Here is a 288,358-nt window from a genome sequence, read left to right on the forward strand (position 1 = left end):
AGTATTTTAGCTGCCGTCACTGCTGGTGCCACATATGTATGTGGGCTTTGTTATTGTCTTTTACTCACTTTCTAGTAGCTTTGTACACATTGCATTCCTATCCGATATGTCAGTTAGATAAACTTTGAAATCTTAGCCGAATGCGCCACACAAAATCGTATTGCACTCTTCCCTTTTCGCACCTTTTCGCAGTGTTGGATTGTGCTGCACTTCGTGTTGTCTGCTTGTTGCACGTTTTTTGGCGTGTAGTGCGTGTGCCGCATATGTAAGCAACCAAGCAGCACAAAATAGAGGAACGCTGCTGAGAGGAACGAGTCAGTGAGAGGTACATAAGAAAAAAAAAAATAGATAACAATGCGCAATATCGCGCATTTGGCGACAATGAACACCAACGACCGCAGTAGCAGCGCGGCGATATGGCCAAGAAGTGGTGGCAGCACACGTTAAGTGCAGTAGCAGCAGGCAGGCACTGGGGATATTGCTACGACTGGTAACTGTCACATGCCGTCAGCTTGCTACTGCATGCAATCTATCTATGCACATGTACGATCGCATACATACATACATACATGTGTGAATGTATGCGCGCTTAGTTGTGCTACGCCGTCATGACACACGTTCTGCAGTCATCGCTTCGTGCCGTTTGCCCGCATTTGCGCTCTTCCGCTTGCCTAGCACACTTACAGTTACCCCCACCTGCATGCCCTGCTCATTACTATTGCTAGCGTCAATCTATTCCCCCTTAACTAACGCATTGCCTGCTAAGCTGTCTGTGAGAAAGTCAGCGTCGCCGAAATCAAAAATCCACGACTCACAGCTCTTCGCTTTTTGTTTATTTTATTATTATAGATTTTTTTTTTTTTCATTTCAACCCCTAACGTTTCGTATTCATATTTCACTATTGTCTTCGCCAATGTCGACGCCGCAGGCTCATGTTTCCCCACCTTCTGGGCGTTCGCCCGAAGGCAAAGCAATGTTAATAGCATTCACTATTTGCGGCCAGTCACCCGCCTTTTGCTCGTCGTACATTTCGATTTTCATGTTTTTGCCGCTCATCTACATTTATCTTCACCAGTCTGAATCTGCAAACTGAACCTCATATGTACATACTTATATGTACGTATGTATATATTTATCCCATTCATATGTATATACATATTTACCTACGTATGTTGTTAGCTACTTGGGCGAGCTTTTCCTCGAATTTTGTATAAGCGTCTTGATGTAGTGTTGCAAATTGAGCGTTTATATCTGCGTAGAAAAAAGTAATTGGTAGTGAAAAACTCATTTTTTTTTCATGTCCGCCGTGACCACCGAAGCCGGAACCAAAGTTATTATCCACAAATCAACCGCGAATTTTTACCTGTTACTGACTTTTTCCTAATTAATTTTGAACAGCCTTTATACCGACGAGCCTAGAAGTTGTTTTTAAATAAAAGATGGAAAAATTTAGAATCTCTCAGATTTCACTACTTCAATACGGCTCTTAACAATTATATGTGAAAAATGATATTATATAATTCAAATATTCACCATGAGCACCTCATGACAGGCTGTCATACGAGAATTAAAATTTTCATTAGCTCGCCCATTTGAATATTGGGTTTCAGCTCTGGGATCATTGTTGGCTTATTCATATAGACTTTACTTTTCAAAAAACCCCACAAAAAGTACTGTAATGGAGTTAGATAGCAGAATCTAGGTGGCCAGTTTTAGGGAATTAGCAAGGACCTCTCCGAGCCGTTTGATACCAAACGAGGTTGCAGACAGGGTGAAAAAGCTCGAACGAGCCGTACAACTCAATCGCTCAGGCACAATTTTTTATGAGTGCGTACAATTGTTGGCGTATGCTGATGATTTGGCATCAACGGCCTTAACAAGCACGCTGTTAGTTTTACCTTTTCCAAAAGAAGCAAAGCGAATGGGTCTGGTGGTGAACGAGGACAAAACGAAGTACCTAGTGTCCCCAAATAAACAATTGGCACAGTCGCGTATCGGCACCCACTGTTGACAGTTGTCATTTCGAGACTTTAAGTGAATTCGTTTATCTAGGAACCAACATTAACACCGATAATAACGCCAGCCTTGAAATCCAACGTAGAATCTCTCTTGCCAACAAGTGCTACTTTAGACTAAGTAGGCAATTGAGTAGCAAAGTTCTCTCCCAACGAACAAAACTAGGCTGTCAACATGCCCGTCCTAACTTATGGCACAGAAGCTTGGACGATGACAACATCCGATGATTCGACCCTTTGAATGTTTGAGAGAAAAATTCTGTGGCAGATTTTTGGACCTTTGCACCTTTATGAGCTTTACGATGACAGAGACTAGTACAACGAATGAAGATCCAACGGCTACGTTGACTGGGTCATGTCGTCCGAATGGATGCAAACGCTCCGGCTCTGAATGTATTTGATGCGGTACCAGTTGGGGGTAGCAGAGGAAGAAGAAGTTGGAAATATTAGGTGGAGAAGAACTTGGCTGCACTTGGTGTTTCCAATTGACGACTGGCGCGCTTTGTTAAACTCGGTCAAAATCGCGTAAGCGGTTATCGCGCCAATCAAGAAGAAGAAGAATAGAAAAGGTTCTTACTTTTACACTCGTATTTTATCCATATTTTAAAACCCCCAGGCGAATGTGCAAAAAGAGGGTTAGAAAAACGTATACAACTTTATTGAGGAAACGGATCCGCACTTTTTTACGGATTGTGCCTAGATTTCCTTTTCCGGACCTCGGTTGTAAGTCATACATTCGTTTCAGAAACTTGATGAGAATTACAGAATTGGGGGCAGGCTTAATGAAATGACACTTAAAGCAGTTACCAGCTATTTATTCTGTGATATCTTTTTTTTTTAAATCACCTTACAGGTTCCGAAATACGTAACAGAAAACTAGTCAAATTGTATCAACCGGCCCCAATTTTTTTATCAGGGTATATGCAAATGCATACATATGCACATATGTGTATGTATTGCAGATGAATATAAATCCCAATTTAATGGTATACATGCCCTTGATCAAAATGTTCCCAAAACAATAGCGCGGTGGCATTCTAAGTCAATTACTTTTTTCTACAGTATTATTTTTTAATATCCCTGTTCACTCCATTCGGGAGTCAGCCTTGACAACACTTTTCCATCGTAAACAGTTCTGGGCTGTTGTGTTTGCGCCGTCCCTTGTGATGCCGGCATCTGCTAGCTTCGTGCAACATCTACATTCTCCAAGTGATCTCTGCGCAACTGCGACCTCTGTTCCCTTGCGGGTTCCAGTCCAGTGCCATTCTCGTGATGCTATCTGGTCGTTTTCTAAGCATGTGCCGCCACTTTCTGCGTTTGATTTGCTAAAGGATGTGCTTCTCATTCGTTGATCTCCACAGCGCGTTGTTGCTGATGGTGTTCGCCCAGAATATTTCACAGATGAGGCGGAGGCATTTGTTGACGAAAGATTGTAGCCTCTTTCACTTCCGTACAACAATACTGACTTCACACATGATCTGAATATTCCCAGCTTAGTGCGCCTGGAGATTTACGAACTCGCCCATACTGTATGCATTCGTCCGATTGCCGCAATTGCCTTGTTTAGTTTGCAGTGGATCTGCAGTGGTCTTCTCCGCCGTCACAGCTGAGGTAGCTTTCGACAAATTCCACCGGGCACCCGTCAACCATTAGTCTTTATTGCGATTGACTCTCATAGCCTTCGTCTTGGCGATGTCCAATCTGACAATGCGTGCCAGCGTGACTAGTCTGTTCGCCTTCGCTTGCATGTCAGTGTGTTTGTGAGAGAGGAGGCATCTGTATGGGCGGAATCCAGATCCCTTAGATGCCTGGTGAAACTCCATACGCAGTGCCATCATTATTCGTAACGAATAGTCATTGAATTCACCTGATATGGCTCACTGCAATTTTTTTCTGTTTGATCGAGCCAAAAAACCGCTACGAGAAACGTGTTTGCCGGCCGAAAGGAAGCAATGGAAAAATCGAAGGCGGCTCTGATGTCTATACCGAAAATAAATTTCCAGAAATGTTTCGAGAGGTGAATCAAATACTGGCATAAGTGCGTTGCACTTGATGGGGGTTCTTTGACGGCGAAAATACACTTTTAAGAAATAAACCTGTATTTTGAATATTCTCAATAAATTCCGGGAACTTTTTGATCAAGGTGGAATGTACTTAGATATCTGACTTCAGTTTGCAAATGTCCTTTCGTGTAGCTTCACACATTACCCTTCGCTTTTGCTTCTTTTAGTCAATTTTCAAATCCAGCAACACTAACAAAACAAAACTAAAATATTCACTCCCATTACCCATCACCGCCTCATCAACTACTTTTAACCACCAAAACAACTCGCAGACGCCAAACATTTTGCCTGTCCGTTTATTCATTCGCCTTTCGCTATCTATTTGTCTGTGGCATTTTGCCGCCAGTCATAGGTACTTATACATATGGGTGTGCATACATACGACAAACGAAAGGGAAGGCAAGATGGGGAAAGTTCGTTGCATATTTTATGTGATGGTAATGGAAGAACATTGCATATCCTGCAATAATTTATCTAACATTGCAAATACACACACATACATACATACATACATGCTAGCGTATATAATATAGCTAAATACATATGTACGTGTATGAGTGTAATACATGCATGTGTATAAATATCTGAGGTTATATGTGCATCGGAATGTATTTTGCTTCGGAATGTGTGTTGGCTGTTTGCTGCTGTTTGTTTCAACCCACAAAAAGTTGTGCCAAGTTCGAGTGTGCCAAATTTAAATTTTAACATTTTGAATTTTATTTTCGCTTTGGGCATTTTTACATATTTGATCTATTAAATTCTAAACTGACAACTTGGGAAACAAAAATTAGCTAGTAGGTAGTTTTCAAGTAAATTTCGGAAAACGGATTTTGCCTTTTTTCAAGTGTTTTTTCCTGCATGTGATCCTGATAATCTGCCGCATTCAAGTTTTTTCTGTGCCTGAAGCTAAAGTTATTAGCTCGAAAAATGCGTTCTGAATCGATTTAGATATGAAAGTAGAGATAACTTACATAAGGAAACTCGGCGTATTTTTTTATAATTTTTTTTTTTTTTAGCATCTTTAAAGTCCAGTTGGAGCGTAGAGCCAGAACGAAAGTATTGAGCTCATCTCATTGTGAACGTTGTTTTAAATAATTCCAGGTTGCTTGTTTTATGAGTCCCTATCCACCATGCGTGGCCAGGAGGTTTTTGGTCTTCCTAACACCTTGCGGTTCCTAACGCCATTGTATAATTGGCGCTTTTACTCTTCGTTGGGTATTTGGCCGATCTACACCTCCTGTGTTTTTTGTGGGAATTGATACTTTTCGAGAAATGGAGTGACAGGACCTAAAGTTGTATGCTGCTACATGAGGAGCTTTTTCATGGCAGAAATACACTCGAAGGTATGACATTGCCTGCCGAGGGGCAACCGCTATTAGAAAAAACTTCACTAACGTCAAACTATCATTTAATGTTTCATATCCAAGGCTTTCCAATCCGAACACTAGCGAATGGTCGCCATGCACCAACTTATTCGGCTTTGATGACATGCCTCAATCAACTTACAGATATTGACAGATAAATATTGCTTCGAAGTTTATAGATTAGCTTAGGGAGAATAGCGCGCCGAGCTGGAGAGGAGAGAGTGAGTGGTATGTTGATTATACTTTAGTTGCGTGTTTATGTGTCAAGCTCAGTGGTGTGCCCACACACATCAAGGCAGTCAAGGATTCGGAAGCTTGATATGTATAAGAGTTGGAGTTATGAGTGCAGACTAATGAAGCTATACTGCATCAGGAGGCTTGTGTACCAATTAATAATTGAGTGCGCCTTGCAGCACGTACACTCCATGAGAGGAGTCCGGCGAAAAGGTCTTGGTGTATTAAGCATAGTTGTATTACGCACGAAGTGTACAGTCTATTATAGTTAAAAAGTGCAGACTTATGCTGGGCCCATCTAGTTGAAGCAAATAGCAAAAACTCTTGTTGAGAATTTCATATAATAATTAATAATATAACACTGTGCGACAGTGATATTATACTTTTATGGAGACCTAATGGTACTTGTAGGTATAGCAAAACTAAGAATAATGCTATAGGAGAAATTACCAATACACCCCCAAAATCTCATTTTATGGCCATAAAACCGTTTTTCAGTAGGTTGATGTGAAGAATAACTTCTAACTTCGCCAATTTCCATCCGATTTCGAATTTGCTTTTTTAGTTCGAAAGAACAAAAACAAGCCTTTTTGACAATGTGTTGACAATTTTTCTGAAATGACAACTGACGAGACTGTAGACGGAAGTATTTAGAATTTTTTTATTTTTTCTTAATTTTTTCAACTTTGACATAGTTTTTACGATATTATCCGATATTGAGGATTTTTTTTAGTACCCTACTGTTATAGTAAATTTAATTTTGCGTCAAATGAGCTATATTTGACTGTAATTGAATTAAAATTAATAGAGTTGTGTGAGTTTTAAGATTTTATTTTTTTTTTTTACTAATTTGGTATGTAGGTATAGCTTACGCTAAATGGCAATAAGGACGTGTTTTGATGCGTTATTATAGATACGTAATATTTATTGGAGTGTATATGGATACCTAAGAGTACACTGTACTGCATACAACAGAACTGGTTAGAACTTACGAAAATATCTGACATATTATAGCACTTTTTTTTCAATAGAAATATGAAAAAGCTCCCAAGTGTACCAAAGTTCACACTGTACAGTGATTAAGAAAAGAAGTTTGTTATTATAATTTAACCTTATTAAAACGTCAAAGTTTTATTGTTTGTTTCATTGAAATTCAAGAGATATAAATAAAAACGTTGCCAGAAAAGTCGAATTTCTCAATATTCTCCGATGATGTGGCATCATCAGCCTTATCATAAACCAGATGATTGTTATTTTTGTAAAACGGACGTAAACGGTCCTCATTATAAAACTCGAAAGCACATAAAGTATGCTGATGTTGCAACTGTTAAGAACCCCGTAGTCTTGGACGATATGATTGACTCAACTGCAGGTCATGAACTGAAGGAAGTTCAACTCATTGCTGATGATGATCAAACTGATAACAATAAACCTGATGATGAAGAGTACTTTCCGTCTGGTTTTAAGTCTTCAGAACGACACATTGTATCAAATTCAGATTTTCAGGATCTTTCTCGTGATTTACTTCTATCGGGAAGACAATCTGAAACGCTCGCTTCTCGATTTAAACAATGGAATTTTGTTGATGACGACTTAAGATGAATGATGATGATCGAATTTCTTACAGAGAAGTATTCAAAACTGATGAAGAGAATGACAAATGTAAAAAAAATATTTCTCACATTTTTTGGCAAGGATTGTTATGAAAAAAATTATAATTTTTAATTCTCTTGAATTCTTTTTTTTATTTCAAATGTCTACGTCACATAATTTGATGAAATTAAAGAAAAAAGGAACAAATAATTACCGCGTACGCTTCTGTTAGGTATTTGGCCGAGCTCCTCCTGCTATTTGTAGCGTGCGTCTTGATGTTGTTCCACAAATGGATAAAATTAGGATAATTTTATAATGCTGGATCAGAAACTTTGAGGTGCTTTAAAAATAACCTGATGTTGTGTAAAAAACTAAAAACACAGATTTACTCCCATTGAGTTATAATCATAGTATCGATTTTCTCATATGTGATAAAAAGAATTTTTAAATTTGTCGCACTCCACTAACTAAGTTGCTTAAACCACTTAGATATTTTTATGAAGGTAACTAGTCCCTCCAGTTAGGCATTTTGCAAGTTTCCCAGTTCTTCGAAGAAATAATCGCCAATTTATTAGGCACGGCTTCTTTGAAGTGCAAGACATTCACCGAGGATATGTTGTACCGACTCGATTTCTTCTTCTTGCGTTCTTGCGTTGTAAGTTCCGATGAATAAAGAAAGTTGAAAAATCCAACACTGGCCAGCTGTACTTGTCTAGAAACTAGAGCTGTTGAAACATCGATGTTTGACCACATCGATGTTTCGATGTTTTTCAGAAAAAAACATCGATGTATCGATACTACATCGAAGTAATATAGTACATTTTTTGATTCTCTATATAATATATATATCTTTATTAAGGATAACATCCTTTTTCCAAACTTAAAACTATAAAACAGAAGTTCAATCATTCAACTTAATACTATAAAACAGAAATTCAATCTTTTAAACTTAATACTATAAAACAGAAATTAAATCTTTCAAACTTAATACTATAAAGCATAATTCAATCTTTTTCAAACTTAAAACTATAAAACAATCATTGCTGTTCAGAGATCCACTTGTTCCGATTGATAAAAAGTAGCATGTCAACATGTTTAAACTGATGCGAACTTCTTTTTTCGCTTACAACGATTCCAGCCTTACTGAACATACGTTCGTTTTCTGTCGAAGTTGCTGGAACGCAGAAATATTTTTTGCAGCAATGCTGAAATGATTTATCTGATGAAATCTGTAATAATAAAATTTAATTAATACACATATTTAAACGCTGGAATTGACAAGTAAAATACAACCTTCCAATAATCTAATCAATAATCATTTGTTTTAAGAATTCTTTCAATCATATGAAATGCGCTATTCCATCTTGTAGGACATTCTTGCTTTAAACTGTATGGCTTCTCTGTATTTTGAGCTTCTTTAAACTTGGCGTAAGCTACTGTGCTTTTCTTAAAAAATCCCACAATACTTTTGCATTTCCCCATAATAACTTTTATTTTCTCTTGATTCAGGCATTGTTGAACTATTAAATTAATAACATGCGCAAAGCATGGCACATGTCTTTTTTGCAATATCCCACATGCTTTTATCATTGTTCTTGCGCTATCGGTAACAATGGCTGCAACTTTGTCCATAACTTCCCATTCAATTAGCACTGCACATAGAGAGTTCGCAATGTTTTCTGCAGAATGATTTTTCTCATTCTGTAACTTACTAGTCGAAAGTACTGCTGTGCGAAGTTTAAATTCTGGATCTATAAAATGGCAAGTTACGGTCAAATAAGCCTCGTTGGCTCGAGATGTCCAACAGTCGGTTGTCAAAGCGCAATATTCCACTTCTTGCAAAATGCTTTTCAGTTTCATTCTCATGTTCATGAATAAATTATTATAACATGTTGAAAGCAATGTTGATCGTGAAGGCAATTCGTATCGGGGATCCAAAGCATTTACAAATTGCTTAAATCCCTCGTTTTCTACAATGTAAAATGGACGTAAATCGGAGCAAATGAAATTTAACAATGCGCTGTCCAAATCTCTCTTCCGTTTCGATGAGGCTTCATATTTTTTATCCAAATAAGCCGCCATATGTCCTGAAGCCTTTGGCAACTCACTCACCGTTAACGTTGGGTGTACCCGCTTTAAATGTCCCGCCATGTTGGTGGTGTTTCCGCTGGTTTGATAAATTTTACCACATTTTAAACATTTGGCAGTCTTGCCATCCGAGGACTTATTAAAAAAATTCCACACATTGGACTGACCATATCGCGCCTTTTTGGCTTGCGGCTCTTCCTCTTGCTCTTTTTCTTCAATGGTTGCCGCACTACAACCTACATACAAATGAGACAAAACACAGAGGTTAACTTGTAAAGAAGGCATCAGTTAATATATATATGTACATACCTTGCCCATTTGAAGCTCTAAGATATTTATGCATTATAACCACTGCCTGCCAACACCAATAACTCCAAAAATAACGCTCTAGCTTTTACTGCGTTTTTTTCCCAGTGATGGAAAAACTGGCAAAAACATCGAACATCGGAGAAAAAACATCGATGTTTTTTACGAAAGGAGAAACATCGATGTATCGATACTACATCGATGTTTCGCACAGCTCTACTAGAAACCTCTTAAAGGACTACGCTGAGCTGAGCTAAGCGCATCGTCTTACTGCCTTGGCCATACCGCATTGTATTTTGCCCCTTATTTTTTCATGGAGTTCAACAAGAACAAGAATGAAGATAATACTCCAGCGAAGGTGCGCAGTTTCATGCATATCGATTTCACAAGACATTGACATTCGTATTTTACGTGAAAGGGCGACCCAAGCGGAAATCATCTTTAATGCATTCTCGGACATATTGAAAAAGTTTAAATCACTCAAAACCAAGTGAAATCGATAAGCATTCATTACCACGTACTTTTTTAATAAATTATAAGTTTCAGTAGTGATTTTTCCAAGTTAAGTACACGAGAAATTTAAAAATGGTTCATTGCTCTACCCCACATTTTGACGGTGAAAATGTGTTTGAGGAATGCGTACTCTTCTACGACAGCGTAAATTTCGCTTTTAATAGTCACACCTCATATACAACTTTTTTTGATTGCCTAATTCAAAACTGAAGCATTTTTAATCTTACCGTCAGCCTTGCGGTAGGTTTTAAATACTTTTTTTTATTTTTTTATTTTTTTTTTTGAACATTGAATAAATAAGAATCCGAATGAAGCAAGATGTATTTTATTCCCTTTATTCTTAATAACTCAATTACAAGTACATCATCAATACTCTTTTCACCTATTCGATTCGATTCAATTTCCTCCAAGAAGCCTATTAATATTAATAGCCATTCATGTATGATAAATATTAGTGACTTTTACAGGTGTTGCACACCAAACCACTTTTTTGTATTCAAAAGTATTTTTTTATAAAAATATTAAATTTGTGATAAACTAATGATGCAGACTTTTAGTTTTTTCTTTCTTCCACGGGATGTTGTCTTCACATATTCAAAAATTTAATTTTTGGAGATATTTCTTGAACGACGAAAAAAACTATTGAACAACACCCAACATTTTGGGTCAAAACTGAACTTTCGAAAAATTTCAAAAAGGTTAGAAGAATAAACAAAATGTTGAGAAATTACATTTTCCTTCGTCTTTATACTTTAATTGCCACATATTATATTAAGAATCTAATTTTTTCAGATGTTGCTGAAGCGACGAAAAAACTGTACCATTCTGAAATTTCGGATGATTTGAAAAAAGTTCTAAAAATACTAAATTTTTAAAAGTATTTTTCTATTTTCTTTACTCTTTATATTACAGTAATAACCTATTTAAAAGTTCAATTTTTGAGATGTTCCTTGAACAGTGAAAAAACTCCTGAAAGTCACCATATTTTTTTTTTTTTGCCAAAAACGAATTTAAGGAAAACCTAAAAAATGTTTGAAAAATAACCAAATTTTGAAAAGCTAATCCAGAATATTATATCTTTCTTCTTTACACCGCAGTTGTTACATATTAAAAAATTTAATTTTTTGCGATGTTGCTTGAACGACGAAAAAACTGTCCTGTCATCAACAAATAATTAACAAAAACATCACCCGTCAAAACCAAACTTTCGGATGATTTGAAAAAAGTTCTAAAAATACTAAATTTTTAAAAGTATTTTTTTATTTTCTTTACTCTTTATACTACAGTAATTGCCTATTCAAAAATTTAATTTTTTAAGATGCTCCTTGAACAGTGAAAAAACTTCTGAATGTAACAATAACCAATTTGAGGAAAACAACCAAATTTTGAAAAGCTAATCATCCAGAATTTTGTATTTTCCTCCTTTATACAGTTGTTCATTCTTGAATGCTACCACGAAAATTAGCTGACAACTGGGCCTAACGTTGATCGGTCTTTAGGTCGAGTTCATAGAGGTCGAGATTTAAATGATTTTTTGTATATACTTTTTCAAGATAGAAAATAAAGACACATCACTTTAAGTACGAATCGGCTTCTTAAATAAACTAATATTCAAATTATCAAAAACTCTTAGAATAAACTTGCCGGCTTTTGAAAGCCTTTAGCTGCTGTTTACTCCATTGGCAACAAAACATATGCGAAAAACATAATGAATGAATGAGAAAATAAATAAATGCAATGAAATATATACGGATTCCCAATCTTTTGGAATTTTTTAATTTTCAGAACACACTTAGCATTGCACATACACACATACAAACCTATAGAAGTAAAAGCAAGCGAACAAAAGTTTGAAAAATTTCCACTCGCAATAATAACATTGCAATTTTTCCAGAAATACCACTTTCTAGTACACGTACAACAACTTAAAGGGGAAAATAGCAAAGAAATGATTTAGTTTAGCAGATTTTTTTCCTTAACAACAATAACAACAAGCACTAACGCCATACCTATTCAAATATAATGCGAAGGCAACAGCCGTTGGGATAGCAATGAATGGAAAACAGCGGCATTACTGTGGTTACAAGAATACAGATATGTATGCATGTATGCGTGTGTACGTAAGTTTACATAGTCCCTGTGAGAGCCGTTGTTTGCTTTGGTATATTGCGTAAATTTATGGCGTGCAGAGTGAGGTTGGCGCGTGATTTGAGTTTCATGCAATACTCACAATTCACCTGCAGCCGCGCTCTCCCTGCAATTCAAATAAAAGTTGGAAATTGGCGATATGTACGGTCAAAGAAAATCGATAATAGAACCGTTAAAATATTGTACAGAGTTCTCCTATTCACTTACAGTTACATTCGTTTGTTGATTTCTGTCGTGGCCGGTTGGCTGTTTATTTGTTTAAATGATTGAATGATTGAATGACTGACTCACTGACTAACTAACTACTTATATACCGAGTTGTATGTCCGAGTGACTGAAGTGTCGTCTGTCACTGCACACATACATGCACACACTATGCAGCGATTACGAGGGGCAGAAGTGCACTGCTGAGAAAAATTTCTACACCTTTTCCAATAACACTTCGGTAAACATGAGTTGTACTTCAGAGAGCGTTAAATATGCTTCACAACAGTCAAATGTGTTTGAGAAATCATTGAATATACTTCGAATAGTCAATTTTATTTTAGAAACTTTTATATATTATCTTTTACTATAGGTCTATGGATAAGTTCGTGCGGTTTTACAACAGATGGCGTAACTTGATTATTATTCCATCGATCCACATTTCCAAACATTCATTGGAGAGCTACTGTCGTAAGGCACAAACGTCAGTATAAGTTTTTTATTTGAAGCGTAAACAACAATATTTTTACCACACTTGAAAATGTCGAATTTCGTGCCAAATAATGTGTTTTTGCGGGGAATTCTTTAATATGAAGAAAAAAGCAGCCGAAAGTCATCGTATCTTGGTGGAAGTTTATGGTGAGCATGCTCTAGCTGAGCGAACGTGCCAGAAGTGGTTTGCACGCTTTAAAAGTGGTGATTTTGGCCGCGCCGCCAAAGTTCATGAATACCGAATTGGAGGAATTGCTCGATCAAGATCCGGCTCAAACGCAAGAAGAGGTTGCAAAAACTTTGGGAGTTGATCAATCAACCATTTCCAAACGTTTAAAAGCCATGGGAATGATCCAAAATTCAAATTTCGAAAAAAATTTCGAAAGTCTGATATGTATTTCGAAAATTGTCGAATATTCTACAGAGAGCGCAAAATATGGTTCAGAGAGCGTAAAATATGCTTCGGAAAATATTGAATCTATAATTCCACTGTAAGATACAAACAAAATTATGATTTTTGCCGCACTTCCAAATATTCTAAAAATATTTCGAACTACATTTCACTCAATTTGAAGTAAATTTGACAATTTCAGAACACTTTTTGAGGTTTGATTTAACGATCTCTGAAGCAAAATTGACAATTTGTAAATACATTTAACGTATTCTGAAGTGATTTTAAGTATGTTTAGGAGATTTCAATTAAAAATAAATTTAATTATTTCCAGCACATTAACACATGGGCTGAATAGTCCCGGGCCTAACACATAGATGGCACTAGTTTTATTGCATTCCCCTCTTTTTCAGTTAGTACTAACCTTAAGAATACAGCTGTTAAAATTTTATGATATTCTATTCATTGGTTCTAGAGAGTGACTCTACTTTTGTTATTTTCTAAACAGTGAATTAAAAAGAATTTCGTGTTTAAATTTTACACTGCTTCTTGGTGGGAAAAAATACCGTTTCATCAGAAACAACAATAAAACGATGGTTTGCTGACTTCAAACGTGGCCGTAAAGACACCGACGATGCACTACGCAGTAAACGTCCAGTTGAGGCGGTAACACCAGAAAACATAAAAAAATCCACAACATCGTTTTGAATGATCGAAAAGTGAAGTTGAGTGTCGATATGTGACAATGGATGAAACGTGGATTCATCACTTGAAATTAAAACGATCGTCATCTGAGTGGACAGCAACTGGTGAACCTCGTCCAAAGCGCCTGAAACAATCGGCTGGAAAGGTTATGTCCTCGGTATTTTATGATGTGCGTGGTATAATATTCATCGACTATCTTGGGAAGGGAAATACCATCAACATAGAATATTATATAGCATTATTGGAGCATTTGAAGGCCGAAATCCACATATGTCAAAGAAAAAAAAAATTGTTTCATCAAGACAACGCACCGTGTCCCAAGTCAACAAAACAATGGCAAAACTACTGGAATTGAACTTCGAATTGCTCCCACATTAACCGTATTCCCTTTATTTGGCTCCCAGTGAATACTGGCTGTTCGCAAACCTAAAAAAATTTTCGCCGGCAACAAATTTCATTCGAATGAATAGGTTATCGCTGAAACTGAGGCCTATTTTGGGGCAAAAGATAAATCGGGTCACAAAATCGAAATTTTTTTTCTTCACTCATCTTATAGTAAATCATTTCAAGAATGTTGTGTCAAAATTTTAAGTGGATCGGAGCAGAACTCTCAAAGTTATAGCCTTTGTAGGCACTCTACCTCGAATGCGGAGCATCGATAATTTTTCATCATTTTTTCAAACGCGTTTTTCCCGCAACGACTTCTTAAAAGTCGGTGCCAATCACAACTCCGAAACTATTCAACCGATTCTTTTCAAATTTGGCACACGTTTTCTAAATCAAAAATACCTCCCCCCCCCTACTGTTTTTTTTTTTATTTTTTTTTTTTAAGGTTGTTTTTCACTTACAAATATGGCGAAATTTTTCGCCAAAAATGCTCGTTTTACGTTTTTTTGCCACCAAAACTACAAAAATGAAAAAAAAAAATTTATTAATGGGGAGCATTACGTCATACTTTAACTGAAAAATTCGACTTTTTTAGTTTCAGATGATTCTACGAAGAATGCCGAGTGGCACCGCAGAGCACCTCTCGAAAAACATATCTCCAAAAAAACTCTGTCATGGGCTTATTTGTCAATATTTTACTATTAATATTTTTTAAAAACTTATTGAAAAGATGTACAATAACATGCAATTGATTTTATTAAAGTATCTTAAGCCATATTTCTGTAAAAAATTAAAAAAAAAGTGTTTTTTTTTTTAGCGCTAAACCCTACCACCCCCTTAATGGAAATTACGTTGATGAATAAAGATAATTTCGAACAAAAAAGCCTATTTTCTTTGTTAGGCCCGGAACTTTTATGCCCCTGTGTTAATTGTGTTCCAATAAATTTATATTGAATAAATAGAAAATGTACTAAAAATAAATTGTTTATATTACAGCGCCATCTGTATGCGGATAAATCTAAAAATAAGTTTAAGATTCTGGAGCCTTGGCCCTAAAATTTTTAGATACCCTATAATTAGCAAATATTTTAAAATATCTTAATTATATCGACTGAACCAATAAAATATGTTAAATGCATGTACAGTGACTCACAGCTTATTTGATGCAGCTAAAAAAAAATTATTAAAATAACAAATATATTTCCATTACAGGAAAAACATTATATTTGTTTTTGTTAAATAACATGTTTTATTTAATAACAAAAATAACAATAAATGTTTCCTCATAAGAAAGATATGGCAAATTAAAATAATTCAGTTACAGTTTTGAGTTCACAGCTTAAATGATGCACTAAATTAAAAGTATTCAAGAAACATAAACACATTAATATTTCTATTTCATGGTTACGGCTAATACTTAGTGGGGTATCACTTTTGATTCAAAACAGCTTTTAAACGGGAATTCATAGATTCTACAAATTTTGCTGTATAATCGGAACTAATTTTATCCCATTCTTCCTGTAGTGCCCGTTTCAGATCAAAAGCATTAGAAATATTGTGGTTTCTTATTTTATTTTCCAGCACTGACCACAAATTCTAAATAACGTTAAGATCTGGACTCTGTGCAGGTGTCTGTACTACATGTGGGCAGTTCCAGATATGCCTAAACGAATCCCTAATGCCCATTTTATCCGCACTTTGTACTAAATTATCTTTTAGCAGATCCAGATACATCTCTTTATTCATTTTTCCTTCGACAAATGCTGCATAGGACATGCAACCCCATACCATCACACTGCCGCCGCCTTGTTTAACTGTAGAGGGCAAATTACATGGTTGAAGCGCGGTGTTTGGTTTTCTCCAAACGCAGGACTTCCCATCAGACCTGAAAAGGTTAAGTTTGCTTTCAACGGACTTTCAGAACGAAATGTCTTTGTTCAAATGTTGTCTGCAAAACTCTATTCTTCGTTTTCTATTACGAGCATTAATCAACGGCTTATTTCGGGCAGTCTTTCCATTAAAATTTGTTCGCGCAGAATTCTACGAACAGTTTCAGGATTACAGATCTTGCCTAAGTATTTTTCGACTTCGTTCGTTAATTTTATTTGGCGCAGATCTGCCCTTATCTTCTATGCTATTTTATGCTGAACAGTTGAGGAACTAATAGCAACAATTTCTGCAATTTTTCGTTGGCTCTTGTCCTCTTTATAATGACGAATAACGTCTTCTCTTTTTTCAAGTGAGGTCCGTTTTCCATTTTAAAAAATTTTAATTTTTTCAACTTTTCTTCAAAAAATGAATGACTTAAGACGCTAAGCTAAACAGAAAAATACATTTCAACGTTATTACATTTTCAGAGAAAATATAAAATACACTGCATCATTTGAGCTGTGAGCATATTTTGATGAGAAAACTATTTGTTTCTACATTTTTTCAGGAAGTTTTGTTTTTTTTATTGTTCTTTCTGCAGTGGTAAACAGTACATACATATCTCATTACAAATCGTATACATTTTTTTTATTAAATTTAATAAACATCGAGTCATTTTCTTTTTCCTAAAAAAGTATTACCTGCATCAAATAAGCTGTGAGTCACTGTATTCCTCACATGCATCTGCCTCTCTGATGCTCAGAATCTGAGAGTACAAATGTCTCTCATGTTCCGCAAACTATTGAGACAGATCTGCATCTTAGCTGTGTGACTGCATGATGAAAGCATTTTTATTTTCCTTGGTGTGACTGGTTTATCTCCAACTCTGTTGAATAATAACGTCACTGCTCCTACTGTTTCAGCTGGATCACAGTTGTAGACGAAAAAACATCTGTCACTAAATATAAGCCAAGTATTCCACTACTTCTGCCAATGCTGCTTCTTGTAACAATGGCACTGCGATGTTAATGTCATACGTTGTCTGTTACTCTCTCCTAGGGGACAACTCAGGCAGCTATGGCTCTTGTTCATCGGATCCTAAGTACAATAACATCATTGTTGATCGTAAAAAAATATTGTACTGATGATCTCGTTACTATTCCGGTTCCATAATCAATACCGAAAAATTAGACATTTGGTCCGGTGCAAACCAATGCAATGGCAAATAAGAAATCTGATTTTTAAGCAATAGAAATATCTGACTAAAAATTTTAATAAGATCATCTTAATTCTTAATTTAAATTAAGTGCTTCATAGAGTCAAGAAAGAAATCGAATTTATTTATATGTGCTTCCGAATATCTTTCCACCAGGCATATACGTTAAAATTGGCAGAACCACTATGTTGAACATTCAATACACGACCTGTGGCTTGAGTCGCCATCTTTGCGGAACATAGATTTACAGGAGTAGAAAGCTATACTATTTTCAATTTGTAGCTTGCAATGGAGTTTGGAGTCAAGTATCACTCCAAGATGCCTAACATTCGATAGAAGCAAAAAGCGTGGTTGTTAAATTTGTGAAGTTTAAAGTGTGGAGGTTTATATGTTCTGGTAAAAAGCACCAGCTCCATTTTGGCGAAGTTGACTCTGAGGTCGCAACTGGCAGCCCAGCGACTGAGTACTGCCAATGAATGACCTTTCCTGCAAGCCCCCAATGGAATTTAAATAATCGAAAACTTTTTAATGCATTAGGGTCACTTTATAGGTAACAGGAGTATGTGGGATCTTTTATCAGACGAAGTAGTTTAAAATTGGTTGGGCAATTAAAAGAATAGATAGAATTAAAATTCGCAATTCTGTGAACTTAGCTGAGAACTTAGAAAAATAATAGGCCAAAAGTAAAACATAACGAGGCTCAAGCACACGAAAAAGGGTTTTACCGTTGCGAGGTTTTTGGAAATTATTGTTTTTCCAACGGAGAATAAAATATTGTTTTATTAAGCAAAGCACTTCCGCGGCAGCCCTCGTAAAATAATGCAAAAAAGTATATGTAATATTTATGTATACCGCTGTGTATGCATTTCTGTATGTGGCCCTAACGCCATTGCCTTAGCAATTTGCTTGCGCTTACTAATAAGGCTTGTGTGTGCGTGGTCAAATGCAAATATCAGAGCGTATAAACGCAAAATTATAATCATGCTCGTAAATATTACACTGCATAATAGATATTAAACGAGTGACAGAATTCGCCTACAAATACGCACACAAACACAGCACAATAATGCAGCATCTACAGAGTTGAGAGGTGCAACTGCTGAAAATGCTGAAAATCACTGAAAGCGGTTGAAACAGCTACGATATTCGTATGCTACATTTATATGTTGTAAGCTTATATAGTAACATGTGTGGGCGCCTAAAATTATGCTTGGTTTATCTATCTAAATGCATGGAGTGCCCAGCTAAAGCCGTATTGGAACTTTGCTTTTGGCTTGTATTGGCGTTCATATGTTTGCATGGCTTTATGTATTGTACATACAAACATTTACTTTTTTTATATAAGTAAAGCACTCTTTGGCCAACACGCAAGAGTTGCTGCTGAAAATCAAATAGTTGGAATTTACATATGTGCATATGTATGTGTGATTGAGTATGAGAGCATGTATTGTACATATTATACGTGTGCACGTTGCGTCGAGTATTCATGCCCCCTTACCATCAGCATCGCCACGCAGACACAACAATGGAATGCAATGCAGCGATGCGTCTGGTTTGCAACAAATTGCACAGTGTTTGATTTGAACACAAGGAATGAATATTAAATTATTCAGTACAGCATACACACCAATACACACAAATATGTGTGAATGGAATGCAATGGAATCTATAATTTGAAATACGCGCCATAAAAAATTATCGGGCAATAAATCAATCGACCAAGCGGTCACCGTAACAGAGCTTGCTTTAGCGAGGATGTGGGCTTCAGACACTTTAAATCAAATTGATAATAATAATTTCCGAATAATCTTATAGATGGAATCTCTTTAAAAAAACTCTGTATATACCAATAAGGGACTTGGGATGTTTTTACGAGGTTTCTCTTTTTGGTGGGTGGGGTAAGTTACTCAATTCCTTTGCACTTACATTACAGCGACCGTCATCTACTGCATCGAGTGATGTTGCCACTAAAACAATTCCTCCTCCTTTTCTGGGGAGTCTCCTTTCCCGAGACTACTTTCGGCTTTACTTTGGGCGGGGCCAAGATCGACGTCCATGAAATGGACCAATTCAATTCGGTCACGTCTGAGTCCACCATACTTGTAGCCAGCTTCATGCTATAGGCTATGTCTGCGTCCGTAAGACTTCGCTTTACTGTACTGCTTCAAGGTCTATCTTTTTTCTCCGTAATACGCCTTCAACTTATCTTTCAACCGCATTCCAGTTATCCTGGCGTTCAAGCATCTTAACGATCGCATTAGTCGGCGCGATGTCGCCAATCTGCTCCACCAGAGATCTCTTTCCACGAGTCTTCTGTCGCAACTAAAGAACATGTGTTCGGCGTCATCGCTCGGTGCTGCGCAGTATATGCACCTGGGATCGCTTACCTTACCCATGATAAGTAGGCATCAGCTTCGCCTTCCAGCTGCCACTCGAGTCAGTGTCCAATCGGCTTTGCCCCCGCTGCATGGTTTGGCATCTCCGTTCCGAGGCGTTAATGGTGCATCCACACATCCACTTCTTCTTGGGCCATAAGGTCGATAGGTAACTCACCGCTGATCATAAAAACTGCTGCGCCTGAGACAGTGCAATAGGCTGAAGCAGCTCTGAGTGCCCCTGTTTGTTGTACAGCCTCCAGTGCCTTGCGCTTGGTTTTGCAGTTTAGCGCATCTCCTCATATTTCGCTGCCGTACAAGGGTATTGTGTTTGTGGAAGCCATGATCAGCCTTCTTTTACTCTGTGCTGGCGCGCCGATGTACGCCGTTAATCTACTTAGTATTCCCGTAATCTTCGGTGCTTTCGTAGCCGTGTGCCGTATCTGGGCAAAGAACGTACGCCTGCAATCGAGTTGAATGCCTAGGTATTTCACCGATTTTTGAGTCACTAGCGACGTGTCGCCTAGTTATATGCTGATCTTGGGTGACATGTGATCTCGTGTCAACAGGATGACTTCCGTCTTACAGAATAAAAATGAATTTGTGCAGCTTATAATGTTGGAGTACTTTTTAAGATTGGACTTCCTCTCATCTCACTGGAACTGCAGTAGCCTCCAGCGGTGCTCAAAAAATATATATGGCAAAAACGTTTTCTACAAGATTTCTCATTTAATTGTTTGGTAAATTTCTTTGTCCGAAAATTTCTGGTGGAAATCCTAGACTAAGAGCTGTTTTCTCTACTAACCTCTAAATGTATCGTAACGGTAATCGCATTTTCGTTCTCTTCGGCGCTTATTAAACTCTCGGGCCGACAAATTTAAAGAGCGGTTGATGTTTCCTTTAAAATTTTCTTGCGAGGTACAAAGTGTTTGAGTTAAAATTGTAATTTTCATATACTATCTGCATACTCCTGCGAAACTCAGGGGCTGAGGTCTCAGGTGCTGACATATGTTTCATTACTTTCTCAGCAGAAATGTTATGGAAATGTTAGTTTAAGCGAGTTGTGCCTAAATTTTGCCTCGCCTGTAAGTGTGCAGCAATTAGTCGTTGTTGTCTTTTGAAAAGGATAGTTTCTTTTGCGAAAAATGTTAAATGCAAATCTTTCTACATTTAATTTTATTTCTACATACATAACTTTAATTGTAAATATACCTAATCCATGGACTGTTATACACTTTACTTTATTGTTTTAAGTATTCACATCTCACAATTTCGGCAATGCGTTGCGTTTGCCTTCAGAAATTGTTTGTTTTTTGTTTTCAAACGTTAAATCAGCGTAGAACACAAACACAGCCAACAAATTAAACTTGTATACAGACGCACAGCCGTAAAATCATCACACACATTCGCATACATAAATAACAAAAAGAACCATGCAAGGGATTTACGCTCATCAGACAGGTACATACATAGATGAGTGCGTGTGTATATGGATGGATGGGAGACTTTGTTTTTCGGAAGGTGTTCAGTTGATTCGTTTTAGTTGGCTCGATGGCAATCAAACAGTTGTTCGAAACGTCGCCGTTCTACATGCAGCAGTTTGAAGGTTTGAACAATTGAAGTTTGGTTTGACCTGCTATTCCAACGCATTAACATTCTCTGCTGGCACTACAACCGTTTGTTGAAGCTGACGCTGGGGGATGTTGGTTGTTTCGCTTCACTGTTTTTTGTTTGTTTTTTCGTGTTTACCGGCAAAATGCCACGACAAAAACAAACAAATGATGGAATGCGATGGCTGATGACGCCAACAACCCCTCAATGCGGCGTACTAAAACATCGAATCACACACACACGCACAAACCCAGTCGCAAACTTGGTTTTGATAAGCGTGGAAAGTTTATTGTTGGTGGTAGTTAGTCTAGTGGCGAGAGGTTAGTGCATTGTGCTGAAGCTTTGCGTCGTCTGCAAAGTTTTGCTAAGCAAATGCGTCCGAAAAGGAAGTCAGTCAGTGGTAAAAGTACGATGCGGTGCAAATTATGCGTAATTTTATACATATTTACGTATACATATATGTGTTTGCGTATGCATATGGATGTATGTATGGTATGAGTGTTTGGTGAAAATATATTTTAAATAAAATTTGAAGTTAGAAATATGCCGGAAGTTTGAGGAAATGATAAACATGCTAAGGAAATGTCGTGAAATGATAAAATTGGTTGAAAGTATGTATGTATACAAAAATACACAAAATGAACGAACACATTCCTACAATAATACACTTGTACAAGGTGGCGCAAAATTAATTTTGTTTTTGAATAACTTTTTTCTAAATAAGAAAAATATTTTTAGTGAGAAAATTATTTAGGGAGAATTTTTTTTTTATTCCAAAATTTTATTATAAAAAAAATATATTTTTAGTGAGAAAATTTTTTTGATCTCAAAAACATATCGTAAAAATTTTTTTAACTATATATATAAAAATGAAATGATGTTCGTTTGTACGCATTTTTTTGGGCCGATACGAGGCCAATTTTATTCGTTCTTTTTTCATATTATAGGGATCCACTAGGGGAAGGTTTTTAGCAAAAAAAAAATTCTTTTAAATATTTTCTTCATATAAAAAAAAGAAAAAATCAAAATATTGTACAAAACAAAACTTGCTCGATTCTTAGATTAAAGTAAGTTTCGAATCGACATTCATTTTATGTGTACAACTTTTTTGAATTTTTCGTTATTGTATACAGAAATTTCAAATGATTCGAATGAAAACTTTTTTTTTTTTTATTTCTTCCATAAAATATTACACCTGTCGTTAGACAATAAGTAATTTGATTTACAAAAAGATGGAATGAGAGTGATAATGAAGGGCCAATGCCCCCAAGCTCATTTAGAAGAAATATATACATATTATTTAAAAACAAGTGGTTAACAAACAATGACATATACGATTAGTTGACAATTGATTACAAGGATTTTGCAAGATCTGTTGGTGTTTGACGGTTAAGCCGACTTTGGGTAGATTTTTCTTTATTTGGAAGTCTTCTCATCATAGGATTTGTATGCGTTAATAGTCTATTTATGTGTCTTCTGCTAGCGCTTTGTATTGTTTCATCAATAGTATCGATGTCAAGGTCGCGATGAATATCTGCGTTAAGTATGTACCAAGGTGCATTAGTTAAGGTCCTAAGTATTTATGAAAATAATGTTTCAATTCAATTGAGCAATGCTTTCTTTGGCCAATTCTATATGGAAATGAATGCGTTTGCAAACGATGGTTTCGGCTATGAACAAATGTTGGAATCGAATGAAAAAGGAAAGAAACGCGAAATGATAAAAAAAATTCTTGGAAAATTTAAAATGAATGGTGCTTCATTGGAAAAATTCAAAGGTAATAAGAACATACACAAGATAAAGTTAGAATTCGAATTTTTAGATTTATTTTGTTTATTTCTCATTTTTTCAGAAGTACACCACACAACAACTCATTCCAACTCTGATTTTGAAATCCTGTTGGAATTGGTGATCGATAATTTTGTCACTATAATGGTCAATGGAAATTTGCGTGTATCAGACCCTGCATATTATTTACCATATCAACTTTTTATGGAACATATGGACCAAATGAACACAAAAAAAGAATTTAGTTTTGTTTTGATTTTTTGCAACATTTTGGTTTTCAGTTAATACAATAAAAACAATACTGTTTTTTCGTGAACACAAAATTCTAAATTTATTACGTTGTTTGCTTAGAATTTTTTTTAGAAAAAAAGTAAATTTTTTTGGTTTTGAGGAAATTTGTTTATTGTTGCTATTTGTGAAAGCGTAGATATTTGTGAGTATTTGACTATAATCCTAAAAGTTAATGGAATACCACTATGACACATAGAAAACATTTTTTCAAAGGGGTGTTTTTCGAAAATTATAAAAAAAATTGTTTTCAAAAATTTTGAAGAAATAAAGTAAAATAAAAAAATTTCGAAAGAATGAAATTTTTTCAAAACCAAATTTTCCTCAAAACGATAAAAGAAATTTCTTCGAAGAGGTGTTTTTCTAAAATTACAAAAAAAAAAAAAAAATTTCAAAAATTTCAACAAATAAAATAAAATAAAACTTTTTCAAGGGTATGAAATTTTTTCAAAACAAAATTTTCTGAAAACCAAACAAAATTAAAAAAAAATGGTGTTTTCAAAGCATTTCATATTCCACTATTAATAGAGAATACATTTTTTCGAGGGGGTGTTTTTCAAAGCGGAAAAAAATCTTTTTAACAAATCAATTTAAACTTTTACAAAAGTATGAAATTTTTTCAAGAACACAATTTTCTCAAAAACTTTAAATTAAAAAAAATAGTTTTTTCAAAATATTTAATTTTCAGCAATTAACTGAGAAGAAATTTGTTAGAGCGAAGTGTTTTTCAAAACTTCAAAAAACACTTTTTAACCAAAAAAAATAAACCTTTTTTCAAAAACAACAGGAATGATAACATTGCCTAACAATTTCTGCACTTTTGCACAGTCTAAAGAGGCATTGATACAGAGTGTAATTCCAAACATAGTTCAACATTACAAAAACCATGACTGACTCAGCCAAAGAGCAATTTTAGCTGGGAAAAATAAGGACGTCAATGATATAAATTCAGCTATTTTAGATCAAATACCTGGTGACATAGTTGCGTATAAGTCAATGGACACTATTACTGATCAAGATGAGGTCGTAAATTATCCAACTGAATTCTTACACTCACTCGATTTGCCAGGCTTACCACCTCATAATTTACGATTAAAAATTGGAGCACCGATTGATATTAATGTGTCACGACTTTGCAACGGTACCAGACTCGCTGTGAAGAAGCTAATGGGTAACGTTATCGAAGCAACAATTTTGAAAGGGAAGTACAAAGGAGAAGACATTTTGATACCCTGAATTCCACTGATTCCGGCGGATTTACCATTCGATTTCAAACGTTTGCAGTTCCCTATTCGCCTTGCCTTCGCTATGAGAATTAATAAGGCGCAAGGACAGTCTCTACAAATGTGCGGTATTAATTTAGAATACCCAATTTTTTCTCATGGACAATTGTATGTAGCTTGCTCACGAGTTGGCAAACCATCGTCATTATTCACGCGAAAGATGAAAAAACCAAAAACGTTGTCTACCAAAAAGTGTTACAATAAAGTTCGAATGAAATTGTATCAAAGAATTTGCTTTGTTTCGTATTACTTTTATTCTCTTTCAGCAAATCATTGAATTTATCGTCTAGCGAAGCGGGCGAGGGTACGCTAGTTGTAAATAAAAATGCGGAATATGTAGCGATGAAGAAGAGGAAGCAACAGTAGAAAACTTCCTGTGTAATTGTGCAGCCTTAGCTAGGAGTAGAGCAAGGTTATTACGAAAATACTATTTTGATTCTCCTACGAAATTATCCGGTGTTGGAATAAAACCTTTCCTATGCTTCAAAAGAGCGTCTAAATGGCTCCATGATGAATAAACTCTTAGGTTCCCATGTTAACCAGTGGTACCACAACGATAGACTATGTAGGTCAATCTAAGTGAGTTGGCTATTTTAAGCCGATTGCCACAAAAACCTAACCTAACCTAGATAACGGTTGATAGAACCAAACTTCTGATTGCGACCAGAATTTATTTAACAAAGCGTGCTTGAATTTGATTGAGCTTTATGACGACATAGAAATAGCGCAGCAAATAAAGATCTAGCGGCTTCGTTGACTGGGTCATGTCGTCCGAATAGCTACAATCGCACAGACTCTAAAAGTATTCGATGCGGGCGGTACCAGCTGGTGGTAGCAGATGAAGAGGAAGGCCTCCTCTGCCTTGGAAAAATCAGATGGAGAAGGTCTTGGTTTCACTTGGTGTGTCCAGTTGGCGCCGGTTAGCGTGAGAATGAAACGGTTGCCAATCAAGAAGAAAAAGAAAATTTATGCAGAGAAAAGAAAATGTATGCTGAAGTGCAGATAAGCTTTTTAATGGCCTAAAATTGCTTAAAGGCTTGCTATTGCTTGCCTAGAGGCGATCAATTACAGTTGGAAACAAAACTTAAAAAAAATATTAGTAAATAAATGAATTAGTAGTGAAGAAAAAAAAATTAGACGTATTTGGATTGAAAACCAAAAGTACCCTTATTGTACAAGAATGTAAAACAAATGTTTCTAAAATTAAGCTGGTCGTAATGTAAAAGGGGAAAAGTTTAAGAAACGGGTCTAAGAAAATTTTGATCTCAAATGATAATTTCTAATATATTTGAAAATAACAAATTCGGTTCAGATGAGCAGTAGTGGTGGTAAGCAAGAAAAGGTTAAGTATGTGACCAATGTTTCATTTGAGCGTCGGATCGCTTTTATGAGAAAAGGACAAGATTGGATAAGATTAATGGCTGAATGACTGCGCGATGGTTTTGGGAGAAGCTATGGTCTTTCCACTGGAAATATCACATTTTAATGGAATAATGACTCCCACAAAACATTTGTTTAGAGCTTAGCGCAGCAATATGAGGCTGAAGAAATAAAGGGTGATCAGATTGGAGGTACTTTTTCCAATAGGGTTTTTTGACAGATCGCGCATGACTACTCAATACATCTTTTTTTCAGTATTCATTGACATTTTATCACGCAAAGGCTTACGCCTCAACAACGTTTACAAATCATACGATTGTATTACGAAAATCGACGCTCTGTGTAAAGTGTTCATCGCTCAGGCCAACTTTCTGGCTTAATAGCAGCATCAATCAGCAAAATTGCCGTATTTGAGCTGGAGAGTAGCCGAAAGCCACTCAAGAACAGCCATTACATCAATTGAAAGCAACCGTTGGTGCAGCCTATGGAGGATGAGGAAATATCGGCCAATATTTCTTTAAAGACGAGGATGGCAGTAACAGTGAATGGCGAATGGCTTTTTGATGCCGAAAATTGAAGCTCGTGATCTCTACAACATTTGCTTCCAACAAGAAGCAACTAGGCGCTACTTGTCGACAGCCCATGAAAAAATGGATTTACTGCGTCGTCCTTTCGGTGAACAATTTATTTCTCGTCTCATACCAGTGGATTGGCCACCAAGATAATGTGATATCACACCTTTGGACTTTTTTGTGGGGTTATGTAAAGTCTAAATGCTTTGTGGATAAACCAGCTTCGATTGAGGCATTGGAAGCCGAAATTACTAAAGTTATTCACGAGATACCTACCGAAGTCCTCCAACGAGCCATTCAAAATCGGTGTTTACGGATAGCCGAATTACAGCGCAGTTGCGGCCAACATTTGAAAAATAAATATCATGAATGGTTCTACACAAAAATAAAAAAGGTTGCCCAATCCATTAGAATTTTCATTATTTGAATTTGAAATTTAATTGAAATTTGAATGGGTCAAGTCAAAGAGCAGCAGCAAAGGTGGCTCCTAAAACACTCAGGCTACAAAATAATTTTTTTTTTTTAGTTTTAGAAAATCTGTGGATTTTGTATTAGCCTAAACCAATCATTTTTCGTATCATCTTTGATAGCAATTTGACATTTTTTGTTGCTAGCGCTTCTGAGCAAGTATTTGTTATTTGTTATATTATTATTATTTTAATTTAAATAAATTAAAATTGTGCAAATGTTAATAAAAATTATTATGTTGAGCTACCAAGAGTTAATACCAAAAAAATAGAGAATTTCACGAAAATGTAGAAAAACTTTTGTAATTTTTTTTTAAATATTACAAATTTTAGCAGTGTTAACATTTTCGGCCCTGTGGGAATATTTTTACCTTAAAGGGAAACGCTTAAGGATTCTTGCTGGTAAATTATTATTAGAAGAGAAAGTTTTTTTTGATTATTTTCAGAAAGTTTTATTTCATTAATTTTATAACAGATAACAAAATTTCAGTATTTTTTAAAAGACATATTACAATTTTCCAATAATTAGTTTTATAACAGATAACAAAATGTTAGTATTTAAAAAAAAACATATTAAAATTCTCGAAATCAACATTTATTTTATAACAAATTTTAGAAATTTTTATTTCATTATTTTATCTATCTATTGTATTTTACTCCGATTCGGAGTTAATTCGTTAATTATGTATGTAAATAAAATATGTATGTAAATACGTAATTATTTTAAAAACTTACCACTATTAGTTAAAAAGTTTTTTCAAGCTTCACTAATTTTTATACGACGAATTGGTAATTTCAACATTAAAATTATTACACTAAAACACTTATTTATGTAAATTTCACTTTATTAATCTTGAATCATCTTTTTATTTATATTTTTTATATTTCGTATAAGCTTTCACATGCTCAAAGCATTTTCTTGCAACTAACTTTTTATAAATTCGTGTTATTTTATTAATTCATCACATTAAATGATATTTAAATTTATTTATTATTATCAATTTCTTTAATTTAGACAATAAATCACTTTGCACATTTCATATGTGTATGTAGGTAAATATATGGATGTACAACTCCCACCTGACTCGCAATTTTCTTTAAAAGTATTTTACGCGGATCTCCTTCCTACTCAATTGCATTCTTAGATACATACATACGTATTTTTTGACTGCATGTATTTTTGCTAGACGCACTTCAATTACGTTAACAACTCCGGCTACTGTCTCCGGCCCACCACACTTGTCTCACACACCAACTTTTCTTCTTTCACTAAATATTCTCAAATAAATTCACAATTTTGAATTTCACTTCAACTGCGAAATTTCAGTTTCAAACTAAACTGTTATCGTTTTGTTTACTACCCAATTCTACACTTTATTCTCAATTAAACACTCAATAATTGATTGAATTTTTCTTTGAAAACTAATAGGACACACAACACCATCCGCCATTAATACCGCACTTGGATGCTACAACACACGGAATGTCGTATAGAGATGTTGCATTGCATAGCCGGAGTAGAACTGAAACCTAACTGTTATACACATCGAACTTGCATGTGCGTGCATCGAGCGACGAAAAAATGGCATCAAATACAACAAGATTGCTTTCAGCAGAAATTGTCAATGAAATGAGAAGGCGCAAATGTTAAATAACATTCATTAACATTCTCTGCTCAGACAAGGGGTTTTTCACCTCATGATAACAGAGGCATTTAAATCGAGGAAAGTGTTACATTCAATGTTAACCAATTGAAATACAAGACGGCGTAAAATTAGTCACCCCATCGGAAGATTTTTAATTTTTGCAAATGGCGTACATCAATCATATTTGGCACTTGTGAACTAGACAGTTGCAGTATACAAGTAAACAAGAAATGGAGCGTGTAAATCAAAATAAAGATTCTCATCATTGAAAATATTTTTTTTTGTATTTAGTAAAAAAGTTATTCAAAAACAAAACGGCGTTTTAATCAATTTGCAAATCTTTCAAAAAAATAAGAGATTGAATCTATTTATGAAATAAATGTTTTTTTTTAATTAATTTTATTTTTATATTTGCAAATATAATTCTTCTTCTTGATTGATCGATTTTGACAAAGAGCGCCAGTCGTTTCTTTCTCTTGCTAACCGGCGCCAGTTGGACACACCAAGTAAAGCCAAGTCCTTCTCCACCTGATCTTTCCAACGCAGAGAAGGCCTTCCTTTTAACCTACTACCACCAGGTAGTACCGCATCGAATACTTTCGGAGCATTTGTGTCCATTCGGCGACATAACCCAGCCAACGAAGCCGCTGCTTCTTTATTCGCTTGCATTATGTTTATGTCGTCGTAAAGCTCATACAGCTCATTGTTCCATCGACTACGATGCTCGCCGTCGATCAATCCATAACATGCGATAATTTTTTCTTTCGTAAAACCTCCTATGATACTTATAATCTTTGTTTATTACTTTACGCTCGAGTTTTCAAGTTATTTATCAAATAGCTCAGAAACCTTGAAGTTTCAAGTCAAATTTTTTTAATGCTTTCACTTTCACACACATATTCGGCAAACAAAATGTTATAAATTTCGAACCAGACTAACTAAATTTTTAATTGAATTTTCTTAAAAGTTGGAAGAAAGTTTGGTAATAAAGCATTAATATTCTTTCAATATATCGGCTTACATACAAAGGATATATACTCAAAACTAAACACACTTAAACTTCAATTCGTACCCTTTTTAGAAATTATAACAAGTTTCACAGAAAGCTCCCTGAAATGAGTCGGGCAAAGCATGTTTTCCCATTTTCACGGATAGCTCCTGGACCGAGCACGGTTTCGGCTCTGGTGTCTACGTGGAATCCAGCGGGACAAAACTACACTTTGCTCTTGGAATATCCGCAGCTGTGTTTCAAGCAGAGGTGTAGGCTGTTCAAGAAGCAATGAACTTCGTTGCGGAAGACATGTGGAGAGGCAGATCTCTATGTGCCTGCCACTCCCTTTTGAAACCATCAAAGCCACGGTTAGCAAACGGGTTACTTCAACACACAGAAGAAACAGGAAGGATCGTCCTCAGGTTTAGATCGGGATAGAAATAGAAGAAAGCGAGGTTTAAACTTCACCCGAAAGATGTTTTTTGCAATGTATAGTTATGATTTAAAGCATGGGTCGGAAACCTTTTGAGTCGAAATATTCGAAAATTGCAATTTCGAAATTTCGAGCCACACAATTTTTTCTTACCAACAATAAATAATACTCGCATTAAGTTTTTTGAAAACTTATTCATAAGAAAAAATATCTAGTTGTTCATATATATTTTTTTTGTTTAACCCTTTATTATTGTTTCTATTTCAACTTAAAATATTTACAATTTTTCTTTCTTTTTGGGTTTCAATAGAATTGGGTTTGATTGAAAAGTAATGAGCCTTCCCGCCGGGAGCGCCTGCCAAGCGATCAACCGAATCGACTGGTGGGGGAAAATTATCGTTGGACCTTCCCCTTCCACTAGAAACCGGTCCCAGTTCGCTGGCAACAGCGGTGCAGTCAACATCGCTCAGCGCGTGAAAGCTGTTTTAAAAGTGTGTTAGGATTTTGCAGTAGCGAAAATGCAGCGATCGTTGGAGCAACGTTACTCGATCAAATTTTGCGTAAAGCTAAACAAAACGAGTACCGAAACCATTGGGCTACTCAAGGAGGGGACCAATCTCTGTCCAGTGCCCAGGTAAAACAGTGGCACAAGTCGTTCAAGGAAGGCCGGGAGGACGTCAAAGACGAACAGCGATCTGGAAGACCTTCGACGACGCAAACAGACGAAGATGTGAACCGGGTTCGTGAATTTTTGAACATTGACCGTCATGCTAGTCTACGTGAGATCAGTGAAGAGTTAAATTTAACTTATTACAATGTGCGGGAAATCGTGACCGGAAAACTTGAAATGCGCAGTGTGTGCCAAATTGGTTCCAAAGGTTTTTGACTGATGATTGCATGTGGAAAAGAGTCGTGAAGTATTGGAAAGTGACGAACAGGATAATACTTTAGACAATTGTATCACAGGTGATGAAACCTGGTGCTTTGAGTACGATCCTGAGGGCAAGAGAGAGAGTGCGGAGTGGCACACGAGCCAGTGCAAAATCCTAACACACTTTTAAAACAGCTTTCACGCGCGGAGCGGTGTTGACTGCACCGCTGTTGCCAGAGAACTGGGACCAGTTTCTAGTGAAAGGGGAAGGTCCAACGATCATTGTCCCCAACCAGCGGATTCGGTTGATCGCTTGGGAGACGCTCCGCGCGAGAAGGCTCATTACTTTTCAATCAAACCCTTTATATACATTGATTTAAAAAATTAACTCGTTATTTAATTATATATTCATTCATTCTTATTCATAAAATTGTGACACCATTTAAATCTGCAGGTCAGTTGGTCGTTTGCGCTTAAGTCTCCTCGTCTCAGTTTCCTCTTTTAATGGAATTTGCCGAATTTCCCTGTTAGAATGTTCTAGTAGTTGATTTGTGTGTCTTAAGCTGTTTTTGCGTATTTCTTCATGGACTGTTTTTACTTTAAGATCTGGATGGATATTATCATTTAGTATATACCATTTCGCTTTTGATATTATATTTTGCGTTTGTTGTATAATTTTTATATTTGTACTGCTCGCAGGCCCAAAAGCCAATGAAGTTGTTTAAACCTAGTCTTGATTTCGCGTCGCTTTTGTCCAATGTGTAACTTCCAGTTAAGTTTATTGTCTATAATTATACCCAAGCATTTTGCCCTTGTGTCGTGGTGGATTTGTTTATTCTTTATGAATATTTGATTGTATTGTTTTTTTCTCTTCTTAGTGTATGTGACGTGGGCGGTTTTATCTTCGTTTATTTGGATTCCCCATTTCTCGAACCATTGAGTGGTGTTGTCAAGTAATTCCTGAAGTTTATAAGCAGCTATTCTTGGATCTTTGTCTGATGCTAGCAAGACAGTATATAGAAGGTAAAGAAGCGACCCAACGACACTACCTTGCGGTAGACCTGCTTCCATTGTTAGTATATCAGAATACTTATCTTCGAATTTTACATAAAATTGTCTTCCAGTTATATAACTTTTCATTAATTTGTAGTAGTCTGTTGGTAAATAAGTCAAGAGTTTTTGTAGAAGTCCTGCGTACCATACTATGTCAAAAGCTTTGGCTACGTCGAGATATACTGCTTCACACATTCGTTTTTTATCGATGTCTTCAAAAATTTTGTTTGTAACTCTGTGAACTTGCTGGATGGTGGAATGTTTTCGCCTGAATCCGAATTGGTGGCAAGGATCGATTATGTCAAAAAGTAACTTTTCAAAAATTTTTGATAATACTGGCAGTAGAGTTATAGATCTATACGAAGTTACTTGCGTAGGATCTTTGCATGGTTTTGGTATTGCAATAATTTGAGCAATTTTCCATACTTTTGGGAAATATTTCAAGTTCAATATTTGATTGAACAAGTTCCTTATATAGATAAGCCCCTGCTCTTGGAGTTCTCTTAGAATTTTTCCAGTTATTAGGTCGTATCCTGGTGACTTCTTTCTTCTACTGTAGCAGTTTTTGGTTTGCATGGATCTTTTTTTGCGTGGGTGGGGGAAAGGTTTATATAAGGCGTATTGTTGGTGAAAGTACTTTTGAAGTATTTTGCGAGAACGTCAGCCTTGTCAAGATTTTTTTTAGTCCAGCTACCATCAAATTTTATTTTCGATTTTGTTTGTAGTTTGCATAGTGAATAGTTCGTCGTTATAATGGGACCAAGATTTTCGATGCGTCTCTTAATTTTCATATTTTTATGGTCGAATAGCATTTGTTTTTAGCTGCGTTCAGCTTGCTTTTGTCAAGTGGCAGCCTTGGTATTTGCCAGCGTTTACGTAAGCGGTTTTTGATTTTGATTTTTTCTTGGATGTGTGCAGGTATGTTGTAGCTCGAGGAACAGATAGTTTCTTGTGGAGGGCATTTCATAGTGGCGTTCATTATTGTGTCATTAAAATAGGCTATCTATCGCATTGTCGATTTCGTGAAAGGCCTTTAAGCTTATTTTATTGTTAAGTTTACCGGATGACTATTTCTCTAAATGTATCCCAGAAAGCTTTTTTGGTATATATGTTTCTATTCGAGGATTCCTTCGTGTAGGAGCTCTGATATATCTTTATTATTGGGGAATGGTCAGATGACAATTCAATTAACGATTTAATTGACATATCTTCTTGATTAACGTTTTTGGCTATAAAAGAGTCGATAATATCTGGACTTTTTTTTGGATCAGTTGACCAGTATGTTGGGTCGCCACTACTTATGAACTTGCTGTTATTCCTTTTTATGGCGTCCAGTAAATTACGTCCTTTGGAGTTCGACAATCTTGAACCCCAAATTGGATTTTAGCATTATAATCCCCGCCAGCTATGTATCGTTTGCCAAGTGTTTTCAAGTCGTAGTAATGTGATATGGAATTTATGTATTTTGGGGGACAATATACAGCAGAGATTGTTAGTTTACCGCCTTCGTCTTCAATTTGGATCGACCTCGCTTGTATGTTTTCCTTTTCGTATTTTTCTAATTCAATGCATTTAATGTCTTGCCTAATTATTATCGCTGTGCCACCATGAGCTTTGTCAGGGTGGTTTGTGACAAATATTTTATAATTAAATATTTTTGCAAAGCTTTTGTCACTGAAGTGTGTTTCAGAAATTAGTAATACATCTATTGAATTATTGTTTATAAACACTTTCAGTGTGCATTCCAAGCGACTATTTTCAGTTTACTTGTGCTGTCGATCTATTTTGTCAACGAGCAATGTTAGAGTATTCATTGATGTTTGTGTGAATTGACATTTGTGTGAAGACCTGCTTCATCATTTCTTTTAATTCTTTGATGTCGTCATTTGAAGTTGTTCAGAATTCGTCACGCCCGATTGTGGGTATATATAAGTAGTGTTTTTCACAACAAATTAGATAATATATACAAATATATATAAATATATATGGGGTTGGTGTCGAAATTCTGTATGTACAAATTTCTAAAAACAAAATTCTTCTTTTTAAAATTCTGCTTTTTTAAAATTCTGCTTTCAAAATTCTGTATTACTAAATTCTGTATTAAAATATAATGTTAACAATATTAAAGAGGTAATGTAATTATTTAATTTATTATTATTATTATTATTTATTATTATTCGAGATATTAAATAAAAAATAATAATAATAATAATAATTTTTTCTTCAGTTTCGATAGAATCCACAGTATTTTTGCGTAGAACTTCTTTTCGCGTGGGCAGCCTTCGGCCGCGCTTCAAAAAAATAACCCTCATCAGTCCAACTCCGGCTACGCAATCCACCGTATTTTTGCGTAGAACTCCTTTTCGCGTGGGCGGCCTTCGGCCGCGCTTCAAAAAAATAACCCTCATCAGTCTAACTCCGGCTACGCAATCCACAGTATTTTTGCGTAGAACTCTTCTAAAAAACGAACCGCTGCGAAGAATTATTAAGAAAAGAAATGAATTATTATTATTATTATTATTATTATTAAACATAGTATTAAATACAGTGCCTAATATCTAAAGAAATAGAGTACAAGCAGCTTAGGCCATCGACTCTTTAGTTTAATGTTAGGTGGTAGGTACATATGAAGTACGTGAAATATAAATATAATAAGAACTAAAATTATAGGTTACATACATTATTACAAAATTTCATATACTTAAATTGCTTTCTTGGATGAAATTATATATGCTTAAAATGTTACGTGATGTTACATATTTTAAAATAGACGCTGGGTTCGCCGAGCCGAAGTGTTTTTTCCTTAATCTCTCCAAAATTAAGCATTCGTTGAGGAAATGCTCCGCTGATGCTAATCTGGAGCAGAAAGGACAGGAACCAGGAGAACCTCCGGTGAGCAAATGCTGATGCGTCACGTTGGTGTGGCCAATCCTCAGGCGGGTAAAGATTGTTGATTGGTGACGGGTTGTTTTTGTAGGGTAAACTACGGCAGAAATGAATTAAGTCGCACTACATATTTAAAAAGAATTCCAAAAAATATTGTAATTGGCTAAACTAAAATATTGTTATCGCTTAAACATATACATATGTATATTTATGGAATAAATGTTTATTTTGTTACTTCTTGTATGACGAAAATCACAAAACTTGAATAAAGCAGAATTTTTCGCATTAAACATGCAGAATTTTGAAAAAGCAGAATTTTAAAAAGCAGAATTTTAAAAAGCAGAATTGTTTGGCAATTCACAGAATTTTGTCACCCAAAATTTTGTAGTACAGAATAATGACACGCTCCCATATACATATATGTATTTCATAAAATAAATAATATGTTTACGCTGAACTATTTTTGAGCTAAAAAGAAGTTTCGCATGTGGCTCGCGAGCTGCAAATTTCCGACTCTTGATTTAAAGCATACATATCCCATGTATTTGAATCAGGGGAAATTCCACTTAGCTATGTCTTATACCTAGCCACCTCTTTATCGAGAGAATCAGACAATGACGCTTAACGACGATTTACTACACAATTCGTCCGTACAGTCATCTGTTCAGGATTCGCCATCTTTGCTCTTTATTTCGCTCGTATATCAGAGGGACAAAGTTCTCCGATCACTATTGCTTCTTCCTCCGACGTAGTTCGGAACGTATTTCATATTATAATACCATAGAGTTAATGCAGTGAGCTAACATCTCGTGCATATGATGAGTCTTTAACAACCTCAAATCAGACTTGCGCACCGTAGAATACAAACGCGCAGTTACTTACGCTATTGTTTGGGACATCACGCTTGTCAATACAGCAGCAATTTATTCGGCTTTCTCGAAAGCTTGTTTCTTAAATGTTAGCCTAGCATCGAATTTGAATTTATTTTATGGCCACGAAAATTGATATTATTTAGTCACTTATTTAACCTCCCTGCTTCTTATCAGGCTAGGATTTTATGCCAAGGGAATGAACAGTTCGTTATCTAGGTAATTAATGTAATATGACACTTGCTAATCCGATAACCCTCGCTCACTTGCATGACGCTAATCGAAATAATATTTATAATATTCCAAAGTATTTGGTTCAAAAAGTTGTTTCTATTAACGGTCGCCCTTTGGCAGGCAATAGCAAACCGCATATCATATTTCTGCCATGAAAAAGCTTTTCATAAAAATCATCTGCCGATCGGAGCCGACTTAAAACTGTAGGTCCGTCCATTTGTGCAAAATTATTAACACGCACACTATAAACTGAGGAGGAACTAGGCCAAACACCCAATAACAATAAGTGTAATACACAGTGCTGTCACACAGCGGAAATAACAGCGTTGTAATTGTAAATCATTTTTAATCAAAACTTATTTACACACATCGTAGTGACACAGGTGTATGCCTCAATTTTTGTTTTTTATAAATCGACGCAAATATGTTTAAACATTTCACATTATATTTTATTGAAATTTCTTTGAGGTTTCTTTCAATATATTTTGTTTCCAAAGCACAAACCTCAAGGTGTAACAATATTAAGATAGGGGCAAAATTTTAATAACTCCATTTTAAGGAACGGCTAAAGCTAGAATTTACATCGTACTTACATATATGTATGAAAGATTGTTGCATCCTGCTACGGACGTTTATTTCCATGTAATATTTATTTATTTTTTTTTTTTTCAAAATGACATGCATTTTTTACACGCAACAAATTATAAAGATATTCGTTTAAATCTAGGCACCTAACCTAACTCCAGGACATATGTGAATAAAATTAATCCAAATGCTTACATATAAACAGTACCCACTTACAAACATGCGTATAAGCATGATAAAATTTTTTTTTTTAATTATGTCCATTTACAACAGCCTCCACTTGACCAACGGACGATTTATTATGCGTTTCAAGTAGTAAAGATTTTACCAAATCGCTGGTGAACTTCTCCACCAAATGCAATGCGTCCCGTTGATTCATTTCTATCAAAGATGAAGCTAAAAATTGCCCAAATGCTCTAAATTTACAAAAGTTTGAATTGGGATTAGAATTCCGATCTTCTTCTCTATCAGGGGTAGGTGGTTGAGCGCTATGGTAGTTGGCATTGCTATTTGACTGGCTTATATTGTTTGATAAGTCCCTTATCAATTGCCTCTCTTGTACGGCGGCAGCAACTGGGGGACATCTGTGAGTTTAAATTAAATTTTTTAGCTAAATAAATGATTTATGTGTAGTAGGACAACTTACGGCGGGTATGGATTAGGTTCATCACAGCCATCAGAATCACTGCAATATGCAAAGCGCACAGGTCTTATGTTTTGAATTATTTGAAGCCATACAAATAAATACAACATTGAAGTGCTCACCTTGAATTCGAGAACGGCGCTGATTTCGGTCTTACAATAACTTCTTTTGTAAATGACCTACGTTGTTTTATATGATCACCTAAATATGTTAAATAATTGTACATTGGCCACTGCGATGTAATACTTGGATCGTTGTATTGGTCTTGCAACATCTCAACTCGACGTTTTTCCAAATTATAACGATTTCGCAGCTGAACCATACGATTTTTTACAATTCCAACTGTTAGAATAAATAAAAATGTATAAATATACTTCTTTTAAACAAACCCTATATCACTCTTGAACGATTTTTTACAATAGCAACTGTTAGGATAAATAAAAATTTATAAATATACAATTTTAATTAAAACCTAGTAGGAACATTTTTTATTGCACATACAAGTATTTTTTGTTTAACTTTGTTGCTTTGTTCTCTATCATAAAATTTATGTATATGCATACATAAAAAAAAACTCTTTACTCAAAATGACTTACCGTTTTGGCCCACACTCTCTGCCATATCCATCCACATGCCTTCAAGGTAATCTCTATTTCTATATTGAGGATGAGTGCGGTCATAGAAGGCCGGTCGTTGTTGGAATTCTCGTGCTAGCATAACATCAAGATCGTCAAGTGCTGGTCCTTCGCCCCGACGTGGGCGTCCACGCTTTCTCCTACCCGTCATGGAAATATACTTTTATGCAAACACTCAACTGAGATAATCAAAATAGAGCGTTTTGCTAAAAAGTGAACAGTTTGAGGTTTGCTGTTGACGATAATTAAAGTAAATTATTATATTTTTAATGTAACTACTTTCTTCTCTGGAAACCGACTTGTTTTAACTTAATTTTTATATTTATCCCTACCCGTGCGCACTTTTTGGAATGGAGTTTTGATAATTTTTGTAAGACAGAAAAAACAAAATACAGAGGTGCCACTTAACTTTTTTTTTTTTCTTGTATAATATATGCTTAATAAAAATAGTGTATATTAGTTTTGTACTTAATATTTTTATTCAATTTCTTATTTGTTTATAAAACAAAGAATAGCTTATGTAGAACATTTAGACCCTTAAAAATGTGGGAGCACTTCCGACAACATTAATGCGCTGCCAGATGAAAGGTATTATAAGTATTTGTAATTTCAATTCTTAATAGATCTGGCAGAACAGGGGTAGGTTTTCGGTACAATTGTACTTTTTCAATGTTATATCATTGAAGAAAAAACTGCTAATTTCATAAAAAAAATTTTATTGCAAATATATAAATAAGCTTAATAAAATTAAAAGTATTTTTTGTGTGACACCGTTTCTTCTTTAATAAAACTAATATATTTTATTCTTTAATAAAAACGATATATTTTATTAAAGCCAAAGAGCAATCATCTACTTAAATTACTGGAGTTTTTGGATTATGGATGATGGATCATAGTATATAAATTAACCACATAGTTTTGAGATCTTAATTTTATTGGAGAAAACTAACTTTTATAAAACTTTATAAAATACCAGAAGAGAAGAAAAACAAGTTTAAAACAAAAATAATTAATCATGTACGTTGATTTACATATACCTATGATGAAAAGAAAAGAACGACGTCAAAATTATAGGTGAATCCTTTTTTACACGGAAGAGCAATGCACAGTTTGGAAAACTAAAATTATCAAAGATGCAGCCAATGTGAGCGTCACAAAAAAACAGCAAATGGCTGTCAAACTACAAAATGGCAACGCTTTGCTTCGCAGATATTGGCAATACATGACTTAAAATATTTCATAGCATGAACTGCCAACTTCATTCAATTTGGCAGTTTCATTGAAATTGACCATTGAAAAACGTAAAAAATTTAGTGTCGAGCCGTTAAGTACAGAAAACATTATTGATTGAAACAAGACTTATTTTAATTTCATTTGCCAGACTTTATAATGATCTCCGAGTTGCATTTTGTTCTAATGATACACGGAGTAATTGCTGTTCCGTTCTTAACCTTTGAGAACCTGATAAGATAGCCTTCCTTTTTTCAGAACGAAGCCAAGCTGCAAAACACACGCAATTATATTGACTGGAAAAGTCCGAAATATCTATTATAAACTTATCAAATTCATTCTAAAACTATGTTTTTCCCCATTTTCTTTATGCCAAATTTATCACAAACAAAATTAAAACACTTTCAGCTGCCAAATACTAATTTATTAAGTTAAATTGTATGTGTGTTATCACCAAACGCAAAAAGATAATTTAAAGCTGAATTGCCTCGGCTATTCAGGTTATTATACATAGTCTTACAGTGCTTTTTCATTTCCTATTTCAAGATATTTTTCTTATGCATTTCTTAAGGGCTAGCAATAAACCCACAAAATTAATCTACCCATTCACACATGGCAGATTACCTCGAAAATTGACAATCAGCTGTCAATACTGCTTTGAAAGATTTTTTGAAGTGAAATTTCTTAGGCGTGGATGGACGAGCGAGAATGGAGAGTAGAATTTCAAGGCCATGCAACGTTTCGGTTATTTTCGTTCCGCAAAAGAGAAAAAAGATATAACGTGGAGGAAAAGGGGAGAGGGCTATACCTTATATATATCTTATAACACATTCACATATAAGTAGATGATCTACTTTTTCGCGCTTAACTCAAAATCCGTAATTAAAAAGCGCGATTTCCCATACAAAATTGATCACCTAAAATCTGAGGTTATAAAATAATCCTAGATAATAACTATACTTTTTGACACACAACCATGTGTTTTCTGTGTTATCGATAATTATTATTACGAATGTAACGAGAAACATCAAAATAAAAACTAAATAAAATGGATGCCGCCAAAGAAAACAGGTCCGGAAACATAATTCTAATAAAATGTTTGTTAAATATTATTAATTATGGATCCATTTTACAGAAAAAATCGTATGACCATAAACGTTTTGTCCTTTTATTTCTTATTATAAATAGTAATATAGAATTTCCCATGCGTATTGCTGTTGGTAAATTAGCTATTCCTTCTCCTTGCATTTTCTCCATATCGTTAGTAATAATTAAAGTAATATAGTTAAGGTAATATTCCACCAAAATAATTTCTATGAAGAAAAACCTCTCAAAGCAGTATTGAGAGCTGATTGTCAATTTTGCAGGTAATCTGCCATATGTGGACGGGTAGATTAATTTGGTGGATTTATAGGTGATTAATGCATATGTGAACTTATTATAAGATACACTTTAGGGTAAGTTTTTCCTTGTGGTTGATAATTTTTAATAAGAAATAACACTGCCTACTTTTTGGCGCTTGTTTGTTGGTGCAAACTTGTAGGAAATATATTTTTGGTGCCTACTTTTTGGCGTTATATTTCCTTGGTGCCTACTTTTTGGCGCTTATTTCCGTTTCCTGGATTGTGCGTACTATAAAGAGCTATCCATTCCGGCGTCGGATTTATTGGTATTGCCTTTCGGTAATTTGTGCCGCTGCTGCGGTCCTGGAATTGCTGCGTTTGTTCGGGTGGTAAACACTCGGAGTAGTGTGCGTTGTTGCCACGGTGTGTGTCCTATTTGTATTCTCTGCAAAGGTATATATTCTTTCTCTCTCTCTCTCTCATTCTCTCTCGGGACTCTCCCTCTTTCTTTATTTGCCTTGAAAGTTTCACTTCTGTTATGTGTACTACGCTACACGCAATTCTTATATTTATTTCTATTTTATTTTATTTTTCTTTTTACATTCGTAAAGTATTTATCTATAACACAGAAAACACAGCGTTGTATGTAAAAAATGATGGTAATAATATAGGATTATTTTATAATCTCAGATTTCGGGAGAGAAATTTTGTATGGGTAATATCGCTTTTTAATAACGGATTGGCAGTTAAGCACGAAAAAGTAGATAATCTACTTATATGTGAACGTATAGTATTATTACCTGGCAAATTTTATGCGAAAGCAAGAATGATAGAATACAAGACTGCATCTTCTGAGTTCACTGCGATGTTATGCCCCGAGAATAAAGCGAGTCCAAGGAGCGAGTCTATTCAAGGTGGTGGCACTCGAGCAACAACAACATTTTTCGAAAATTAAAACGCTCAAGAGAAAAAGATGGAAGAATAACAAATAAAAAAAAAGTTTGTCGCGCACTTACAACACAACAACAATTTTCCGTCATTCCGGCTTACTGGGAATTCCAAAATTAAGGCGAATGGAATAAAGGATATCCACTACTCTAAGCACACCAGCTTCTATAGATACGTTTCAGTACGTTTTTCGCAAGAATAGAAATAAAGAGAGAAAGTGAAGGAAGGCTATTTGGTCAAACGCAAGAAATTATACACGCACACTTTCTTGCCACGGCGTCATTGACGGGAAAACGAAAAACATTTATTTTGGAGGTTCTTTTTTAATTTTTACACTGGCTATTTAACACGTTAAACTTAATTTGTATTAGCTTTTTTAATTTAATTTAAATTAATTCGCAAATCTTAGTATCATATAATTAACAAGCCATTCACCGAATATTCACAAATAAGTAACTTCTCTTCCTTTTGCATATTTATCTGCAGGACTGACATCATCGGGTGTCAAAACAGGAAAAAATAAAGTGGCGTTTTTCGAGAGGCGCCAACTTCTGTAATCCGTACACCGTGTTGTTCTTGGATATCACCTTATATGTATTCGCCTTGTTTTGCTCAATCAGCTGACTTGCAGCCAAAAACTGTCGTCGCCATTTACTTGTTGACGCATTCATACGAATACACTTTTATTAAGCCTTTTATTAGCAATAAATTTGTTCTTTCGCCTTTCTATAATTACCAAAACGTTAGCCAATTCAAAGAAATATATGTTGTAATAAACATACCGGCAAGCAATGGTTGAGCCTCAAATCAGTCGACGTAATGCTTGCATTGTTGTGCTGGGCGATATTGGACGTAGTCCACGCATGCAATACCATGCCGCCAGTTTATTGGAAGAAAATTTCAATGTTGATCTTGTTGGATATGTCGAAACGAAGCCGCTGGACGCGTTAATTGTTGCCCAGCCCAAATGCAAAATACATGAGCTGTCACCAGTGCCTGTTACAAATCTCACGCCTAAATTAAAACTCATTTTTAAAACAATCTGGCAGACATTGAGTTTACTCATAGCGTTAGTTTCCATACGACGACCAAATTTTTTACTCGTGCAAAACCCACCAGCCGTGCCTACATTGGTCGTTTGTTACCTGTATTGTGCGATCACTCGAACAAAATTTATTGTTGACTGGCATAATTACACGTATACCATATTGGCCTTAGGCACCGCGGAGGGGGAAAAGAGTGCATTTTGCCGTTTAGCAAAATGGATTGAACGTTCATTTGGTAGCAAAGCGAGCGCACATTTTTGCGTGACCAAAGCAATGCAGCAGGATCTGCTGCTGAATTGGAATATCGGGTAAACCTATAAAATTATGTAAATATCATCATACCACAAAAAATGCAATATATATTTTTAAAATTTATTAGTGAAGCTGTTGTTCTTTACGACCGCCCTCCTACACAATTTCATCCCATTGAATTGGCACAGAAGCACGACCTCTTTATGAAATTATCGAAAGATTATCCACAATTTCTACCTAAATGCTACGCTGACTTGAAGGAGTCAGGTGTTATTGAAACAACGGCTTTAACGCAAAAATTAATAAATGGAAATGTTTCGTACAAGTCGAATCGAGTGGCTATCGTTGTATCTAGCACCAGCTGGACGCCGGATGAAGATTTTAGTATACTGCTGAAAGCCTTGGAGGGTATGTTTCAAAATATGATTTTTATAATGGCTATTACATAATATAATCTATTTAAGAGTATGAAAGTACTGCTACGGCGCGTCCAAATAATTTCCCCACTCTTTTGTGTATTATCACGGGCAAAGGGCCACAGAAACAAGAGTACGAAACACAAATAGCTAAACTGAAGTGGACGAAAGTTTCAATTATAACACCTTGGTTAGAAGTAGAGGACTACCCTCTGATTTTAGCAGCGGCCGATATAGGCGTGTGCTTACATTGGAGCAGCAGTGGGTTGGACTTACCGATGAAAGTAGTAGATATGTTCGGATGTGGACTACCGGTGTGCGCGTATAGTTTTAAATGGTGAGTAGAATTTTTTATTTTTTTTTTACTTCATAGATGATCAGAAAAAGAATTAGAAATTTTATTATGATACATATAAATGCATGCCCGATCGCTCCAGCTGGAATCATAAAAACTACTAAAATAAAATTGTCAGTAAAATATAACCGCAAATAAAAATTATTCTCATCTTAACAATAAACACAGCCAAATATTCCAAAATGAGAATAAAGGGAGTTCCCCTAGCAAACAATAAACAACACATGCATAGGGACATACCCACACATATATACTTTTTATCATCTCACTTAAGTGTCTACTTAATTCAGTTATTTTATTTTGCTTTAAGTCTTGGCGAATTGGTAACGCATGGACAAAATGGATTCATATTCGAAAATCAAAAAGAACTGGCAGATCAACTGAAATTCTGGTTTGAAAATTTCCCTAATAATCCAAGTTTACTAGAATCGAAGGAACGTTTCAGGAAAAATTTGCACGAGTTCCAGTCATTGCGTTGGCATGAAAATTGGAGGAATAATGCGCTACCTGTATTTAACTTGTTTACTTAGGAACACTATGCCAGCAAGTCTGTTCTAACATCTTATACTTTTCATTATTTTAATGTAACTTTCTCTTTATTCATTGCTTTTTTGCATAAAAAAATAGTAATTATAAGTTTCGATTACATGAATTTTTGAAATAAAATTATTTTTAATATTAACCAATTCCACTAGAAAACCTCGTTAATGTTATAAAATTTAATATAATATTAATTAAAAATCTAATACACAAATAAAGTGATTAATACACTAGTTTCAACTACATTGTGAATACCAATGAAATAAAATAATATCGTTTGTTTTTCTGAACATTCAACTGCAATCTAGTTGGTTTATGAACATTCTCATAATTCTATCAAATCAGTCTACTTGCGTTCTTTTTTAATTTTGTTAATGTATAAAAATCAGCTGCGCACACAATTAAATTTCCAATTGCCGACACAAAAGCACTCTATTTCTTCAACCGAAATTCTATGTTTGAGTGCGAAATTAGACATTTTAGAGACGCCGAGTGATTCGAAGGTATCTCACATGGATTGACGGCAAAATGGGCAAACATCTGTATACAATTTGCACTTGCTGAAGCATTTGTCGTGCATTGCATGCCCACAGCGCAGATAAGTCATATTCTCATTCTGCATTTCCTCCAAACAAATAATGCAAGAATCTCCAGGAGCGCTGACATGTAATTAAAAATGTGTGAAAATTTTGCTACAATATATGTATATAAAAATGTATATACTAACGAGTTAAATTTTTGTTTATAACTACTATCGGAGCTTCTTCCTTGGCGCGCTCTAGATCTTCCATCATTGTCACTGGCGTGTTCTCCATAGTTAAGTGCATGTCGCCGCGTTAGTACTAAAGCAACCAGGCCAACACAAACACCCACTATCATTTGCCACGCAGGAATCATAATTATAATAATATATACCGGGTGTAAAAGTAACAAATCGTAGGTGAATTGTTTTTGCGCGTTATTGCGTTAATATTTTCCAATAACTAAAAAGGAGTAGAGGCAAGGCGAATTTATTATTATTATTTATTAAATCCACCTTGAGTAGAGGTGTTCAGAAATCAACTGTCAGATAAACTAAGAAACAAGGCGAATCCATAGAAGGTGATAGTCAGGGCGAATTCATTATGAAATAAAAAAAAAATCAAAACAATTACATGTTTGTGAAAATTTAGTGAACGGCTTGGTAATATTGGGATTTGTGAAAATTAACTAAACAAACTAATGCAAACGAAGTGCCGCGTTTTAAATTGATGAAGATGAAGAATAGACGGCATCAATGGAAACAACCAAGCATAAATAATTATACGCACACCCACATATTTTCTTGCCACGGCGTCTTCAGAATAAAAACAAACAAATAAAAGCAAACAAGCTGCATTTCGAGGCTTTATATTCATTTGTGCTTTCACAATGGCACTTCGTTTTCATTCGTTTTTTAGTTAATTCTCACAAATCTCAATATTACCAATCCATTCACTGAATTTTCACAAACAAGTGATTTCTCCTACTTACGTTTGTTTTGTATTGCGAAGGGAGCTGACGTCAAGATAAAATAACTTCAATACTCAATTCGCCTAGAGAAAGTCTAGTGAACTCATGGTGAAAAGATTTTGAAATCTCTCATCCTTGTTGCGAACTCACCTCAGAGCAAATCATATGCTTTACTTGCTTTGTTTATTTTTATACTGCCATCAATTTACTTAGAGGTACTACCAACTTCTCACAATATGCGTCTGAACGAGAATACAAAAATTCTAGGTAAAAAGGTAATTTTAATTCCATACTGCGCAGCACACGTGCATAAGTATCATGAATGGATGAAATCACAAGAACTACAGGAGCTAACGGCTTCCGAACCCCTAACACTAGAAGAAGAATACGTGATGCAGCGCAGTTGGCGAGAAGATGAGGATAAGTGTACATTTCTGATTTTATGTCGGGAGACATATGAAAGAACTAATAATGAAATAGATTCTTTGGTTGGTGATACGAATCTTTTTTTGAGATTATGCGATGACGGGGAAGAAAACAATGAGTGTCGCTTAAAAATGGCCGAAGCTGAGATAATGATAGCAGAGCCTAGTGCGCGCGGTAGAGGTTACGGATGGGAGGCAATGCTACTATTACTGAAATATGCTGTGCAAAATTTGCACATAAAACAATACGAAGTGAAAATTGGCATAAAAAATGAAATTTCTCTTCAAATGTTTAATAAAATGCATTTTAAAGAAGTGTCGCGCTCTGTTGTATTTGATGAAGTCACCTTGTTACGGATAGTCGATGAGGAATGGATAAAGTGGCTGGATGCGCAAGTGACATTGGAGTGCAAAAATTATAAATAAGCATATTTAAATACTTATTGTATTTAATCTTAAATATTTCATTAAAAATTGTATATGAAACAATAAAAACCAGTTTGTAGTGCGACTTTTTCGCATCTAAGAACCGAAATCTAAATGGTATGAAATAACTATTTCAAGGGGCCAATCACCAAGTTCTGAAGAAGTATTCTCAGATGATACCTTCGGTCCTTAGTTCAAATAGGCAATTTCCCGTCAATGTATAAACTCAACTTATCTGCACAGGCTCTTATACAAACTTTTCTCTGTTTGTATGTACATAATAAACGGGTGATTGGAAATAAAGGTTTCAGAGAATAATGACTTGTCGTGCCTATTTTTCTTAAGATACCATAATTGTTCCTCTTGTTCACTAATATATGGCTTCTAAAACACCTCCAAAACAGTGAAGTTTCTCTTATTACATATGCCCAACGAAAGAATTGAAATCCTTTTAGAGTGAAAAATTTAAACAATATTTTTAATTTATCTCTTTTTCAATTAATCACACATACCTAAAATAACACTCAAAGAATGGTTGCCATGGCGCAATCTATAAAAACAAAACCTTCAATATTCACTATGGTGAAAAAATTAAGTTTATAAAAAAATTAAAAAAATTTCGTGTACAAATTCAAAAATTCACAATTTCTCAGCACTAATTTTAAGGATAAAAGCTTTTATCTGTCAGAATTCTTTATAATTTAATTCAAGCTTGTTTATGCTTTTAAATTTTGTTTGTTTGATTGCATATTGTTTTTTTTATGTTAAATAATTATTGTATTCCACAAATGGAGAACAAAAAAGTAAACAAATTCAAATCAACAATATTTCAAATAAGTTTCTAATATAATCATACTTTCTTTTTGCAAATTTTTTCGTCAAATCAAAGACAAATTCTATGTAAACCCCCTTCCATCGACATTCGTACACTCTTTTCTTAACTAAAATACAGCTCCTGCATTCACTTGTAAGGCTAATGAATAACAAGAAGCAGGAAAATGTGATGATTCAAGTTTACCGATGCTCGTATATTCCTCTTCTTACTTTCGGCCTCACTGTGATGAACTGAGCTAAACTTGAATTGTTTTCTGAATTTTGTGTTTACGTATTAATGGTTTGCTTAAATGTTTCTTTCTGACTGATCAAGAACTTTTTTAAGCCATCGCACGCGGGCCATCGATTGGCATTGCGTGCAGCACTTCATCCAGTAACTGTAGTGCACGATGCAGATGCACCTCTATCCAACAAGGTGTCTCTTTAATCGATTGTCTTGGATAATCAGGTCCCCAGCCTTTGACAAAACTTAAACGTAAAATACACAAACGACGCAAGTCATCAACACCAATGCCAGCAGCTGCGGTAATATCTATAAAGAAGAAATTTTAATTTGAAATATTTTACATGAATTATGAATTTCAGAAGTGACATTTCTTCTGTGTATTCATATATTATTTTACAAACTCACTTCGAGGCGCACCGCCCATTTGTGAACTAGGCAGTCCTGCGACCGCAGCAGCTTGTGCGGCCGCCGCTGCTTGTGCGTTTGTCGCTAACGAATGCATCTGTTGATGGCACTGACGCAAATCAAAAACCTGCAAGTGCGATATTGTTAGGGGAGAATTATGTTTTAATAACATTTTTTCAATGAAAGTAGCTAACCTTTATGCAAGCCACAGGATATATTTTATGAACAGCATCGCCTGGTGTACGACCAGCCTCACGATCGAGATAGTAACTTTGCACAAATACCGAATTGTCACTGAGACAGCGCAACCAAACGTCGCCCTCACCTCGTAAATCCAGCTGAACACCTTTACCAATATGAAGCCTAAAAATTATTTAAAATATTGCAAATGCATACAAAGTTTCTTCTAACCTAACAACTGAAATAAATTTACCTAGCGCGCTCCGATTGCTCTGTGCGATGTACATTGCTTAGTGCACCCAGACAAAACCGATTTCCACCAGAAGGGTCGACATAGCCGTCGATAATGACATTTGGTTTGGCTGATGGCACCTTAAAGGTTTCTCCCACCTGCGTATCTAACTCGAAATAAGCAATTGAACACCAATATTCTGGGGCTGGTTGGCGTGACAGCATACGCGGTTGTTGCTGCTGTTGTTGATTGCCACTCATATCACCACTCAATGATGTATTCCCTACAAATGGCCAAATAAAAAGAAAATATTGAAGTTGGTTTTAGTTTGAAATAAGTGTTGCATACTTACAATAGCCTGTAGAATGCGCGCGTGGATCTGGCGGCTGCATTGATTGTGTGTACGTGAGCGTACTGGAACCAGTCCATGTGCCGCCTGCGCCCACAGTACCACCAGCTACCACTTGTCCGCCGGTATTAGCTTGTGAAGGAGGCTGTGCACCACCACCACCACCACCACCACCTATTTGTTGGCCATAATTTGATGGTGCACCACCACTCGTTACATAACCGTTCTGCTGTAAATGTGGTGAATGCGGTTGTTGCACACCACCGCCCGGACCGGCGCTATTCAATGCAGCATTGAATTTGGCTTCTGCTACATTGGGCATCTGTGATGTGGTTGGCGGGCCGTAATAGGTGCCTTGATTTGAACCAGCGCCACTTGCTCCGCCGCTCACGTTCACACCGACACCGCTGCTACCGCCACCACCACTACCACCAGAGTTCTGCGCTTGTTGCAAAGCATCTGTAGGTGAGCTCGCTTGAGAATGATGTCCAGCACCAGCTAAAATGTTACCATTTGGGCCGTTGCCTTGCGGATTTTGTAATTGTGGCGGGGGAGGTGGGCCCATAACTGGGCCGCCGGGATTCATGGGTCCTGCCAAAGGCATACCATGTGGAACGGCTAAAAATTAAAGAAATAATTGAAATGTTTAAAAATACGTTGTCTATTATAACAAATAGTTGTATTTTAAGGTTATTATTGTCGGTTTTTACTCAATTAAAGTATCGATAAAATATATAACTTTTTCCCCTGCGTTAGCATTCGGGGAAACGGACGCATTTCTAATCTGCGTAAAGTTTTTAAATTGGTTATATAAAAAATCCAAATGATACTTAAATTGAGATAGTGACTCTGTATCAGTGGTGAACTAAAGTTTTGCGATTTTTAATTTCTCACTTCTTTAATTCGATTAAATTGTTAACATCGGTTAAAGTTAAAAAGCAAGTAACGCCAGCTTTCCACTTCACCACTAACAGACAAAAAATCAAAACAAAAAAAAACTGTGTACAGAACCAACAAAAAGGGAAAATTAGCATAGTATAAAATGAAGCAGAGCCTGAAATGTGTGTGAAATGCCAATAGTAAAAAATTAAAATTAAATTAAGCAACTCCTAAGGGCCACTGAGACTAGATTTGCTAGTAGAATAGAAGTTATGAACAAAGTGTAAAAAACATGTATAATAATTATAATGGTTATGAAAAAAATGCAGGAAGTTACGGAACAAAATTTAATAAACAAAGTGAGAAATTATGTAAAGAAGCAGAAGAGTACGGAAAGGAAAATAAGAGAGTTTACAATGATATGGTAAAATAATTTACAACGGATCGAAGAGAACTAAAGTGAACTTTCTCATGTGCTGAGAAAGTGAAGGAGCTGCCACAGTTTCGAAAATAGATGCATAGATATATTGCTTATATTGAAAAAAAGAGGAAATGTAATACTTATTGAGAGCGAAAAATTATAATGAACGAAATATAATAAAACAAAACTTAAGAAATCAAAATTTCAGGTAAATTCTAAATTTCGCTGGAAAAATTTAAAAAGCAGATCGATAAATACATATATAATAACAGTATATTTAGGGATTGAAAAAAAAAAATGTTTTAAAGTAAAGCGTGGACATAAAGCACTCTAGAGAGAGATTGCATATGGAATGAGAAAGATGCAAGGTCCTCGAAGCAGCTGATGTGATGAGGAGTGCACAAATTATATTCGTTCCAGTGAAGGACTCAGAATGGATATAATAATGCAATATATATATATAATATAATTATAAAAAAACAAACAAAACTTAGTATATACTTTGTAAAAATATAAATGGTTATAAGGAATTGTAAAATAGTATTATAAGCATCTTTGTTATAGTTATCATTTTTGCTGAAGGCGATAGTGAGGAAAAATGTTAAAATAAATTATTACCTGATAAAGAATTCAATCATTTAGATTAAAAATTAACAAACTTAAATTTAATGATTAATACAAACTTGCTAGAAAGTAACATTACTGGGGCATAGGCTTACATAAAATATTAAATATATTGTAAAAAAAACCCCCCAGAGTATCAATAATTATAAAGAATTAAAATTTATACACATGCAAGATTGCTAAAAAATTACCATACTTTAGAAAAATTTGCAAATAAAAATATATGTCATGATTAAACCATATTTTGAATATTGTTCCACACGCGTAAATGTGTATGTATATACTCATACCCTGCAACCCAACACATCGGAAAGATTGCAAAAATTGCAAGAGCAAACGATACGTATTGAAATGTAGTAGATCACATCAATCAGGTAATATCCGAGATTTTAAAGTGGCTTAGCATAAAAGAATGATGTGAACTAAATATCCTTACGGCAGCACAAAAAATTAAAAATAAAAATACACCACTACATTTCATGGATATGATTGACTACGTATGAGAAGTACAAAAATATGAGTTAAGAAATAATGATTTCAGAATTACGCGTAAACAAAGCACAAAAATCAATTTTTTATATAGAACTGAAATTGTATAATACGTTACCAATGGAAGCAAAAAACGAGAGTAGATGTATAGCATTTAAAAAAATGTGTAGCATGCATTAGGAATAAGAGAAATAATGCAATGTATTTTAATACTAATAAATAGTAATAATAATAATAAGTGGCGGGGAAGAGTGGCGTGAGAAAAATAATAATATATATGTATAATAATAATATATATAAATAATATTCGGAATATTGGAAATAATGAAAATAAAACGGAATTCCCGTATGTTTGCCTTTTAGATCGTTATAGATTGTTTGCTTATGAATGCGAAATGCCCACCGAATGATTATAAAATAAATATGCATTTAAATAAACTAATAAAGGCATATAAAAAAATTAATTTCGCTAAATAAGAAATAAGAATTAGTTCGCTACTGTCGTTCAAAAATTTGTTTGGTGGGTGAAAGTCTAGTCTTCCTTAGCATCAAATATATATGTACAAATTAAACATACGACCGAAATTAGTTTTATAAAACATAAAAAATTAAACGCTTACAAAGCGGATGCTGTGAAACTTGGGCTATACGCTGTTGTTGTTGTTGTTGCGGTTGTTGTGATTGCTGTTGGGGTGGCTGTGGTTGCGCTTGCGGTACTGTTTGGGGTTGACCCAGCCGTGGTGGTGGCGGCGCCATCCAGGCACCACGTGGCATACCGCTACCATCGCCTGGCTCAATTTTTGGTATTGTTCGACCAGCAACGAACATAGCACTCATTGCATGACTTGAATCGCCAACTAAAAATGCAAATTAACAAAACGAAAACACAAAAACCATAATAAAATAATAAACAAATTATAAAGTAAATTAAAAAAATATGTATAGAAAAAAATCAAATCTGACAAATTTGTGAGGAATCGTACCTGGTCCCTGAGGATATCCATAGCCGGGACCAACCAATTGCGATGGATGGTGTTGTATGGTGCCAATATCGTTGCCATCAATGTCCATGCCACCCACTAGCGGACCGGCTGAATATTCATCTTTCACCAAACGACTTGGACCAGACTGTAGGCTAAGACCGGACAAGTCAATGCCTGGTGAAACGACACGTTCATAGTGATACGGATTAACACATACTGAATCGCATTTGAGATCAAAAGCGTACGCACAGTATTTGACGTGCTTCAGTTCGTTTTTGTGTAGATCTGGCCAACGCCAAATGCGCGCGTAAATGACATGCGGAAAGCCTTTGCGACCAGCAACCTGTTTGGAGAGTTAATTTAAAATAATTTTAATTAATTTCAAAAATTACCTGCTACTTCATAGTGTATAAAACTAAGTTTATTTCACCTAAGACTTAAATGGCAAGCACAATCAAATTAGTTACTTATTTGTAAAATTAGTCAAAAAGTAAAAACAATAAGACAAATATAGTAAATGCATTAGACGTTGAAAAAATATGTGCTCCTAATTGGCACTAAACTGTAACTATTTGAAAGTTGTTACTCGTAATTATGTATCAGTAAACTAATATTTTAAAGTTCTTTTCCGTTTGGCATTTCAGCAATTACTTAATTGTTCTTATTTTTATAAAAATATATCGCAAGATACATAAAAATAAATAAAATAATGATCTATATATATAAATGTGAAAATCTGTCCCTATGTTCGCTTATAACTCGAGAATGGCTGAACGGATTTATCTTATCTTGGTCTTGAATTATTCGTGGAGGTCTAGGGAAGGTTTTAAAGGTGAGAAAAATTCGAATAATTGCCGGGAAAATGGTCAAAACGTGGACCCGGGTAACCTTCGGATGTGTATATACAATATGGGTATCAAATGAAAGCTGTTGGTGAATGCTTTAGTTCAGAGTATTTTTCATGCCGCTCCGTGACTAGGGTCTCGAGATAGAGACCAAAACGTGGACCCTAGAATGTGTTTGTACAATATGAATGTCAAATTGAAGCTGTTGGTGAATGCTTTAGTACAGAGTATTTTTCATGCCGCTCCGAGACTGGGGTCTCGAGATATAGGTCAAAACGTGGGCCCGGGTAACCTTCGGATGTGTATATACAATATGGGTATCAACTGGAAGCTGTTGGTGAATGCTTTAGTTCAGAGTATTTTTCATGCCGCTCCGTGACTAGGGTCCCGAGATAGAGACCAACACGTGGACCCTAGAATGTGTTTGTACAATATGGATATCAATTGGAAGCTGTTGGTGAATGCTTTAGTACAGAGTATTTCTCATGCCGCTCCGTGACTGGGGTCTCGAGATATAGGTCAAAATGTGGGCCCGGGTAACCTTCGGATGTGTATATACAATATGGGTATCAAATGGAAGCTGTTGGTGAATGCTTTAGTTCAGAGTATTTTTCATGCGGCTCCGTGACTAGGGTCCCGAGATAGAGACCAACACGTGGACCCTAGAATGTGTTTGTACAATATGGGTATCAAATGGAAGCTGTTGGTGAATGCTTTAGTTCAGAGTATTTTTCATGCCGCTCCGTGACTAGGGTCCCGAGATATAGGTCAAAACGTGGGCCCGGGTAACCTTTGGTTGTGGATGTGCAATATGGGCATCAAATGAAAGCTGTCGATAAGTGCTTTAATGTGGGATAATTTTCATACCTATTGATGACTAGGGTCTCGAAATATATGCCAAAACGTGGACCCACCAAGTCTTTGCCCAGCGAAGCGGGCCGGGTTCGCTAGTTTATAATAAAAAATATGTCTGAAAAAAGCGGTTGCCTGTAAAGTCGGTTTACTGACGATAGTGTAACGTGACAACGTCATAAGAAAATACTGATGGGATGGGTGCATTTTTCAAAAGAAAATTTTAATTTTATTTGTTTGATAGATATTTTGTATGAATATAGAGAAGGAGGTAAATAGAATCGCAATGGAATTGATCAAGTTATGTTTACGCAAACGTGAAAAATTACGAAACATTTATCAAATTCATGAAAAATATGTTCAATTTCGATTGTGCATCATACGTTAATAAGTCAACAACACTAAGAGGCACCATCATCGATTTGACTTTTTCAAGACTCATTCCACTCAAAACACTCCCTTTCATTTCCTACTTTTCCTATCATCGTCCTATTCTCTTCTATATAAATATATTCTATTACCATGCACACAGGAAGAAGGCATATGCAAATACAAATATGTGAATTTATATACTTATGTATGCGCATATACATACATATATGCTCACTCAAGTAGGAGAGAGCCAGATGTCGAACGTTGCCCAACGCGGGGGCCGATTGTGCCTCTTTGTCGTTCGTTCCGCGCTCTCGCTTGCAGTTCAAGCAAGGTAACGCCGTATTTCTTAGTGCGTGCAGCCGCCTACATCAAATTATAAGACGTTATCACGTCAAAATAATAATTGACTGGAACACTTTTTGCGCGAATAACTTCAATTGTAAGAAAAAATCCTTGATCCATTATGACCACTAAAAGTTGAATATGAAGATAGCATGTGAAAAGGTGGTTAGTGTAGTGCGGAGTGTCTTCACATGCCGGACATATGTTTGGTATGTCGGGGTCGATTCTGGATAAGGAGGAGTTTAACCTGCTACAGTATCCAGAACGTAATTGTGCCAGCGTTACACGTGTATCATAGGGAAGCTGGAGCTCTTCATCTGCAATAGGTGGTGGTTGGATTCCGATTACGGCATTCACAGGACGGGTGCTTAAGAAGGTGAATACCCTTGCCAATTTTTTACACATAATTTGGTTTGAATATATTCTATGTAACATATATTTTGTATTAATTGTATACTAATCAAAACACGGCGGCCGCCGTAGCCGAATGGGTTGGAGCGTGACTACCATTCGGAATTAATAGCGGTCGCCCCTCGGCAGGCAATGGCAAACCTCCGAGTGTATTTCTGCCATGAAAAATCTCCTCATAAAAATATCTGCCGTTCGGAGTCGGCTTGAAACTGTAGGTGCCTCCATTTGTGGAACAACATCAAGAAGCACACCACAAATAGGAGGAGGAGTTCGGCCAAACACCCAAAAAAGGGTGTAAGCGCCAATTATATGTATGTATATATAATCAAAACACGTTTATAGATGGTAGGTAAAAAGTTGTGAATAATTTTTTAGCCAAAGTAAAGAAGTTAAGACTCTTTAAGTGAAAGTTATTTGCTGGAAACAAAGCCGCGTTGTTCCGGTTGAACTTTGCGCATTTAACAAAAAATGTGGGGCAAATATTTTGGATGTGCTACAAAGAGTTGATGCATTTAAGCACATTGTACTGTACAATATATGCATACATGAGTGTTTATATGTATTGCTACCAAAAATAAACTGACTTTTCCAAACTTAAGAAATTATCACTTATGTGAACTGAATCGTGCAATTAAAAGAATTATTAATACAAAATCTTCCTTTTTGCCTCTAAAAATAACACTAGACAAACGCACCTGCAAGCGGCCGTCTAAAGTTCGCTGTATAGTGACACATTTGCTGGGATGAGCACCGTTTGTGGTGATGGCCGTTATCAGCGAATCCAATTCATCACGCTTTTCTTTCAATTTTTTCACAAGTGATTCGATAGCGCGCTTTGCAAATCCTTCGCTCTCCCCACCTTGCCGGTGGCACATAAGTGAATGAACAATGCTGAGGCAGGCATCTGCTGATGTGGGTGCGTTTGATGGTGGTGGTGGCATTTGTACCATGTCGCGCACTATTAATGCTAAAATAAATATAAAATAGTTTACAAAGCACAAGCATGAAACAATTTTGCTTACTGTCTTGTGGCGCCACTGGTCCATACAGGTGACCTGCAGCACCACCGGCACCACCACCGCCTGCTAAGCCCACCATGCCTGCGTAGTCCTGGGGCACACCCAGGCTGCTCCGGGCATCCACTTTGCCGGCGTTCGGGCTGTCGCCGTCACAGAAGGCAAATCCGGATGATGACCACAAAGTGACGGCTCTGTTTAGGCGGACACTTAGCCGCCAACCAATCCAGTCGGAAAAATATTCAAGTTAAATAAAATTAGAAGAAAATTCGTGAAAGAAGAAATGTAACAGAAACACGCGAATGCAAATGCAAAACAAACTGCCGGAATTGCAAACTATCTACTGCACTGTTCCTCTGACTTGATTTATGAGTACTATCTCGCTTTATCGATGCAGTGCACGTACTTTTAACACACCGTCGAACAACTTGACTTAAATGCGTGTGAATGTACAGTAAAAATGTGAGAAAATATTTCGAAATGGCAAGAGTAAAGGGTGTTCTGCAGGGTGGAGCCGGAGCCTCTGCTTGCTACAGTCCTTTAAAAGCCCCACCGAATTTGTATACCAATATTGCAACGTTTTCTGCTTATTGTGGTTTTATTAGTGGTTCGCTTAGGTTTCCAAGGCCTTCCCTCCGCATGGCATAGCGAAAAATTCTTCCACTTCCTTTCAGTTTTCCTTTTTATTTTCTTTTTTCACACACGCACACATTTATATGTAAAAGTTCTATTTTTATGCACATTTGATCGTAGCACAGCTTGTGGCCATTCGAAAACAACGCCCGCCTCGCAACTTAATTTTATTTTTGCGAGTTGTGTGTTCAATTTATTTTTGCCGTTTCTTTACATTCTCACAATTCCAAACAATTTTCTTTGTCCATTGTCGAATGTGTCGCAGCTCGTCGCACTCCTCCACACACACTCCCCCGCACACCCGTACCCGTACCCGTACTACAACTCGTACCAACACAAACCAACACTAATTAGATACAATTTTCGCCCGACATTTACTATTTTCCACACATTTCACGGATGTTGCCGTGCAAAATTCCAACACGTAAAACTACGTGATATTGCTGCGACGAGTTTGCATAAATCACTATATAATTGGTTGGTGTATTTACGCCTATTTTATAGTTTAATTTCGGCCGCCGCAAAAATTTCCTGCACTTTTCTCTACGAAGAAAATAAATATGGCGCCAGTGCATTCTTCCTGACCGTCTATTATTGGGAAGCGTTCAGAATGCTGTATTCGAAAATTCCTCTTTTTGACAGCTGTAACAATCGAAAGGCGGGAGGGAAGTAGAACGATAGGATATTTGACATGATGTGTCAGTTTTTGTTCAGCGATTTTAACTAAAATCTGTGAAAACAACGAAATTCGCAATAACATTAAATTGTACCAAAAAATATGTCCAGTAAATAGTGTTATTGAAGAAAACGATTATAACAAAATGAAGTATTCGACTTCACCAACACCGTCTGTGGCCGAATCCAACTATGCGCCATCGTACACAACGTCCCGCGGCCAATCGCCACTACCACCGCCAGCGAATCACACAAGAAATTGTCTTTCTGCAACCAGCAAAAGCTACAAATATCTACGACGGCTACTAAAATTTAACCAAATGGACTTCGAGTTTGCTGGATGGCAAATGATATACTTATTTATAGCGCCACAAAAAGTATACAGAAACTTCAACTATAGAAAACGTGAGTACCATACACTTTTCAAAGACCACGTATAGTAACCATATTATTATTAATACGCAGAGACCAAGTCACAATTTGCCAGAGATGACCCCGCCTTTTTAGTTTTATTAGTCGTTTGTCTATGTGGTAAGTAGCAAGTTTGTTAGCCGTATAATGATAATATATCTAAAAATTTTCAATAGTGACCTCAGTGGTGCTCGCATGGACAATGGGACTAAACTTTTTGCAGGGTGTTTCCTTTATTTTGTACGTAGTATTTGTGGATTGCATATTTGCTGGCATCATTGTTGCTTCGTTCTTATGGATGGTGACGAATCGCTACTTACGTAGTAGTAGTATGGAGCCAGATATTGAATGGGGCTATGCCTTTGATGTTCATTTAAACGCATTCTTCCCTCCGTTAATAATACTTCATTTTGTGCAATTGTTTTTCTACGAATGGGTTATAAGTCAACCGTGGTTTTTCGCGCGTTTACTAGGAAACACATTTTGGCTATTCGCATTGGGTTACTATGTCTATATAACATTTTTGGGCTATAACTGTAAGTAAATAAACACATTAGTTATATTCTTAATTAAGCATATACATGTTTATTCCAATAGGTATCCCACATTTAAAGAACACACGTCTGATTCTCATCCCATTACCCATAATCTTTTTATTCTATCTGGTGACTGTGATCATTGGTTGGAATGTGACGGTTTCGTTTATTAATTTTTATAAGTATCGTGTATACTAAATGATTGTAATAAGTTACATTTGAATGATTAAAAAATTTGTTTATTTATATATAAGAAGCTTATACTGACTACATATGTAATATAGCGTCATTATTAAATACAATAATAGCAATAGCAACAAGATAAATAAAAATTTGAATATAGACCATTAATCCAAAACATTACTACATTTATATACCATATTATAACAAAAAAAAAGGCAGTCCAATCAAATCGCAAATTAAACATCTTTATTAATTTTACGCACTGTAACTGAACAATTTACAAAGCTTATTCAATTTTTTCACCAAATTTGAATGATCTTATGCTAATTTTGTCGGCTTAACGAATGAACGTTTACGCTTGTTGCGTTTACGCTGTAATTCCAAATGATGCAGTTGTGAATGGACTTCCGCGAAAATTTCTTTTTGTTCTTCTTCCGGTATCGTAGCACGATATTGTTTCATTATATCGTATTTCTCCCATGGTTTTTCATGTTTTTGTGCCTGACGGCGTTGCTTGTTAGTTATATATTGATCGACATTAGCTACACCTTGCAGATTCTGACGTTCCCACCGTTCTAACCATGGGCGGGGGCGTAAAACTACTTTAATATCGTTCACAGGCACTTCGGCGCTCTCATCCAGGAACTCAGGTTCCATATTCAAATCAACGGTGCTATATTCTGGCAAAGCATCTCGTAAATATAACAAATGATCGTCTAAACGTTTTTCCAGTCGTAGTACCTCAATTTTATGTATAGTCGGGTCGTATAACTCGTACCGAACCTCAACACCTTTGTGATCGATAACATTGCGCAATATAAAGCGGTTACGTAGTCCGCAGCGATCCCGGTGTATACAAATGCCTTCAAACGGTAAATAATATAAATATCTTATAGAATTGTCCTTTGTTTGCTCTTACCGACGAAGCGACTGACTTTTCCAGCTGCATGCGGATCGGAGCTCGTCACCGCTAATATTGAGCCAACATAAAATTCTGGGATGTCGATTTTTGTTCGCCGGTCCAGCATGTCCATGCGTTCTAGCTTCTCACGCACTGGATTACGCCATTCCACTTTAGGATCGGGAAGAAATTCTGGGTAAATGAAACGATAATTTGATGGTATCACTGACTTGCGTCCCTCTGCTCCGCCAGGGGCGCTTTGCTGAATCTGTTTCTGTTGGGTTGCTTGAAATTCTTTCCCCTGCGGCTTGGTTGAAAATGTGACTGCATAACAGTCAATGGGAAAACAATATTAATGTTTATTAAAAAAACTAAGTGAATTTACATACCAATTCTTTTGAAACTACTTCTTTTCATCCAACTAGAGGATAACATGCGAGTTGATATATTCATTTTAGTTAACTTTAAAGACCATGTATAGTAACCATATTATTATTAATACGCAGAGACGAAGTCACAATTTGCCAGAGATGACCCCGCCTTTTTAGTTTTATTAGTCGTTTGTCTATGTGGTAAGTAGCAAGTTTGTTAGCCGTATAATGATAATATATCTAAAAATTTTCAATAGTGACCTCAGTGGTGCTCGCATGGACAATGGGACTAAACTTTTTGCAGGGTGTTTCCTTTATTTTGTACGTAGTATTTGTGGATTGCATATTTGCTGGCATCATTGTTGCTTCGTTCTTATGGATGGTGACGAATCGCTACTTACGTAGTAGTAGTATGGAGCCAGATATTGAATGGGGCTATGCCTTTGATGTTCATTTAAACGCATTCTTCCCTCCGTTAATAATACTTCATTTTGTGCAATTGTTTTTCTACGAATGGGTTATAAGTCAACCGTGGTTTTTCGCGCGTTTACTAGGAAACACATTTTGGCTATTCGCATTGGGTTACTATGTCTATATAACATTTTTGGGCTATAACTGTAAGTAAATAAACACATTAGTTATATTCTTAATTAAGCATATACATGTTTATTCCAATAGGTATCCCACATTTAAAGAACACACGTCTGATTCTCATCCCATTACCCATAATCTTTTTATTCTATCTGGTGACTGTGATCATTGGTTGGAATGTGACGGTTTCGTTTATTAATTTTTATAAGTATCGTGTATACTAAATGATTGTAATAAGTTACATTTGAATGATTAAAAAATTTGTTTATTTATATATAAGAAGCTTATACTGACTACATATGTAATATAGCGTCATTATTAAATACAATAATAGCAATAGCAACAAGATAAATAAAAATTTGAATATAGACCATTAATCCAAAACATTACTACATTTATATACCATATTATAACAAAAAAAAAGGCAGTCCAATCAAATCGCAAATTAAACATCTTTATTAATTTTACGCACTGTAACTGAACAATTTACAAAGCTTATTCAATTTTTTCACCAAATTTGAATGATCTTATGCTAATTTTGTCGGCTTAACGAATGAACGTTTACGCTTGTTGCGTTTACGCTGTAATTCCAAATGATGCAGTTGTGAATGGACTTCCGCGAAAATTTCTTTTTGTTCTTCTTCCGGTATCGTAGCACGATATTGTTTCATTATATCGTATTTCTCCCATGGTTTTTCATGTTTTTGTGCCTGACGGCGTTGCTTGTTAGTTATATATTGATCGACATTAGCTACACCTTGCAGATTCTGACGTTCCCACCGTTCTAACCATGGGCGGGGGCGTAAAACTACTTTAATATCGTTCACAGGCACTTCGGCGCTCTCATCCAGGAACTCAGGTTCCATATTCAAATCAACGGTGCTATATTCTGGCAAAGCATCTCGTAAATATAACAAATGATCGTCTAAACGTTTTTCCAGTCGTAGTACCTCAATTTTATGTATAGTCGGGTCGTATAACTCGTACCGAACCTCAACACCTTGGTGATCGATAACATTGCGCAATATAAAGCGGTTACGTAGTCCGCAGCGATCCCGGTGTATACAAATGCCTTCAAACGGTAAATAATATAAATATCTTATAGAATTGTCCTTTGTTTGCTCTTACCGACGAAGCGACTGACTTTTCCAGCTGCATGCGGATCGGAGCTCGTCACCGCTAATATTGAGCCAACATAAAATTCTGGGATGTCGATTTTTGTTCGCCGGTCCAGCATGTCCATGCGTTCTAGCTTCTCACGCACTGGATTACGCCATTCCACTTTAGGATCGGGAAGAAATTCTGGGTAAATGAAACGATAATTTGATGGTATCACTGACTTGCGTCCCTCTGCTCCGCCAGGGGCGCTTTGCTGAATCTGTTTCTGTTGGGTTGCTTGAAATTCTTTCCCCTGCGGCTTGGTTGAAAATGTGACTGCATAACAGTCAATGGGAAAACAATATTAATGTTTATTAAAAAAACTAAGTGAATTTACATACCAATTCTTTTGAAACTACTTCTTTTCATCCAACTAGAGGATAACATGCGAGTTGATATATTCATTTTAGTTAACTTAAAATGGTTCTTATTTTAATTCTATTCTGATCCATAAACTACAATGCATTAAATAAGAAGATGTCAAAGATTACAGCTGTTCGTAATGTGCTATTACAAAATATAATTGTAATAGATCGGCTATCTCTTGGGAAATGTTGAAACAAACATCTGCATCGTAAAGCAGAAAATGAATAATTCCAAAAGAGACATTTTTTTAAGTAAAGGCAGTAAATATCTAAATGCAAAGGGAAATACAACCAAAAATGTGCAGTTTTTCAGACCTTAGGTTGTAAGCAGAGTTCAACTTGCATTGAAAAACTGGCCCTTTGTAGCCTGGTAAATTAAGTTATTAAATATAAGGAAGCAATTTCTTTCTTCATATATTTCTTGAATGCCATTAATTTATTTCACATCTCTTGTCAGCCTTATTCTCCATCTCTTTTTCTTCCACAAGTTGGCAACGCGATATTTGGATGTGTTAGTAGGAATAAAATGCAGGTGTATGCGTATAGTGGAGGTCTAAGCGTTTCCCAATTTATTTTGAATTCTACTTGGTTCTACATCAATAAATTCATAAATAACTGATTACTTTAAATACTGTGTGGAATTTTAACATTACATAATTGTTATTGAAAAGTTCGTAACCAGTTTTATCGCAAGTTGCGTAGTATTGACGGCTACATGATGCCCATTCACACGTATGAGCGTACATGTGTAATGCATCTGTGTGGGTTCATAAAATCTTGATGAAAGTATATAAAGAGCGTCATTTCACCAACAGATTTGGCTTCGTGTTGTGCTGCGCGAAGCCTTTTCTGGTGTATATTAACTCCATGTTTGTTGTTATAAGAACATGAAAACCATGCGCTAGGATAATATACATTTAAAACGGTGAACACTGCTCTCGTATGGTGCAAAGGATGCTTCAAAAATTCTTTGCTTTGTCACAACAACGCCAATTCTAGTGGAAGACGGCAACTACACACGTGTTAGCGCCCTTTTGACACTTATGTGAGTGTAAGCGGGATAGCTAGTCCGTTGGAAAGGTGGGAACTGTCAAAACAGGCAATATTTGCGACAGTAGTTGGAATTTCTTGACACGACTTTCAACGAATCATTCGAAGAGTGTAATTTTATGTGAACGGTTGTTAGAATTAATATGTGCGGCAATGTTTAAGTTCTTATTTAAATGAAATATTTCTATCAGTTTTTCGCATTTGTAACTACCTCTAACTTGAGTCTGACGTGCATTGAAAATAGTGAAATTGACACCGCATATTGAATGCTTTCTTGCTACCTAGTAATTTATACACTCGTGACATTCAGGTTGTGTCCCACCACCATCTCTTACTTCTACGCATAGACTTGCGTTGCGAAGTAGATCGCAATACGCTTCTGCTTGCTCCACATACAACAGCATCGTCGCCAATATCTATTTAAACTTACTTACAAAGTTTTATCTTCGCAGCTTAACAGCATTATTGTGTATTTGATACTTTTGGCGAGTGTTGTTTTGTTAGTAACGTGAGTGGACAACAGCCTCAAACTGGCGGAGAGGAAGGTGACATTGACACTATGCCAGACATCTGTGGTAAGTTTGGCCATATTTGAGTTGGTAATTATTGTTGCTTCTCAGAATCACTGATTTTGTCAATTAGACTGCTTCATACAGGCATTTGTAAGAGTTTGGTTATGGACAATTTAACATGAGTTAACATAAGGACTCAAGATGTTGTATACGTACACATATGTAACGAACAACGATTTACATACATATGGACATGTGTTGTAACATCATTCCCCTTGATAGTTTTTGGACAGACTAAACCTGACCGTTGCGATTACGGATGCATGTTTGTCCTTTATCTTTGGTTAGAATAGAGCATACTTGTTACGGGTATGCACTATCGCAATTTGAGGCACTATAAATAAAAAATTTCTCGTTTAGTAAAAAGTTGTCTTACAAAATATAAAACACATACACATGTATGTATGTATGTACATATCAGAGTTCGAAAATATCTTTGAAGGTTTTTAAAATAACGAATAATTCCAAGAGAAATATTCGAATACTCACTAAAAGAAATTGAAAATTATTTTCTATGCTGTTTAGTTGCTTATGTTTTATAAAGCTTTTACATACAGCCTCCTCAAATACGAATGGAGGAGATATAAACAAAACGATGTATCTCCTCAATTTTTAGTACATTTATAATCAGAATAAAAAAGGTGAAACGGTGTGTATTTTTTACATGCTCCCAAATTTCTGTTTTCAGACAAATGCATATTGAACAGGTAGCAGCAGTAGAGCAGAGACAACCGTAGTGATTTTGCTCCTGTCAAACGTCAAAATTTATAAACAAAAATTTGAGAATTTAAATAAAATTTGGCAATTTAGAAACTAAAGGAAGGACAGTCCTTGGCCGAATTCCGATTTTTATTATTTATACATATGTCCACTTGTTGTAACGCCTTAATTAATAAGCTGTAATTTTTTTTTGGGATATATTTTTATGTTTAAACGGAAAAGAAGACTTACAGTGGGCTTTCAGGTACAGCGGACGCAAATTATACAAGTACACACATTACGAATTCTATTTATTTATAATGAAGCACGACGTACCCGCAAAATCACGGTGGCTACCGTTGGAAATATTGAGGTTTGACTATATACATATATCCACACAAACACATTTATATGTATGTGTACTTACTTCTCTTCTGCCATTTCAATGCCACAACGAAAACTTTTATATTACGCTTGATTAGCTAGTAAGGACTATCAAATTGTCACCACTTTGTAGCATTATTGTTATTTTTTCTTAATTATTGAATTTGTTGCAGTTTAAAAAATGTTTTTAACAGTCCTTTATTGTTTTATCACAGAAGTATAATATTTCAATATTATCATTGTTATTGTTTACCAAGTGGTCGTAGCCGAAAGGCTTTATCAGAGTATGCTGAAGCTTACCTAACTAAACAGGGTTCAAACAAGCAGTCGTTGCACTCGACGAGCACGTCTCTATTGAGAGACTTCATTTATTTAGAATCAACCATTAACACCTATAATAATAACACTCTTCAAATCCAACGGAGAATATCTTTTGCCAACAAATGTTGCCTTGGAGTGTTCGAGAAAAAGATTTCTCGGATGATTTTTGGACCTTTGCACGTTGGCGTTAGCGAATATCACAGACAAAGAATAAAGATCCAGCGGCTTCCTACCCATGGATGCAAACGCTCCAGTTCTGAAGGTATTCGATACGGTACTTGATGGTGGTAGCAGGGAAATTGGCAGGCTGACTGATGTGTCATACAAAACGTAGAGCGATGCCGCGATGAATGTATTGCCGTATTCATGTAAATCAACTGTGCTGTATATGTATAGTATGTTGTTTACATTATTTTTGTGCCGTACTAGACATGGAAGCCCGATTCTGATACTCTCTATACAAATACAGACAATCGACTCGGCTGTAAGTCACATACGTTGCCCAACGGAAGCAGGAGACTTATTCTGTCGGGCCAAAAACCCCTTTGACTATTAGCTCAAAAGTTCGAACTGCTTCAAGCTGTTGAGGACACAAACCTAATATCAATATTATGATAGATTATGTGCACACCTGATATTGATATCAATAACAAAGTAGAAAAATAATAGCATAAACAAACTTGTTGTACATCACATACATAACTACATATGAATCTATGTACGTATGTTGATCGCTCTCGCATCACGCAACCCAAAAATTTGCCTACATATTTATTTTACCTGAGATTGGAAAACTGCAAACGAACACCCGATATCCTTAATATTTTACATGCTACCACCTTGTATGCGAATTGGCTTTATTTTTGTATCTAGCATTTTGTCGTTAGGCTGGTATTCCCCAAGTACTGCTCATACATAATAGTCCCTTTTTGATTAGTTTACAAGTATATTTGACTTTACTGATTTTTGCATCCGGCCTGTAAAATAGCACTAGGACCTACAGTGACCGACCCCCCATTTCCACTGGATTGAAAAATGTGTTTACACAGTTTTATTTGAAAGCTTTTTATAATCATTATAAACTTAAACAAATCCATACATTAACATAATATAGCAAAGCTATGGCAAAAAAACCAAACACCAACTTTGACAAAAGTCTACATATATACAGTACACAAGTATCTTACTCCAGTGTGAAAAACTTCACTTAACTCTAAGTAAAACTGCTTCTTAGTATTTAGTCCACCATTAGCATCAATTACAGCTTGAAGCCGTCGTGGCATCGAGGTGACTAAATTTGTTTACTCTGCAGAAGTTATACTGTTCCGAGCTTCTATTAGTCGTTCTTTGAGTACTGAAGCGCTTGAATGGTATAGCAGCCAATCATTCACAATGTGTGCTGTGTGCTTTGGATCGTTATTCTGTTGAAAGGCCCAACCAGCAACAGCTCCCCAAACCATTACATTGTCGCCACCATGCGTCATTGTTGATACCAAATTCTTCGGACTCAGTGCAGGTTTTTTTCCTCCACACTTTTGCTCTTCCATCGCTACCGAATATATTAAACTTCGACTCATTTGTAAACAAAACTTCATCTCCTTTTCCCTGTGTGCTTTGGTGAACTCCAGGCGAAGTTTGCGGGTTTTTTCAGAAATAAGAGGCTTTTTTCGTGGTGTTTTACTATGAAAGCCGTTTTTGTTCAGAGCTCTTTGAATCGTTCTTGGAAGAACACACTTGTTGGAGGAGCTTGCTATATCCTCGGCCAATTTTGGAGCAGAAACTTTTGGATGTTTGTCCTTTTCTTTTAGAATCAAGCTGCAGATTGAAATTTTGATACCCAACCACCAAATTTACAAAAAAAAAGTGTAAAAGTACAACATACTACTGATATCGCCTTGTATGTATTCGCCTTGAATAAAACGAAACATCCAACTGCTGCAAATACAAAAAATTACAGCAACTGTAAGTAAATGTAAAATATAACCGATGCACAAGAATGTAGCAAATGTTATTTGGCTAAATAAAAAGTTGTCTTCGGTTTTAATACAGAGCGTAAAAATGGAAAAGTGAAAACCGAACCGAAATTCGTCCAGTTGAACATAACCAAAGAAAAATTTGCATCAAAAGCGAGGAGATCAATCTCCAAATTTTTCGATTAATTCAGATTATCAAAATTTTAAATATAATTTTTGTAATATGCAAGGCATTTCTGGAAGTGAGGTAACGTGTGCGAAGATTTGTTTACGTTTCACTGAGAACTGATTTTGTCGCCGGCGGCACAGCAAAATTAAAAACAAATCTAAAAACGACGGACGTCGTCAGGCGAACTTCGTCATCGCTCTGGTTGTGTGCAGTTTCATGTACTATAGTGTATTTTAATTTTGATAGGGAAGTTCCGGCCAACGAAAATCGCTCAGCTGTTTGATTTTGTTTATAGGTTTATAAGTTATCGAATAGTCAGGTCAAAACTATTTTTTATTGTTAAAGTATGAAAAATACTACACATGACCAGAGATCATATTACCTTTTTGTATAAACTCGTCGTACTCTTACTAATAAATAAATATGTATATGCCTTCTCCGCGTTTCCATTCAATTTAATTGTATTTGATAATTTTTTTTCTTGTTTGTATTTACATATGTACATAAGTATTGACAATGCCAAATGCAAAACTTGATTTTTTTCTGAATATTTTTGGTCTTGAGTTGTGACCCTGTAGAGGTTAATGGGCGAAGATATGCGCATATGTAGAATTGTACATGCATATATACGGTAGGGCCCAATAAAATAGAGCGACATACTGGTTGATGTTTTTACTTTACTTTGTAATGCCGACCTTATGTGTATAAGCTGCAGCCGGATTCCAGTACTTTATCACAAAATTTCGAAAAATGTCAGAAATTCCAAGTGTTAAAAATTATCTGAATGCTAGGGAATTTTTCTAAAATGCGAATCAGGTTTTTTTTATTGCCAAAGAATTGAACAAAAAAATCGAATACATTCTCCGCCGCAGAGAAATCCCAATTTTTATTTACATTAATTTTATTCAGCTAGTTTTCTGTAAATATTATCCAGCAGCGAAATTCTGGCGAATTACTACTTGATCTGTCTCGAAAAGACAAATATTCAAAATATAGTATATACAGCTGTTGTCAGCTAATTAGAAACGCTCCCTTTTGATAAAGGCTTGATGAGCATAATATTATACTGTTTAAATTTACCGTTATTTTTTCTCTTAAAATCATTTGCATTGCTTTTGTTACTCTATTTACTACCCAATGCGCCTAGTTTTGTAGTTGTGAAATTGAAGTACCGTTAATATTATCCAACGTAGTGCATGGGTTACTTAGTTCAAGGTAAATAAACTGAGACGACTAATTAGAAACAGTTGTTCAATGGAAGCATATTCGACAAGTTGTGTTATTTTAATAGTAATATAATAGACTTTTTGGTGTGTACATATTTTTAATTGGTTGTTTAAAAGCAACTAAAATATTCGTCTTCAAGATGTGTAATGGGAAAAAGCAGCAGCTGTACACCTGCCCTGCACAGCTCCATTTTTGACCTTCGTAAAGCTGGAAAGTCGTACAGTGAAATTTCTAAACAAGTCAAATGCCCAAAAAAATGGTTTTTAACGCCTTAAAGCATATCCAACTTTTTAAGACTGTTGACAATGTTCCACGTAAGAATAGCGCAATCATCTCCACCGCAAGATAGGATTCAGGATCAATATAATTTTGAAATATCCAAGAGGACAATTGCTCGGCGTCTGGTCGAATCTGGACTGCATGGCAGAGCAGCACGCAAGAAGGCTCTTCTAACGAAGATACAAAGGAGACGGCGAGTAGTCTTTGCGAGATCCCATTGGTCATGGACTCCAAATCAATGGAAATATATCGTTTGGAGCGATGAAACCAAGATAAATCGCATAGGCCCAGATGGTAGAAGGTATGTTCGACGGCCAATCAACCAAGAATTCAATCCTCGCTACGTTTCACGGGTAGTGAAGCATTGTGGAGGATCAATCATGGTGTGGGGATGTTTCTGGTGGAATGGTGTTGGCCCAATCCATAGGGTTGATGGAATTTTAAATAAGGAGAAATACGTCGATATACTAAAAAATGTAATGTTGCCGTGGGTTGAGGAAAATTTGCCTGTTATATGGAAATTTCAACAGGATAATGATCCAAAGCACACGGCAAAGTTGACGAAACAGTTTTTCGACGAAAATTCCATCAATGTTTTGGAATGGCCATCATCCAGTCCGGACTTAAACCCAATAGAGCATCTCTGGGGTGACGTTAAAAAAGCCGTGAGTGCCAAAAATATCCCAAATATGATGTCCTTTTTGCCGAAGTAAAAACGGCATGGCAAGCAATACCTGTGGCGCGCTGTCAGAATCTCATTACATCAATGCGCAATCGTTGTGAGGCAGTGTTGAAGCAAAAGGGTTATGGAACCAAATACTAACATAATCTTTATGTTGATCTGATAATACATTACTGTTTCTAATTAGTTGCCCTATCCAAATCGTGCATTTCACATGCTTTAAAAAAATATATATATATTTAATAAAGAATTGGGATTAAATTGTTTTCCACTAGTTTTTAAGTTTATCATATGTTTAAATAAAATTGGCAAAAAGTTATGAAAATACGTGTTTAAAAGGAAAATGGAAAATTTATTTTGAAATGAGTGTCGTTTCTAATTAGCTGTCAACAGCTGTATCTTCCATACTTAAATTCTTTATACATATATTCTTTTTATGAAGCTAAATTAAATTTCCTTACTTTAATGTTTTAATTGTAAGTAGCTGCGTTCAATTAGTAGTTTTTCGTGCTGCCCTCAAAATGGAATGTCTCTTACAGTTTCAACTACCTGGCAAAGTGGGATATGGTCCACTGACTCTTGTCGTTTCTGCTACCAATCCTCGGAGACTCCAATACACCTTCTCCTTGAATGTGGTGCTATGAGCAGAGAAGGTTGAGACATCTCGGCCAATTGCAGCCAGAAGAAAGGCAAATACGCTCAGCCCAACTCAGCTCTATCTTAAGTTTAATAAGAAAACCGGGTTTGTTGGATGAGGTACTGTAATGAATAGAGGGCATAAAAGATCATGAGATCAAAGTGCAAACTTCAAAACTATTTTTGCATATGAATTTTGTGAATGTTAAGAAAGAATCGTATGGTCCCTTTCACAATAGTTTCTATACAAAACAAAAATCAAGGCGTATCTATAGAAGATGGTGTGATTAGAGATGTTGATTGCTTGGCTTCAAATCGCCTTTAATTTTGAAAAGTCAATAAAACGGAATGACGAAAGTTGTTGTTGTGCTGTAGATGTGTGGCCAACTGATTTTATCTATTTGTCATTTATTCCATTCTTCTATTATCTTACCCTTGACAGCTCTAATTAAAAAAAATGTTGTTGTTACTCGAATACTACCTTGAATAGATTCGCCTTGACAAAAAAAAATACAATCATTTGCATATGTATTAGTAAATAAAAAATTTTATGTATTAGTTTCATAATCTCTTTCAACATTTTAGTGTTGTATAAAAATAAAAACCGAAACCCACAAATACAGATATATTATAGTTTCTTAAGAGTGGCTCTATATCATCACACACCACTGTATCTCTAGCAGCTAATGCTTGTGCAAATATATACAGCGAAAATACATATTCTTATCAAATTTTGATATTTTTGTTTTGCATTTGGGTCGTACGTTACAAGTGAAATTTTTTCTTTACAAAAACAAGATTATTTCTGTAATAATGACCGTAATGAGTTTTATTTAATATGCATATTTACTTTACTTCGTATTTTGTTACAAATAATAATTACTTATTTATTTTTTATTTACATGCCGCTTGCTCGGAACTCAAAATGTTATTTCGTTTAGTCAGAGGCAAAAGATTTTTAGTGAAAGGAAGATTTTCTCTAAATCCTGAAACAATATGAATTCAATCTTCACTTAGGCTTCACTGGTCGTATTTGTAAATTTTTTGCGCCTCTTAAAAAAAAAACAAAACATTTTAAACTTTATCTTAATGCGAGCGCATAATTAATAAAGTTGAAGGTCAATAGCATAACAAAAATACGACGACTTCCATGTAAGTAAGTCAGGTCTTATTGTTCTTGGGATGAAGCGAATAAAATGAATGAAAATTTAGAATTTTACACTTTGACTAGGCCCAAGTAAACTAAGTTGCAAAAAATCTGTTTTTACGTTACCAGAATGACTCGGGTTTTCCCGACCAAGGGTAGCCGCCCCAGTAAACTAGCCCCATCTAGTGCACCACCGTACCTTACCGGTATTGACGGAGGACTCAAACTTCTACGAATAAAAGAGTTTTGAAAAGTTACAATTTTTCGAAATGTTGTTTTGATTGCTAAAGTTGTCGTAGTTCTACAATACTCTGTTTTTGGCCTAACAACACTTCTATCTTCAGGGTGAAGGCCCGCAAATTGAAGATATTAGAATTGTGTTTAGACTCGTCGTGTTTGAGATTCATCAACGGAGTTTTTTCAATAGGTCCTGCGTTTCAAACAGTTAACTATTATTGATTTTAATGCCAGTGAACAAAATCAGCTGTTCTTTACCGTACCCACGACAGTTGGTTCAGTTTTTGGTTCGAGTTCCAGCTCTTTTTGCATTTGCTTGTCAATGCAATCAATGCAGAAAATAAGTTGTGAAAAAGCACAAGATACAAGATACATACAAGATGGCGCAAAATTAATCATCAATTTTTGTTTTTGAGTAACTTTTTTAGCAAATAAAAAAATTATATTTCGACTTATTTTGACCTCTTGCTTTTCAGTTTGTATACTTCAGCTGTCGTAGGAGCTTAAACCCCCATACATTTTCACAAGTGTCGAGTATGATTGACATACGTCGATATTTGTAAAAATATAATTCATTTTTCGGCACTTTGTATATTTCCTTAATTTAAATTAAAATGTTGGTCGCGCATTAATATTTCGCATAACTCGCTCACTCATAAGTACACAGTACATACATATGGACGCATTTTTTTATTTACGTTGAATATACCCTGCAGGAAATATCACTGATTTTCAGATTTTTGAGCTTCTATCAATTTTGAAAGCTCCTCTAGATTAAATCTTATATTTTTTCTTACTCTTATTTTATGGTATAAACTTTGATGCAAATCATGAATCTTCCATCTTTCACATTCGTCAACTCCTATTTTCGTACAGGGCAAGTGTATACAAAAATATGTATTGCATGTTCGTATGCACATAAATATGTACTACTTGCACAAATGTATGTACACACGTTTGTCAATTACTAGAAGAGTAAATGCTTTTTTGGCGGTCAACAAACCAACAATGCGATTACAACCAGCAACCATCATTTGGTTCAAAACAAAAACTACTTTCACTTTTATATTATGGTTCGGTTTATTTCTTCACTGATGAATTTGTTAAGCGCTTGCTATTCGCTGTGGCTTCTCTGTTGGCTTTATTTTGGAGTGCAAAACTACCATGGTTTTTTAAGACAAAATTTCTTTATTTACGTTTCGTTTATTTGTACGTTTTTTTTCTTTACTTAACTTCAACTGGCATAATAATACGCGTACTCTAGAAATATGTACATATGTATCAACTGGGTCTGGATGAGGTAGGGTGATGAGTAGAGGGCACAAAAGGCCATGAGGTCGAAGTGCAAACCTCATAAAGAATTTAAAAATGGATGTATGTAAATATCATTCATCTGTAAAATTGTCTACTTTACATTTTTTTATTTAATTGATTCTTGACTACCCCGTTTATAGGGCAAATTTGATGTTTCTTGAAGCCTAGTCGAATTTAATTAAATTAATTACTAGTTGCAAAATGCGACACTGGTGATACCTGAGAATAATTAATTAATTCGAATACGCATAATGCGCATGGGTGTCAAACGTGTTTGAACATGCTAAGTTCAAAGAGTAATGAAAGTTTCTCGAATGGAAATCTAAACAATGCATGCACAGATAGAGTAGAAACGGTCTTCACACTCAGCTCACTCTTTTCGTTATCCGTTATTCATTGTTCGATTAGTTTAGCCACGCATTTTGTTTTCGTAATTAAGGAATTAGGTGGGTTTGAAAATTTCAAAAAATCGATTTTTTTTGTCTCATTAAATAGTACAGTATGTTTAAAATACTATCCTAAAATTTTAAGTCGATCCGAATAAAATTCTAAGAGATAGACCCTTCAGAAGTTCCGCCCATTAGGCCACGTCAGTTGAGCGCTTCGCAGGTATACGTGTTTATCTTAAAACTCCATTTTTTAAGTCGGTGGACACTATATCTCGAAAAGTTATGAAGCGATTTAGTTCAAATTATGTACAAATCTTTGAAGTACCATTATCTAGTTATTGAACGAAATGTATGTCGAAAATTTCACTAAAAAATGTGTTTTTTCGTTCAAAGCATGTCAAAAATTCAAATTTTGATTTTTTTTCCTTCGTACAACAACGAGATTTATCTATGTACTAACGAAATCCGTTTGGTTTTTTGATTTTAGATGAACCAATAATGAGTTATGCTGTCCACGGCAAGAGCATTTTTTTTTAGACGTCAAGGAAGATGAGGTACCAACGGCTGAGTTTTCGAAATTTTTAAATAAAAATTTCACAAAATACTGTTTATATATATATGTATCTTAGATATAGTGAATTGTTTAAATAAAATATATGATTTTATATACTAAAAAAAATAGTCAAAATCTTCTTTTTTTCAACCTCTGAAACCCACCTAACCCCTTAACACGAGCAAACTGCATGTCATAGCCTATCGAAATACCATAACAATGAACATCAATTGAATCAAATTGGTATTTTACCTTCTAAGGCGCAAAAAAATTGTGGTTTGTTGCTTAAGTCTTTTGTTTTTATTCAGCTTAAACCATTCATAATCATATGTATGTATACAGTTATGTGCAAAAATTTTAACAACTTTTTCCGTGGAGCCTTAAATGCAGTTTTTTTTAAATATACTCTTTTAAATTATTCAGCATTTAAATTTGTAATTTTGCTTTGAAATTCCTTAAAGATTGATAACTTGAAATGGGCTTGTAGAAACCCAAGCAATTTTTTTTGTGATAAGTTTTGGTGCGCCTTAAATTTTTTCTCGCTTGGAAAATTCAGTATATTTATCATTGCTTATTGTTGTATATTGTAGCAGTTTTCCATGACTTGTATTTTGAATCGCATTTCAAAAGTTAAATGCTTAATATTGGTTAGACTGAAGAAACGACATGTCTTTGAAGACGGTTAGAAAAAAAGGATAATTTGATAAAAAAAATAGGTTTGTGCGCTGCTAGACCTAGTTTTGGGTAAATGCTTATATCTCAATAACGCATTTAAAATAATTAAAACTCGACTTGGTGCGTGCATCAGTTAGGTGCAACATAAATATTACTGAGATCGGATAAAACCATGCCCACTTTTTATATATTATGTTTCAATTTTCGTTCGTCCGTCTGATGTTACAAGCTGAAACTCTCATGGTTAGCGAGTTTGTTTGATTTCAAATATTAACTGCCAGCCCAAATTAAGTTTTACTAAAATATGTCCGGTTATGCAAAGTTCGGTTCGGACATCAAAATCAAAAGTAATATGTTTTTTAATCAAAATTAATATTTTTTGAACAATATTTTTTAATCAAAATTAATATTTTTTTATACAATATTTTTTAATCAAAATTAATTTTTTTATACAATATTTTTAACCGAAATTAATATTTTTATAAAATCAACAAAACTTCATTTCCTAATTTTTTCACCAGGCAAAATTTTATGAAATTTAGTATTTTGTTCAATATCTTCCGGCTTGTTTAGCAGCTTTGTGCGGTTGGGCCATAAATCTTTTCATTTAGACTTTCATGCTGGCGAAATATTTTGTCATTCCTCTTGCAGTCCGAAATTTAATTTACTCCATGAGGAGATTCAGCTTAGTTAGCAAGCTGGTTTTTGTTTAACGTAACACCAACAATTTTCCATTGGGTTTAAATTCGTACACTACGTTGGCCAGCGCATGACTTCAAATTACTGCTTGTTCTTTCGTTCGTTTACAATTTTTGTCATGTGCTTGGAGTAATCATCATGTTGGAATATGGTCTCGCAAAAATGTTCGTCCATTTTTTCAATTGTAACCTGAAGAAGCATACAAATAAGATTCATATGCATTATCCTATTTAATTTAACAAAACAACCAAAACCATTAAAGTACCGCCAACCCATTTCACGGGAGATTGAAGGATCACGTTCCCTTTGCCTAAAACCATGATGGCCTATCGAATTGAAACCGATTCATGCTCATCGTCAAATTACTTAAAAACCCGTAAACAAAACTGGATTTGCGTAAAACTTGCCGAATTTTGATTGCAAAAAGTCCCAGAATCGCATTTTTTTAAAGCTTCAAAAAATCAAAAAGTTTTTTTTTTTTTGGAGTTTGGCTTTTCCTTCTTCATAAAAGACTTCAATCCAATGACTTTTAGTGTTCTTTAACGTGGTTTGTACAATAATACATAGTAGCTTTTTTACAGCATTTTAGTAACGAATAGTCGCCCAAGATTTCGCTTCTGAGGTGGCGTAATCTTTCATGGTCCGAATTTGAGCTTGTTGAGTTTGTTCGAATTGCAATTCTTGTAATCTGTAATCAGAATACACATTTTTTCCCAATCTCCTATAACTTTCCAATTTTTCTGCTTGATTTACTTTCCCTGGCACGATAAGTAACTTCTTTACTAATGGCGAAGCTAAGAGCTTTCATTGTCACTGCTGCATCGCCTAGAACGTGTTTGAATAATTACTAAAATAATTTGCTTCCGTGTTACCATAGCGATAGAGAAGTAAAGTACCGCTATAAGAACATATTTTATTTTGGTGTAAAATCGAGCCCATGCGGTACAGATATGTATGTATGTATTTACTTTACAGAAAAAGAGAAGGGCGAATGGTATACAGAAAGGTTTAAGTTCAAATCTAATGCATTATAAATATTTGCATATTGTAGAACATGGCAATAAATGTTTTTTCTGCTAATTTTAACACATATGTGCTGGGACGGGCGGTCTTGATATCATTAAACGGCGTTGTTTAATTTTCGCTCAATACTGTATGTGCTGTATCCATGTGATACACATATCTACACATATACGAGAATCTGCTTATAATTTTTAATCCATTTCGTTTGTTGTTTTTAGCTAAAAGTCTACTACGCTGTCATTGAAGATGTAATCACCAATGTGCGTGACGCCTTTCTCGACGAGGGTGTCGACGAACAGGTTCTACAGGAAATGAAACAAAATTGGCGGTCGAAATTGATGGCGAGCAAAGCGGTGGAAATCAATACTGAACCACAAGAGTCACAACCACCACCTATTGTGGCCAACAATCCCAAGGTGAGATGGTTTGCAATTTTAAATATAATATTTGAATATAAATTTATAATGACGGGTTAGTTATCTACATCAATTTATTTGTTTTGTTAATTGAATTTAGTTAGACTCTAAAATCGAAATACTCCATAAATTTCAGTTAGCTTTTTCATTCATACTCAATTCAAATGAAGAACTAGATGGAGGATTTATGCACTTATTAGACGATTAAAAGTTTAAAGAATTGAATATTCATGTATGCAGATATGGGCATAGAAATAGCAGCTAACTACAGTTTGCATTAAAAAAAGGCAACAGAAAAGGTTATTATTTGAGAACTTTAAAAACTTGAACTAATTTGGTAGGTGTGTAGCCCAAATTCTTTACTCAATAATCCACTATAAAGTGTGCTGGACTCTCTCAGTTCTGTTTTACAACCATTGTTCGTTCCTCTTCTAAACTTCACCATCACAGGAATTAGAGCGACTGGTAATTTCACTGTAGGATTCTTATAAAATATAAATACTTGATTTAACTTATTTAGATTTAACGCTAGATTTACGGCAGCCGTAATATCACTTCAATGGTGAACTGTGAACAATGGTGAATGTGCGAAAATCTTTGAAGATGAGGTTAGGTGTGAATATTAAAAATATTAAAATGTATTGAAGACAAGAGTAAATTAAATTCTATAGCTTTTTAAAAATGATTAACAAAAAATTTGCAATTTTATACACCCGTCAGAAAGACGGATTTTAATAAAAAAAAAATGGTATACAGTCGATGACCATAAATCTAATATTAAGTATGTTATGAATTGTTAAAATTTTCTCTTGATTTTTTGAAGTGAGTTTTGACATAATTTTTTCATTACAAATTTGTTGGTTGACAAGAACTCTACTTTTGGATTCTACTGCGAATAAAAAAAATAATTTAAATAAAAAACAAAATAATAAGAAATAAGTTACTCAAAGGAGATACCACATTGACATTGCCAGATCACAAGAAAACATTAACTGCACGCTCGTATTTAACACTTTTGCAATGCGCGATTATTCTAATGAAAAAAAAAATGTTCCAGGATTACCAAAATTATTTATTTTACTCGAATTTTAACAAAAAGAAAAAAAATAATTAGTTGGGAATCATTCCGTTCTTGGTGATAAAAGAGAGTTTTTGTTGCGGATTATTCTATCGAATGATGCAAAAGGGTTAAATGTAAAAATCTTACATCCCTATTTAAATAAATACACTTGTCCTCACATAATTAAGTCACTTTGTACTTTTAGAAAATTTTTTTCGTTCATTTTTATAAAAATATAATTTATTACAAAGGCTTTATTAATCAAATCAAAGTTCCAAACTTTGAACAAAACTAAAAAATTGCAAAACAATGTTCACTAAAATGTTCAACCTTTTAATTCGAATATTTAGAAATTACTGAGTGAGCAGGCTCTTTGAATTTTAATACAAGGGGCGCAAAATTAATCATCCATATCCCTATTTTCCCCCATTACTTGTCCGTTTCCATACTGCAGCTGTCTAGTTCACAAGTTTCAAATATGATTGACGTACGACACCATTTGCAAAAATTATAAATTTTCACCCCCTTATTAAGAATAAAATAAAAAATAAAATAAATAAGTATGAAGAAATATATAAAAAAATAATCATGAATATAAATAAATAATAATAATAATAATAATAATATAAAAATTTGAAAAAAGTTACCTTCATCAAAGAAAAACTGTAAAATGTACCAAATTTTCTCTTTGTTAACTTCCAGTGTTAACACCCTGTAACTCACAACTGAATGGATCAAACAGCAAAAGAATTTTTTTAGTGTGAAATGTCGACTTGACAAAGAGCATAAACTTTAAATTATTTGATCGATACTTGACCAGATTTCGATCACTACAGCCATCTACTGAGAAAATATTGGATTTATTTTTCCCCAAACTAATATATGTACTTATAAGAATGTGCAAAAAAAAATGACAAATCAGTCCAATTTTTAGGCGACTTTAAACTTACATTTATTTTACTAAAGTTTAATGCGCTGTTTTTTAAAGATTCTGATTAAAAAGTTGAAAATTGATGACAATTTTCTGAAATTTGTTAAATTTTTGTGAATTTTGTACTAAGTTTGGAACTTTTATTTATAAGGTTTTTGTTATACTATGAATAATACTATTTTATAAAAAATTAAGAATAATTTACCATGAAAAGTATTGCGAATATTGTAAAAAGGTTACTTGATTATGACCACAAGTGTAGCTATAAAAAACTTTGAAGCATTCGTAAAGTATCTGTGTTAATAGGCTATAATAAACCCGAAATGATAACCGCCCCTGATAATTTTTACTTAGTTGAAGTATTAAATCAAACACTCAATTGATACACACATGTATATGTGTGTGTATGTACGTATTATATCTCTTTCTCCCCATTTTACAAACATTTTTTAAAACTGGATATTAATAATAATCGAAAAATCAACGCAAAAAATCATCATTAACACTTGAATTTTATTATTTTTCAACAATTATAACTACAACGACAACAAAAACATATTTGCAACACTTTATTGGATGCTACGAAAATTGATCCATTGATATAACTTATTTCACGTAGCCATCAAAGGTAATTCAATTTATTGTTGTTGTATATATGTGTAATATGTAAACACATTTCTAAGCCCCAAACTTATGTTAACATTCCCAATTTTGACTAACTAATCTATGTATAAATAATTACTCAATAAAATATGTAGCAACACGTATTTCCTACTAAGCAAGTGTTGAATTTTGTCTATCTTTAGAATCTTAAAAATTCCTCCAAACAATATCCCTATCCATCATCTTCTAACAACTGACATTTTTACTATGAGAAATTTCATGAAAATTAAAATTAAAAATTTCTCTAAAACAATAATTGCAGGCTGCTGTTGCCAAAGCTAAAAAAGCAGCCGCTGCAGCTGCTGCTGCTGCCGCCCAACAAAATAGTAATAACAATGCATCGAGTAGTGGCAGCGGAGCTGGAGCTTCGAACGCCTCTATCGATATGAAGCCAAATATTTCACAACTACAAACGAATGTGACAAATGGTGGTGGTACCCTAGCGACGACCACTGGTGGCTCTGGTGGCCCCACAACATCAGCCGCAGCCAACAGCGCGGCCGCAATGAATGGTGCTGTCAAGCAGGAAATATTAAAGTCAGCAACTGCACAGAGTGGCTCAGCGGCCAATAACTTACAGAAATCGAATGTGATTGGCGGTTCGTCGCAAGCGACAGGGCCTGTGGCATCATCGTCGGGCCTTGGTGGTGCTGCTAGTAACTCACAACAACAATCTGCAAATTCAACAATACCGATCGTTGCCACACTTGATCCAAATCGTATTATGCCTGTAAATGTGAGTACTTAATAAATGGCGCAAAGGGCTAAAAAGTGTGCCAATACAAATATATGTATGTGTGTATATACACGTACATATGTTTGCATATATCATAGATTAATTACCTCAGTAAACACGAGTTTGAATGCGTATACCATTTTTATGTTCAATTTCAGATCACATTACCTGCTCAAACTGGCTCTATGAGTACGGAATCTCGTGTGCTCACCATACATGTTCCAGCTTCGGCGCTACAAGATAATCAGCTGACACAGATATTGACCGCGCATTTAATTTCGTCCATAATGTCGCTGCCAACCACATTGGCCTCCTCTGTGCTGCAGCAGCACGTGAATGCGGCGCTCATAAATAGCAATATGCAGAGTAAATACAAATCAGTTCCAAATGATTTTTGCTTTTTAACAATTTGAAATGTAATATTTGTGCTTACTTTATATTTATTAACTTCATTCATTTTTCAGAAAGCTTTAATGCAACAAAACAGCTAGATGGCGCAGTAGACACTTCGGACGAAGATGAAAGCGAAGAGAGTGATGACAATATGGACAATGATGATGATGATGATCTAGATAAGGACGATGATGAGGATGCTGAGAATGATGGCGGTGCTGAAGAAGAGCCCCTTAACAGCGATGACGATGTGACCGACGAGGACGCCAGTGATGTATTCGAAACGGACAATGTTATCGTTTGTCAGTATGATAAGGTAATGCAAATTCAAGGGTTATATTTTATATTTGATAAAGTTTGATAAGCAGGCACGCACTTAACAAAATATTTAGCTTATCTAAGCTTACCTAAGCCTTGTTTGCATTATTCCACAAGGGGAAACATTTTGTTATAGGTATTGCTTTCCAGAATTTTCTAAAGCGTTAGTTTTTGTAATATTTATTTAAAATGCTTAGTTAGCCTGTAATGAAGTAGTGGATACAAATCTATGTTATGATGTGGGAAAATCTGCTTAGTTTTCGCAGTAGTAAAAATTATTGTGGTGCCCATCTTAATACCTTTATCAGAGCGATACCTATATCTGCCTAAATTGTTTAGTTCACACCAGCCATATGGGCCGTATATAAATCTGAGTCATTCCGCTAATACAGACTCGGCTGACACAGTGGAGGTAGTCACACATGTAGAAAGACCATATGCAGTATTACCGTTGAACAATTTTTAAAGGATCACAGCGGAGGAAAGGTATATCTGTTTTACGACGACTGCCATAGCTGAATGGGGCGGTGCGTAATGGGAATCCTCCGGGTGTATTTCTGTCATAAAGAACTCCTCATAAAAAAATCGTCTGCTGTTCGGAGGCGGTGTAAAACTAAGTCAAGAAGTAAGACTAAAAATCTGAGCTATTTTTTTCTTGATTTGATGTGAGAGTAATATAAAAATTCGGATTCACTTCATGGATTATGGCCTTTAGGCGCTTAGAAAACCAGTTGCAGGCTGCCCGTAAGTGATTTCGCAATATTTGGACTCATTCACATTTTACCGCTTTTCTCAGAGTGTTTATATTGGCTTTTCTCAGAGTGTTTATTTAAATGGAAAGGCCATCAGAGGTGTATTGTTTTTTAGCCATTATTCATTCACAAGTGCTTGGTGAGACGGTGCTGAGGCTTGTTGGAACATCCACGATCAAAAAACGAAATTTTTGCATGCAAACGACTCTAGAGTAGCTACCAAAACATTTTCCAGACTCAATGAAAACGATATTAGAGCATCCATCGACGATTACTGCTGCCCACACCACTACTGGAAAGTTACTACGAGCAGCCACTAGAAGGTTCCGATTATTGTATGGACGTTCGGTCAAAGAAAGGTGATCAGTTCCTAAGTTTATGAATTGTTAAATTGGAAAATTTTTCTTGTCAGAGAGCACAATACTCGGAAATTTGCCGCTTTCGAGCAAGTGCACTTTGCTCTCATGAGGGGAAGTCTTTTTTTTTTGGCTTTGGTGCATTTTCGCGTGCTTTTGGAACTTGTAAGGTTTAAACTTAAGCTCATCTTTGAGTATACGTCAAAAGATCCCTTCCGATATCTTTAGTCATTTGATTCCCACTATTCGAGGATTTCGCTCGAGCCGTTTCTTCACTTTCCGAACCACATTAGGTGATATTGCCGTTTTTTTTTTTTAATCCGTTTCAGCTGCTTTTGACAATGCTGCCTGCCTGTTGTAAGCTTTAATGGTGCGATACACAAATATCTTAGTCATTTTGATGTTACTTAGCTCCCAAGCAGCAGCCCAAATGTTACTCATTCACACCATTCCGTTTCTAATAATTCTTATACTCAAAATTGATCACTCAAATACTTTTAATATAAAAAATGGCATCACAATAAATTGGATGTAAATATTATGAGTTAAGTTAACAACAGTTAACACGCATCAATCCTTGGGGAAAAAATTTTAACAGCGAAAAATCGAATTTAAGCAATAAAAAAACGGGAAAGTAAGAGAAGTCTGTACAATTATTGAAAATAAATCAAAATGCATCGAAAAATAAATACAAAATAAAAAAATATTATCGTGCTTCATATTTTTCACACAAAATGAAGCTATTTTGACACAAAGGGCTGATGCGTATTAATTTGCCGTACATTGTAATTGAGGTGCATATCTTATCATTACTTTTTTATTTATAATATGTATTTTATGCTTTCGCTTTCGTATCTTTCAATTACTGAATTATATATCTGTTAAGTGTATGTGTATTAGGGTGGGTCAATTTTTTTCTTAGCAGATTCGGATTATACATGTTTATATTTCAAAGATTAAAAGTTCACTGCCGCATAGCTAGTCATTTACGAGGCCCCTTAATTGTAAAAGAAGATATTTTTAATTTGTGTGAAGTTAATAAGAAAATATTGACTGAAGTATTGTGAATGTTATTTGTTTTCGTTTTTTAATACAAATTTGTGCTGGAAATTTCTTTGTACAAATAATTTATTTTTGGTATCTACTTTTTATTTAAAGAACCCCATGCTTGCGCTTCAATGCTAATAAAATATCGCTTTTTTAATATCATAATGAAAAAAGTGACTGTATGTAATTTTTTATGTGTCAATAAAATTGAAATTTTCGGAAAACCTTAAATAATTAAATTTTACATTACTTTAAATTTTTCGTAAGTTTAAATTTTTTTCTAAAAAATAAAAAATTGAAAGAATTAATAGAACTCCTAAAATATTAAAAAATCCTAAAAACAAAAATTAAAGAAATAATTTTAAAAATTCTAAAAACAAAAATTAAAGAAACGATTTAAAAAAACCTGAAACAAGCATTAAAAGAAAAAAAAAGAAAAAAATTAGAAAAAGTAAATAAAAAATAAAAAAAGAAATAAAATAAAAAATAAAAAAAGAAATAAAATAAAAAATAAAAAAAGAATAAATTAAAAAATAAAAAATAAAAAAACAAATCAAAAAAATAAACAAACAAAATTAAAAAAAAAATTTTTAAAAATAAAATAAAAAATTAAAAAAAAAATAAAATAAAAATAAAATAAAAAATAAAAAAAGAAAAATAAATTAAAAAATAAAAAAAGAAATAAAATAAAAAATACAAAAAATAAAAAAAGGAATAAAATAAAAGTAAATAAAATAAAAAAGAAATTAAATAAAAAATTAAAAAAAAAAAAAAAACAAAAATTATGTAAAAAATAAAAAAAATGTTAATAAAAAACTAAATAAGAAAAAAAAATTAGATAAAAAAGTGTAAATAAAAAAAAATTAATTTAATTTTTTTAATTTTTAACAAAACTATTTGTTTTTTAAATGCATGTTAAATTTTTTTCTAAGCATTACTTTTTTTTTACAATTAAAATCATTATTTAATTAAAAATTTTTTTAGTTAAAGATCTTATTTACTTTCAACAGGAGGTGTATTTTTCTGCTTTCTATATAACTCCCTCTCAATATTCCTATACTTCAATCTTAAATTTTTTGTTTTTAGATTTAAAATATTATTTAATAATAAAATTATTTTAGTTTAAAATCCTTTTTACTTTTAATAGGAGGTGTATTTTTCCACTTTCTATTTTCACGCCATAACTCCCTCTCAGTATTCCTATTACTTAAAGATAGCTTCTTTAAAACATTCTGAGGGTGGAGGCTCAAAATTGACTTTAGAGCAATACTCTAAATTTCCTTTTTTCTTAGAGTTTCATTTAAATTCCGAATCTGCTAGGGACAATGTTCCCACAAATTGAGCCACCCTAATATAAAGTATGTACATACATACATACATATATGTATATATTTTTATTATACAAGAATAATATTTTGATATCTTCTTTTTTTTCATCTAAACCAGATTACACGTTCACGCAACAAATGGAAATTTTATCTTAAGGATGGTATTATGAATATTGGTGGCAAGGATTACGTTTTCCAAAAGTCCAATGGAGATGCCGAGTGGTAAAAACAAAAAGCAGCACCAGTGCCGATATATTTCTTAGAAATATCTTCGTTACAATCCCAATTTTGTTTCTACATAAAATGCGTAGAAGCTATTTGTACGTGCTAAAAGACAACAATGATAAAGTTTCATCTTAATTTTCTTTATTCGTGCTATGTATTGTAATAATACGATTATTTCTGTTTCCTGCAGTTTAATAGTAAATGCGCTGGTTAACAGATTTTCGCCATATGCAAGTAATCATGAACATCCACATTCTTGTATTTACCTTTATTTTCAATGCCAATAGTGACATTTTGATCGGCAACCAATCAACGAGAACAAAAAAAGGGGTTCATGCGTGCATTTGGCTTGAGCTAAAACTCCAGTTTAAAAACACTTTGTCCCTTGCCAAACATACTTCTAAACACATACATACATATGCATACAAATAGCTATAAACATTATTTACATATTTTTGGTGCATTGGTAGAATACCTGATTGCGAATTGAAGAAAGTGAAAGTGCATTGATTACAACTGCGAAAGCAGCATAAATATTTTTTACAAAAGATATATTATAAAATGCCAAAACAAAAAATGTTAGAAAGAAAACACATTTATACACAAAAACTCTAATTATTACAAAAAAGCGGACACACACATTATATTTAAACTGGTCCAAGAAGAAGAAAAAAAAAACAAAACAAAAAAACTGAGCACAGTTATTGTGTTGTATTATATTAACTAAAAATATTCTAGTGTACATTATTATTTAATAAAAACTTTAAATTCAATTATGTAACATACTCGTATGTGTGCCTTTTTAATAGAGAACTTCTGTAGCCACTCGATATATTTGCTATTTTTGCAGCCACCATAGTCGTTTGTGCATGTGCTTGGTCCATTGTGCCCGGTGAGGCAACGCATTTGACTGGTGTAACGTGAAAAACGTACCGTGGTGCCACAATGAAAGTATTGCCGCATATAAACAAAAAAGCAAAAGATTTTCTTGTTGTGAAAGCAATTATCATATTTCGTTGTGTATAAACAGGTTTTTGTTAGTTGGGAAAATTATTACAAATTGAATGCTTATTGAAGCGAAAGAGGGTTTCGAATTTATCGTAGTCGTAGAAAGTAGGAGCGATCATAACTTCGGTATCGAGACGCACATTCATTTTCCAGGACAACTTGGTTAACCCTAGTCTTTTCTCTACTCTTTCAAGGATACATAAAAATATAAGGATACATTTGAATTTTTTTTTATTATTAGTATTTTCATTGCAACTAGTATAACATTAAATATATATATACTAACGAGCAATTTTTGTGGAGTTTTGTTACAATAAATAATTTAAGTTAATCCTCAGCAAAATACAATTCATACTTTTAACTGATTTTCTATTTATTTATTAGTTTAAATTTAGAGGTTTTTTACGTTTGAGCCTTCGTTTCCATTTTTTATTATCGTTAAGAATCAAGGCTTCATTATTCACATGCTTGCTTAGTCGCTCTGCGTGCGACTTTGCAAATTTCTTTATGGTTGCCGTAACCGAATCAATATTGAGGTCACGTTCTAGATCTTGCGTCCTAATATACCATGGAGCACAAACTGCATGCTTGAGTGCCTTAGTCTGAAATCTTTGTATATGCGCTGTGTTACTATAGCTGGTGCATCCCCATAGCTGAATCCCATAGGTCCAGATAGGTTTAAGAGTTTCTTTGTAAAGCAGTATCTTATTGTGTGCGAATAAAGCTGATTGCTTACCCATTAGCCAACGCATATTTTGGAATTTTAGGTCCAGTTCTTCTCTTTTCTTTCTCACGTGCGCACTCCACCTAAGTTTCGTGTCGAGCGTCATACCTAGATACTTTGCTGTATTAGAGTATGGTACTTTAATGCTGTTTATGAATATTGGGAGGTAGTTGGTATTTTTGTTTGTAAAGTTGATGTGTACAGACTTTGTTTCGTTCAGTTTAAGGGGTTAGGGGTAGTCAGAATTTTCAAAAAATCGATTTTTGTTTTTTTGCATTTTCTTAAAGTATAATGTTTTAAAAATATTGTGTAAAAATTTGAAGTGAATCCGACAAATACTTTTCAAGTTATTCAACAATTAACAAAGGGCGCTCGGCCGCTCCGGAGCCGATAGCGAAACTTTAAATGCGTTTTTCTCAAAACTATGTTTTTCAAACTGGTGAACACTGTAACTTAAAAACCGCTACGTAGATTTCAATAAAATTTATACAGCTTTTGAAAAACATAAAAAACTTGTGCCTGATCGAAGGATTTTTTTTTTTCAAAAATTTCGATTTTTTTTTTAACAATTAACTGTTGGTTTTTTTTTTCTAAAATCTGGAAAAAATTTTCTGAGGCCGCCATTTTGTTCATTTTGAAAAAAAATAAAAAAGCTTCGATCAGGCACAAGATTATCTATTAATAAAACTAATTTTTCTTGTCCGATTGGTTTTAGATGAATCTGCAAGGACTTGTGATGTTCACCGCAAGGGACTTCTGGAGAAACGGGCTTCACACAAACAGCGATAACTTTTGCAATTATTAATTTTTTTTTTTGAAATTTTGGTGAAGTCAAGTTAAAACATGATGTTTTTATGCTATGTTTTTATTTTTGTTAAATAAATTAATTAAGTAGCAAACAAAAATTCGTGAAAATCATCATTTTTTCGGGCCTCTGACTACCCCTAACCCCTTAATGTGCCATTTATCTGTCCAATTGAATATTTTATTGATAGCAAGCTGCAGTTGTGTAGTAGACTCTATTTCTGTCTTTCCGACGGTTAGTATTGCAGTGTCATCAGCAAATGTTGCTGTAAAGCAATTTCTTCTGTTTGACAGGTCGTGAGTAAAAAGTAGATTGAGAAGGGGACCAAGCACACTTCCTTGCGGCACACCAGCTTTTATCTCTTACAGTTCAGAGAACTCATCTTCGTATCTGACGCGAAAATAGCGCTCGGACAGGTAGGTTTTTAAGATATTAAAACATTTTGTTGGCAGTGCATTCTTTATTTTCCACAGCAGACCAGCATGACATACTTTATCGAAAGCTTTAGAGACATCGAGAAATACAGCAGAACCGACATTTTTGTCTTCAAATGTGTTCTCGATGATACGAGTAATTCTGCGAATTTGGTCAATAGTTGAGTGGCGCGCGCGAAATCCAAATTGGTGTGTTGGTATTATTTGTTTATTTTCTATGATATTGCTCAGGCGCTTTATCAAAAATTTTTCCAACAGTTTTGATAAGATGGGCAACAGTGATATTAGTCGATATGATGCTACATCGTTTGGAGGCTTTCCTGGTTGTAGAATCATGATGACATCAGCTATTTTCCAATAGATTGGAAAGTATTGCAGCTTAAAGCAAGCATTCATTATGTTTGTTAGCTTTGTAATGATGTTTCGTGGAACTTGTTTGAGGACTTCGGCAGTTATTAAATCAAACCCTGGAGATTTCTTCGACTTCAACTTTTGTATCTCGGCGCACATCTCATCTTCAGTTATGGGACCTATGTAATATATATCGCCATAATTATCATTGGCTATGCCATCATTATTTAGTATTGGTGATGTGTCGCTATTGGGAGTAAAGATTTTTGCTAGATAATCTGAAAATATGTTTGCTTTTTCTGTGTTTGCTTTCGCCCATCCATTATTGTCTACTTTGATTGGTGGATTATGATTAGCTGGCTGTTTAAGCTTTTTAGTGCATTTCCATAGTGAGTAGTTTGTGTCTCTTTTATTATTTAATTGCTGTGCGTAGTTTGTAAATTATTGAGTTTTGTATTCTTTAATTTTATGGCTGAGATCCTTCGTTTAGGCTGAGATCTTTATTTGATGCCACCTACGCCGCATTTTTCGCTTCTTTAGCACCATTTCTTTTATATCTTTTGTGTATTTGTGGCCAGCGGAAATTTTCATTAAAGAAGGTGTGCTCGACCAAGCAGAGTGTTGTATTTCTCTCGTCAGTTTTAAAACTTCGTCATCTATCTTTGTTGTTGGTTCCATTGGAAACGTATTGTCTTCAGATTCTTCTAACATTTTGCGGAAATAATCCCAGTAGGTAAATTGACTAGTTAGTTTGAGAACTGGATCACGTAACACTACCGTTTCGCTGAGAGTTAGATAGATTGGCGAGTGATCTGAATTCATGTCTAGCAAATTTTGAATATTAAGATATGCACTGGAGACTTTTCTGGTGATGAAGAAATCGATAAGGTCCGGATTTTTTTGTGGATCAGATGGCCAATACGTTGGCATCCATGAAGAAGTGTGTTGAGGCGCTTTGAAGAGCTCCCTTCCTTTAGTGGTTGTTAGCCTAGATCCCCAATTGACTCAATCCATTTAAATTCCATTTATTTTCTGCATTTAATTTGATCAATAAATTCGATAAAAATTTGAGCGATACAAAATTATTCTTCATTAAACAGTTGTTATTTTCGCTTGACTTGCCGTACGGCAAAAGTAGAAAGTTAGCAGTTTTTGTGCATTCCGGATGGGGTACGGCACCTACAGTACCTGACCATTGAATTATGACCGATGGCATTTTTTCTGAAAACTTCAAATATCAGGTAAAATTTTCAATCTAATTTGGGCTTTTCCAAATAAAAAAGGGTATTAAGGGGTTTTTAACCTGTTCTTAGATGTTTTTAAGAATTTCCGGTCAATTGGCCTGCTACGATTAGAAAAGGATAAGTTTTTATGCTTATAAGTGAATGTCTGAATTTGGTATCCCCGCAAAACTAATACGGCTATGCAAGATGACGTTGCTCAACACCAGCAGCGCCGTCAGAACTGGGAAGAACCTCTCAAAGCCGTTTGATACCAAACGAGATTTCAGACAGGCTGACTCGCTGTCGTGTGACTTCTTTAACCTGATGTTGGAGAGCATCGTACGAGCCGCAGAACTTAATCGCTCAGGCACAATTTTTTATAAGAGCGTTGTTGGCGTATGCCGATGATATCGACATCATCGGCCTTAACAACCGCGCTGTTAGTTCTGCCTTCTCCAAACTGGATAAAGAGGCAAAGCGAATGGGCCTGGTGGTGAACGAGGACAAAACCAAGTACCTCTTGTCATCAAACAAATAGTCGGCGCACTCGCGTATCGGCACCCACGTCACTGTTGACAGTTATGATTTCGAGGTTGTAAAGGACTTCGTTGATTTATGTAGGAACCAGCATTAACACGAATACCAATATCAGCCTTGAAATCCAACGTAGAATCTATCTTGCCAACAAGTGCTACTTTGGACTAAGTAGGCAATTGAGCAGTAAAGTCCTCTCTCGACGAACAAAACTAACACTCTACAAGACTCTCATCATGCCCGTCCTAACGTATGGCGCAGAAGCGTGGACGATGACAACATCCGATGAAGCGACGCTTGGACTGTTTGAGAGAAAGATTCTGTGTAAGATTTTTGGACCTTTGCACGTTGGCAACGGCGAATATCGCAGGCGATGGAACGATGAGCGGTATGAGCTTTACGACGACATAGACATAGCGCAGCGAATAAAGATCCAGCGGCTACGTTGGCTGGGTCATGTCGTCCGAATAGATACAAACGCTCCGGCTCTGAAAGTATTCGATGCGGTACCAGCTGGAGAGGAAGTCCTCCTCTGCGTTGGAAAGATCAGGTGGAGGACTTGGCTTCACTTGGTGTGTCCAATTGGCGCCGGTTAGCACGAGAAAGAAACGACTGGCGCGCTTTGTTGAGCTGGGCCAAAATCGCGTACGCGGTTATCGCGCCAATTAAGAAGAAGAAGATAAACATTGTATCACACGCACGAGTTGCTTAGATTTTCCACAGCGCAAACAATCGGACGTAGGCTTCGGCTTTGGGTAAAATAATATTACTGCAGCAGCATACCCACAAGCATCTCACTCAGTCCCGTTGAGTTAGTTGGCTTATGACATAAACGCGGTGGAACATGATGTGTGTATTATAGGCATTTATATGAGCATTTGCACGACACCAGGGCATTTGAAAGCGGCGGAGAAAAAGTTAAACTTATTTTTCTGAATGTAGTTAGCTTAGTAGTAGTTAAACAACTTAAATATTGAATATACTCAGTAATTATTCTTTATTTAGGTTGTGTACTTCAGAATTTACAGTTTGATGACTTACGAAGCTACGTTTTAAAGAACAAAACAAAATGTATATACTCGTCAAATATTACCATCCCTCAACTGCTTTGTTGAAAATATTATTGTTACAAATTCTAAAAACATTACAGGTTGTTGGTGTATCAGCATATTTTCTCTTTAATATATGGTATGTGTAATTATCTCTTACATTTTCCTTAGTTTTTTTTAACCATAAAGAACAAAGAATTATCTCAATGGGGCATACAATATTTTTCGTTTTTTAATTACTATTATAAGTTTTATAAAAATATGTGTGCTTTATTAAAAGTTTCTTGTTGCTTTCACTGTATGTACGTACATATGTATGTACATATGTTCATAAAATTCTATTGATAATTTAATATTTTTGAAAATTCTGCACATATCGGAAGTCGCTGTAGTCAAGGATGTGCCTATACTTCCAACGAAGCAACTTATTTTCAAATTTTCTATAAGAAAGGCTTTTGTTTTCCTCTTTTCGTTACAACATATTTGATTTTTGAACAAATTACGTATTGCTTTGGATCAATGCGTTAAAAATATGTTTTGTTTAAAACAAAGATGCGAGTTTCATTTTACTTGATAAACGTCCAATTTGGTTTAAAAATTTGCCAATTCTCTTAATTGCCAGGTTTTCAGTAGACTTCTCACGACAATTGGGTCTACGTTGCCAGAACGATCCAGATTTATATCCGGCTAAGGAATATTATTTCAATATAATTCACCGAAAACGTAGAGAAAATGTGACAGCAAAAAATTTTCACTACAAGCTTAAACCGGCTTTCCGGCTGAACTAAGTTTAGCTTTAGTTTTGTAGTAGAAAACTTGCACGTGGTAGATTTACATATCAATAGTGCCTTCAACATCATAAAAACAATCGTTTCCCGTTTATCACTAAGTTTAAAAAAAAGAAACTTATTTGAGCACTAAAAGCCAGCTTTTATTTTAAATAAACAACAACGAGAACGTTATATGGTGAGTTCAATGATTGTATAAACTCTCGCTATTACCTTTTCTCAATTGTCATTTGCCAATAAAATAGAAAACGCGCGCTTCGTTACGTAATAATTTTATTCACTTGATAATATGAGTAGAAACTCTCCACGAGAACTCTACTATTATGTAATCATCAATTTGGAAAAATGACAAAAACGATTAACTAAAATATTAATAACTTGCCAACGATAACCTTTATATTACCTTCTTGTTACTTTGAATTGGACAAGTCACCCTTAAACATTAAAAAAAAAAATTAATTAATACACATTCAATATTAAACTTATTTTTAAATTTCACTTTTCAGCATATATTTTCGTTCCAATTTTTAATGTAAAGACGAGATTTTTGTTGCATTCTTAAAATTAGAAAACAAGGCATGGGTTAACCTGAATCAACATATTTTTGTAAGCAAAAGGTTTTAGAATTTTAATTCTTTAGAAATCGAAAAGGCAAATAATAAGAAAAGAAGCCATAATAATTGGTAAAATTAAGAAATTAACTCAAACACAGTTTGAAACTTCCGAATTTTCTCCAAAACGGGTCTGGTTTTTACATACATATGTTTTTACATGAACTTTGTGTAAATCGGTTGCTGCGATATTTCCTATGCTCGAAGCTCCCAGGAAACACTACGTTTCAACTCGTTAACAACTCACGAATGCTTCGAATTACCATCGCATAATTTCTTAATTTTTCCCCATACTTTCATATTTTCTGCGTTCAAATTTGAAAATTATTTAAATATTATTTGATTGACGACATCTACATACACTAATAGCATTTTTTAGCAAATAATGTGCTGCCCTGCAAAATGGTTTCCTTGACATACCATGCATACAAGTACATCTTTATGTACAGATAATCGATGTCAATTCTTTCGGGTTTCTGCTAAACAAAATCCAACTTAGTTGCATCTCCTTTGCAGCCATTTTCAAAAGTGCATTTCGCTTTTGTTGCGGGTAAATGGTTAAACTACTGCACTGTACTGTACAATCACTCATTTTCATACAAATAAAACTATATTTTATTATTTTTTTTTTTTTGTATAAACTCTATATGGTAATTATGTATCTTTAGTTATGTTTTTATCAACTCCATGTACATATGTATATTCTTTCGCTCTATGTGTGCTCTAAGATTGATACGTAGAAAAAATGTATATTAAAATCAGAAATTTGTTTATCCGTTACAGCAAAATTCTACCCAAATTGCTTTCTTACTTAATTGCTCCCAATTACTGTTTGGCTATACCAAAGAATGAAGTTCAACTTATTATTCGCAGCAAATAAAAAGAAGACTTGAACGTTAAGTATGGGATAGAGAATATTTGCATTTATTCTGTTGAGGCGCGAACGAATTGCACGTTATCTAACCTAACGGCGGAAACAAACAGCGCAATGCATTTATGGCCGTTTGCAATGCCGAATGTTGATGCTGATTTGAATGGCTGCGGCTATGACTATTATTGTTGGTGTTGGTGTTAGTGTTGGTTGTGCTGCTGCTGCTGCTCGGCAAAATCACATCGTATTAACTCGTCAGCAGTGCAATGTTGATCTCCTTAACCATTTTGACACGATGCAACATCTTTTGTAAAGATTCTTGGCTAAGCGCTTGCGTAGAGTACCACACAGGTGAATCGGGTACACAAGAACGTTCGGGTTGTAGATAAAATACATCATTTCGCGTTTTCACACTTTCCGGACTGCAATAATGTCGTTTGAAATTAGATTTTAAGATTTAGAAATATGAGTTAAAAAATAATACACTTTACCATTTAGAGAGATAAAACTCGTAAAGGCGGACAGGACAGCGCAAAGGATTCTCTTCGTTCTCTTGCTGTTCGTAAACCTTTTTCTTACGTGGATTAGCATCTGGAACATTGCAATTAAAAAAGCATATAATTTTTCTTGTGTACAATAAAATTGAAGAAAAACATATACTCAAAAGTATTTGCACAAATACACTTACCAAGCCCAGCTTGTGGCGGATAAAAACGGAGTAGCACATTTCTTGTACCGGGCATTTTAGCATTTTGTGCCGATCGTTTCCAGTGTTTCATTATATGCGAGAATGATAGCTGCATATGCTCTTCTACCGTCTGTAATAAAAAAATAAAAACAACACCGATGTTAGCCACATTTGCATACAAGAAATAGTCAATTACATTTCACTCACCGTTAAATTGAAATGTTTCGTATTAAAGAACATTAACGTACTGAGCAGAACATGTGGGGAATGTGCACCAAGTTGTTTGCACTCCCACAAATGTTCTTCTTCGACGCGAGTAACAATGTACTCTGTAATAAAAACCAAAAACGATTAAATGATATATGGAATATGAAAATGGGGAGGTTTATACTTCATCATTAAATATACACATAATGGTGTTTTTTGTTTATTTAATCTTAAGGCACACACATTTAACACGATACTTACGCGAATCGTTATAGAGCACAGAAAATTTGCGAGCCACTTCATCTAGACAGTCCGTAAACCGTTCGTAGTATGGATCTGTAAAAATGTTGTCTATTCGCCCATTCTCATACAGATATTGTTGAATACCTAAAAAGTTATACAATCAGATATTATTTAAAATAAATTGTTGAACCTGGCATGTGTTAAAAAGGTAAAAATAACTTCATGTTATTAAATAAAAATTAAAAACCGATAGCACTGTTCGCTTGTGCTTATATATGGCTTTTTGACGAATAATTACGAATGCAATAAAACCAATAATAATAATATTCCTGAATAGCTCATAAACGTAAACACGACGTACGGAATTATCTGCTTCATTTTCTACATATAAAACTTTTATTAAATGTAGGGTATATTTTGCACATTTTTTAACCTCACTTTTTTACTAAGTAACCAAAAAGTTTGAAGCTTTCTTCAGAACTCGAAATCCGAATAGTCCGACCTGTTATTGTTGTAATAGCATAATAAAGGATAGCTTATACATTTTGGGGGAAGCTGCTGACGTAAAATCTCATAGCAGGAAGTCCTTCCTGCACCGTAAAACTGACTCTCGGAAGTCCGAGTAAAATCATATGGCAAGAATTCTCTAAATTCGTTCGTTAAATCGTTTAGGTTCTTCATTAATGATTTAAAGTCCAGGCTTGTCATACAAGCAAATCGTTAATATTTTTAAACATGCATTCTTAAAGAATCGAATTTTGGAGGGCAATAACTGACTCGGCTGAATAATCAAATAGTCATTATTTTTGATACTTAGATAATAGATTCCAAGGTTTATGATTACTGTGAAAAAACGATTTTTGTTTTATCTGTCATCTGATGTATTTTTGTGGGGAATAAACAAATTGCTGGTACAATTTAATTATTTGTAATGAATTGCATGAAAGGCGACCGCCGTAGCCGAATGGATTGGTGCGTGACTACCATTCGGAATTCAGAGAGAACGAATCTCGGTGAAAACCAAAAGAAGAAAAAGTATTTTCTAATAGCGGTCGCCCCTCGGCAGGCAATGGCAAACCTCCGAGTGTATTTCTACCATGAAAAAGCTCCTCATAAAAATATCTGCCGTTCGGAGTCGGTTTGAAACTGTAATAATGAATTCTGATGTGGGAATTGTATTAAGGGGTTAGGGGTAGTCAGAATTTTCAAAAAATCGATTTTTTGTTTTTTGCATTTTCTTAAAGTATAATGTTTTAAAAATATTGTGTAAAAATTTGAAGTGAATCCGACAAATACTTTTCAAGTTATTCAACAATTAACAAAGGGCGCTCGGCCGCTCCGGAGCCGATAGCAAAACTTTAAATGCGTTTTTCTCAAAACTATGTTTTTCAAACTGATGAACACTGTAACTTAAAAACCGCTACGTAGATTTCAATAAAATTTATACAGCTTTTGAAAAACATAAAAAACTTGTGCCTGATCGAAGGATTTTTTTTTTTTTCAAAAATTTCGATTTTTTTTAACAATTAACTGTTGGTTTTTTTTTCTAAAATCTGAAAAAAATTTTCTGAGGCCGCCATTTTGTTCATTTTGAAAAAAAAAAGCTTCGATCAGGCACAAGATTATCTATTAATAAAACTAATTTTTCTTGTCCGATTGGTTTTAGATGAATCTGCAAGGACTTGTGATGTTCACCGCAAGGGACTTCTGGAGAAACGGGCTTCACACAAACAGCGATAACTTTTGCAATTATTAATTTTTTTTTTGAAATTTTGGTGAAGTCAAGTTAAAACATGATGTTTTTATGCTATGTTTTTATTTTTGTTAAATAAATTAATTAAGTAGCAAAAAAAAATTCGTGAAAATCATCATTTTTTCGGGCCTCTGACTACCCCTAACCCCTTAAACTAGTCAGCAAAAAAATCATTTTGAATGTTTTTTTTTTACAAAACACTTGTGCTTGGTTTTTTTGCAAAACTCAAAGTAATGCATGTTTTTTGGTGACGTGGTCCTAGTGTCGGGAATTAAAAAAATCTTGTAGAAAATATACGAATTAGTAGGATATGTGTTATTGATGTATTCAGAAAAGCAAAATCATGACAGCATTGATTGATAGCATTGTGAACGTGAAGTCTATGTGGAGTATAACTGACGAATTTGCTTTAGCGGCTCAGCCTGCAAGGGATAAATATCACTTACCTAACACCAAGTAGTATATAGTATCTGGAGCATACTCCGTGCCGTTCGGCTTTCGCACCTCCTTCACGAACAAGCATAACGAATAGTTCAATTCATCGGCAGTCATTTGCAAGAGCTCTGTTTTAAAAGGCCGCCTCCTTGTTGTACTCTTCTCGATGTCGGCATTCTTCGTCATTACCCATTGTTTCCAGGCATTCACGCCAAAAGTGTATTTTAAACACATATTAGCGTCAGGTTTCTCCACGGGCTGTATGGGTTGCGGTGGTGGTTGAGCTGGTTCTATATCCAGTCGGGAACGTTTCACCGGCGAACGATTATTACTGCGTGGTGATACAGGAGAAGTAACACCTCCACGTTTACGGCCACGTCCACCGCTACAAGCAAGGACCGTTTTTATATAATACAAAAAAAAATATTATGATTAACTAACCGTTGCGCTTCCATTATATGGTGTGGCTGTTGTTGCTGCATATGATGAGCACTCATATGGCTCATGGAGTCGTCGTGTCCCACCATACCTGGTGGGGGATTTGTGATTTCACTTGCAGTCATCGCTGATTCCAAATCAACTGCAGGTTGATCATATTCACCAGTTGCCATTTTTAATGCCATTTGCAATACTTCTTCCCCATATGAATTATTCGCCACTTCAACTGGTTGCACATCATTATTGTACTGTATGGGCACCAAGCTGGGTTCAGTTTTCACCTCATCTTCAGAATCTGAATCTGACTCGTGTTTTTCCTCAGCAACCATTTCTGCCATCATAAGCAACTCCGCTTCAAATGGATCAGCAGGCATTTTATCTTGAATTTTCTTGATTTCCTTAAGTATGCCCTGAGCCGAGTTTCGCGTAGTTGGTATGAATATGGGTACTGGTATTGGCAATGGAATCGGTATTGGCACCGGAAATGGTGCTGAATACATATACATTGGTTGCGGCACATAAATTGGCACAGGGACTGGTATTAGAACCTTGTTAGAGTAGTCCTTGCCGGTTTGCGATGCTGTATTTGTTGTGTTCGGTGTAGTTTGGAATCCAACCGTCACAGTTTGTGGCTTACAACTGGTCTGAACATTTCGAACAGCTGGTGGATATGGCGGAACGGCAATAATTCTTGTTTCGCCAACACCTTTTTCAACATGTGTGGAAACCGAAGTACTTTGCCCACGCTTACCAACAGATTTCACCACTGGTGGTGGTAGTTGAATTGGAGGTGGAGACGGAGAAGCCGCATAGTCTATTTGTTTCCTTGGACGCCCTCTAGTGGGTACCGTAACTTGAGGGGCTGGTATTTGTGGGATAGGTGGCGGTGAATCCATCTTTCGTCCTCTTCCTCTGCCACGACGTACCGTTACGTTACCGATCATTGTTTCGGTTTCGCCGCTCGCTAAAGATGACACCGTCGATATAACAGGCATTGTAGGACCCTTTTTATTGGCTGGTGTTGTTTTTGAAGGAAGTTTAATCTGTATTATAAATAAGTTAGTAAATATAATTAAATATTGTACAAAGCTTTTACCATAAAATAAAAAAAATTAAGAGGTTATATTTTTTTCAAATAGACAAATTAACGTTAAAAAAAACTTTATTTGCAAAAAAGGGATGACAACAGTATATATATAATACTAAATCTATTACAATATATTAACAGCAAATCGCTGTTGCCAACTACCAATATAAAAAATTTCTTCCTCTTTGTTACATAACTGACCAAATTATTCGTCAATTTCTGGTGTGCGTCTTGACTTTGCCATGTAAATGGTCTATAGTTTTATACCGCCCCCACATGATACAGATTTCTGGACTCTACCTGTCCAACGTCGACTGCTATTGAGAACTTTTTATATAATTTGAAGTTTCATGTCCACAAAGGACATTCGCTGGACAAATTTGCGTGTATATTTAGATGATCACGTAATGCCTAGCATACATGCCATTAATTTCCTTGGTTTTTCAGTCAACAGTCTTTTATATTTACATTTGATATATGTATACTGAATTAGTTTTGTGAATTTGAAAAAATTAATTAATTAAAAAATGTCAGAATAACCATAAATACATTTAAATTGCTTTCTATTCTTATTACAAGGAATGAACTTGACAAAGAACTACGTTCGATGTGTTTAAATTGAAAAACTTGAACTTCATAGAGTTCTGACGGTGCTAATTGTTCTAGAGTTGTATAACAGTGTTTTTGTAGACCAGTGTACTCGTGTACTGTAAAGTGCTTATTTGAATACACGAATACAATTAAGGTATAAGATATGAAAGTTTTGATTTGTTCCTTTCAGTTGGGCGAGGTGAGTCGAATATTTTCTTTTATGCCAAGTTCTTCTCTTCGCATTCTTAATAATGTCCACTACGATATTACATTTATATCAATTATTTTCATATTTACCTGTATTGGCTGCTTTGGCTGCTGCGGCATCTTCAGTTTTACCCTTTTCGGCAGCCCCGTAGGAAATGGTACATTACTATTATTAGATCCCGTTTGTGACACTGTGGTCGTTTGTTGTGTTGACGGTGAATCATTTTCCAAAGTAAGTGGTGCTCGTGCAAATTGACTCTGAAACTGCATAACGCACTGGTATGTGCAAAAATTACGCATCGAAGCATCCGACATGGTGAGATGGTACTGCGGTGTAGCAGAAGTACTACAATTGTCACAATTCGCAACAGTGCGTGAAAACGCATTAATAGATACACCATATAATGTTAGGCAATTTAAGGAACACATTAGTATTTCCTGAGCATCTTGCTGTTTGTAGATCATATCGAAATTGTATTTTTTCACCTTGCACCACTGACATGACACAATACGCCGATTCACAATTATGTATACATTGAGACAAACGCGTGTACAGAATACTTTAGTCCGTCTTTCTGTATAAATGGTAAACGATTCGGAGCCTTTACGTTCAAAATACTTTGAACACATGGCGCACTGATCGGCCACAATATTGCTTACGAATTTAAAAGCAGAGAAGCAGGGATTTGAACAAAAATTATGTTCCTTGCCATCCAACATAATTTCGACACGCACGGGCTTATCGTTATTACACACAGCACAAGTGTCATTACGAAGCTTCTTCTTGGGATTACACATGCTATCGTAACGACGCATACAGGCTTGTGAACAGAAATCTTTGAATTGTTCCTTATCACCCACAGGCGCAAGAAAGCCCTCACTACCCGATGAAATGTCCTTCTGACAACAGGAGCAAGTTTTTAAGCCCTTTTTGAATTCGTTGAGACATGCAGCACAGCAGAATTGACGTATGTCGAAACCGAAACGTACACAATACTTGCCAAGCGCTGGATGTGGTACTTCGCCGTGGCACGTTTGACAATTGGCACCGATTGTGCGTTGATATTTGCCCAAGCATATCTCATTGCAAAAGTCCATCGTTTCCCAGAGCAAATTTTTGTCCCCTAGCGTCACTTCATTGAAACATTCTGCACAACGGCGCATAAAACTGGCATTTCGCTCTAAACGTGCAGCCTCTGCTTCTGCTGCCGTACGAGCTACAACGCCCGTATCACGCGGACTTTTTGTCTTGGTACCTGTTGTTGTGGTTGTGCTTGAAGGGGTCGAAACTCCTACAGATGCAACGGCTGTTGTCAAAGTAGCTCCAATATTACGCACACGTATAGAATGGCGTTTCAATTTGAATTTTTCAGGTTCTTCTGAGTTTAGCAAGTTATAGCAAATATCACTACAGATATAGTGTTGCTCATCATCCTGACGAAAGAAATATTTACAGACCTTCTCTTCCTTGCATTGTAAACACATATGCGAATTTGCATCTTTCTCTGCTATACCACCTTGCACATTGCCATCACCAGAGGTTTCGGTTGAACTGGGATCTTTTGGTTCATTACTTAACTCCTCGATAAGAAACTTTTTTCGACGTATGAAATACTTGCCGGGATTAGCAGACAAAAGAGCATCACAACAATTTTGGTCGCACACATATACAAGACTGTCATTTTCGGGGCTCTTATATCGAAAGCCACATGCTTTTTCGGTGCCACACTGTATGCACTTCTGCATGGATGAAAGTATCCAAGCAATAATAATCTTCGGTGTTGATCCCGTTTCAGTTGTGCTGGTCTGCATTTCTTCCAGCAGGGGTTCGTCGGCGTCGGGTGCATCTACTGCTTCTTCCGCTGTATTTTGTCGTGGTTCTATATAAATAAATTATAATTATTTTTATTTTAAAAAATAAATTAAAGGTAAATAATAAAAAAATAAAAAACCCTACAGTATTATTGCTGGAACAATAGAGTATGTATGTGGTAAAACTTTACCTAACACCTTTAGCTATTTCTTAAATTCTCTTGTACAAAAATCTGAAATTTTACAGGGCAGAGTACAAGTAAAGTTTTACTTTATATTTAATCAAGTATTTGTTTAGTAAGGATTGTGAGACGCTCACCTTCGTTGCTCCCACTACCAGCGTCAGCGACTTCAGCTCCAGCTGGATCAGCTTGAGCTTCGGCTGTCGCAAATAAACGAAAATATTTCAACATTTTTACTAATGAACATCTTTATATGATTATTGTAAAATATTATTAGAAAGGTCCTGTAACGTTACAGATGATGAACAGAACAGATGAAATGTATCGAAAATATTAGCAAGTTTAACTTATAGAGATCAAAGCGTAAAAGAATCAGCGAAAACTAAATAGCTAATTCAAAGAAAGATATTCAAAAAACTAAATAAGGAAAATTCTAAAAACATTTGTAAAAGATTGTGCATAAAAATTATTGCACTATCAGTCAGAAACTCACCAATAGTCTCGCCTATTTCGGCATCACCACCCTCGGCAGCTGATGCCTCTTTTTCGGTAGGTGCATCCACAACTTCGGCTGCTGCTATCGCCTCCGTTTCCCGTTCTTTTTCTTTCTCCGCTTCTGCCTCCGCATCTTCTTTTTCAGCATTTTCGCGTGCCAATATGGCTTGTTCTTTCTCCGCTTCAGTAACCTCGCTTTCGGTATCGTCTGGTATGAGACATATATCCGAATCCTCAGGTTCTTGAACATTCTCCACTGGTTCTGTACAAAATAAGTGTCAGATTATAAAAGAGTGGAATTATATATTCATTGTACAAAAACACACCATCTTCTCGCTCAACTTCAACCTCTTCACCCCCTGCTTTTTGAGAGACTTTTTCCACAATACCAGATTCGTTATCAACCATACTAGGTTGTTTACCGTCCTCACGTCCTACGTTGGTGGTATCATCAACTTCGTCTTTGCTATCTTTGCCCTCCTCAATAGCTTCACCATCAGGTTCAGTTCTATACTCATTATCTTCACCTGGTGTTTTAGCATCATCATTACCAGTTTCAACATCTTCCAGCGCTTCCATACTGATGTCAAGCTGTTCGGCACTAACATCAGCGTTTTCTTCTTCCATCGACTTTTCATTAATCTTGTCAGCATTATTATCTTCAGAGGCAACAAGTGTTGCTTCATTAGCAGCAGGCGAATTGCTTACTGATGGCATATCTACATCGCCAGGTGGGGTGTGCAACTGGGTGTCTGCACCCGCTTCTGTTTCAGTCCCGCCCTCAGCGACTATTGGTTTGTCCACTTCCATGGCTTCAACTGATTTATTGATTGGCTCGGCTTCTAATTCATTAGCAGGTGTTGGCAAAGTCATATCTGACTCGCCTAACATATCAGATTCTTCAGTGGCTGCATTATGTCCACCACCCGACACATTTGCATCCACTTCCTCGAAATCTGTAGATTCTTGTGTTTTGGTTTCAGCTGTATCAGGCTCTTTATCCTCATCCTCGCCCTTATCACCTTCTCCACTTGCCACTTTATCTTGTGTGCTACTTCCCTCATCTTTAGGTGGTCCCGAGGAAGTGCCATTTGAATTTTCATCTACTTCAAAAGATCCGTCGGAGATTTGCTCAAAATCTTCATCATTATTACCATCTTCGGCGTCCTTAGTGGTGTCGCCATCGACAGCTTTTCCCATTGATGTTCGCGATGTGTCTTCGTCTAACTTGGGCGGCTCTGATTCAGGCCTTGCACTTGACTCAGCGTCGGTGTGAAAAGAATCTAAACTTGAGATTTCCTCCATTGGATTACAGGTGAATTTTTAAGCAGTATGCTAGCCTTAAACATTAACTAAAAAATATGAATGAAAAACAAGAAATGATGAAAAATATTGAAAAAAAAAATTATTTTGAATATATTGATATGGGTAAAAAAAAAGTAAAATAAAGTGCCTCATTCATAAACTTCTAAGGGTTTGCCAACTACATTATTTCGTTTTGATGCTATCATTTTTAACAACTTAGGAAAATTTGTATATATATTAACTCTTTCTCATAATTGTAAATTAGAAGTAAGGTTTTGGTTGGCTTGTTTTGCACATATGGGCACTTTGTGCCAGTATTTTCCCGCCGTTGAGATACAGAGCCCACTACACACGACAAACAATTATTGCTTAGCTGAAACACTGTGCGCATAAATGTTCTTTTTTTTAAAATGCCCGCGTCGCAAATACTTGCTTATATGTTATCGTTTAAATATTTATATTCTGTTTCAACAAGATAGTTTCCTATGAATAATATATTGGCACAAAAGACAATAATTTCGTCGACCAAAGTATCTTGTCAGTAACCCCATGGCAATGAGGTGTGTGCACAGTGTGGCTACCCTGAAAGTACAGCACGCACAGTGGGAGCAAATACTTGTATGAATACCACATCGATTGCCAACCGTCCCCCTCACGGTTAAAAAACACTTCTTTATTGCCGGCGACCGCTTTATTATCTGCTTATATACACACACCCACTTATTTGTAAAAATATATATCAAAAGGTTTGCCAACGCATACGAATAGTACCCACTTTTTCTTTAAACAAAATTTGACTGATTGGCCGATATAAGACTCAACAGAGACAGCCAAGATACGGAATGAGGCGGAAAAATAATGACATAGGAACGGAACGATTTGTCGATCTCGAGAACACAACTCACTTTTGTTGTCAATTTTAGCTTTTCAGACTGTTTTTTACACTTTTCTCGTAAAATCACATAAATAACTACAATTAAATCAATTTGATTCAAACTAAACTTTATTTTGCCTTATATTTTATAGCGTACGCGCCCAAAATATTTGCACAAAAACGTAAAAATAGCACGAAAAATTGTAGTTTACCTCCAATCGGCTTCGCCAGAAACATAACTCTATCAATTTCCAACAGTGTGGCTGTATTGTGCGGTGGAAAATGGCGCAAGCAAAATTGTCAATGTTGGAAGTGTTCGGAAATGGCACAGATACAAACTACTTCCATAACACAAATTATTATGCTTATCAATATTACTTCTTTAATTACATCAATTATAATGGAATTAGCTAAAATATTCCATTTCACAATAGGTTTCATTAAATTCAACTTTTAATTTTAATTCACAAGATTCAACTGCCATCATTTAAATTATTGTAATAGATTACCTCAGTAAAAGATTGAAAAAGGTCCCAACTAAAGTAATGCTGTGGTATCAAGTTATGTAAAGTATTAAAAAAAGAAAGCAAAGGGATATTTTGTCGAATAATTGTAATGTATCATTAAATAATGTATTTGCGTGTGCATTATTAGCCCACTAATAGAAATTTTATGACATCGTATGTAAATGAGACAATAACAAAATGGCGGACTATAGAAAATTTGCGTTCCCTTTTCGTCCGTTCCGTTATGTTATACACATTTTTGCCTAGTTCATGTGGTTATGAAACCATATGCCATATTTGTCGCACGTGTGTGCGTATAGAATGTGCAAACAAATGCTTACGCTAAATATGTGAAATTTTTCATAAACATAGTGCAATTGGCCGTACGGATATGCATTTACGTCTCATTTTTTATTGCAATGCAATTAAACAACCCTGATAATAAGTAATAGATTCACAGATCTATTACGACAATTACCCCAAGCAAAATTTGTGTTGTAGAATAAAAATATTTCCATTTTGCAGCATGCTTACATATATTAGAATAAGTTTTGACTATCGTTAGGATGCATTTATATGCAATTAATATAAATATTTTGATATAACATATGTGTAAATGGCGTTAATCCTAAATACAACATGTTAGAAAATCTAAATATATAACTAATTTAAAAATATGTAATATAACTAAATATATATATAAACTAAAATCTAAATAACTAACTAATTCTCTGTTTCAAAAACTAACGTCCGGTACTTTCTTTAATTCCATGTTTACACCTTTCATCCTTGCGTTTAATATCTTTCATTAACATATTTTCAAAGATAAATTTCGTTTTGTATATTTGTTATTGAACAACAAAATGTGTTGTGTGAGTTGCAGCAGTTTTAACATATAATTCATTCACTGACAATTTGGTGTTATGAATGTCTTACTGGGCCTTTAAACGTTTAGGTTTTGTTTTTTGATTTAAGAGTTATAACTTGTATCATCAGACGGAGGGAGCAAATTTAGTTAACATATAAAAAGTGGACGAGAATTTTATCCAACCTGCATAATACTTATACCAGGCTTAAATGAGGTGGAGAAAAAAAACAGGTACGATATTTGGCGAGATCTATTAAGTCGTTATCGAGATACATATATATATATATATATATATATATATATATAATTGGCGCGTACACCCTTTTTGGGTGTTTGGCCGAGCTCCTTCTCCTATTTGTGGTGTGCGCTTGATGTTGTTCCACAAATGGAAGGGACCTACAGTTTCAGGCCGACTCCGAACGGCAGATATTTTTTTATGAGGAGCTTTTTCATGGCAGAAATACACTCGGAGGTTTGCCATTGCCAGCCGAGGGGCGACCGCTATTAGAAAAATGTTTTCCTTAATTTTGGTGTTTTCACCGAGATTCGAACCGACGTTCTCTCTGTGAATTCCAAATGGTAGTCGCACACCAACCCATTCGGCTACGGCGGCCGCCGTCGAGATACATGCATTCTCCACAAAATGGTAGTGGCTCCAAACACTTTTGCAAAATGTTACCTGAAACAAGTAATTTCTCTTCCTTTAGTTTGCATATTATCGGGGCATGACATTGCAGCGAATTAGGAAAGTCGCAATGTTGCATTCTAATTCATCAGTTCGGAAAGCACTCACCAATTGAGTAAGTACATAGAATCACATGCATGATTTTTCGTATCTAAACAATGTTTCACGGTGTTTTGAACCTACGTCTTCCGAATGGTAGTCACGCACCAATTTTTCGGCTACGGCGGCCGGCGACTTATATATTATCAAATCATATACCATATATCATATGTAAATATATGTACATGTGCATACATGTATATATGCATATTTATACACAAACTAACAAAAGGTTGTTTCTACCTCAGAATTTTATTTGAATATTTTTTTAATTAAATATTGAGCAAGCAGCAACAGTGTGTTGATGCACACAAGCTGAATATTTCCAGGACATCAAGTGATTAATATTTATTTACTACAAACAAAGGTACTCTTTTAAAACAAAAAGTACAGACAAAGCCCAGAAATCTAAATTTTTACTTTTATGGTTTCCCTTGCCGATGATTCAATGGTTTTGAACCTTTTTCATTCTCAGGCATTTTAGCAGGCAGGCGAGTGATAATGCGACAACAGGTAATTAGTGCAGCTGTTACCTGTCCCAAATATATAAAAATGGAAAAGGTTCGAGACCACTAAGTTAACGGCCATGCATGGAAATTTTTATTGACGTTATAAATTTTGACTCTTTTGAAAGAAAAAAGTACAAATAAAGCCCAGAAATCTAAATTTTTACTTTTATGGTTTCCCTCGCCAATGATTCAATGGTTCAAAACATTTTTATTTTCAGGAATTTTAGCAGGTAGGCGACTGATAATGCGACAACAACAAAGGATTGAAATTGAAAACACAGGCTATCAGTACATTGGAAAAACCGAGAGAAATGCTTTGTTTTTACAAATAATGAGATAATTTTTTTGTGTTATTTATTATACAACACATAATATGTTTATTTATTACTTTTGTTAATAACAAACTAATATGAGAGAAGGGATACTTTCATTTAAAAAAGTATATATAGTGATTTTGAAATTCAAAAGCTGGCAACACTAATTACAAAGTGATGACCGTGAATTCTTAACAGAATAAAAGAAGAAGATTTCTTTATCTATTTATTTGTTTTGATAGTATTTCCCCTAATTATTTTTGATTCAGTTAATTTAACAGAAGTAAATTGATGCGATAACTTTTGCAGATAGGGCTGTTCGCTAAACGATTTAACAAATATTAATATGTTTACTAAACGGTAAGCGAAAGCGACACGAACTTCGCACTAAAAATTTGTAGAATACTTCATTAATGTGAGGAATATGGTTTTGTTTGAACAACAGAATGCCCAGCAGTAAGGAACGGCGTATACGTTTACTGCGGGATGATGATGATCTTGCTGACTGTGAGTTCCTTGTTGGTGATCTAGCTTCTGAGGAACCACGTCTTTTTCGTTGTCATAAAATGATTTTGGCCACTGCGTCTGAAGTGTTCGAACGGATGTTTTATAGTGACTTTGTTGTTGTAGGCCCAGTAAGAGTAACAGATGTTAGCGCCGCCAGCTTCGAACGTTTCCTGCGTTACATTTACGTGTATGAAATCGATGCAGAACGGTTTTTGCCACTGAAAGAGCTGGGTGAATTATTTTATTTAGCAGATAAGTATATGATGCAAGATTTAACCGACGAAATAGTGGGACACTTAAAACGCAAGCACAATTGGACATTGGGAGACGTGTGGCCGATGTATGATTTGGCGTGCATTCACGAAAACTTGCCATTGTTACTTCTATGTTATGAGGTAAGAGTAACGTATTCGGTTATTCGTTTGCTTATAAATATTGTTGTAGTATTAAAATGTGTTATTATAATTTTATATAGGAGATTACCAAATACGCCGAAAATTTATTCAGTGTTGGCTCCTTCTATCGCCTTAACGTCAACCATCTGAAACGACTGGTAATATTACTTTCACAACAACCACATATATCAACGAAATTGATTTTCCAGCAATTAGAGGAATATGGTCGGCGTAATAATTTAAATAAAACAAACGAGCCCGAAAAATTTTTAAAATTAGTGGAGGCTGCTAATCAACTAGATTTCAACAAATTATCAATGGCGGACCTCGAATCGGGTCCCGCTGTATCGTATTTGTTTAACAAGTAATTAAATGTAAATTAACTGAATTTAATTTAATCATATTATAAAGAAGTACTGCAAAGATGTTTGCATTACCGAGATAGTCAAGAATTTACCTTTAATATATACATATATGTATATGTATATATATATGAAATACGTATATGATCATGTATATAGAAATAAATATATTATGCATAGTAAAAATAGTTTGTCTGACCGAATTGTAGTCCTCTTCTATTCGCCACTCCTCTGCTCGACTAACTTGATGAAACAATTGGGTGTGAAAGTAATCACCTATAAATCCACCAAATTAATCTACCCGTTCACATATGGCAGATTACAATCAGCTGTCAATACTGCTTTGAGAGGTTTTTCTTCATAGAAATTGTTTTGGTGGAATATTTCGGTGTTTCTGCTTTCTTTAAGTATTACTAACGATATGAAGAAAATACAAGAAGAAGGAATAGCTAATTTAATTGCGCAATTGGCTGCTAATAATAAGTGGTTGGAGGAAATCCGTATGCGACGTTTACTGATATTGCAAAAAATTATGACAGCAATACGCATGGGAAATTCTATATAACATTTTATAATAAGTAGTAAGAGGACAAAACGTTTATGAACCCACGCGCTTTTTAATTACGGATTTTGAGTTAAGCTCGAAAAAGTAGGTCATCTACTTATATGTGAACGTATTATATGGCTATGGGCCTCTTCGTTTCGCTAAGACTTAGCAAGTGGCGAATAGATGAAGCAAATGGTACAAATGAACATATCGCACCCTAAATACTCACAACTCAAAATTTTCCACACTCGAGCTTGACTTGTTTACAGTAGCACAGAAAACAAACTATGTGACATATCACGTTGAAATTTGCCATGTAAGCTTATAACAGTCCTACCAAAAAACAAAAAATTTATTTTTGCCATATGTCATCCGCGGACCGTTTTATTGATAACGTCTCATTCATATTTGAGCAGAAGTACATTTTGAGTTGTGACTCTTTTGTATTTAGGGTGCGATATGTCGGCATGCAGGAAGGGAGCTGTCTTAAATTACATGTGTTGTTAAGGCAGTGCATCTAAGAGGAAGTGCCGAGAGGAATAGAAAATGCCTTATAGCTCATTAGACTGGTATAACGCACTGCCTTACCAATACATGTAATTTAAGGCAGCTCTCTTCCTGCGTTGCCAACATATGTTCACTTGCTTACGCTTGGCGAAAAGAAAAAACGCAACGTCGTACATACATACCATACATACGCAGACATCTAAAAACAAAAAAGTTTGTATTCATTTGTTGTTTAATTTTTCACCTTCTTTAATGCTTTAATCCACGGATGACAGAAAAAAAACCTTCACAACTACAAAATAATATTTAATAATATATTTATTCCCATGATAGTTCATTTTTTACAGTAGAAAATCTACACAAGGTAAACATGTATTTACAGATGAGTTTTATGCACCAGGTGGGCACATACACCTCAAGTAGCATGCCGATATAGAACATTTAAGAATAGGCAACATTTTGTAGAGGGCGCGTGCGAAATGAACTTTCTAATCCATGTGTAATCAATCACGCATCTCTATTAATATGGCAAATTAATTATTAAAAAATAACTTAACACGACTAATAAGACAATTTTAGCGAAATCTTAAAGTATACCAACAAAGTGTATTTCATTTCCTTTGAACGTAATTGCTTTACCAACAACGTTGAGGGCGAAATTAATGAATGTCTTTCTTAGTTTTCTACATAAAATGTAATAATTACGACTACATACATATCTGTTAGCTAGATACGAAAATAGAATTTGAATACATATGACGTATAATATGCTTTGTATACAATGATTAGTTAATTGCTGCTTGACGTGTTTGATAACTTTACGTCAAATTTAAGAACGGCCAGTGTACGTAGTTGAAGAATGCAAGAGTACAACTTCACCGCGGGACCCAATTTCAATTCAAGTATATCTGACAAGTCGGATTGCTGTAGTAACAGTAGCGCGCTGCCATCTATATCTTCACGTAAAAAGCTTTCTGTTGCAACGGAATCCCGCAAAACACATTGGACAAACGCACACGTGTCCTTGGTGGACCACAGTAGAGGATTGCGCTTGATACGTTGCATGTCGAATGCGACATTACGCTGCCAAAGATTGTAGTTTTGCTCCAGACGTGGTCCGTAATCGCAAAGAAATTCTTTAGCTATTTTTATTTGCGGCAATAACAACGACGTAGATTCTTCAATAGCATTTGTGGTATCGGACGGTTCATAGGCTTTTATTATTGATGCAGCGGGTCTACTAGCAGATTCTGTTTTAATTAGTGACTGCTGCTGAGATGCCACAGGGGCGGCGCTATTTCTATGTACACGTTGTTGTACGGTTTGTTTATGTTGTTGCTTTTCTTGCTGAATAACGTGGCGTGTTTTAATTGTATCTAGCAGCTGAATTTGCTGCAGTATTTCGGCTTCATTCAACTGCTGCTGCTTTGGTGCCTGCGGTTGCTTCCAGTATAGTTGTTGCTGTTGTTGTTTTATATCACGTTTAGTACCAGTTGTCGCACGTACAATTTCGTCATGCTCCAAACGCGGTGGTTTTTCACCTTTCTGACGCCAATTTTCAGGTGCATATGGGCAACAATCTTGCGTAGTATGTCTATTTAGGTAGAGACGTTTGGCATTCCCAATGCCACGACACCCGAATATGGAGCATACCAATTTGCTTGATCGCATTTTATAGCCCGGTGGAGGTTCTAGGTCATGACTAGTTGCTTCACACCAACCAATAGGATGTAAATCGGCACTATCGTCTTCTAACCAGAAACAATAATTAGCGGCCCAGCAATCAAGATGTAATTTAACGCGATGCCCTTTACGACCGACCACTGATGCGGGACGTATGAGTGAAGGATTCCGTGGGTCCACCACCTCCAGTTTCATATTCGACTTGAAATCGATTGGATCGCGAGTGGAAAACATCTCCTCTGTGGCGGCCATACCACTGCCATGGTTTTGTATGTAATCTGTCCAGGTGAAGGTAGCATTTTCAAATTCGGGTGGCACTATTAATTGCTGCCGACCCACATGCCAGCCACAGGGATGGATGTAGGGCGAACTTATGTCCACCCAATAGTCGTAACAGTCATCCCAACCATCAAAATGCACCCGTATGCGGTTATCCAAAACATCTGAGACCGACGCAACGCATAGTTTGCCAGTGTCGTTCAGATCTTCCGCCTCCAAGTGCATGCCAATCTAAAAATATTTAATATATACAAAATAAATATTAAAATATGAAGCATAAAATATATACGTATGCAATTATGGATCTTAACCCGAAATCTTATTGTTAAAGAAAAATAAATTTCGCATAATTACCAAAAAATTAATATAACATTTTTACCTTGAAAGGATTATGTGTACCGAATGAGACATTCAAGTGAGTAAATAGCATACGTTGGGCTGCTACAGCTTTACATTCCTGCAAATACGCTGGCCAGTTAAATTCCTCTACAGTTTTTCCCTTAGGTGGTTGCAGCACACGCTTTGTTTTTGCGCACCAGCCAGGGGGGAAAATGTCCATTGAATCCGCATTTACCCAAAAGTCATACATATATTCGAATCCGTCAAATGTTAACTTCAGGCGATAGCCTTGTATGTCAACAATAGTGCATACACAAAAAAGTGAACAATTCTCTGGGTCAATAGCTTCCAATTTCATGCCAATCTGAAAACGATTAGGGCCAGTGGGGAATGGATTTATGAAAAGATTCACAGGTGCAGCGATAGCATTGAACTTTTCTGGCAGGTAAGTTGACCAACGGAAAGATTTTTTGGAAACAACTGGAGCGGATGTCTCTTGGGTTTTGCGTTTGCGTGTAACAGTTGAAAACTCTTCGTGTCGACGCTTACGCGACTCACGTTTTAAGCAGTCTAAAGAACAAAATTCTGCAAGTAAGAAAAATCTGTTTAGTTATATATAAAATACTAGAATTAATAAGTATTTATTTACCAGGTGCCAAAAAGTCTAATGCGGGCCCATGACAATTACAGCGTCTGCACAAATACAGTAAACCATCGTGTTTCTCACTTAAGTACGGCACAGATTCTCGTTCAAAAATCGGCTTTTCGTAAGCGGTGTGAATGCGCGTGCGTGGAAAGCAACGTTCGTTTATTTCGATTAGATTAAATTCGTTCAACTGAAAGCGCATATTAGTACCACGTGCCCTGCCTATACGCTGATTCCAGGTTAGCATATTGAAGTTCGACAACATGCTTACTACGCATGATAATGAGTCCTCCGCAGAAGTTGTAGTGGGCGTAGTAGCGGGCGGCGCCGTTGCTGTAATGCCAGCCGCTGCAGATGTGCTAGGTTGGTGTGTTTTGGACGTTGTACTTTTGGTAGGGAAGAGTGATGACGAAAGCATTACAATATCATCAGGTAGACTTTGTCGACTGGAAGAGGTAGATGCAGACGATGTTGAGCTGAGGGAGATTTTTTCGTCACAATAAAGAGATTTTTCTAATGAATCTTGAGTGTGCTCCACAGCATCCTGAGAAACAACGTCTTCTTTCTTAGTAAATACTGCCTGTGGTCCTTCTGCTTGAGTACTATCTTCATTCATAACCACTTCAATTTTTGTTGATGATTCCTCATTCTGCTCGTTACTCATATATTTGTTAATCGGTAGCAGTTCAGATTTCTTTTCGCCACATTTTGTAATTGTGGATGCCAATGTAGATTTGTTTAATGCTCCTATATTAGCAACGTCTTTGGGGATGTATTTTGCATCAATAACTTCCGAAGATTTCACATCTTTCTCAACTGATGTTGGCGAAGACTTTATTTCCTTTTTAAACTCATGTTGTTTCCGAACGATCTCAGTGTCTACACGCAGCTCTTTGTTTTTGTGTTGTTCCTCTTTATTTATTTTCTGTGGTAATTCGACCTTAAGTTCGTGCTCTTCATCATTATATTCGATGAGATCGATGATCTCGTAGTTGTTTACAGTGACATTACCCTTTGACTCCAAAGGTGATTTATGCCGAGGTGAGCTGCCTTTCTGCTTTGCCATCTTAACCTCAGATGCAGTTGAGTGACGCCGCTCTAACAATGAATGTTGAGATGATATATCAGATTTTTGTTTGGGTTTCACCAAAGTGGGAGCATTAGTTTGTTGTGCTTCTTTGAAGCCACAGCTAAGCGACTTAGATCTCTTCGAACGCGGGCTTGTACTGCATTCGATGACACGTTGTATAGGGCGTGCTTTAAGTAGAGATTCCTGCTTTTCAACAAGCTTCGCCTGTACCAGAATGGGTTTAGTCAAATCGATTTCCATTTTAAAAGAGCCGCTACTGCCCGCAGAAGAGTTTCCAAATGAGCATGATGCCTTGTTCTGTTTGAAATTTCCAGTTTCAATCTTTATTTTCGGCGCATTATTACTTGATGCAATAATAGAAACCGTTTTGATAACTGAGCTACTCGTTTGATTAGACGCTTCAATTGTTGAGGTAGACGCTGGAGCATGTAAACCTTGACGAGATTCTTTGGACAAGTCTAAGTTAAATGCACCAGACTCACTACTCATTTTATTTAGAGCTGATCCACTTGAAGCAATATCTGCGGATCTGTATGGTTCGGATAAAGGGAGTTTAGCAGTATTCGGAATTTGAAAAATATTTGTTGCTTGCTGCAATTGCTTTTTCATAGTTTGTGTTGCGCCAGTTGAGTTTGTTGTAGCTGCTACCGTTGGTACTACTTGAGCTTGAGTAAGTACTGTTGCGGGCTTTTTGGCGGCATTTTGTTGCTTCATTACGCCAACGTTACTTACGGCTGATGGCGATTTTAACAAAGTTTGCGCAGAATTGGTGGTTATACTTGTGTTTGTCGATGGGGCACGCGTTATTACGCTATTTATTGCCGCACTACCAACTACGATTTGTTTAACAAGCTCCTGATTTGAGGCCGTTAGCGATGTGGAATGATGGCTAACACTAGTCGTTTTGGCGCTTGCTTGCGGCTGATACTGCTGACTGTTGCGTATGAGTATGGAAGCGGGGATAACTAAAATGAAAATATAAATATTTGAGGCATAAATATGTATTGTTTTATAAAAATTTGCGTTAATATTCCATCAAGCTTAATTCCAAGGTTATAAACGTTGTACGATTATTACTGTTGAAAAGGTCATGGCTTAAAAAATATATATGTACAGTTAACTCTTAGAATTAAAGTTGAATGAAATTAAATGTGTATGATAGAATCTTCAAACCACTAATTGTATAGACGTAACCTAATAATATTTTTTCGCAAATGGATTTTTAAATTAATTTTAGAAAGTTTTCATATAACTTTTAGAAGTATTTATTGCCATGATATTATTTAACTGAACAATCCGATTGATCACTATTTGAATACCCGTATGTCGTAGAAACAATGATTATCCGTTTATTATTTTCCCTATAATTATGTTTCTTTATAACTCTTAAATTTTATTGCAAATAAAGACATTTAACGTTTTCGATGTTTAGCTACATACATATATGTATATAGATATGCATGTACACTGAAGAAAGCTTAACACATTGAAAATAATATTTTCTTGATCATTATATGCAAAACAATCACGAAAATAAAAAAAATATTCTATTTACAACTACCTTTATCCACACAATACTCCATTTCTAAATCACAACAGTTACACTTTGGTTGAAGTTATGAATTGAAATAAACAGCATAAATTATCAAATAATAATGTGGTAGTTTCGCACTACCTAATACACAGGGTTGCATTTTGAGGTTGGAGTATCTATACACATTAGGGTAGTCGATTATTTGCGTGATTTCAAAACCAGGCTTAAAATTATTTAAAAAGGAATTTTGGAAACAAACAAAAGTCAAAAATAAAAGTGAGATTTCAATACTGTAATAGAAATAGGTAAGATAATCAACTTAACGGAGGTAAATCAATTACCATTAACCATTGTTGCTGTTAACGAAAGAAGAAAAGAAAAGAAAGAAAAAAACAAAACACACTGCAAATGTGGAGTTACGGGTTCACCGCACCAACAACCTTAATGTACATAGATATTAGCACGCGCATATATATACATACATATATGCACGTACGTCTACTGCTAAAGAGGTTTTTAAGTAATTGTTGGAAAATGATTTCAGTCGCACACTAAGTATATGAAAACATTACAAATTTAATGCAGTTACTAAACGAGATTGTAGTAATTTTTAAAGGATGCGCATTAATGAGCTAAATAAATTGCTCTGAAAGTTAGAATCTCCATATTTAAGTAATAACATATTTAAAGTAATAATATTTCAAAATGATAAAGAACGAAAATAAGTGCAAAATTAAATGAAAAATTTGATGTCCATGTACATACATACGTATGGTACAACCATTTATCATATATACTGAACTTTACTACAACAATTACAAAACTAATGTTTCAGGTACTCTTTAGACAGAAATTTTGATTAAATTTCCTAATTTTGTGCTGTTTATAATTGACATACCAAAATATTATTACATATGTATTCATTTAATTACAACGTCATTAAGTTATCGCAGAATGATTCATGATATTGCTTAATATATTTGTTAAAAGTTACAACTTTAATATTGGCTTAATTAAAACTCATCTCTTTGAAAATTAAAAAAGTTCTCCTCTCGTAGGTTGCTTTCACGGTTTTGATTTGTTTTCTCACATAATAAGCATAATACGTGGAAAATTTCATTATGTATTTTAAGCTATAATCTTATTTATATCAAAAATAAATAACTACACGAGATTCGACAACATAAAAATGTCAAGCTAAAAAAATTAAGTTAAGTATCGTTATGCAAACACACATATGCAGGAAGTAGGCTAGCTAAAATCTCAAGGATCGCGTAATATTGAACTAATTTGTTGATGTGAAAATAAACAGCACCAATAAACAAGTATTCGCACTGCTTTGGACGATACGTGCTCCGTTGTAGCAGTAGTACGATGCACATGCATACATTACATAATTAATGGAAAACACAAAATGGCAGCTACCACATATAGGTTGACCATTGTCAAGCGAAGAAAAGTAATTTTAATCAAATTAGATTACAGTTTTTTCGCACGCACTACATATAATTTGGTTTCCCTTGATAATAAAAAAATGATGAGCTAAAAATTTTACAAAACTCACCAGAGTTAGATTGCACTTCCCCCGCTGCTCCTCGGGCAGTGTTATATGTGTCACCTGCAGTGATTCCCGTATTGTTTGTAGCGGATATGCCTCCACTACTATTTGCAACAGTCCGAATGAAATTAATCGGCACGGAAGCTGTAGATCCCGACAAAATAGAACTATTCTGAACCCCAGTTGACATTAGAAAGTTGGCGTTGTGAGGTTGAGTGTTGGTGGTGTTGTTGGCACTGGTTATTACACTAATCAATGGCGAAGCAGATGAGATTTGCATTGTTTCTAAATCGCTAATGCTGGTTTGAAGCGATGTGGGGCTAACACCTGACGTAATTAATGCCATTTGGGGCACAAGTGCTAAAGTGGTGTTATTGTTTACGCCAGTTGTTATAACATTATTGGTGGCAGGGCCTACTAGTTTTGTACCGCCATTAGCTCCACCGCCCATGTTCATACTGCCAGCTGTTCCAACCCCGTTGATTTGCAATGGCAAACGCTGAATCAGTGAGCTTCCACTAAAATGTGATGTATACGGTTGGTGCGTTTGATGCGGTTCAAGAAGTGGAGTTGATAAAGTGGCCGGACCACTTGGCGCCGGAGCTGTAATGATATTCTTATTCATAACAAGGGAAATGTAACGTAATTCCCTACTTTTAATAATTTCGAATTAGTTGTTGGCGTAACAAAGGCACTACCAATTGTTATTCGTGTGGTTGTCTATAAGGATGGAGTTGATGTATCTATTGACAGTAATTTCGCGTTGAAGTTATAAAATCTGGCAATGTCTGAACCAATTCCTTGTTTATTTTGATACAAAATTTAACCAAAATTTATTATTTTATTCTTTACCACTTTCAACAAGTATTTTATTTCGGATGGTTGGAAGTCTATTGGCACTCGTTGACGTAATTGTTAATAAATTTTTCCGATTAATGGTCCCACTAAAATGTGTCAAATAATTTTCTTTCACCAACTTCTTTAAGATTTCACGTTTTACATCCGGAAGGATTCTGCGTGCATTTGAAAAAGTCTCGCTCCACTCCTCTGAACCGCGGACGGGTTGAAACGAACAAAAAATTACGGCTGCAGCGATAGAAACGCTGCTGCGACGTTAACCGCGACGCGTTGATCAGGTTGATGCACAGCGTTGCAATTTTTAAAAATCATAACGTTCTGCGGTGAATGCTAAATTCGCGCCTAATAAAACCACTTACATCTGATAATATTCACAATTATTACAATGCACACCTTTTGGTACACGCTTTTCAAAATAGATCGTTCACTTCACGCTGACTGTTACTAATTAAAATGCCTTTAATTTGATAGTCAGAGGAAGACTCAGTTTTTTGCAATGTTGTTGTTTCGTTGTAGTAGGTGTGATTGCCAGTGTTGCTCGATACACACACCCGCATACTCCGCTTTTAGAAGTATCTTGTTTTTGTTCTTTCTTTCCCAATTGCCGTCGCAGCGTTTGTTGAAATTTGTAACTCTGTAGCAGAGGAAGTCGGTGAGTCGCCAGCTTTTACTGAAAGTTAATTATAACGTTCAATGTCTTAAATGTTTTTATTTTTTATGCTATTTATCAAACTCTACAAAATGTTTCTTTTATTTTATTAAAATTTAGAGAAATATAGAGCGAGCTAATTTATGCTCGCTGATAAACTGATATGAATAAGTGTTGCCAACCTTTAGTCACTCTTCAAGTCCATATGGTGAAAACCTAACTTTTTTGCTATTTTTTATGCACTCAACGGACAAACATGTTATGTTTTCAAATGTCAATAAATATATATGTAATATTTATATAATTGCACAGGAAAAAATATAAACGCAATGATGAAATAAATCTAGAATATGTACACTTATGTATACATACATATGAACGAACTTAGCGTGCACGTGTAGTTTATTTTTCGTTTTATTCTAGCACAGCAGTTTTTCTCTGAAATCTTCAAAATGTTCGACATGATAAATATATTTCTTTCCACATTTTTATTAGACAGATTAATCTAGTTTTGAGCCCACATTTGCGGTAATACATATATGTATGAACGAAGACGTTTATAAATATACATACTTAACCAAAAATAAATGTACATAGAATGAAGAGATACACATTTTTAATATTTCCCACTGTTGAAACGGCTAAATACAAAGCGTACGATTATTTTTGGAAATACAACACAAATTTCAGTTAATTAGAGAGCCAAGTTTAATTTTCTAAGCGTTATGTACCTGCGTATGCTTTTGGATATAAGTATAAGTATATGTAAATTATTTATTTACAAGCCAATGCCACCACGAACTCCATTTTCTCAACATTATTTTTGCATTAGATATTTATTGTTACTGTTTTCAAAACGTTTTTAGTGAGTAAAAAACTCACAAGTCAACTTTACGTGTCGCCATTGAAAATGTTTCATTGCTACTTGCAATATTATATTGAAAATATTTCAACAAAAACTAAAAGACTTTGAAATATATTTCTAGTTTTTAACCTTAAACATCTATAATTTCACTTTCATGTATTTAAATGCATCTCCTATATTTTCCATCCAAATAATATAATACCTGTGCATATATGTGCATAACGCACATTCCTCATTTCCCATTGGTGACACGAATTTGGCGACCAAAAGCAATGTAAATTATGGCACGCAAAATCCATAAACTGGTTTCACAAAAACTTTATACTGCCACCAACGAATTTCTGAATACAAATATGTATAAGCACAAGAGATCGAAACGAAAAAAGCTAAGTTGTGAATAAATACATTTTACGTGTAACTTAAAATGTAACAATGTCCTTCAATAAACGCCTTAGATATAAAAATTTTCTATTAAAATTTCATTTTAAAGTATATGCGCGATTTTCCCACCGTGAAAATGTGTACGTTGCTTATGTAAATTATTTCATTGGTAGCATTTTACAAACATACTTTTCTTTCACAATACTTAGGGCTACGTGATTTATTTCATTTATACGAAACATATACGGCAGCCTTATACGAGTTGGTTCGTAATAAAAAAATTGTTGTTCTAATAGCGATCGCCCCTCGACAGGCAATAGACAAACTTCAGAGTATATTTTTGCCATTAAAAAACTCTTCATAACAAATATCTGCCATTTGGAGGCGGCATAAAACCATTGGTCTGGTCTTTCCAATGTGGAAAAATATCAACCTGTCACCTCAAACAGGAGGAGAGGAGCTCGACTAAATACCCAACAAAGAGTAGAAGCACCAATTATTATTTATATTAAACGAATTATATATGTATAATTACTATTACTGTGATACTAAGTATAAACTTATATATTAATTAACATGAACATTTCCAGATCCTTTTAACCTTTCATAAAAATATTCATCTCACAACGCTTGATACTATAATATTATCAATGCATGTATTTTCGTGCAATATTATTGGAATTAATTAAAATTAATGAGAAAGGATTTCAAGGTTTTATTCATGATGTGAAACGTTTTTATATCTATTACATTATTTGGTACTTACTTTTCTTTCTACTATTTGCATGTATGCAGTGAATGAATGTTTTGATGCATTCTATTGTTAAACATTTATCACATACTCGCCACCAAGCTTTAAAATTTGTAAAACCAAATAATGCATTAAAATTGAGGAAAAGTTTGTAAAATATACATATGTATGTACTTACTTTGCTGATGATTGAATAATGACCAAAGGATGCAGTACAATGTAAAATGCAATGGCGGGACCTTTTAGACAGCAAGTACGCTTATTTTCTCGGAACCAATCACACTTACATACACACACCTACAAAAATGAAAAGGTTTGAAATATATTAGGATATTTTCTGTAACATACGATAATTTATCTTTGCTTAATGATTTGGCGGTTGCAATAATATAATTCCTTTTAAATAACTTGCCTAATATTTTCGGATGAATTGTCGGCTGGAACAAATATTAAATGTAATCAAAAACATCAACGCCGTTGTAAAACTTTATTACCTATTTCATTTGATAAGAAGAATAACAACGAAAATCAGCAGCGGCAGAGGAATTGGCGACATTGACAAACAGCGAAGACGTGAACGGTCAGCCAAGCAGAGCACGTTGACGTTGTAGCGCAGCGCAGCAACCCGAAAATTTGCAGCACTCTAAAAAAGCAAGAACAATAGAAGCTGTGATGCCAACACAGAGAATAAGCAAACAAAAAGGAAAGGAAGAGTAGGCGGACGTTAGTGAAAAGCCAATCCAAGGCGCATTTATTAAAGGCGATGGCACTAGACCAACAACAATCTTTTGTAAGTTTGATTGTCACGGCACATTCCCCTTGTTTTATTCTGTCCTGACAGCCACATGGGCACAGTGAGAAAAAAAAAACAAATTGGCTGATCTATCAATACCACCTTTAATAGATGCGCCTTGAGCCAATCATAATAAATCGTAATCACCCTAACCGAAGATTTATAATTTTAGCAAATGGCGTCGTACGTTAATAATATTTGACACTTGTTAATGAGGCAGTTGTAGTATACAAACAGATAAGCAATAGAACGTGTAAAGGTCAAAATAAATATTTCCATCGCTCAAAATAAGTTTTTTTTATTTCAAAGCATATTTTTGTGCCACCTTGCATCTGAACGTGGAGACGTTTCCACAGAAAAGTTTTTCTCTGCTTACGACACTCACTTGTCAAGCTCGCCAAAAATAAACTAGCGGTTCTTGGAAGGCGTCAACTTCTCATATTCACTTCATCGTGCCAAAAAATATTCTAAAGTATTCTTCGCATACGACAAATTTTAGTATTTAAAACACAAGTACTTTTATTCATATTTTTGTAAGGCTGTTAATATATTGTAAAGTTGTACAAAATATAAAAATGTATATATATTTGTTTTCTGCTCGTACAAGTTTATTTAATTCGGCCATCGCAATACAGAGAACGTTCATTAATTAATATTAAAAATTAATATTGTTTGCACTAACAATATAACGCATGTGAAAATATTAATAAAATCAAAGTTTCAAAAAGCCGGAAAAAGGCAGTTGAAAGATAATTTTAGCTAAGATAATAGCAAGATGGAAAACGATAATTAATATGAAACATGATTATAACTTCTTACTCTCTATATAACAATTACAATGGTATGCACATATGTATACCAGAAATAATGATAATATTATTCACACATGTAAGCTTTTCGTGTTAAGAATTATGCAAAACATCGGTTATTGAACAACTTCCGCACCTTGGCGGAACACATATGTATATCCGTTTCACAATTTTCTGAAATGTATAAAATGTGTGCTCAAACTAATGTTTATTGAGCATTAAAACCATGATAAATTTACATTAATTGAATGTGTCTTACCGTTGTTGTTTTGTCATCATATTTTTATTTTCATCTTGACGTTCCAATAGTATTTAAAGTATAGTGTATGTTTTTGAATGTCGTCATTTTTACGTACGTTCGCTAAGCAACACTGCAACTGCCAAACAACAAAAAGCAGTCGATTGAGTTAGTTAATGGTCGTTGAAAAGTTAAAACCTGTGAATTTCGTTTATTTATTCTTGAATCGACTGGAATACATATAAGCTATAGTAACAGTTTGGTTGCTTGCAGTATTACTAAACCGGAGTTTTAGTAGAAAATTACCGTAGTGTTAATACAGATTAACATTTTACATTCGCTAGCCCATTTACAGAAAGTATGTCACTAATCGATAAATTACAAGAACCCGATGACAACATACCATTGGCTGATGAGGACACACAAGGTATTGAGATCAGGAAATTGTGGGGGTTCAATAAAGTATGACAATCCTCTTCCTTATTTCACTTTAGTAATCATCAATGACGAAGATCCTCATGGAAATAATATACCCAATGGACGTTCAATGGATTCGCTGCGTTCATCCTTCACTAATCGCAGCACCACCCCTGACTCATCCCACAACTCATTGGAAGCTGATGTTAGCCCCGATGAGAAAGAGGAGAAGGCTCGCCTGATTACACAAGTGTTGGAACTGCAAAACACACTCGATGATCTTTCACAGCGTGTCGACTCAGTGAAAGAAGAAAATTTAAAGTTACGATCCGAAAACCAGGTCCTTGGACAATACATAGAAAATTTAATGTCAGCTTCGTCAGTATTTCAGTCGACAAGCCCAAATGCGAAAAAGAAGTGAATAGTGTCGGAAATAAGCTGTCAAGAATCCTTTGAACCAGCAAATGACGGGGATTCGTACGCACGTAAAATTAATTTTTCTTTTGCTGTATTCAAGTTTAAATATTGCGAAATTCATGATCTTTTATTGTAACATAAAGGTTTAAACGCATTTCTGAACTTTTAGTACATTGTCGAATTTAATTATGCATCTAATCAATTCATATTCAGTTCCGCATTGAAGCATTTTTGGCAAAAACGTTTTTTATTATTAACTAGGATATGTATCGCTATAGTTTTACATATATATTTTTAAAGTACACAACAACCACATACACATACGCATAACTTGCTACACGATACCAAATAAAATGCCTTGTTCTGAAATTTGTATTTGAATTAAGGAGCAATCACCTAAAGAGAATTATTTATTTATTTAATTTTTTTTATTTTTTAAAGCTTACATGATAATAAAATTAAAGGTAAACTAAGCAAACGCAGCGCTAGCAGCAGAGGCTTTCGGCCATCTGGTGATGTACTATATGTTGAATCAGATACGACGGAGTAGGTCGGTGTCCTTCAGAAATTTGTAAATATTTTTGATGTTTTCTTCAGTGGCTTCTTTTAGAAGTAGAAGAGGATCTGTGTTGCTGAAGTGGTGATGCCTTTGAGAAGCAAGTTCTGGGCAGGATACCAGTAGCTGATGTACACTGACTGTTGCTTGGCAGAAGGGGCAGGTGTTGGATGTATTACCCTGTAATAGGTGTACGCTGGTGATTATGGTGTGCCCAATACGGAGTCGTGTGTATGGGGTAATGTGGTTGGTGGGTACCGAGAGAATATTGCAACTAGAAGTACGTTAGAATGTTCCGACGACAGTCGATTCTACGTAACCGGAGCGACCCGGATTTATATCCGGCCAAGGATTGTCACTTCAGCAGCATTCCTCGTTAATATATGCGGAATGTTTATGCTGCTACAACAACATTGCAAGTAGAAAATTGGTTGCAGTTTTAATTATTTCGTTGTTTGAAGAACATGCGTATGCTCTACTTCTGAACAAAATACCTTTTATTAGTGTAGTAGGTACTGTCACACTCACCAACGCAGTAGGTACTCTCCTTTTATTCGATTGAATTCTTCCATCAACTTTTCATTTAAATAAAGAGACATTGCTTTCTAATGGGTTCAAACCTATGTTTTTCAACCGCATTATAAAAATTTATTTTTTTTATATGTAATACAGTACATACTTAGGTCTATTGATTACATATCTGTAAAGTAATTTTTATACTTAAGTCCATTGATTATATTTGTGTGAAGTAATTTCTAAAAAATCTTTTCACAATTATGAAATTTTGCATTAAAAACTAAAACATTTAATATCTATTGTTATGTTGCCCATACGGATTATATCTTTGGAATCTGTTGTTATGTTGCCCACCTCTAGGCTGGTGCTGTTGATTATTGCGGTAATTGTTTTGATAATTATTTCCATTAGAAAAGTTGTTGCCAAAATTGTTCTGGTAATTATTATAACCCGACCTGGCTTGAAAATTTTGTTGGGAATTTGGCCCTCGTGGATACGGACCCTGGTTATTTCCACCCCTATTAAAAGAGGGTCGACCAAGACTTGCTTGCACCATTCTATGACCACCAGCACTTAAATGTCCGGTAGGCAGGTTTCTATTGAATCCTATAACTGGTCGGTTGTGACTAGCCGGCCCTTCCGATTTGGAGTTTAAAACGTTTGGAGGGTCAATGGCGTTTTGTAGCCGTTTGGCAGGGAATATAAAATCACTGTCATATTCAGGATCTCGGAAACGTACGGTAACAACCTCATTCGACATTATATTGGGTAAACCACAGATTGGTGATTTTAATGAGCCTAGATTTTTTATATTATCTTCGGCTTTCAAAATGCTTCCTCCCATTCCTTCCATGACAATCGCCACTTTTTTCTCCATAGAGGTAAACGATTTCAACTGATGTTTCAGCCATTCTAATTTAGGATGCAAATTTCCAATATATAGGCGATTATCTCCTCGCTTATTTCGGCGAACTTCGTCTTCGGTTAATTTACTGTAGTAGGGCGCTAAAGCTTTGAAAAGTCTTCGCTCGTCTACAAAAGGAAGCAGGGCCACTCCTTGCCATGCAAATTTCTTGCCATTTAAATCAATTTTAAAATCTTCCGGATAGAAATCAATAATTGGTGATTCAGGATCAGACATTAATGTTGCCCATGGCTTTGGGACATGAGATGAGCTGGCAGCAGGAAAAACACCCATCAATTGTTCTAAAGGGTTAAATGGCTTTGTACCTTTCTCAAAACTAGTTGACAATCCAGTTATGTTCACAAAATCGGAAGCAAAAGGCGCATAATGGTAGGGAAAATACCAGTCCCACGAAGCGCAACCTTGGTAATAATATTTAAGAACCCAGCAGAGTCCACGTACATATTGCAGTGCAACAGAGTAACGAAAGCCTTGATTATTTGTACCTACATCAAATTTCGATTCATAATAACGGTTTTTAAAACCTGCTTCGTATAATCGGACTTCGTCATTATCATTTTCATCAGAATCGTTGTCGAGCCCGGCTTCGGAAGCTGTCCTTTTTACTCCCTTATTATTTTGTGTTCTTAATTTCATAGCTTCTTCCTTGTAATTAAATTTATTACCTTGTGCTCCTGAGCCTCCACGATTTACTGCTGTCGGTTCAAAAAAAGTGGACACAGCAAGACTTTGAGCTTTATATTCGTTATCGCGCATACGCTTCTGCCTTGCCTTAAATTGTTGCTCGCGGCGTTGTCTCTCCTTAAAAATATTATCTTCAACGTTCCCTAAATCTGTTAGTATCATCTGCACGCGCTGTAAATTCACTTCGCCCGAATTCGTTAAATAACCACCAGTTTTATATACACATTTTTTATAGAGCTCTACCAAACGGTCTACTGCGCCTTCTCTAATTTCAAGACTTGGCAAATGTGGTAAGAAATCATTTCCGACAAAGAAGCACATAAAAACCCAATCATCCAAAGCGCGTTCAAAATCATATTTGAATGGCAGATTGGGCATTTCCAGAGTCTTTTTGAGGTATTCGCGCAGCACGCTTAACCGGACAAATATAAATCTAACTTCAGCATTGATGGGAACATCCGGTTTGAAACTGTCATCTTTCGAACCACCTGGATTCTCCAAGCCCCCACACTTTTGCATCTCATGACCATATTGTTTACATATCTCACAAGGACGAGGTTTGTTGGGTAAAAATTCTTCTCGTATAATGGTAAAATTCGGTTCATGTGTAGCGAGTCCTAACATAATCAAATCGGCATCTGCACCACATAAAACGTGTTGCGTATTGGGATCATGATCTGGTTGAGCTCTTTGTTTTCGAATGTAATCCATTATTTTGTGTTCACCTTCACCGGGAACATTTGCATCTGACAATACCACTTTTATTCCTTTCCAAGCTGGATTTGTATTCATGCGGTCGTGAATGTAATAATGTAAGCACTTACTTAATCTATCCATAAACGGTGTACCTGGTGTTATACAATTAGAATCGAAGTGTTCCTCGTCAGTCTTTTCAGGAGGAAGAATACATCCTTTTACTAAAAGTTCTTCTCTTATCTTTTGTATCTCATTTCGTTTTTCGTTTGCTTCCTTAGCAGCTCTGAAACGCCGTGATCTCTGTTGATTCATTTTTGCTCTTGGAGCTACCCCGTCAATCGCCATATATAATAATTTTCGCGGCCGAACAATACCAAACAAGCGATCAATGCACTCAAATATTGCTACCATCATTTCATCCTCATTTTTGGGGGCGGGCTTATCTTCAGGATGCGTACAAGGATGTATTATACCATTCATATCCAAATACAGATTGTCAAACTCAATTCCATTGGGATTCGGGAGTGTGGCATCTTCGTATATATTGCTTCCAGTGTTTGGATCCACACTTTTGTTTTCCGTGCAATCAACGATAACACAAGCATACTTCTTACTTAACCATCTAAAAAATGCTGGAACACCCATATTCACACTTTATTAACTCCGAAATTTTTCTACAAATAATAAAACGAGGAAATTAATGCTTAACCAAACAAGCGGAAAACATGGACAAGAATAATACCAATAGATACTTCACTGTGAATGGTAGTACTAACGTTCAAGCAGCATCCAACTTCGCGTAAGTAGCCAAATAATAAGGGTATTCATTTAAGCCCCAGTTTACCACAGTATTAACAAGCTGTCAATGCTGTATGAAAATCTGTTTATATGATTCAGTTAAGTGTACGCTTAGATGTCGCTGTGTAAGCTATGCGTGGAAATTTCTATAATTTTCGGATAATGTATCAGACCAGAAATTTTAATTGGACTGGAAAATAGGCGGGGAAATGAAATGGTAAAATAAATTTAGATATATAAAATTTTAAATTTAAGTTTGCCAAATTTCTTTCTCAAGTTTATGCTAGTATTTTGCATAGAGATCTGTTAAATAGAAATTCAAGGGTAAACACTAACACTATGCTAAAATCTCAGAATTCCTTAATGACTACCAAGTAGTTTAGGTTTTTCACTTACTTTCGGAATTTTGTCTTTTAATATTTGACTGCAACAGAAGCATTTGTCTTTTCAACAAGTGCTATTTTGGACTAAGTAGGCAGTTGAGTAGTAAAATCCTCTCTCGACGAACAAACCTAACACTTTACAAGGCTCTCATCATGCCCGTCCTAACATATAGCCCGCAAACCTGAACGGTGTCAATACTTAATGAGGCGTCACTTGGAGTGTTCGGGAGAAAGATTTTGTGAAAGAGTTTTGGACCCTTGCACGTTGGCGACGGCGAATATCGCAGGCGATGGAACGATGAGCTTTACGACGACATAGACATAACGCAGCGAATAAAGATCCAGCGGCTGCGTTTGCTGGGCCATGTCGTACGAATGGATACAAACGCTTTGGCGCTGAAAGTATTCGATGCGGTATCAGCTGGTGGTAGCAGAGGAAGAGGAAGGCCTCCTCTGCGTTGGAAAGAGCAGGTGGAGAAGGACTTAATTTGGTGTGTCCAACTGGCGCCAGTTAGAAGAGACTAGGAAAATTAGATTTCCGAACACTTTTGTGAGACACTGTTTGTATGGGATCAGTCATGTTAAATTTTAAATGGTTTATTTTCAAGATATGTTTAAATACTTAAAACTTTTGAATTTACATCCATATTAAAGAATAAGTATCGGGACAACTTAAAAATATCCTGAAATCACGGGATCAAAGGTTTCTGCTAATAATAACATCCCTAGTGTATACATAACTAATTAGAACTTGAAGGAACTAGAATTTGACAGCCGCACTCTAAATTGAAGATTTTTATAAATATATATTATATTTATTATATTTATAATAAAAAATAAAAAAAAAATTTAAGACACTTTTTATATTATTTTAAGAAAATTCTTTTTTTCTAAAAACATTTAAATAATGGGTTTGAAGTACATACAGAGAAAGAAAGTCCATTTAATAACCTTCCTCGGCCGTCGATAATTATTTTGTAAAAGTCAAAATTTTATTTCAATGCCTGGTTCAAATGTATATAACTAACTCTATTGACTACTATATTCGGTTTATCGACCACTTAACGGCAGCTGTTATAGATTCATGCCCTAAATTTTCTAAAATGGAATAGTTGAGAATCAAAAAACATAAGAAAATAAAAATAAATGGGTTCACAAAAACAAAATTTAAGTTTTGAAACGAAGACCAACTCGAAATGTAGTAGATCACGGTATGAATACCCTAAACATGCATTTATTTGGGAATGGTTGAAAAATTTAGATTCATTCCCGTCGGTATGGTAGCGCCGATGTTGATTATAAAACAAAAGGGATTAAAATTAAAGATTTGCTATTGCTAGTAATTTGTTGTTAATACAGCTCTAAAAATGCTACATTAGCAAATAAAGTTCAATAGCGACGAAAAAGTGCAATTGTGGACAAAATGAAGCATACTACATATTAGCGTGCTATGTGATAAAAATAAAATAGCAAAGGATACCAGAAAACGTGAATGAAAATTTTCTTGGCTATTGCGAAAGATCGTACACGAGTATGTGGCAAAATGAAGTGGATTTTAGATAAATTAGTTTGATATACTGGCGAACGCGTTTTGAAGCGACTTCAATAAAAACAAAAATAATAAGTGTATTTTGTTAAAATCAAAAATTACATACATATACGAGTATTAGTGCTTTGTTAATTTTCCTGTGTCCTCTGCTTTGTGTTTTTGATGCAATATAAGTAAATGTGTACACACATTCACACAAACATACATGTTCAAGCAAAGCGCATATGGCACCGAACAAAAAGCATTTTCAATCAAGTGCAATTCATTCACGGTAGTGAAACGCACTTTTGTCTCTTCCTTTGACTCGAAGCAGTGTAGCCAGCTTTGAAGTTTCAAAAAGCACCAAAACTTGTAGAAAGTGCTTAATACTAAATGCACTACATTTTTTTTAAACAATCCATCTTGTTTTCATAGCAGTTTATATATAACAAAAGTAAAAATAAACATATAATGTATCATATAATTCAATAACACAAAATGTACTCATAACGATACTGTAAAAAAACATTATAGTAGATTAGTTTCAAAGTCTATATCTTCATTATTTTGAACTTGTGGTCATCAAATAATATTTTGAATTTCGATAATCGTGTTTACTATTAATGTGATAATTTACATCATCGGGTAAATTTAAGGCACATTGAACAGGTAGTAGTAGTAAAGTAGCTGGCCAAATATTTTCTTTTTAATTGGCCTCTAAATTTTCAAATATTTTTGTAAATTACTCTAGGCTGTCAATCTTTGTTTATACATTTGTTTAGTCTCTAAATTTTCAAATCTTTTTATAAATTACTCTAAGCTGTCAATCTTTGTTTATAAACTTTGACATTCTAGCGGAAAAGAGTAAAAACAAAATGCATTGCTCTTCTTTTTGCTCTACTGTTGCTTGCTGTTTAATCTGCCTTGTGTAATATATGGTATCAATTACTCCATCAATAATTTCCTCTTTTTAATACGACTTTTGTGTTGAGCACTCCATTGAATGAAGAAGCGGACAATTAATCACGAGTTTTAATTTTAAAAGTATTCCTTGCTCTGAAAACGCGTTCAACTATGCAATTGAGTTCAAAAAACACAACGCCATTTTTTGGCGTTTTCATTTTCAAAAAGCACTAAACGCCATTTTTCTTTGGCGTTTTCATTTTAAAAAGCACTAAATTTTTGCTTAAAGTACAAAGTTGGCAACTATGACTCGCAGTGTCTGCTTTCAAGTTTTGTTCTTTTTTTCATGCTCTGTATATGTTTTTGGTGCCAACTTCTGACAGCTGTTCGCTAACTTGTATGAACTCACACGGCTCGGTTATTGCTGTGATTTGTTGCTGACTGACGATTTGTTGTTTTTCCTTTTTTAGCCTTCACTGCTTTATTGTAAATATGCTCATATAAAGATATTAAAATTCTGAATTTATATCGAAATCAAGTCGTAAGCAGAGCCGTGTTTAATATATGGATATAATGTTATCAAAGAAGTAGAAAACGAAACGGATGTTCTGACCCTGCGACTTTTAGGACTTTTAAGTACGGTTGCAGCAGCAAAAGTTATAAACAGTGACCAACAGTGCACAATAAAATCGAGGAACAATATTACGAATAAATAATGTATAATAACAATAAATGCATGGCACGATCTCGGAGTCAATTTAACGCGTAAAGTGGAACGGTATATAAGATTTCTAAAGCTCGTTATAAAAAGTCAAATTTAGCAAAGCTAGGCAATTGTGAAAGTAATCATAGAGAACAGGGGTCTCTGACGTACCCAATCAGTGACAAAAAGCAATTTTGTGTATTTTGCACACATTCAAACACATTTTTTAACATATTTTATGGTTTTAGAAGTGTAATGTAATTATGTTAATTAAATGAAAATGTAAAGTTTTCATGAAACTGAAAATGTACTGATTGTTAGCGGATGCAGCTTGAAGGTGCATAGCAATAAAAACAAAAAATATCTACGACCATTTAAATACACGTTGCAATAACAACATTTTCTTCGCAAGGGCATAGTTTGCTTAGTATTTTCTGACATCCTTCGTTTCGTTGATTACGTCTCTTCTGACCTCTTCCGTTGCCAATGGCAGATTTCGATGCAATTTATGAGGATGAACAGTTGGAGGAGCACTATGAAGATCAAAATGTCGCACCCGTGCCCGAACCGATCATCTTACGGGGTTCTGGCAACATGACAGTGTAAGTTATCTCTCGCTATTACGTACATACGTATATATACATCCGCATGCACATATATTGCATACAGGTGCAATATTAATGATAGGTTTTTTACGGGTTGGTGTCGAAATTCTGTATGTACAAAATTCTGCTTTTTAAAATTCTGCTTTTTAAAATTCTGTTTTTTTTAAATTCTGCTTTTTTAAAATTCTGCTTTCTAAAATTCTGCTTTCTAAAATTCTGCTTTCAAAATTCTGTATTACAAAATTCTGTATTAAAATATAATGTTAACAATGTTAAAGAGGTAATGTAATTATTTAATTTATTATTATTATTATTTTTTATTATTATTCGAGATATTAAATAAAAAATAATAATAATAATAATAATAATAATAATAATAATAATAATAATACTTTTTTCTTCAGTTTCGATAGAATCCACCGTATTTTTGCGTAGAACTCTTCTAAAAAAAAAAACGAAAAGCTGCGAAGCATTATTAAGAAAAGAAATGAATTAAGTCACACTACATATTTAAAAAGAATTCCAAAAAATATTGTAATTGGCTAAACTAAAATATTGTTATCGCTTAAACATATACATATGTATATTTATGGAATAAATGTTTATTTTGTTACTTCTTGTATGCGAAAATCACAAAACTTGAATAAAGGAGAATTTTTCGCATTAAACATGCAAAATTTTGAAAAAGCATAATTTTAAAAAAGCAGAATTTTTAAAAGCAGAATTTTTTTGCAATTTACAGAATTTTGTCACCCAGAATTTTGTAATACAGAATAATGACACGCTCCCGTTTTTTACATATGCATTCGTTTGGCGTTTACCATCTTGAGCAAATAATGAATTCTGTTCAAGGTGCTTTCGGGTCAATAGGTCGAAATATAAATTAAATTTAACAACGGCACTTCAAAATATGCTATTATTAACCCATAACTACCCAGCAAGCGAAAGAAAAAATATTCGCTAACGTTCTTAAGTTCAGTTTTATTTGATACAACCCGTTTTCCCAAACTTTATTCCTTAACTTGCACTGAAGTTGGAGAGTATTTGAAAATTAATACTTTCCCACAACATTTATATTTTCTTTGCAACTTTATTTTACATAAGTATACAATGTTTTTATTGAAAATATTTTACCTATGTAATTAATTGAAAAAGTGGCTGATATATTGATTCGGTACGTACACAACTTGTAATTGTTTATATAATTAATTTTTAATCTAAAGAATTTATTGAATAAAATAAGAAATATATTGAAGTTATAAAATAAAAAAGATTATTTCGTTTTATATTAATTGGAGAAAATCCTTTGAAGTTAAGTGGAAAATTACTAATTTCATAAGTTGATAAGTAAGAAAATCTCTATGTAAAAAAGCATCTTTTAAGTTGAGCAAACTATAATCCGCTTGTTGAAATGTTGTTGAGTATTGAGTTGAGTTACCGGTCGTCTTCGTCTAATTCGTCTAACTCATCTAACGGTAGACCCAGAAAACGTGCTGTTTCGACAGGTTAGGTCCAGAGGAAGAGGGGTGTTAGGTAGTATGATAAAACGTAATAAACGGTTCACTAGACAGGGCTAGTATACTGGGGCGGCAGCCCTTGGTCGGGAAAGAAAACCCGAGTCATTCCGGTAACGTAGAACCGGCTGCCATGGGAATGGCGGTGGTTAGGGTCGTGCGGTGTGCTTTCACATGCTGGACATGTATTGGGTATGTCGGAGTCGATTCTGGATAAGTAGGAGTTTAACCTGCAACAATATCCAGAACGTAAATTGGGTCGTTGTTGGATTCCGATGGCGGCATGCGGGGTTCGGGAGCTTAGGAAGGTGGTACGTGTGTCCCGATGTATGTCTTTTAGTGTTTGCCTGTATACTGTCCGGTCCAGTTGTTGTAAATGTGTTTTGTCTTAGATCTCGTCAGTGTAGTTGAGAGATTCCTTCTGACGTGCCTGGAAGGTCATTATTGCACTTTCATCGTCATTAGAACTTGTAAATTTTTTGGATGGTTCAACATATTCAGATGTCAGATATATAATATAAATTTATTTTTTTCAATGTTAATGTCTTTCAGCGGAACGTAGCCTAAGAAATCAATAGATAAATCCAAAGAAATTCCATCTTTTTTGTTATTTCTTCCTTTGCGCTCCATAAAAGTTGGCGTAATTTTGACCGCGGGGCTTGTGTCGTGAAATTTACTATATACCGAATATATATGATTTTGTATTGCTCATGCAATCACTTGAACCCTTAACATTATGCATTTGCATATTCTGTGATGCCGGGTTATTCTTGATTTCATTGGATTTTCTAAACAATTAGCACAAGTCAGCGATAAATCCTTCGAATATTGACTTAAACAACACAACTCAGAGTTTTCCGCGTGCTAATTATATTGAACAGGTAGCAACGAAATGGAGACCCGAGGTTTGCCCTCTAAAGCGTTGATATTATGCATAATTGTTTTGGGGCCAAGTTTTCCGAATTACTCACTTGAATAGCGAACATGTTTCCAAGGTATGCAAATTTAATTGGTTTTTTGTAATTATCTATACTATAAAGGTGAATGTCTGTACGTTGTCCGCGCATCACTACGAAACGACAACACCAAAGACGTAAACATTTTTATGCACTCATATTTTCACCCAATGAAGGTTATAGGCATGTTTTTATGATGGAACTCCCTTCCCACAACCCCCAGGCCGGGCCACCACTCTCATTCGTCACTAATATTCGAATATTTGTTTAAATTTAATCTAAAAAATCTTAGTTTTTCCTATTTCCCACTATTTATAGCACACTCTAGACTTCATAATCCGCATAAGCTGTTCAACTATGACCCAAATGCAAAGTTCAAAAACGGTTTGAGATAGAAAATTAATAAAAATAATTATGCTTGATATTTTTCTGATTGGTTGTTTTGATTTTATTCAACGAGGCATAGCAACGGATGCCGGGTATTGTAATATTATGGTTATTAATAAAAAATTATTTTCTATGAAATTATTGTTTGTAATTCTTTTATATACATATCCTAAATCCCTCAAAACTATTCCAACGCGAGCGGGGCCGCGGGTTAAAGCTAGTATTGAATAAATTGGATATTTAACAAGAATAATTTGCTGCTTTTATTGCGTTATAGAAAATCCGCTTGGATCATTTTGTTTTTGACATCTGCCAAAAAACTATTTACAATATCAAAATATTCACTTTCTGACTTTATTACGTATTTGTTATTGTTATTACTTGGGTTCTCCATTTTTACTTACCGAAGAAAACTAGCGCTGATGCTTCACTTAGCCATTGCGTTCGTGCTATGCATATTATTCTTTTTTACAGTTCCACGATATTTTGTACATCGCTCGGCATTTGATAATTTTGTTTTTTAATTTGCTTTCTTTCTTTCTCAATATTTTCTGGCGCGCTCAGCGGCCGATAAGACACATGCAGATTTTCCAGATTTCCCGGTATGGATTTCCATACTAAAATCATATAATACTGCGATAGAATTTTCTCGATTTTCTGACACTTGTAAAATATCATACTAATAAATAATTGTAAAATCTGCACGTCTGATAATTATGCCCATGTTCAACAATACATCCTAAGTTCTAAAGCTCCATTCCTACTCTGCGCGTTCTAACATACAAATTCTCCACATTCGGAAATTCCGCCTTCTAACAGGCAAATTCTCCACATTTTGAAAACGTCGCGTTCTAAAATTCTCATGGCCCGATAAAAAATAAAATTTATACATTTATCAGGTTTTAGTGTTTGATACATTTACATATTTTACTTGCGTGACGATTTTTATGTCGAGTCGTGTCGTGTCGTTTTTGCATATTTTCGAGCGCTTAATCATTTTCAATAATAAAAGTATGGTTTTATCCGAAAGTCTCTCTAAAAAATTTCCAACAAATAATTTTGAGCCCCAAAAATGTCAAACAGGTTTAAGATCTGGTAACTATTTAGAGCTTTACGAAATATCTATTCTTCAGAAACATCCGCTGTCTGCCTTAGATTATTATTTTGCTACAATTCTAAGGTGAGGTTAGACTGAAATTAAAATATATATATGTATATTAGGCCGGGTCGATCTGTGAAAATCGTATTCTAGGGATCAAAATAAGAAACTTTGCCGAAGGAACCATACCTCTAAAACGAATTCTGATGTCCCCCAATTTGGGTCGAACGAAAAATCCCACTTTGACCCATTTAGAGTGCTCCAATCCAGTCCAAATGTATGACCGACCCCCACTAACTTTGGACGGCCGATCCACTCATGCCAGTGGCACACCCCCTGGAACTCCCCTGGGGGTTCCCCATACAATCATTTCAAAATATCACCATTTTTGGCCTTTACATGAGAAAAGAAACTAAAAAGTTCGACCCAAATTGGGGGACATCAGAATTCGTTTTAGAGGTATGGTTCCTTCGGCAAAGTTTCTTATTTTGATCCCTAGAATATGATTTTCACAAAGCAATGGGCAATTTTTTTGCCTTCCCCCAAATCGCCCAAATTATATATACATAATTGGCGTGTACATCCTTTTTGGGTGTTTGGCCGAGCTTCTCCTCCTATTTGTGGTGTGCGTCTTGATGTTGTTCCACAAATGGAGGGACCTACAGTTTCAAGCCCACTCCGAACGGCAGATATTTTCATGAGGAGCTTTTTCATGGCAGAAATACACTCGGAGGTTTGCCATTGCCTGCCGAGGCGCGACCGCTATTAGAAAAAAACTTTTTCTTCATTTTGGTCTTTCACCGAGATTCGAACCTACGTTCTCTCTGAACTCCGATTGGTAGTCACACACCAACCCATTCGGCTACGGCGGCCGCCAAACTGAAATACTCGGCTTTAAAATGGCTTCACTCATTGAGTAAGTAATAATTAGTATAATAGAATATTAGAAATAAGTAATAATTGCTTACTCAATGCTTCAATATTTGCAAAAAATGGCGGTTGCTCGTGTGCTGAACAAAAACCACCAGTATTAATAAATTAATTGAGAACCGTTGGCAATTGAGAGGGCATGGTTTGGAAGTTTGGGGGGTTCTCCTTATAGACTTGACTTTTGATCTTCAGATTAATTTGTTCCATATCTGAAAAACTCTCTTGAAATCAATAGAGACTCAGAAGAAGTACTTTGACGTCTGCCCCACGTGACTATATTGCATAAAATATTTCTACTACCGTAGCGTCTGGCTGACACACCAAATGACCCTGTTATCATCGGAGGGCGACGCAATGAGCGATTTAAAATGTGGGGCCTCCACGGTCGCTCCGACGATATATTTTAAAGGAAAAAAAAAGAAAAGCGTGTCAGTGGTCAAGTTATCATTTATTCTTAGTATATATTGCTATAAGCGTTTACAATATGTACATATACAGTAATACGTTACTTACGTATTGTATTAATATAACAAATGCTATTGGTGGATATTTACCTGAGTCGGCAGACACATCCTGATGGTAGGATTTAAGAAATCGCAGTGCCAATTAAATTTACAATTAAGGCGAAAGTAACCTCGCCGAACAGCGTTTAACACGGTAAACGTTTTTAACTGTTCGGCGGGGAAATGCCAGGGTTAACGGCCTTAACGTTGCAGCGACTGGAACCGGTAGTTGGCAACAGTCGGAACGGTAGGCGCAATTAACATTAGGGTGGCTAAACATTTATTAGATATTAGGGTGTGACCTAAACAGACCCGATTAGCTTAGGGCATACCTGTTAAATAATGATTCATAATTATAAATTAAGGTGAGCTTTTTTAGGTAACCCTTTAATGATTAAATGCCACTATTTGTAATTTTTTAATGATTAATAATTAATTACCTTCAAAGGTAAACAAACAAAAAAATTTTAATTCACTAACTTTTTTAATTACATGGTCACTAAATTATTTGACAACTTTCAATTATTTTTCATTTTTGTTTTATTTCGTGATTTAGATCACCTTGTTTAACCAAATAAAATGTGTTTTATAATGTTTAACTCAGTGAAAAAAAAGCACTGCAACGCCGTTAATACACATATTAGGAGTTTCAATATAATAACATAAGAGAAATACATATGTAGAATGACAAAAACACAAAAACTAAAAAATAAAAATAATAAAAAAACGCACTGCTAATCTTATAAATAAAAATCATTTGGTTCATGGATGTAAGTAACCTTAAGGGGTTATATAATATACACTTGTAAGGCTGACAAATCACGCCTTTTTGAGAATTTTTTACAAAGAATGATTTTATTAAACAAATACAATTTTTAATTATTCAAATAATGTGTCTACTTTAAAGTTAATTATAGCACGTAAAGTTAGTGAAAATATTAAAGTGCACAGCTTCCTGCAGATGATCTCCCATTATCTGAAATCGAAAAACCGATTAGATTTTTTTGTGGATAGATAAAGCTTGGTATTAATCGAAGGAATAGTCAAAAGTTTAATTTTTGATGAAATGGCGGCTATATAAAAAAATCGAATTTTCTACAAAAATTTTCGCGAAAAATTGCCTAAAAAAATAGAAAAAATCCTTCGATTAATACCTGGACAATATATCTGAGAAGGCTGTGTTAAAATTTCAAGACCATCGGTTCAGCCATTTTTGCGAAATTGTGTCCACCGCCTTCGAAAACACGGTTTTGAGAAAAATGCGTTTGAAGTAGAGCTGCAAAACTATCGATGGTTGCAACATTCAATAGTTTCGATGGTTTGGCAACAAATATTCAATAGTATCGATAGTACTATCGAAAATATTTTCAAATTCAAAAACTTAATAAACGCATACTTAACAATAAAAATTAACATTTTAATAAACATTTCATATGTTTCATATGTTTAACATAATGAGATCCTTCATGGACATAGTAAATCAAAACAAATTTGAATAAAATTAAAATTCAGGATCAGTCTTCTGCCAAGATCCGAGAATTGTGACTAAGGAAAAGGAGCATGTCCACATGCTTAGCTTTTAAGGCAGCTCTTCGTTCCGTTATAATTTGTCCAGCTTTGCTGAACAATCGCTCCGACTCTGTCGATGAAGCAGGAATGCAAAAATATTTCGTAGTAAGGTTTTTTATACTATTTTCGTTATGCTGTAAATACGGAAACATTAAACATTTTTGAAGAATTTTTGTTAAGCCAATATTTGAGGGGATCAACATCGCCCAAGGAGTGATGTTTCCCAATATATTGTTGTAAATCAATTATTGCATCGGAGCGCTTGGTCCTAGGCAAATTTTCTATGTTGATTTTTACAAATTCATAAAGAGGATGTCGTGTTGGTTTTGGTTGATCAATTGGTGTTGGTGGCTCTGAGGTGGGAGCTGAAGACTTGCTCAGATGAATAAGTTCTTCAATTAAAAGTTTTTCAGCATTTTTGGCATTGTATTGCGAACGGAAACCTTGTTTTTTAAACCTTGGATCAAGCAATGTAGAAATGCTAGTTACTGTGCGATCTTCGTACTTGTACAACCTTTTGATTACGCAATTAATTAAAAATTCGTTTACTTTAAGGCCAACTTCGGTAAGAAGATTTTTTGTGCTATTTTCCAAGTTGTTTAAGAGGCCACAAGTAACTGGAATAACTAGTGATACTGTGACTTTAGAATTCGATGACACTTCTTTGGAAGCAATGTCAAAGGGAGAAAGTATTTGTGACAAGTCTTTTAATATGTTGATTTCGTCAGCTGTGGCGCTTTCGACAAACTTAGAAGTGTTATATTGATTGCTTCATGTGTTTTTAAGACTCTTTCAATCATTAGGAATGCACTGTTCCATCTGGTGGCAACTTCCTGTATTAGACTATATTTAGTTTCCGTCAATTGAGAATCTTTAAATTTCTTGTAAGCAATCGTGCTACTTTTAAAAAACGCGACAATGGACTTGCATTTTTTAAGTAATTCTTTTGTGCAATCCAGCTTAAGGCAATCTTGCACCACCAAATTAAGTGAGTGTGCATAGCAGGGTAAATTCCTTTTTTTAAGCAGCTCACACGCTTTGATCATTGAGCTTGCATTATCGGTCACAATTGCAGTTATTTTATCAAAAATTCCCCATTCGCTGCAAACAGCCTGCAGGGTATCTGCTATATTCTTAGCAGTATGATTTGTTTCATCAATTAGCTTATTTGTTGATAAAACAGCAGAGCGAAGACAGTAACTATCTGTAATAAACGAGCATGTGACTGTCATATAAGATTCATTTGCCAGGGACGTCCACATATCAGTTGTGATGGCACAGTGATTTATTTTGCTGAGCAAATTTTTTAATTTAGGTTTCTGCTCATCAAATAAATTTGTCATCATGACATTAGAGAGGGTAGTCCGCGACGGTAGTTTGTAGCGTGGGTCGAATAGTTTGATAAAGTCGCGAAACTCAGGATCCTCAACTATAGAAAAAGGTTGCATGCCTTGAGCTACAAATTTTATGAGTCCTAAATCAAGCTCTTGTTTGCGCTTTGACGTAGATTCATATGTTGTGTTTAAATATGTATCTATTTTACCAGAAGTGATTGACAAATCGTTAACACGCTGACCGGGATGCGCACGCTTCAGGTGGTCAAATAAATTTGAGGTATTTCCGCTCGTCTTATACATTTTGCCGCAAGAGCGACACTTTGCCGACATACCGTTGTTTATTTTTTCGAAATGGCCCCACACCGATGATCTTCCGACTCGCTGCCTTTTTGCTAGCTGGTTGTCCTGCTCAATTGCCTCAATGCTGCTGTCTTGTCCATCTTAACAAAGCACATGCATACATAACATAAATTTGTTACTTGCGTTGCTGAGCAGTAAATGGAACTTACCCTGTGAGTTTTTCAAGAGAAATTTGTCCATCCTTCCGCCACCAACACCAACGAAAATTTACCTACAAATAAACACTTATTTTAATATTTAATTACCTTTTACATATAAATGTATTTCTTACCAAAATTTGCTGCCGACCTGCAAAGTTGCGCCAAAACAAGTGATGTGCAATGTATGGTAATGCCACTATCGATAGTGAACAATAACCATCGATAGCGACGCAAAAATATAAAAATTCGATATATCGATAGTGCCATCGATAGTTTTACAGCTCTAGTTTGAAGTTTGAAAAGCACTTAACATAGGGTAAAAATTCTCTGAAACGCCTTTTCAAATTTGCGTGTAACTTCGGAAATATTTATCGGAACGATATTAAATTTTCTGTGTGTATTCTTAAATATACATATGCCCCACAAAGTCTGCGTTCACCCTACAATAACTTTTTAGTGAATCAAACACACAATCTGATTTTATAATTTTTATAAATTTGTATATATTTATATGTTTAAGTTTCAAAAACAAAAATAAATTTCAAGATTCCTCGCATAAGTTTTTAGATAACGGTGAATAATGGCTGTAAGAAGTAAATAAAGCGACCATAAAGTCTGCGTTCAGTCTTAAAGTCTAATACAAAAACATGATATGCTATATGCAAAAATTAAATCTAATATTTAGTTGGATATCCACGTTGCTTCAGGACTTCACTCAGCCTATTTGACAGTGATCTTACTAGTTTCTCTGTTTCCTCTGCTGTTATCTTCCTCCATTCTGCCTGCAAAACCTTTTTACTAGTAATCACTCGCTGACCTATTATTTTTTCCAATAGATCCCACAGATGCTTGATGGGGTTAAGATCTGGGGACTGTGACGGTGTTTTAAGCTGTTTTAGGGCGTTGTACAAGAGTCAAAGCTTAACGATCTCGGCTGTGTGCTTCGGGTCGTTATCTTGTTGAAACCAAAATGTTCTTGATAAGCCGAGATTTTCTGCACTTTGCTTTAAATTCCGTTTTAGTATGTTCAAGTATCCCCATTTATCCTACGTCGAATCAATAAATTCTAACTGACCCACCCCATTTGCCGTCATGCAGTCCCAAACCATAACCCCGCCACCTCCGTGCTTAACCGTGCCAACAAGATTTTGCTTTTCAAGAACAGTTCCAGGTTTTCGCCAAACAATTTGACGGCCTTTTATTCCGAATATACAAAATTTACTTTCGTCTGAAAATATTACTTTTTTCCAGAACCTGGGGGGCTTATTTATGTACTCATTAGCAAACTGAATGCGTTTTCGTCTGTTCACAAGAGAAATGAAAGGCTTTCTTCGGGCGACTCTACCATGGTATCCAGCTTGACGTAGAACTTTCTGGCAGTTTCAGCGCAAATACTTTTTTTAAATGTTTGATTTATGTTTTCATCTAATTTTGAGGATGTAATCCGGGGGTCAACCTTTGCCAAGTTTATTATAGAAAGCTCTTCCCGGGTCGATAATTTTTTCGGACGCCCTGACCTGGGCTTAGATGTAAAAATTCCAGTTTGCCGAAAATTTGTTACAACTCGCTGAATAGAGGAATACGTTCTCCCAATAGATTTTCCAATATTTCGGAAACTTTTTCCGTCTTTCCACATTTTTATAATTATTTTCCTCTCAGAAACGCTTATTTTTTTCCCCTTTCATTCCATGTTCTTTAATTATCTCCAGTTATAAATAAATGTTCAACAAAGCTTTGTTAACATTCAGTCGAAGTAATGCGCAATCAAAAATTAATATAAACAAAGAAAAATATCTTAAAATTAACGGTATCATTAAAATAAAAAGGCTGAACGCAGACTTTTTGGTGCCACATTTACATGCTGCTGAAATTATTTCCCCGTTATATAAAAAGTGAAGTGAGGAATCTTGTTTTTTTTGCCCTTAAAAGCTGGGAATGTTGTGAATAAAGTAAGTTTAATAAATTTAAGAAGGCTATTCGGGTGAACGCAGACTTTGTGGGGCATGTGTATGTACATTAAGAAAAAAAAATCGAAAATTCTAACTGTATATAACCCCTGAAGTTACTGGCAAATTACCGAATGTGTGCATTTTTAAATATATGTGCACATTAAGAAAATAAAATAAAGTCAAAATCGATTTTTTGAAAATTCTAACTGTATATAACCCCTTAAAACTTTAGAACGGAGTGACCGATTTGGTTTAGTCTTCCTTTGCTGTATTTACAGTTATAAGGGAAAGGTTTTTATGAAAAAAAAATGCCCGCCATGTATGCCAGAGTCGAATTATTACTAAAAATCGTGTTCATAATTCGACTTGGTTCATAAGGTGCGCTTCATAAACATAAGACACCTTTGGTATACAATTTTTGAACAACCATAATTCTTCTTTCCGGAGTAGGTTTTATTTGGCGTCATTTTAACAGTTATAGACTTAAGAATTCCATCAATTGTTTCTGGTGCGAAAGCTCACTCTATTTTGTAGAACCGTTATCTTTTTCCAAGATCCTGCACTTTTGCTAGTCTTTTCGGTGTTTCATAATGATAAGACACTAGTCGAAAATACACTGCTGAAGAGATAGAAGGTGCTTGTTGTTGTGGGTGACTTTAATTATAGTTTTATTCAATTTAACCTAAAATGCCGAGGGGTTCAATACTATCACAAAAGGGGCGTGGCTTGGCTTCAGGCTTGGCAATCAAATAAATTGCAGAAAAAAACAGGCAGAACTCGTTGTGTTATCCGGAATTTTTTATAGAGTCCTGAGAATTACAACATTGTGAAGAAAATTCTCACTATCAAGTCGAGAACAGCAAGCAATCACAAGAAAGGCTTCTAACTCGACTAAGTCCTGCGCCAACTTGGCCGCCATTGTTCAAAATAAGGTTTTAAAAACAACAATTTGGCGCACATTACAGATGTGTAATGATTTCAAATTATCAAAAATATGAAAAGGACCCCATCTACTTTTGCCACGGCACAAGCTGTCGCGTCTTCAGTTTGCAGAAAAACACCTATACACCAACTGGGACACAGTAAGATAATTGGTATATTTTTAATGTTGCCTAATTTCATATTATTGACGTGATAACGTCTTATAATTCGATTTAGCCGGATGCACGCACGAAAAAATGTGTCGTTACCTTTCTCATTTGTCGTTACCTTGCTCATTTGTCGTTACCTTGCTCATTTGTCGTTACCTTGCTCATTGCCGTTACCTTGAATGAACTGCAAGCGAAAGCGCAGAACGAACGAAAAAGCAAACAAAGCAAACGAACGGCAACGTTCGACATCTTGCTCTCTCCTACTTAAGTGAGCGTATATATGTAATTATGTATATGCGCATATGTACATATATAAATTCACGTATTTGTACTTGCATATGCCTTCTTATTGATTATTATTAATTTGATTTACTTGAAGAATTTCAAAATAAAACCAAGTTTGCTAATAATACCTGTTGTTTTAATGTTATTATTATTAATTTTTGACGTGATAACGTCTTATAATTCGATTTAGCCGGCCGCACGCACGAAAAAATGTGTCGTTACCTTGCCCATTTGTCGTTACCTTGCTCATTTACCGTTACCTTGCTCATTTGTCGTTACCTTGCTCATTTGTCGTTACCTTGCTCATTGCCGTTACCTTGAATGAACTGCAAGCGAAAGCGCGGACCGAACAAAGCAAACGAACGGCAACGTTCGACATCTTGCTCTCTCCTACTTAAGTGAGCGTATATATGTATGTATATATATACATATATAAATTCACGTACTTGTACTTGCATATGCCTTCTTATTGATTATTATTAATTTGATTTACTTGAAGAATTTAAAATAAAACCAAGTTTGTTAATAATATTTACCATATACCTTATAAGATATGTTGTATACTAATATATGTATATAAACATGCATATACATATACAATTTCGCGCAATTTTCAAAAAGAACTAATCTATATGTAAAGATGCATACAAATCATATGGACATATCAAATATACGAATCTATTCCGTATGCAAGCAAATGTAAGCTAATGTGTTTGAACTGCAAGCGAGAGCGCGGAACGAACGACAAAGAGCACAATCGGCCCCCGCGTTCGGCAACGTTCGACATCTGGCTCTGTCCTACTTGAGTGAGCATATATATGTATGTATGTATATGTATGTATATGCGCATTTGTATATAAATTCACGTACTTGTATTTGCATATGCCTTCTTCCTGTGTGCATGGTAATGAACCATTTCTCGGTTGAGAATAGGACGATGATAGAAAAAGTAGGAAATGAAAGGGAGTGTTTCGAGTTTAAAGTGTCTTGAAAAAGGCAAATCGATGATGGTGCCAAAAAATACCCAATTCATGTTTCTACCGGTGTGGCAATATTGGCAAATGTTATAAAAAATGCATATTTTTCAGCGCTCTCACGAGAAAAAGAGTTTCCCATCTAGTCATCTATGTTGTGTGTTCCGAGTCGATCAGATTTTTAGAAGCCAGTGAAAATTAAGCTCAAAGATTCCGTTACATACATACAACCCGATCTAATAAAAATGTGTTAATTATTCTATTTGTATCTTAATTTTTGTTATAATTTTGTTCAGAGGTAGTTGACTATGACTGATCGTTCGATTTGCTATTACTTCATTATAGGTCTCTTTGTCATTAAAATTTGTTTTCTACTTTTTAGTTCGATTAGCAATAAAAGCGTGTTTTTTGGTTTTTTTAAACTATTTTTTATTTTCTACTTTTTAGTTCGATTAGCAAAAAAGCGTGTTTTTTAGTTTCTTTAAACTATTTTTTTTTATTATGAATGAAAATTATTGTTATCATTGCAGTCATATTTGTTATTGTGTTATATTTAATTTCTTTCTTATCGACTGTGAGTCTAAAGCTATGCAGTTATCGGCCGTGATGAAGAAGTAATCGGGATGAAGAACTTATTTCGTGGAGGGAGCCTGAGAAACTGATTTACAAGAATAAATCAAGATTTTTCATTTTACACCCAAATTCACCTTACTTTTTGCCCACAGTAAAAAAAAGAAAATATTAATCCTGGCAATCCTAATAAGGATAATGGAAAACTTTTATCAAATTATTGCATTGTCATCGGTCCTTGATAGGTATGCAAAATTTCAAGTCGATCAGATTTTTAGAAGTCAGTGAAAATTAAGCTCAAAGATTCCGTTACATACATACATACATACATACAACCCGACCTAATAAAAGTGTGTTAAAAAAATAAGTTTTGACTTCAAAAGTTCCCTCCTGCAAAACGATAATAAATCTGACTTAAGTACCATAGGGTGTTCTTTAAAGAGTTTGAGAACTAAAAATGATAATACAAAACAGAAATATTGTTTTTTTTATTATAGTCTGGTAGATAATATAATTTCATGGCACTTATTTTTGAATATGATATTCGACATAGTAAGAGTGATCAATTTAGAGGCATCGGATTTTAAATTCAAATAAAACAACGAAACTTCAAATTGATTGGGCAATCTTTATTATTTTTGTGTAGAACCAATCATGACATTTATTTTTTTCAAATGTTGGCCTCCACTGCGCCGTAATTCGGCCATCCGTAAACACCAATTTGGAATGGTTCGCTAGAGGGCTTCGGTTGGTATCTCCTGAAAAACTTTAGTAATGTTGGATTCCAATGCCTCGATCGAAGCTGGTTTATCCACAAAGCCTTTAGACTTTACATTCCCCAACAAATAAAAGTCCAAGTGTATGATATCACGGAGATGAGAGATAAATTGCGCATCGAAACGACGACGCAGTAGTTCCATTGTTTCACGGGTTGTATAGCAAGTGAATCCGTCTTGAACCAAATGTTGTGTTGATCACGGGCTTCAATTTCCGGCATCAAAAAGTCGTTTATCATGGCGCGATAGCGTTCGCCTTTCACTGTTACATTGGCGCAAGCCCGGTCTTTGAAGAAATATGAGCCGATGATTTCTCCGGCCCATAGGCTGCACCAAACGGCTGTTTTCAATGGATGTGATGGCTGTTCTTGAATGGCTTCGGGTTGCTCTTCAGCCCAAATATGGCAATTTTGCTTATTGACGTAGCCATTAAGCCAAAAATGGTCTACATAGCTGAACAAGACTCGGGTCCTGAGGGCGCGATAAACATTTTTCACAGAGCTTCGATTTCCGTAGTACAAATAGTACGAATTGTAAACGTTGTTGAGCCGTAAGTCTTCCCATGATGAAATTTCATTGAATTTTGAAAAAATTGATGTATTTAGTTTGACAGGAAAGAGTAGCTCCTATTGGAAAGAGTAGCTCCAATCGGATCGCCCTTTAGTCTGTGCGCCCCGGTTACGAGTTATTCGATCGTCCATTCGATCAGTCCAATAAATCAATTGTTAAGCGCCCTGTATGAAAATGTCGTCGATGTTTAGCTGATTAATTTTTGGAAAGAACCGATGTTGCCGCCAGTGCTCATTGAACTTAACGAACAGATTTAAATTTTTTTTGAAAGAAAATTTCCACAACTTAGAAGCGTTAAGCTATTCATGAGGACTTGCCAAACCTTACTGAACAGAAATGACAGCACAGTTTGCCATTCTTAGCTGTCAAAACATAGTTATGTTGTTGTTGTTATAGCAGTATAAACATTCTCCATACATATGCGGCGAATGCTGTTGAAGTGGCAGTCCTTGTTCGCAGAACCGAGTCCGGTTACGTAGAACCGACTGTCGTGGGAACGATAACGTTAGTTCTCATGCAGCTAAAAAAACGCCCAATAGTTGATTTTCTGCGTATATAATAAATATACAATACATAATATATATATATTTTGTTTCCTGATTTCCAACCGATCACTTTAATTATTTTAAATATTTTCAAACTTGCAGATTTGGCCTGACCAATCGTTTCAGCACAGAATTTCCCACGGGTCTGGTTTCGCGTGTAGCCCCTGAAGAATTCAAAGCAACGATTGGACGTATTAACGGCATTTTGAAGAAGACGCTGCCGGTGAACGTGAAATGGCTATTTTGCGGCTGCGTCTGCTGTTGCTGCACGCTGGGTTGCTCTCTGTGGCCGGTCATCTGTCTGAGTAAGCGGGTAAGTGCTAATGCCAATACAAACACTAATCGCGCTCACTAATCAATCGATCGAGCCCATAAATACATATTTAAAGAAATAAATACAAACTACAAATATTTACACTAACTATTTTTTTTTTTATTTATCTCTTATATTCGACTCCAATATGTGATTTGACGTATACGCTTAGACACAAATAACTCTTGACAAGCTGCTCGAATGGGAGAATAGTCATTTATATCATAAACTCGGCCTACATTGGCGACTTCATAAGCAACAATGTGATTCCAATTCGATGATGGAGTATGTGTTACGAATTGAGTTTATACCGAAAACGCCGATATATCGTCCGGACTAAAAACAAAAAGAATACAAAAATATATTTAAAAAAAAAACACAAGTTCGCTGGGTGGGGAGGGAGGAGTCTACCATAAGCTTTGATAGTGTATAGGGTAGGACTTTTGTTAGAATAACATTGGTAGGCAACATTACAACAACTATAATTATATGAAACAAAGTGCGTGTATAAGTTTGTATTTACATACATACATATACACACACATGTATATGTACATCGGCAAGTATGTAGATCGACGAGAAACAAAGAACTGCCAACGGACTGACATTGATTTGCCATTTGTTGGCAGCGGAAATATTGAACCTCAGAGAAAGAAGCGTATCGGAGGTGAATGAAACGGCATTATGCATGGAAATGTGATGGAAATGAAAATGTAAAGCACAAGCAGCTGGTTGAAAGCATTCGAAGGTTTTAAATATAAAATGTTTAAGAGGTTTTATAGCATAGCAATAAATATGGCTTTGGGAAGGTGACATAATATGAGTTTGTGGCAATTACCAGCGAGTGATGTTTCTTTTAATTTGCCTTTTTTTCTTGCTTTCTTATGTACACACGTAGTTGCAATTGTGTTATTTTTTGTATGTTGCTAGATTCACAATGAGAAATAATAGCGAAATAATTTGTTTTAAACATCTCCTAAATGATTTATGTAAATGTGATGAAAACTAAAAATAAAAAAAATGAAAATTTATTTAATTTTAACTAATTTAGTTAGTATTACATAGATATACATAATTACAAGTAATTTAAAAATAAATAATACACTGAAAGCGCATGCTGAAGTGAGAAGATTGTATTCGCTTAGAATTAAGTCAATGAAATTTATTTAAATGAAATCACTAATAAATAACTTACAAAGAAAATAAACGATGAACTCATTTAGAGATACGAATGTTCGGTGGCACAATATCTTAAAATACGAATGATGTAAAAAAATGCTGAAGGCCCATCCAATTCAGCACCGTCAATATAATGACGCAAAAATTTATTCATGAAATAATAGGTAGCTTTCTAGAGCTGCCACATCACGCTACCCGCGTTCCATTCTAAATGAATAGCAATGACACAGCCTTTCGCAAAGTGTAAACCTTGAGCGAATATAATTTTCAATACGCGTGACGACGCAGGGTAAGTGGTTACAAAAGATCTGGCTAGAATTCGTTTCCACGACAGTCGGTTCTACGTAACCAGAACGATCCGGATTTATATTCGGCTAAGGACTGTCACTACCATTCGGAATTCACAGAGAGAACGTAGGGCGGCCGCCGTAGCCCAATGGGTTGGTGCGTGACTACCACTCGGAATTCACAGAGAGAACGTAGGTTCGAATCTCGGTGAAACACCAAAATTAAGAAAAACATTTTTCTAATAGCGGTCGCCCTTCGGCAGGCAATGGCTCCGAGTGTATTTCTGCCATGATAAAGCTCCTCATAAAAATATCTGCCGTTCGGAGTCGGCTTGAAACTGTAGGTCCCTCCATTTGTGGAACAACATCAAGACGCACACCACAAATACGAGGAGGAGCTCAGCCAAACACCCAAAAAGGGTCAATTATATACATAAAGCGTTTTTCAGTAAGAGCGCTTCAACTTTTTTTTTGAATAAAACACAAACGGTTTGACTTTTTTAACTATTTTTTTTTTTTTATTATCGAGTTTGAACATATACATTTAAGTATGAATTTCGATTTCTTTTGCATGACCACCGCGTGCACGTTTTACGAAGTCCAATCGTTGAACCCAATTTTCGACCACTCTTTTGCATAAATCGGCCGGAATTCCAGCAATTTCGCGTTCAATATTGGGTCTGAGCTCACAAATCGTCGCCGGCTTGTTACTGTAGACCAATGACTTCACATAACCCCAAAACGGGACGGCTTATTAAATGGACCGTAAAATGGCCGTAATGCTCTTAAAATAGCAGCAACAGAACGATTATTTTCATAAAAAATTTGCACGATTTGTAATCGTTGCTCAAGTGTGTAGCGTTCCATGATGAAATGTATACTAATGAAGTTTACAAATGGCAAGCGAAAAATAAAAAATATTGCGTCGTTCGCCCTCCCTATCGGAAAAAAGTTGAAACGCACCTCTTGAAAAACGTTTTATATAATATATAAGGACTGTCACTTCACTGTTTATGCTGCTACAAACAATTAACTTAGATAATCTACAAACGATTAGATTATAACCTAAAAATTTGGATGTGAGTCGTTTGAACAACGGGGTAATATCGAGATTAAATTCGGGTAACATCGTGAGAATACGAGGGGCCAATGGTTATTTAGAGTTTATTCTTGTTTTAGCAAATTTAACGTTTCAAAATGCAATACGAATAGTCGTTTCCACGGAACGCTCCTGGAACGTCCCGGAGTTATATCCGGCCAAGGACTATCACTCCAGCAATATTCCCCGTACATGTATGGGGAATGCATAAGTTAAGATAACAGAGGCGTAAATATGATATGTTAAAGCTGCTGTCTATTATTACAGAAAAGCTGAACTAAGAGTTTGTCTTTGCACTGAGAGGTGCTTTTGCATTCAATATTGCACTTAAACTCAATCATTTACGATGAGCTATCGTATACTTTTTCTCGAAGCAACAACATATCTATTTAGCAATAGCTGCCTTTTGACGCCCAGAATTGCAGTTATTAATACAATTCTAAGAACAACAACACGCACAACACAGTATATTATATTTCTGCTACATTAAATTGCTGCCAAAACCTGCGTCTACCAACATCAACAACAATCCTGGTTCTCGTAAGAGCTGACAGCGGTCTCTTGAATGGAATCAAGCGACGAACATCGCACTTTTTAGTAAGGGGTTATATACAGTTAGAATTTTCAAAAAACCGATCTTTATCAATTTTTTTTAATGTACATATATTTAAGAATACACACAGAAAATTTAATATCGTTCCGGTGAATATTTTCGAAGTTACATGCAAATTCGAAAAGGCGTTTCAGAGTGCTTAAAAGTACAAGGCCGGAGCGGCAGCGCGTTTTCCTCAAAATGGTGTTTTCAAAGTCGGTGACGAATATTACTCGAAAACGGCTAAACCGATTAGTCTCAAATTTTGACACGAGCGTCTTAAATATATTTTAAATATATTTTTTAGCAATTAATCGAAAAATTTCTCTCACCGATAAATATATATTTTTTAATAAACAATTTAAGGCTGGAATTTTCGACAAAAATCGATTTTGTTTTTCGAGAAACCGCCATTTTGTCAAAGAAATTCGTTTTGCTTATTCCTTCGATTAATTACTAGATTTAACATTAGTTTAACGATATCTGTTTGGTTTTTTAATTTCAGAGGATCCAGTTCAGAGATATAGTGGTCACGGCAAAACGTCTTTTTTGAGAGGAGCTCCCGAAGATCAACTGTAGATCCCTTTCAAATAAATATTTTCACTAATACTAAGTCTTAAAATACAGTTTAAAGATTACATAATACGAGTGTGTACACATTTTTAGATCAATAAATTTAAAAGTTTTCTCAGAAAAAATTCTGGAAAATTAGGTTTTTTCGGAATTCTAACTGCATATAAGGCTTGTACGACCACGTTTTTAAATTCAGCAACCCATCTTTCTACTGTACCAATTGGTGGCGAAAAGTCCTTACACACTTTCAACATTCGCTTATAAATTTCCTTTGCTTTAAACTATCCAAAAATAAAAATTCAATCACTGCACTGAGCGTACCAAGGTGGTAGGTAGGTAGTGTTGGTAAATCAGCTGATTTGTTGTTTTTCTTTTGCTGTGTACATGTGGCTGTCAGCACAGAATAAAACGAGGTGAATTAATTTTTTCTTTTCTATTTTTCCAATACTTAGCCAGTAGTTGCTACTCTTATCGAACCGCAAAACTTATTGAACAACCTAGTACATAAGTATGTGTGTGTGTGCACTTTTACCTTCTTCGCACAAGTCAATATACAAAAATGGGTACAGTGTTTGAATTATTTCGGATTATTAACAATATCGCTCACACGCTTGACTTTGTTCACACTGTCAAAGTCTGTTTACAAGTAGATATTAAAGCTGTAGATATCAGTGCAATATTCAAAAAATCAAACTTCGTCAATCCACTGACTCAGCTGAGATAAACAGCTTTATTTTGCCTCAGTAGAGACAAACAAAAATCCTACTACCCACCCTTTTGGTATTCTGTGCATAATTTTTGCGCTTCAATTGAGTTACCGTCAACAACAATATCAACAACCAGACCGCTGATATTTTTTAGAAATAAATAAATAACATGATCACAAGCAACAAATGACTAAATCGACTTAAAAAATTACTTACTTATATACAGCCAGCACATCAAAATTTGGACCAATCGAACAAAAGTCATATAAATCCAATTTTCAAATTTTATATATAGTAAATATTAAAAGAAATCTTCGAACTTTTCATCACCATTCCACGGTTTTTAATTTGAGTTTTTAGAAATATTTTTTCTGTAAAGCTTTATGGCTTTTTAAATTTAAGTTAATAAAATACAAAATTAGAGTTGCCAAAGAAACTAGTTGACTTTTTATAATTTTTTTCCTTACAGGTGTCGCGCAATTTTTCCATAAATAATTCATGCTTTTTGGCCTTCTCACAAAACAGGGGTTTTTGCAGTCTTCAATTGGAGTTAAAATCGACACTCCGAATCGACACAACTTTTAGTACAAATATTAAAATGTTAATTAATTTTTTTTGCGAAATAACGCTGGAATTTTGAAAATTTTATAAATAACTAAAAAAAAATATTTAGCTAAACTTAAGGGGTTATATACAGTTAGAAGGCCGAGAAAAGCAAATTTTCCAGAATTTTTTCTGAGAAAATTTTTAAATTTATTGATCTAAAAATGTGTATACATATTATGTAATCTTTAAACTGTATTTTAAGACTTAGTATTAGTAAAAATATTTATTTGGAATGGAACTACAGCTGATCTCCGGGAGCTCCTCTCAAAAAAGACGTTTCGCGGTGACCACTATATCTCTGAACTGGATCCTCTGAAATTAAAAAACCAAACAGATTTCGTTAAACTAATGTTAAATCTAGTAATTAATCGAAGGAATAAGCAAAATAAATTTTTTTGACAAAATGGCGAAAATTTCGGCCTTAAATTGTTTATAAAAAATATATATTTATCGGTATTAACGATATTAAATTTTTTGTGTGTATTCCTAAATATATGTACATTAAGAAAAAACAATTAAACAAAATAAACGATTTTTGAAAATTTTAACTGTATAAGTTATCCCTTAAGTTACTGGCAAATTACCGGATAATTTTTACATGCACAGACCTCATGTACATATGCATGCAACAGTTGTAAAGGAGTTTTCCAAAGCAACGCCTAGATGTGAGTAGTAAATAATTCTTAGACGGTACCTTTTATGTCACCTTTGACATTTGTCAGGTAGAAAAATCTACAATTTTACATGATTGAAACCACTCGCTAAAATTATTGGAATTTATTATGGAAATGCTCGATCTTTATGAATAACATGTCGGGAAATTCGTAATTTTTCTGGTGGAAATAATCGCCCGAATGAATCGACAATTCAAAGATTGGTGAAAAAAAATGTCAAGAAATTGGCTCTGTCGAGGATAGAAAAAGGACTGACAGACCAAGAACTGACGTACTAGAAAATAAAGCAAAAAAAAAAAAAAAATTCTTATTGATTGCGGGGCGCGGATGGTCGAGATTTATTGAAAATATAGCCTCAGTCGGGTATAGCGTACGCGCTTGCCCGGCGTTTTGGAGATTCATAAGTTTAAGGGGTTACATACGTCCAACAGCGCCAAAAATACGTTAAAAGCAAATCGGTTTTTAGAAGGGATAGAATAGAAATAAATATAAAAAAATTGATACATTGTTTATTAGTACTTGAATTTTATAAAGAAATTTATTTTAATTTTGCTTTACAAAAATTAGTATATAAAAATCACGTGACCCAAAGTACAATGAAAAAAAGTTGCTCCACGGTCTGCATCATTTCTCCTCGAAATGTTGATGGATATGTAAAAAGTTGAAAAAATCTTGTAAAATAAAATTGTAGTTATAGTCTGTCGAGCCGGATTTTTGAATTTCGAAAAATTTTGCAATTTGCGGCATTTTAAAAAGAAGTATGCGTTTTACGTCATTAATGGCCCCTATTATGAGTTGCATTCGATCTTCGATATTCGTTGGTTGTCGAAGATCGAAAATCGAATGTCAATTTGGTATTATGAGCGGTGCAACGCTGTCGAAATTTTCGTTGTATACCGAATTTAGAGTCGAATGCAATTTTGCTTTCGATTGTGTAGCGTATTGTGGGAAAACTTGTTAAAATGTAAGTTGTTTGCTATTATTTATTGTTTTATAGTAACCAAATAATAAATATATACTAATTTTGTTAATTTTATGCAGGTCGAAAGTCGTGAGTACCAAACAGCAATTAGAAAGGCTAGTTGCATTAATGGAAGAGAATACACAATTCGCAAAAGGGATTTCCACCAAAGTACAAGCAGCAAAAAAATGGGAGGAATTTACAACGGAGCTGAATTGCTTGGGACCACCAGTTAGAACGGCAGCAAAATGGATTAAGGTTAATAATGGTTTTTTTTTGTGATGTTTATAGAAATACATTTTTATTTTCCCTTGGCAGGTATGGGCTGAAATACGCAGAGGAACTGAAATACACATTTTTTTCGAATGACGAATAATTGAATAAAGAAAATTTATAACAAAAATAAAACAGAAACTGTGGCGTAAAGGTTTCTATTTAATACTTTTCAGATTTTTCTATAATATTCTAAGAATTTCATTTCTTATGCTGTATTTGCAATAAAAATGTGCTTTTCTTTGTTGCAGATCAGCCTCTATACTACTAAATTGTGTCCATCTTTGGCAAATATAATTTTCCAGGACATCTATTATTTCCGATAGCACAACAGACACAGTGGGTTGAGCAAGTCCTAGCATACCTTCATTACCAATACTCAATTGGTACGATCCCTGAGCATAAAATCGCAGAACTGTGGCTAGCTTTAAAATATTTGGAATGGATTTGGCTCGGGTGCACTGCTGCAACTAGTTTTCTGTACTGGACAGTAGGTTCATAAACGCCTCTTTAGATGATCTAAAGTTCTTTAAAAATCTGTAAGAATTTTCTGTAATATTAAGTACGTCAACACATTTTGAAAATTCTAAACGTACTCAGTGGAAGCCATTTCAAGGGGGTTGGATGCGCCCCTCAGCTGTTTTCTACTTCTAGCTAGTTCCACTAATCTTTCATCGAGCGATGAATCGTCGAACCACAACTCCGTTGTACTCATTTTCACAAAAAATACTTTTTTTAACTTTTAAAATTGTTGTTAGCAAAGAATTTCAACACAATCGGGTATTCTTTTATTTTGATTTGCTGTATCAGCTGAGAAAAATTATCTATTGTAAATGCGTCGAGCGATCGAAATTCACAATAGTCCTATTCTTCAACGAATGAGCACCATAATACCAAATGAAAATTCGTTCGATCAGCATTTTCGATTATAGTCGAAGATCGAATGTTGCTCATAATAAGGGCCAATGTCACACTTTAATTATATGTATACATTTTTTTAATAAAAATATCAAAAATCAAATCTATCGAAAAAACACTTTCGAACCTTCCTTTTTTCCTTTTTCTTTTCTACCAACTTCTCGCCACCAACATTGAACAGCTCAGTCGCTTCTATCGGTTATGCCTCAGGGTTTATTTTTTGTTGAGTCGCATTACTATTATGCAACATTGTTAAAAAGCATTCCTTCTATATATATAATATATAAACCTTATATCCCCAGCATACCATAGCTGTTGAGTAAAATAGTGTTCCTCAATCACAATCGCCTTAACTACAGCAATCTTCATACTTTATTCAAATTATATGTATAGGAGTGTGAAACGTTGAAAATCTTTGAAAGCGTGGGATTTAGCTTTGACTAGGGTGGCTACAGTAAACTTCAAGTGATAGAACAAATTACACCTGGGCTCTTACCTTAAATCCCTTTAGTCAGAGTACTCACCTCAATACCTGAAGACAGCAGTCACATTATGCGCATAAGCTTCATTCGGCTGCATTATGCTCTAAATTTACAAGTGGAGTCCAAAATAAACAAAATTGAGCTAAAATAGAAACGACAGGAGCTTTGTTCTGATAACTTCGAGTTTATTTATTCAAAATAGTCTCCTCTGGCCTCGATACATAATTTTGCGCGATCTAAAAGCTTTTCGAAAGAGTGTTTCAGGCCATTGACCGGAATATCCTTCAGGATGTCGGTACAAGTCTTTTGAATGGCCTCTACGGAAGCAAAACGTTTTCCTTTCATGACCAAATGCAATTTTCTGAATAGGTAGAAGATACAGAGAGCCATATCAGGCGAATACGGTGAGCGATTGATGGTTAAAATGCGATTTCTAGTCAAAAAATCAGTCACAAGAGTGGATCGATGAGATGGTGCATTATCATGCAATAAGCGCCAGCTTCCTCCTTCGCGGTATTCAGGGCGAGTTCGACAAATTCGATGCAACAAACGCCTCAAAACGCCAAGATAGAAAATTGCATTGACGGTTTGGCCTGTTGACACCAACTCCTTGGAATCGTAAAAACAAATGAGCATCGCTTGATTTTTGACTTCTCCAAACGCGATTTTTTTGGTGGTGGCTCGTTTGTGGCCTTCCATTCGGCACTTTGACGCTTAGTTTCAGGTTCATGTTGGAAACACCACGTTTCATCACCAGTTACAATGTTGTAAAGGAAGTTTTCGTCTCTTTAATGAGGTGTTTTGAATGTTGAATTCTGAGCAATTTTTGGTCCTCAGTTAACTTGTGTGGAATTAAACGTGCACAGACCTTTCGTAAGCCCAAATGATCAGTTAAAATGCGATAAATCGATGTTTTGGAGATATTCAAAATCGATTCCATGAATTTCAACGCTGATTTCAGTTCATTTTTTATAAATTTACGAACATTTTCGTTGGATGATTACTGATTTTGGGCGGCTCGTATGTTCATTGTTATTTATGTCGTCACAACCATCTCTGAAACGTGTAAACCACTCATGAACTCTGGCACGAGATAGACAAGCATCGCTATAAACTTTTTTCATCAATTCAAATGTTTCGGTAAACGTTTTACCGATTTTAAAGCAAAATTTGATATTAGCTCTTTGTTCGAAACTCATTTTTGTATCGACCACACAAACATACTTACACTGTAGACACAATAACTTCGCTTCCACTGAACCGAAGGTCACCAAGCTTTCACTGAAAGTCAGCTCGGGATGTAACTTCCAATGCACTAACTCATTAAAAAGATGGCCCATCAAACAAATTTTTATGATGCCAGTCTTGTTTATTTTGGACTTCACCTTGTATAGGGTGATCAATTAAGAGGAGTTTTCTTCATTTGCGTTTTTTTTACAGATCGCGCGCGAGTTGTGGCAAACTGTCATCGTGGATTTGTTGAACAGCGTTTGGCATTTCATCATGGAAAGACTCACACCGCAACAACGTCTACAAATTGTTCAACTGTATTATGAAAATCAGCGTTTGAAGAAGATCCGCTGTTTTCGAGCAAAATTTTGTTCAGCGATGAGGCGCATTTCTGGCTCAATGGTTACGTCAATAAGCAAAATTGCCGTATTTGGGATGAAGAGCAACCAGAACAGGTTCAAGAGCTACCTTTACACCCAGAGAAAACAACGGCTGATAAACCAGCTACGATTAAAGCTCTGGAAGCCAACATTACGCGTGTTATTCACGAAATGCTCGAAAATTGGACCTTCAGAATGGACCACCTTAACCGTAGTTGCGGCCAACATTTGAATGAAGTCATATTCAAAAAGTAAATGTCAAAGAATGTCCTTTCAAATGAAAAATAAAGGTTTTGAACATAATTTACATTTTTGTTTTTTTTTTAACTATTGAAAAAAGCACCTCATGATTGATCACCCTATATATTCTTATTTCTTCCTTTTTTTTGTTTTAACATTGCATTAATGAATTTCACTGTTTTAATTATTTACATACATTTTTATTTTTATATTAAAGTTTTGTTTCTTCAAAACATATGTCTTTCTCAAATACTTTTAGTAATGCTTTAGGAGTAACGTAGTATTAAACTTAGCTTCAAAAATAGTTCATTATACAATATATTGTTCCAAACAGGTAAAGAAAAATAGATTTTAAATATTAAATCCATTATAATTCAAATTAAATTTATGCTTATAAGTTATCAAGTCTTGATGCGGCTTATAAATATTGCGCTATGGGAATGCTTACTTTGTTTTGCTTATGATGAAAATTAAAAAAAATTAAAAAAAAAACAAAAAAAAAAAACAATCAATAACTTAAAAAATAACTAGCATTAGTTTCTATATTTAATCACATATTTATATCTGAAAAATATTATTTTAAGGTCTAAGCCTTTACTAATTTTATAAGGAATACGCTTTCACGTCGGAATGTGCGTTGGTTTGTTTAATTTGGTTAATTCGGTAAATTAATTGCCGACTTCACCACTTTTACTTCTTTCACCTAAATCTTGCTTCATGTCTTCCTTTGCTATACTTTTAAATTATTTGAACTCTTCTCTTAAATTCTAATGTCCGACTATTATGGGTTCGGATCTATAATTCCCCTCGGCATCGTCTTCGGTCTCCTCGTTGTGCTCTTCGTGCCGGTTCATCATATCGAATGATGTTTGCTCCATATCATTACTATTAGCTTGCAAATATTCACTAACATCATATTCGTATTGATTCTGTTCATCGTCACCATCCTCATCTTCCGTCAGACCCAGTTGTGCGTGCAAATTCTTCATTAGTATCTTCACGCCTTTTTCATTTTTCTCCACTACTTCTTTATTCTGCACCTTCGGCTTGCCACTGCCATTAAGCAAAAATTTTCCTTTCTTGCACTCATTTTTCTGCATTTGGCGTGTCTCCATCTTTCTGTGATTTATAATCTGCTTCCGTTCTTGTTTTTCCAATCGCTTTTTGCGCTTTTCCAGCTTTACGGCGCTACCCAACATTTGCTTGCCCAACTGTTGGAATTGTAGCGATTGTTCCTTGAATGCTTTCATCAGCAAATCATCTTGTCGCATCTGGTATTCGTGCTCTTCGCGTGCTAACTTCATTTGTCGCTTGAAGAACTCGTTGATCACTTCACGTTGCATTTGCCGCAAGGAAATCGCTATGTCTTGCAACACTCTGGCATAGCTCTGTTCGCGCTCAACGTTGTCCAACGACGCCTGTTGCTCTTGCCGTTGCTCTTGCCTCTGCTGTTGTGGCGGCGGTTGATAAGTGTCGTTGCTTTCCTCGTCGGAACTGGAATTCAGTCCATCGTCTCCAATATCAGCAGCAGCACCACCACCACCAGCACCAACGAATTCTAATTTTGCTTGTCGCGGTGCTGGTTTTGTGTGCATTTCGGGCATCCGCATCAGACGTTTTGCCGGCATAGTGTTGTTAATCATGAGTGATGGTTTTAAGCGGTGCTTTCGCGCTTCCATCTGTTGCGATTGATGTTGCTGGGCTTGTTGACTGGTAGATGGACCATCGGGAAACCCGTAAAATGGTTGTGTCGCCCGATATTCGTGTGGTGCTGCCGCTATATCTAAGTCGGGCACCACAATTTCATGACGTCGCAAATATGGCTGTACCGTAGGCGGCCGTTCCGAAGCGGCAATGGTGAGCCCACGCGGATTATTGGTGGTAAGTTTGCGTTGATATGTTGCAGTACTAGCGGCGCTAATGTTTGTGTTGGTACTGGTGGCGGCGGCTGCGGCATTACCTTTGGCCGTATTCGCATATACTCCACTGCTGTAGGCGCTACTCAGCCGCAATGCCCGTGATGTAGGGTTCATGGCCAGCGGTGGTGGGGGTGGTAAATTTGCGGTTGATATAGGCGTAGTGATTTCACTTGGCGGCACCTTGGCGAAGGGTGCGATACGCAGTGGCGGTAGTGGTGTTGGACTCGCAGTGCTTGTGCTGTTTGGATTTGGTTGGGTTGTGATTGTTGCGGTGGTTTTGGGTGTAGTGGTGACATTCGGTTTGCTTGTGGCGGTGGTGGTAGTGGCGGCGGGCGAGTGGCGTACTGTGCGTCGACTCAATATCATTATCTCTGGAATACTTTGCCGTTGTTGTGGCTGTGGATGTTCTAGCTGTTCTTCGACTGGCGGCTGCGGTGTCGCTGTGGTAGATGCCACTGGGGAATCAGAGTCCTCGTTTACTTCTTGCTTGATTTCGGTTTGGAATTGTATGTTAGCTGTTGAGTTTTTTTCCTTAACCATAGAGCTCTCGTAACCTGTGAGTGAAGAAAAGGTGAAAGAAGATTAGTTATAAATCATTTGATTCTGAATAGAAAATCATTGTACATTTCAACTTCCGTCGAAGAAAGACGTTTTTAGTATAAATTTGGAGTGTGGAAAATGTAAACGATTCCACGGGAAACCAACGTTCTTTGTGGTGATTTTAGGGAGGTGTCTTCCTCGAAAATTGTATTGGATTTTCGAAATACGAGACAAATGGATTGTTGAGGTTTGCGAATCTAGCTTCGCCCGGTATCACGGATCCACGAAGTCGGATTTTTAATGGCTTCGCCGCGTACCTTCGACTGAATTTCAACAGTGGCCCAGGTTATGTTGCCTTTGTGGACATAAGTCGACTGCGTTTATTGGCATGAACCTACGGCTTCAGGAAACCTTACAATAAAGTCTAGCGCTATCAAATCGAACAATCTTGATGGCCAATTTACGTTGTTGTTGTTGTAGTAGTAATACAAGCCCTGTATATCACCAGTCGTCTTCGTCTAATTCATCTAAAGGTAGGCCCAAGAAACATACTGTTTCGACAGGTTGGGTCCAGAGGGAGAGGGCTGTTAGATGAGTAGGTTTTAAAGCGAATGTGAAAAGGTGGTTAGTGTCATGCGGGGTGCCTTCACATACCGGATATATGTTTGGTATGTCGGGGTCAATTCTGGATAAGTAGGAGTTTAACCTGCTACAATATCCAGAACGTAATTGTGCCCGTGTTACGCGGGCCTCTCGGGGAAGCTGGAGCTCTACATCTTGGGAGCTTAAGAATGTGGTAAGTGTCTCCCGATGAATGCCGTTTATTGTCTGTCTAATCACAATCTGGTCCAGTATATGTCTGTTCGTTTTGTCCTGGATCTCGTCGGCGTTGAGGAGGTGTCTCCTGATGTGCTTGGGAGGCGGCTCTGGCTCAAGCAGGTGTCTACAACGGTGCACCCAAGCAGAAACTGTTTGCTGAGTAGTTTATTGTGCTCCTTTACTGGAAGCATTTCCACCTCGGCCAATTTACGTCATCTACGTCGGAGATAGTCATTACCCTCAAGCCGTTCATTATAAAGTTATATCACTTGCATGTTCTGCTCAATAATGCAGCTTGCCCTGATTAGGGAGCTGTGACTGAATAAGAAAAGCTATTGATTGATAGAGACCATCAAAAAATTATATACTGAATAAAAAAATTAAGAAACGGCGGGTCCCGTGGTCAATATAAGGCTTTCTAGTTCTGCCCATACCAAAATCTTCCGAATAATTTTTACCAACCTGTATCAGCTGGTTCCTGCTTTACTAATCCCAAACGAAATCCAAATATGGGATGAGCCAAGCCATTCTCTTCGTCCGATTGATGACCCTCAACCGCACCATCTAACGAATTTTTGCTTCCGCTTCCGTAGCCACCTTCAACCCCCGATATAATCAATTGGCCCTCGTTGATACCATCACTGCCATTTACAGTGGCACCATTGGAATTGTCACCGTCTACCGATGTAGCCGAATTACCACAATCACTGATCGAACGGCCCGAGCAACTGTTATTGGCATTCTGCAACATTTTATGCAACTCCTCATAAATCGCTTGCGGTATCATTTTCGGTATTATGCCATTACGTCGCGATGTTCTATAAGTCGATTTAAGAAATTTCCACTTGGTTGAAATTTGTATGTGTGATTTTTTTCGAAAGCCGCGTGTATGCATTATTCTTTCCACTTTACGGAACACCAATTCGCTCTTCATTGCCTTATGGTTGAGCATATCGAGAGCGTTTATCTCCTGCATAATGGTCAGCACCTCCATAATCTCGTTGGTGCGCCATAGGTTACGTTCGCGTCCAGTCTCCATGCGTGCTGGCGGATGATTGTTGTTTGGTATGGGCGTAAGTAAGGCGTCCACGTCGCCGACAATGCCAGTAGCGGCCGCTGCTGTATTCAGTAATTGATTGATGTGTTGTTGCTGATGTTGCATGCTTAATGCTATGCTCATTTCTGGACTATAACCATTAAGGTGATATTGGAGCCGTGGCATCAACATTTATGAGCCGCTTTGGATTTACTGGAGGAGTGGCGAATGGGATGTGCGACCTGGAAATGGGGGAAACAACGGAGTTATTAAGGTAATGAAGCTACTATTTAATAGAAAATATCTGTACTTAGAAAGTAGAGTAGAGTCTATAACAGAAGTGAAAATTAGCTATCGATTCGTTTTCAGAAATGATTCTTTACTGAAAATATTTGCGAGAAATTCTTAATTATAACAATTCTCAAAACTAAAATGTAGTACTTCAAAAAAAAAAAAAAAAAAAAAGAACGGATCGCTAAGAATTAATTTACAATTAGTTATAATTTATTTATTCAGTGTCGAGACTTCAAAAGGTCTACCACTTAGGAACCAGTGGTAATTGTGGTTGTTGTTGTAGTAGCATAACATTGCTCTTGAAATTCGGTGAATGCTGCGGAAGTGAAACCTGATATAAATCCGGGTCGTCCCGGTTACGTAGAACCGATTGTCATGGGAACGCAATCGCTTAGCTTACTGGAACTCGAGAGACCCGTCAATATGATTAAAGGCACACACTAAGCCAACAATACGTCTCAAAAGCCTGTTGAGGAGTAAATGTGGGGATTTCAATGATTCCATTCTGATAATATGAATATCGAAAATGAGGTCCTGTCTATCTGTAATCATAGCAATCATCGAGATTAACCCGCATATGGCACTTTTTCCATTACCCAGGAATTGAAGATTAATTAGAAAAATCTTTGGAACCATTTGCATAAAAAATGTCGTACATTTGTTATATTGAGAAAAAGCGACACACAACTGTATTTTTTCAGCGGCTTAACTTGCACTTCATTGCACTAAAATTTAATAAGCCATACAACTGCATACCGGAAATGATTCTAAAAGTCTGATGCACCATAGATTAGAGTGTTTTGTAGCAAGCCCGAACAGAAAATTGGCGAACTTTCTGGTGGTATTGGTTGCTATTTTTACAGAACACAATCCAAAGGGGCAGCAGATGACGACCATTGGAATCATTGATGACTCGGTTTGCCTGTCTTGCTTAGAGGAGCCGGATAGCAGTGAGCATTTTCTCTATGAGTTTCCTGCTAGAGCAAGGCTGCGAATTTTGGGTTCCGAGTATAATTCGTTCTCTCAAACTGGAGGATATTTTTAGATTTACCAAAGAGTCTGGAAAATACTCACAGGTCTGACTACCTCTATGTATCAATTCTATCCTATCTTTTTCATTCTGTTACTTCTCTCCTTTCTTCCTTGACTATGTTGTTGTGTTTGTAGCAGCATACTACTACTCCTTGACTATCTACTATTTCACTTTCCAGAGCCTTAAATACAATGGGCTTTTTAGCCTGAGTGTTTTAGGAGTTACCAAACTCTCGGTGCCTCTTGGTCGGACTTTTTCAAATTTAAATTTCAAAAGTTTGATGGAAGGTTTGTGGAATTTTTCTAGTTTTTCGGAAAGTTATTGGACTTTTTTTAATTTTGTTTTAAGTTTGAAACTTAATGGGTTTTGTTAGACAATTAATCATACTGTATGTGGGTTTTCTTAGACAATTAATCATACTTTCATACCATACCGATTCTTATCTACTTTAACCCCTCAGTGAACCGGGTCTGGATTTGGCTAGATTTTTCTGGCTTTAACTTTTTAAAAAGGTTCCTCAAACAGGACGCAAAAAGGCCAGACCCGGAGCCCTACCGAAGGTTTTAAAAAAGGTGTCCAACGGAGGGTTAAACTAGCCATTCAAAATTTCAAAATTTATGAAGCCAAGGTACGGTGCCAAAACCCTTTTTCAAAATTTCGACACATTTTACAAATTTAAATAATTTCTCTTTTTGAATTATTAAAATATCTCATAAGATGAAAATGACAATATGTTTCGATAATTATATTAGTGTTACTCCGTTGATAGCGCTGCGTTATCTTTTTATTTATTGTAATTAACAATTCTATTGTTATTTAAGTTTAAAAAAAATAATAATAATAAAATATTAAGAGTTTTCTTCACTTTTCCATCCCTGTATATCCCCAAGAATGATTTATTGCAAAATTGTGCAGATTGAAGTGGAAAAATGAGAGTAACTTTGTCGTGACGCACAGTGCGGCCGATTCCCAAAAAGCTGGCCAAAAGTCGAAAAAAAAGTTTCTAGATAGAGTTTTTTTGTCTTTGGGTTGGCTACAGTAATGCCTTGAGTAGTGAAAACCGTTCATAGCAACGTCCTGTACCCTAAGTATCCTCTGTATTTTCAGTCGCAACGTGGCCTTCGTTTGAGCATCGTATTACTGTCGATGAATAGTGAAAGTTATACACATTTGAAAGATTTTGTAATGGAGTAAATTGAACAAAACCAAATGGAATCATCTTCGGAAGGTTAGTAAAATACGAGAAATCTTTAGTACATATCAATACCTCGACACAAAATTTTTAGCTGCAGCAATACGTAGATACATTTTTTGCAATTTTTTTATAAAATTTGAGTTTTCAAACTGTATAGTAATACAACGCCGTCATATGCTGCTTTGAAACCTATTAAAGGTTACTCAAAAAAGTAATGGTTACTGAATAAAACAAGATTCAGCTGCTACCACTTGCTACCTTGCGACCCCGAAAACATATAAATTTACATGCATCTTGATTATGTTCTAGAATATACGCTATTTCACGTGAGGGGGTGGCCAATAGGGGTGGAAGGTGGTGGATTTTCAAAATTTTAAGATCAAATTCGTAATCAGCGACCCCGACAACCCCCGAGTAAGAAATTTTGAATCAATTACTTAATTTTTTGAGTTTTGGCCAGCTTTTCGGGAATCGGCCGCACTGTGTGACGTAACTACAGATGTGATGCGTGAGACAAGTACAGTAGTTGCGTACCCGTCTCGGAAATCACAGTGACCAAAAATGCTGTAACTGATACTGATTAAATATTTTATGAGATCTTTACATGCTAGGATGTCGAAGGAAATGTATTTAAATAAACTGCTTAATGAAATTATATTATTACTATATTAATCTGACCAAATTTTCAGAAACAAAAAAAAAGAAGCGTTTTACGTAAATTTTTCCGTATTTTTTCACAAAAATTTTATTGTCTTAAAAACCCACAGAAAAAGTAAGTAATTATTAAAAACGTGAATTATTAAATGATGTACACGTTCAAGTAGCTTTGGAGATATTAAGATTTTTAAAATACGTTAAATCGATCTTTGACCTTCGATATCTCCTTCACTTTTAACTTCCGGACGTAAAATTTAGTATTTAAACAAATTCCGCATAATTTCCTTTCCGCCTGTAAGTATGCAACAAGTTGGAAATGATGCAATTTACCAACACATCGCATCACTGAGTTCTTCTCAATAAGAAATATTCGTTCTAAGAAATTCTGTAAATAATACCGAATATTTTACTATACAAAATTGGACGCAACCCTTCAAAGAGTGCCCGAACTGCAAGGCTCAATAAATTTATCAAAACGCGTTTAGTTGCACCACACTAGTGTGTGCTAGCAGACCTTACGGGCTATCAAAAGCTCGAATAAATAAACCCGCAAATGAGTTCACCCAGCAACTCAGGTAGCTATTCCCTTAGTCCTCGGTTGTCCCACTCTTCCTGAGCTTAACACTGTAACCAGCATAAAAAGTTCTTTCCAACCTCACTTTTAGTTTTATTTCAGCGAAACCGTGCGTATTCTTTACTTAGACCGAACTGCTTTAAACCATTTCCAATTAAAATTTTAGAAGTAAACCTTAAAATGTAAGTTGATATGTCACACTCGCCAGGTTTATCATTAAAAATTTGCTATTGGCCAAATTCTAGAGTCGAAAATACCTTTTTACCCGTGGCTGGCACCCATACCTGCTGCTTCAAGTATATTATCCCTTTTATGACACAAATTGAATACATATATACATACATCATTTCATACGAAATGTACATCATCCACTCATCCATCAAGAATTGTTTAAAGTTAAGCAAAAAGAATTAACCGAAATCAATGAATGAATAAAAAATATTATGATGCCGGAAAACAAAAAAACATTAAAAAAAAAAAAATCTGACAGTCAAAACCGTTTCAACTACTCTATCGTTTTGTACAATAAAAATTTAATGAACAGCATTAAAAAGATAATGAAGAACACACATCTCCTCATACTTGGAAGAAAAAGTATATAGCAACGTCAACGGCTTGCAATCAAACATACCAGCAACATCATCCCAAAATCTGCCAATGTCTGCTTCCCTATGCTTTTACGTCTCGACTGCGCTGCCACTGCGAAATAGGGCAATGAGAACAAACATCCAGCTGGCGAGAGAGAGCAAACCGATTATAAATGTATTGACCGCTGTTGGGTTCGGGGTCCACGGACAGCAGACAGCGGTAAACGCGCGCTCTCAATTTAACTTTGCGGCTTCTAAAAAAAATTTCAATACTGAAATAACCAACACCAATACTGAAATAACACTGTGACAAAGGCAACAATGGAAGTAGCAGCAACAACAAGTTCAAATATTTCTTACAGCAAAGTAGTTACTAGAATAACGCTGTGCTCGAGTTTTATAATAGCAGAAAATAAAACTATTGACGTCCGGCGCACCTACATACCGACATACCGCTGAACCGATTTAAGGGACACTCCAAATTACAGATGTATGACTAGCAACAGCGACAAAAGCGAAAAGGGGGGCGACGACGACGGCGACGTTAGCAACTATTGAAATGTCAAAAAGTAAATTTGCAGCAACGGATTTGCTAATTCTGCGTCACTCTATTTTTGGGCGTTTTCGAAATTTTTTTTTGTTTTTTTTTTTCAAACGTATCACTATGTGACTTTAACAGGAATGTACGTATTTAAATTTAATTTTTCTTTTTCGGTATCGATTTTCCTTAATTTGTATGCAAATAAATTTCACTTCATTGACGTTGGTAGTATGCAAAGTATTTTTCAATATTTTTATTTGTTTGTGTTTGTGTGTCCTTATATTTTTTGTTTTTGTTTTTGCTGCGCCACTGCCGCTACTGCCGTAATAAAATTTTCGAAATCCAACCGCACCAAGCGAACCGACAAGACTGACTGAAAAACTGAATTTACGAACTCGAATAATCAACTCGCCACTTTGGCTTTGGCCGCTGAATGCTGGCGGTAGCGGGCTGTTCGTCTGTGAACCTCGTCAACGGCAAAATTTCAATACGGCTGCCTTAAAATGCGTCAGCGAGTGCCAGAGATTCGCCACTATTCGTTTTCGTATTCATATTTGTACATATTTCTATAAAAAAACAAAAAAAATTGCGCTTTTTCAACACGTTTTCCTTTCGTTTCCAGTTCGCTTTCAAATTGGGTTTGAGTTATTGATTTCCACTAAAAATGGTGCGTTTTTCTCATTAACACCTTTTCGAAAGTTAACGTTATTTTAATTTCAATTTTTTGTTGTATTGACTTTGTATTTTGGTTCATCAAATTTGCTAAATTTCCACATGTTTTCGAAATGTTTTTCCATGCTTGTGCGTGTGAATAAATAAAATATTACATTTGTCTGCTCATACAGCACAGCTTATGCATGTTCATACATACATACATGTGCACATATGAGTACCTAACATACCGTTCCCAGCATTTCGATACTATTTTTCTTTGCTATGTTTTGCTTTCTGTTCAGTTTTTTATTTGAATTTTTTTGTTTTTTATTAATGTTTTTTCTTTATCGTTTCTCATTATGCCTTGGCTTGTTTTTCAGTTCGGTTTTCGGGTGTGTGCTCGTCGCGTTCGAAACGAATGAGCGTAGATACGAATAATCGCCACTTTGGCGAGTAGATATCCAACAAAGTGTTTTTGTTTCTTCATTGACATTTCAGCATACAATGTACCAGCATTGTAGAAAAACATTTCGAAAACTCGGCTGTCACGCTTGTTGCTATCACATTCTCACATAACCTCACACACAGTCACAGACACACAGAGAATCTCAACACGCACACATACTTTTCAGCCTTGTTTGATTACAAGCGCACACACAATGAAGTACTCATTCCAACCACCTTTTGATTTGATTCTCAAACCATTTCATCGCTACCACGTGATGGTGATAGATTTCAGTTCAAAATGTTTCCCAGTGAACGATTTATTTGTTGGAAGCAGCAATAATATGTTTTAAATGAAGAGTGCGCTTTTTTAGGAAGGGTGATTTTTTACACAAAGTCATGAGCTGACGAAATCATTCATAGCAAAGAGATGGTCATCAGCTGCTTTCTTTTATAAAATCCTATAAAAATCAAAATTGGGTAATCATTTTTTGCTAGATTTACTATCGCATGAACGCAACCAACAATTATGATGGGTCTATCTCCCAACTGACATCGCCAAGAGAGTTGATAGCACGATTACCATATATGTATGTATAACGTCCAAAAGATCCGTGATTCGAATGTTGTTGTTATTGTTTTTGTTGTAGCAGTTCACAAAACTCTGGCTGAGCTTGAATTCATCGGTCGTCTTAGTCTATCTCACCTAACGGTAGGCCCAGGAAATATGCAGTTTCGAGGGGGAGAGCCAGAGAGCAAGAGAGCAAGAGTGTTAGATGAGTGGGTTTGAGGGGGCATGTGAAGGGTGGTTAGTGTCGTGTGTGGTACTTTCACATGCGGGCCATTGGGTAAGCTTGGGTCAATTCTGGATAAGTATGATGAAGTTCTTAAAAATATAATTGAATGTTATGACTATTTATTATAATTTATTAGTCATTATTTACAAGTGCTATAATTTTTTAAATGGTATTACTGACTGTGTTATGAATGCAATATTTTATTTTTATTATTTATTTTTTGTATCTGTACAACTGTGATATCGCCTACATTCGAAACCGGATTGGCAAATAAAGAAGACGATTGTGCCAAAATAACGCTGGTTGTTGTTGCTGATGGAGCATAAACATTTCCCATGCCTCTACTGGGAATGCTGTTGAAGTGACAGTCCTTGGGTCGTTCCGGTTACGTATAACCGACTGTCGGAGGAACGATGGTCTCACGAGGCACCCGAAGTTCGGAGAGCGAGAGTTCATAAAAAGAGTAACAGACTCCCTGTGAGTCTATATACCGGAAGGTGCAGTAGTTGTCGTGTGTAGTCGTGGGTACATTGTATGTGATGTAGATGCCTCCTCACGTCCCTAGGAGGTGGTTCAATCAAGGTTGTTTACAGAGTTTCTATAATACCCAATAAGCCGACATCAGATAAACTGAAAATTGATCTATATTCTTTTGAAATCGAGTAATCTGTTACCTACTTCGGCTTCAAACTGAGTAGGTTCACCAAGCCTCATCATCGATGAGAGAATTCAAGCAGCTAACAGGTCATACGCGTAACTAACGAAGCTTTTCAAATCGAAGCTATTAAACAGGCAATGCAAATTGGCTATTCACAAAACTATCATTAGACCAGTATTATGTCAGAGAATGTTAATGCATTAACATTCTCTGATTATGTTAAGGAGCTGAATTATGGTAGATAAAGCAAAACTGCAAACCTTCGAACGAAAAATACTCGGGGAAAAATTTTTGAAGCAATCAAAGCTCACGGCTAGTAGCGTATAAAGTGGAACGTCTAGCTAACCCAGCTTATAAATGCCGAAAATGTTATGCGTTTCATTAAAGCGCAGCGCCTAAGATGGCTGGGTCATATAACAAGAAAGGACGGCACGAGGGCGCAGAAGAAAATTGTAGAAACTAGAGCGTTCAATGCTAAAGCACGAGGAAGACCGAGCACAAGATGAGACGACGAAGCAGAGGAAACATCAACAAACTTGGCATAAAGAATTGGGGAAATTTATAAATAAAAATAAATTTTTGTTGTTGTTGCAGCATAAATACTCCCCATATATGATTGATATAAATCCGGTTACTGACTGTCGTGGGAACGTAAAAAACATCTTTAATATTTGTTTGTTCCTTCTTTCATCTAAGATACTCTTACAGCTTAATCTCTAAAATTGCAAATGGCAAATATTTTATGAAGAGAATTCGTGTTTTCTTTGGCTCATGCGATAGTTTTGTCAAAGGCTATGATAGATTCTGACGCCGCGGCGTTATAACATCTTTTATTATTAACATTAATGTCTGCTCACTCTGCTGAATACAAAATAAATTATGTGTTCACTCTACATTGAGAACTCTCAATGAAAGAAGTCTGCTTTCATTCGACCGAGGAGCTCTGTTAAGCCGAGATTCATTTAACACTGTCCACGATATTTTGACCAGTTCTGACTACTTTTTATTTATTTTTATTTTTTATTTTTTTTTATTTATTAAATTTTTATAAAATATAGTTTATTCTACAGAAAATTTCATCAAAGCTTAGAATTTTGTACAAGATTTATGAAAAATCTACAAATTTGCACCAATATTGCAAACGTTTTAATGAGAATTAGGAAAAACATTTTGGTCCACAGTTTTATAGTTCATTAAATTTCAGTATAACAAAGTGTAGGTTTGAAGTAGTAGACAATTCTTTCATTTTTTCCATGCAGTCGCTAACATACACATGTGTATTGTACATATGTATATACTCGTATGTCTTTATCGAATAAAACAATAATTTTTCCATAAAAAATTAATAATTTTCACAATAAATATTGTATAACAACCGACATAAACCCTCAACCATAATTTATATAAGGTGTGTACACACATGCATACATATACTTGTACACAAGTAAAAAACAATAAATATTAAACACATAAAAACCCCTATATAAAAATCAATTGAAGTTCGAATTTTCGAACTGTTTTTCTAATTTCGAATATGACGAAATATGATACTTGTACTCGTGTATGTGGCATATATATCGGTATTGAATTCGGATGTATAATAGCAAAAGCAAAGTTGATAAGCTGCAAAAAACGAGGCTCTTCGAAAGGAAGGGAGAGATGTGATTCGATTATTTGGAATGGAAGTAAAAAAGGAATGTGAGCATCAGTGGAAAATTTGTAGAAGTGTCTAATTGAATAATTAAGTAGATATACATACATTCACATCTATATATGTATGTATGCGTATGCATAAGTATGTAATTGTTATTACTTTCCAATTAAAAACTCGTACATTTTATGCAAAGTCCACACTAATAGGCCGTAACGTTGTGAGGCAAGTTAGGTTTAAGGCCGCGAAAAGTATAACGATCACTAAAGAAACTATTTGTAAATAATTCTAGGTATGCATATTCTAAAAATTTACATACTAGGGGTGGCAGAAAAGTTCTCAGTCCAGGATACTTGCACTTGCAAAACATCTAATTATCATAGAAATCAATTTACGTAAAAATCTTTATTGCGTTTCAAGTCATTAAACATCAACATCATTGTTGTTGTTGTTGAAAAAGTTCATCAAATGCTGCCTGTGCGATGTCGTCACCGATCATCATCGTCAATTTCGCCTAACGGTAGGTCCAGGAAGCATGCTTATTCGATGGCTTGCGTCCAAAGGGAGAGGGGTGTTGATTAAGTGGGTTTACTGAGGGCGACTAGGTTGATAATACCGAGCGGGGTATACCTATTCACATGCCGGCCAAATATTGGCTATATCGGGATCGATTCTGTTTAGTTTAATCTGCTACATTATCCAGAACGTGATTGAGCCAAAGTTACGCGGGTCTCTCGTGGCAACTGAAGCTCTTCGTCTGCGATGGGTGGTATTTGGACTCCGATGACGGAATGCGGGGCTCGTGAGTTTAGGAAGGTGGTAATAGACTTCCGATTAATGTCTGTCTGATTCAGTAGTTGTAGCTGTGTTCGATCCTGGATCTCATCAGGATAGTCGAAGAGATGTCTCCTAGCGCTTGGGAGATAGCTCAGCATCAGAAGCATAGTCGTCTTGTTGTGCAGACGTTATAGTGGAGACAATAAGAGGCATCTCATGGCAGTATACTGACAGGTCTGAAGCTTTGTCAACTGCGAATCATTAGTGTCAGATGACCCGACGGTGCAGCGTAATTCCGAACCGACCGGCCAATTGCTTTAAATGTCGGCAGCAACGTTTCCTTGTCTTCACCCCAAGTGCTACCCGCTAGCGATTTGACGACTTCGATGCGGTTTTGGGCCTTAGTGACAATTGCGGTTGTATGCGGTGAGAAGGGGGGCAAACTGTCGAAGGTAATTCCGAGAAATTTTGATGTTGCTTACTTTAACTTTCTTCGTCCAGGTGGTAAAGAGGGTCACGTGATGCAACTATTTTCGAAATTGCAGTCAATTCTTCTAAAAATTGGTTTATTTGTAGGTTTGAATATAAAAACAAGAGAATTGAGAAATTTTTCAAAAAAAATTTATAATTTTGCTATTTATTCAATGTTGAAAATGCTGGTGTATGTAGAGGTTCTTAATGTTGTTCTTTTACTTTAGGTTCTTTTTAACATTTTAACATTTTTTTTTTATATTTTATTAATTAATATTATTTTAGAAAAAAATATAAAAAATTTTTTTGAAAAATATATACAAATTTTTTTAAGAAAAAAAAATCCAATTTGGGTTTTACAAATTTAGAAAAAAAAAATATAAAAAAATGTTTTTGCACTTCGAGACTATAATTCAACTTTGTGAAAACTTTAAATTTAGTGGCTTAATATTGTATTTATATTGGTTGATAATATTTCAGTTGCCAAATTTCGCTTGTTTTCCTTTAAATTTTTGTCTAGTCTTTAAGGTAATTTGTGCTGTAGATTACGAAAATAAAAAAAGTAAATAAATAAAAAAAAAAAATAATTAAATAAATAGATTAAATAAAAAAATAAAATAAAAATAATTAAATAAAAAATAAATAAAAATCATGTTTTCGAAGATGTATTGGTATTTAAAAATTATATAATATGTTTGGAAATTTAAAAGCTAATTTTGTTTAATATACACACATATATATGCGCAATAACACATTCACGTATAACATAATTATTTAATTGACCTCTTGGTTACATGGCGTTGGAAAGGTGAAAGAAATTGCGAAAGAAGCAAAAGTTGCAAAAAGTCTCGCAGAATATTCGCAGTTGCTTTGCGAATATACCTAGTAAATTCGTAATGAAGTAAAACCGGATGACATTAACTTAATTGCAAGAAAAGCTAATATACACATTTAAACATACCAATAAAAATCGCTTGAGAAATGTTTTACGCGTTCGCAACGAAAGAGAGAGAGAGAGCGAGTAAGATGAAAATTTGAAGAGAATAGACATATCTACGTCTATGGAGGAGCAAACAAACGAAGTTTTCCACAAGTGTAAAAGGGTTTCCAATTTAATGGACTTGCAACAAATTTTATCTGATTTAAGATAAAAAATTAAAAAAAAAAAACAGATTTAATTATTGTAAAAATAAAATAAAATAATGTACACTTTGTTTTTTGTTACTACATCCATCCATTTCGCATTTAAGCAATACATTTTTGGAATTCTTTTGTGGTAATTGTGAAATTTACTGGACAGGCTGCTTGAAAGCCAAATAAAACTATAGGTTTTTTACAACAATTTTTTTTAAAACGTTTTTTTTTTTAATTTTTGTTGTGATTTTTTTACCGTTTTCTACCTTATCAAGGCGAACCGGATTTATAATCGGTCAAGGACTGTCACTCCAGTAGTATTCCCCATACATGTATGAGAAATTTTTATGCTGTTATAACACAACAACAACATAGGATTTTTACCACGAAAGGCATCGGTCATCTTCGTCTAGCTTGAAATAAACTTGATGTTTCGATAGGTTGGATCCAGAGGGAGAGGGGCGTTAGATGAGCTAAATGAAGATGCCCGGTGATCTACATTACACTGACAGGGTTAAGTATGCTGCTACAACAACAATAACCACGACAGCCAGTTCTACGCTATTACAACAAAACCAATATAATAATAATTATTGTAATTTCCACTTACATCCTGTTTTGCGTGTTCCTTCTTCTCCTATTTGTGGTATGCGTTTTGATGAATTTTTCCACAAATTGACGGACCTACAGTTTTCACCTTCCGTTGGGCACCCAGACTTTTTCGCCTTTGAGCTTCCTAAAATCTAATTTTCTTTTGATTTAATGGATATAACACCTTTTAAAAAGGCTCCTCGAACAAGATGAAAAAAGGCCAGAACCGGACGCCCAACTGAAGGTTTAAAAAAAAGTTTTCAACTGGGGGTTAAGCCAACTCCGCACGGCAAATGGTTTTTTATGAGGAGCTTTTTCAACAATATAGGCATTTTTATTGACAATCACGACAGTTCGAACAAGGAGGTGATTGCACAATTGGCATTTTTGCAACTGTATTGAATTTTAATTAATTTAACAAGAAGTTTGTGCATTTTTTTTTACTAAAGAAATAATAATAATAAAAACATATGTTGATATATAAAAACAAAATTGTATTATTAAAGGCACGCATTGAATTATTTTGCTAAAAATTTACAAGTTGCCAATGCCAAAAGACTCAACGCAAAGTATAACGTTACCATATAAAAGCTGTAGTTAAAAATAGTAAACGTGGGCCAATTTTGTTTAAAATTTGGTTCAAGTATGTAAATACTACTTCACAGGAAATCATAATAAAGAAATAAAGGAAAGATCAGCCTAAAGCCATGTCAACCCCCTTCAGGCTGGATATGAAAATATGATTTGCGTTTGATGAAATTTGGCTTTCACATTTATTTTGCTAAGCACAGCATAAATTTGAAGGATTGGTCCATAACCAAATCCTGAAAAAGTGCTATAAATTTATAGACACACACTTCTTTTCAGCAGTTTTATAAAATTACTGTGGCCTTTGTAAGTTCTTCTTATTTGAAAATAGGCTTTTAGATTTTGACACTACCTCAGTGAAAGATCAACATACCAGGAATAGGTTAATTACACTATTCCAAAGCATTTTTGCAACAGAATAGTCATTACAAATTTCTGAAAGAGGACATTTTCTAGAGAGAATTTTTATTCTTAGTCTGGGATGTCTTTACTTCTAGGTTTTAGTGCTTTTCTAATTAATTTTTGACAAAACTTGACCTCTACGCATGTTTTGATATTTGGATTTTTTGTTTTTTGAATACTTCTTAAAGCTGTTCCAAGATTTTGGAGGAAAATGTTACGAAAATTTCAAAATTATCGTGAAAAGACTATTGGTGGCGGTTAGAAACACAGGCACGAAGTGGCTCACTTTTTATAAGAAACAAGTTCCCCGCAGCCACCAAAGTTCCAACATATCAAAATTTCGTGCCTGCTGTAAAAACCACATTAGGGCCGTTTTAAATTTTGAGTGCAAATAAAAAGAAGTTTTGCAGTGCTGGACTAAAAATGTGTTAATCAAAAATGGTCAGCATGAGATGCTCTTTCAGAAATATATCTTGGTTACTTTGTAGTTACTATACGAATAACTACTTTCAAAGCTAGACTATTGCAGCACCTTTGTATATTTTCTTGAGGCACAAACTGCTAATCACAAGCTCTCTAACTTAAATTAAATATTTTTAGTATTTTGAATTTGAAAGTATTTATTATAGGTATATTGTTAATTTCCACCACTATTTTCGTCTGAATAGACACCTACTGAAATTTTCCAGGAAGTAGTCTTGTGGAGCATTTTAGCCCGATATCGATCTTATAAATTTAATATTTTTTTTTAAAACATAAGGATAAGTGATCCACACGAAATGTTGGGTTAAAATGCTTCACAAAAACCATTCCAGCCATTAAATTCTATCGGCCGCCGTAGCCGAATGGGTTGGTGCGTGATTACCATTCGGAATTCACAGAGAGGTCGTTGGTTCGAATCTCGGTGAAAGCAAAATTAATAAAAACATTTTTCTAATAGCGGTCGCCCCTCGGCAGGCAATGGCAAACCTCCGAGTGTATTTCTGCCATGAAAAAGCTCCTCATAAAAATATCTGCCGTTCGGATTCGGCTTGAAACTGTAGGTCCCTCCATTTGTGGAACAACATCAAGACGTACATCACAAATAGGAGGAGGAGCTCGGCCAAACACCTAACAGAAGTGTACGCGCCAATTATTTATTTTTTATTTTTTAAACTAAGTTTTATGCGAGTTTTTTCAATGAGTTTAGATCAGCTTGAGAAGTAATTAGTTTAATACACTGTAAGAAAATTGTGGCCGAAAATGTGTAAGAAAATGAGCGTTCGCCGTCGCCGAATGGGTTGACTACCATTCGGGAGTGCGTAGGTTCGAAATTCCGTGCATGAACATCAAATAATACAAGAATTTTTTTCTAATACCGGTCGCCCCTCACCAGGCCATGGCAAACCTTTTTGTGACGTTTAGAAAAAAAAAACGACAGGTGGTCCAATACTCTACAGCATTCCTGATATACAGTGCTCTAGATACGGCTAGTTTACTGGGGCGGTAGCCCTTTGATCGGGGAAAACCCGAGTCATTCCGGTAACGCTGAATTGGCTGCCCTGGGAATGAATAGTTATTTTAGTACAGCACTTTCTCTTTTCTCTTCCTCGTTTTTTGACTGCTCCACGGTGTTATTAATTCAAATAATGAATTAATATTTTCCTTTCTCATTTTTTCTGAGTAGTAGGAAAAGAAGACCGTTTGAAATAGTACTTTAATTAAATTTAACTATTTAACTATGTGGAATAATTTTAAAATAATTAGTTTTGCAGATTTTTCCTAATTTCCTAGATTTGGCATCCCTGCTTGCAAAGTAGTAGACGCACGACCTCAAGAAGGTGGCCAGAGAGCCATGCACGTGAGAGAGCATCAGATTCCAACTAAGATGAAATTCAGGTAAATATTTGTTAGATGCGAAGAAAGGCGCAAGGTGGCGGAAAAACATTGAAAATTACAAAAAAAATAAATAAATAAAAGCAAAGCATGTGGCTACGCTAGACTTTGACAATACATATGCACACAGGTAGAATTACATTAGATGGTGCAAAGTGTGGGCAAAGACAAAAAGAATTGTGTTAGTAGAAAGAACATAACACAGAATAGAAGAATATGAGCATACAAATGTACGTATGTTTGCATGTAAATATGTGCTTGTGCACATATAGAATGTGGAAGTGGAAAAGTAAACTTACCGGTCGCTCGGTCGATGCTTGAAGGTAACAAAAAAAGGAATAAATTCCCAAAATGATGAAATACTCCGTAGCGCAATTTTTTTTTATTATTGCTCTTGCAGTTGCTGTTCTATGTATTGTTGTTGGTGATGATACTGTCGCTGCAGCTGAGTTGAGTGAGGTAGGTTAGGAATATCCGTTGGCAATTGGCCTGGCAAAGATGCTGCACGCACACGCACACATAAATGTTGAATGTACGAAGAAGCAGCTACTTCGAATTTGTTTCGAAAATGTTGATTTTTATTTGTTAAATTTTGGGAAATATTTTTTTTATGGAATGCAATGCAAATAAAATACAAATAAATTTCCTACACGATTTACTGAATTATTTTTACTTGTTTTACTTTTGCTTTTTTATAAAGGCAAGTATATATGTATGTATGTGTGGGTAAATATGATATGATACCATCACATTTATTTACATTAAGTTAATGATTTTTTTCCACCAAAGAATTTATAATTTTTATTTTTATAATCTTTTGTAGCGCTTAATAGTTTTCTTATCACATTGGACACGCTGATAATGGGAACGAAAAAAAGTGATTCACATACACACATAAATATATACATACATATATAATAATAACTATTTTCAGCTATCGAATTCCGGTCGCGTGCCATTTATAAAATCCACATGAACCGTAAATAATTCAATTTAAGCATAACTATGCATATTTTATGAAACCAGTCGGCGCTCAAACTTACACACGACAAAAACAAAATATGTAACAACTCATGCCAAATGCTTCAAATGTTCATTTGTGTGTGTGAGTGCGGGAAAATACCGGGAAACAATGGAGAATCAACCAACCGTTAAGGCGCCGTCAACACATTGACAACCAAGATTTGTACACGAAACACATCTTTCGAGATAGAACCGCGAATCGAAACTGATTTTGGAATGGAAAACTTGCCAGTCTCACAGCGAAATTACGAAAATTCGCTGAAAAGAAGCGTTAGCGACCGACAATACTTGATACGCGCCACGCCGACATCGCTTCTCCTCGAATAGCAACTTTTTTTTATTTATTAATTTTTTATATTCCAAATATATATCTACATATATTGTTGTAATTTTATTTTAGTATTGTATGGAGCTGCCACACGTTGCTAGCCGCCTCGTCGTTGTCGAAAATGTCATACGAATACTCGTAAGTGGTAAGTAAGCACCAAAGGCCGATACGAAAACGATACGAAAATACGAAGCAACGGCTGGGAAATTGTATATGGCTCGAAGTTGCTGTGGACGACGACGATGACTACGCACAGTGGGTTGCTTACCAATCTACTGTGATTACCTATAAGTTGATTGGGTAGAGTGAATTAGTATGAAATTTTCTCCCATATTAGCATAGCTAAGCAAGTGATGGAGAGTAGTTGGGGATCTCCTACCGGAAATACGATTCGCATAATACAGGGTGGGCCATATAGCGTTTGCTTTTTGAACCACCTATTTTTTTGAGAATGGTAACACAAATGACATGCCAAATGTGTTCATAATTTACTTAAAGGTTTGACATTTACGAAATGGGACGCTATACGCTTGAACAAAATTGGGAAATATTGAAAGCCTATTTCCAAAGTGGTGAGTCTTCTTCTTCTTTTCTGATTTTCACACCGGCAGCTACGTCAATAAGCAAAATTGTCGGATTTGGGGCTCAGAAAATCCACACGTTACTGTAGAGAAGCAAATGCATCCATAACGAGTTACTGTTTGGTGCGGTTTTTGTTCTGGCGGCATCATCGGGCCATTTTTTTTAGAAAATGAACGAGGAGCCGCGGTTGCAGTAAATGGTGAGCGTTACCGTGACATGCTCAACGAGTTGTTTCCAAAAAATTGAAGAGGATGACATGGACGACATTTGGTTTCAACAGGACGGTGCAACTTGTCACACTGCCAAAGTTACACTCGAACTTTAGGCTATCGTTTTTGAAAACCGAATAATCAGCCGAAATACCGATATCAATTGACCGCCTCGGAGCTGTGATTTAAGCCCGTTGGACTATTTTTTGTGGGGAGCCGTTAAGGACAAATGCTATGCGAACCATCCAGAGACGATTGATGCTTTAAATCACGGAATCGAAGTTGCCATTCATGAAATTTGAGCCCAAACAATCGAAAATGTGCTTAAAAATTGGGTTGATCGAATGGTCTACTGTAAAGCCAGTCGTGGCAGTCATTTGAACGATATTATTTTCCATTCATAAATGACAATGTTCAATCTTCAAAATAAAAGAAAAAGTTTGAAAAAATATTGATTAGTTTTTTTTATAGCCGATTTAAAAAGCAAATTTTACATGGCCCACCCTGTATTTCCCTGCCGATAGCAATGATTGCAGGCTTCTTAACCGGTGGAAAATCTCGAATGCGTAGTTCTGTGTCATGAAGTTGTGTCACAAACTACATACGTGCACAATGTTGTTGTTGTTGTAGCAACAAAAACGTTCCCCATACATGTACCGGGAGTGCTGCTGGAGTGACAGTTCTTTGCCGGATATATATATAGTAAGTCCAGGTCGTTCCGGTAACGTAGAACCGACTTTCGTGGGATCGCATATGAGCTCGTGTTCATCTTCTACGGATGCTAAAATAAATTAACTTAAAAAACATTATTGATACTTCCTCACCATTCCAACTGGCATTGATCTTGGTGATAAACGGTTCGCTAGACGGGGCAAGCTTACTAGGTCGGCCCTTGGTCGGGAAAAACCCGAGTCATTCCGCTACGTAGAACTGGCTGCCATGGGAATGTTTGGTCTTGGCCTTTTCCTGATAAAATTTTGGCACATTGCCATATTCCATCAAAAACTGGGCCTTGGCATAATATTTTTCATCCAGTGATTTTATTGTTTTATTTTATTAAGAAAATAGTGAATATTCCAAATTTTTTGAGTAGGCTTTAAGCTGTTTGAAGTTTTATACTACTGTGGGCAAAAAGTAAGGTGCATTTATTTGTCTAACTTCGCGGGATTAAAATTTCGCTCTAGTTATTTTTTTCAGGAGTTGGCAGCACTGTTAATAACATCTGGGCCAACTTTCATGTAAATCTCATTATCAGTAATATATTTACGCTTGTGTTTACCAAACGACCAAGAGTGCATTTTTCGATTTTTACAATGCCTGATTTGATTGAGCAGAGAAGTGCCATCAAATTTTGTTTGCGGAATGAAATTTCGGCTGCGGAAACGTTTAGCATGTTGCAGAAGGCATTTGGTGATTCGACCATGCCGCAGAAAAATGTTTATAAGTGGTACAAAGACTTCAAAGAGGGTCGAGAACGTGTTGATGACTTGGAGCGCTCCGGACGACCATCGACGTCAACAGATGACCAACACGTCAATAAAGTGAAAGAGTTAGTGTTCAAAAATCGTCGGTTGAGTGTTAAAGACCTTACTGATATGATCGGAATATCAGAAGGATCTGTGAAAACCATATTGAAAGATCGTTTGGGCCTACGAAAAGTCAAATCTCGTTTGGTACCGAAAACTCTCAATTTCTTGGAAAAAAGTCGTCGCGTTGATGTGTGTGAAACAATGCTTTCAGACTATCGGGGCAAGCTCAAATGCATCATTACGGGAGATGAGACTTGGATTTATGCTTACAACCCTGAAACAACCGACCAATCAAGCGAATATCGTGCTAAAGGCGAGGCCAGACCGAAAAGAGCACGTTAAAGTCGTTCAAAAATAAAGGTCATGATGACAGTTTTTTTCGATTTTCGTGGTGTGGTGCACTACGAATTTCTCCCACCTGACCAAACTGTTAATAAGGAATATTATTTGAGCGTTATGCGTCGTTTCTCTTCTTCTCTCTTCTTAATTGGCGCTATAACCGCTTACGCGATTTTGGCCGAGTTTAACAAAGCGCGCCAGTCGTTTCTTTCTCGTGCTAACCGGCGCCAATTGGACACACCAAGTGAAGCCAAGTCCTTCTCCACCTGATCTTTCCAACGCAGAGGAGGCCTTCCTCTTCCTCTACTACCACCAGCTGGTACCGCATCGAATACTTTCAGTGCCGGAGCGTTTGTATCCATTCGGACGACATGACCCAGCCAACGTAGCCGCTGGATCTTTATTCGCTGTGCTATGTCTATGTCGTCGTAAAGCTCATACAGCTCATCGTTCCATCGTCTGCGATATTCGCCGTCGTTTACGTGAAGCAATTCGTCTAAAAAGAGCAGAATTATGGGCCAACAACTCTTGGTTTTTGCATCACGATAATGCACCGTCTCACACTGCACTCGTTCTTCGTGACCATTTCGCCAAAAATTCCATGCATATCGTTCCACCAACCACCGTATTCGCCTGATTTGGCTCCGTGTAACTTCTGGCTATTCCCAAAACTCAAGAAACCACTCCGGCAAACGCGTTTCGAGTCGATTGAGGAGATAAAAGCTGAATCGAAGATGGTGCTGATGGCTATACCGGAAATGGACTATTTGGCATGTTTCGGGGATTGGAAAAATCGTTGGCATAAGTGTATTTCATCGAGAGGGGATTATTTTGAAGGGGATGAAATTGATTTACAAGAATAAAGATTTTTCATTTTACAACCAAATTCACCTTACTTTTTGCCCACAGTAGTAAGTATATCGAAGTACTATCTTGTTGCAGAGCACCTGGGCTGTTACTGCCGCAAATGCCCTTTGAATTAAAGAAAAAAAAGCAGTTTGTATTGAAAACTTTATTTATTTACTTTTTAGAAAATTTTCTAACATTATTCATCATTGAGTTCAGACCTCTCACTCTTTACCCAGAACAGGCGACATGGACGAATTCGTCTTGTATTTTGTCCCGCATTTTTTTGATCCGGTTTCATGTTTCTAAGGTTTCTTAATGTGTCCAACATATAGTTGGCGCTAACACTATTTATTGGGTGTTTGGTCGAGCTCCTCCTCCTATTTGTGGTGTGCATCTGGAAGTTTTCCACAAATGGAAGGATTTTTTTGTCGCCTCAATACGGCAGATGGGTTTTCAAGCCAGGAATATACTCGGAGGTTTGCCAATGCCAGCCGAAGGGCGATTTACTGACGTAACAGAGCATGTGACAGCGGTTGATTTACGACGGATATTGGAAAAAACTGAGATTGTGTTGGTGTTCATCTTGCTTCATTGCCATCTAAAAGACAACTGATTGGAAAGCTGATTGTATTCAACTAACCTTACTTTCCCTATTTTGTTCACATTTCGTTCCCCACTCTCTCTGTTCAATCCCCTATGACGTAAGAGTCAAAGTTGTCCTCCAAATTTTTCTTCGGATGACTAAACATTCTAATCTATGTATAATCCTTGGAAGGAATGCATTCTCCATTCTAGTTTACAAGATGACCAGATTTTTTGCATTCGCTTATCACCTTTGACACTGGCACCCTTCGAAGATAGATGTCATTACAAATGATATAGTATAATAATGGTCGATAGCTGCTTTTTTTACTTTACGAAAACATTTATTTTGGGAAAACAATACTATTGGGTACGGGTTAAATCATTATTATTTATTATAAGTGTTGGAAACATATTAACTGGGCATATCTTTACAACCTTATCAAATCTACTGATAAAGTTAAATTTTTAAATGTCAGTTCATTAGTAATATAAAAAAGCCGTAAACAAAAAAATTTAATCACCATTTGCAAAATTGTTGAGAAAATTTAGATAAAATAGATAAATGTATTTTGTTGCTTGCTTCTTGGAACACCATAATTCCAATATCATCAAAGTTTCTTAGCTCATGACATGTAAATAACGGGTGGCTGATGAGAGCCGCTTCCAAAAAAAAAATTGAATAACTTTTTTTCTTTTTAAGTTATCTGTTCCATTTTTGTTTTAATTTGCAGATTGATCTTTAAAATTTATTAAAATGGATAACTGGGACACGCAAACAAGAATTTGGATAGTCCGCCGCTATCACGCACTGGAGTCCGTAGTTTTGGTACAGAGAGAGTACAGGCGGATGTTTGGCGGCGATCCCCCGAGCAGATGGACCATAATTAACCATGAATAATTTTGCTGAGCAAGGAACAGTCGCAAGAAGGCCTTATCATCGAAACCCAGCAGTTCGGATGGAGGAAACGATCGCTGCTGTAGCTGCAGCTATACAAAGTAATCCAAGGGTTTCAACAAGAAGCTTATCTGCTCAACTTGGTGTCAGCCAACAGTCTTTGCAAACAATAATGCACAAAGATTTAGACTTATTTCCCTACAAAATTTAAATGGTTAACAAACTGAATGCAGCAGACTTGCCGATTCGCTTGGAATTTTGCCAGAAGATCCTGCAAATGGTGGAAGAAGACCAAAACATGTTAAACTGCCTTTTCATGTCTGATGAGGCCCATTTCGATTTAAACGGCAATGTGAACAAACAAAATTGTCGAATATGGAGTACTTCTAACCGACAGATACTCCACGAGACGGAATTGCATCCTCTTCGCGTGACAGTGTGGTGTGCGGTTTCTTCACGCTGTATTGTCGGGCCTTATTTTTTTGAAGAAAATGGTCACACCGTTACTGTTACTGGAGACCGTTATTTGAAAAGGCTGAAAGAATTTTTCTATCCGGAACTACGCCGAAAGAGAATTCCTTTCAACTCTGTGTGGTTTCAACAAGATGGGGCAACGTCTCACATAGCCCAGACTGTTATGACAGAGTTGCGACGAAAATTTCCCAATAAACTGATTTCAAGAAACTCCGAATTTCGTTGGCCCCCCAGGTCGCCTGACCTTACTGCACCTGACTTTTTCTTGTGGGGTTTATGTAAACAAGAAGTTTATAAAACAAAGCCAACAAATTTGGATGAACTAAAACAATCCATTCGGGCAACAATTGCGGCTATTCCTGTCGCAACTCTCAAAGCAGCAATGAACAACTTTTTACTAAGATGCCGCACTTGTGTCAACGAGAATGGGGGGTATTTAAAATCAATTATTTTTAAAACTAGTTAAGCTACATTTAATAAAATTTAATGACCTTCAACTTGAAAAAAAAAAAAAATGAATTCCATACACTAAAAAAAAAGTTATTTGAGTTTCTTAATGTAGCAAAATTCATCAGCCACCCTGTATTTGATCTAAGTTTGGAAAAGTTTTGATTATTTGACTTTTAAACCCCGATTTTGTTGTTTAAATTGTTGCTTTAATGCTGCTGGTACTAGAAATATTTGCAAAGGTATAAAGTTACAATTATGGACGCAGCCTTGACACCTGAATGCTTGACTGGGTTGAAACACGTTTTCAATAATTTTACGAATTTTATAAGTTCGTTTATCGGATTGAAAGAAAACTTAGCGATCATTTCAACGACTCATGGTTCATGTATACAAAAAACTTGCAAAGTAGGGGAAAGCGAGAGAGCAAAATTACATTTAATTTTGAGGGGAAGTTGCAAGTTTTTACTGGATACAATTTTATTTACTTGTAAGAATGACAAAAACAGCTGATCGCAAAATAAAAGTAAACACGCATTAAAATTTGCGAATTGAGTCAAAGCTCTAAATTTGAATAAAAATAGTATAAAATAAAAATAAAAAGAAGAATGTATTAGGCGCGCAACTAAGTTCTCGCTGTTTTTTTGATGAAAATACAACTTTATTCTGAAAAAATGGTTACAAGCGAATCATTGAAAGTATTGCCCGTCGATGGCTACTATTTTTTTCCATCTTTCTGGTAGATATGGTATACCGTCGCGGTAAAACTGTAAATCTTTCGAGGCTATCCACGGATCAAGCCATTTTTTGATGTCTTCATATGAATGGAACTGCTGGTCAGCTAGACCATGTGCCATCGATCGGAACAGGTGATAATCGGACGACGCAATATCTGGAGAATATGGCGGGTGGGGTAGGATTTCCCATTACAGTGTTTCTAGGCAGCTTTTAACGGGTTTGGTAACGTGAGGCCGAGCGTCGTCATGCTATACAATCACTTTTTCGTGCCTCACCGCGCAGTGCTCGACTCAATTGCATCAATTGAAGTCGATATCGATCCCCAGTGATGGGTTTCGCTTGGTCCACCAAATACTTGGCATAATCTTTGCAGCGTGAATATTCGGCCGAGGCGACGCATGAAGGCGACGTCCGGGCAGTCCACATGACTTTCTTTGGATTTTTCACCACCCGTCACGATGCGATGAAGAAAACCCTTCCTCTTTTGCGGGTGGAGCAGTTGTTCACAGGCAAAAAAAATGACCTTCAACCCCCCTTGGTTTTAACTCATAAGGAACCCAAGTCCCCTGTTTCTGAATCATTAACAAAGCATGCAATCGCTTGGAAATGAATTGGCGGGTAACTCCTAATACTGAAGCAAGCTCTTCTTGCGTTTGACATGGATCCTCATTGAGCAATGCCTCCAATTCAGCGTTTTCGAAGGTTTTTGGCCTTCCTTCACGCGGACGGTCGTCAATACTAAAATCACTGTCTTTGAAGCGACGGAACCAATCTGGCCAAGTTGTTTCACTTAAAGCAGCATCTCCATAAACTTTTTGTAGCTCTCGATGCGCTTCAGCCGCGGTTTTTTTCGAATGAAAGAGGAAAATCAACACTTCCCGCAAATGAAGATTACTCGGCACAAAATCAGACATTTTCACAAAACCAAAAGTAAATGATACCAAACAAAATCAATAATGTGTCGAAGCAGTTTGTTTACCATATGTCTAAGCGTGGGTTTTGACCTTTAGGTTATGGTAGAATCGACTAGCACACACTGCTGGCGGTAGCTATTGACAAACAGCGGGAACTTAGTTGCACACCTAATATATAAATATATTTTAGATAAAATTTATAAAGTTTATTTGAAGTCATATATTAAATTGAAATCGACCGATGATATAGAGGTATGTACTTCTGAACCACAGCCCCTAGCCACCGTTATTAAGCTCGTTATTTTGCATTTTTTTGCTTTATTTTTTTTTTGAACTGAAAAAATGTTTACTTTTTGTGATGTGCAAATTTTTGCTGGTTTTAAGTTTATGTGCTTTTTTTATATTATTTTCTTTGTGAGCGAATTCTTGGAAAATTAGTCACTGGCAAGTTACGGGATAATTTTTTCATGGAAAAATTTAATTTTTCGTAGAAATTTTTAGTCTTAACATGGATCCCACTGTTGCAATAGGAAAATACGGGTTGGGAAAAAGTTAATTTTATTGAAAAACTTTTACTCGCAAATAAAAAATAAACTCTTAATTCAATTGAAAATTTTTAAATTTAAAATTGCCCAAGAAACTTGCGCGTTTCGCAGATTTTGCTTCGAAGTAAAAACTTAAAATTTTCTCTTTGAGAGAGAGTACCTGATGCTTTCATCATGATGCTAGGAGAAATTAGATTTGTTCATGTAAAAATTATCCCGTAATTTGCCAGTAACTTAATTTCCGAGAATTCTCTCTTATTTCTCTCTCATGTATTATATGAATACAAATTTATTTGGCTAACTAAATAACTCGAATAAAAATATATTTAGTTCTTCTTTGGTAATTTGCTTCTTCTTATACATTTGTATATTTAAAATTTTTCATACTTATCTATTTTGTTGACATTTTCGTTGGGAAAAATTTGTCCAGCAAGAATTTGTAACTTCTCAGGAGAATTAAACGGCATGCAAGAAGAATTGCACAAACAAAATAATAATACATTGCACAAGCACAAGTGTGGCGTTACGCACACAGCGATTTTGTCAAACTCACTGAGAGCAGAATAGCAGTAAGAGATGAGTGCGACTTTGGTATTCTGGGTATCGATGAACTGAAAGGTTGACATTTTTTTAGCTTGGCTTTTAAATCAATTGACTCGAGAAAGAAGTACAGGATTGCACTTAAGATAAGAGAAAGTAGTTTTTAAAGAAAAATGTTTATTTCGATCATAAAATTAATAGATTTTTTAAGACTTGCCTTCTCAATGGACGTGGAAGAAGCGACTCATATTTACATTTCCATTCTGATCTTGATGAAACTTTTATATACTGCCAACATTCGTTATCTAATCACTTTAGGATAAAAATAAGCTCGCTCGAATATAAAGTTGATGTGTTCCTCAAGTTTTTTGTTTGGTGCCCACTTCATAATGCAGCTGTGAAATTAGCAAACAGTTGTTACTTTTTCGAACAAATTACGATACTACGTATATGTATGTATATATGTATATATTTATGTGTGTGTATCAAGTATGCACGTATGTAAGTAAATGTGCACGAAATTTTTCTGTGTTATCACATTCTATATAATTCAATTAATTTCTAGATTTCGAATTGCAAAGTCAACTCGATAACAAAATGAACAATTTTCGAAAACCGTAAAAATTATGTAGATATGTATAAATATTTTTTTGTGTGTTACATATGAAATACATACATTTAATAAAATATATTTATGAGAATTATATTACTTGTCTGTTTACATATGAGGAATGCGATATTCAAAAAAAAAAACGAAATAAATAAAACTGAATTTGTGAATTCAATATTGGATAGCGAAGTATTCATATGAACAGTAGCGTAAACATAAAAGTTCTCATTTTATTTTTTCAGCATTTACACACTTTTTAGTTCACAACAAGCAGCTCACAGACTCTCTTCAACTTGCACTTAAATGTATCATGCAAACGAGGTAGTTTTCGAAAACATGTTCGAAAAAGTAGAAAATAAGAGAAAATAAAAATTCGTAATAATAGAATAAACTGAATAAACGCTTTTGCTTCTTTATATATAAACAAATATTGTATATGTATGAAAGTATGCATGTCTTTGAATATCCCAGCTGGAAATCCATATGAGCCTTTCAGAGTAAAAAGGGACCTATCGACTGAAAATGAAATGTCATAGAAATGGGTGCTAAATTTAGCAAGCACAACGTCAGAAATTCAAATTCAAAAAGGTGAAATCAATATGGCGGTCAAAAAAATATGGTAGGATTTGCTCAAAACTCGGTATTCAGAAGTTTTTGTGGTGCTTATAAATTTTATGTTAGTTTTCGAAAATTGAAAATGAGATGATCGGAATTAAAAAAAAATTATGGGATTTTCTAAAAATTTAGTATTCGGGGATTGTTGTTGTTGTAGCACATAAACATACCCCATACATATACGGATAATACTGCTAAAGTGATGTCCCTTAGCCAGATATACATACCTTCCAAATATGAACGAGACTTTATTAATAAAACGGTCCGCGGATGACATACGGCAAAAATAAATTTTTTGTTGGATGGTAGGACTGTTATAAGCTTACATGGCAAATTTCAGCGTGATATGTCACATAGTTTGTTTTCTGTGCTACTGTAAACAAGTCAAGCTCGAGTGTGTGTTTCGAATTTAACGATGGAAATTCAAGTTGAACAAAGAATTTGTTTGAAATTTTGTTATTCCAACAAAATTTCGACTTCAGACGCCTTAAAAATGTTGCAGACAACCTATGGGGACTCTGCTCTATCGCGTGCACGTGTTTTCCAGTGGTACAAATCGTTCAAAGAGGGCCGTACATCGGTTGAAAACTTGCGTCATGAACGTCGTCCAGGAACATCAGTAAACGACGAAAACATCGGTTAAGTAAAGGAAATTGTGCTTGAAAATCGCACAAATAGCAAAATCGGTTAACGCTGAATATTATTTAGACGTTTTAAAGCGTTTGCGCGAGAACATTCGTCTTAAAAGGAAGGAATTTTGGGACAAAGAGTCATGGTTCTTGCATCACGATAATGCACCAGCTCACACATCACTTCTTGTTCGCGATTATTTGAACAAAAATAATGTTAATATCGTTCAGCAAGCACCGTATTCGCCTGATATGGCTCCATGTGACTTTTTCCTGTTTCCCAAGCTCAAGTTGCCGCTCCGTGGAAAACATTTTGAGACAATTGAAGTCATAAAAGAGAATTCGAAGAAGGAACTGAAATCCATACCGAAATCGGCCTTCCAGAAATGCTATGATGATTGGAAAAAACGTTGTCATATGTGTATCGCCTCCAATGGTGATTACTTTGGAGGAGATAAAATAAAAATTGAACAATAATTAACCGTTTGTGTTTTATTAAATCAGTCTCGTTCATATTTGAGCAGAAGTAAATCCGAATCGTTCCGGTAACGTAGAACTGAACTGTCGGGGGAACGCAGTATTCAAGGGTGTTTCGGGTCTCTGACTACGAATCTGATATTAGTTTTTGAAAATTTAAATAAAGCGGTCGGAATTACAAAGAAAAAACACTAGACAGGGCTAGTTTACTGTGGCGGCAGCCCTTGACCGGGAAAAACCCGAGCCATTCCGGTAACATAGAACTGGCTCCCATGGGAATGTTTACCGGATTAACCGCGGACTTAACCAAAACTCGCATCTGCGAGAGGACTGCCTTAATAGCGCTGGGCTTAAATAAGGCTTTCGATACTGTCAGCCACTCTACGATACTAGATGACATTTTACAGTCGACACTTCCGCCAGGGCTGAAGAGGTGGCTCGCGAACTATCTTAGTGGTCGACACTCGTCGGTAATATTTCGAGACCAAATCTCTAAACAGAGGAAGATTAAACAAGGTGTTTGGTATCGAAGTATCGAAGGTCCCCTAGCCACCAGAGGGAGTCTCCCTGGTGCAATGTGCTGACGATTGTTCAATAATGGCGTCGGACAATAACATTGATGGCCTGTGCGTCAAAATGAATGACTACCTCACTTGCCTTTCCCGCTTCTTCACTGCGAGGAATATACAACTTTCTCCCAAGTCCACAGCGACTCTCTTTACCACCTGAACAAAGAAGCATAACTAAAGTTAAAAGTCGACGACACATCAATACCACTAATAAAACCCCAAAATCTTGGGAGTTACCTTCGACAGTTTGCCTGCAAGCAAATTTCTGATAGGGTCCCACCCATACAGACACCTGTTTGGGCCTCAGCCGCTTCCCAGGTACGTCAGGAGGCACCTCTTCAATTACACCGACGAGATCCTGGCCAGAACAGATCGACAATTACTAGAGCGAACACTGCTCAGACTCACTATAAACGGCATTTATCGGAAGATACTTACCACCTTCTTAAGATCCCGTTATCGGAGTCTAACCACCACCCATAGCAGACGAAGGGCTCCAGCTACTCTGAGAGGCCCGCGTAACCTTGGCACAATTACGTTCTGGATATTGTAGCAGGTAAAAAACTTAATTGACCCCGAAATACTAAGCACATCTAGTGCCCGGCATGTGAGGGCACTCCGTACGACACTAACCACCTTTTCACACGCCCTTTAAACCTACTCATCTAACACCCAATGCCAGCTTTTTAAAGGCCACACAATGGCTTAGAGAGGGCCAAGTAGAGTAAGGATAACAGAGTTCCGGTGGTATCATAAGTGACCTCTAACGAGCCTAGTTGCGTCGAAGGACAGCCGCTTCACCTAACCTAACCACCTATTTTCCTTTCGAGAGTACTACCGATTGCTTTATTAAAAAAAAAACTGCGCGCCTCTTATTTTCGAAAGGATTCGACACAATTCTCACAGTTATTTATTACGTAGAACATAGAACCTGTCATTCCGAGGAATTCTTTAATTTCACCCCATTACTTATAATCGACTTAAATATTCACAGATATACATAAATACATGAGGATATGTGTGCAAGCATCTATTGGAAATATTTTTGGCACGTATTTTATTACTTTAAAAAAATATACTCATTCTACGATCTTATTTCAAAAGTTTCGCAAAAATCGATAATGTTCATTATACGATACAAATATTTTGTGGATATTTAAGTAAGACGAGTACATATGTACGTGATTATGTGCAAGTAGAAGTATAAATACACCCTGCAGGAAAATCCGCTAATGTCGAACTACTGCATTTCTAGTGAATTTAGAACCATGAATAGCGCGGGTGCCATCTCTTCTTCATATAAGGCATTGGGTACGGCGTTTAGAATTTATACACTTCCTTCTTCGCAGAACTTAGTATCTGCAGCCATCCACAATATTCCATGGTTTATCAAAGAGATGAAGTGATTTCACTGCATTGTGAGTAAGTGGGAAAATTTGGGCCACACAAATGGTATTCAAATGGGTTTCCATGCTTAAGTGGGCGCAAGAATGATAGATTACAAGATCGCAATAACTGTAAGGCTAATTCTGTCTGTGACGTAAAAATAAATAAACTAGAAAGAGAACGGTATTGTAGGAGAAATTCACTCGCGAATTACAATAAAAAATATAGGGTGGGCCATGTAAAATTTGCTTTTTGAATCGGCTGTAAAAAAAAACTAATCAATATTTTTTCAAACTTTTTCTTTTATTTTGAAGATTAAACATTGTCATTTATGAATGGAAAATAATATCGTTCAAATGACTGCCACGACTGGCTTTACAGTAGACCATTCGATCAACCTAATTTTTAAGCACATTTTCGATTGTTTGGGCTCCAATTTCATGAATGGCAACTTCGATTTCGTGTTTTAAAGCATCAATCGTCTCTGAATGGTTCGCATAGCATTTGTCCTTAACGGCTCCTCACAAAAAATAGTCCAACGAGCTTAAATCACAGCTCCGAGGCGGCCAATTGATATCGGAATTCAAAAACGTTAGCCAAAAGTTCGAGTGTAACTTTGGCAGTGTGACAAGTTGCACCGTCCTGTTGAAACCAAATGTCGTCTGTGTCATCCTCTTCAATTTTTGGAAACAACTCGTTGAGCATGTCACGGTAACGCTCGCCATTTACTGCAACCGCGGCTCCTCGTTCATTTTCTAAAAAAAAAAATGGCCCGATGATGCCACCAGAACAAAAACCGCACCAAACAGTGACTCGTTGTGGATGCATTTGCTTCTCGACAGTAAAGTGTGCATTTTCTGAGCCCCAAATCCGACAATATTGCTTATTGACGTAGCCACCGATGTGAAAATCAGAAAGGAAGAAGAAGACACCACTTTGGAAATAGGTTTTCAATATTTCCCAATTTTATTGAAGCGTATAGCGTCCCATTTCGTAAATGTCAAACCTTTAAGTAAATTATGAACACATTTGACATGTCATTTGTGTTACCATTCTCAAAAAAATAGGTGGTTCAAAAAGCAAACGCCATATGGCCCACCCTGTAACACAACAATAACATCAATATAAATATTATTGGGTATGGGAATAAGTTTCCGTCCTTTCTTAGTCAAAGTTATGAAATATTTAAACAATTGAATAATACAACAACTACAACTTTACCTCATCTTTCAGGCAGCAAACGAATTCTTCTGACGAAAAATGGGTCAAGATTTCCGAATTCAGTCCCTCTAAATATTTCTGGACCGATTAAGCAAATCAGTTGGTCATGTCTAACGTCCCATTCTGGTCGCTTTTCTTTGAGAGCTCGATTTGAAGGCATTAGCTGCAGTCGGTAACGATCGCCAGTGATGGTTTCAGATGGTTTTAGGAGTTCATAATAGATGACACCCTTCTGATCCCACCAGAGGCACAACATAACCTGTGAAGCATGAATATTTTTTTTTCGCTGTCGATGGACCTGGTTCACCTGGCAGGCTCCAATGGATTGTTCGATACTTAGGGTTATCATAATAGATCCATTTTTCATCGGCAGTGACGATGCGATGCAGAAAATCTTTTCTTTTCTGCCGTTCAAGAAGCATCTCACACGTCACCAAACGTCTCTCGATATCCCTCTTCTTTAATTGATGTGGAACCCAGTTACCTGCTTTCTGGGCTATTTCCAACGCGTGCAAACGTTTACCAACGGTTGATCTGTCAACATCCAATTTTTTACACATATCATCAAGGGTTCGACATACGTCGTCATCTAATAATTGTTGTAGTTAAGTATCTTCGAATTTTTTCGGTGCACCTTCGCGATCTTTATCACTCACGTCGAAGTTGCCTCTTTGGAAGCGTCAAACCACTCTTTAAAAGGTGTATTTGATGGAAAAATTGATCAATATACGGTACGTTTCAGCTGCATTCTTCTTTACAAGTAGACATTTTTGATGCCAGATAAAAAAAGGATCTTTACTCTTCAAATGAATGTCAACAACTCCTATCAAGACGTCACATATACAACTTCAAATCACCAGTAAATTACTAGAGCGAACACTGAGCGAACGAAATAGTGTCAGCAGCGACACCTCTTCTACGAGGGCGGAAGCTTAATCGCATACCCAATACGAAGTCAGCGAATCAAGGTCGAATTCACTATATTCTTATGAAAAGTGGCAACCACTGTACCGTACACTACCGAGGACGAAAAGGTTTTTAATTAACAAACTTTGTTATTTTTTTATTATTTACTGTTTATTACTTTAAAAAAAAAGAAAAATATAATAGCTTTCAAATGAAATTAATAATTATTCAGAAAAAGAAAAATTATCACAATTTTATTAAATAAAGTACAATTCTTAGGGGGGCTAGATACAATTTCGAGAATTTCCTTTCCCAATCCTGCTATGGGTTGCCTATCGCAATATGAGTACCGAATTGTTTCTCAATTGGTGAGATCGAGATAGTTCCGCAGCAGATATGGGTGTCAGTTTTTCCCTACTGGGTAGTATCTAAATATATATGTAAGTGCATTATATCCAAGTGTTAGAGTGCTCATGTGGATACATTAAAGTAAATGTATATATAAGTTGCCTGAATACACATATATATACACACATAATATTTTATTAAAAGTAATAAACAAAGTTGAGTATTTCCTAAAAAACTGCTATTGAAAACATTTGTATGTGTGTATGTATGGATATGTAAGTATGGGAAGAGTGGTTGTAAATTAAAATTTTAAATTCGTACACTTTGTTACATTGTTAACATAAAAGTACTGGTGTTTACGTACGTGTGTATGTTCTAATATTTTTTACGGTAATTTATACAGAAGAATCAGTCTGGATTATAGTTATGAAGTTGAAAGGATTATGGAAAAGTAAAATAAATTTAAAATAATATTTTTTTATAAAACGCATGGGATTAAAGAGCTTAAATTAATGCCTTGCTAGTCTTGGTTCTGGTCTGCTATTGTTGTTGTAGCAGCGTAAATATTCCCCATACAAATACGGGGACACTGTTTGACCGGATATTTGTACTTATGCACATAAACCTGGATCGTTCCGCTTTCGTAGAACCGACAATCTGATTTGTTCCGTGCCTCTTCCTGTAAGACGAATGAAGCAAAAGTGATGAACCACTTTTCAAATAAATAATTAATAGATCAGGTGCGTAGATATCACAACTTGTAGAGTTCCACGCCAACAGATTTATTGGATATAACTCTCTCTTATGTTGGGAATATAATAGAAACGTAGCTCTTTGAATATAGGCTGCTGGTTCCTAATCTACTGGCATGCCTTCCTATTATACAGTGCTCTGATAGGGCAGCTATTACAATTTTTAGATGCTTCCTACGAAGAGAAGAATGGAAGATAATTTTTAGGAGAAATTTGTATACGGCACGCGTTGTTAAACAAAACTTTTTTATTCATTTTATTTTTTATTAAAAATAGGTAACAAAAATACGACATAGGTTTAAGAAACAACACGCAATATAAATCATATTAAATTATAAATTATATAATACAACTTCTGTTAATTTTTGGTTTTCTGATTTTTTGAATTTTTTCGTTTTACTTGCTAGAAATTCGGGAAGTAGAAATTAGAACTTCTACAAGCAGCTTATGAACTACCGATGCACCACGAAAATCTCAATTTTTAATGCTTAAGGGCTTAGGAGTAATCGGAATTTTCAAAAAATTGGATTTGCATTTTCTTAAAGAATAATATCTTAAAAATATTGTGTGAAAATTTGAAGTGAACCCGAAAAATACTTTTCGAGTTATTCACTAATTAACAAAGGGCGCTCGGGCGCTCAGGAGCGTTCGCAAAACTTTATGTTTTTTGAACTGGTGATCACTGTAACTTAAAAACCGTTTGGTAGATTTCAATAAAATTTATACTGCTTTTGAAAAAACATAAAAAACTCATGCCTGATCGAAGGATTTTTTTTTCAAAAATTTCGATTTATTTTAATAAATTAATTGTCGGGTTTTTCTCGAAAATCTGAAAAATATTTCCTCGTCCAAAAGATGAAATTAACTGGTGAGAATTTTCGATGATATAGTATAACGTGGATTATCGAGACAGGCGTGCATTGATCAACATATTTCGGCTTTTGGCGTTGAAGCACCACATTTAGCCACTGGGAAACTCTGGGACAATGAGTACCAACCTTGCTGCGGGATGAATTTCGTGAAGGCCATACAAAAACGGTGACAAATGGTCGCCTGTTTTTTTAGAAAATCTGCTCATGTACCTCCGGAGACACTTAAAACAGTCAGTTCTGAGTTGCATACAACCATTTGTTCGCCAGAAGTTTTCCTAGAATTAAGGAGTCATCCTTTACCAAGCAATCCGAGCTCTCACGTGTCGGCTCATACAAGAGATTTTATGAGCACTCAAAAGATGGAATGAATGGGTCATCCGCCATACAGTACTGATTTGGTGACCAATGATTCCTTTTTGTTTCCGCACATCCAAAATAAAATGCGAGGGCAACGTTTTTCAACAATTGAAGATGCTGTTGAAGCTTTTCAACAGCTACTTTTGGAGGTATCCAAGTGGGTTTGTTGAGTGCCAAAAGTGCTTTGAAAATTGGTACAAGCGAATGCAGGAACATATTGACTTCCAAGGAGAATATTTTGAAAAACAAAAAAAAACAATTTCATTATTATTTTACTGGGTGCAAAATATAAAGGCCTTTTGGTATCAAATTTTTTAGAGAATTTTTTTCTAATACTCGTTAGTAGAGAATAGCAGTGTAATCTTTTAGTATTGATTTCCTATGAGGTTGCAGGAAACAAGATCGCCGACGAGTTGGCAAGAGGATATGTCGGCTGTTAAGAAAAGATATTTCAATAGAGAGAAATGTCGAAACCACTTCTATCTTGTTGAATGTGCCGACTTACATTCAACTCTTTTTAGATTAAAGAAGCTTGCGTATATCGCGTGATGCCTCTACTCAGTGAGTTTGACAAAATCAGATGTTTAGTTCACGTTATTGCAAAGTTTTGTTTACATCTTTTCTTGTTTATAAACACCTTTTTTCTTCTTTCTTCTTTCTACTCTCTCCTCTATCATCTTTCTTGTTTAGGTTAACCTAACCTAAAATAGGTTTCTAGGTAGGTATTTCTACAATCTGCGAGATCTTCTATTCTATCATTCTTGAGTGTAAGCACGTGCCATTTCCTATTATAAGATTTGTGGTTTTATTCTTCCTTGGAAGATAATGATTTCCTTTTAGATGGCACGAAGAGTGCCGAAACACGGAAGTTGAAGCTTATGATGCCGGCATTGCACTAAAGGCTCTACTCTGAAGAGAATTGCTTGATTCATGCTTGCAGACGCATATCCTTTTTGACAGAGTTGGAATTTTTTGTGACCCGTTTAAGCGAGTACTATTAGCGCTCACTTAAGTATAGCCCAAGGTTGCTCAGGAAATGGCTATGAGCTGTTCTTTTAAATCCATGTGCAGAAACCTGGATTTAAAAGCCAAGATTGTCTATTGCTAAGAAATATATATATATATATATATAATTGGCGCATACACCCTTTTTGGGTGTTTGGCCGAGCTCCTTCTTGTATATGTGGTGTGCGTCTTGATGTTGTTCCACGAATGGAGGGACCTACAGTTTCAAGCCGACTCCGAACGGCAGATATTTTGGGGAGGAGCTTTTTCATGGCAGAAATATACTCGGAGGTTTGCCATTGCCTGCCGAGGGGCGACCGCTAATAAAATATCTGTTTCTTAATTTTGGTGTTTTCACCGAGATTCGAACCGACGTTCTCCCTGTGAATTCCAAATGGTAGTCGCGCACCAACCCATTCGGCTACGGCGGCCTGCTAAGAAATACATTTGTATAAAAAATAACTCCATTTTTTTCTTTTTTTTCCAAAGCCTTATATTTCATGTCATTTCTTCTATAACATCATATAACTCATACCTTAAATTTTTTTTAAAATTGTTTAGAAAATTATATTTTGTCTACAACACATGTGTGGTTTTTTCTTGTGGTATGCGGCTCTTCTAAAGATACTTATAGCCGGAACTATAAACATGCCCGATTTCGGTCGGACTAAAATCACCCCCTTAATCCTGCTGTTCCTTCCGGGACCGTCAGTTAAGATACTGCTTCGTAAGGCAGGCTATCTGGACCCTCAGTTGTTTCTTAGACGTTGCTTATCTTGTCGGTGTCTCACCATTATTACTCAGCTTCACTAAATTGTTGGTGTCTCACTTTTATTACTCAGCTTCACTAAATTGTTGGTGTCTCACCATTATTACTTAGCATACGAGAAAAGCAATTTTCGAACTACTTCGTTGGTGCTCATTGGGCAATTAAGAAGCTGCTGAACTGTATTTCTAAAGCCTGAAAATCTAACACACTCCGAGATTACATGTTCAGGGTTCTCTATTTTGTCCTCACAGCAGTGACAGAGTGGTTCATTTACATGCTCGAATCTATGTATGAAAGTATTCTCTAAAGGAGCCGTGACCAGTCAAAAACTGAATCAGGTAGAAGCTGAAGCGAATCGTTGGCCTATTGATCCAGTCGTGTAAGTCAGCGATCAGATGTTATGTCCATCTAACGCTTTGTCCTAACGCCTCCCCCGTTGTTGCCACTCTTGGTTGTACTCGTCAGTGATTTCGCTACGCTGTAACCAGTGCTGCCAGAATCTTCCAAGCTAAAATTGCTAGATTTTTGAAGAAAAATTGCTAAAAGTTGCTAAAAATTTTCTGAAAATTGCTAGAAAAATTGCTAAGCCATTAAAATCTTAATTTTCAACAAATGTACATATTTATTTAATGAAACGTAGAAATTATTACTGAAAACACTTAAAAATAAAAAAAAAACCAAACAATTCACATTTAAAATTCAAAATTGAGTGTTTGGCAATATGCAGACATAGTGCTGCTTCCTGCTCCTGCGTTTTGGTCGACTTTGGAACGAAATGCAACTTATTTTTCTGGGTACATGCGCCCATCACAGCTACATGTTTTTTTGAGGCAGCGTGGTGGCGAATGTCAAAAAGCTTTGCGCCTATTGAAGATTTGCAGTAGGCACAATATGCTCGCATTGGATCAGTGCAATCCTTGCGAATCCATTGCTTAAACTCCTCGTCTTGAAGCCAGGCATCACGAAAATTTTGCTTGTAGACTTTTGGCATTTTGATCGCTTTGCTATCACCAAACAAATTCAAAGAGTTACCATACACAATAAAGTTGTTCATATAAAGGAACCACTGAAATAAATACATGTTCCGATATCTTTGCGAACCGCTTTCATCGTAATTTGTGCAATCGATGCCAAAAAGGTATAAAAAATGAAAAAACTCTGAAGCAAAATATAAAATTTGCGTTTTTTATAACAAAATTGCTAAAATTGCTAAGAAAAAATAAAAAGTTGCTAGATTTGTGGCTAATAGCATTTTATAAAGAAAAGTTGCAAATTTTTTTAAAAGTTGCCAGATCTAGCAACTAAATTGCTAAACTGGCAGCACTGGCTGTAACTCCCATGGGGGTACTGTTGCTCTACTCTATACTTCGCTTCGGATTCAAGATCTATAGAGAGCCTTCCTGCTAGAACTTCGATTGATCTAAACCAGCTCAATTTTCGTCCTGCTACTCAAGCACTACCTCGGTTTTGTGTTCTGCTAGTTGTAGCTTTACTTTCTGTAGCCATTTCTTCACCTCAGATATTATCGTTCTGCTTCTTTCGGCAATCTTTCCTGCTGTTATTCGTTGAAGAACATTGCAACATATGTGTGTACATTTATATGTATGTATATATATGATACTTTCATAAATTCTACAGGAAGAAGTTTTACAAATTCAACTCAAGTTTTGCCAGTTATGTTTTACGCATTAACTTTCCGGAGATAATAAAGGCAAAGGTGAAATTTGAACGCGTCAAATAAGGCCAATAAACTTATGAATAAAAAATATATTGCACTTACATAGCTACGCATATATGTATGTATACAACATTTTCTGAATGTAGGCAAGTGTCTTCCAGTTTATAAAAAAAATGAATGAAAGAAGACCGGCTTGCCCTCCCATGAACTTATTTTTCCAATTCACCCTTGAAATAAGGGTTGCTAAAGATGATGAAGGTAGATGGGATTTTGAACTCTTGGTTAACTAAGCAGAATTCGAAAAAGCTTTGAGTTCATATATTATATGATGCATATATAAATCAGTCGCTGAATAGAGGATCGTAAATAAGGAAGTTATTGAAAATTATTGCGCTGCGCAATACTATTTTGTAATACATATAAATAAAGGTATTGTTCGAAAAAGGGTGAATGTTTGGGAAGCTTCAAAGTCGTAATTAATTGAGGTAATCCTAGTAGTTAGATATGAGTGTTTAATTACTGAGATATTTTATTTCCTTGTCACACACAAAACCCGATAACCCTGAATGTCGTTTTAGATACTTCAAGATGTTTTTACTTAGGCTGAGTCTATTCAATTACACTATTCTTAAATATGATACTTTTTTGAATAGCTAAAGAGTCGCAGCAGCTTTTGAAAAAAAGAAAATTGTTGAATAGTCTCCATACAAACTTTTTTGGTTTTAATGATGTAAAGTAGGGGGAAATTAGCGACGAATCGTAAATTCAAAATCTTATCAAGCTGCCATATTTTAACTGTCCGGGCTCGGTTCAAATTTTATTGATGATTTTTATGCGAAATATTATTGAAGAAAAATAGAAAAATTAAAACCTATTCTAGCCGAAGCTATTAAATATTTAATCTAAAGGCATTCATTAAAAAAAATTGACTCTACTTAATATTCTGTGTGTTTTTTTAGCTGCATTGGAACTATCGATGTCGATAACTATGGTTTGACAGATGAGAAAGGCAAACTGAGCAATGGAGTTCGTAAAGGTTAAAATAAAGAGTTCCATTACTCAAGAACATTTTTTTATTGAGTAAAAAAGTTATTCAGAAACAAAATTGAATGATTAATTTTGTGCCACTTTCTACTTCTTATAAAAGGATGAGATGATGCGAGCAGATGATTTGATACCCTCGAATTTGTTGAAGCTCTATTGCACTTAATTGAAAATCTTGCTGTAAATAAATTTTTAATAAATTGTTGCTTGTTTACTCGTATCATCTGTAATAAAAAATGTAAGTCTCAAAGTATGCAACATATTTTAATAAAAATTTGCATTAAAATTTTCTTCTTCTTCTTAGAAAATGTATAAGTTTGTTCCATGATGGAAAGAATAATGAGATGACGCCTAACGTGGTACCGTTACTTTACTCTCAGCAAATTTGACAATGAGTGACGTCGTATGGCCAGATTATCATTTTCGTAACTTGATTTAGCATTTTTTTGTTTGTTATTTAGTCTCGGAGTTTTAGTTCTTTTTTGATGACATTTTTCTAGCCTGTTCTAATTAAAAGTCATGTTTATAATTTTGTAAAATATACATTTTTTAAAAATTAGTTAAAAAATTCACTCAGTTTTATTTAGCTTACCTTTTTTTTTATTACTTGTCACATTGCCCGCGATTGCAGTTGTTGTTGTTGTTCTTCTGCCTTCAGCAGTCAAATCTCTCTCTCGCTACTGCAGTGTTGCCTAGCTTTGGATATACAAACGCACTAAAATGCCCATTTAAAGAAAATAAAATACCAAATTTTAATTGAACTACTTTAAAAACTCGCATAAAGACAAATTGTCTTTAAAATGTGCGTTTTTTTAAATAGATGTGTTATGGATATGTACAATTTAATTTATAAGTTTTTTTGTTAAAAAAAACTCTTTTGTTAAGGGAATGACTTTTTGCCTATATTTCAGGTTATGTAACAAAATAAGGTACTCTTTTTGTAAAAATGTCGTTATGGTTTCTTCAGTATTTTCTGGTATTTTATTGTATATTTTAACTATAAATACACCTCTTGATGCCCTATGTCCCACTAATTTGAGGACCGAATGAAACGATTACACCTCTTTGGTTTTAATTCGTATTCAGTAAATTCAAAGGCTTTTTAAAATGTGTAAAAAGGTTTTTAATGTTAAGAAGAGTTGAGATAAGAACATTTAATATTCTTGCATTAACTTAAAAGGAGCAAAAAAATAAATTTACGCTTTCAAAATATCAAATTTTATAAGAATCAACAAATTTGCATTAGCACTAAAATCTTCTTAGAGTGACCTTTTTAAATCTTCTTTTGTTTAATAATACAGTTTTTTTTAACTTACAGTTTCGGTAGTTTTAAATTAAAAACAAAAAGGAACAAACACCAAACTTAAAAATTTTCAGATTTCGGGTATAAAAAAACACCAAATTTATTGTGAAGAGCAAATGGTTGGTAACACTGCACAACTTGGCAAACGTGACGTCACGCACTCTCTGATGGGCGCAATCTTGTTTCTATCATTCTTGAGTTTGTTCAACGATCTGTGACAGACGGCGAATTTCTTCAAGCAAATCGAAAGAACAGACTCTCAGTTTTCATTTATTTGTAGTAAGACGAAAAGACCATGAGGTCGAAGTGCAAACCTCATAAAGAAACTAGTAAGGCGACCGAACCAAGTTATTTTTTCCAAGAAAAATTGCAAACGCTGTATTTTATAATGCCACTTTGACTCGCCCAAATCTGTTAAACTATTAACGAAAATAAAATAATTTTTTCTTAAAATTATTGAGAAATTGTTATTAAAAAAAACATTAAAATTTTGGTTGAAATGTCTAACATCCTTGCCCGAACCACTGTTAATTAGTTTTCTCACGATTCCTATAATTATTCTGGGTATGCAGTTTTAGAACCCATCAAATTTTAGCAAGTGACTACAAACTACCGTTGACTTTTGGCAATTTTTTTTGCTGAGCTGTCACGCATTTCTATCGAATTACATGATCACATTTTTTATTCCATAAAAAGCCAAAATCATCACACAAAAAATTTGTAAAAAATCATTTCTTGCTAAAAAAATTGAAATGTGATGGCATTTTGAGTGAAAAGAACCAAACAGGTGGAAAAAGGAAAAAGGGACTTTGGATTAGAGGATGACGAGCAACAGTGGCTAACTACGTTCGTATTAGCCGCTGGAGTTTGACCAGGTGTGTGGTATTTAAATCCGCAATATCCGCAGGTGTAGCAAAAAAGTGAGAGCTCAGATGTCTAAGATGACGAGAGCAGAGCAGCTGACAAGAAGGTGCAGAGATGATTTGACCTCATACTCCACACAGCTTCTGCCGAAAGTGCTTGAAGCAATCCCAAATTTCACCGCATGTACATCTAAGGGACAATGTCCGGTAAGGATACCTACCAAATACGAGAGTTACGGCTTTGTTAGCCTTAGAAGTTCTCTCGAGTGCCCCCGATCTTTCCGCGGTCAGAAGGATTTCGCGACTTTGCTCGTTTGTGCACTAGTCTAGCGCTCGATGAATTGACGCGAGATCCATCTTTCAAGGAGTGCTGTTTCGACGGGTTGGGTCTAGAGGAAAAGGGGTGTTAGGTGAGTAGGTTTGATGGGGTATGTGAAAAGGGGATTAGTATAGTGCTAGTCTGCTACAGTACCCAGAACGCAATTGGGCCAAAGTTACGCGGGTCTCTCGGGGTAACTGAAACTCTTTATCTGCAATAGGTAGTGGTTGGATTCGGAAGTCCGTAGTTTAGGAGGGTGGTAATGAAACCGCCTCCAAAGGTCCCTATCTAGCCAGCTCACCAGCCGAGCAGATTCCCTCTATGCCGCTGTGACCGGGCTGACTGTGAGGGACAAAGACTTTATTGAAATCAAATCGCAGCTTCTAGACGCCAATGGATTTCCCCGTTTTGACTGATCAGATTTTTGGTTTTCAGTATTCGATTTTAAGTTTCTGACACATCGCGAATGTTATTTTAGCTGTAAAAAAAAATCAGTGCTTTGAATTTCAAGTGTTTTGGGATCTCATGGATCATGGTTTCAAATGATTGAAGTATTTAAAGTGTTTCAAAAGTTTTATTAAAAGAATTAATTTTTTAAATTAATGCTTTAATCTTTAAAATTAAAGGAAAAATGAGATTTTTAGCTTCAATAGAATCGGAGTTATACATTTTTGAAAAGAAGTCTCCTCATTAAAAGTCACGAAAAGGGTCAAATTTTGATCCATTCCATTTTGCAACAAAAAATTCTCAAATGCATACAATTCTCTCTTATTTTGCAGCAAAAAATGTTCAGCCAAAACAAAAATGTGTCGGTCAGAAAGGTGTTCGGCTTGTGAGAGAATGCACTAACTTAGAAATAAAAAAAGGAAACAAACAGCGCAGTAAAAACAAGAAATCATGGGAACTATAAATGAAATGAAATCAAAGCCAAGAAAACAAATTCAAAAGAAAAAGAAATTTTCAGTTCTTGCCTCAACTTGAGCTGCGGCAGTTGCAGAATAAGAACAGAGAACAGCGAATGGGGAGATGTGCATGCATACATAGGCAAGTGAATAGTCGTATGGCATGTATGTGAATACTTCAAAACTAGCTAGTCACCACTAATATGTACCTATGCTCGTACATAGAGAATGGTGAAACAAGAATTCAAAAATAGTACTGACTTGCCAAAAACCGGTTCGAAAACTGCTAAAAACTGTAACCAAACTAACCTAAAACGGAAGAAAAATACGAAAACAACGAACAAATGGTTCGGCGAAGCGATTTCAAGCCAAGTTGAATTGTATTGAACCCTGAGAAAAGAGCAAAAAGACACCACAACAACAGCTGCCAAAGAAGAAGAACAGAGCGCTGCAGAGAATAAGAGCTTAGAACACATCTTCGCTGAAGATACCGGCAGATTAAAAAGAAAAAAAAAAACTAAGAATAAAAAAACAGTTTAATGAGCTCATATATACATGTGTGTGTGTATATATATATTTGTATGTATACAGTATATAGTAAACGAGTCATTGTTCGAATAACGCGCTCCTATAAAAACTCTGGAGATATGCGCCAACTAACGTAAATATGTAAGTATGACTAAATACTGGTATGTAAGTATGTGTGAGTATGTTTCAGTTGAATAAACTTTAAGCCGAATATGCTCACTGTACACATGCATACATACACTTGTAAATACGTGCATATGTGTATGTGTGCATACCGCCATGCAATGATAGGCCAAAAATATCGAAACCAGCTGCTAAAAATAGTTATTTAGAAAATCAAGCGACCATTTTAAGCACTGATTGGATGCTAAAAATAAATATGACTGTGTTGAAATGTGAAGTGGGAAACTTTCGAAATGCAGTTATTTTGTAAAGCAATCAGTAGTTGGCAACACTACCTATAATTTTAACAATTCGGCTTAAGAAAGTGGAAATCATGTTAGGGAGAACATCCAGCGGCTTCGTTGACTGGCACCGGTTAGCACGAGAAAGACACGATTGGCGCGCTTTGTTGTACTCGGCCAAAATCGCGTTTGCGGTTATTGTGTCAATCAAGAAGAAGATATATTAAAATTTTTCGAAAAAACTCGTTTTATCTTTTTTTAATTATATGACTTTTTAATGAAACCATGTTTAAATTGTGTTAATAGCGGAAATTTTAGAAAAACAATCTTTTTATAAACATTTTTTCGTATTTTTTACACAAATTTTATATTCTCTTCCGCGCAGTGTCAGTAGTCTAGTGTGGGCGGGACAAAACTGGATAAGATAAGCAATAAACACATCAGACGTAGCTGTCATGTGGCTCCAATATCTGAAAAATTGCGAGAAAATCGCTTGTGCTGGTATGGTGACATTATGAAAGGACCGGAACACCATGCAACAAAGAAATTGGTAGCACAGCTGTTACCATCAATGAGACGTGGCCGACCCTTTAAGTCATGGCTAAATAAATATTAAAAACGGTATGCAGCGAAGCGAAGTCAACGAAGGCATAACAACAACAACAAAGGGACAACCCTGGACCGCGTAACCTGGAGATTGCGTATGAGTAGGGACCATGGCGAGGACGAAGAAAAAGAAGAAGAATAGAGCAAATATTCAACAAAAAAAAGTAATTTTTTTCAAATATTTTCGTATTTTTACATAACAATTTATTTTCTTAAAAATATACTTTTTAATAAAACTATATCTAAATTGCGTTAATAGAGCAAATTAAAAAAAAATGTTTTATAAAAATTTTTATTTCTCACAAATATAATCTTTTATGGAATTATATTTACATTGTGTTAATAGAAGAAATTTTCAGAAAAAGATTTCTTAAATAAACTTTTAATGAAATTATATTGAATAGAGCAAATCTTCGAAAAAAAATAATTTTATCCTTTCATATTTTCTCATAAGAATTTAGTTTAACGAAATAAAAAAAAAAAAAATTCGTTAAGTTTTAATAAAAAACATAACAAAAATTTTAAAAATTAAAGTTAAAAAAAAAAAATAAATTTAACTAAAATGAACATTAAAAAAAAATTTAACAAAATTAAAAAAAAATTTAACTAAAGATGCTTTCCATTTCAATTCAACCGGGCTATTCGGGTCATGTTTTTCGATTTCGATGTAACTGAAATATGTTGCTCTCTGGTCAAATTAATGAGACACGTATTTTTTTCTTCGCCCGAAAAAAATTTTTTTCAAGAGTTATCGGCAATTTTGTTTTTCGGCTCAAACTCGATTTTTTTAATTATATAAGAAAAATATTTTTTTAAATGCTCATAACTTAGTCAAAAATGAACCGATTTTAATAATTCTGGGTTCAAAATGATCGTAATTACTTACACGAGCGACTTCATGTAGAAACAATTGCAAAAAAGTAGTTGAAAATTTTTTATTTAGCAAAAAAGAAAAAAAATTGAAATTTTTTCGAAATTCAATATTTCAAAAAGTGTATTTTTTTTTTTATAACTTTTTTCAAATCAAAAGGACATCTCAAACTTTAATTGAGCTGAATGCCTAGTAGCTAAAATGAGTTGTTTTTGAGTAATGAATTTTTGAGTAAAAACCCTGTTTCGCACTTTTTGTTTTTTGCAAAATAAAAAATTGTCAACTACTTTTTTGCAATTGTTTCTGCATGAAGTCGCTCGTGTAAGTAATTTCGATTATTTTGAACCCAGAATCATTCAAAACGGCTTATTTTTGACTAAGTTATGAGTAATTAAAAAAAATTTTCTTATATAGATTCTTTCCATTTCAATTCAAAAGGGCTATTCGGGACATGTTCTTCGATTTCGATGTAACTCAAATATGTTGCTCTCTGGTCAAAATAATGAGACACGTATTTTTTTGTTCGCCCGAAAAAAATTTTTTTCAAGCTTTATCGGCAATTTTGTTGTTCGGCTCAAAATCGATTTTTTTTTAATAATATAAGAAACATTTTTTTTAAATGCTCATAACTTAGTCAAAAATGAACCGATTTTAATAATTTTGGGTTCAAAATGATCGTCATTATTTACACAAGCGATTTCATGTAAAGTGCGAAACAGGTTTTTTACTCAAAAATTCATTACTCAAAAACAACTCATTTTAGCTACTGGACATTCAGCTTAATTGAAGTTTGAGGTATCCTCTTGATTTGGAAAAAGTTATAAAGAAAAAAAAAATACACTTTTTGAAATATTGAATTTCGAAAAAATTTAAATTTTTTTTCTTGTTTGCTAAATAAAAAATTTTCAACTACTTTTTTGCAATTGTTTCTACATGAAGTCGCTAGTGTAAGTAATTCCGATCATTTTGAACCCAGAATTATTAAAATCGGTTCATTTTTGACTAAGTTATGGGCATTTAAAAAAATATTTTTCTTATATAATTAAAAAAATCGAGTTTGAGCCGAAAAACAAAATTGCCGATAACTCTTGAAAAAAATTTTTTTCGGGCGAAGAAAAAAATACGTGTCTCATTAATTTGACCAGAGAGCAACATATTTCAGTTACATCGAAATCGAAGGACATGACCCGAATAGCCCTTTTGAATTGAAATGGAAAGAATCTATATAAGAAAATTTTTTTTAATTACTCATAACTTAGTCAAAAATAAGCCGTTTTGAATGATTCTGGGTTCAAAATAATCGAAATTACTTACACGAGCGACTTCATGCAGAAACAATTGCAAAAAAGTAGTTGACAATTTTTTATTTTGCAAAACACAAAAAGTGCGAAACAGGGTTTTTACTCAAAAATTCATTACTCAAAAACAACTCATTTTAGCTACTAGGCATTCAGCTCAATTAAAGTTTGAGATGTCCTTTTGATTTGAAAAAAGTTATAAAAAAAAAAATACACTTTTTGAAATATTGAATTTCGAAAAAATTTCAATTTTTTTTCTTTTTTGCTAAATAAAAAATTTTCAACTACTTTTTTGCAATTGTTTCTACATGAACTCGCTTGTGTAAGTAATTACGATCATTTTGAACCCAAAATTATTAAAATCGGTTCATTTTTGACTAAGTTATGAGCATTTAAAAAAAATGTTTCTTATATTATTAAAAAAAAATCGATTTTGAGCCGAAAAACAAAATTGCCGATAACTCTTGAAAAAAATTTTTTTCGGGCGAAGAAAAAAATACGTGTCTCATTATTTTGACCAGAGAGCAACATATTTCAGTTACATCGAAATCGAAGGACATGACCCGAATAGCCCGGTTGAATTGAAATGGAAAGCATCTAAACTAAAAAAAAATGTAACTAAACTAAAAAAAAAAAATTGTCATAAAAATTGTAAACGTTTTAAACAGATTCTTTGTCTGAGTAATAAAGTTCAAGTTTCAAGTCGCTCAAAAATCGCGCTAAGTAAATTCATTTTTTTTTATATTTACTTTTTTTTTTAATTTTGTTTTGTTGCTTGTGAGCATTTGTACTGTATATACAAGATTTATATTAATATAAATTTGCATTTGAATTGAAGTTTGAAATTGAGTGGTAAGAGATACAAAATATACAAGATTTCACAAAATTAATCACCCTATCGGATGATGTATAATTTTCGCAAATGGCGTGGTTCGTCATTTGGCTCTTGTGAATTAGGCAGCTTAAATGAAGCGAAAAGATCAAAATTAAGGCTTCCAATACTTAAAATAATTTTTTTATTTAGTAAAAAAATTATTCGAAAAGAAAATTGTGTAATTAATTTTGAGCCGGACTCTACATATGTACTTCCAATTGCATTCGCTTCTTTTGAAGTTAGAGAAATAATCAAATGGTGTTAAAAAGTCAGCGGTTAACAAGAATAGAAATGTTGGACAACAACATCGATTTTCTTGATTTACTTGCAACAGTTTTGGAAATTTTCATTTGCCTTTGCTGTTTGAGTCATACTTGTAAGCATACAAGCATGAATTACGAAAATAACAGGTCCAATGTCTGAACACACCTAAAGGCATGAAATGTAAACAGCGACGATAAAATAACCGTCTTCAATGGAATTGTTTATACGTACACACACACACACACACACATATATATATATATATATATATATATGTATTCGGGTTCATAAATTATTATCGCACTTTCTTTGCCTTATTCGCTTCTCAATCAAAATTATCGCCGCAGAGCACATTTGATGCTGTCTGCGCTTTCTTGCAATGCTTATTTGGGCTTTTGTTTTGATTCTTCTCTTCTATGCAATCGGCAAAATAACACTTGTGTATGCGCGAATGAGACGAATAGTGTGACATGGACAGCTGATTGCTAGAAGTAAACAAAACATGTTGCAAACAGCTGATCGAACTAAAAGGGTGCGTGGGAAATTTTTAGATTGAAATGAATTGAGGAATCTTTGAGTTTATATTTGCATGTAATTGTGGTTTTGGAAAATACGGAACTCTATTTTTCGATTTTGAACGTGAATTTAACATATTTCTATTATAGCTAACGACTTGAGCGTACAGGTAGCTTCCTAAAAGAAAGAAACAGGACGAAAAATAACCAGACCCGGGTGGGGTCAAAACCGAAGGTTTTAAAAAACGTGCCCGACGGTGGGTTGACTAATAGCGCATTTACACTGAAAATCATAAGTTATTTGCTATAAAAATTGCATACAAATTGCCATAGTTAAAGGCTGAAGTTGAGGCCCATTGTGATATTCTTGTCGTAGATGGAAGAAGGTTGTCTCTAAAGTTGCGCGAAAGAGCCAGAGCGGAAAAAGCCCTTAAGAAATGCTTCCGAAAATTTCTTATATCAAGTTTTCTAATAGAAGTACGCAGCTCATAAGAAAGGTACTACGCGCCCGAAAAAAAAATTCTCAAAAAGCAGTGTAAGAGCTATAAAATTGCATACTTTTAATTTTTTTTCACAAATTCTGATTAAAAGTTTGAAATTTTGATGGAAATTTGCCGAATTCTTGCAAATTGTGTACATAGTCTGAAACCTTGTTTTATATATAAATATTTTTTAGGTATTTGTTTTTCATAAAAAATTAGACAGAATATCAAAGTTCCATACAATAAAGTCTTCTCAATGAATATATTTGACGGCGCTTAAAAACTTTTCCAATAAATGGAAAGCAAATGTCTTATTTTTCTTATCGCTTTGCAGATGCACGTGCGTGAGAGGGACAGCTACAAATGTAAAATAGTACGCCTGATTGGTGAGAAGTGAGAATTCAAGAAAATGTCACCGATCGTTTTGAAGTGATGTCTGGTGTAAAACAGGGGGATGCGATTTTATCGCAACCTGGTACTACACACTGATATAGATCCTGATCTGATATAGATCCCGGTGGCACAATTTTTTGCAAATCTACACAAATCGGTGCCTATGCGGATAACATAGTAATTATAGTCACAGAAATAAACAGCATCTGCAAGAAACAATTATGCGTATAGAATCATCTGCTGGGATGGTCGGACTTATCACCAACGAAGAAAAAACCAAATATATGGAAGGTGCAACACATAACTTATAATTCGATAACTGTAGCTTTGGAATAGTTAATGAATTAAGGTACCTTGGAGTTGTGCTGAGCGCACAGAAGGATACATCTATGGCCATACGAGACAAGATGTAACCTGCAAATAAGTCTTACTTCGCACATACAAAACTGATGAAGTCGAGATTACTTTCAAGAAACCAGAAACTACGAATAAACAAAACTGTCATGAGACCTACACTCACATACGCGTGCGAAGTCTGGGTACTGAAATCCAATGAAACCGATTAGTTAAATTGTTTTAAAAGAAAGATTCTAAAAAAATATGTGGACGTGAACGACTTGAAGACGGTACTTACCGCATTCGGTGCCACGAAGAGTTAGACACTCTTATCAGGGGTGCAAATATAATCAGGCACATCGAAGCACAAAGGATTCGATGGTAGGGATACATTTTACGAATGCGCAATGATAGAGCTATAAAAAATATCTTCGAAACAAATCCACAAGGGGACGGAAGAAGAATCCGGCCGAAAAAACGATGGAGAGTTCACATTGAAGGCGACTTTACAGCTATTGGCATATCGGATATCAAACGAAAAGCTGATGACCTAGTGACGTGAAATCAAATTGTAACGGAAGAATTAGTTCACCCCGATCTGTGATGCTATTATGATGATGATATGATTTGTCAAAAATCCGCCTCAAAACGTCGGCTGTGCAGCTTTAATACATTGGCTTTAATCTAATATGTAGCAATTGCTTTGTTTTTATGAACTTAGAAGTTTCTTTATTCTCTTTCGTGTTAAAGGTTAGTTGCTTGCGTTTTTTTAATTAAAATTAAAATATTAAAATATTATATTCAGTTAATATATAATTTACTTACTTATTTACTTAGCTGGCACTACAACCGTACAAGGCCGGTTTTGGCCGAATCTAAGACATTGCGTCATCTAGTTCGGTTCATTGCTTGCAGGCGCCAGTTAGTGACACCGAGTGCTGCCGCGGTGTGCCTCACTTGGTCTCTACAACGTAGATTAGGCCTTCCTTTTCATCGTGGTCCACCACTGGGTTCGCTCTCGAGGGACAACCATGCCGGATCATTTTCGTTCATTCTCGAGACATGGCCAATGCTCTCTCATCAGTTGTTGACATCATGTAAGCTTCTGCGCCATATACTAATCATTGAGATTAGGCTTTTGTACAGTGTTGTTTTCTTTTTTCGGGAGAGGGATCTACTTCCCAATAGCCTCCTGATTCCAAGGTATCATCTGTTAAGAAATATGGGACGATGATTCCTCCAGCCCATAGGTCGCACCAATCGGTTGTTTTCAATGGATACAATGGCTGTTCTTGATTGACTTCGGGATGCTCTTCAGCCCAAGTATGGCAGTTTTCTTTATTAACGTAGGCATTAAGCCAAAAATGGGCTTCATCGCTGAAAAAAATTCGGGCCCCAAAATGCGTTGATTGTGTTTCGTTGATCAAGACTACGCCTTACTCCGCCACAAAGCTGTTTTATTCACAAATAAACATAACTGCATCGAAGCTGGCACCGAACAATCTGGATCTAAACTCAATAAAGGAACTGTGTGTAATTCCACCTACAGTTTTAAGCCATCCCTGAATGGCATACTAATTGTTAGAGTCCTTAAGGAAGCAAATGTTTTTTAGATTCGTCCCAAAAGGGGCCTGCAGTAAAGTTCGCGAAATGATTTTTTTAAGTTAGTCGAAGAAGTGAATGGGTGATTTAAGCTCTAAAACGAGGTCGGTATCAGTCATCCCGGAGAGGAAAATGCAGAGGTATCTACTGGACACCGCACTCATTATCTCTGAGTGGCTGGACGAAATGGGTGTGACAATGCTGTCCCAGTCTCCGTACAACCCCGATCTAGATCTAAAGAACACTGTAAAGAACTCAGAATAGGATGCTGGAGGCGGTGAAAGCAGTTTCGGCGATATTAATGAAAGAGTCTCCAGTTGACGACTTCCAGGGCCAGTAAAATGATTGAGTGAAGCGAAGGCAAGTGAGCATCGAAGCAGTGAGAGAATACCCTGGTAGAAACCTTAAGGGGTTACATACGTCCAGCAGCGCCAAAAATGCGATAAAAGAAAACAACAGAAATAAATATAACAATAGAAATAAATGTTTATTAGTACTTAAACTTTATAAAAAAATGTATTTTAATTTTTCTTTACGAAAATTAGTATATAAAAATCACGTGACTCAAAGTGCAATGAAAAAGAAGTTGCTCCACGGTCTGCATCATTCCTCTTTGAAATGTTGATGGATCTGTAAAAAGTAAAAAAAATCTTGTAAAATAAAGTTGTAGTTATAGTCTGTCGAGCCGAATTTTTGAATTTCGAAAAATTTTGCATTTTAAAAAAAGTATGCGTTTTACGTCATAAATGTGACATTTTAATTACGTTTATAAATTTTTTTAATAAAAATATCAAAAATCCGGCTTGACAGACTATAGGGAAAACACTTTCAAATATTCAAAAAAAAAAAAACCCATCAAAAAATATTAAAAACTGTATGAGTTATCATGCAGACCGTGCCGGAAAAAGCAGTTTCGAGAAAAACGAGTTTAAACTTTCAAGTGCATTTCATATCGGCCAGCTGTCTCAAACTCTCGTCTGGCAGTTAAATTTTCTACCATAACTTTGAATTTTTACAATCGACTTCCACAGAAATGCGCCTAAAGCTATAAAGAATAATAATCTGCAAAAAAAAAATAGATTTATTGAAAATTCTGGACGTATGTGACCCCTTAAAAGAAGTATTTATTCTGCCACACAAGTTACAACCTTACGAAATGTTTACGCAAATTTTCCTGAATTAAATGCCGCACGCTAACAATTCCTTCCAAACATAACTGATGTTGTATTGACACGCCTAGCTAAGGCCTCGAAACGAAGCAACAATTGGTTTCTCAGGATAAAGTTGCCAAGTGCTTTGATTGTCTAAAATAAATGGCTTTTAATTGTTGGGCAAATCTTATGCTTGGTGACTGAAAAGCATTTTCTCTCATAATAGTGTCTCGTCTATGACTAACTCGGACACTCGTTGGATTCGTCCTCGTCCATGACCGACTTGCAGACTTCTAAAAGCACATCAGTCAACTGAATTGCGCTCTGCCCGCAAAATTTCATTCAGCAATCCATCAAACCGTCAGCTCAAACATCCACCCACACCGTCTGTGTTGAATGTATAAGTAAGTGCACGTATGTGTGTGTATATGTTATTTTTTTGTTTGTTATATTTCGCTAAATTTGCGGGAAATCCGCTGTTTTTGGAAAATTATCTTTTGTTTTTGTTGCCTCTTATATTTACTTCTCATTCGTTTGGTGTATGCGCGTGTGTGTGCGGGGGATGCGCGCGCATCAACAAGTATACAAGTCAAATCATTGCTCTCATTCATATGAAAATGCTGACCAAAAACAAAGATGGAAAATACTTAAATGCCAAGATGAAAAGTGTTCCGTTGATGCTGTGGGAAAAATGAAATGTTTGGAAAATTTGCTTTTGGTTTCATGGCAATATTTGTTGACCACAGTCGTTTGCATGCATCCCAAGTGCTAGCGTGCTTTTCCTTTACGCGAAGCAACCTCGATAAACGCATCGCATTGCTCGAACGGAGGACGCATTGCGAGTCCTATAACGTACGGCGGCATCAACTCACGTGTGTGGAAATGTGAATGAGCAACAAATTGTTGCACTTACTCGTGCGCTAGAAATTTTTTTCAAACGTGTGGCGTGGTGTTAAAAAGCACACAAATAAATGTTGATTATTTTATTAATTGGTTTATGAATTAAAAGCAAAAAAAAAAAAAAAAACAAAATATAAAACAAAAACAAAACAGAAAATTGTGCGCAGGTTAATGTCGAAAAATATTGTGTTAAATAAAAAAAAAATGAAAACATTTTTATCAAATGTTTCATTAACTAAAAGTAACTTAAAAAAATTGTGCGTTTTTTAAGTTAGTACAAATAATGTGTAAAATTTGATTAAGGAAATAAAAAATTCTTATCAATTGTTTGATCAATTAAAAGTAAGTAAAAGAATTGTGCGGGTTTTAAAGTGAATAAATGCTGCGATAATTCTTTTTTTTTATGTAAAATTGTTTATAAATTTTTTTTTCAAATAAAAGCAACTGAGAAAATTGTGGGTTTTAAGTTAGTAAAAATATTGTGCAAAAATGTATTAAAAAATTACAAAATTCTTATCAATTGGTTTTCCAATTACTAGCAACTAAAAGAATTGTGCGGAGTTTAAAGTCGAAAAACATAGCGTTAAATTAAAAAAAAATTGGTTTGTTTTTATCAAATGCTTCATTAACTAAAACCAACTAAAAAAATAGTCAGGTTTTTAAGTTAGAAGAAATATTGTGAATTTTTTTTTAGAAATTATAAAATTCTTATTTATGAATTAAAAGCTTTTCTAAGTAGTGTGGATTTTAGTCGATTAGAAGTCGATAACTTTTTTTTTTAATTTAATTTCTTGTATTAGTTATTTAAAAGCAACTAAAAAAATTTTGCGGGGCCTAAGGTCACAAAATATTTTGCTAAATAAAAAAAACATGCAATTCTTTTTATCAGTTGTTTTATTAATTAAAAACAATTAAAAAATGGTTTGTTTTTTAAATTACCAAAAGTAATGTGTTAATTTTTCTTTTTTAATTACATAATTTTTATCAGTTTGTTCATTAATTAAAAGCAACTTAGAAAATACTGTGGAATTTAAAGTAACAAAAATTTTTCTATATATTTTTTTTTGTTGTTGAAGATATTTGAATGCTGATTGCGTAGTTCAAGCAACTAAAACAAGTGAAAAACTAAAAATAAAAACTTTTTTGAAAACTAAATATTTTTTATTGAAATAAATTTGCCATTGACGTGCTGGTAACTCAGTGTGAGTAACTGATCCTCATAAAAGCAAAGGCATAAAATATATTAATAAATAACTCTATCTACCTATTTGTATGTTGACGCTTGCACAAAAAATATTTGATTAGAATTGCAACATTTTTTTTGTAAATTTTATTAAACTTATGAAATGTGCGCAAAAAGTGTATATGCATGTGCGTGGGGCATAGATTTCCTACTTATTTCGTGTAAAGTAGTACAATAAAAAATGTGATTCGCAAAGGATAAGGAAAAAGTCAATTTTAAATGAAGGATTTAAATAAATTCAAAATTTAAAAAATAAAAATACAAGAAATATCTAATATAAAAATAAAATAGAATCTAATGGATTTTTCTCGTTAAATGTTTACCAAAAATCTCAAAAAATAATAATATTTCGCTGTAATTATGGGCCAAAGAAAGTAATTCGATTGCCTGGATTATCAGTGTACCCGCAAATAGGTAAGTAGTTAATAATTCGCAATGTTAAATTTCATACCGAACAATTCGAGCTTTGCGCCTTCTGCAAATTAAAGATTAACCAATAACGTGAGCTTTACTAGTCACTGATAAGCTGTTCTTAACTCCAAAACGTCCTTACACTCCTTTCGTTTTCTCAACCACTTAACGAAGACAAATCCCCATTCAGATGCTAAGACAAAACTGAAGTAAAAATCCACTACTTTCAAGACTGGTAGTGGTGGTGATCAAAACCAGCTCTCTCTCATTTATATCACCTCAATTAATTTCACCTCACTTTGAGTCTAACTATAAGCTCTAAACGGCGCACATACTAACCTTTAAATATATACTCGTATAAGTATGTATGCATATTGGTCTGAGAGCTAAACCAGCTGTTGGGGGAAAGAGAAAGTGTTTATCGGCGTAACACAGAGAGTTTTAATGTGAGATGTTAGTTGAAGTAGGTGAGGTAAGTTAACATTAAAAGCAATTTGAATTAAAATCTCTATATTTATTTGGAAAATGGAAACAATCAATAGCACTAAGAATTATTAAGAGGAGAGTTTTTCTGCTAGCACGATTTACCGCCTTTTGTTTCAACTTTACTAGCGTTTTGAGGTAATCTCGTCAATTTCACGTATTCTACATTCTTTTTAATTTCGCATATATTTTCTGACTCTATTGGAAGAATTTTTCATTTCGTAATTTATTGCAGATTTTCTATGGACTTGAGATCAGAGCTTTGTTTTGGACATCCAAAGAAGTCATTTCTCAGTTTTACATTCATTTTTTTGATCTTTACTAATAATAATTACCGTAGTTTTTATTTTTTAACTACTCACAGCAGCTCTGTGATATGTTTTTGATTTAAAATATTTTTGAAAAATCATATCTTCTCTGCGACATGTCATCAATTATCGAGAAGGCTCTCTTATCCATAACTTTGTTGATCAACCACTCTAGAAATGTAAGCCCACTTATTCAACTCAACCACTATGTCTTCCAGGGTGGTAATAGCAGCATCTTTCATAGTGATTCGGAGGTCTAAATGATATCTTTGTACAGATCAGCCAGCACTACCTAACCTAACCTTCATAGTTATTCGACGATTTTTTGCTAATAAAGCAAAAAAAATTGCAGAAAAATTATAAAAAATTCAGAAAAAATGATATTATTCAGTGGTCCCCAACCTATTTAAAAATTTAGAGATTACAATTTAGACATGTCAAAAACTGCAGAACGTAATTGTTAATATTTTTTCAAAAGAGTACATAAATAATTATTATGTTTTTACCGTTATATTTTCAGTAAAAGAAAGTTGAATTTTGACTTTTATTACTTCCAGTCAAATATAAATTCTAAAATCCAAATGTTAAAAAAGTTAAAATGTCATTTGTATTTATTCAGTTAAAAATAAAAGTTAAAGCGAGGATGCGTAAAATCGGTCATAATTGGCTCAGAGTAGTTTTTAAGGGGTTTTTTAATCAACTAAACCCTTTAAGACCCGTGGCCAGTAACATAACAGAAGTTCGTATTTTTCAAAAATACATTTTTTCTAATTTGAAGGGTCGAAATTACCATGGGTAAGAAATATTCAGTTGAAATTTTCGACAAAAATATGCGCCAATAAATTTTATTACAAACTCTTAAAGGCAATTTTACTGGTAAATGCATTTTTATACGAGTATTTCAACGCACTGTGGAAAAAAAAATATTTAAAGACAAAGCTCTTCCTCTCTCATAATTGCATACCCCGTTTTTGTCGGTTTTTGGCTGCTGCACAGTGCTAATTTTTTGTTACTCATACGCCACGCTGGGCATGAAAGCTTTCACACACAAGTTGAACAAGTACTCAGTCATTAAGCTGGCATACTTCCCAGATTAAACAGCCACATTCTCTCGTTTTCATCGGAAGTTAAGTATTTTGGAGCGATACTTGACTCCAAACTCCATTGGAAGCAACACATTGAAAATCGGATCAAGTAGGCCAACTTAGCTTTCTAATTCTAAAAGTCTATGTTTGGCAAAAAAATGGGGACTTTGGATGGACAACGCAGTGGTTCTGCAAATTTTAGCTTATGGATGCCTTGTTCGGTTGAATGCTCTCATTATTTCCATTGCTACTCAAAGCGCAATCAGGAGTGCAAGGAGGTTGGCCTCTGGAAGCGATCACTTAAGGGACACGGTAGCATTTTCAAGCAGTTAAAACCGCATTTAACTGAACTTTGTACAGATCTCTCTATACTTAAATTTGAGTTTAAGGGTCGCCCCAGAGCAATCTTTCCAATTAAGTAGGATTGGAACGAAGGGAAAACCTGTACCGATGCTATATTCACTGACGATTCCCAGATGGTACGAAATCAGCCAATTTATCTATTTCCTTAAAACTACCGAATACTGCTACTGTTTTTCAAGCAGACGTCTTTGTGGTCCTGCAGGCATGCAGAACCATTAGAGAACACGATCAAGGCACTGGCGCAGGGGTCGACTGAATTGGTTTCAGAGGTCTCCTATTCTCTTGTCTGTTGTTGAAGGAGAATTGCACAATTTATTTTCCAGAAAGGCGTAGAACAGATGGAGCTCCATTTTTTCGTGTACTTCGCTTTGGCAACCTAGTACAATGGACGCAGAACCCCTAGGGTTCCTCGCCATCCAATTTCCAATGAATTTTGTTTATTATAACCTGGTAGACAATTTCATGGCAATTATTTTTTGAATAAAATATCCAGAATATGTCCGCCAATTTTTTCCATGAATCTCAATAATAAATCTAAATGAGCCCAATAAGCAAAATCGCGCGATACAAACGCTGATCATGAGCTGTATTTTATAGGCACGTAAGCTGAGATCCTTTCGTAAAATTTCCCACGTACTCTAAGGACAAAGACCAACAAGTTGAGAATGATGACGCATCGACACTTCGGAGTCTTCTTCAACACTTCGCTGTATGAACTTCGTGAACAGATTTGTTTCTTTTTTCAAAGTAAATTTCCACAATTTGGAAACTTTTTTCGGGCATTAAACGATTCATGATGACTTGTCAAACATTACTGAACAGAAATGTCAACACATCGATTATTCTCATGCAGCTAAAAAACACCCGATCCCTATACTTATCTTTACCATTACTAATCCACACCTCTAAATTTATTGTTTAAATTTAGTAAGACTTTTCCTTTCATATAAAAACTTCGAGTACTTTGTATGGAAGAAAAGGCGTGACACTCTAGCGAAACAAATTGTTAAAAATTAGCGGTATTTTGCAGTCACTTGAAACTTGCACTTTGTTAGACTAAAATTCAATGCGCTATGAAATTGCATTCTCTAAATTTTTCTAAAAATTCCAATTAAAAAGTTGAAAGTTTCAATAAAATTTTGAAAGTTTTTTACAAAGTTTGAAACTTTGTGTTATATTACTTATACTATACTTTAATAAAAAAATAGTGGTGTGCTTATAATTTTGCAACGGAGCGTATATGGGCACAAATCTTAGGGGTGCTAATTAATAGTGGTCCGAGTGTGCTAGACGTGACAGATAGCAGTATTTCTTTTGATCAAAGCCTACTGCCGAAAAAAAAACATCTGAATTATAAATATTTTATATTAAATAAGCCGTAAGGCACGCCAGCTAGAAGGTAATGATTGCATTACTGCCACTAAAAGCTTCCTGAAATCCGGAAGAATAGGCCAAGCGCTGGCCAAGAAGGTGGGGTTGGCGCACATAAAGTATATTATGTAAGCAAAAAACAAAAAGAAAAATACAGGTAAGCCTGCGTATTACTTTACATAGAGAACTCCTTTTATCACGAAACACGTGCGGTATGACTCAATTCGTGTTAAGAAATTTTTTAAATTTTTTTAAATTCATTTACGGGTTGTTGCTTTTACAGCCCTGCTGTTTAAATATTATAATATTCAAGTTCATTTGCATTCATCTATAAGCGCCATTTGCCTATCTCAATCACACGTGCCAGAGTTGTGCAAGCAACTGCAACATGTGACAGGTAAACGCGCCAACAAACGAAAATATCTCAATCAGTGCAACAAAGCAAAGGTGAGCTACGCAAAACGGGAATGAAATACCACCTCGATCAAACAGTTCCTGGAACAACTGCCAGGTGATGTTCTAAGATACCAGAACCTGGACCATCCAAAAAAAAAATAAAAATTGAATAATAAATTAAAAGTTAGGGGATTAGTCCTACAGGGGAGACCACATAAAAAAAACGCGCTGCAGACTCTACCTCTTAGGTGGTGCGGAAAGGAATTCAATAATTTATATAAAATATGAATATAATTGCGTACAAAATTAACAATACAATAATAGATAATAAAATCACTAAGAAAAGTAGATAAATGCAATGTATATAATATTCGTATACGCTTATGCGCTTCGCTAATGTATTGGTTGCTCCGCTTAGCAGCTCAAAATGATAAGACTAAATAAAGATAGCGGAAAAAACTTATAGACAAAAATGTTCACAAAAGAATGCTCTATAAAAAAGCTCTGATGTATATTTTCCACAAAATCAATAAAAAAAGTTATTACGCTTGAAAAAAATTGATCCCTTAATTTTTCGCGCAATTTTGTTTATAACTTTTTTATGATTAATTTTACAATAAAAAGTTTCGAATGAAAGTTGTCGATAATATTATTATCTAGATATTATTATTATCTATCTGTAGATAATATTATTATCTACAAAAAAGTATCTAACAAAATTTTCGTAATTTTCGGAATTCACGAGATAAACGCAAAAAACCAGTTGCACCCTTTTTTCTAAGATGGCGGCCGCGGGACACAACCCCCGACCCCGAAAACTCAAACTTAAGTTCAAAGTGATGGGCTTTACATAATAAAACCATAAACTCGCATACTCCTAAAATTACTTACTTAAATCTTCTTTTGACTGGACTAATTAGGTGGCTGCTGCAAGTGCATTTTGAATGCACTCAATATTAGTCACCCTAACTGCTTTGCATTTAGGGCGAACGCGTACATACACATATCCACGAATAGTGAAAGCAGCTGTTATTTTTTGCTCTCGCCTGAGCTGCATTGCAAAATGCATTAGTTCGCGATTGCCTTTTGTGAGACATTCGTGTATGTGTAATTTGCCTTCAGTTTTAAGTCCAGCATCAGAGAGTAATAGTGGCCGCTTTTTGGCTTTGCAATAATTAGCCACTGTTTTGAGCAAACTTGAGCGATCAGCAGAAGATGTTAATTTAACTATAACAGCAGACGCTGTTGAGTTGCTCTGCTTACGCAGTCGAAAGGCGGAGGAAATTTGGGGCGCTGGCATATTGAGAGTATGGCACAGGCTACCAAAAATATAATTTATATTCTCACCATCCATGTGCGGCAAACCGTTAATGGTGAGATCTGTGGAGACGGCATGATTTTTGCACTCATCCAGCTGAGTCTTCAGTAGCGCGATTTCACCCTGAAGTTGCCCGTTCAGTTGAATTTGTGCTTCGGCTTTCCTCACACGTTCTTCCATTGTTTTCACAGCTTTCTGCAGGTTCGCCGTTTCAGCCGCTATTTCGCCAAACCGCTGCATTACTCGCTCTTCGGACGTTTTCACTCGTTCCGAAATCTCTTCGATGATACTTCTTCTCTGCAACTCGAGTTGTTCCTCTATCCGCTCAAGCCAGAAAGGAGGTGGCGAGCTCCTTTTTTTCTCCGCTTTGGTTAGAGTGCTCGCGCTGTTTTGCGGATTGGATACCGTTTGGCGTGTCATTTTTGCTCTGGTGGTAATTTTTTAAATTGTTTTTAAATTCGCAAAAATTTCTGCTTTGGTTTGTTTTAGCGTACACTAAATTATTTTCACGGCCACAGAGTTAGAAAGTGATCAAAGAAACGCGTATTCGCAAAAAACTATATAAAAAAGCTGGTGACAAACACAAGTAAATAGGATATAATTGCAGCGCACAAAAAAACACGTCTACTCAGCTTGCATATTTCTATGTAATCATGTGCGGTAATTTGCCAAAACAGAAAGGATTTGTGCGAAAATTATTCTTGGATTTTGCACCATTATTACGCACCGTCGCACGGGGTTCTCATTATCCGCGAATTTTTGATCAAGCACGAAACGAATACCATCCAACAGCCATCGAATTCACCTGATATGACGCCCTACGATTTTATTCTGTTTGGTCGGGTTAAAAAACCACTGCGAGGAACGCGTTGTGAATGACGAAAAGAAATAATGGAAAAGACGAAGAAGGCTCTGATGGGTATAGTTAATTATAGAGTTCCAGAAATTTTTTGAGAGCTAGATCAAACGCTGGCGAAAGTGCGTTCCAGTTGATTGGGAGTACTTTGAAGACGATAATACCACTTTTGAGAAATAAACTTGCATTTTGATTTGATTGATTTATTATTTACTTGAATTTTCTGAATATAGTCTGGGAACTTTTTGAACAAAGTGGCATGTAATGTGTACATTTCATATAAATATATATGCATGTATATATATTTTGGTATTTGTTAAGATTATTTAAATCCATACCCACATATCTGCTTCATACTTATCTGCTAAAGCTAGATATTTTTTCATATATGTTGGTATGTGGAGCTTGTCTACCATTATTACGCAAAAGAGGTGACATTGCGGCAGTTAAATGAGTTAATGAAAAATATCAGCTGTTAGTCATCTATAGACAGTTGCGCGCTTTTCTTTCTAAGAACTCCCTTTTACACAAACGGCAATCTGGTTTTTGAAAAGGAAATAATTGTAAACTGTGCTTATTGACGTTGTTGCTGTTGTTGTTGTTGTTGAAGTGGTTGAGTATTTCCACTGAAATAATCCTAATTAGTGACCAACACCGTTTTACTACCGCCGTCCTCGTAGAATGATGTTTGTGTTGTTCTTTTTTTTTTGTTCTAAGTCAAATCCATTTAGTGAGGTCCAGGTATAGCAGCAAATTCTTTGTCTCGATGTCTGAGATCTCATTAATTTGCTGCAAGAAAGGCTTACCAAAGGAGCGGAGTCGTGCCCTAGTTAGTCCTGTACATTCAGATAAGTAGTGGAAAATACTTTCCTTCGCTCCTTCCGCTTAACAGCTTCTGCAGATAGGATTGAAGTGTAGATCGAGTCTAGCTGCATGATCCCCTACTTTCCAATGGCCTGTAAGGGTTGCGGCGATGCGTGAGATATTTGGCCGAGAACATCTTAACAGATCATTCGTCCGTTGGATTTTGAATGACGGCCATGTGTGTTTTGTTGTAATACATGTCGTTAGTTGCTTCCATCATCTTTCGGCTAAAGCATGATAGTGTGAAGCAATGGATGCTTTTAATGTGTTGAGTGGGGTGGAGACTGCCACCGCCTCTGCTATTTCTAGTGCCGAACCTTTCCTTGCTATCTCATTACCCCTGTTCCTGTGACCGGGAACCCATATCAGAGTGATTTCAAGCCAATGACTAAGCATTTTCAGCTCCTTTCTCCACTGTAAGACTAGGTTGGGTGAAATGGAGTTGGAGTTCAAGGTCTTTATAGCTGCTTGACTGTCTGAGAAGATCGCTACTCTTGCACCAACTTCCTTGTAGAGTTTTAGTGATTTGCATGCTTCTCTGATCGCTAACAGTTCTGCATAGTCAGGAAGGCGAATTGACTGAGATAGGTTGAGCAACTCCGAATGGAAGCCAGCTCCCGCCACCACAGTTCGATATCGTATCTTCCAATCACCTTCCTTTGCTCCATTCGGCTCTCGGTGGAAAACGTGCCGTAAAGCCTTTCTTGAAGTTAAGGTCGGGGATTGTGTAGTCTGATCTGTTTTTGAGCAGTGAAGGTCCCTGTAGGAGGATCTTGCTGTGACCGTACGACCCTGTTGTCCAGCTTCCTATGTCTCTGAGTCTCACCGCGCTGCAAGTAGCTATTGTTTTAATGTGTAAATCTAACGGTAGCAGATGAGTTAGTACATTGACCGCTTCAGTAGGACTGGTGCTAAGGGCTTCTGTAGTTAAGATACACGCTGTTCTTTGTATCTTGTTCAGCTTAGTTTTGTTGTATTTCTTTTCTGTTGCAGGCCACCAAATTAGTGCCGCATATGTTAGTATTGGCCTTACAATGGATAGTTTAGGCTGGAGACCCCATTTTTTACCCAACATTCTCTTACACGTGTAAAGTGCTATATTCGCTTTCTTTACCCTGTACTCTACGTTGGACTTCCAGCTGAGTTTGGGGTCTAAGATAATATGTTGCGTTAGCGTGAGACTGACGCCATTTAGTTTTGGGAGATTAAAGTTTGGTACCTTGGTTTTCCTGGTAATAGCATCAGTTCAGTTTTTCTCGGGTTTACAATTAAACCACAGTCCGTGGCCCAATTACTGAGTAATACCAGAGCTCCTTCCATAATCTCACTGATTGTGGTTGGAAACATTCCTGAAAGGTATATATTATAAGGATATTGTTGACAAGTAACCACAGCAGAGGGGAAAAGACTCCTCCCTGAGAGGTTCCCCTGTTGACAGAGCGTTTTACCGTGCTGCTGCCCACCTCACCAATGATTATTCTAGTTTTAAGCATGTTCCCTATCCATTCGTTAACATCTATGTCTGTGCCTAACATATTGAGTGCCTCGATTATGGATCTTGTGTCGAGAAAAGCGACTAGAGAGTATTGTTTGTATTCTATGCTCCTCTCAATCGCACTTACAACCTAATGAAGAGCTGTGTGTGTGGATTTTCCTTTGAGGTAGGCATGTTGAGATGGTGAAATCGTTGTGTCTGTAATCTTCTCCCTGAGATATACATCCAACAATCGCTCGAGAGTTTTGAGAATAAAGGAGGATAAGCTGATGGGTCTGTAATCTTTTGCTGTATCATGACCGTTTCTACCAGCATAAGGCTTTTTCTGAAAAAGACCTCCAGCCAAGGAATCCTCGTTTCTCGAATGACGTTATCGAAGATATTCGTCGCCCTTTGACGAGGAAAAAAGTCACTTTTCTTCCCCCTCTTGACCACACAAAGGCTTTCGACTCAGTTATCCACAGCATTTTATTTTCAAAAATCGATACATTGTTTGGGATTTCCCTTACTTCTATACAGTTAATTGCCTCTTTTCTGAAAAATAAGTCACCAGCTGTCTGTACGAGGAGTGCCTTGTATATGTCGGGATTTGGCAACCCTGGTGTTGCAATCTGGCAACTGACAGCTGTATCGCAAAGTTTGACATTTTTTAGCTTTTACGTACTCAGAACGTTTTGAAATACCAGCGCTATTTGTGTTGTTTACAGTAACTTAAAAGATTCATCTCGGCCCAAAAATGGAATTAAATCGTGAACATTTTCGTGTGATTATTTTTTACAACTTTTGACGTGGATTAACTCAGCAACATTGCATTGATGAACTTAATTCATTTCTTGGCGATGAAGCTCCATCAAGGACCAGTGTTTATTGAAGGTATGGTGAATTTAATCGTGGTCGTAGTTCACTCCAAGACGAATTTCGTGAAGGTCGTCCAAAATCAGTTGTTGTTCCGAAAACCATTGATGCTGTGCGTGAACTGATATTGCAAGATCGTCATGTGACCTATCGTGAGATTGAGACAATCTTAGGCATTAGTGGGACCAGCATACATTCAATATTGCATAAACATTTGACTGTCAAAAAAATTTGTTCGCGTTGGATCCCACACAATTTGTCAATCGCCCAAAAAAAGGCTCGTGTCGATTGGTCGAAGGAAATGCTCAAAAAATACGATCGCGGGGCTTCGAAACACGTCTATGACTTCGTGACAGGTGATGAATCATGGATTTACGCGTATGAGCCCGAAAGTAAAAAGCAGTCGACTGTATGGGTGTTTCAAGATGAGCCAAATCCAACAAAAGTTGTTCGCGCCCGAAGCACTTCCAAGCAAATGGTAGCCTGTTTTTTCGGAAAAACTGGATATGTCGCAACCGTACCACTAGAACAACACCGAACAGTTAATTTTGAGTGGTACACAACCATTTCTTCGCCAGTTGTCTTCCAAGAAATTAGGAAAGCCAATCCCCAACTCGGATCACTCTTCACCAGGACAATGCTACCTCTCACACATCGGCTCAAACAACTGCATTTTTGAGCACCCAAAACATCGAATTAATGGGTCATCCGCCGTATAGTCCTGACTTGGCACCGAATGACTTCCTTTTATTCCAGTACGTAAAAAACAAACTGAGAGGTCAACGTTTTTCGACACCTGAAGAAGCGGTTGCGGCATTCAGAATGCATGTTTTGGAGGTACCTCATTCAGAGTGGCAAAAGTGCTTCGACAATTGGTTCAAACATGGAAAAGGCATGCAAAAGTGTATAGATCTTCATGGAGAATATTTTGAAAAACAATAAAGTGATTTTCGATGATTGAAATTTGTTTTTGTTCTCTAATCCCGACACATAAAAGGCACCCCTCGTAGTAGGGCACTGACATCATCTTTTTTAGATTTGAACAGCTGAGTTCTGGTCCTCTTCTCTTTTCTTTATGCATCAACGACGTACCAGCAAGCTTTACTAAAATGAATTCTCACTTGCATGCAAATGATATCCAGATGTATCGATCCTGCAAACTCTATGAAACAATTATCTGTGCCCTTAAAATCAACCAAAATTTATATCGCATTAACAGATGGGCATCGGACGATGCACTACGTCTTAACCCCAAGAAGTCTCAAGTGCTTGCTATTTCCAGAAAGCCATTAGACACTTCAACTTTTCCGAAAATATTACTTGACGGCATTGCCATCAATTATGTGCACACGGCGAAGTGTCTCGGAATCTTTTCACCCAAAGATTGACCTAAGATAGTCACGTAAATTTAGTTGTAGGTAAGTTGTACCAAATGCTTCGCGCGCTCTGGACTAGGCAGCATTTAATCCTCTACGCATTCGCATCCTAATTGTTAAAACATATGTTATGCCATCGTTATTGCATGGTTGTGAAATCTTTGTAAATTATGGTTATGGGATCAAGCCAAGACACCACGTTCCTCATCTTTCTGACACAATCTTCTCCTTGTCCTTGGAGAAGCCGCTTCAGTTTAGATCGCTCTTACTTTGTCACTATTTTAGTTTTGGGTCTATCTCAGCTGGCTCTATTGGGTCTTTATATTATGTAAATAGCACCGCAACTGAAATCACGATGGCGCTGCTGACAAAAAGATAATTCACAAAACTGTTTCACCTGCAATCGAATAGTACCGGCATGAGGAGGATTGCTCAATTCTGTCAGACTGCTTTAATCATCATTGCAATATACATATGCTTCAACTGGGCACATATGTCCACAATGTAGAAGTATATACAATATTATATTTAAAAACAACATTATTCAAAAATATTTTTTTTATTAAAAATGGAAAATTTGTTCATACAGAAGCAAAATTAAAAAAAAAATTGTTATTATAAATATTTATGAATGCTGATGAAAATTAATGCCATGCTTGTCTTGCCTTGCATCAGCAAAATACCAGCTCATATAAACAAAGTAATACCAGTAAAACAAATTCTAGCCCAACAAGTTTCTAAAATAATCAGTTTAAATACCAAAAAACAAACAGACTTTTTAAAATACTCGAATTCATATTACAAATGCACACAGCATTTTTTTCAATTAACTGAAACTTCTTTAAGGTATAGTAAGTATTTGGTTAAAAATTATAAAACTGGTTCAAACTTACACTATAAGTAAATTCTAAATAAATTAAAATAGATTCTTAAAAAACATATAATAAATAAAATTTATTAGAAATAAAGAAATAAAATGTAGGAAAATAAATAAAATAAATGCTAACTGAATTTCGGTTGTGTCCGGTTGTTGTGAGGACTTTTTCGATGGCCTTTTTTTGAGCGAACACATGTGAGTCCTTTGACATGACATCTCAGAAGGAAGCTCCAGCGTTTGCTCTAACATTGTCGAGACTCAATAGTAGTACATCCAGCAGAGATTTATTTTACACAAGTAATGTAGGTACAAGTACTGTCGTTCACTCCGGTGGACGAGCGTCTCGCAACAAGTACTGTCGTTCACTCCGGTGGACGAGCGTCTCGCAACAATCCGCATCAAAGCGCGATTTTTTAACCAAGTACTGTCGTTCACTCCGGTGGACGAGCGTCTCGCAACAATCCGCATCAAAGCGCGATTTTTTAATATCTCGCTAATTTGCGCCCACGCCCCGACGGAAGAGAAGGACGATGCGACCAAGGATTCTTTCTATGAGCGCTTGGAACGTTCCTATGAGCGCTGCCCCCGCCACGACATAAAAATCGTGCTTGGCGACTTCAACGCCAGGGTGGGCAAGGAGGGAATTTTTGGTCCCACAGTCGGAAAATTCAGCCTACACAACGAAACATCCGGTAACGGACAGAGGCTGATCGACTTCGCCGGGGCCCGAAACATGGTAGTCTGCAGCACCAGATTCCAGCATAAAAAGATACACCAAGCTACCTGGCTGTCTCCTGATCGAAAAACGCGAAACCAGATCGATCATGTTGTGATAGATGGAAGACACGCTTCTAGTGTATTAGATGTACGTACGATCCGAGGACCCAACATCGACTCGGATCATTACCTTGTTGCAGCCAAACTGCGCACACGCCTCTGTGCAGCAAAAAACGTACATCTACCTACGCAAAGAATGTTCGACATCGAAAAGCTGCAATCACAACAGACAGCCAGAAGATTCGCCACTCGACTCTCACTCCTGCTCTCGGAGAGCACTGCCCAACACACCGGCATGCGCGAGCAATGGAGCAACATTTCTCGTTCCCTACGTACCGCCGCCGAAGAAGAAATCGGATTCCGGCGAGCCCGAAAAAACAATTGGTACGACGAGGAATGTCATGCTGCCGCAGAAAGAAAAGATGCCGCCTATAGAGCCACGCTGCGATCGGGCGCAACGCGAGCCATGTGGGATCGCTACAGAGAGCTGAAAAAGGAAGAGAGACGTATTATCCGACAGAAGAAACGAGAGGCCGAAATACGTGAGTGCGAGGAGCTTGAGATGCTGGCCAATAGGAACAGCGCCCGAAAATTTTACCAGAAAGTTCGGCGGCTTGCAGAAGGTTTTAAGACCGGGGCGTTGTCCTGTAAGAACAAAGACGGCGATCTGGTGACTGACGTACAGAGCAATCTTAAATTATGGAGGGAACACTTCTCGAACCTGTTAAACGGTGACAGCTGCGCATGTCATAGAGAATGTGAAGATCCCGATACTCCAATCGTTGACGACGGAATTGTCGTTCCGTTACCCGACCATGACGAGGTGAGAATAGCAATATCACGGCTAAAGAACAACAAAGCCGCGGGCGCCGACGGACTGCCGGCTGAGCTATTCAAACATGGCGGCGAGGAGCTGGTAAGGTGCATGCATCAGCTCCTATGCAGAATATGGTCGGATGAAAGCATGCCTGCCGATTGGAATTTAAGTGTGCTCTGCCCAATCCACAAGAAGGGCGATCCTGCAATTTGTGCCAATTACCGCGGGATTAGTCTTCTAAATATCGCCTATAAGGTTCTAGCGAGCGTATTGTGTGAAAGGCTGAAGCCCACCGTCAACCAACTGATTGGACCTTATCAGTGTGGCTTCAGACCTGGAAAGTCTACCATCGACCAAATATTCACGATACGCCAAATCTTGGAAAAGACCAATGAAAGGAGAATCGACACACACCATCTTTTCGTCGACTTCAAAGCTGCATTCGACAGTACGAAAAGGAGTTACCTGTATGCCGCCATGTCTGAATTTGGTATCCCCGCAAAACTAATACGGCTATGTAAGATGACGTTGCTCAACACCAGCAGCGCCGTCAGAATTGGGAAGGACCTCTCCGAGCCGTTTGATACCAAACGAGGTTTCAGACAGGGTGACTCGCTGTCGTGTGACTTCTTTAACCTGATGTTGGAGAGCATCGTACGAGCCGCAGAACTTAATCGCTCAGGCACAATTTTTTATAAGAGCGTACAATTGCTGGCGTATGCCGATGATATTGACATCATCGGCCTTAACAACCGCGCTGTTAGTTCTGCCTTCTCTAAACTGGACAAAGAGGCAAAGCGAATGGGTTTGGTGGTGAACGAGGACAAAACGAAGTACCTCCTGTCTTCAAACAAACAGTCGGCGCACTCGCGTATCGGCACCCACGTCACTGTTGACAGTTATAATTTTGAGGTTGTAAAAGACTTCGTGTATTTAGGAACCAGCATTAACACCGATAACAATGTCAGCCTTGAAATCCAACGTAGAATCTCTCTTGCCAACAAGTGCTACTTTGGACTAAGTAGGCAATTGAGCAGTAAAGTCCTCTCTCGACGAACAAAACTAACACTCTACAAGACTCTCATCATGCCCGTCCTAACGTATGGCGCAGAAGCTTGGACGATGACAACATCCGATGAAGCGACGCTTGGAGTGTTCGAGAGAAAGATTCTGCGTAAGATTTTTGGACCTTTGCACGTTGGCAACGGCGAATATCGCAGACGATGGAACGATGAACTGTATGAGCTTTACGACGACATAGACATAGCGCAGCGAATAAAGATCCAGCGGCTTCGTTGGCTGGGTCATGTCGTCCGAATGGATACAAACGCTCCGGCTTTGAAAGTATTCGATGCGGTACCAGCTGGTGGTAGCAGAGGAAGAGGAAGGCCTCCTCTGCGTTGGAAAGATCAGGTGGAGAAGGACTTGGCTTCACTTGGTGTGTCCAATTGGCGCCGGTTAGCACGAGAAAGAAACGACTGGCGCGCTTTGTTAAACTCGGCCAAAATCGCGTAAGCGGTTATCGCGCCAATTAAGAAGAAGAATGTAGGTACTAGAAGTACTATAACTCTCTAAGTTATGTGATAGTGGCAGTGTTGCCACGTAATATTCCTACATTTGCAGCTTCGCCACGATTTATAACACATTCAGTTGTTATTAGTGTACAGAATACTTTCAAAACGTTTTCATGACCTTTTAGGATTTTTAGTGCTATTGCAGTTCTCTCTCTGTCTGCCATCAAGAAACTCTCAGAGATGACCTTGTATTGTAAGTGAGAAGTTGAGTCGGTTCTTAGTGCAAATCAGGGGCTGCAATTGCTGTTCTTTTTTTTTCAAAAGAGTCATAAATAATTAATATTTTTTCGCCGATATCGTTTCAGTTAAAATAAAATTTAAAATTGCATTTGTGTTTTTCAAGTAAAAATCAGTAAAAATTTACCCAAAGGGGAATTGTAACACTAAGAGAGTTTAAATAAAATATTATGCATTATTATCAAAGTGTAAACTGTTATATTTGGTCACAAAAAAAAACAGGCAAAATTTACACGATAAAACCAGGTTTGATTAAAAAAATATCGGTTAAGAAATTAATCAAAAAAGTTAATTCATATAGGATTAAACTTAATAAATAAACTAAATGCAAATGTTAAATAGACAATTTTTATCCAAATTTTTTTTGTGAATTGAAATTTCGAAACTGACTTGTTACGCTGAGCGAAATCCCCGACGATGTGCCAATCAAATGGCGAAAGTACTGAAAATATCTGACCGTAGCATCCGGCGCATACTGAAAAATGATCTCAAAGTCAAGCATTACACGCAGCAACCAATCAGACTTGAGAGAGCGAAGGAGTTGCTTAGCTTGACCGAAAGCGGTCAATTTCCGAAACTTTGTGTTTTCTGACGAGAAAATTTTTCAAATTGAGCAATTCGTAAACTCCCACAACGATAGAGTTTATTTGACCGATTTTTCATACGAGAATTTGAGTTATCGATTGATCATCAGGAGGCAGCACCCGCCACAGTTTTTTTCGAGCCTGGGGTCAAAGTAAATGCGAAATATTATCGGAAAAGTATTCTAGATGTTGCTTTGAAGTTGTGGGTAGACAAACATTTCGGTGGCAGGTCATGGCCGTTTCAACAGGACTAGGCACCGTCTCACAAAGCTCGAATAAAACAAAAATGGCTAAAAAACAACGTTCCGAACTTCATAACGTCTATACAATGGCTCTCAAATTTACCAGACGCGAATACGATGGATTATTCTCTTTGGGCCATTTTGGAGAGCAAGGTCCGAACTAAAAGATTCACTAGTCTCAAGGCGCTGAAAAAAACCATTGTCCGCGAGTGGGCCAAAATATCTGAAAGTTACACTCGGGCAGCTTACGATTCGTTTCTGGACCGACTCGAGGCCAAGTCAAGACAAAAAGTGGTCATATCGAGCTAAAGTAAATTGATTCTAGATTTTGTACTATTTTCAAACATTTTTTATATGGTACAGCCCGGTGTGAGCCTTAACATCTTCCTCAATTTTTCTCTATGCATCTCGGTCTATAGCCATACTACGGTAGTTAGTCGCCCCTATGATTTTTAGATCATCCTCAACGTCGTTTAACCCATTATTTTTATTCAATTGAAGGGCTTTTCTTCATTGCATTTCTACATTTTACTACAGGTATTATTCTAGTTTAGTCATGTATATTTTTTTGTAGTCTTATTAACAAACGATGTTTTCAATTTAAAACTTAGGTACATACAATACTTAAAGTGTGATTCCATTTAGTCCATTAAGTCATTAGGTTTTTTGCGTTTCAATCGTCTTTTCCAATTAGTTGGATTAACAAGAATAGAGGCCTCCGTATTGGCGTGGTTTTTTAATCTTGCATCGTTGGATTTTGCTGTGTTTTTTTAAGTCTAGTCAAGTGTAGCAAAATTGTTGATAAAGATATGGTCCACCATTGTATGAAGGTAAGAAGCAGAAGCAGAGTATTCTAGTCCCTGACGAACTAGTCCGATTTCTTCTATTAAATACCAGTACGTGAACTGGAATGCTTACATACTACCTTAGCTTTTTCCTGCAGGATACATCTGCTTGCACTCATTTGTCGGTCAAAGTGGTGTCGGTCAAAGTGTCTGTTAACCTTCAAAATAAGCAATGATATACATATGTACATACATATAAGATAAGCAAAAACCGGCAATTTTCAAACTTAAAGTTTGTAAATGAAAACTTTTACGGATGCACCCAAATAAACAATTCATTTTACATATCTATGTACGTATACGGATTTTAGGTACATCTTACATATACATATACTGCATACACATATGTCTGTCTGGGGAAGAAATCATAAAATCTCATTATAAAGGGTTTTCAATAGGTTCGCTGGAGCTTTGACGGTGCAAAAAATGGTCACGCAACAGTGTGGGCGCACGAAAATCGTTATAACAACAAAGTTATAAAAGCTACTAAAACAATTTTCTTTTTTTTTCTCCTTTATTACGTGTGCTATAATAAATAAGATCTCATATAAATTATCTTCGTTATAAACAAAATGGCAAAATTAAATTTGATTGCGCAGTAAATTGTGAATATTGTCTTTGGCTGTTAAGAACAAAACGCCGTTAAAATTATTACAATTTTTATTTATTTAAATAAGAAAATTGCAAAAAAGAAAAAAAAGTTTGCTATGATCACATAATAAGCATACAAACATATATATAATAGATATCAAAAAGGAAAATTTTATTTAATTCGAAAATTTTAGTTCAGTTTTCTTAAACGGTTTAAAACCGGAATAATAAATCGCGATCAATCGAAAACGAATTTTGTGGAAACAGTGCCAATCCCTAATGCATATGGAAAAAAGTATAACTCATCATCATCATCTTCATGGCAATTACAGCTCGGGATGAGCCATTGCTTCCTTTACAATATCTCTCTATACGTCTAGTTTCATTGCATCGCTCCCTCTAGCATTTAAGCATCGTAAGCCTTCTTGGATATCAGTAATCCATCTCCTTGAGGATCTTTTGCGTTTTCTACAGTCCATCACATAAAAGTTGAAGGTTTTTTTCGTTATCCTGTTGTCGTCCATCCTGAGTAGATGCCCAAACCATCGTTACCTCAGCGTCTTAGTAAAGCAAACAATGTTTTTGCCCATTATCAGTGGTTCGATATCGTAGTTAAGTCCCATCAGCTTCCTCTACTGAGCCAAATATGCTCCTCAGTATCTTCTGTTCAAAGCATAGAGGGCGGTTCTTAATATTGTTGCTTATTGGTTACAATTAGTAGGTTTTATGAGGGCCTTATAGATTTGCAGTTTAAACGACCATGTGGGTAGTTTGTTTTTGGGCAGTTTAAGATGTGAAAAGTAACCTTTGTTGGCAGCATGGATTTTATCGCTTAAGCAGATTAGGGGCCCTCTATGCTGCTAAGGTTTATACCCAGGTTTTTGAAAGGCTCCATGTTTTGAAAAGTATGTGAACCAACTTCCAGGTTGCTGCTGCGAATGGTATTGCTTGGCCATACGAGGTATTTTGTCTTAGTGATGTTAATTTCCTCATCCACTGACTTTGCTTAATTAATGAGTTTTAACGCGCTGTTGGCTTAGCTACAGATCTGAATGCTGTTCAAGAAGATAGTTGCACCAGAGTCGATTTAAGAGATGACAAAGTGCAAAACCAAGTTAAAAATTATAGTAGATAGGGCATCTCCTTGCTTGACACCAGCGTAAACATCGAAAGAATTCGTAGTTTTTCCTTAATACCGGTGCTAGTTTCATTGCTACACCTGACCGACGGAGAACAAAAGGAAGTTCATTTCTGTCGATGCTGTCGCAAGTTTTTTTAAAGTCTACAAATAGAGAATGGATGCCAAGCTCATGTTCATAAAACTTTTCGAAGATATGGAATATTACGAAAGACTGATCTGTCGTTGATCTGTGCAACTAAGTTTTAAAGGCTTTTTTTCGATTTCAAAAATTTATTGTTAAAAATTGGTACAACCTATTTTATCCAAAATACTGTCCATCACTAGCTATAACTTTATCCCACTTCTCTGGTAATGCATGGATTCCGTCCCAATAAAACTGCTCGCTTTTGGAGGGGAAGAACTCATCAAGCCAATTTTGGATACCTTCTTGGGTTTGACACGGGACTTCGTCCAAAATTGTCTCCAATTCGGCTTCTTCAAAAGTTGGTGGCCTTCCTTCGCGCTCCTTGTCGGCTGTGTCAAAGTCACCACTTTTGAATCGTCGGAACCAGTAATCGCAGGTTGAAATTGATGGAGCATTCTCACCGTAAGCCTCACACAGCATCCGATAACTTTCCGCTGCACTTTTCTTCAGATGGAAGCAAAATAGCAATGCTTCCCGCGAATGAAGTTTTGTAGGCACAAAAGCTGACATAGTCTTTGTATAAAAAAATTTTTTGTTTACACTTCGACGAAATGACACAAACTAAGAAACGACACTTAATGGAGCGCTTTCACATGAAACTCGTTACACAAATACTCAGTACAATTTGACACTAGTATTACTATATGTTTTAAATCCTTTAAAACTTAGTTGCACACCCAATATTTGCTCGAAACCCCCATTGATACTCGCTCAGAATAACCTCTGCCACAGGATTAATTCTTTCGACGAGTATATTAGTGAAAACCTTGCATGCAGGGCTTATAAGGGTTATGCTTCTGAAGTTGTTGTAGTCGTGTTTGTATCTTTTTTATTAATCGGAAATATTAAACTGGATTGCCAGCCTCGTGGAATTATTTCATCTTCCTAGATTTTTTGCATAAGCTTGTTTAGTGCAGATACGACAGCTGGTCCGCTGTCTTGAATTAATTCGACTGTGATGTCATTTTCTCTTCTCGCTTATTCATATTTTAGCCTCCCTATTGCAGATTCAAGCCGCCGTAGCCGAATGGGTTGGTGCGTGACTACCATTCGGAATTCATAGAGAGACGTTGGTTGGAATCTCGGTGAAAACACCAAAATTAAGAAAAATATTTTTCTAATAGCGCTCGCCCCTCGGTAGGCAATGGCAAATCTCCGAGTGTATTTCTGCCATGAAAAAGCTCCTCATAAAAATATCTGCCGTTCGAAGTCGGCTTGAAACTGTAGGTCCCTCCATTTGTGAAACAACATCAAGTGCACACCACAAATAGGAGGAGGAGCTCGACCAAACACCCATTGCAGATTCAAGTATTTGGTAGGGGCCGCGAAGTCCAATACAGCTGAGTAATACGGCTGCGATAAGTTATCGCTCTCACTAATTGAGGTAATATCATTTAAACTATTTGCTTTATTTAATTTCAAAATTTGAGTGCTCTTAACGTAAACCCCTATACCCCTATGAGTACAAGTTCAAATTGTATACATGCGTAATATTTGTTGTTATTAAACTCAAGCTGCTTCAGTCTCTGCAGCTGAATTTAAAGCGTGGGCTATACAAATATTCAGAAATTGTCCGCACAGCGTGATAAATCTGTAAAAGGGCAACTGATTGGATTTAAATTGTATGGAAGTTGAGAAATATAATTTGAAAAATATTAAATAATACTTATGTATAGATATGCATCAGTAAATGTCTCCATGTTTGTGTTTACTCAATTACGTTTCATGAAAACCCACTAACTAGGTAGCGGGGGATGTTTCCTTAAAGCTGTCTACTCTGAGCTTTATTTTGGGCTTTACAATGTTATTGTTCGCATTTAGATGCTGTGCATTGAGGTGTAGGTATAGATAATCGCACGGACACATAAAGTATAGAAATTTAGGAAATGCGTGCTTCATCTGCGACGGTCATATTATCAGTATGGCATTGTTGGAACCACTGATTTGTTATTGTATTCGATATTCTATTGGGCCCAGAAATAACACACATTCCTTTGGCGCTTACTCTGAGGAGTCCATTGAGTTTTTCTTTCTTTTAACCTTGAGTTTATACGCTGTTTTTCCTGATTTGTTTCAAAAAACCCAAAATTCTTAAACATTATTTTTGAGCCCCAATGACGCCTTTAAGCAGCCGTTGCAGTTCATTCATGACTATTTTATCTAATTTCTCTGACTTTTTTATACTTTTTTCCTGCATATGCTATTTAATTTTTCCAACACTATTTTGATTTTAAAACACTAAACCTGTTCCTTCACCGCAATGCGCAAATATCGTCAATCAAATTGTCAAGTCAAGTAACATTACAAAGTCAAAACGAGTGTGAGGAATTAACTGAAAACAACTGTCAACACATATTTAGATTACGTATGTATGCAGTTTTGCATGAATTATTTATTTATTGTGACATTTCATGTCAACAAATACAACTTTTTCGTTTGGCGAATTAAACTAACAAAAACAACATTTTTGAGGTTAGTTGTTTTTCGAAAAACAAAAATGTAAATCATTTAGAAATCAGTCGTGCTATAACTACTGGCAGCAAATACAAATGAAAAGGCAACATAGTTTATTTTTTTTTTGGAAGTACTAGCTTGCGCTCTTTAATGCTCAGCGGTGCGTATGAGTAACCTGCTGTTTGCTGGAGGCAGGGGAATTTTGTATGTAAGAGTATGTGTTTTGGTGGGTATTTGTAGTAAACAAATAATTTCTTAAGGTGCTACAAATTTAGTGCTGCTTCTTATATCTTTGAATTGGTTATTACGTATTATTTATTTTAAGAATTTTCTTGAGGCCGTTACAAGTACAATATTTATAAATAGTTAAATTTTGTACACATTAAGATAATATACTATTTATTGTCATGGCATTTGGCATATCAATTTGATTGCATATTTTAGTTAGAATGGATATGAAATTGGTAGAAATATTCCATATATTAAGGAGGCCTGGGTTTTTTTGGTGAAAAAAATTTTAAGTTTTGGCGTTTTACTCAAAAGCATAAGGTTAAGTTAAGTTAAACTCAGTTGGGTTAAGTTACGTCAAGTTTGTTTAAATTAGAGGAAACAAATGCATTTCCATGTTAAGTTAAGTTAAGTTTGGTTAAATTAGAGGAAATTTATTTGCAAGTTAAGTTTGGTTAAGTTAAAGAAAATGTATTTCCATGTTAAATTAAGTTAAGCTTGGTTAAATTACCGGAAATTTATTTCCAAGTTGAGTCAAGTTAAGTTTCGTTAAGTTGCAAGAAATTTATTTCCAGGCTAAGTTAAGTTAAACAAAGTTTGATTAAATTAGGCGACATTTATTTGCAAGTTAAGTTAAGTTAAGTTAACGTAAAAAAATTAACTTAGAAATAATGTTTATGTATGCTGCTAAGAAATCGCGTCTCAGAAAGAAACAATAAAAAATCAAGGAGAGGTTTCGGAAGGATTGGCAAAAATTCATTTAAAGAAAAATTTAATTGTTTTTGTGAAGGAATAATTGGTGGGTAAAAGATATAAATCTCTAATAGAATAATATGAAGGTACCACTAATATATAATATAACATAATGTGCGCCTACATATATTTAATTTTTAAAAACAATTTCACTTGGAGAAGAATGATCGACTATGAAAGGCACACAAATTTCAAAAAAAAGTCGTTCAACTCTAAATAAAAGCAGCAGAAATTGTAAATATTTTGTAAATATACTTTGCAAAATTGTATTGTAAATACTAATAATATATTTTATAATAAAAATCACTTTTAATGTTATAATTGCTATCCGTTTTCTTATTAGCGTCGGAACTCTCAACATAATACAGAAAGGCCTTACTAAATGATAGACCCTTTGGGGTATGCCAATTCTCAGGGTCTGAAAACTGCAGTTTCATAGACGGTTGGTTCCCCGTAAGTTTATCCTGAGAAAATGCATTGCTTATGGAGCGTCAAAAGACTAGCCCCTACCATAAAGGGGCAGTTAACAACTTTCAAGCCTTGTGATAAACCTGTCGAAATAGAGGATATCTACAGTGCACTCTCCCTCCCCTAGAAAGCGAATGAATTTTTTACAAGTTATAGGTCAGAAAAAAGTTTTGAAAGCGGTAGCTTAGCTACAGAATCAAAACACAAGTTTTAGTCTCTGTTTGAAGTTTTTGAAATTAACACCTGCAAATATCGAAATATCTAACTAATGGTTCTCTAAGGTTAGGTTAGGTTGAAGCGGTTGTCCTATTGGACACACTTAGACTCATAGACCATTGTGATGCCGCGTGGGGAACTTGCCCTTATCTTTGCAAAAACCAGTGTTTGCTTTACAAAAATTTTAGAATATCCCTAATTTCTGCAGAGCTCAGATCTTCCGAATCATTAAAACTTGTCTACCTAGAATAGTAAACTTACGTCTGGATAAAGCCGGACAATGGCACAGAAAGTGCGAGATCGCGAGATCCTCTTCCTCATCTAGACAGCTTCTGTAGAATGCGTGTGTTTGCACATCCATCCTCTGGGCGTGCCTTCTTATTAAGTAGTGCCCCGTTATGACTAAAACGAGTGTGCTAAGACTGTGCTTATTTTGTCTTAGCAGAAGTTCCGTGCATTTAGTATTGTGAGTCGGCCACAATTGCCGGCGATTCCGCACGTGGTTTCATTACGTCATCTTTCATTCGCTGCTCTTACGATTACTTCAGGCATGAGTAGCTTACCATACATGTTTGGAAGGACATGCCTAAGTTATTGTCTATGTATTTATTGGTCAATTTGAGGGCGAGTAAGGCTAGTTCGTCGGATCTGCTGTTACCATCAATGTCACATTGGCCAGGAACCCATTTTACTTCTAGGTGAAATGACTCAGCCATCTCGTTAAGAGATGTGCGGTATTTCATGGCTACCTTGGAATTGTTCTGATTTTATCGCTGCCTGGCTATCAGTGAAAATTTAGATATCATTTCCAGGTGACGCATCACACTATATCAGTATCACAGCTTTTATTACTGCCAACAGTTCATCCTGAAAACACTGCAGTCGTCGGGGAGCCGAAAACTGAAGCAGATTCCGAGATGTTCGTCCTCGAGCTTTGAGCCCTCTGTGCCAATGGGTCTATAAAATATTTTCATATTGAATGATGAAACTGATGAACGAAGGTAACTTTTCAAGGTTTTCATAGCCAAATGTACATGTTTAGATAGAGGACGCAATACTATTTTTTATAACTTGATTATTATTCCATCGATCCACATTTCCAAACATTCATTGGAGAGCTACTGTCGTAAGGCACAAACGTCAGTATAAGTTTTTTATTTGAAGCGTAAACAACAATATTTTTACCACACTTGAAAATGTCGAATTTCGTGCCAAATAATGTGTTTTTGCGGGGAATTCTTCTTCATTATTTTAATATGAAGAAAAAAGCAGCCGAAAGTCATCGTATCTTGGTGGAAGTTTATGGTGAGCATGCTCTAGCTGAGCGAACGTGCCAGAAGTGGTTTGCACGCTTTAAAAGTGGTGATTTTGGCCGCGCCGCCAAAGTTCATGGATACCGAATTGGAGGAATTGCTCGATCAAGATCCGGCTCAAACGCAAGAAGAGGTTGCAAAAACTTTGGGAGTTGATCAATCAACCATTTCCAAACGTTTAAAAGCCATGGGAATGATCCGAAATTCAAATTTCGAAAAAAAACCGCACGAACTTATTCATAGTCCTATTAAAAAAGCAAAATTTTATTACTTCCTAAGAGATGCATATCTCTTTTGGTACAAGTATTTAAAAATTAGAAAAAAATTACACAAATCCGATGAAAGCTAATAAATTTCGGGACATAGAAAATCCAGCGATATGCACAACTAGCCGCTGCTGTAGCTGAATGGGTTGGTGCGTGACTACCATTCGGAATTCACAGAGAGAACCTTGGTTCGAATCTCGGTGAAAACACCAAAATTAAGAAAAACATTTTTCTAATAGCGGTCGCCACTCGGCAGGCAATGGAAACCTCCGAGTGTATTTCTGCCATGAAAAAGCTCCTCATAAAAATATCTGCCGTTCGAAGTCGACCTGCAACTGTAGGTCCCTCCATTTGTGGAACAACATCAAGACGCACACCACAAGCTCGGCCAAACACCCAAAAAGGGTTTGTTTTTTACTTATTGTAATTGTAGTGGCGTACAAAATCTAATTAACGATAAGTTTCGTTATAAGAAATGAATGATGCGAGCATAGCACTCATCCCGAGCCGTACCAGATTTTCAGCTGGCGTGAATACTAAATCCCGAAAAAAACCCATGCTCAAAAAAAAGCCAGTATACTTATACACTTAATATATGCTTGCATCTATGTATATAAGTATAATACTTGCAGATAAAATTTAAATGCACTGGTTCTGCTTTCCCTGCCATTGTGTAAGCAACTCCAGTAAAACCTTTACATATTCATGTCAAAAATGCCAACTTTGCTTCAATACAACTTCAATAAAGTGAAATTAAATTCAATGAACCCGATTTTCAAAAAGTATCTACTCGCTTATTAAAACTCAAACATACAGATAAACTACAGTTACATATGAATTTATATGCAAGCAAGTGCACATATACACACATATGTATATGTATGCTGCAATGTGGCCGCGCAGTGATTGTCTATGTTCGCTGCAGTTGCATTTTTTCTGCTGCTGGCATAATTAATTGCGCTCGTTTCTCTTTTAATTGCACGCTACGTATACGCCCCCGTCGACTGTTTACGAGCTGACGAACTAAATTGCGCAATTGTGCAAAGTGACACTTATAAAGTGCAACATACATACATACATCTATGTATATATGTCCGTATGTTCATCTATGAATAGTAGCAGCATAAAAGCGAATGCGAAGCAAAAAGTTTAATAAAATGGACGAAAAAAGAATAATACTAATAAATTATGTACACCTGTGTTCAAAATAATAGGAAAGCGACGAACTAATTTGATTCAACTACCCCAAACTAAACTAATTTGTATTACAACAAAAATAATTAACATAACTCAACGTTTCAAACTTTGTACAAAAGTTTTTGGATAAAGTTTGAAAAATTCAAAAATATTTCATAAAAATTTGAGCCAGTCTGAGTATGCAGCTTTATAGCCACAGAATTTTAGTTAACTATTTTTGTAGTTTTTATAAAAATATAGTTCGTATAACAACAAAAACCGTATAACTGAAATTTTCAAACTACGAAAAATCAAAAAAAAAAAAACAAAAATATTCCCACACATTTGAAAAAGTCTGGATATGCAGTTTTATAGCCCGTAAAATTTTGGTCTAAAAAACTGGAAGTTCAAGGGGCTAACAGTGTTGATTTTTGGCAATTTTTGTAGACGGTGCTAGACATTTTATTCTATATAAAAAATATGAGTCTGCGTTTTGCATGGAAAAAAGGGTTGAAACCTCAGCGAAAAATATGAAAAAAAATCAATGAGAATTGTGAGCCATTTGAAGCTTGCACTTTGTGACTAATATTGAATATGTTAATTGTTTTTAAACTTTATATAAGGTGTGAAACTGAAAGTTTTATGGTTTCTGTTGTAGCATAAACTATATTTTTATAAAAAAAAAATAATTAAATTAAGCAAATAGTCAGAACTTTTCAATATGTCGCACTGCTATTATTGTGAACACAGGTGAATGGGTTATAAAATTGAATAGACAGATTTGTTCTAAAGTTTCGGAATTTAAATTCAGAAATTTTGAGAAATTTTTTTTAAATTTTTTTTTAATTTTCAGATTTTTGTATAATATTTGAAACTGAACGTTACATGGTTTTTGATGTGATACAAACTATATTTTTATAAAAAAATAAATAAATAAAAAATAATTAAACAATTAAAGCTGTGGAATATGTCGCACTGCTATTATTTTGAACGCAGCTGTATATATGTAAGTACACGCAGTGATAATGCAATATTTTTAGTAACTGTCATTTATGACGCCTGAGGTTTTTGCTTTTAAATTTTAATTGATAAGGAAAATTAACCAAAAATATTTATCTTAGTGACCTTAATAAATAGAAAGGGTTCTCCAATAAGAGGTGTTATTTTGATACTCAAAGAAAAATGCTATTTTTTAATATAAATGATCGCATGTTTATTTTTGATTATAAAGAGGAGGGTACGCCGTTAAAAGAGGAAAATAACATCAGGCAAATGAACACCACGACCACGCTTACAGGACAATATCCTTTTCATGAAATTTTCCACAACCGACTTCCAAAGCGGCTGCCCTATGTCCTCGGTAGCCTCACGAATTCCATCTTTGAGCTCTTAAACCGACCCTGGGCTGTTGGCGTAGACCTTCTCTTTCACGTGGACCCAAAGAAAAAAGTCACAAGGTGTTAAATCACAAGATCTCGGTGGCCAATTGTGATCACCTCTTCGAGAGATAACACAGTCCGGAAACTTTTCCCGTAAAAGATCAATGGTTTCGTTACTTTTGTGGCACGTAGCGCGTCTTGTTGAAAATAAACGTTGTCCAGATCAATACCATCCAACTCCGGCCATAAAAAATCATAATCATCTCACCTTTTATTGGAAAACCCTTTATAACCATTTTTCATAATTGAAGAGGTGTACCGTTTAAGTCGCTTACGCAGTTTAAATGCTAACTACATGAGCCCACTTATTTCTTCCTCTTTCACATATTTTTTCTTATATATTTGATGAACTGCTAAATTCCTGAACAGTTGAAGATAAAATTTGATACAAAACTGTCACTAAGCAATATTTGTTGTTGTTGACATTTTTCTTATTGTTATTGTAATAACAATAATAACAATTATTACTATTATGTTTATTTCAATACGAGTATTAATGTGCCGAAAAAATTATAGAAATTATTATATTGCCCGTGGCTGGCAAAAATCCTCCACTGAACCCGCCCAGAGGGTGCCGGCTGGTAATAGGTACCACAGTAGTCCTGAAATAGGAGGTACCTAGCTAAGTTAATTATACAAAGTTTGGTGTTCGCTACTCCTCAATAGTACAACATCATTCGGAGTATCTTTAGCATGGTCGGGGGTAAAGGGCTGGATCAAGGTGTAATGCGACCCGTGCCGAGGATCTGTCAGGCTGGGGGCCCTTTTCAAAAATAACTCAGTCGTAAACGGAGCTTACGGATACCTGGCGCCCTCCGTAATAGCTAGCCTTACCTACGTACCTGGAGCTATGCGTAGGCGGACTTCTCCTTCTCCAACACTCGTGGGTCCAAAATGAATATTGACAAATTTAATAATAAAAATTCTAGGGAGACCGGTTCCTCCGCTAAAGGACCGGAAGGAGCTTCCAGCTCTGCAAAAAGGGCAGCGTCCTTGACGAGCCTCTCTTCAGCCCCAATTGCGACTGAGGCCAAGCCTAGTCAAAATTCGGGGGCTAACAAATCTACGGCTGGTAATTTGGTCCAGCCAAACAAGCAACTGTTGCGACAACCGAAAGTTGGTCGCCAAGATGAGGTGACTGCGACCTCAGTCAGCGCTAAAAGCAGTTCTCAGGTCCAGAAATGGCCTACAATAAAAATTTCCGACCCGTCAAAAGCTGGGTACCAGGAAAGGCGCAATGCGGCCAGGTTACTCACTAGAGTACACTCAACGCCACCAGCTGGGGAAGAACTCACTAAGGAGTTGCAAGAAGCGATCGAGTGGGCGAAGGCGGTACTACCCAATTTCCAGATTGAGCGTCCGGTGCATCCGGACATATCTAAGCGTCAGAGGTCAGCCGAGGGGGACAGCTCGCAGGCGAAGAAAATGAGGTTGCACAATGTCACGCCACACAAGTCTTTTGCGGAGGTTGCAAAAAACCACATCATAATAGGCGTTGTAGACGAAAACGACCCTGAAGGTAAAATCCCCAAGAACCAGTGGAAATGGGTGAATGCTGCGCTGACGAAAGTAGCGATGGAAGTTATGACCAGCAACCCTGGGCCTCCTCCTTCCTGTACAGATGCAGGGTGGTATCAGGGGCAAATAAAGATAGTTGCTTGCGACGACGAAAGGTCGGTGCAGCTTTACAGGATTGCCATCTCTAAAGTTGGTGAAGTATATCCCGGTGCCAAGCTGGCGGTGGTCGAGAAGAAGGAAATTCCGTCTCGTCCAAGAGCAAGAGCTTGGTTACCAACTACTCCATCAGAGCCTGAGGATATCATGCAGCTGCTAAGAGCATGCAATCCTAATCTTCCAGCTGACAAATGGAAATTTGTCAAGTCTTTTGAGGAGAAGTCAACCACCGAGGTGGAGTCGAAAAGAGCCACTATGCAAGTCATGCTACTGCTGACTGAGGACTCACTAGAGCCATTGGCGAAGAGCGATGGCGAAGTCAATTATGGCTTCTGTAAGATTAAAATCAGGACATACAGAAGCGACTTGTTAGGCCAGCTTGCTGATGATGAAGAGTCGTCTAGCGAGATGGACGTGCACGAAAAGGAGTCAATAGGCGATGTCGACAGTATTGGACACGCTTCTTCTGGGGCGGATTTGACAGAAGACTTTGCTAACCTGTTGTCGGAGAAAGAGCTCCTGGGTGAGGTAGACGCAGACGTAACCAATGAGGCTCCTTCAAATAAATCTGCACCACAGTAAAGCAGCTACAGCAGCCCTTGTTGAACTAATGGCGGTAGAAAATCCTGACATTGTCCTCATTCAGGAGCCATGGGTGAGACAAGGGCGCATATGCGGATTGAGGGCTCCGCACTACAAGCTTTATGCTGCCAGCTGTGCAGGTAAAAGTAGGACATGCGTATTAGCTAAATCTAAACTTAACGTTTTCTTAATCCCAAAATATAGCAATGAAGACTTCACGACGGTAAGCTGGGAAGCAGGTGACATCGAATTTCGTATGGCGTCGATGTACTTGGCCCACGAAGAACCCGTACCACCACAACTGTTGGTGGATTTGATAACGGACAGTGAAACCTCCAAAAGCAGACTAATACTGGGTGGTGACGTGAATGCACACCACTCTGTATGGGGAAGCTCGGATATCAACGAACGTGGTGAGTTACTTTTCAATTACATTTTATGTACTAAATTGCTGTTATGTAATCGTGGGAACGATCCTACTTTTATAATCAGGAATCGTCAGGAAGTTCTTGACATCACCCTAGTCTCAGATTGTTTAATAGATAAGGTGGTTCAATGGAGAGTATTAGAGAAGCACTCCTTCTCAGACCATCGCTATATTGAATTAATATTAGAAGAAGAAATCCCTCAACCTACTAGCTTTAGGAACTACAGGAAGACCAACTGGCAGATGTATAATTACGAGTTGGAGAGAAATCTTCCCGAAATTCCCCCTTACTATTCAGAAAACGAGGAAGAATTAGATAAGCTAGTCAATCTGTTCACCGGAACATGTTGCAAAGCGCTAAATAAGTCTTGCCCTCTTGTCAGGCACAAGGGGAAGACAAAACCCCCATGGTGGTCCTCAGAACTTAGCCTTCATAAGAGTGTATGTAGAACACTATTTAATAAGGCGAAATACTCTAATTCGGAAGACGATTGGGACTTCTATTATGAGCAACTCAAAGTCTATAAAAAAGAGTTGAGGAAAGCAAAAAGATCTTCATGGAGGTCGTTCTGTGAGGATATAGAAACTACAGCGGAAGCTTCTCGCTTAAGGAAGGTCTTGGCTAGATCAACGACATCTATTGGCTTTTTACAGAAGCCAGACAACGGCTGGACGACTTCTACCAAGGAGTCGCTAAGTTTACTATTAGATACTCACTTTCCGGGGAGCTCTGAAGTCTATAACTCGGGTCCTACCCGAACTTGCAACCCCAGAGTATCAGAATTTCAGATTAACTCAGATATCTCAGACATAATCAATGGAACTAATATTACTTGGGCTATAGGAAATTTTAAGCCGTATAAATCGCCAGGCCCTGATGGGATAATACCGGCACAACTTCAGCAGCCTCTGGCTCATATCACAAGGTGGTTAGTAACCATTTTCAAAAGTACCCTTCAGTTAAATCACATTCCCTCAGCATGGAGGGAGGTTAAGGTCATCTTTATCCCGAAGGCAGGTAGAAGCTCGCATACCAAACCTAAGGATTTCAGACCGATTAGTCTATCATCCTTTCTACTGAAAACATTAGAAAAGCTGATCGACTCAGTTATCAGGTACAGCGTACCCCACTCACGTATTTCCAAATCGCAACATGCCTACTGTAAAGGAAAATCTACAGAGACGGCTCTAAACTCACTGGTCACATCAATTGAAAGCTCATTTGAAGTTAAAGATTATTCACTGGCAGCCTTTTTAGATATCGAAGGAGCTTTTAACAATATCCTGCCTAAGGTCATAACGAACACGCTGTCAGACCTGCGCATCTCCGGAACCTTTGTGAATTTCATTGAACAGTTGCTTACGAGCAGGTTCGTGAATTCGACGTTGGGCTCTTCGGTGATGCGCAGATCTGTCTGTAGAGGTACTCCTCAAGGCGGGGTGCTTTCTCCTCTTCTGTGGAATCTAGCTATGAACAAGTTGTTGCTGGATCTGGAGGAGAGGAGAATTAAGGTTGTGGCCTACGCGGACGATGTAGCTATATTAATAAGGGGGAAGTTTCCAGACACCCTCTGCAGTCTAATGCAAAGAACCTTAAAATATGTGGATACTTGGGCCAAAACATGTGGTTTGAGCCTGAATGCGGCCAAAACGGAACTAGTGTTGTTTACAAGGAAATATAAAATTCCCGACTGCCGGCCTCTGACACTCAACGGAACTCTTTTGCTGGTCGGTGAAAAGGCCAGGTACTTAGGTTTAACCCTTGACAGGAAACTTTCATGGAAGCTGAATGTTCAGGAAAGAATAAAGAAGGCTGCTACGGCGCTTTATTCCTGTAAGAGAACTGTAGGCTTAAAATGGGGATTAGCCCCCAAAATAGTTCACTGGCTATATACGGCCATTGTCAGACCAATTATGACCTACGGAGTCCTGGTCTGGTGGCCATCCCTTGATAAGAAAACTTCCATTAAGAAACTAGATAGTATTCAGAGGGCGGCAAGCCTCAGTATCACTGGGGCGCTCAAAACAACGCCAACTTCGGCTCTAAGCGTTATGTTGCATCTACTACCAATTGACCTATATTGCAGACAGCTGGCCGCCAAAACGGCTCTAAGATTGAGGGAATCATCGATGCTCAAGACAAACAAATGGGGACACTCGCGCATACTTGGGATGTTTTCAGGTATTCCTAATACCACCGACTTTTGTGACTCGGTGAATACATACCTAGACAGGCCTTATACAGTCCATTTTCCATCCAGAGAGGACTGGGTGAATGGGTTAACAAACAACGAAAACGTGGTTAGTATATATACGGACGGCTCAAAACTCAATGATCAAGTGGGAGGTGGTGTATATTCGGAAACTATTTTCGCCAATTTATCCTTTCGCTTACCTGATCATTGTAGCGTATTCCAGGCCGAAATCCTGGCAATCTCAGAAAGCCTTTTAATGCTAAATAAAAGCGTAGTCACTGTTAGAGATATCTTCATTTATTCCGATAGTCAGGCAGCTCTGAAATCGCTTCTATCAAGCAAACACTCGTCGAAGACAGTAAAGGAGTATTACAAATTATTAACAACACTTGCACAGTACTTTTCTATTAATCTACTCTGGGTGCCAGGACACAGTAACATTATAGGTAACTGTAAGGCAGATGAGTTAGCTAGATTAGGCTCCTCGCTCCAAATTAGTCAGGACAGGCTTGACATACCTATGCCCCTGGCAACATGTAAACTTTTGATAGACAGATACACCATTAGTGCTGCTAACTCCAACTGGAGGCAGTTAAATTCCTGCGCTATAAGTAGGCTAGCGTGGCCCGAATGGAACATGGGTCGAACTAAGAGTCTACTTAACCCATTATGTACTAGCGTTGCCATATGGCAACACTGTAGGTTGAATTTACAGTTATCCAAAACAGCAAAAACCAGCCACCTTAGATTGTTTAAGTTATTATATTCGTGTAACGGAAAGCTTTCACCATTGACGAAGCGATTTTGTTTCTATTTTTTCCTTAAATTCGGCGAGTAAGTCTATGGTTTTTCTAGTGCATTTTGTGAATCGCGAAAAAATGTCGCATCGGAAAAGGTAAGTTGAAATATTTTTCATAAATGTACATATATTTTTTTGGTTGTAAATATTTTAGTATTATGAATGTATAAATATTCTAAAGCAACAACAATTTCTTGTGAACTAATTTCTAATTTTCTGTTGTCGAGGTTATTTCTCAGCGTTGCCAAATGGCAACGCTAGTCCATATGATGTACAACTATTCTAAATAATAACTTTTTTGTGTTAGCTTGAAATTGCATGAGATAGAAGATGAATTGGAACAATGGGATGATGCTCAGGATGTTTACATTGAGCCACCGGAGGTTGCAGAATACACCGACGAGGATTCAGCGGATGAGGATTCTGGTGGATTCATTGACAACTTGACTGGAAGACAACTCTTGGCTACTGCTGAAATCGTCACGCGGAGAACGTCTTTTGAGGAAACCGAAGATGAGGTTACAGCTCATGGTCCAGCTAAAAAGCGTAAAGTCAGCTATAAATGGAAGAAAGCTGACTTGCCAGATTTACCCTCCACCGAATTCGAAACGACAATTTCTCAGGACTACGAAGGCAAGACTTGTACGGATATGTTTGAATTATTTTTTGATGAGGGCGTTTGTCAGTTTCTAATTGACCAGACCACTAAGTACGCATTATTTTTGAACTGCCCAGATCCCCGTATAAACATAGCGGAACTTAAATGTTTTTTTGCCATTTTGATTGTCTCGGGTTATAACAAGTTACCAAGTAAAAAATCGTACTGGGAAACTGGCGATGATATGCGAAATTCTTTGGTATCTAATGCTATGCGGCGAGATAAGTTTATACAAATCATGCGATTTGTTCATGCGAGTGATAATACTCAATTGAACAAGAACGATAGAATGAGTAAATTACGACCGTTGATGAACGTTTTAAAAAATAAGTTTCTTGAGCACATTCCAATCGAACAAGATCTAAACTACGACGAAAGCATGATTGAATATTACGGAAGACATGGATGTAAGCAATGTATTCGGAATAAGCCTATTCGTTTCGGATATAAAGCTTGGTGCCTAAATTCTGTCAGTGGATATTTAGCTAATTTTGAGGTGTATCAAGGTTCGATTCCAGGCTCTAATTTGGAACATGAGCAGAAATTCGGTAAAGCGACAGCTCCAATGCTAACTATGATAAACGAGTTACCTCTAGCTATGCGGACACAAAAGCTGCGGTTTTATTTTGATAATCTTTTCACAGGTATTCCACTATTGATGCACTTGAAAAAGATGGGTTATGGTGGTACTGGTACTCTTCGCCAAAACCGATTACCTAAAGAATGTCCGATTGCTAAAGTTGAAACCATGAAGAAGAGAGAAAGAGGTTCGTATGAATATGCTAGTCAAGGCGACGTCGTTGTAGCCCGCTGGATGGATAACTCTGTTGTGACAGTCGCCTCCACCGATCATAAAGTACACCCGCTTGGTACAGCATCTCGATACTCGAAGGCTTGTAAACAGAAAATCAAAATTCCTCGACCCCATCTTATTGGTGCTTACAATCAATCAATGGGAGGCACAGATCTCATGGATGCTCACATAAATAATTACAGGATTGGTATTCGAAGCAAGAAATGGTGGTGGCCTATCTTTACTTGGCTTATTGATGTTTCAGTAAACAATTCATGGATTTTGATGCGCAAATCCGGTAGGAATATTTCTCAGTTAGATTTCCGTCGTGAAATTGCTCAAACATATTTGAAAAAGTACGCGAATCCTCCAAAAGCGGGCGGCAGACCATCAACCTCTCAGTTTGGAGGAAGGATACTGGAAGGAGTTAGGTTTGACGGATTACATCATTATCCCCGGTCTGTTGACAAGAAACGAAGGTGTGCTGGTGAAAATTGTCAAACTATAGGCAGGGTCACATGTTCAAAGTGTAATGTAGGATTGTGTCTCAAGTGTTTTGAAAAATTTCATACGAAATACTAATTATAATAAAAATAATGTATAACTCTATGAACTATGAATAACTCTACTACAAGATAAGAATAGTTAAACTATAATAAATACTTGTTTTCTTAACACAAATTAAGTTTTATTTCATTCAAAATAATTCATCAAAAATTTTGATTTAAGTACTCGTATGTGCCTTGCGTTGCCATATGGCAACAGTCTAAAACTCAAGAATTATAAAAAAATTTTATATTTTTTTTTCATAATATATTTATTTAGACATCATTTAGTATATCCATGAAAATACTATTAAATATAACGTGTTTTGAAACTCCGTCCCTAATGGGTTAAGTTAGGCAGGAGGGATCTAAGGATTGTAGTAGGTGTCCTATCTGGGCACTGTCTAATAGGAAGACATGCCAGTAGATTAGGGGCACCATCTAATGACTACTGTAGAAGCTGTCAAGATATAGAGGAAGTAGAGTCAATCGAACACCTTCTATGCGGGTGCATGGCTCTGTGTAGAAGGCGGTGGAGATTGCTCGGTTTCGCTTTTCTGGACAGCATTGCAGGTGTTGCAAATCTCAAACTATCTAGTATAGCTAGCTTTTTAAAGGCCACACAATGGTTTAGAGAGGACCAAGTTGAGTAGGATAGGACAGTTCCGGTGGTATCACAAGGGGCCTCTAACTGGCCTAGGTGCGTCGTAGGACAGCCACTTCACCTAACCTAACCTAACCTATATTGCCCGTGGATTGAAGATTAAAGCTTTGGCCTCAAGAAAAAAAGCGCGGTGTATGGGTGTTACACGAATTGATGAAAAATAAGGTTGTGGACCAATTTGACTCCTACGATACTTCGCTGAAAAATGGCAAAGTTACCTATTTTTGAAGATGGTGGCAACTGGGGGTGAAATATGGGTCAAACAACAAGAACAATAATTGAAATATATCGTAATCAAATCGCCGACAATAGGTCCAAACGATCACTAGGCCGAAGTAGCGGCCAGATGTGTTTTCTTGCAATAGGAAAGGAGTCACCCGACTGCTCCTACAAGACCAAACACTCAGTACGAATATTTACTGTAAAAATCTGATTGAAGTAGACCATCGACAGTGGCAGCTAAAATTGGCAATCGACAAATGGCAAAGGTGTCGTGCTCTGCCAAGACAATTCTAGACCATATAGATATTTCACGATGCGAGAAAAGTTCTGAGAAGATCTTTAATATTCGACAGAAAACCAAACCCTGGCACCCAAAAATAATTACAAATTCAATTAGTCTGTTGAGGTTGCCTGTATTGTCCGCCACATAAAGAGTCATAAAGAGTGATCAATTTAGAGATAGCGGATTTGAAATGGAAATAAAACAACAAAAAAATTCAAATCGATTGGACAAACTTTATTATTTTTGTGTAGAACTACTTATGACATTTATTTAATTTATTTTTTAATTATAATACGTTTCAAAATTTGGTCGAAACTGCGCCGTAATTCGGTCATCCGTAAATACCAATTTTTGAATGACTCTCTGAACTAACTTTAGTAATGTTGACTTTAAATGCCTCAATCGAAGCTGGTTTATCCACCAAGCATTTAAACTTTACATGCCCACACAAATAAAAATCCAGAGGTGTGATATCACACGATCTCGGTGGTCAGTCCACTGGTTCGAGACGAGAGATAAATTGCTCACTGAAACGACGACGCAGTAAATCCATTGTTTCACGAACTGTATGGTAAGTAGAGCCATATTATTGGAAAAAAATATTGTGGAGATCACTGGCTTCAATTTCCGATGTCAACAAGTTGCTTATCATGGCGCAATAACGTTCGCCATTTACTCTTACATTGGCGCCAGCCTCGTCTTTGAAGAAATGTGGGCCAAGGATTCCTTCAGCCCATAGGCCGCATCAATCGGTTGTTTTCAACGGCTGTTCTTGAGTGGTTTTGAATCGCTCTTCAGCTCGAATAAGGCAATTTTCCTTATTGACTTAGTCATTAAGCCAAAAATTGGCCGCATAGCTGAACAAAATTCGGGTCCCAAAATGCGGATCTTCGGCGAGTTTTTCAAGAGCGCAACGACTGAAATTATGACGCTTTGGAGATCGGTCGACATCAAATCTTGGACTAGGTGCATTTTATATGCTTTCAAACCAAGATATTTGTGTAGAAAAGCTTAAGTAGTGCAATCAAATAGGCCAAGTTGTTGAGTTCGGCGCCCAATCGATTCGTCCGGGATTTCGGCAAAATTCTCATTTACAGCAGCAATATTATCTTTACTTTGAGCTGTAAGTAGTTTAATCGGCCGAGTATCATCCAACAATGTGAAATTATTCTTAATTTTGCTGATGGCTTGCCGAATAGTGCGTTCGGTAGAGTGGTTATATACACCATAAGTGGGCCTGAGCGCGCGATAAACAATTTTCCCAGAGCGCTGATTTTCGTAATAGAATTGTACGATTTGTAAACGTTGTTGAGGTGCAAGTTTTTCCATGATGAAATGTTAATGAATACTGATAAAACTATGTATTTAGTTAGGCAAAAGTCATGCGTGATCTGTTAAAAAAAGCCAATTGGAAAAAGTATGCCCAATCTGATCCCCCTTTATAACTAGGCGATGAGTCAACTCTTTTCCATATTTTAATTCCACTTTTGATGGGTTGCATTTGAAATTAGTGCATTAATGCTGATCTTCCTTTCAATTTAACCAATGATTTATCTAAGATTTGAAACAAACGATCTTTACGACATGCGGGGAAAGTCTGCTTTTGATAATTGACCATTTCCTCGATGTAGCAACGCTTTTGGATTATATTGTACCCCTCTGACCTTCTAAAACTATCCATTAAAATCATTATTTAAGACCACACTCCTATGGCTAGAATTTTTTCCCGCACAAAGCAAGGCCATGGAACGGGTTTACTTAAGCTTTTCCTTTATTTTCTCATATTTTTATTTATTAGTTTATTTTGTGTGACTAAATATTGCTGTAAATGGATTTTGTTTATCCGAAAAAAAAAATTGTTCTTATTTCAAAACAAACTCTTGCAGTTGTCATGCCCACTGTTACATTGTTTTTACGATTTTTGCCACTATCTCTCACTGTGCGCTGCTGCCTCACTTATCATTTAATTAATTGCTAGAACGTGAAGATTACAATCTTATCATGAGACAAAACGATATACTTACCAAGCTGACTAACTGAATGCCGACTGACGACTGGCGTCTGATGACTGACGATTGCGCTTGTCAGCTAACGTCTTTTGGTCGACGCTCATTTGACTAGCAAACAACTTTACTTACTTACAGTAGCTGAGGAGTCTAGCGTTAAGACTATACTTATCAAAAAGTATTTATGACTAGCCGAGTAAGTGGCGCGCTGAGATTTGTCGTTTATGGTTGCCGACAGGCGTATGACTTATAGGACATATGCACATATTTTGCAGCTGTACGTGATTTAAAAAAAAGTTTTTTTCTTTTTAACTTTTTACATTTTTGGGCACAAATATTGTGATTTGGTTTTGCTTGCTAAGCAGCTACTTTAAGATATTATTATCTACTATTTTTATTCTATTGCTTCATATTTATACATAGAATAAATGTGGTTATTTTTAAAATATGGCGCTTGCTTTTTAATAAATTAAACTTGCATATTTTTTAATTTATTTTAAATGTTGTAGTCATGTGCCCGGATTTTTTTGATAACAATATTCCCCTGTTATTTATAACGAATTTGCGCACACCGTACCAAACGATGATTGCAGTGAAATGGCAATTTCCTTTGAAATTCTATACACATTTAGTTTCATACACACATACATGCATATACTATATGTGTATATTTATATGTGAAGATATGTTTTTCAAGAGCTTTTGAATGACTTTGATTTATTTTATGATCTTTGATATCATTGAATTTTTTACGCTTTCCACGATTTTAAGTGAATTCTAAATGTAATTTTCAGTTACTAAGTAATGCGTACTTATATGTACGTACGTAAGTAACTTTTCATGCATAGTACATTTCACCGTACCTTCTAATGGATTGGAGGGAATTCAAAAACAAAACAAAAACAAAAATTCACTAAATTTGCTGTTTTCTCATGATTCCGTGCCAACAGCCAAAAGTATTAGACACCCCATTAATTACTAAATTTTTCGGAGTGAAAATTTTAAAAATTTATAAGTTTGATAGTTTTTGAAATGAAGTAATAATCTTTTATAAATGAATGCAGAAAGAAATTAGAATACAAAGAAAAAAAAAATTAGTTATAAAACAGCCTCAGATCATAAAGCTGGCTTCTCCATGCCTAGCAGTGGGTATCATGCAATCTGAATGTTATTTCTCGCCAACCCGTCGCCTCATGAATGTCAGACCAGGTGTTCCAAATACCTGTAGCAAAGGAAAAAAATCGTTTTATAAGATTTGTGTTATTTCCTCGAAAGTGCACTCGGGTAAGAAACTGTGGTTGTTGATATTTTGAAATGATGTAAACTAAGCCTTCCTCGAAGGTCGATCCATCAGAACATTCACCAAATTTTCCCTCATCAAATGCTGGTATCGGAGAGAACTTTTTCTGAAACCCTCTTCTCGAAGCCTTAGTGTAGCTGTTCGAGTACTAACGGATTTTACAATTTCTTACAAGGGCAGAATAGGATTTTCTACGATCCTTGAGAGACTCGCGTATAAATTTTCAGTCTTCCCGTGCACTAATGTGGTATTCTCTTCCATTTTTTGATTTATTAATGTGGTATCTTGTCTCTATAATTCGCTTAATAGCACATTACACTGCGCCACGCGAACATCTCACCAAATTGTGAATCTCAACCGGAGACTTCTTTTCTTCACTTAAAACTTGGATTCTCACTCTTTTGTCGTAACAAAGTTCACTTTCTTAAGCACTTAAGCACGATAAAAAGAAGTTATTTATATCCGCTTAATTATTTTGCACTAAAAAATACTCACACATTGACTACCAAATTTGAAGTACCAAAATATTTTAAGAATACCTTAAGGGGTTACATGGGTTTCGTAGGGTAAAAAAGGCCTATTTTCAATATTTTTTTTCTGTGTAAAAAATTATTTATTTAACTCAAACTTTTTTCTGTCTTATAGATACACATTTAAAGAATAATTTTTGAAATTTTCAAAAAAAGAAAATTAAAGCTCCTCCATTGTGACGTCATTTCTGTTGACCTCGCGTTGTCAGCTTAACTCCTGACAGGATCATCAAAAATGAAAAAAGAAAAATAAGTGTTTTAGTTAAGACCATAAACTCGTGCTTGAACGAAGTAAAGAAAAAAAAGTAAAAATTGGAATTTTGGCAGACATTTTTCCAAAAAAATGAAAATTTTGGTCAAATTTGCTTGACATTTTGTTTTTTTTTTTACATAGTTGTGATTGAAAAAAAAAATCATTCTTTCAAGCACGAGTAAATTGTGTCTCAAACACCTGTGTAAAATTGCATCAAGATTGGTTGAGTAGTTTGACCACCGACTTTGAAAACACAGGAAAAACGCGTTTAAATTTTTTAGTAACAATAAAAGTGGCTTGAAGTGCACACTTTCCAAAGGCTGTATCTCCGATCGACTTGAAAATTTAGGATAATATTTTTGAGATGTTGTAGAAATTAATAACCAAAAAAAAATCGATTTTTTGAACCGACGAAACCCAGGTAACCCCTTAAAAATGCAACTTTTTAGACTTTATGCACCAAGTGTGCCACGGCTTTTCCCATAATACAATTTATTGTTATAATAAAAGGTTAAACACACAAGTGGCACATTGGCAAAAAGCAGCGATTGCTTTGGTAGCCTCATTTGAAGTTACTTTCATTTCAGTGGGGGTCCTAATACTTTTGGCCAAGGCTGTATATACATACTTCATTATCGAATTTTGAACTTACTAAGCCTTTCAAACAGAATAAAAGTTCATTGTATTACCTGAACCACTATTAACTTCTGCATTTACGTCCAATCAGTTGATTGAAACGCCGAAGTCCGATTTCTTCTTCGGTGAGGATATGTAAAGAATGAGAAATGTTTTTCAATTGCTCGAGCTTGTCAGATTGTTCAGTAATACTCTCCGAGAGTAAGAGTGAAAGGCAAGTGGGAATCTTCTGGCTATCTGTTGTAAATTTCATAAGGTACGGCGGTCGCATTATTTTATTATCATTACCTCTAAAAATTTGTGAGTTAATAAAATAAATTCTTCCCAGCTTTTTCTGATATATTTATAAACAATTTAAAAAGTTTCTAGAAATATGAAATTAAAGCTTGAATTAGAGTAATTCAGTAATATTTTAGGCCAAGCTCCATTTAATTGGTCTGTCACATCGTACTCTTCTAAAGTATCGGTCAAGTAGTATCAAATATTCAGAAATATTGAGACGGAAGTGTTCCGTTTCTCACTCTAATGCAAGTCAAAGAAGACGCAATTTAAAACTAAAATTGAATGAAGATAGCAAAATTGCAATTTGCTATTGCAACTATTTACCATTTTGCATAATTTTCCTCAACATCTCTAAATTTATTCGCACGCCCATAAAAACTGAAATTATGCAAACGAAAGATAATCAACTACTTTGCTTACTCATAAATATTCCAAAGCCTATCAGGCAAAACTGCCATTGGCAGATGTGAGTAAAGCTAATTTCTCATAAGAAATAATGCAAATGCGAATGGTTTCCGTCAACTTCAAAATTTTCCGCGCATTTGCGCTAATTAAATAAATACCTGTGCACTCGCTGTAGTTTAAAGGGGGTTGACCTGATTTGGTTGAGACAATTTTAGACAATTAAAAGTTGGTGGTGATATGAGATGTATGTGATCCCCTTTATGCGAAGAAAATGCGATAATTTGGTTCTCGTCAGACTTAGCTGGTATGAGGTAGATTTGTGTATTTGGAAGTCGTGAGTGGCGTAAATGATAAATTAATTTTTATTGTATAAATAATTCCTCCGGCATAATGCAGAAATTACATTTATTTACAGAAAGTTATTAATGTTAAGGGTATTTTCCACTCTGAAGAAAAAAAAGGAATTAGGTGCATTAATCTCCAGCTTGAGAGACATGGAACATTTAAAATTTTAAATCCAGTTTCGGTGGTATTTCTTTTTAGATATGCCATTCTTCTACCAAAAGTGGGTTTCAAGAGAGCGCACAATATATTTTCCATAACTATAAAATCATCCCTGAATTTTGATCTGGTAAAAACTTAAAATTACGTTCATGGCTAATGCTTTTATCAAGTCAAAAGTTATTACAGAAATTCTGTGTTCGTCGTTCTCAGTTTGTCGTTCACCCAACGTTTCGATATCGCGCCGTCTTATTATTTCTATTTTTATTACGAATAAAAAATTCATCTAAGGCATAGCTCTAAAACTCATTTTGACATTTCATAATTCGTTGTTGTTGTACAAGGTGGTTCAATAATAAAGTATTGCATTACATTAATACCCTTGTTGTAACGAAATTTCAATTTATGAAATCTATCTCTGAAGTGAGAATCTGGAAGGGCTGCAAAATACGCTTTCACAGTTGTTGTGACCTCATCATTTGATGAAAAACGCTTTCCACGCATGCGTTTTTTTAGGTCTGGAAACTGATGGAAGTTGCTAAGGGCCAAATCTGGTAAATGCAGTGGATGGTTCAACAATTCGAACTTTAATTCATGGATTTTAGGCAATGTCAAAATGCTCTTGTTACACAGTGCATTGTCCTAATGAAAAATAATTAGCTTTTTTGCAATCTGGGTCTTTTTTCACGAATTTTTTCTTTCAGACAATCTAGAAGGTTACAATAATATTCAGAATTTTTTATTTTACCAATTTGCAAGTAATCGCCAAAACAAAATTGCTGTCGCATCCCAAAAACTGATGCCCTTCTTCGCCGATTTCTGGACACGAACTCGTTTCGGAGCCGAAGAACTACCTTTGCGTCTCTCTTTAACCTCTTGTTTTGACTTAGGTTTATGGTGATACACCCAAGTCTCATCCATAGTGATGAATTGACGCACAAAATCCAATTTATTCTTTCGAAAACGCTCTAAATGTTTTTGAGAAAGTCGCATTCGAATGTGGTTTTGTTCCATTGCTAGCGAATGTAGCACCCATTGTGCACACTGCCTTCTGAATCTCAATACTTCAGTCAAAATATTGATTGCACTGTCCAATGAAATGCCGAGGGATTCTACTAAATCTCTTTCTGTCACTCGAAAAATTTTCAATACGATGTTCTATATTTTTTCTACGATTTCTGGTGGTCTTGCTGTTTTAGGTAGTTTTTATCCTTGGCGTGGATCTGCTTCAAAGCTTACACGTTTACATGAAGTCTATCTCTCTACTGTACTAATTACACTTTCAATATTCGTTCATAAATTTCCTTTGCTTCTAAACCTTACAAAAATAAAAATTGAATCACGCACGATATTTGATTTTTTCCATTGTGGCAAATACTGTGACACGTCGATACTAAATGGCTTGTAAATAAAGAATGAATTGATAGATTGAATTGAAACTCCATATACTTTTATAGGCTAGTAGTAACGTCCTCTCTTATCGAACCGCGAAAGTTATTGAACAACCTAATGCGTGGATTTTGTTTGGTTTATTTTTTTTTGAACGCCAATAGATATTTCAATTCTATGTAAAATTTTACGCTGAGTCCAACCATAGAGTCAGAATATGTATAAAAAAGTAGAATTGTATTTGTAAAATATCAAACTTTTATACCGAAATTACGCAGGTAAAAATTTGTTTTCATCAAAAGTTTATCTTTAGAAATACCGTTAAAAATTCTGCAAAATCGTCAATAAACTCATGAGTAGCTATTAAAAAAGCAAACTGATTGAAAAATATTGATAGCATAGTTTATACGCAAAGGCAAGTAGCTTGAAAGGGAATTTGAGATTGGCCAAATTCAAAAATAATATTGCTTCAGTATCGGCCTTGGGCTCAATGATGGCCCACTCGAAACAGGTTGGGGAATGCCTGACTTCACTTTCGATCGCATCCTAATTCTACGATATAAGGCTCATCTGGTTACCTGGTCTTTGGGACATTGCAGGAAACTGCGAAGTGCATGAGCTGGCCAAACATGTTTTCCCAGGTAGTTTCCTCGCGAAATGAGAGGATTGCGATCCGGTTGACTAGATAAACAATTTTTTTTCATAAAATGTTAATATAATGCTTTAAGGCCGATAGTCTTAGTAGCTTAGTAGCTAGTGCCCCTTTTATTTGAAGTATAGTTATTTATAATTATATTTCATTATTAATAAATAAATAAATAAATCCTTTAAGAATATGTCAAAAAATTTTTAGAACGTAAATTTAAGTATTTCTTATATTATAGATCGTCAACAGTGACGACTCTATTCTTTGCGTTGGGAGAGGTATAGTTACGTGGCCGACTTTAGACGCGTTTTTTTAAAACTAAATTTTTCGAATTGGCGTGCACGATAACTTGAAAAGTTATTCACCGATCTCCTGGAATTTTGCACACATATTTTTTATGATATTATATACTTTTTATGTGAATTTACAATTCGACAATTTTTCGAATTTTTAAGCATTTTATTCCGTGAATTTTTTTCATATAGTAATTATGACATTAATAAATAACAAAAATGTTTGGTTGTTTGTATTCAGGTCACTGACGCCGATGCTACAATTCCTGCCGATTGAGAAGCCCCGCTGCGACCTTCCTGGAAGAATTGAATGTTCCTCCGCCATTTTACATGATTAAAGAAAAAAAAAATTTATATTATTTGAATATATATATAAACTGTATGTCAATTTTGAAAAAAATATTTTGACTTCTTCATTTTAAATAATTTTAATGAAAATCAGGGATAATATGGCCGTTTACAGGTATTTGTCCCTTTAACAAAATCTTAGCTCTTGAACTTCATTGGTGCCCTTACAGTACATTGGCCGTGTGGCTTGGCATCACTTCGAGTCCTTCTTACGTTAGTTGTATGGAAGGTGAGGTGGAATCATTTCAGCACCGTCTCTTCAGCTGCTCTGCTTGCGCGGAACTTTGATCTTAGCTCTCATGTCTTTGGTACACCTGCTGATATCACCGTAACTCAGTCATCGTTCGGTCGGCGTCAAAAAATACACACCCAGCCCCTCCCTCTCCTCCTTCTTTTCTTACTAGTCTTTTCATTTCCTTTACAATGGTATCACAAAGAACGAATTTTTGACTTTCGCCCAAAGGGCTCTCTACTTGGGCATGTATTTTAACCTTACCTCTACACTATTAATGAAAAAAATAAAAAGATGTTTCAAAAATCACAAAAAAAAATAGTTTTTCCCAAATATTCTGAACAAAACCAAAAAGTTTTATTTGTTTAAAAAACCAATTTTATCTGAAAAACTGAGATTAAAAAAATTAATTTTAAGTGTTAAACCCAAGGTATTTCATTTGAAAAACTGTAAACCAAAATATTCAACACTTTGTAAATCTCAAAAGTATACAATTTTTTTCAAAATTTTTTCAGCTTACTTCTTATTATACTCAAACTTACAAATAAGCCGATTTTCAGAAAAATTCACGATAATGTCCAAAATAATCGGTCACTTGACATGGAATCGCTTCTATGGTACCAACAATTTTCTCTTTGCCATCTTTAGATCTTCACAAAAAGTATCCTACGCTTACTCTCAGGTGTTTCTGGAATTTTTGGACGTGCATTTGGTGTATCATTTCAAACTCTAAAGCCCATCACTCTAAAAACCGTCACTGTACAGTTTGAGACAACGAAGCAAAGCAAGGAAGCATCCTTTAATACTTTCATCATTTTGTTTGAAAAAAGTTCCAAAATAAAGAATTTCATCACTGCAAAAAATTAGGTTCTGAACAGCTTCAAACGGCTTGTGAATAGAGAAAAAGACAAAAGTTCAAAATAAATTTTTTTCTGAATGAAAAATGGCTCACCGAATTTTTATTGATTTAAGTGGTTTGAATTAGTGTCATCTTGAATTATTTTGCAGAGCTGTGTTATCTATCATACCAGTTTTGTTAAAAGCAACCTGCTCTAATTGTTATTGTCATACACTAAAACATGTGTTGGGTATAAAATTTCGGTTCCTCTCTATTTTTATTATTACCACAGTTTTTTTACTTCTTTTATACTTTAGAGTATCTGCATACACGATTTTAAATGCATTATTTTTACATATGCACAAGGTGGTGCAAAATTAATCTCCCTATCGGAAGATTTATAATTTTTGAAAATGACGTCGTATGTCAATCATATTTGACACTTGAGAAGTAGACAGCTGCAGTATACAAACAGATAAACAAGGAAGCGCGTAATGACCACAATTTCCATCACTGAAAATAAGATTTTTTATTTAGTAAAAAAGTTATTCAAAATCAAAATTGTTGATTAATTTCGCGCCACCTTGTATATATTATACTTATAATGATGGATGGCACAAAATGTGCGAATTATAAAAATTATCACAAATTTCATATCCACTAATTAAGTTGCACATCTGTTGAGTTCATTAGCAGCCAGGTGCGTGTGTGTATTTGTTTCTTAATACTTTTTCATGACTCAGCATAAATTAGCTTTACTTCTCAAATATTTCGCTTGTTTCCAAAAAGCCCAACTGTTTTAAGAATGCGCTAGAAGCGCTGGCGAAGTAGATTTGATTCGAAAGCTGAGTGTGAAAATTAACACTTTCTGAGGTTTAAGCAGTAAATTTCCAATGTATTTTGTTAGAAAGACATGCCGCCTTGCACGATAGTGCGTGAAATGCTGAGATGATCAAACGGCCAGCTGATGGAGATTTATGATTAACTAGATAAAAAATGAGAAAATTTGAGAATTCTGAGTGCAAAGAGGTTTGACTTCGCTTGGGATGCCCGCTTGAACCTACAATAAGTGAGAACTTTAAAACTGGTTAGGACTGTAGAATTACAAAAAAAAAAAAAAAAATGGATTGCATTAAAAGATGCTTTAAACTTTCTAAAATTTGAGACAATAAGTGTAAACACAAACAATTTTGTTTTAATTACATGTTTCCTTTTATTTAAATTTATGTTTTTATGTTTTGATTTTCTTTCTTATCTTTTTTCCAGATTTCAAAACTTCAAACGCATTTTAAAAGAACTGCTTGATAAAGTTTCGAATTTATGATTCCTCTCTAAGTACTTCGCATCATTAAATATATATATATTTTTACAGACTTTTCTGGAAATTATTTTAAAAGCTAGTATGTTTTTTAGCTATCCTACCACTAAACAATCCGATGTTACTAATAAATCTCATCAACCAATTTAAGTCAATATCCGCCACCTGATTTAACTTAGCTAGACGCCGAAGAGACCAATTGCGCAGTGTGGCAGTTACAAAAGAGATTATTCTTAATCGTGTTTTCCTTTTATCGTTTTTGCAGCTTTTGCAGCATCATCGCAAAGGTATGCCCAGCCACTCTGTATGTTTGCCAACTAAGCAGTGTCTCTTGGGCATTGCGATTATAGTAAAATGCCGTCCCTATTCTGAGAGTACACACCTTGTCTTCGTCTCCTAATACCTGCAAAAAAGGAAGTGTTGCAAATGTCAACAAAACTTGTATAAGCTCCTATAAAAGTAGAGAGTTCACTGATTTAAAATTATTTATTACAAAAGTTTAGTTAAGTGCACTCAGATGCCCATGCGGGTGTAATCACATTTTTAAACAAGCAAATGTGATAAAAACCCTTCAGGAAAAACCTGCAAATATGCGAGTTGTATGTCTAGTTTCCATTTAGACATTTTTACAGTAGTCTGTTACTGGGACTTTACGGAAGAAGAAAGAGGGCCATTAAAATATATTTTTGTGTGTAAATTAAAATTACTGTTATCTGCTCACAACAAAATCTGTTTTTTTTTGCTATAGTTTAATTTAATAGGATTGACCCAATTTAGTTAGTGATGGAGAAAAAGTTAATAAAATTTATCTGATAGAAAAAAAGTATTTTTTATATTAAAGGCTTAAACGACAGCTTTTCGCTGTAATATAAATCGCGTTGAATGATGTTTACTATACGTAATCGAAAGCATTAAATGCGACACTAAGCTTTATTTCAGTAAATCTGCATTCAACAGCCAAATATGGGCTACAGCTAGATAAGATTATCGCTGGTATTTCGGAGCTTCCCAGACTAGTGGACTATGCACTCCTGCCTGCAATTACCATTATAACGTTCACGACGCTCCTATCCTCGAGGGAAGCGTGGGAACGGCATGATGTAAGATAGGGCATGCATACAAAGTTGGCTCGGAGCTCGAGGGTAGAGTGGACGCAGGTGTATATTCCGAACCTCTGGGAATCTCCTTGCGCTTTCGGCTTCTCGACTGCTGCTGTGTTTTTTATGCAGAACTGATGACAGCAATAATAAAAGCCGTGACATGGATACAGTGTGATGCGATACCTGAAGATGATATCCACATTTTCACTTATAGCCAGACGGCGATAAAATAACTCAAAAAGCAGGTGACAACTTCAACGGTAGCCATGAAATGCCATATAGCACTTAACGAAATAACAGATTCATTTCGTCGAAAGATAACATGAGTTTCTGGCCATTGCGACATTGAAAGGAACTGCAGAGTCGATGAACTAGCGAGACTTGGTGCCAAGTTGATTAATGATCACACAGAAAATAATAAAGGCAGACCCTTACAGATTTGTAAGCTACTTATTCCCGTATACGGATGGTCCAAAACCCTCCAAGGAGTAGGAGCAGGAATAGTGGGGCCTAGAGCACACAAAGGCCTAACACTAAGTACATATACCACTATTTTCCATGCGGAGCTCTTCGCCATAATGAAAGCAGTGGAAATCATCTCCAAATGAGGGTTCGAGAAAGTAAAAATTTAAATACTTTCGGACAGCCAATCGGTTCTTAGAGCCTTGAATAGCTTCACATTCAAGTCAAAAGTCCTAATAGAGTGTAACAATACACTCAACAAACTGGCCACTCATAATCAGGTCTCACTGATTTGGATACCAGGACATGAGGGACACAAAGGAAACGAGAGGGCACACTTTTATGCCAAAAAAGGGGCAGAAGGGCTATTTATTGGGCATGGAGTGCGGCTTTAACAAAAATAATATATAACAGGAAACCAAAAAATGGGTCCAAACTAAAATCAGTGAACGCTAGGACGGCACAAGCGGCCTTAATCACTCCAAAAAGTTTTTGAACTTCAATGCCAACAGAGCAAAATCTGCTCTAACCCTAGATAAAAAGGGCCTCAGATTACTCTGTGGAGCACTTACAGCTAATTTTGCCTGTAATAAACACTGTAACACAATAGGATTATCTAGTACAAGATCATGCAGGTTCTGCTGTGATGAAGAGGAGTCTATGGGACACTTAATCACCAACTGTGAGGCATAAGGCCACAGGAGACGCAGAATCCTGGGCTCGTACCTACTAGAGGAGAAAGACTTACAATTGCTCACTCCTAAGAAGCTGGTTCGATTCTTCGGTATACTTAATAATTATAATTATGTAATTAGGGGCACGCAATAGATCAATCTGGTCGCAGTGCATAAATGCCTTAACCTAACCCGTACAACTACTACCATTACCATTACTTATTTTTGAGAAAATTATAAGAGCAGCGAATGAAAGATGGCGTAACCCACCTGCAGAATCGCCCGACAATTGTGACATATTCTCAATGCTAAGCACCTAGACAACTTTTAATGTATTGGAACATCTCAGACTCAGATATGGAATTCAGAGATCTTCTAAAAGTTTTTGAAAAATGCATACTGGTTTTAGGAGAGATAAGAACAAGCCGCCCGCCACGCGGTATCAAAGTATGCTAGGGGCCTGAGAATGTCCCATAGGGACAACCGCTCAAACCTAATCTAAACTAAGCTATCTTTTTTACTTTTTTATTCCTTGATAATATGATACATATATACTTTTAGGTGAAGTTTTTAAGAAGAACTAAAGAACTGCTATAAAAAAATATTTCTTTTCATATGTATTAGCGCTCTTAGTCGGAGTACAGTGCGGAAACAAAGTTTCCCCAACGATTTCTGTCCGCCGCTATATGTCTAACTTTATTCTAGGCGGCAGTGGAAGGGCTCCCATTTAGGATTGTATGCATCCAAGTTTGTCGTGGACGTCCTCTGCGCCGCTCATTTTAAAAAATTTTCTTAAAAATAAAACTATTTCCTTTTGAGGTAGTTTTTATTGTAATTTAATTCTTTAATTATTTACGAATCATACTTTTTAAATTCAATTTGAAATGAAATTTAGAAAATCGCCCAAAATGTTATGTCTCATATTTTTAACCTGAGTTATTGGAGTTAGTCATTGCAAAGCCGACCGGCAGGGCGAAAATCAAAATTCTAGGCATATAATTGGTTGAATTTTGTGTGATTTAAAAAATTTCGTTGTCATGCCCGGAAAAAATAAATACCATGCCAGTATTAAGTTTGATATTGTGATTTCAGAAATACTATAAAAATATTTCATCTCATGCCTATTTCTCGAATTTGTTTGGGCATCTCTTTCCTTTTCCACTTTGGTAACATCTTTTGTACTCAATTTGCGTTTAATTTTTAAAATGCAAAGCATTTATTGCATTTTTGTGCGATAGCGTTTTATGGAGAGTGGGTGTGATTATTAAACGATTTCATTTGGTTTCCATACTAAAATGCCTTGGCAAAGAGTAATACAAGGGGTTAGGGGTAGTCGGAATTTTCAAAAAATTGGATTTTTGTTTTTTACACTTTCTTAAAGTATAATATCTTAAAAATATTAGGTGAAAGTTTGAAGTGAATCTGACAAATACTTTTCGCGTTATTCAACAATTAACAAAGGGTGCTCTGGCGCTCCGGAGCAGATAGCAAAACTTTAAATGCGTCTTTCTCAAAGCTATGTTTTTTGAACTGGTGATCACTGTAATTTAAAAACCGCTTCGTAGATTTCAATAAAATTTGTACTGTTTTTGAAAAACATAAAAAACATCAGGCACGAAGGAAAACCTCGATTTTTTTAAACAATTAATAGCCGGTTTTTTTCTCGAAAATCTGAAAAATATTTCCTGATATATTGTTAATTTTTCTCTTGTCCGATTGATTTTAGATGAATATTCAAGGACTTGTGATGACCACCGCAAGGGACTGCTGGAGAAACGGGCTCCACACAAACAGCGATAACTTCTACAATTATTAATTTTTTTTTAATGTGGCTAAAGGCAAGTCAAAACGTGACGTACTAATGCTATGTTTTTATTTTTGTAACATAAAGCAATTGACTAGTAAAAAAAATTATTGAAAATCATAAAGTCATATGCGCACCAAGTTGCATTGAGATATTTGACTTTAAACAAATTTCTCTCATCAAAGTGACCATTGCTATATATAATATATGTATATGTGTATCTACATATAAATATGCAGTACATTTCCACTCCATTAAGCTGTTACAAATACCCGTTACATACGCACTCGTGCACAGGATTTGAGAATTTTAACTCTTTTGCCACAGAGATCTGTTGAATGAAATCTCAGTGACGCTGCCAACAACATCCGCTGTGAAAGTCCATAAATCATGCCCGTCGATTTGTACATACATACCTGCTCGTGCTCACCATTGCATTTTTCATTTTTATGGATTATTGTGTGGTGCTGTGAAAATAAACACAGAGCGAATGCACGAGTAGTTGCCACATGTTGCCTGAACTCGTCGGCTTTCAGGCTTACAATATAACTACAGCTGTGTATGAGTTTGTTTGCTTGTCCTTAAAATCTACACTACTATTTAATTCTCTAAAATAACGAAATAATAAATTTTTAAGGAAGAAAAATGTTGAGGAGTATTAATTTTCAACAACCTACTCACAATTCATTGCTTAATCCAACATTAAGCTCCACATTTGACTTTGGTGATTGACGTCAGAATTGTGGGCAGGTGATACTCAAATGGCTCAAGTGACTCGCATGACTTTTATGTATTTATTTATAGCATGAATTTTTCCTCTTGTTGCTATAGGAAAAATTGTCATTTACGTTTGTCAGCCGGAAGAGGGTGATATACGAATAGATATTCACTTGATTCACTTGTGGTCTTCTACATCCACCCAAGCAAGTTTTCTGTCCCTAAGAAGCGTCTTACTTTAAATGTACTTACCTTACACAAATCCTTGAAAAAAAAACTCTGATAGAAATGATTGAATATAAGCTGCAATATGACACCACATTGGCCACCGTGCAACACGTGACTACCTGCAACACAGCTACTCCCACTGTCAGAATTTTCTTGACTGGCGTTCAATGTAAAAGCGTCCTTATTTGGAAAGTATTGTTATGTGAATGTGGAAAGTGGCGCACAGCAGCAACAGCTTGGACGCTATGTGATCGATTGGTTACGGTCTCTGCAGGGAAATGCATTCGAAATGATTTTTAGTACGCGTTCCTCTCCTTTTCCTTTATAAAGTATTAATTGCCCCATGTTGCTTCTTTTATTTTCCTTCCTTTTCAATATCTTTTTATATTTTATTTTTATTTTTATTTTTAATTTTGTGTCTCTTTCCATTTCTTTTTCTTAACGCTTCTGATATTAAAAACGTTTTTAAATCTGCATATATCGGCTCATCGGTACATGTACGGAAATCTGGGTTGCGTTCCCACGGAAGGTGGCATACCGAATTCCAATGCGTACTTTTCTAGGAATAATCTATTTGGCAATGTCTGGTCGCCTTGGTTTGGTCGACTGACATGCAGTTACCCATATTTCCCATATGAATCGACACCTAAGTGAGTTGTAGTCTGTTATTCGTGGTTATTCCCTGCAGGAATCTGCCTCAGCATAATTTTAGAACTGAAAGTGATAGATCAAAAAGGTATAGCTTTCATCTTACTGTAAAAAAAATTATAAATAAATGAAACTTGAGGCTTAGTTCAGATCTTTTTCACAGTCTCCTGCCTTCAAGCTTAAATACATCCGTTGATATAGTGTTTTCTCACTCATCCAAGTTTGAGACAATTGTATCGCAGTTGCTCTCTGAAACCGAACCCATGACCAGCGATATTTGCAGAAGAAAGCCCAATTTTTTTAGTATATTTTTAGTCTGCAGCCCCCGGATGCAATTTAGCAGCAAAAGTAATCTTCTTGGCCTTACTATACAACACCTACCAGTATAAAATCATTGGAAGTAAGTCATACAAACCTTGTAGGGGTTCTGAACCGTAATGGTGCCCATTTCGGACGATGTTGCAACAGTTATCGCAGATTAACCATTGAAATTCTGGTCAAGAATTCTTAGCCAGTCTTGAGTGTAACTTGTCTGTATTCTTGTATTGTCGTGTTGGAAGACTAGTTCTCTTCAAGAAAAAAATATAGATAGTTTTTATAAGTTTCTACTTAGACTTGTTGTCGCACTTAGTTACAACCAAAAGAGGTTTGGAAAACTCATAGCCCTCCCCAAGGGTAAACTGAGAATGATCACGGTCTTTCTAACAGACCATTGCAAATTGCGCGGTTATCTATCCAGTACTGGTATATGGTCCACTGCCTCGTGTCGTTTCTACGACCAATCCCTTCTCCTTGAGGGTAGCGCTATAGTGCGGAGAAGGTTGAGCCATCTCGGCCAATTGCGGCCAAGAAAGGCGTATAAGCTCAGTCAAACCCAGTTGTATCTTAAGTTTAATAAGGGAACGTGGTTTGGATGAAGTACTGTGATGAGTAGAGGGCACAAAAGACCATGAGGTCGAAGTTCAAACCTCAAATAGAATCGAATCTAATTGCATTATAAATTAGAATTTTCTCTCATCCGACAAAACAAAATATTTCCATTGATTTCGTCATTAGTAATGCAATCTACTACACCATAACGTTTTAAATACAGTAAACTATATCAAAACTCGGCACTTAATCTACTCAATAAGTTTCATTATCTTCTTGAGTGCAGAATTTGAACTACTGATTCAATTTCGTCGCATTTTTTATGAGCAATTCTGTTTTCCACACAAATTCCAGAAAGATGTGATTGGAATAACGTTGAGGGCCTTGAGGTTAGTAGCTATCTTCACTGATGGCTCAAGATTAAATAATAAAGTTAGGAGTGACATCCACTAAGAAGTGTTGTAGCTAAACTTAAGTCTGCGCTTACCTGACTAGTGCAGCGTCTTTAAAGCTAAGTTAATAGGTATTAGGACGCTGCGTGTTGGGTCAGGAGCTCCTTTATTACAGCACAACCAGTCACAGGCAACTCTGACAGTCAAGTTGCCATAAGGAGTTTACAGTCGAATACTACTTCTTCCAAAGTAGCAATTGACTATAGAGCTATTTTTAATGAGTTGGCTAGGAGGTGCACCACGCACGTTGTCAAGGCTTATGGACACAGAGACATTACTGGAAATTGCATGGTGGATTACTGACTAGGAGGAGAACTGATCTTAAATCAATCAACTGCGCCCAATATGTGGACACGTCCAATATCCTCTGGATCAGGCCGGTCTGTATAGTACAAGCCAACAATGGATGGACCCGAAGCCCAATTGTGAGATAACTAGACAGGTTGGCCTGGATGGAATGAGTACAAAACTAGGCTTCTTATCAATTTAGACCGGTCTCCCATTGGTACCGTGGTTGCTATATCCCTGCCGGTCATCGGCGGTTGGAAACACATGGGAAACATAATAAGATTCCCTCAATGACTTCTGTCGCAACGGCAGAAACGATAATGAAGTGGAGAGTGTTGAGCACTTTCTGTTCCACCACCCTGCTTTTGTCAGAATGTGTTATCGCTGTCTAAAATCTTTTTTTGATGTCTGCCAGACTTGGAATCGGCAGCTATACACAGCATTTTATCGTTTATCCAAAAGATGAAGTGGTTTCACCATATTGGGAATTGAGAAGGACATATTTTTTTCCTTTTTTGAGGATGAGGACGTTCAAAATGCCTAATGCAGCATCAAAGCTACCGTCGCAGAAATGATATGTCTGGAGACTAAAAAACTACCCCTAGTTTGGAACCGTCGCCGACCCTGGAATCGCTTTCACATTTACTTCAGAGTGGCCTTCCATTTTCCTCATTACAAGTTATATGCTCGTGTGCGTACAGGTCCCGATTTTTCATCCGTATAATTTTTTCCTCGAAACCATTGATGATTTTCCACATTTCCGCGCTGTTTAGCATATTGTAGATTATGGTTAGTGGGTCTCCAGCTTGCCATTTCACTTCAAGGAAAATACTTTGTTTGGAGTGCTAAAATCTGGTGTTAACTACCGGTCATTCATTACGTCTACAACAAGAAGGCATACCCAAAAGGTGTCAATATCTATTGAACGGTATTTGTAGAATGTAAAATGGAGATAAAATTCTCAGTGTGTTAATATTTTTTCCAACAAAGCCGGCCGTAAGAAATTAATAAATTAATGGGTGATTCTGGTCTTGAAAACTGAACGGGAAAAATAAGAAATTTTTAAGGAATATGCGATAAAAAATATAATATATAATTATAGCAAGCTAAATTTAAAATATCTTTAATCAAATTAATAAAATTTATTGAATTTTTTATTTACACCTTACACTTTGCACAAGACTGCACTTTTCTGCTTTGGCATTACTATTGACGTCACTACTGACAACATCGTAGTGCAGTACTTACAGTTAGTGATACTTCGTACTAGCTGATGTTTTTCCTACAGGGCTGTTCTATGGCAAGTATACAAAAAAAAAACGTGCAGCTCTTCGTGCTGCAAAAATAATTTGCGCACATAAGATAGCGTAAATTGTAGTCATTTTATTTTACCATATAAGCGATGTCCTCACTGAAGCGGGCTCTATTTATATAATTACATACAATGTACATATATGGAGAAAAGCTGCTTGTGATATATATAGTTGAGTTTTCATTGCAAGAGTATTCCTTGGGGCTAATTAGGCAAATGTTCTCGGTGGCTTAAGCTTACAGCTTTCATTTGTTTTTCCTTTGATACATTTTTGGATAATACTATTATTCAATTCAATTTATTAATGTCATACCGTTCATCTTATAAATCTCTTTCAATATAACTGCCCTTTAAGACATTAAGGGCCTGCGAGTGGTTGATATGGCCTCTACCAATATTATAGTGGTGTCATTTCAGAGTACAGTAGAGTAGTTTTTAGGATCTCGTCTTCGAAGAAATATCGACATAAGAGCTTGAGAACTTAAAATAATTATACAAAACCGAAATATCGTTGGAATAAATTGTTTTAATTATTATAGCTAATTTCATGGCATTTAGTTTTTGAATATGATTTCCGGCACATGCACGCCGTGATTACGAGATATTTGGCTGATTACATCAGTCCAATTTTTGACTTTTTCCTCCATTATATATAATATTAATATTACAATAAAGCGATTATTGAGCGCGCTGTATGGCAAGTTGTCCCGTCTTGTTGGCACCAATTGTCGTCGATGCTTAGCCAAATATTTGGCTTCTTTCTCTTTTCGAAAGGAATAATGACCGATGATACCTCCAGTGCTCTATGAATTTTGCGGACATATTTATTTTTTCAATTTGGAAGCGTTGTTCTGTCATTAACCGAGTCAAGATGACTTGCCAAATCTCACCAAATAGGAATGTCAACACAGTTTGCAATTCTCAGCTGTCAAACTATAATAATCGATGTCGATAGTTCTCATGATAGTTCTTTTTGGGGTGTTTGGGGCCGAGCTCTTTATGCATGTTGATGTTTTCGCACAAATAGAGGAACTTACCGATCGCTATTTGAAAAAGAGTTTTCTATCATTTCCCCGAAAAAGCTAGGATTAAAAATAAATAAATAAAGTAAAGCCTTTCGTGCTATTTTTGAAAATTTCTTCAGGGCTCAACTACGAACTGCCACAACCTCTATTATTATTATCAACTACCCGATACCTCTGAATAGCTTGATCACTGCCATCCTAACAATTGGAAAAAGTGCTGAAGAAGTTGCAGCCAAACTTCAAATTACAATGGACGCAGACTTAGCGAATAAAATTGAACGATGCGAAGTCAGTTCATGTAAACTTCACGAATAAAAAAGTGAATCAGTATCCGGTGGCGCAATTTTTTACATGCAAACACTGCAAAATACCTCAGCATAACGCTCGATGCTAAGCTTCGATGGAAGGAGCATATAAAACTTAAACGGCATGAAATCCATGGTAATAAATATGAAATGACTAATTGAACGAAGATCAAAGCTATCCATATATCACAAAATATCTATATATAAACAAATTATAAAGCCTGCGTGGTCCTACAGCGCGCAACTATGGGGTTGCGCCTGTTAAAGTAATATAAATATATTGCAATGACTCCAGAATAAAATCCTTCGAGATATTCACCATTCAGCTTGGTTCGTTTGCAATAAGGATATTCATCGCGACCTCAAGATTTCTACAGTCGCTGAAGAAATTAAAAAACAAGCAAAAGCCCACTCCCTCAGGCTTCATAGGCACCTGAATGAGGAAGCTAACAAAGTCGACGACTCCATCGAATCAAACCACATGATCTGGCATGATGGCTTAAGGAAGGGACTATCAAAATCTCTTTACAAAATTATCTTTATGTTACTAAAATTGTACTACTCGTTAGTTTATGTGTCACTATGTAGTTGCAGTGTCAACAAACAGTGTTACGTATTTTATATTGCATCTATGTTTGTATTAAATATTAAATATTAAAATTAAGGGTAGCTTGCCCTGCTACGCCTCCGAGTTTTCTCTTAGTGCTCGGGCTACTCGGTCTGCATTGCGTATACGCAACCACACGCTTGCTGGTAACCTCGACTTCGCTTGTTCGTTTGGCCATAAAGGTTAGGCTCGATTTCGGTTCGGTTTATTTTCGTCTTTGACAGGAAATGGCCGAGCTTTTTTTTAGTTGTTTCGTTAAAAAAATTTCATAAGCTAAATATTCGATTTTGTAATATAACATTTTGGCATTTATTTCAATAAATCTTTTTAAAAAATATCTTTCAGCCCCTTCAGCGAGTGTGACTAATGAGCAGTTATTCTGTGGCGCATTTAAACTTTATACAGATAGACTGTGCCATTAGCTCGATGTAAAAGCTTTTGTGTTTATATACAATTTTAAATTTACGGGGTGAAGCGATTTTCTTTGCTTAATTTTGAAGTATATTTTCTTAGGAATACCCCAAGATGCTTCCGATAAAAATGTCTTAATAATTAGAGAAGCTAACATTACTTGAAGACAATGATGTAGCAAAGTGCAGAGGACATTTTTATTTTATTTTGCGTTTTTCCCGAAATACTATTTTTAAAATTTGTCCTGATGATAGCTAAAAGAGTTCCAATCGGATTAAGAGTGATGGAGTGGCGTTAAATTTTTTCGACCGGCTAGTTTAAAAAAAAAATTTTAAATTAAATAAACATTTTTTTATTTAAAATACATTTCAAATTATTAATTAAAATAAATAAAAAAAAAAATTTTTAAGTTAAAAAAAAAAAAAATTAGTAATTAGTAAAATAAAATATAAATGGCTGCTATTTGTGCAAATTAAAAAAAAAAAAACGGCTACTTTACTTTAAATAATTTATTAGACTTTAAAAAGTCTTCATTTACTTCTTTCAAATTTCCATACTAACCGTGCTCACTATGAATAAGTTATTTGTTATTTGTTGTTTTTTGTTTTTGTTTTTATCTTTAATCATCCATATTGTATGTCTTTTGAAGCTCTTTTCAAATGCTAAGCATAATCAAATGTTAAAAGTTTGAAACCATATAACTTACATGCCATTGGGTAGCCTTACCCCTTAAATAACTACTCTTTGCAGCATTGCTTTTTTCACCACGAAAAGTTTAGCTGATTTGGGAATATTTTGATTAACTGGACTCGAAATTTTATAGCATATCACAGTTGAGGAAAAATTTAATACTTCAAAAAATATAATTTCGGCTTTTTTCTCATTTTATGGATAGGGATGGATAAGCAAAATGTTGCTGAAATTTCAAGGTAATATTTTGCCATTCTAAAATTGGCCTATGGAAAGTGTTTGAAGATGTAGGGACGTGCTGGAGTATCTAAAGAGAAGATAATAAAATAATTGAACTAATTTGAACGAAATTCAGAAAAGTTAATTAATTAAATTTGTTGTTTAGGTTAGGCTGTTGAGAATATTTCTATTTTATTATTTAATTAAGTTTGCACAACATTTAAATTTTATTATTTTAACAATATTCCTATAGAACTGAACCTATATCTTTATAACAGCATTTTCTAGCTACACGCTCAACAAATAATTTCTGGAAAAAGACAGAAAATAAATAAATATTGTTTGACTGCAGTCCGTCGCAAGCCGATGACCACAGGCTACGTTACAATGTTTGCAATTTTTGGATGTAAAATAAATTCTAAAATTATCAAATTCTCATTTTTTCTAAAATCTCAATTTCTCACATCAAACAAACCCCGTGTGCGAAAAAAATAATAAAAGTCTAATTTGGCAATTGCTACTACTAAGGAAATACGGGCACGTGACGAATTGTTGAGTTTTCTCAAAGTAAATGGGGTCAAATGCACAAAAAACATTACAAAATATAAAACTAGAACAAACAAACTTGTGTATGCATACTTGCGTACTTACACACATAAGTTCATACATATATACGCACATACAAGCTATTTATAGAAACTACTGAACTGAAAAATGTGCTTTTAAATGTTTTAGCAAAAGCTTTGCCAAAGCATTTAAGTCAGAAAGTCATTACGCAGTGACTAAGTAAATTAAATATGACGGATATGATTGGGGGTGGCCTTGAAATAACAAAATATTGGACCACTTAGCACGTGGAGCCCCACTGATGTCAAGAAATACGTCTGAAAAGCGAATTTGTCAGGTATAAATCATTTTGTTTTGGGCTATTGAAGCTTCTACATTTTTCAACAAAATCAAATCGTAAAACTATGTATTATTAATTAACAATACTATTCTCGCTTAATTTATGTAATAAATAATTGTCAATGAAATTCTAAGCATTTTGTTTAATGTAAACTGAAATGCTTTTGGATACGCAATTAATTTTATTTTTATTTTGCCATCGGGCTTGTGCACAAAAAAAACAGAAGATTTTTTTACCGTTGTATTCCATATTATGGTACTTTTCATGTGTCTTTTTTTGTTATATCTATATTGGAATGAACAAAACAATGGTTCAAATCGGTTAAGCAATTACCGAGTTTTTGCAATTAAAAATGTGGCAAATTAAAGTCTCTGATCTTCCTTCTTCTCCTATTGAAGTCTCTGGAATTTACTACTTTTAAATATATACACATATGACTCCAAAATGTAAGGGGTGTTGGAACCGCAATAAAAAAATGAACAGTCATACAAATTACCGGACTACTGCAGTGTGTTCTAAACTGAGATCTACACAACAGTGAAAGCAGCAGACGTAGCCGCAGAGAACACTCCTCCGAACTCTCAAATAAACCTTTACATTGACAGACAAGCAGCCATGAAAACAATAATGACAAACTCACAATGCGTACGACAATGCCGGAATAGGTAGGATGAGCTAGAAACTGAGAAAGAAGCCACCATCTATTGGGTTCCAGCGGGCAAGGGAATTGAAGGAAATGACAAAGAGGATATACTAGCCAAAGCAAGCGCAAATTTTCCTGTAACTAGCACGGCCGGTATACAACCAGCTCTCTGCAAACAACGGCCCTGGAACATCTACTCTGCCACTGCCCTGCATTTACCAAAACCCGAGTAAACTGCTTAGGTTCTGCATAATTTTCAGCCTTAGAAAGTATGGCAGATAAAAAAATTAGCAGCCCACTTAAATTATCCAAACCGTTTATTAAAGAAAAATTATAAAATAAATTCTCCAAACCAACTCTTGGTATCACCATGGATCAATTTCTGGTCTATGTGCAATCTACAAGGCAGGCATACCATCTAACCTACCCTAATCTTCTGAAACTTACTTTTTTCCTATAATATTCCAATAAAGAAAGCAGAACAAAAATCATCCAATATATTTTTAAATGCTTCTCTTTTCTTCGATATCCTCGAAGTCATCAGATTCACTTGTAAATGGGTTTTCTGGAGCTTTTAATAGTAATCTTAGATTCAGTGGGAAGTGAGTTAGTCCTCTGTGGCTGAGTTGCACTGCATCTAGATAATAAAAGATCTGACGAACAAAGACATTACCAGTGACAAGGTCTGTTACAGAAACATTTTGGGGCTGAGAATGAGCTAACAATCGCCGGGCTCTTTTTATTTTAGCGGGCTGCTTTGGAAATGCTCTAACTAATTCTTTTATATATATATATATATATAATTGGCGCGTACACCCTTTTTGGTTGTTTGGCCGAGCTCCTTCTCCTATTTGTGGTGTGCGTCTTGATGGTGTTCCACAAATGGAGGGACCTACAGTTTCAAGCCGACTCCGAATGGCAGATATTTTTATGAGGAGCTTTTTCATGGCAGAAATACTCTCGGAGGTTTGCCATTGCCTGCCGAGGAGTGACCGCTTTATAAAAATGTTTTTATTCATTTTGGTTTAACCGAGATTCGAACCAACGTTCTCTCCGTGAATTCCGAATGGTAATCACGCACCAACCCATTCGGCTACGGCGGCCGCCTAATTCTTTTACTATATACACATGGTAGAAAAAGTCTGCGTTCACTCACTGTTATAAAGTATTAAAATAATTTAACGTGTTTATCTTAAAACTCTCAGTTATTTCTTTTCACTTATTTCAAAGAAGATTATTCGTAGAGGGTATGAACAACATTTTTTGGAGTTTGAGCTGCGTCGTGTTCAGATAACGGGATTGTAGTACAGTTACTTAAATAGGCTGAGCAGAAAAAGTGTGCGTTCATTTCGAATAGTGACGATTATTTGCATGGCAGTTACGTTAAATTTAATTTTAAATCATTCATGTAGTTGACGCGGTTAAGAACAAATCTAAAGATGGAAAAATTGATATTAGAAATACATTTCTTGTTACTATGGACCAAAGGCGAAAAGAAATAGATATTGGTGAAAGGAAAATCATTGTAAGTTTTGTGGCAAAATAGTAAAAGCTATAGGGAAATCGCGAAAATTGTTGGGAGGCAATACTCCTCGGTCCAAAGAGTGATAAACAACTTCAAGCAAACGAATTGTTTGGAGTCTAAGCCTCGTTCTGGGCGTCCAAAAAAACTGACGGAAAGAGAAGAACGCAACATAACTATTCTTGTGAAGTCTAATCCACGACTAACAGCAAGCCAAATTTCAAAAGACATAGAAGTAAAATACCATAAGAAAGTACATCCAGATACAGTAAGAAAAATTCTAAAAAGAATCGGATTTCACGGCAGAGTGGCCCGAAAAAAGCCCTTCATATAGCGAGTAAATCGACTTAAGCGGATGGCTTACGCCAAGGAATACGTAAACAAGCCACCTGAGTTTTTAAATAGTGTGAGTTTTTCAGATGAGAGCAAGTTTTGCATTTTCGGGATAAAAGGTCGTAAAATTATTTGGAGGAAAAACGGAACGGCACTTGGAAAGCAAAATCTAGTACCTACGGTAAAGCATGGGGGAGGAGGTGCCATGATATGGGGGTGTATGGCTAGTGCGGGCGTTGGAAATATACAGTTTATTGAGTCGATAATGAACAGACATGATTATCTCGATATTTTAAAAACGAATTTGAGAGAAAGTGCAATCAAACTGGGACTCGGTGAAAGATTTATTTTCCAACAGGACAACGACCTGAAACACACAGCAGAGATTGTTAGGTTGTGGTTGTTGTATAATGTACCAAAACAATTTCGGACACCCCCACAATCACCTCACCTTAACCCCATTGAGCACTTATGGGACGTTCTAGAAAAAAAATACGAGAGCGTACAATAACTAGCAAGGAAATGCTTAAGAACGCGCTTAAAGAGGAATGGGAAGCCATAAGTCCAGAAATAACAGCCAAACTAGTTGGATCAATGAAAAGACGCCGTTCTAGAAGTCATAAAAAGGCGTGGATATCCAACTAGCTATTAATTTTAAAACATTTCTATGATCTTAAGCCTTTTATTTTATTATTACTGAAGTGAATGCAAACTTTTTCCGTTTAGTTTGAATGGCCTTTTTAATTTTATGTGATCTCATTTTAAATTTGATTTTGTTATTGGTAGCGAAATATGTGTGATAGTTACGTTTAAGTGAACTAAATAAAACTCATTAAAAAAACTTTCTGAAATATTTATTGTTTTGAACTTTTTCTAATGCAAAGAATATTTGCATAGGTGAACGCAGACCTTTTCTACTATGTGTACATATTAGCAGTTTCTCTTTCTTTTCTTCAGAACCAGTTTTAAGCTCTTAAGGGTTTTTTATGGTAAGCAAATCTTGGGTTTTGCTTTTGTGTTTTTAACTATAGGTTGGCATTCAAAAACATTTCTAACTGGTATCGACTCTGCCTTCTCACTTCTTAATGGAACCATGCTAAACAATTGTTCTGGAAGTGAAAATTGGGCTGCTCGCAAGTAACTCGAAATTATATAAAAGAGATGACGAGTCGAAATGCATACGTTTTGCACGATTACCCACCAATTATTTTTTTAATTGAGTCACCCTAGAAAGTACCCCAATTTAATAAATTTTCTCGAATTAAAATAACTATAAATACCTTTTGCTTGATATCCATATTGCATAATTTCAATTCATTTAGGTATTGCACTTTTGAAAATTTTAGATATGTGGCAACTCTATTGATGATGCCTATATTAGGCATTTTTCAGAAAGCATTGATTGACTAACAATACATCAAATATATTAGATATTTCACTGCCATATGTAATTTATTGAATTACATTTTTTATATAGGTGGCATCCCTATTCAATAAATATACTTGAATTGAAATAGCTTTAAATACCTTCTGCTTGATATTCATACTAAATCGTCCGAGTTGATTTAAGCATTGCATTCATTTAAATTTTCAGAAAGGTTGCAACCCTATTTGAATTGTCTACATTAAGACATTTTCAGAAATAGTGAATTGATTACCAACACTTCAACTTCTTGTTTCACTCCAACATATATAATTTTTTTAATATTAATTTATTTAAAATTAATAATCCCATTTGGTTTTTGAATAAGTTTTTATTAAATTAGTTTATATTAAATAAGAAAATTAAAAACATATTTTGAGTGTCAAATTTGATTTCCAAAAATTATAAATCTTTCGATAGGGTGCTACCTTGTATATGTGGCGCTCCCATGTAATAAGTACTCCTTTATTAAATACCTTTAGTTTGATACCAATATCGTCACATATTAATCAAATTACATGTTTAGTTTATTTAAATATTTTTTATATAGAGGGCAAACCTTTTTAAAAATAAGTCTTTTCAAAATCTTTAATTATATCTTCTCCATCTATTATTCGAAACTGGAGTTATAGTTCTCACTTCATAATAAAATACCTTTAAATATTGTGGAATTTTCCAATTTTTCGGAAACTTTTTCGCTTTCACTTCACTGGATAATATTACTCGAACAATCGCAAACATTCAAGGAAAAAAATAAAATTTCAAACAAATTCTTTGTTCAACTTGAATTTCCATCGTTAAATTCGAAGAATACACTCGAGCTTGACTTATTTACAGTAGCACAGAAAACAAACTATGTGACATATCACCCTGAAATTTGCCTTGTAAGCTTATAACAGTCCTACCAAAAAACAAAAAATTTATTTTTGCCATATGTCATCCGCGGACCGTTTTATTGCTAACGTCTCGTTCATATTTGGGCAGAAGTTATGGTTACGTAGAATTGAAAGTTTCTTGTTTTTTATTTTTTTTCTTCTTCCCTCTTCTGTTTTTTTTTTATTTATTACCGCTGAAAATTTCGCTCGCTGGTGTTCAAATGAAAATATTTATGCTTCCACAAATTTATTCTAAAGGTATAATATTTTTTGCTATATTCAATATTTTTGAGACCACATATTTTCATCAGTTTATTTGAATTTATTAATGTGCATCAGTAATTATCATAATTTAGTTATTGCGTAACCTGACACGATTTTCGTACATACATACATACGTACATATAGACCGGCATAAAGGAATAATAATAGTGGGACTCATGTGATTTTATAGGACTCTAAATTAATGGCTCTACATCCTTGTACAGCTAAATGTCCAACATAAATGAGATCGTGTTTGATCAAAAAAAATTTCCTAGTTTCTTCTTGTTTGATGCTACAGGTAGATATCGAACATAGGACCTGCCATTTAGGACCGAATATGTATCAAAAAGGAAACACAGCCTAAGTTGACGCAATGCAATTTTCTGTGATCTGACAAGCAACGCAGTGAACCAATACTTAATTAAGTCTGTCCATGCCAGAATAGTTGTATTTACCTGCATCTCTCTCTACCTGAAAAACTGGGCAGTTGCCCGAGTGACGAGTATTAATGGATGAATGAAACTTTTCATTTAATCAAAAAAAAAAAAAAAAAAAAAAAAAATAGTGCTAATCAATGGAAACTAAATAGGTTGGTCTTATAATAGTGCCCCAGTAAGCACTTAGTTGGTTGGTACTAGAAGTTTAAAAAAATATCACTAAAATCATATTGCGTTGCAACTATATTTATTTTCTTTTAATTATGTTATTTACTATAATTTTTCTTCATTTAGTAACAGTAAGATGCATATTTATGCTTTATAGTTTTATTTGCAATAACTACTTTTAATATGAATCCTAATTATAATACTTGAATGCTCGTCAACGTGCCGTGAACAGTTTGTATTTCATTTAATTATTTAAACTTTGCGCATAAATTTCAGTATTTAATGATTCAATGCGCTCGTAATCAAACTTAATTAAGTAAACAAACTGATTCAATATCCGTCAGCCCACAAACGAGCTGGCAGCCAAATTGGTTTTGTAAGGCACTCAGAATTAAATATTTATACATTTTTATGCGAATTAATGCCTCACATACTTGATATCAATTCGTTAATAATAAATTGCTATAAATTTATGTATTAAGACCAAAAAAAATAAGAAAAAGATCCAAATATATATTTTTGTTAGTAAAGTAAACAGTATTTTAGGAGTATTCATTCTGAATTATATTATTTTAATTTTTCTATTATCAGAAAAATAGCATATTAGGGTATTATTTTTGCCTTGGAACCAATGTTGGACTGACTAGAGTGATTTCATTCAAATGATCCCAGTACATATGGATATGGTCTGAAATTTTTCTGAAAAGGCTTGAGCTTAAAAAGAAATAAACTAAAATTAAAAAAAAAAAAAAATTTGTGGAAAATTTTATTAACATGCAAAACTTTGGTGTACAGGTTTTTTCAACGTTGTGATACAATATTTTTTCAGAATGAAATATATTTTTTAGCAAAATTTTCTGGTAAAAATTTTGTTTTTTTGTTTTTTTTCCCCAAAATTTTTGGAACATTTTTTTCATTAAAGGCTTGAGATATTACATTTTTTACAAAACTCTTGGGTAAATATCTTTAATATTTTACACTTTTGATGATTTTTTTAGGATAAAAAATATATATGAAAAAAATATTTTTTCATAATCTTTCCGAAGTTTTTGGAATTTTCTCATAAATAGCTTGATATATAATATTATATTTTTCCCAAAATTCTTGAATAAAATATATTAAAAAAAAATGTTTAAAATATTTTATCCAAGAATTTTAGATATCTATTATGGATTATTTTATCTCAAGCTTCTAATGAGAAAAATTATGAAAACATTTTTTTTTTAATATTTTATCCTAAAAAAAGTTTAAAATTCTTGGATAAAATAAATGGTTTTCTTAACATTTCCAACTTTTTATGATTTTTTTAGGATCAAATATGTTTAAAAATTATTTGTTTAATAAATTTTCCGATTTTTTTTTCAATTTTCTCAGTAATAGCATGGAATATCATATTTTTCGCAAAGTTGTTGGATATATATTATTTAAAAAAAAATATCTGAAGAAATATTTTTGCTTTTTATGACTTAAAAAAAAAAATTCAAAATTTGTCCGAATTTGGTTTCACCATACTCTTTTGTGCGTATTCATCTTCTTACAATCTAGCATTGCCCACACACGAAATCTCAATAACGGGTGACTTATGGTTCCCCAAATGCATCTAACCAAAACTATTAGACCTTGAGCGTTGTACTGCTCCCTAGTCTAAGCCAACTTTTGTAACTTCTGTCAAAGAATTAGGGGCCATGAAAATACTTGAAAACTCCAAAATAGTTCCTCGTTTGCAACCTATATTACATTTGCAAATTCTTCTCAAAAGCAAAATCGTGCGACTACTGAAACAACTAGTCGTCGAGTCGCAAAAGACTGCCACAAAAACTAACACCAACATCCACTCCGCGATTTGCGCGAGAAAGAAGATGGCTTTCTCTGTCTTTGCTTAGTAGCATCGAAGAAACTGATGGATTTCACATAGGCCAAATATAACTGGTACAACTAGGAAGGTCGGGCGGCATCAGAAAGAAGCGACGGCTTCTAGAAACGCCTATCTTACGGCTGATACCCATAGCATTCTCAAGTTATGGAGCTACACCGAATGATGAACTCCATGGAGAATTAAAGAACCTGAAAAGTAAATGGCAGATTACAGTTAAAGTGAAAATATAACAATGCAAATGTTAAGAGAGTAGTTTAAGAATACGCTTAACAAAGCCTTGAAAGAATTAGTGGATGCGCTAACTTCACATGGATCATGACAACGGCTCGGTGATGCAAAAACAGAGATTGTGTTGGTAATATACGAAAAAAATAAATACAATACGAACACAGTCTCCGCTCATATTCCTTCGTTGCCCTCTGAACAATGACGGATTGAACGGTTGTGTGAATACTTGTGATGTGAGTGGGCAAAACTCTACTGCCGAGTCCCATTTGACGTGGTAGCCGAAGTTACTCTCACAATTTCGTTTTTAACATTAGCTGAAAGCCAATCCGGGTAATCTATCATCCTTGACCAAATATTGCCGCGAAGAGCTGTTGCATACATCAATTTTTGTAAGTCAAACACTTGTATTTGGGCGAAATATCAATAAATATTGATAAGCTACTTTGAGGCATTTGGTATTTCAGTGCAAAAATTTTTAAGCAAATCAGATTCTTTAAAATGATCAGAGAAAAAATGTATTGGAAATGTGTCATAAATGAATTTTTCCTTTCATACGTGTTTTTTGTGGCTTTTGTTAGTTGATTGACATTTTCGGCATTTGTTTAGATTGATCTGAGCAAATAACTAAAATATTTTGTTGTTGTTTGTTTGATTACAGAAAAAATAATGAAATGTTGTCTGATTGATTTCCATACCTACTATGTTGCTAAATGCGTGTAAATATGTACGTCGATTTAAAAAGAAAAAAAAAATAGCAAATGCAACTGTCAAACAGCTACTTCGTGTGACTATAACAAAACTTGGCACTCATGCAGACCTTTGTTTCGCTATAAAAGTAAATAAAAGTTATATATAAAATTTGGCGCCAGTTGAATTTAAATCAATCAGAGAAATATTCCAGTAACTAATCGATATCACTTAAAGCGCACATTTCTATTTAATATTTATAGGCAGGAAATTTTCTTTGAATATTTATCAATGGCTGTTATTTAGCGTACTGGTCACTGAATTACTAATTCTCTTTATTATAAAAGAAAACTACGATCTACCACTGAGACAGCTATAATAATAAGAATAAAGTGGCTATTTAGCTGTTTAGGCCAACTTTCTTCTTCAATTTGTAGTCCACAATTGGAGAACTCTACTCCCTTGTGCCGTCTCCGGGCGGCAGATGATTTTCGCAAAAATTTTTTCATTCCAAAAATGCACTCGGCGACTCAGCGACTGTTGAGAGAACAAACATTTTGAAGCTTAGTGTTTGCAGTGGGGATCGAATCCAGGACGTACTATCGTTATGTCATATACAAACATATTAGGTTACTTCAGCTGCCCATGGCGTAATTATTTTATTATTGTACTACTTACTTTTAGTAGTGAATTCATCAGACGCATCTCATCAAAAGCTTATTCGAATGATTGTAATAACCAGTAAGTCGCATATTAATGGTAAATACAGTGAGGAGCCCAATTATTAGAGCTACTTGAATATTCCATTTAAAGAGCAGCTTAAACGGCGCACAGAATTAGACAGTTGATGGTTGAAAAAAGATAACTAGGCTAATTTTTATTAATAAAAGCTAAGCTTTTAGTTTTCAGACGAGGGTCGCCTTTTATATTTTGCGCCTTTGCAACACTACGTTGTAATTCGATATCTTTATCAAGAAGTTTGGTATTTTTTAGCGACTTACATATACAATTTTCACTTACGAGCTTTATTAGTTCTTTTTCAGTGAGTTGAAAAATTCAGTTCAAAAGTTGGAATTAACTTGTGAGAACTTTTGTGCGATAATTTATTACGATTTCGACATCGAATCTCTAGACAGGAATGCGTTGATCAACTTTCTGCGAATTTTGACGTTGTAGCATCACACGTAGCCACTGTGGAACATCGGTGGATCAACACAGAGCAAAATAAAGTTAGTCATGGCGGCCACAAACTCAATTCTCCTGTATGGCAGCGAAGTATGCGAGTCTTAAACTGCAAGCCAAGTGCAAAGCACTGGCGCAACTGTGCAACGAACAGCGGTACTCAGATTTGCCTCAGCCTACCGCACTGTCACTGGGGTTACTTCCGGAAATACCTATACCGCATGGGTAAGATAAGCGACCTCAGGTGCATATACTGCAAAATACCAAGTGATGACGCCGAACACACGCTCTTGCGACGGATGGCTCGTGGAAAGATATGCTCTGAGGAAGCAGATGCAAGATGCTAAAACGCGAAGACAACTGGGACGCGATTAAAAGATACGTCGTATTACAGAAAAAAGGTAGACCTTGACACAGTATAACAAAGCGAAGCCTCACAGACAGAGACATAAGATGCCGTTCTAGGGCCTCCCGAAGAAATGCAGGAAGTTGTGCCGGTAAGGCAGTCTCCCCAGAAGAGAAGGAGGGATTGATTTAGTGGCCACACCACTCCACGCAGTTGAAGTAGACGCTGTAAGTGCGAAGGCATTTTGAACCCACCTACTCACAAAAAAAAGTTATAATAATCCATATTTGAAAAAGATAAAACTCAAAGCTATTTTTTAGGTTTGCTTCTCTGATGAATTATCGCTGCATATAAAGAGTGACAAATGAGAGTTTTAAAGAAAATACCTGTTGGCCTATAAAGGGTCAAACATCCATTCAGCATAATCGTCTGGTTATTGATTAGCAGCACAGGTGCAGGCCAGCTGTATATTACCGATTGGACATTGAGGTAGGACCAGTATATAAAGACACTGGAAGCCAGGAAGTAATCTCAAGTTTTCGGATTGCAATTTTGCATAATATTTATGCACGAGTCTACTGCCGATGACTCTGCTGAATGTGACGTTGATGTCGCCAAAAGTAGTAACATTTTTAGAAGAAAACCAATAGTGACTAATTCAAAGGCTTTGGAGAGTAATGAAACGAGAAATTTTCAAGAAAATTATACAGAATAAGATACAGTCGTAAGAAGCTCTCAATGGATTTAGGAATGGAAGAACTAAAATAAAAAAAATGTATGGAAAGTATGGAAAGTAACCGAGCAGCTTGTGAGCCGCGATTGTTCGAAAAGGCGGCGTTTTCTTATTTTATTTATAAGATTTTCTTTTATTTTTAACGTTGTATGACTAATTTAAGCATGCTAACGGGTGATTTTTTAGCTATTATCTTTTTAAACAGTTGGCTTAAACAGCTGACGCACGTTTCGTGTTTTGTTTCACTGTCAAACATCTTCAGTTTGGTCTATAATTTAACCATGAATCGTCTTACAAACGAACAACGCTTGCAAATCATTGAATTTTATTATAAAAATGCGTGTTCTGTTAAGAAAGTTTAAGATCCACTTTTTTATCGAAAAATTGTGTTCAACGACGAAGCTCATTTTTGGATCAATGGGTACGTAAATAAGCAGAATTGTCGATTTTGGAGTGAAGCTCAGCCAGAAGAATTGCAAGAGCTACCAATGTATCCAGAAAAGGTCACAGTTTGGTGCGGTTTATGGGCTGGAGGTATCATTGGACCGCACTTCTTCAAAGATGCTGTGAATCGTGACGTAACTGTGAATGGTGAGCGCTACCGTGAAATGATATCCAACTTTTTTTTTTGCCCAAAATGCAAGAGCTTGACTTGCATGACATGTGGTTTCAGCAAGACGGTGCCACATGCCACACAGCACGCGTAACAATGGATTTGTTGAGAGGCGAGTTCGGTGAACATTTTATTGCACGTTCGGGACCTGTCAATTGGCCACCCAGATCGTGTGATATAACGCCTTTAGATTATTTTTTGAGGGGAAGACAACATTAAAGCATTTATGTGTGAGATACCGGCCGAAACATTGGAAAGAGTATGCCAAAATTGGACTTAGCGGATGGACCATTTGAAGCGTAGTCGCGGTCAACATTCGCATGAAATAATCTTCAAACATTAAATTATATGGACTGTACTATCGATTTAAATAAACATTTCATGAATTTTTCTTAATTTTACGTGTGTTTTATTTGAAAAACTTTCCTATAGCTCTTAAAAATTCACCCTTTATAACTGTGCATTTAATATCGTTTGACGAAATAAATAATTTTTAATAATTGAACATTCTTATTACCTTTCCTTTGTACAAAAAAACTAAAATTATGTGTTTTTTAATGTTGACTCTAATAATTTGATCTCCAACTGTAGAAACATACAAGCATAATCATTTAATAGGCTACTGAATAATTGACAAATGTGTGTGTAATATAGACATTTCAAATATTTAGCTAATACGAGCATTTTATCACATCCTAATGCATCGTTTTATGTTCGCTGCATATTTAGGTGTAGTTCAGTGCCTCGCTTTAGTGTCTGCCGTTGCTCTCTGCCATTTCAAATATCTTGTCATCATTGCATGTCAGCATATTTTTTTGTATCTAATTGCACTCATCTTTATTGTCCCTCATTATCTTCGCTGCAGGCGGCTAGGTCTACGGATATTCATTGAGTATATTTCACAAACATCTATTTGTAAGTCTGCACATATACGAGCATGCAGTAAATTCAATAGAATACATAAAAAACGAGACACATTGGCGTTGATCCTGGGGCACTGATGTTAAGCTGTGTACAAATTCGGCGCGTGAAAGCAACAAAAGCGAATAACCGCCATTTAGTGCTTGTAAAAAATATTAAATACAATTTAACTGTAGCTGAGGCTGAGCACACAAGGTTTCTTCAATTTTAGTATTTAAGTAGAAATTTCGCTGAAAAGGAATTTCAGGAATTTTGTTTCACAATAAATAAATGAAAAACGATATTTAAATTTTGTAGGCTTTTAACTTTTTATTTAACTAAAAGGAGTACATACAAAAAAGAAAAAAACATTTTGTTTTTAATTTTAAAAATGGCATTGAAGTTTTTTTTTTTTTTTTTTTTTTTTTTTTTTTTTTTTTTATATTCCCCATTTATTTCATTTATTTTATACACGTGTCCTTTGACATTAAGTATGTTGTTTAACAATTTGGTGAGGATTTATATATATACATCGCTTAATGGCCAGTGTCAAAAGCGATAAAATTAAAATAAACGAAATAATAGCAATTAAATAATATACAATAATACAATACAAGTTTCACTTTACATGATTACATTTTAAAACTATTTTTAATTATTTTTTTTTTACATATTTATGGTTTTTTAGCATTTATCATACTAGGCCGCTTGGTCGGGTTCTCTTTAAACGCCCTTTCCCGTTTCTTTCCCTTTCAAGAAGTTTGTTAATTTCTGCATTACTGTGTGTGCGTATTTTTTCAAAGGGCCTTGTTGTTATCTTTTTGATTTCTTCGTCTACTCTTGCTATATTAAAAGTCCTGTGGATGTCATCATTTTTCGTGTACCTGTCAGACATGGTCAAAATTCGAAGAATCTTTGATTGCTGTCGTTGGATTTTTTCTATATGAGTTTTTTTAGCCGTTCCCCACACCTGTAATCCATATAGCCAGATTGGTTTAATCATAGTTTTGTACACTAACAGCTTGTTCTGTATGGTGAGTCTGGATTTGGAGCAGACTAACCAATGAAGTTGTCGAAGTTTTTCTTTTATTTGTTTGACCTTTTGCTTTATGTGGTGATTCCAATTTAGTTTGGAGTCCAAGTGAATTCCCAGATATTTAGTAGTTGATTCTATTGTAATTGCTTTATCATTTATTTTAATTGGAACTGCGGTAAATTTTGTTTTGTTAGTAAATATAACCTGTACGGTTTTGTCTTCATTTATTTTTAGGCACCAGTTATCAAACCATTCCTTAACTACGTTGACCCTCCCGAAAAATTGGTGTGTTGTCCATTTTGGCTCTTCTATTTATCTGAAACAAAAAAACTGAACAAAATATTAATCAGTATAACTGTAGCTATGTCCCGTACTAGAATAAAAAAAAATTACAAAATATCGCGGTTTTGAATTTTTTTGAAATCGGTTTTTTCAGTTTTTTATTAACAAAAATACGAAATAATTGAAATAATAATATTATTCTAGTACGGGCGATGACCATTGATGTTGTCAACAACATATTAAAATTTGAGACGATTCGGTTTTAGTTTTTCGTTTTGACAACCAAGGTCGAAAAAAGTCGTTTCAGACCGCTCTCTACCTAGTTAATGGGCTGTAAAAGCTATACTATTGAGAACTTCGGCATGAAAATTTCACAGTATATTCTTAAGATACTATGCTTTCGAAATATCGAAAAAACAAAAAAATTGATTTTTTGAAATTTCTAGACCACCGGGTACAAAGTAATTTTTGACATTAATTTAAATACACTTGTGCTACCATAATTAAGCTACTTTATCTTTTGACAGTATTCACAATATTTTTCATGCTCATTTTTTCGTAAATTTGATATATATGACCTGGTCTATGTAAAGGTACCTTACGTGTCAAAAAATCATTTTTCACTTTTTTGTTGATTCGAATAGTGTGCGAAAGGCTCTTTAAAATAGTGAAAACCAGAAAGTCATAATTTGCTTAAAAGTTTGTTAAAAGTAAAAAAAAGAAAAGTACAAATACGAAAAAGACTGATTTTTTTAGAAGTTTAAACTTTAACTGCTGTTTTTCTCGAAAACTTGTTTTCGCACGCAAGGTACTTTTTCGTAGACCAGGTCACATATATGTATACAGTAGGTTCTGTTTTTATGCGGTAGATACGTTCCGCAAGAAACAGCATAAAAAAAAAAACAGCATAAAAAAAGCTACCAGTTCTATAGTAAAACTATAGATACGTTTCAAAAGTGCTAAAAGCGCATAAATCTCAAATAATGTAATAAAATCGCATAAAAAAGGGCACTAGTCCCATATTATAACTATAGATACGTTCCATAGACCGCATGAATCTGAAATAATTAAATAAAATCGCATAAACAAAATATTATATTTTTGAAAATTATATCTTTATTTAAGAAACGTCAGAATCGAAAAATAAATTTAAGTCAGAAATAAAATCAGACAATACCCACATGTTGCGCGTTCGTTTAGGATTTGGCGTAAAATCACTTTCGTCACTTGAGGAAATGTACACGTCTGATCTAGATAGTTATGCAGGCGGTTCCATACTTGTAGGGTTAGCATTTCTGATGTAATCTGTGACGAGTTTTTGCTTAGCTGGCTTAGAATCTTGTTTATATGTACAATTCCCGATAGGTCGACATGCATTTTGTAATTAAAAAAAAAACCGCACTATTTCAAAACCGCATAAAAAAAAGCCGCATAAAAACAGAACCTACTGTATATAGTATGTATGTGGTAGGAGTTCGATAAGAGAGGGCGTTGCTACTGGCCTACATTTTTTTTCTTATATTGGTACACTCTTCATATGAAGTTTCATTTCAATCCGTCAATTCATTCTCTCTTTACAAGCCATTTAGTATCGACTTGTCATAGTATTTTATACACTGGAAAAAGTCAAGTATCCAGCAGTGATTGAATTTTTAATTTTGGATGGTTTAAAACCAAAGGAAATT

General features: G+C 35.7%; 18 protein-coding genes and 1 long non-coding RNA gene across 36 annotated transcripts; 9 read left to right on the forward strand and 10 right to left on the reverse strand.

The window, feature by feature from the left end:
- Positions 1 to 8,568: 8,568 nt before the first annotated feature.
- Positions 8,569 to 9,782, reverse strand: LOC129252908 (E3 SUMO-protein ligase ZBED1-like). Its single transcript, XM_054891063.1, has 2 exons — positions 9,667 to 9,782; positions 8,569 to 9,593 (listed from the first exon to the last, which is right to left on the reverse strand). Exons 1-2 carry the CDS (start codon positions 9,698 to 9,700, stop codon positions 8,578 to 8,580), a joined length of 1,050 nt encoding a protein of 349 aa, XP_054747038.1. The 5' UTR covers positions 9,701 to 9,782; the 3' UTR covers positions 8,569 to 8,577.
- Positions 9,783 to 36,954: 27,172 nt separating this feature from the next.
- LOC129235542 (uncharacterized) lies at positions 36,955 to 38,679 on the reverse strand. 4 transcript variants are annotated; one of them, XM_054869437.1, is made up of 5 exons: positions 38,541 to 38,679; positions 38,160 to 38,430; positions 37,686 to 37,905; positions 37,567 to 37,629; positions 36,955 to 37,504 (listed from the first exon to the last, which is right to left on the reverse strand). In XM_054869437.1, the coding sequence occupies exons 2-5, from the start codon at positions 38,347 to 38,349 to the stop codon at positions 37,171 to 37,173; spliced, it is 807 nt and encodes a 268-aa protein (XP_054725412.1). In that variant the 5' UTR covers positions 38,350 to 38,430; positions 38,541 to 38,679; the 3' UTR covers positions 36,955 to 37,170. The 4 variants fall into 4 exon arrangements, with proteins under 4 accessions (XP_054725412.1, XP_054725410.1, XP_054725411.1 ...); XM_054869435.1 differs by having other exon boundaries at positions 38,531 to 38,679; XM_054869436.1 differs by having other exon boundaries at positions 38,498 to 38,679.
- A 3,648-nt stretch (positions 38,680 to 42,327) lies between these two features.
- LOC129253115 (chitobiosyldiphosphodolichol beta-mannosyltransferase) lies at positions 42,328 to 44,544 on the forward strand. Its single transcript, XM_054891370.1, has 4 exons — positions 42,328 to 43,073; positions 43,145 to 43,425; positions 43,482 to 43,770; positions 44,099 to 44,544. The coding sequence occupies exons 1-4, from the start codon at positions 42,511 to 42,513 to the stop codon at positions 44,316 to 44,318; spliced, it is 1,353 nt and encodes a 450-aa protein (XP_054747345.1). The 5' UTR covers positions 42,328 to 42,510; the 3' UTR covers positions 44,319 to 44,544.
- A 64-nt stretch (positions 44,545 to 44,608) lies between these two features.
- LOC129253117 (uncharacterized) lies at positions 44,609 to 45,362 on the reverse strand. Its single transcript, XM_054891371.1, has 2 exons — positions 45,056 to 45,362; positions 44,609 to 44,987 (listed from the first exon to the last, which is right to left on the reverse strand). Exons 1-2 carry the CDS (start codon positions 45,223 to 45,225, stop codon positions 44,837 to 44,839), a joined length of 321 nt encoding a protein of 106 aa, XP_054747346.1. The 5' UTR covers positions 45,226 to 45,362; the 3' UTR covers positions 44,609 to 44,836.
- Positions 45,363 to 45,523: 161 nt separating this feature from the next.
- Positions 45,524 to 46,779, forward strand: LOC129250219 (alpha/beta-tubulin-N-acetyltransferase 9). The gene has a single exon (XM_054889858.1). The coding sequence runs from the start codon at positions 46,056 to 46,058 to the stop codon at positions 46,668 to 46,670; it is 615 nt and encodes a 204-aa protein (XP_054745833.1). The 5' UTR covers positions 45,524 to 46,055; the 3' UTR covers positions 46,671 to 46,779.
- A 364-nt stretch (positions 46,780 to 47,143) lies between these two features.
- Positions 47,144 to 57,308, reverse strand: LOC129244262 (mothers against decapentaplegic homolog 4). Its single transcript, XM_054881881.1, has 9 exons — positions 56,140 to 57,308; positions 55,813 to 56,084; positions 52,293 to 52,635; positions 51,930 to 52,166; positions 48,900 to 49,514; positions 48,569 to 48,830; positions 48,330 to 48,498; positions 48,136 to 48,262; positions 47,144 to 48,036 (listed from the first exon to the last, which is right to left on the reverse strand). The coding sequence occupies exons 1-9, from the start codon at positions 56,213 to 56,215 to the stop codon at positions 47,825 to 47,827; spliced, it is 2,313 nt and encodes a 770-aa protein (XP_054737856.1). The 5' UTR covers positions 56,216 to 57,308; the 3' UTR covers positions 47,144 to 47,824.
- A 35-nt stretch (positions 57,309 to 57,343) lies between these two features.
- LOC129244275 (protein unc-50 homolog) lies at positions 57,344 to 58,746 on the forward strand. Its single transcript, XM_054881895.1, has 4 exons — positions 57,344 to 57,846; positions 57,907 to 57,972; positions 58,029 to 58,388; positions 58,450 to 58,746. The coding sequence occupies exons 1-4, from the start codon at positions 57,588 to 57,590 to the stop codon at positions 58,584 to 58,586; spliced, it is 822 nt and encodes a 273-aa protein (XP_054737870.1). The 5' UTR covers positions 57,344 to 57,587; the 3' UTR covers positions 58,587 to 58,746.
- Positions 58,747 to 58,795: 49 nt separating this feature from the next.
- On the reverse strand, positions 58,796 to 59,935 carry LOC129244269 (39S ribosomal protein L19, mitochondrial-like). The gene is made up of 3 exons (XM_054881889.1): positions 59,862 to 59,935; positions 59,491 to 59,796; positions 58,796 to 59,434 (listed from the first exon to the last, which is right to left on the reverse strand). The coding sequence occupies exons 1-3, from the start codon at positions 59,923 to 59,925 to the stop codon at positions 58,890 to 58,892; spliced, it is 915 nt and encodes a 304-aa protein (XP_054737864.1). The 5' UTR covers positions 59,926 to 59,935; the 3' UTR covers positions 58,796 to 58,889.
- A 36-nt stretch (positions 59,936 to 59,971) lies between these two features.
- On the forward strand, positions 59,972 to 60,818 carry LOC129253239 (protein unc-50 homolog; the record flags this gene model as incomplete). Its single annotated transcript, XM_054891537.1, has 3 exons — positions 59,972 to 60,044; positions 60,101 to 60,460; positions 60,522 to 60,818. Coding segments are annotated over 3 exons (570 nt in total), but the record flags the coding sequence as incomplete, so codon positions are not given.
- A 49-nt stretch (positions 60,819 to 60,867) lies between these two features.
- On the reverse strand, positions 60,868 to 62,072 carry LOC129235369 (39S ribosomal protein L19, mitochondrial-like). Its single transcript, XM_054869179.1, has 3 exons — positions 61,934 to 62,072; positions 61,563 to 61,868; positions 60,868 to 61,506 (listed from the first exon to the last, which is right to left on the reverse strand). Exons 1-3 carry the CDS (start codon positions 61,995 to 61,997, stop codon positions 60,962 to 60,964), a joined length of 915 nt encoding a protein of 304 aa, XP_054725154.1. The 5' UTR covers positions 61,998 to 62,072; the 3' UTR covers positions 60,868 to 60,961.
- Positions 62,073 to 62,788: 716 nt separating this feature from the next.
- On the forward strand, positions 62,789 to 85,002 carry LOC129248341 (transcription initiation factor IIA subunit 1). 3 transcript variants are annotated; one of them, XM_054887858.1, is made up of 7 exons: positions 62,789 to 63,037; positions 63,460 to 63,582; positions 76,205 to 76,402; positions 79,319 to 79,792; positions 79,951 to 80,158; positions 80,257 to 80,501; positions 84,105 to 85,002. In XM_054887858.1, the coding sequence occupies exons 3-7, from the start codon at positions 76,298 to 76,300 to the stop codon at positions 84,210 to 84,212; spliced, it is 1,140 nt and encodes a 379-aa protein (XP_054743833.1). In that variant the 5' UTR covers positions 62,789 to 63,037; positions 63,460 to 63,582; positions 76,205 to 76,297; the 3' UTR covers positions 84,213 to 85,002. The 3 variants fall into 3 exon arrangements, with proteins under 3 accessions (XP_054743833.1, XP_054743843.1, XP_054743824.1); XM_054887868.1 differs by having other exon boundaries at positions 62,789 to 63,002; XM_054887849.1 differs by lacking the exon at positions 62,789 to 63,037 and having other exon boundaries at positions 63,055 to 63,582.
- Positions 85,003 to 92,634: 7,632 nt separating this feature from the next.
- Positions 92,635 to 103,237, reverse strand: LOC129236466 (zinc finger MYM-type protein 4). Of its 6 annotated transcripts, none has more exons than XM_054870877.1 (12): positions 103,139 to 103,237; positions 101,074 to 102,099; positions 100,746 to 101,009; positions 100,390 to 100,452; positions 98,349 to 100,138; positions 96,377 to 97,416; positions 95,947 to 96,320; positions 93,766 to 93,891; positions 93,505 to 93,626; positions 93,298 to 93,427; positions 93,101 to 93,200; positions 92,635 to 93,031 (listed from the first exon to the last, which is right to left on the reverse strand). In XM_054870877.1, exons 2-12 carry the CDS (start codon positions 102,050 to 102,052, stop codon positions 92,857 to 92,859), a joined length of 5,163 nt encoding a protein of 1,720 aa, XP_054726852.1. In that variant the 5' UTR covers positions 102,053 to 102,099; positions 103,139 to 103,237; the 3' UTR covers positions 92,635 to 92,856. The 6 variants fall into 6 exon arrangements, with proteins under 6 accessions (XP_054726852.1, XP_054726851.1, XP_054726854.1 ...); XM_054870876.1 differs by lacking the exon at positions 103,139 to 103,237 and adding an exon at positions 102,958 to 103,132; XM_054870879.1 differs by lacking the exon at positions 103,139 to 103,237 and adding an exon at positions 102,828 to 102,904.
- Positions 103,238 to 106,127: 2,890 nt separating this feature from the next.
- On the forward strand, positions 106,128 to 107,359 carry LOC129247956 (BTB/POZ domain-containing protein 6). Of its 2 annotated transcripts, XM_054887352.1 has the most exons (4): positions 106,128 to 106,267; positions 106,353 to 106,809; positions 106,890 to 106,967; positions 107,019 to 107,359. In XM_054887352.1, the coding sequence occupies exons 1-4, from the start codon at positions 106,254 to 106,256 to the stop codon at positions 107,175 to 107,177; spliced, it is 708 nt and encodes a 235-aa protein (XP_054743327.1). In that variant the 5' UTR covers positions 106,128 to 106,253; the 3' UTR covers positions 107,178 to 107,359. The 2 variants fall into 2 exon arrangements, with proteins under 2 accessions (XP_054743327.1, XP_054743318.1); XM_054887343.1 differs by having other exon boundaries at positions 106,890 to 107,348.
- Positions 107,360 to 108,525: 1,166 nt separating this feature from the next.
- LOC129245037 (lethal(3)malignant brain tumor-like protein 3) lies at positions 108,526 to 119,152 on the reverse strand. Of its 3 annotated transcripts, XM_054883010.1 has the most exons (7): positions 119,037 to 119,152; positions 118,874 to 118,960; positions 116,606 to 116,882; positions 115,361 to 115,957; positions 111,176 to 113,227; positions 110,567 to 111,111; positions 108,526 to 110,418 (listed from the first exon to the last, which is right to left on the reverse strand). In XM_054883010.1, exons 4-7 carry the CDS (start codon positions 115,809 to 115,811, stop codon positions 109,015 to 109,017), a joined length of 4,452 nt encoding a protein of 1,483 aa, XP_054738985.1. In that variant the 5' UTR covers positions 115,812 to 115,957; positions 116,606 to 116,882; positions 118,874 to 118,960; positions 119,037 to 119,152; the 3' UTR covers positions 108,526 to 109,014. The 3 variants fall into 3 exon arrangements, with proteins under 3 accessions (XP_054738985.1, XP_054738977.1, XP_054738991.1); XM_054883002.1 differs by having other exon boundaries at positions 115,361 to 116,882; XM_054883016.1 differs by lacking the exons at positions 115,361 to 115,957; positions 116,606 to 116,882; positions 118,874 to 118,960; positions 119,037 to 119,152 and adding an exon at positions 113,824 to 113,925.
- Positions 119,153 to 120,832: 1,680 nt separating this feature from the next.
- Positions 120,833 to 121,938, forward strand: LOC129247387 (short coiled-coil protein A). The gene is made up of 2 exons (XM_054886503.1): positions 120,833 to 121,125; positions 121,193 to 121,938. The coding sequence occupies exons 1-2, from the start codon at positions 121,059 to 121,061 to the stop codon at positions 121,534 to 121,536; spliced, it is 411 nt and encodes a 136-aa protein (XP_054742478.1). The 5' UTR covers positions 120,833 to 121,058; the 3' UTR covers positions 121,537 to 121,938.
- Positions 121,939 to 122,700: 762 nt separating this feature from the next.
- Positions 122,701 to 125,654, reverse strand: LOC129247378 (5'-3' exoribonuclease 2 homolog). The gene has a single exon (XM_054886493.1). The coding sequence runs from the start codon at positions 125,552 to 125,554 to the stop codon at positions 122,894 to 122,896; it is 2,661 nt and encodes an 886-aa protein (XP_054742468.1). The 5' UTR covers positions 125,555 to 125,654; the 3' UTR covers positions 122,701 to 122,893.
- A 1,721-nt stretch (positions 125,655 to 127,375) lies between these two features.
- Positions 127,376 to 146,898, forward strand: LOC129252912 (cysteine-rich hydrophobic domain-containing protein 2). 2 transcript variants are annotated; one of them, XM_054891070.1, is made up of 4 exons: positions 127,376 to 127,621; positions 129,473 to 129,826; positions 145,487 to 145,697; positions 145,870 to 146,897. In XM_054891070.1, the coding sequence occupies exons 2-4, from the start codon at positions 129,711 to 129,713 to the stop codon at positions 146,035 to 146,037; spliced, it is 495 nt and encodes a 164-aa protein (XP_054747045.1). In that variant the 5' UTR covers positions 127,376 to 127,621; positions 129,473 to 129,710; the 3' UTR covers positions 146,038 to 146,897. The 2 variants fall into 2 exon arrangements, with proteins under 2 accessions (XP_054747045.1, XP_054747046.1); XM_054891071.1 differs by lacking the exon at positions 127,376 to 127,621 and having other exon boundaries at positions 129,698 to 129,826; positions 145,870 to 146,898.
- A 9,178-nt stretch (positions 146,899 to 156,076) lies between these two features.
- Positions 156,077 to 175,585, reverse strand: LOC129249113 (uncharacterized). Of its 4 annotated transcripts, none has more exons than XM_054888763.1 (4): positions 164,998 to 165,519; positions 164,597 to 164,806; positions 159,639 to 160,454; positions 156,077 to 158,371 (listed from the first exon to the last, which is right to left on the reverse strand). In XM_054888763.1, exons 3-4 carry the CDS (start codon positions 160,402 to 160,404, stop codon positions 156,666 to 156,668), a joined length of 2,472 nt encoding a protein of 823 aa, XP_054744738.1. In that variant the 5' UTR covers positions 160,405 to 160,454; positions 164,597 to 164,806; positions 164,998 to 165,519; the 3' UTR covers positions 156,077 to 156,665. The 4 variants fall into 4 exon arrangements, with proteins under 4 accessions (XP_054744738.1, XP_054744727.1, XP_054744753.1 ...); XM_054888752.1 differs by having other exon boundaries at positions 164,913 to 165,519; XM_054888778.1 differs by lacking the exons at positions 164,597 to 164,806; positions 164,998 to 165,519 and adding an exon at positions 175,435 to 175,585.
- LOC129249132 (uncharacterized) lies at positions 175,250 to 175,789 on the forward strand. The gene is made up of 2 exons (XR_008582640.1): positions 175,250 to 175,458; positions 175,536 to 175,789. It is a non-coding gene; the product is annotated as an uncharacterized LOC129249132 (long non-coding RNA).
- Positions 175,790 to 288,358: the final 112,569 nt, after the last annotated feature.

Source organism: Anastrepha obliqua, chromosome 1, assembly GCF_027943255.1.
Source record: "Anastrepha obliqua isolate idAnaObli1 chromosome 1, idAnaObli1_1.0, whole genome shotgun sequence".
Taxonomy (NCBI): Eukaryota; Metazoa; Arthropoda; class Insecta; order Diptera; family Tephritidae; genus Anastrepha; species Anastrepha obliqua.

Coding starts and splice junctions, on each gene's coding strand:
- LOC129247387 (XM_054886503.1), top strand. CDS start 121,059: ATGTCACTAATCGATAAATTACAAGAACCCGATGACAACATACCATTG. Junction 121,126..121,192: donor GGCTGATGAGGACACACAAG/GTATTGAGATCA, acceptor ATTTCACTTTAG/TAATCATCAATGACGAAGAT.
- LOC129253117 (XM_054891371.1), bottom strand. CDS start 45,225: ATGATTCCTGCGTGGCAAATGATAGTGGGTGTTTGTGTTGGCCTGGTT. Junction 44,988..45,055: donor TATAAACAAAAATTTAACTC/GTTAGTATATAC, acceptor ATTACATGTCAG/CGCTCCTGGAGATTCTTGCA.
- LOC129247956 (XM_054887343.1), top strand. Junction 106,810..106,889: donor TGTTACTTCTATGTTATGAG/GTAAGAGTAACG, acceptor AATTTTATATAG/GAGATTACCAAATACGCCGA.
- LOC129252912 (XM_054891070.1), top strand. CDS start 129,711: ATGGCAGATTTCGATGCAATTTATGAGGATGAACAGTTGGAGGAGCAC. Junction 129,827..145,486: donor GGTTCTGGCAACATGACAGT/GTAAGTTATCTC, acceptor TCAAACTTGCAG/ATTTGGCCTGACCAATCGTT. Junction 145,698..145,869: donor TCATCTGTCTGAGTAAGCGG/GTAAGTGCTAAT, acceptor GTATACGCTTAG/ACACAAATAACTCTTGACAA.
- LOC129236466 (XM_054870877.1), bottom strand. CDS start 102,052: ATGGAGGAAATCTCAAGTTTAGATTCTTTTCACACCGACGCTGAGTCA. Junction 100,139..100,389: donor TGGTAGTGGGAGCAACGAAG/GTGAGCGTCTCA, acceptor TTATTTATATAG/AACCACGACAAAATACAGCG. Junction 93,032..93,100: donor GAGTTTTATCTCTCTAAATG/GTAAAGTGTATT, acceptor ACATTATTGCAG/TCCGGAAAGTGTGAAAACGC.
- LOC129252908 (XM_054891063.1), bottom strand. CDS start 9,700: ATGCATAAATATCTTAGAGCTTCAAATGGGCAAG. Junction 9,594..9,666: donor TAGAGCTTCAAATGGGCAAG/GTATGTACATAT, acceptor ATTTGTATGTAG/GTTGTAGTGCGGCAACCATT.
- LOC129248341 (XM_054887858.1), top strand. CDS start 76,298: ATGAAACAAAATTGGCGGTCGAAATTGATGGCGAGCAAAGCGGTGGAA. Junction 79,793..79,950: donor ATCGTATTATGCCTGTAAAT/GTGAGTACTTAA, acceptor GTTCAATTTCAG/ATCACATTACCTGCTCAAAC. Junction 80,159..80,256: donor CATAAATAGCAATATGCAGA/GTAAATACAAAT, acceptor TTCATTTTTCAG/AAAGCTTTAATGCAACAAAA.
- LOC129235369 (XM_054869179.1), bottom strand. CDS start 61,997: ATGAATATATCAACTCGCATGTTATCCTCTAGTTGGATGAAAAGAAGT. Junction 61,869..61,933: donor AAGTAGTTTCAAAAGAATTG/GTATGTAAATTC, acceptor ACTGTTATGCAG/TCACATTTTCAACCAAGCCG. Junction 61,507..61,562: donor AAAAGTCAGTCGCTTCGTCG/GTAAGAGCAAAC, acceptor TACCGTTTGAAG/GCATTTGTATACACCGGGAT.
- LOC129253115 (XM_054891370.1), top strand. CDS start 42,511: ATGGTTGAGCCTCAAATCAGTCGACGTAATGCTTGCATTGTTGTGCTG. Junction 43,426..43,481: donor ACTGCTGAAAGCCTTGGAGG/GTATGTTTCAAA, acceptor AATCTATTTAAG/AGTATGAAAGTACTGCTACG. Junction 43,771..44,098: donor TGCGCGTATAGTTTTAAATG/GTGAGTAGAATT, acceptor TTTTGCTTTAAG/TCTTGGCGAATTGGTAACGC.
- LOC129249113 (XM_054888778.1), bottom strand. CDS start 160,404: ATGTTGATGCCACGGCTCCAATATCACCTTAATGGTTATAGTCCAGAA. Junction 158,372..159,638: donor GCAGGAACCAGCTGATACAG/GTTGGTAAAAAT, acceptor CTTCACTCACAG/GTTACGAGAGCTCTATGGTT.
- LOC129250219 (XM_054889858.1), top strand. CDS start 46,056: ATGCGTCTGAACGAGAATACAAAAATTCTAGGTAAAAAGGTAATTTTA.
- LOC129244262 (XM_054881881.1), bottom strand. CDS start 56,215: ATGGTGGGCTTAGCAGGCGGTGGTGGTGCCGGTGGTGCTGCAGGTCAC. Junction 48,831..48,899: donor CGCGCATTCTACAGGCTATT/GTAAGTATGCAA, acceptor GGCCATTTGTAG/GGAATACATCATTGAGTGGT. Junction 48,263..48,329: donor ATCCTGTGGCTTGCATAAAG/GTTAGCTACTTT, acceptor TCGCACTTGCAG/GTTTTTGATTTGCGTCAGTG.
- LOC129244269 (XM_054881889.1), bottom strand. CDS start 59,925: ATGAATATATCAACTCGCATGTTATCCTCTAGTTGGATGAAAAGAAGT. Junction 59,797..59,861: donor AAGTAGTTTCAAAAGAATTG/GTATGTAAATTC, acceptor ACTGTTATGCAG/TCACATTTTCAACCAAGCCG. Junction 59,435..59,490: donor AAAAGTCAGTCGCTTCGTCG/GTAAGAGCAAAC, acceptor TACCGTTTGAAG/GCATTTGTATACACCGGGAT.
- LOC129244275 (XM_054881895.1), top strand. CDS start 57,588: ATGAAGTATTCGACTTCACCAACACCGTCTGTGGCCGAATCCAACTAT. Junction 57,847..57,906: donor AAACTTCAACTATAGAAAAC/GTGAGTACCATA, acceptor ATTAATACGCAG/AGACCAAGTCACAATTTGCC. Junction 58,389..58,449: donor AACATTTTTGGGCTATAACT/GTAAGTAAATAA, acceptor TTATTCCAATAG/GTATCCCACATTTAAAGAAC.
- LOC129235542 (XM_054869437.1), bottom strand. CDS start 38,349: ATGACGGGTAGGAGAAAGCGTGGACGCCCACGTCGGGGCGAAGGACCA. Junction 37,630..37,685: donor GCGCCGTTCTCGAATTCAAG/GTGAGCACTTCA, acceptor TCAAAACATAAG/ACCTGTGCGCTTTGCATATT. Junction 37,505..37,566: donor GAACCTAATCCATACCCGCC/GTAAGTTGTCCT, acceptor TTAAACTCACAG/ATGTCCCCCAGTTGCTGCCG.
- LOC129247378 (XM_054886493.1), bottom strand. CDS start 125,554: ATGGGTGTTCCAGCATTTTTTAGATGGTTAAGTAAGAAGTATGCTTGT.
- LOC129245037 (XM_054883002.1), bottom strand. CDS start 115,979: ATGAATAAGAATATCATTACAGCTCCGGCGCCAAGTGGTCCGGCCACT. Junction 111,112..111,175: donor ATTAGACTTTTTGGCACCTG/GTAAATAAATAC, acceptor TCTTACTTGCAG/AATTTTGTTCTTTAGACTGC. Junction 110,419..110,566: donor GTACACATAATCCTTTCAAG/GTAAAAATGTTA, acceptor AAATATTTTTAG/ATTGGCATGCACTTGGAGGC.